At 38.8% G+C, this 250,512-nt stretch overlaps 3 protein-coding genes and 2 long non-coding RNA genes across 11 annotated transcripts; 3 read left to right on the plus strand and 2 right to left on the minus strand.

The window, feature by feature from the left end:
* Positions 1-14,610: 14,610 nt before the first annotated feature.
* On the plus strand, positions 14,611-37,652 carry PCF11 (PCF11 cleavage and polyadenylation factor subunit). 4 transcript variants are annotated; one of them, XM_019449960.2, is made up of 16 exons: positions 14,611-15,132; positions 18,853-18,978; positions 20,897-21,085; positions 21,436-21,630; positions 22,569-23,686; positions 24,080-24,260; positions 24,367-24,850; positions 25,395-26,959; positions 28,517-28,616; positions 31,648-31,767; positions 32,277-32,379; positions 34,279-34,462; positions 34,976-35,131; positions 35,382-35,474; positions 35,987-36,022; positions 37,125-37,652. In XM_019449960.2, exons 1-16 carry the CDS (start codon positions 14,941-14,943, stop codon positions 37,338-37,340), a joined length of 5,058 nt encoding a protein of 1,685 aa, XP_019305505.1. In that variant the 5' UTR covers positions 14,611-14,940; the 3' UTR covers positions 37,341-37,652. The 4 variants fall into 4 exon arrangements, with proteins under 4 accessions (XP_019305505.1, XP_019305504.1, XP_019305506.1 ...); XM_019449959.2 differs by having other exon boundaries at positions 14,612-15,132; positions 32,274-32,379; XM_019449961.2 differs by having other exon boundaries at positions 14,612-15,132; positions 24,367-24,457; positions 32,274-32,379.
* A 1,649-nt stretch (positions 37,653-39,301) lies between these two features.
* LOC128776187 (uncharacterized) lies at positions 39,302-45,679 on the minus strand. Its single transcript, XR_008421234.1, has 2 exons — positions 45,503-45,679; positions 39,302-45,380 (listed from the first exon to the last, which is right to left on the minus strand). It is a non-coding gene; the product is annotated as an uncharacterized LOC128776187 (long non-coding RNA).
* Positions 45,680-45,711: 32 nt separating this feature from the next.
* On the plus strand, positions 45,712-119,686 carry ANKRD42 (ankyrin repeat domain 42; the record flags this gene model as incomplete). The annotated part of the gene is made up of 12 exons (XM_019449550.2): positions 45,712-46,744; positions 50,075-50,238; positions 62,863-62,970; positions 66,109-66,228; positions 67,560-67,695; positions 77,291-77,491; positions 81,541-81,666; positions 85,728-85,833; positions 89,286-89,461; positions 111,589-111,715; positions 114,767-114,908; positions 118,485-119,686. Coding segments are annotated over 12 exons (2,538 nt in total), but the record flags the coding sequence as incomplete, so codon positions are not given.
* Positions 119,687-122,845: 3,159 nt separating this feature from the next.
* Positions 122,846-168,829, minus strand: CCDC90B (coiled-coil domain containing 90B). 4 transcript variants are annotated; one of them, XM_019449964.2, is made up of 9 exons: positions 168,348-168,825; positions 165,579-165,698; positions 163,314-163,417; positions 144,829-144,930; positions 144,147-144,188; positions 143,983-144,054; positions 143,832-143,878; positions 142,475-142,589; positions 122,846-123,354 (listed from the first exon to the last, which is right to left on the minus strand). In XM_019449964.2, exons 1-8 carry the CDS (start codon positions 168,445-168,447, stop codon positions 142,523-142,525), a joined length of 654 nt encoding a protein of 217 aa, XP_019305509.1. In that variant the 5' UTR covers positions 168,448-168,825; the 3' UTR covers positions 122,846-123,354; positions 142,475-142,522. The 4 variants fall into 4 exon arrangements, with proteins under 4 accessions (XP_019305509.1, XP_019305508.1, XP_019305510.1 ...); XM_019449963.2 differs by having other exon boundaries at positions 143,832-143,885; positions 168,348-168,824; XM_053900131.1 differs by lacking the exon at positions 122,846-123,354 and adding an exon at positions 128,446-128,609 and having other exon boundaries at positions 143,832-143,885; positions 168,348-168,829.
* Positions 139,692-142,270, plus strand: LOC109267286 (uncharacterized). The gene is made up of 2 exons (XR_002080013.2): positions 139,692-140,272; positions 140,357-142,270. It is a non-coding gene; the product is annotated as an uncharacterized LOC109267286 (long non-coding RNA).
* Positions 168,830-250,512: the final 81,683 nt, after the last annotated feature.

Raw genomic sequence — 250,512 nt, forward strand, 5'->3', positions numbered from 1 at the left:
AGTCACCTGGGCGCCCCTACTTTAGACATAAAGAAAATGATGCTTAGAGATGTGAATAACTTGTCAAGGTCACATAGTTAACAAGGGAGATTAACAAGTAATCTAATAAGTAGATCTGGGACTCCAACCTGGGCTTTCTTGACTCCAAAGCCCTTGTTCTCTTAATAAGCTAGCAAAAGATCCTAGTAAATAATTCAGCAAACAGTTGCTCCCTGCTAGAAATGTGTCTCAAATTCTATATGAAATAAAATAGGATATATGTTTTAAAAAATTAAAATTTTAAATGGTCCTTGTTACATAGGAATTCCTTACACCAACTTTTTTGGAGAGCCATTGAGCATTATACATCAAAATTTAAAATGCTCACCCCTTGAGCCAGGAGCCTACCCCTTAAGCCAATTAGTTTAGTAGTTATCAAGTGAATATAAGCAAGCAAATATATAACAATATTTTGGGTTGGGTTCTTCCTGAAATAGTCCCTGAGACAAAGATTTCAGTGTAGTGGCTTCTCTGGACAGTGAACCCAGAATCACTGGTGTGGGCATAGGGAAGTGAGAGGAAAGGGATGGTCACCACACAGGGTGCAAGATTAATTAACAGATGACTACTGCAGCCAACTGGGGCTCAATCGTACTCAGGAGGACTATACAGAATTTGCCTCAGAAGTGTCTTACCCAAGAAGTTGAGGTCATTTTCCACAAATACTCATCACTGGATGGTGGCCTGCTGGGTTGTTAATGCCCTGCCCATGCATGGACCAAACTCTCTCCTCCCACTGAGAAAGCCTAAGGTGGAGGACTCACAGGCACTTGAAATAGAAAGAGAACCCCAAGAGGGTAGCCTGGGTGGCTCAGTCGGTTAAGTGGCCGACTTCGGCTCAGGTCATGATCTCGCGGTCTGTGAGTTCGAGCCCCGCATCGGGCTCTGTGCTGACAGCTCAGAGCCTGGAGCCTGTTTCAGATTCTGTGTCTCCCTCTCTCTGACCCTCCCCCGTTCATGCTCTGTCTCTCTCTGTCTCAAAAATAAATAAACGTTAAAAAAAAAAAATTAAAAAAAAAAGAAAAAAAGAAAGAGAACCCCAAGTATAAGGAAACAGGGAGGGCCAAGGGAACATCTTCAGGGCACTTGATAGCATCTGTTGGAGTATACTAATAATACACAAAGGTGTTAATTGAGTCATTGCATATAATAGTTAAACACAATAAATGACCTGAATGTACTTTAGAGGGGATTGGCTAAGTTTCCCTGAACAACCTTATGACAAAGAGGTGGTTTCTACTGAGCTTTTTCAAAGGCTTACACCCAGGAGTGCTTAACCTAGTCTGGAGGTCAGAGAAGGCCTCTTTGGGAAAGTCACAGTAGCCAGGCACATCCTCAGGCTAGGGAACACTGAGGGGAGTTATCCAAGCAGATGATGGCATTGTTAAAGCCCTGAGAAAAGAAGAGGCTTGGAGACTTGTTTTAGTGGCTGGAATACAGAGAACCAGGACAGACTGGCTTCCAGTAAACAAGGGCCAGGAGATTAGGGACTTGAACCTGAGGCCAATGGGAAGCTTGGAAGGGTGTAAGTTTTTGCAGCAGATGTTTAGAATGATGGCTCTGGCTGCAGAATAGAGAAAATAGGAACCTACACCATACTGCTTGGCCTCTAAATTCTTTGGCAAAGTGAAGAAGGTCAGGCTGTCAAGAATGTACTGCAAGATTTCTAACAGGCTGATTATTGTGCTATTTAAACAAAAAAATGATATATTCATTTCAAATAATCAGAGATAGTTTTAATTTTTATTACCTAACCTAGTTCAACACGGGGCTTTATTAAAGAGAATTTTTAACTGTCCAAGAGTCGCTCTATATATAGAAGAGAATTTTCATCAGTATTGAAGTTTTTAAAAATTAATATTCAATATATTAAGATGGCAGTTAAAGAAACGTAGTATTCTTTATGTCTTTAGGTTAAAATAATAAATTTAATTATTTTATTTATACACCTAGAAAATGTTACAAATTGCCTGATTAATGTTCAGTCAACTCCACTTGAGTAAATACATTTTCATCAGACAACTAAATCTATTTCCAACATGGTTGGTTGCATTTATTTAAACTTTTAAACTGCATTTGTAAACTCAATACATTCTATTTTCTTTCAAGCACTTTAAATGCTTGATTTCATAGGTAACCTTTCCAAGTTCTTGAGTTCTTTTAAATATTGGAGTAATTTATGAATAGTAAAATTGTTTCATAAGTCTAAAATCACTGAGTTACATATTTTGTTTGAAAATTATATGTCTGATTCTTTAAAATACTAAATTCTGTAAAATTATAAATAGTATTTTTTAAAAGTGACTTACTGAATTGATATAATATTCAATTTATTTGGGGTGCCTGGGTGGCTCAGTTGGTTAAACGTCCCACTTCAGCTCAGGTCATGATCTCATGGTTCATGGTTTCAAGCCCTGCGTAGGGCTCTGTGATGACAGCTCAGAGCCTGGAGCCTGCTACGGATTCTGTGTCTCCCGTCTCTCTTCCCCTCCCCTGCTTGTGCTTGCTCTCTCTCTCACACACTCTCTCTCTCAAAGGTAAATAAACATTAAAAAATTTTTTTTTAATATTCAGTTTATTTAAATAATACTATTCATCTCAAAACAATGAGAGTTCTATTGTCATATAGAGTATATTATCTGAGGCATAGTATTACAATTCTGGTTTAGAAGCAGATGTTCTTTTTTTTTTTTAAAAGATTTTATTCTTGAGTAATCTCTACACTCATGTGGGTGGAACTCAACCCTAAGATCAAGAGTCACACACTCCACTGACTGAGCCAGCCAGATGCCCCTGGATGCAGATGTTCTTAGAAAAGGCTTTGGTTGTTGAGGCCTTTGATTTGTTGCAGGGAGAGTAAAAATATTTTAAGGATGGTAACAATAAAACCATGTAAAATGTCTTACAATCAGAATTTTTCTTTGATTTAAAATGAATTGAGGGGCACCTGTGTGGCTCAGACAGATGAGCGTCCGATTTCAGCTCAGGTCATGATCTCACTGTTCATGAGTTTGAGCCCATCAGGCTCTCTGCTGTCAGCCTGTCAGCGCAGGGCCAGCATCAGATCCTCTGTCCCCTTCTCTCTGCCTCTCCCCTCCTGGTGCTCTCTCTCTCAAAAATGAAATAAAACATTAAAAAGAAATGAATTGAGTAAACAGACGCATGTGAAAATCCTGGCTCCTCTGAGATCGTAGGGCAGCTGAGTTTTCTGGATTAATCTATAAACCTAAAAATAATTTTAAAAATAAATACATGTTATTTGTTTGTTTGTAATAGAACTCTCTCTGAAACGTTCTTGGCAGTAAATGTGTGTACGAGGTCATGAGTCCAAAATAGGGTGCATTCACAGAGTTCGGCAAAAAGTAAAATATTCATTAACATAAAGAGAATGAAACAAATCCTCTGAAGAAATGATTTACTTTAGAGCTGACATGTTGCTATTGAGATCAAGGTGTTTCTCAAGGCTAGATCAGCTGTCCCAAACTATTTCACAGATTGAATCATGGTGACTAGGAAACAATGGCCAGAAATTTACTGAGTAGCATTTGTAACTTCATTTTTTTTTCTTTTTTGCTGTAATTTCCTTTTCTTAGAGATTCATTTCTCTGTTAAGACCTTTTATCTTTTATTTCATTCTGTTCATTTCTTACCTCTAAATTTTTTTTTACATATTTATAATAGCTATACAGGCATACCTCGGAGATATTGTGGGGTCGGGTCCAGACCACTATAATAAAGTGAATATTGCAATAAAGCCAGTAAAATGAATTTTTTGGTTTCCCAGAGTGTATAAAAGTTATGTTTACATCATACTGTAGTCCAGTAAGTGTGTGATAGCATGATGTGTAAAAAGAAGTACATACCTTAATTAAAAAAATAATTATATTGCTAAAAAATGCTAACCATCATCTGACCTTCCAGTGAGTCATAATTACTGGACACAGATCACCATAACAAGTATAATAATAACGGAAAAGTTTGAAATACTGTAGGAATTACCAAAATGTAACACAGAGACACAAAGTGAGCAAATGCTGTTAGAAAAACAAAGTTGCTCAACACAGCATTGCCACAAACTTTCAATTTGCGCAAAAGATATCTGTTAAGCACAATAAAGTGCAATAAAACAAGGTATACCTGTATTAAAATCCTTTTATTGGGGCACCTGGGTGGCTCAGTTGGTTAAGCATCCAACTTGGGCTTAGGTCATGATCTCGTGGTTCATGAGTTCAAGCCCAGGGTCGGGCTGGGCACTGACAGCTCAGAGCCTGGAGCCTGCTTCAGATTCTATGTTTCCCTCTCTCTCTGCCCCTCTCCTGCTCATGCTCTGTCTCTGTCTCTCTCTCAAAATTAAGTATACATTTTAAAAAATGAAGTGTGAACATAACTTTGGGATACAATAAAAATTACAAAAAAATCCTTTTATTTTAATTCGATGTCTGGGTCATCTGTTTCCATTGGCTTTTTTTTCCCTCTTGATTTTGGGTCACATATTTCTGCTTCTTTTCAAGTCTTTTAGCTTTTAATTGATGTCAGGTAGGCATTGTTTAAAAAAAAAAAAAAACATAGAGATTGGAGTACAAATAACCTCCCCACCCTTTCTTTTGTTAGGCCTTTAGGATGAGTTGCTGATCACTTTGGTCCAGTCAATGGTTGAGGTGGTCAGGAATGGGTTACATCTTTAATTAGTTTTGTCTTGAGGGAAAAATAGATTCTGTGTATATTAGAGGACTCTCTTCTAGTAGCATGTTGAGAACTTAGTACCACAACACCCTGTCTTTGTCATTTAGCCCAGCCTTCAATTTCATGCTCTGCCACACACACAGCAAATATCCTGCTGCTGGACCTTCTTGTCTTTCATGACAACCCAGGTTGTGATGGCAGAGGCACCTTGAGCTGCTGTTCTCAGCAAGGTTGAAAGCTGAGGAACCAGCCTGGGGCCAGAGCAAGGTGGCAGCTCATACTGGCCACAAACTCCTACTACTGTCACTATCTTGGTTCCTTCTTCCCTAAATAAATACCAAACAGGTATAGATTATTCCAAAAGCGTTTGATTTACTTCATTGTCTCTATGTTTACCACCCCAAGGAAACCTAGGTTACCAGTTCAGCAGGGTAAGACTGTTTATGGACCAGAGATGTTGTACCTTGGGCTGCATATACCTAGTCATTATTCTTGAACCATTAAGGAACATATGGAACTCTTTTAAAATGATATGATAGATTGAATCATTATTCCAAATACTTCATGACCTTCCTCTATTGGAACTCTACATTCATGTTTTTATCACATGACTTTTCAGTGTCTCCCACTTGAGATTGCAGAAGACATCTCCCCTCACCCCAACGGATGACATGTTTGGCCTTATAACTTGCTTTGGTCAGTGAGATGTGGACCAAAGAGACAAGCGTGCCAGTTCCAGGCCCAAAACCTCAAGAGGCATCTTATGTTTCTGCCTACTCTCTTGGACTCCAGTAATCCCCCCTGAGAAGAACACGTCCCAGGTAGCCACTGGTCCAAGGAGAATGAGGAAATATGTGGAGTAGGCTTGTACCCAACCAGCAGCCTGGAGTCAAGCCTAACTGATTCCAGTCAAGCCTAGCAAAGCTGCATCCAGCCTACAGACCTGTGAGAGAGGAAATCAACATGTGTTGCTAAAAGCCGCTGAGAGTTTATTTTTAATTTTTTAAAATGTTTTTTTATTTGAAAGAGAGAGAACAAGAGGAGGAAGGGAAGAAAGAGAAGGGGACAGAGGATCCAAAGCATGCTCCCTCCTGACAGCAGAGAGCCGGATGTGGGGCTGGAACTCACGAACCCACAAGATCATGACCTGAGCCAAAGTCTAACGCTTAACGGACTGAGCCACCCAGGTGCCCCCAAAATTATTTATTTTTAATTTTTTACTTTTTTAAAGTTTATTTATTTATTTATTTACTTACTTACTTATGCATTAGTAATCTCTGTACCTAATGTGTGGCTCAAACCCATGACTAAAAGCCCCAGAGTGTTTAAAATTGATTGATATTCAGGAAAAACTGTTTCAAACCAATGGTTAGTATTAGACATTTACAAAAATTATTTTTAATGTTTATTTATTTATTTTGAGAGAGAGAGAGAGAGAGAGAGAGAGAGAGAGAGAGAGAGAGAGAGTATGAGCAGGGGAGGGGCAGAGAAAGAGAGAGACAGAATCCCAAGCAGGCTTTGTGCTATCTATCAGCACAAAACCTGACCAGGAGCTCAAACTCAAGAACCTAAGCTGAAATCAAGAGTCAGGTACTTAATCAATTGAGCCACCCAGGTGCCCCAGATATTTTTAAAAAGTTTAATGCTGATTTGTCTCTATGAAGTTTTCTAATTTGTCTAAGGTTTCTCTCTCGTAGGTCATCTATTTGCTGCATGATTGAATTGGATATTACCTTTACATACTTGTTTGCTTATCTCAATGGTCATTATGATCATTTTATAACAGATTTTAAATAACCACAATTATCAGGCTGTTTAGATTTTGTGTATTTATTTATTTAAATGTTTGTTTTTGAAACAGAGAGAGAGAGAGAGAGAGAGAGAGAGAGAGGGAGAAAGTGAAAGCGAGCTTAGCAGGGGAGGGGCAGAGAGAGGGGGATAGAATCTGAAGCAGGTTCTAGGCTCTGAGCTGTCAGCACAGGGCCCAACATGGAGTTCAAACTTGTGAACCCTGAGATAATGCCCTGAGCTGAAGTTGGACGCTTAACAGACTGAGCCATCTGGGCGCCCCTAGATTTTGTGTATATAATCTAAGTCAGTTTAATAAGAGTATGTATATTCAGAATAAAATATTTTCAGTTGTTTTATATTTTTCCTATTGTTGAAAAGCTTTTAAAATAATTGTCTTACCTCAGGGGTGCCTGGGTGGCTCAGTTGGTTAAGCGGCCGACCTCGGCTCAGGTCATGATCTCGTGGTTTGTCAGTTCAAGCCCCACGTGCTGACAGCTTGGAGCCTGCTTCGGATTCTGTCTCCCTCTCTCTGTGCCCCTCCCCTGCTCATGCTCTGTCTCTCTCTGTCTCAAAAATAAATAAAATATTTAAAAAAAATAATTATTTTACCTCAGAATAAAAAGGCACTATGTATAATTTATTAAGCATCTGCCAGGCACCGTGGAAAGTATATATATCATACCCGCTTTTAAAAACAAATTTAGGGGCGCCTGGGTGTCTCAGTGGGTTTAGCGTCCGACTTCAGCTCAGGTCATGATCTCGCAGTCTGTGAGTGTGAGTTCGAGCCCCGCGTCGGGCTCTGTGCTGACAGCTCAGAGCCTGGAGCCTGTTTCAGATTCTGTGTCTCCCTCTCTCTCTGCCCCTCCCCTGCTCATGCTCTGTCTCTCTGTCAAAGATAAATAAACATTAAAAAAAAAATTAAAATAAAATAAAATAAAAACAAATTTAATTTTTTGATTAGTTAATACTTTCATAAAGTAGATAGTTCAAAAGACAAATAGGGGAACGAAGTGAAAAGATTCCTTCTCACCCCATTTCCCAGGTTGCAATCTAGAGACAATTAATTTATCAGATTTTTGTATATTCTTTCTGTGATATTACCTGTACATACAAACTTAATACATATTTATATGTATATAGTTTCCCTGACTTTTTAAAATAAATTCACTGTTAATATATGATTACAGGGTTCTGTACCTTTTTTTTTTTTTTGAGAGAGAGAGTGAGGAAGCACAATTGTGCATGTATGCACACATGAGGTTGGGGAGGGCCAGAGGGAGAGAGAGAGAATGTATTTAAACAAAAAAAATTTTTTTAATGTTTATTCATTCTTCAGAGAGAAAGAGCATGAGCAGGGGAGAGGCAGAGAGAGAGGGAGACACAGAATCTGAAGCAGGTTCAGACTCTGAGCTGTCAACACAGTGCCTGATGTGGGGCTCGAACTCACAAACCGTGAGATCATGACCTGAGCCGTAGTCGATGCTTAACCGACTGAGCCACCCAGGTGTTTTTTTTTTTTTTTTTTAATGTTTATTTATTTTGAGAGAAACAGAGAGAGAGAGAGAGAGAGAGGCGGCAAGCAGGGGATGGTCAGAGAGAGAGGGAGAAAGAGAATCCCAAGCAAGCTCCACACTCAGCACTGAGCGGAAATCAAGTCAGATGATTAACCAACTGAGCCACCCAGGTGCCCGAGAGAGAGAGAGAGAGAGAGAGAGAGAGAGAGAGAGAGAGAATCTTAGGCAAGCTTCATGCTCAGTGTGGAGCCCGATATGGGATTTGATGCAGGGCTTAATCTTGACTATGAGATCATGACCTGAGCTGAAATCAAGAGTTGGATGCTTAACTGATTGAGCCACCCAGGCACCCCTGTAACTTGCTTTTATTTATGTATATTTTCACTTAACAACATATCTTAGAGCTTGTTCTACAGCAACACATAAAGAGGTTCCTCATTCTTTTAAAAAGCCATGTAATATTCCAGTGCCATGGTTCTCAAAATGATAGGAGTGTGTTGAGGTTGACTTTATTTTTATAAGAACACTAAGATATTATTTTTCGTTTTTATTCTCTTTCACCAGAGTAGTTTTCCAGGGCCTATATGTCCTGTGTCATTGCAACAGAATGAATGCAGAAGCAGACCTAAAAATCCAGCTGTCTTCTATTAACCCAGGCATTAAAGAGATTTGCAAAAATATAAACCATACCAGTTTTTAAATTGATTTTTCTGTGTTTTGGAAAATAGTTATATTTTAAAAATATGTTGTTTAAATTCCATGTAAAGGATTTATTATCGTTATTTTTAAATGAATAAATATTTTTATTACTTCTAAGTTCTAATTTCTAAAATGGTAAACAATGATAGATGTAATCCATATTAACTAAAACTATTTGGGGTTCTCAATCATTTTTAAGAGTGTAACACGGTCCTGAGGCTAAAAGTTTTGAGAACTGCTGTTCTGTTGCACAGATGTACCTTAATTTAACCTGTTCCCTCTGAATGGACATTTCATTTATTTTCAATTAATCGCAACTTCAAGCCATGCTGAAATGAATAAACTTTTACACGTTTTATTTTTCACATATGTGACTAAATTTGTCTTGTGTTTTTAAAAGTGGAATTGCTGCATCAAATATACCTTGGTAGACTCTCACAAAAGTGTATATGGTCTCATTTCATCCTTGTAATAACCTTATGAGGTGAGAGTGGTCATTAATTCTTTTTTACATATGAGAAAATGGGGCCTTAAAGAAGTGAGGTAACTGTCTTAGAGTCATCAGGCTAAGAAGCTGTTGCAGAGACAGGAGTGAAACCATTTTAGCAGACTGCACGCTTTGAGCCACTATTCTGAGCTATGGTTTCTCCAAGCAATACATGTACATATTCAGTTATCTGATAACAGGCTCTATTCTCCTTGGCCCAAGTTATTTCCTGGCATAGAACAGTTTTGGAATTAGATGCACTGGGCCTCTCAAAGCGAAAGTCTGTACCAGAAAACTTCTTAAGTGATAAGAAGAATAGAACTTTTTATTTTGACTCACAAGAATTTCAACCACCACACAATCTCAGAAATAAATTTTAGAAGGCAATGCAGTTAATTAAAACTAATTCACATAATTCTGAGTAAACTTTATAAACAAACCTACATGTCAAAACAAAATATTATGATGTATATCCACTTTAACCCCCATGAAACTTACACTGTATTGTTACCTGTAATTAAGCTACATCATCTTCCATTTAAACACACAAAGAAGAGAAACCTAAGTGTTTTTAAAGAAATGTAATTTAATTTTTACCAAATCTAGCACTGCCAGAAATCTTTTTGATACAAAAATCTGGCCACTCCCCATAAAAATCCTTCAGTGGACTCCCATTCCTTGTATTATAAAGCTGATAAGAGGTTACTCATGATTGGTTCTTATCTCATAAACTCTCCTACACACATTTTGATCTCTTTTGAAATACAGATCTCAAAGATCTATTTCTTTTGAACAAGCCTCTTCAAACAGGTGGATATACAATGAAACTTCCCTCACATGAGCCATAAAATTTTATATTTATAATGTTGTATTCTTTTTCCCCAAGAATATCTTCCAAATTGTATATGCTTCGAGCCCCCACAAAACCTAGATCTACTTCTGTTTTTTTTTTTTTTTTTGGTCTGGAATACCCTTTTTTCCCTTAATCTAGGTAATCCAATTCATTCCTTTGAAACCTGCCAACTGTCAACAATTCAGGGAAGGTTTAGTTGACCACTCCAGTGTGATTTAGAGGCTTCCTTCATGCTCCCAGTCTATGCTGCTATCTTGTCACATTGTGTGTGGTCTGACTCTTGTCATCCTGTAGGGTAATTGTTGGTTTACTTGTTTATCTCACCCAGCAGACTTGAGCTCCCTGACAGCAGGGGTCATGTTGAATGAACTAATGAAAAAATGAACACTTTTTTTGTGAGAAAATCTATCTGTACTTTGTTATGAAATAATATTTGGGAGGTTTTCTGTTAGTATTAATTCACTGCATGTCTTTCTGCTTTTTCATCCACAACTACAAGGAAATGAAACATGGTTAAGATAAATATATGGGAGCAAAACTTAAATTGAGAAATTATTTTCGCTCAGTCATATTTTTCTGAAAATATGTGAAAAGATTGCTAAGACTAGCACTGCTGGCAAAATAAAAATTTTAAGGCCCCAAACTATGAATTGGTTTTTGGAACATGGTGATTGCATCATTTGAATTGTCAGTCAGCCTCCCTCCCTGATAATCTCTATCTCTAAACTCTGTAATGTCAAGTCCAATCTTTAGTCTAGGTTCTCGGCTAATCCTGTATTTGTCTATTTGAACTAGAGGAATACAACAGGGACAGGCAAGGTGAAATTGAAATCAGAAGGTCTGGATCAGTCAACAAATATTCATTGAATGTCTACTACAGGACAGTTTTAGAGTCTCCTTTTGAGCTAACACCAGAATGGCCCTATTCTTGTGATAGCTATCTTCCTAAGCCACACACTTGAAAAAAAAAAAAAAGATTGAATTACATAGTTTTAGGACTGTTCATGAAAGAATGTCCATGATACCTTGAATTTAAAAAGCAAGTAATGGGGCGCCTGGATGGCGCAGTCGGTTAAGCGTCCGACTTCAGCCAGGTCACGATCTCGCGGTCCGTGAGTTCGAGCCCCACGTCAGGCTCTGGGCTGATGGCTCGGAGCCTGGAGCCTGTTTCCGATTCTGTGTCTCCCTCTCTCTCTGCCCCTCCCCCGTTCATGCTCTGTCTCTCTCTGTCCCAAAAATAAATAAAAAAACGTTGGAAAAAAAAAAAAACTTTAAAAAAAAAATAAAAAGCAAGTAATAAACTATTATATAATGATCCTGTTTCAGTAAAAATCAAAAATAAAAAGCTATACACACCCTGTTTGTGTGTGTGTGTTCACTGAAAAAGGCACGGAAGGATGCATATTAGACTATGAACTGTAGATACCCTGTTCCCAAGGGCAGAGAGGGAGAACGTTCATTTTTTACTTATGTGCTTGTACTTGAATTTTTTAGAATAAGCACGAATTATTTTGTAATTATAAAATGTGTATGTGTAAACAATAAAGAATGTTTAAATAGGTAAAATGCTTGTTCATGTTTTAGTAAAAATATATATTATATATAATGTGTAAATATTTTATACATATATACATATACATACATATATACATATATACATATATACAGTTGGCCCTTGAACAACATGGGTTTGAACTGCCTGGGTCTACTTATTGATGGATTTTTTTTATAGTACGATGAATGTATTTTCTCTTATCCATTTCTTAACATTTTTTTCTTCTAGCTTAGTTTATTGTAAGAATACAGTATAGAATACATATAACGTACAAAAGTGTGTGTTGATCTACTTTATGTTTTGGGTAAGGCTTCTAGTCAATGTAGATTATTAAGTATATGGAGAGTTAAAAGTTATATGTAGATTTTCCACCATGCTACTGGTCGGTGCCCCAACCCACCATGTTGTTCATGGGTCAGCTGTGTGTGTTTGCTTGTGTGTGTGTGTACACAGTATATATGTGTGTGCATAGTATAAAAATATAGTATAAATATATATCAATACATGTAAATATTATTCCTGCATATTATTTACACACATTGGATTCACATATTGAAAGGGAAATACCACCTGCTGGCAGTGCTAATTAATTATTTACATCAGAAGGGTACTTGATTGTCTAGAACAGAGGTTGTTTTGGGAGGAATTAACTCCTCTTGTTAACACTTTGTGAACCAAAGGAGGAGTATAGTTATTTTCCTCAAAAAAATGGAAGACTTCACATTCTGTGGAAACACAAGAATCAGTGGGTTTGATTTTTGAAGACAGCTCTGGAAAACCCACTGTCAGATGCAGTACTTTTTCATACTACTCCATGAGATTACAATTAGACTGTACATTTCATGAAGGTCAGTCCATGGGCCTGCCATGCTCACCACTGCACCTAGCATAGAGAGGGCGTATAACTGGGGCTTAAGGTTGGTACAAAGAGTGCATTAGCTGCATATTCTGATGAAAGAATTGGCGCTGAAAATCATGGGAGAAGTTTCATTCATTTATATATTTAAAAATAGTGATGATCTAATTTGTGGTCGGTCCTAAGGATATAAAAAAAGAAAAATTCTTGGGGTATCTGACTGGTTCAGTTGGTAGAGCATGGACTCTTGGTTGTGTGTTCAAGCCCCAGGTCGGGCACAGAGCTCACTTAAAAATAAAATAAATAAGTAAAAAAAATAATAAAGGTTCTTGTTGTAGTTTAGCACATGATTTGAAAGAGATTGCTACAGCACTTGAGTTTTTCATGTGTTTTGAGGGTACACAGATTTGTTGATTTAAATCCCAAGCATATATTGTTTGCTCTGCAATGTGTTAGGGATACAATAGAAGCAAAATTAGAGCTTTGAAAACTCTTTTTAAAGTGCACTTGGTTGTTAACAGAATATAAAAATAACAAAAGGTGGACAGCTTTTATAACTCAAAGTTTAGTAACTGAATTCACTTTTAAAATTACAAGGAAACCTATTGGAGACTGCTTTACCCCGGACATTACCCTTCAGAAAGCAGGAACTTTCAAAGTTCCTTAATTTTAACTGTGTTCACTGTATCTAAATATCACCACTAACAGTGGTGTGAAATTACTGAAATCAATAAAACCTATGCAACAATATTTCCTAGCTTCAAATGAGAAAAGACAGGCTTTACTTTACCCAGACTTTACTTCTCATTCATATGTGGTAGCACGTCAAAATAGTCTCACGTCAAAATAGTCTCACGTCAAAACAATCTTGTACATTTTACGTATGGGCAGTTTACTATATGCCTCAATAAAGCTGCTTTAAAAAACTCAAAAAACCGAACAAAAATAAGACATGAAAATGTTACTTTATATGGGACAAATAAAGGAATTCACTTAATTCTTAAGAGCGGTTTCCACTGGAGAACAAAGTATTTCTGCAGGCCCTAGTAGCCTGAGGGCAATCGTGAATCAAATTTTACGTAATTAATACCTGTTTTTTTTTTTTTAACTACATTTAGGTTACCATCTCTTCAATGAAAAAAAAAACAAAAACAAAACACAGTCAACCCTTTTAGTTTATTGTGTTATGATGCAGCTCCAGGGCAGAACTATTTGAATGCTTTGTGTCTCGAGAGCATCACTTCCAGCCTCCAAATAGGATTTTAGAAGTCTGGGAAAAGACTCTCGCACGAAGAGACTCTCTCCTACGTGCCCCAAATAGCGTATTCTAAGGCTGTTTCGAAGTGAAGATTGAGAGAGAGGAGATATCAGGCTAGAGGCTGGGTGTGGCTTTTGAGAAACCCTTCCTAGAGATCTGAGTTGGCTCCCCAAAGATCTCCAAATCCCTACGGAAAAGCCTTTCGCACACAACTCTAAATAAAAGCCTTTTCCCGGGGATTCGACTCAAGAAAGCTGGCCTAGGTGTTTTTGTTTGTGGATGTGGGAAGCAGCGTGGAGACCACTTCCCTAGGTTCCGGGTAAATTCGGCGTCTCACTCCCTGTGTCAGTTCCAGGAGGGACAATCTGCCCCGCAGCTGGACCCGCCCAGGCTCTCGGGAGCACCTGAGTCGCCAGCGGCGAGGTGGGGTGTGGCGGGCCGAAAGCCTTCGCTCCCCTCAGCCCCCACCCCCTGGCCGCGGCCGCCAGGGCAGGCGGGAGGGAGGATGATTGACGGAACCGCTCAGTGGCTAGGGGATTGCGGAGGGAGGGACGAGGGGAGGGAACGGCTGAGCTTTCTCCTTAAACTGGTTGGGTTGGGCCTCGGGAACAGGCTCCCCCAAGCCTATTGGCCTCCCTGAATGGGTTGTTATGGTAACAAATGACCGAACAGTCCCTTATGAATCAGCCAATGAGAGGGGCCGTCTTTTTCACCGCACCTCTGAACGGTAGGTGTTGCGAAAGCCCGGGTAGGGCCGGGAGAAGAAGGCGGTGCCAGGACGCCCTGCGGAAGGGCCGAAGGCGGGGCTTGTGACGTTACTGGATGAACCAATCACCCCTGGTTTTCTCAACGGCCCCGCCCTTTTACCGCACATTTCCCCTCCCCTTGCTCATTTCGCACGACGCAGCGGTTGGGAACACAGACATTTTCGGAGCTGGAGCCGCCACTGCCGCCGCCATTTTGTGTCTGTGGAGAAAGAAGCTTCTGTGGCGGCTGGAAGTGGACGGAGATCACCCTTGAGACGGCGGCGTTTCATACCCGAGGTTCCCCCTGTGTCGTCCCCTAACCCCCCTCCGCGGTCAGCATGTGGTGAAGCCGGAGCCGCGAGAGACCCGGGGAGAGGAAGAGGAGTCGGAAGGGAGGCGGGGTATCGAGAGCGGCTTCAGCTTCAGCTGCGGCGGACCTCGGAGGGGGGCCGCGGCGCAATGTCAGAGCAGACGCCGGCCGAGGCCGGTACTGCGGGGGCCCGGGAGGACGCCTGTCGGGATTATCAATCATCACTCGAAGACCTGACCTTCAATAGCAAACCGCACATCAATATGCTGACCATTCTAGCCGAGGAGAACCTGCCCTTCGCCAAGGAGATCGTCTCTCTCATCGAGGCCCAAACCGCCAAGGTTTTTATACACCCCGCAGCCTCCTATTCTTCTAATACTCCCTGATTTTAGTGTCAGCCTCATCCCAGGTCTCGCTTCCATCCAAAGGGGGACAGTGTTCCTCCTCTCCAACCCTCCACCTCCAACTCAGGCTCGGTCTCTGGCCCAGGCTTCGAGCGTGGGCCTCTCTCGGGGGGGAGGGAGTGGGGAGGATAAAGGGTGGAGTCCCACTTCCGCTTACCAACTCCCTATTTAGGCCACCGCATTGTATATCCCGACACACACGTTTTGAATAGAGCCCTTTGGGGAGGGGGGTACTTAAAAGGCAGTTTGTGGTGTGGGGAAGTAAGAGTTAAAACCATTTTAACCCCCGGGAAGGTGGGGAGTGGTGGTTCTCCCATTCCCCGCCCCCACCCCCACCCCCTTACCCTTTTGGGTAATTGTGCTCTGTGGGTTGGAAGGAGGTGAAGGGGGACCTGGGAGCGAGCTGTTGGTGGGTGGGAGTAGGGAATTGGCCCCGAGTGGAGCAGCCGCCTGTTAGGAGCCCAACATGGCGCCTGAAAAGCACATGATGCGAAAGGGAAGAGAGGAGAATCCATTCCCTGCCAGCCAGGCAGCTGCTCACACCCGTCAGCCCCGTTTTGGGGTGGGGGCGGCCAGATCGAACTTTTATTCTCCTATCGGAGGGTCTAATTTGCCCCAAAATACGGGAAATTGGGGGTTCGGGCGGGGTTCGGGTGGGGGGAGGAGATCTTATCCAACCTGTAGGTGGAGAACTGGCCCAGTGGGTAACAAGTACTTGCAGTTTTTTTTTGAAAAGTTCAGTCCCTCCTCCTCTTCCTTTTCTCTTTTTTTCCTCCCTTCCCTGATAGTGAAGACGTGCTTTTCTTCACCCCTTGAAAGAAGTGGTCCTCTGCCACCCTATATTTCCCTGTAGTCCTCCTCTTCTGTGGATTCATGTGGGAGCGATGTCATTGAAGTTACTGTTAAACTTAGTTATCATAATGAGTTTTAATAGCTTCCCAGTATTACGTTTTAAGTTATTTTTCAAGCTTGTACTATGGTTCAGTTTTTTCTAGTTGTTAGTGATTGAAATTAACAGGATGAGCCTCCTTTTAGCAGAGTGAACCCCTTTTAAAAGGCCACTTTAACAACAACCACCAATATATTGTTTAGAGGCGGTTTCTGTCTAGTGTACAACTGAGTGGTCTGACTCTTAATAAATGGTTTTGAAATGTGTGACTGGTATTATAAAATTTGTGAATAAAACATATAAAATATGTATTTGTCTTTTTTATTTACCTTTGTAAGGTGTAGAATCTGTTTCCAAGACTTATTTTTATCTACGTGGTTGTGTGTTTTAAACAAAAGTCTTTAAGTGACTTGGGTTCATTCTTTAGGTTCCATCCACTCTTTTGGGTAAATCTGTTCACAAGATACACGGTTTCAGGTGGTCCTTTCATACCTTAATTTAAAGAGGACAAAAAAGTAAAGATGTTTTGTTTTGTTTTTAAGGGCCCAACAAGTTTGTCATGCTCAGTCTGACAGCTAAAATACAAGTCTTCATTCACCTTTTCCTGTGAATGTCTGTGAAACAGCTATTGTTCTTTTTTTAAAGTATGAGACTTAAAAAGGAAGCATTCCTCATACTCAACATCCTTTTTATCGATATCACAAACATGTTGGACGTGAAAACTTAGTTTTTGCCTTGTTGAAGGCTTACCTTGACATTGAATGCCTTTTTTAAAAAACAAAACACTTGTGTTTCTTTCTTTCTTTCTTTTTTTTTTTTTTTTAAATAACATTGATTTTTAAAATCTAATTACCTAGTAGTTTGGGGATTACTAATATTCCACAGAGTCTAATATTTAGCAGTTCAGGTTGTCACTCAACAGTTTCCTTGCTGGTTTTTAATGGATCCAGAAGATCTTCGAGAAGTGAAAACTAAATGCTGACGATAGTGACCACATTAAAATTTGTATTTGTGTATGGCGACACAGAGTGGTGAAAATAGATGGACTATTTGCTGATAAAAGCTGAAATTTTTTTGGCACACGTTTCCTGGTTATTTTTGGAAAGCCAGGTTGAGGAAAAGATGTAAAAGTCACTGGGGAAATAATCAGGGTTGGGGTTGAGGGTGAGGGGAGGGATTTTCTGTCATTTGGTAGCAAACTGGCTTGGTTTTGTGTTTCTGGAGGTGAATGTTTGTGTCCTTATTCTCTAGCGTCTCGGCATTACTAAAGGATTCACACCTAATTTGACTCTTCCCATGAGGCAGTAGTAGTGAAAAAATATTACATACAGGATTCACTTGTACAATAAAAAAATTAGCCTACTGAACAGATTTTGGTTTTAAAGAGAGCCTGTCTTCATAAGTACAACAATGACTAAAATGGTATAAAACATGACATGGTAAGATAAAGACACAGCAATAAAGCATTGGACATGTTGGTACTTACTAGTATACCCACATGCAGTGGCCTTGTGAACCCTTTTATTAGGACCCTAAGAGAAATTTTTCATACAAAGTTATTCAAAGGTTTCCTTGGCCAACTTTGGTTGTAAAGGTGTTATCAGAAGCAAGAGCACTTCCACACACTTGTATGGGCAATTGGTTTTGTGAAATATGATGGCGTTGTGTACTGCAGAACTGTGAGCCTACCCTAGCTACAGATAGCTATGGGTAAGTGTTGTTCAGGGTTAAGATTCCGATACACATGGGATGGGTAAATGGGGATAATTTTTTTTTATTTTGTCTTTAAATCATGGGTGCTCCTGTGGAGTCGGAGTTAACACTTTTTATGGTGTGTCTTAATGCTCCTCAAGTCTGTGAACCTGCTGATGCTTTCTGGAAACTTGCTGTACATTCTAAAAGCCAGTGGTGGGTTAGGCATTGCAGTTGAACTGGGGGCAACATTTCTTTGCTTTGGAAAGGGCCACCTGTATCAGCATCACCACACTGGCTTTGCACAAATTTAGAAACACTGGTTTGTGCATGTCAGAGGAAAAATATTTCGACGGAGAGTCCATGCTGTGAAGAAAATCTTCAGGACAAATCCTGGTTTCCAGAGTCAAGTTCAACCTGATTTACATGACTCAGCAGCTGCTCCATCCAGTTTTTCTTGTATCAGTAACAACTTGCACCTTCCTGCATGTCCTTGTGCAAGTTTCAGAGTGTTTTTTGCCATTAACTTCATATGTGAAGTGTACTTAATTTCTTTGTTCATTGGATTATAGAAAAGTAATCCTAATGATTTTACAGGTAACAAAAGCGTCATAGAGTCTAACATATAAAATATGCCTATGAAAATTAGGGTTTCTGCCAGAAGTCTGGAAACTTTACTTCGTTGAGTCTAGGCACACTATTCTAAGTTAATGGGAGTCACAAAGCTTACACTTGGGTTACAGAAAATACCCTTTCCCCTTTTTGCTCACTTAAAACACAGGTCTTTTTACCGTATGAACCTGAAATTACATCGAGTGTTAAATGAATGTGCTAAAGATTACGGTTTGTCTTTCTGGTATTTCTGAGCTAATTTTATATGCTCAACTAAAGATCATTGTAAGAGATGACACCTTGATTGAACATTTAATTTTCATAAAGGTTAATATTAATTCGAAAGTATTTAGCGTCAACAAGAATAGAAATCTGTATTGTATGTTTGAAAACTCACTTTTAAAAGTAATTCTTTGGTGACAATTCATTATACTAAACTTCTCAGTTTCTTTTTATCACTTCAGGCTCCTTCCTCAGAGAAGCTTCCTGTTATGTACCTTATGGATTCTATCGTGAAAAACGTTGGAAGAGAGTATCTCACTGCCTTTACTAAAAATCTAGTTGCAACATTTATTTGTGTGTTTGAAAAGGTATATATGCATTTAGAAACATTTGAATTTTTTAAAAAATGTGTTCCTGATTAAATAAATACTTGTGTTTGTGTTGGGTTTTCTTGGGTGGTGAAATGTTTTATTCTCTTGGATATTTATCAAGTACCATGCTAAAGTTAGTGTTTTATGTTAGATCTTTAAAGCAGATTCTAGGGCTTTTCCATTATCCATTCAAGAATAGATGGGGTTTGCTTTTAGAATTTGTTTTGTTTTTAATTGAGTTCATTTGATTGAAGGTCTGTTCCATCACTAGAATATGGGCAAAAATATCTGAAGCTATCAATAATACTTCAAATTTCATTGTTGCAGTTTTTGGTGTTAGGATGTTGACTATTCCTATCTGAAAAAGCATAATCTTCCTGTGTGTCCCAGCCTGTGATTGGTGCCTGAAACTTTTGTGATCCCCCTCCCCCGCCCCCCGGAAATGTTTCCTGTTACTTTGTTCAAGTGTGTTTTCTGTGAATGTAATAGGTATGTGTGAATGGTGGACCAGTTAATTGCTTTAAATTATTTTGGAAATAACTTTTAATCCCCTCTTAATGTTTAGAAGAAAGGCTTGTTAGTTTCTATACCCAGAGATTGCAACTTCTTCCTTCCATAACGTTGTATCTGGTAGTTTGTTTAATACAGTATTAGGCTGAGGAAGACAAGGGATTTGCTGGAGTAATCCATTCTCTTCCTGTCAGACTTGATCTTTCACACTTAGCAAAAGGACATTTATAAGTAATTTAGTTTTAAATCTTGTTACCTAACATAAAAAAAATGGTAGTTCTTATCTTTTATTAGCTGAACCTGTTGTGTTTGGAGAACTCTTACAGTTGTCAGACTTGGAGAATTGGAATTATTTTGAAAGAAATACCAGATTTTACTTGTTTGTTAGAACAGATTTTACTTGTTTGTTACTTGTTTGTTTTACTCAAGTAGTTGCTACTTGAGTAATTTTTTTCTTCTCAGTTCTTAGAAAAAAATACTGCTTGTAAGTATATGCAGAAGAAATTTGGAAAGCTGGGTTTCAAATTGTATTAAGGGGCTTGCTGATGAATAGTGTATTGTAGACCTTGGCTAAATACAGCTTACCTGAAGCTGTAGTCTAAGAAGCCAACTTTGCATTACAGGAGTTGGGAAGCTAAACCAGCTTCTTGGTTTCAGTTTCATTATGTTCAAATTTAGTTGGGTGTTTGGTAGAATATTACTGAATCTAACAGGGCATTGACCCTGCAGTTGATGAAAATGACTATAATAAATATAATTCTCTAAAGACTTGAATATAGGCCAGGCTTTATTATCCTAAAGCTAAAATTCTAATTCAGTTTTCCCAAGTACTAGATGTCTCTGCTAACTAGTTTCTGAATATCATTGTTATTGTTATTCCTGTCATAGTTAGGTAACACTGAAGCTCAACAGTGGGTAAGATACCTGTGAATTTCAATTTTTATGGTGCCTTCCATACCACAAATAACTTGTTCATAGGTGCCAACCATATTGTATTGCAGAAGATTGGTTAGGGAGACAGATTTGTCTTACAGGTTCAACTAATTTCTAGTTGTTTTACACTTTTGTCCAGAGTAAGAGTAACATAAGGAATACTATATCAAGCCCTAAAATTTGGAAACATTTTGTACTGTTAAAAATAGAATTGCTTAGTTGTTTGCTTTCATAAAGGCCAAGGGACAATGACTTTAATTTTTCTGAATTTTTTTGAAGGAGAAGTTTCTTAATTAACTTTACATTTTCAAACCAAATATACCTTTAATAAGTTATTACTGTTGTACATATTTATGAATGAGTAGTATGTTTGCTGTATTGAGTAGAACAGATATTTATATAGCTTTAATTCTTAATAATTAAAACATTCTATAGTAACTTAACAAGCCATAGAATTGTTCTGTTGTTCTAGGTGGATGAAAATACTAGAAAAAGTTTATTTAAATTACGTTCCACATGGGATGAAATATTCCCTTTGAAGAAACTTTATGCCCTGGATGTCAGAGTCAATTCGTTAGATCCTGCTTGGCCTATTAAACCTCTGCCCCCCAATGTGAATACATCTAGCATCCATGTGAATCCTAAATTTTTAAATAAATCGGTAAGTTTTAATATGAATGGTATATAATACTTTATCAGATTTCAATTTACCTAAAATTTCTTGTTTGAAATCTCAAGAATACCCCGTGCTAAATTAGTTTTGTTACAAAAAAACTTTTTTTTCACTCAGGTTCACAGTGCATTTAAAATACATTCTTCTTGTTGAGGTGTTACATAATATCCTTATTTCGGTTTTTAAATTTTTGGAAGATTTTTTGTGTGCTTTAAACATGACAAGCCATTTATGATTATGGATAATATTTATTAAGAGGTCAGCTGATAATTTTTAGTTCCTCAGCTTCCTTTTTAGCCGTGAAATATATATTTTTAACACATTATTTTCTCTTCTAGCCCGAAGAGCCTTCAACACCTGGCACAGTGGTCAGTTCCCCTAGCATCTCCACTCCTCCAATTGTTCCTGATATACAGAAGAATCTTACTCAAGAACAACTAATAAGGCAGCAGTTACTGGCAAAACAAAAACAGTTGTTAGAACTTCAGCAGAAAAAGCTGGAGCTTGAGCTAGAGCAAGCTAAGGCACAACTGGTAAGTAGAGGAGATTTGGCATTTTAAATATTTTAAACCTGTCTTCAGATAGAGAAGTAATTATTTTGTATTTGAATTGTATTAGCATGTTATTTTTATTAGTGAGTGTATTCTTTTTCCACATTTATTTTGTAAATTATGGTACCTTTATTACACCAAATTTTTATTTCCTTATTGTAAAACTCACTTGAGTATAAACTATACACTAGTTTCTTTCAAGTACTTTTTTCTGTTAAATTGCTATCTTTTAAGATAACACCTTAGTTTAATTAACATTATATCATGTGGACTTAAGACCTGTCCCAAGATGGTTAGGTGTGTTGTGAATGTTTTTGCGTAGTCTTTAATGTTTTATGAGCTTAGGTTTCAGGAGTAGAAATCCAGTTCCTAAAGCCTATGAAAGAAAAGCCATCACAAAATTAAGGAGGCCAGGAAGATTACATATTTCCATGCATGAGTGACCTTTTGCTAAGTTATTTTACTTAGCACTTGAATTTGAGAGTGAGGAAGTACAGGAAGGCAAGATTTTATCAAGTTCATTATCAGTGACATTAGGAGGAACTAAATTTTATGACCTAAAATTTAGCTGGAATGACTCTGATTCTTGTGCACCTAGGGTGCAGTGATTTATTTGGTAATTTCTTAGTAGCAGTCTGGCTCAGAATCCTGCATAATTAGGAAGAGGGAGGATGTTTTTTTCATTCTCTTAAAGATTATATTACAAAAACCCCAAAGTAAAGGACTAGTAAGAAATAACAAGCCCCATAAGTACATGAACTTTCTCTCTTTATTTTAATCTCCACTTAAACACTAGAAGTATACAATGTAGCTGTAGTATTGAATGGATTTATTGAAAAAACATTACATTCTTTATTGTTTTCCTGACAGATAATCTGCATGTTTTATGTATTAACATGAACGTTTATTTTGTATTTCAGGCAGTTTCTCTTAGCGTTCAGCAGGAGACATCCAACTTAGGTCCTGGATCTGCACCATCCAAATTACATGTTCCACCAATTCCCCCTTTGGCTGTTAAACCTCCCCATCAAGTTCCTGTGCAACCAGAGAAAAGCCGTCCAGGTCCATCCTTACAAATTCAGGATTTGAAAGGAACTAATCGGGATCCCCGTCTTAATAGGATGAGTCAACATTCTTCGCATGGAAAAGATCAGAGTCACAGGAAAGAATTCCTAATGAACACATTGAACCAGTCTGATATTAAGACAAGTAAAACTGTACCCTCTGAAAAACTAAATTCGTCCAAGCAAGAGAAAAGCAAATCAGGTGAAAAAATAACCAAGAAAGAACTTGACCAATTAGATTCTAAATCTAAATCTAAATCTAAATCACCATCACCTTTGAAAAACAAATTATCCCACACAAAAGACTTAAAAAATCAAGAATCCGAAAGTGCAAGGGTGTCGGATATGAGCAAGAGAGATCCTAGGTTAAAAAAACATCTTCAGGATAAGACTGATAGCAAAGATGATGATGTAAAAGACAAGAGAAAAACTGCAGAAAAAAAGGACAAAGATGAGCACATGAAATCATCTGAACACAGACTCGTTGGAAGTCGAAATAAAATCATCAATGGCATCGTACAAAAGCAGGATACAATAACGGAAGAATCAGAAAAACAAGGGACAAAACCAGGGAGATCAAGTACTAGAAAGCGGTCAAGATCACGATCACCCAAGTCTCGATCACCAATTATACATTCTCCAAAGAGAAGAGATAGGCGGTCACCCAAACGAAGGCAGAGGAGTATGTCTCCAACTTCCACACCCAAAGCTGGAAAGATTCGCCAATCAGGAGTTAAGCAATCACATATGGAAGAGTTTACACTACCTTCCAGGGAAGAGCGAAATGCTAAAAGGAGTAATAAACAAGATATTCGAGATCCGAGGCGAATAAAAAAGACTGAAGAGGAACGACCACAAGAAGCTGCGAATCAGCATTCTACAAAATCCGGCACTGAACCAAAGGAGAATATAGAAAATTGGCAAAGTTCGAAGTCTACCAAAAGATGGAAATCTGGTTGGGAAGAAAATAAAAGGTAGGATGTTAACGTTTTTAATTAAGTAAAATAATAACGTATGTTTTAAAGACAGTGTTAATTTTAAAATTGGGTAATATTTATTGGATGCTGTAATTAGTGCTTTATTTTTCCTTTTATTTTTCAGTAACTGAGTGAAATACCATTAGTATTCCTATTTTACAGATAAGGAAACAAGTTTAGAAAGGTTAACTAGTCTACCTAAAGCTTCACGTCTAGGACATGCAAGAAGTAGAATTCATGTCTGATTTTCCTGACTTCAGACCTTGTGCTCTTAATCATTTAGTTAACTTTTGTAGTTACATGTATTCATTTTAACCAGATCCTTTGGAATATGGTCCTGAGTAATTGAAAAAATTTTCATGAAGTAACATCATGCTTTTGTGGTTTCAGCTTACAACAGGGTGATGAACATAGTAAATCTCCTCATCTAAGGCATAGGGAGAGCTGGTCAAGCACTAAAGGAATCTTGTCACCTCGAACCCCAAAGCAGCAGCATCGATTAAGTGTAGATGCCAATCTTCAGATTCCTAAAGAGTTAACTCTTGCAAGCAAAAGAGAATTACTTCAAAAGGTAGTTACTATGACCACATATAGTCATTATTCTCTTTTGTCTAAGTTTTTTTGTAAGTGCTTTTTATACTTAAAATATTTGATTTCCTTTTATCACCCCTACACAGACGAGTGAACGTTTAGCATCTGGTGAAATTACACAGGATGAGTTCCTTGTTGTTGTGCATCAAATTCGACAGCTATTTCAGTATCAAGAAGGTAAACATAGATGCAATGTACGGGATAGTCCTACAGAAGAAAATAAAGGTGGATTAAAAAAGAAACCTCTCTTATCTGATGCTGAATTAACCTACTATGAACATAAAGCAAAACTGAAAAGGACACAGGTTCAGCATTCATTTCCAAGACTTGATCTCTTAGATCCTGATATTTTTGACTACCCTTTGACCGATGCCTTGTTGTCTGGAATAGAATGTGAGCCATCCAAAAGTAAACATGCAAGTAGGAATAGTGGAGCACAGTTTGACAGAAAAGAACAATTTAGTGAAAGAGCAAGACGTCTTTCTCCTATATCTGGGAGTCGTACTTATGCTGAGAATCTTTCACCCCATGAGGGCCGGAGAAGACATGACGAGCAAGTCTCTGCTAAAGGTAGAAAAAGTTAAATCAGATTATGCCTATTGAATCAGCAGTGAAGGGAAAATGAACAAGCTAAGTGGGGATGGATTTCTGTGACTGTTCAGACTACCTTTTGTTTATTTTGTTTCATTTTTTCCCCTCAAAGGGAAGGGAAGGGAGCTAATACTTAAGGCCACCCTATGTGTTAGGTACTTGACTTAGGTTCTTTATATATGTAATCTGATTTAATCCTCACAATAACCCAATTAAATATATTTTATCTCATTTTACAGATAGGAAGCAAGACCAGAGAGGTTAAATAACTTGCTCTCAAAGTCAAATAATTAGTTGACAAAATGGGGATTTTTTTTTTTTTTTTTTTTTAAACCCAGGTGTGTCTGACTGTAGAGGGCATCCTCTTTCTTGCTGCTTGATATGCTGTCTTTTCCTTCCCCTCTAATAAAGTGAGATAGTTTTGGATATTTTTGGCTAAACATTTACATGAAAATAAAAAGAATTAAGATAATTTAATAAAAATTCAGATTCAGGGAAAATAACATCTTTTTCTTTTTAAAAGGTGTACGAGAAGAGCAGAGGTCACCATTCAATGATCGTTTTCCACTTAAGCGACCTAGATACGAAGATTCAGATAAACCATTTGTAGATAGCCCAGCATCAAGATTTGCCGGCCTCGATACAAATCAGCGACTTACAGCTTTAGCTGAAGACAGACCATTATTTGATGGACCTAGTAGGCCATCAGTAACAAGAGATGGCCCAACCAAGATGATTTTTGAAGGACCTAATAAATTAAGCCCTAGAATTGATGGACCTCCTACACCAGGTTCTCTTCGGTTTGATGGGTCACCAGGACAAATGGGGGGAGGTGGCCCTTTGAGATTTGAAGGACCACAAGGTCAGCTAGGAGGTGGGTGTCCTTTGAGATTTGAAGGTCCTCCAGGACCAGTTGGGACGCCTCTGCGGTTTGAGGGGCCGATTGGTCAGGCAGGAGGAGGTGGTTTTCGGTTTGAAGGTTCCCCTGGTCTGAGGTTTGAGGGATCTGCAGGTGGTTTGCGATTTGAGGGACCAGGGGGCCAGCCTGTGGGTGGTCTCAGGTTTGAGGGACATCGGGGTCAACCTGTGGGTGGTCTACGGTTTGAGGGACCTCATGGTCAGCCTGTGGGTGGACTTAGATTTGATAATCCCCGAGGTCAGCCTGTAGGTGGACTTAGATTTGAAGGGGGTCATGGTCCATCAGGGGCTGCAATTAGGTTTGATGGACCGCATGGTCAGCCAGCAGGTGGGATCAGATTTGAGGGCCCTTTGCTACAGCAGGGAGTTGGAATGAGGTTTGAGGGTCCCCATGGTCAGTCAGTAGCTGGTTTGAGGTTTGAAGGACAACATAATCAACTTGGTGGGAACCTTAGGTTTGAGGGTCCACATGGTCAGCCAGGGGTTGGGATCAGGTTTGAAGGACCGTTAGTCCAACAAGGAGGTGGAATGAGGTTTGAGGGTCCTTCTGTGCCAGGAGGTGGCTTGAGAATTGAAGGGCCTCTAGGTCAAGGTGGTCCAAGATTTGAAGGTTGTCATGCTTTAAGGTTTGATGGGCAGCCAGGTCAGCCATCACTCTTGCCAAGATTTGATGGATTACATGGGCAGCCAGGTCCTAGATTTGAAAGAACTGGTCAGCCAGGCCCACAGAGATTTGATGGACCACCTGGACAGCAGGTTCAACCAAGATTTGATGGTGTACCTCAAAGATTTGATGGCCCACAACACCAGCAAGCATCAAGGTTTGATATTCCTCTTGGTCTTCAAAGCACACGATTTGACAATCATCCTTCACAAAGGCTTGAATCAGTATCTTTCAATCAGTCTGGTCCATATAATGATCCACCTGGCAATGCTTTTAATGCCCCATCCCAAGGACTACAGTTCCAAAGACATGAACAAATGTTTGATTCACCTCAAGGACCAAATTTTAATGGACCACATGGCCCTGGAAACCAGAGTTTCTCGAATCCCCTTAACAGAGCTTCTGGACACTATTTTGATGAAAAGAATCTCCAGAGTTCCCAATTTGGAAACTTTGGCAATTTACCTGCTCCAATAACAGTAGGAAATATTCAGGCGTCTCAACAGGTAAGTCTGTTGTTACTCTAAAATGATGTTCTTTACAGATGTGGACCATTTTAATGTTTCTAGGGTTTGAAGATTTTTAGGAGATAATTTATTCTGTAGATTGACAGTTTGTAAGGTACTCCAGAAGTCCACATGCTAGGCAAGTGGGATGAGAGTCTTGAGCCTTAAATTTACAATTTAAATCCAAAATTGATTTTAGCTCTCCCAGGATCTGTAGAAATCTCTCTCTGTCTCTGTCTCTCTCTCTGTCTCTCTCTCTGTCTCTCTGTCTCTCTCTCTCTCTCTCTGTCTCACACACACACACACACACACATGCACACACAGTGTTTGTTTTTTAATGGACTTTATTGTTTTAGAATAGTTTTAGGTTTACAGCAAAGTTGAGCTGTGAAATACAGAGATTTCCCATATTACCCCTTACACATGCATAGCCTCCCCATTATGTTTTTTCCTTTTTGGTTTCAAAGCTAGTAAAGTATTACACAATTGTGAGTTTGTTTCATAGACTTGTGCTACATTGTAGAACTGTGGAGCCCTTAAAGTTATAGGGAGCTGGATTTTTAGACTTTTAAGAACTTCCTTAACCTGAGTTAAATAAAATCAAACTGCCCATGCTTTTACAGCCTTTCTTTTTCTTTTCTTCCTACTTTTCACCACCTTTCCAGTGATTCCAGTTGAATACAGTTGTGTGATATTAATGTAAACACAGGAAACTTGTGACATGTCTCCCAAATACATTCAGTGCATCACCTCAACTTGTACAATCATCTGTTGGTATTCTTTTGCTTTTGTTCTGCATATATTTTAAAATGCATATTGAAATAATTATAAAGCAGTGTGCTTACATTGTGTGATTAATGACTACTTTGCTTGCCTGCTGAAATTCTCCTGGGCTAAATTCACTTTTTTTCTAGGCACTGACATTTTCTTACTAGGACAGATTCATTTTATAGTAGTAATGTCTCATGGAAGAAAATGTAAAACAAAAAGATTTTAAAATGTGTTATAAGCATTATTGATAGCAAGCAGTCTGTACAGTAGTTGTTTGTCTTTTACAGTCTACTTTGCAACCCAAAGTATGATGTTCAAGCAGGATGATCAAAAAAGAGTTAAGAGATTGCTGATTAAAGCAGGCTTTTCATATCTGTGGGAAGGAGTCTGGTCAGCAGTTCTGGCCTCAGCTTTGCTGACAGCTAGCCATTATGATTGTGTACAGGTCATATCTCTAGATATCAGTTCTATTTGTAAAATAAGGGAAAGCATCAGCAAGGTAAAATGATTTGTTTAAGGTCACACAGACTGTTGGCTATCTTATGTTTGCATGGTATCTTAAACTTCTCGTATATCTTATAACCCATGAAACAGGTAAGGGAGTATTGTTTCATTTTTGTAGAAAGTCTAGAAATGAAGTGATCCAGTTAAGTTACACTTGTACATTTTTATTGTAGAAACCAGACCTTATGATATCTGTCGGTATTTTTATATGATCAGAATGTTAAAGTTTTAGTTAAAATACAGAAAGGATGTTCTTTTTTAAAACCAAGGTTTCTCTTAAAGGTTCTTACTGGTGTTGCTCAGCCAGTAGCATTTGGCCAAGGACAACAATTTTTACCAGTTCATCCACAAAATCCTGGAGCATTTGTTCAGAATCCTTCAGGTATGTGCTTTCTGAACTTAGCGTTTTTTCAAAAAACAAATATTGTTTTGTTGAGTAGCTAGTTTTGTCAGTTTTAGGAAATGACAATTTTGAGAGGGGATATGCAGTTTAGAGAAATTTAATCTGGCTGGAAATTTGTGTTCCCTTTTTGAGTTTGTTTTCACTGTTTATGTGTATTCACTTGGATCCTGTTTGTAGCTAGACATGGTCAGCCAGGGTTTTGTAGACCATAAAAAAGAAAGAAACCTGTGGAGGGTGGAGTAAAGGGTGATGTTTGTGTTGAGGTAAAATGAAATAAATGACAAACCTCAGAAATCTCAGTTATTTGATATTTTGAGTTTTTGTTTTGTGTATATGTGATGATCCAGCAAACACGAAGTGAATACTAGGGACTTTGCTTTATGAAGTTGATTCATTCATATGTCTTTATGGGCACTCAAATAATAATTGTACACAACATGTTAAAAAAGTAGAAATAGGGTGCCTGGCTGGTTTAGTTGGTAGAGCATGTGACCCTTGATCTTGGGGTTGTGAGTTCAAGCCCTGGGTTGGGTGTAGAGCCTTCTTAAAAAAAACAAAAAAGTAGAAAAACCTGAGTCCCTAGCCAGGTCCCCTGAGAAGCTCTTGTTACTGTGAGATGAGGCATAACAGTATTGTTATGGATACAGTAACTATTGGATATGAGAGCTTTAAAAGCGATTTTTAGTTTTGGGGTGTCTGGGTGTCTTAGTTAAGCATCTGACTCTTGGTTTTGGCTCAGGTCATGAGTTTGAGCACTCCATCAGGCTCCATGCTGCAGAGCCTGCTTGGGATTCTCTACCTCTCCATCTCCCTCTGCCCCTCTCCTGCTTGTTCTCTCGCTTTGCTTTCTCTCTCTCTCTCCTCTCAAAATAAACGGAAAAAAAAAGTGAATTTTAAATTTAATTTTAAAACAATGGGAAGTTTATAAATTATGGTATTTTATAAAATAACTGCAAAGCTTTAGTGTATTGAGAAGTAGCCCAACCAAATTGTAGTGGTACTTGCTTTATTTTTTTAATCATTAAAATAGGCACTTTCAGAAACATGCTCTAGCGTGGCACTATTTAGTTTACAAATTTAGGGAGTTTTCCAAAACTTTGGAAGTAACTAGGGAAAGCCTAGTCAGTCAAGTTCTAGTTTATGCTTTAGTTCTTAAATTGTGTCATCACAAGTATTTCATGTAATTAATTTGAAAAACACTTTGTGTTTTTAGTTCCTAGATTGACAATTAGGATAAATTAATATTTTTAAAATGTTTTTTTGTTGTCACCGTATTGAAAAGGGAAGAAAGAACTGGGATCTAAAGTCAGAAGACCAGTGTTAGAAGCTATACTTTACTACTTTATAGGTAGGCAGGGTATAAGCAAATATCCTCTCCGGGATTCAGTTGCTTCCTCTTGACAGACAATAAAGTCAGTATTTGCTTGGGAAGTTTGTTTTTTAAGAGTCAAATAAGGTAGTATATGCAAAAGTGCTTTGTAACATGTGCTGTATTAACGTATTCTTTTTAGAACTCAGTTTTTTTTTTTGTTGAGTAGAGGATTGGTTATGTTGGGGTGAGTAGCATGAGATAGTGTGCAAAAACTGCAAATTTTCTTTTTGTTTTTACAACCTTGGGGTGCATGTGTATACACACAGGGGATAGCAATGTCACAGAGGAAGTCACATCTTTTTCCTCTAGGTTGGAGGAATTGAGTGAGATGTTAAGTATGCCTTACTTCAGGTTCTGCTCACTCCTACTAAAGAGGTGTGAAAAGCATCCAGTGTTCTATATTCAGCTTCTCTTAAGGTTTCTTCTTGAAAATGAAAGTAAAAACACCTCCTAGTAGTAAATATTTAAACATATTGATCATTTGCTGTATGCTAGGTATTGTTCTAGGATGACTCTTCTTTACCTATAAAACTGAGGCACAGATATGCAACTTGGTTATGTCACACAACTAGAAAATGGAATTTCCAGTTAGAATCCCAGGAGTCTGTTTCCATAGTTCATGCCCTTGATCACTCAACTCAGCTGCTCACAGACTTGTGAATAGCTGGTTACAACTCTGAAACATAAATAGCTAATCCCAGTGAAATGTAAATGTTAAACTAGGGTGTGAAATGGTGTTGTAATTGACTGTTGAGGTTAATTTATTCATTCATGTATTCAGACATTTCAACAAATATTAATTAGCCCGCAATGTACAACGGACTGTGCTAAGGGTACAGTATACAGTGGTTAAGAGCAGGGATTATGTATATTGTGGATGCAAACTGAATTTCTGTCATGAAGAGAAATTTTTAGTAGTTCAGAACTTTTTTCTAGAGGTGTAGTGAGATGCATAATAGATAATAGTGATATACAAATACATTAAAATACTGTGTTTACAGTTGATTTAAAGAATAGTAATTGGGGCGCGTGGGTGGCTTAGTCGGTTAAGTGTCCGACTTTTGATTCTGGCTCAGGTCATGATATCCTGTCGTGGGTTTAGCCCTGCTCAATAAAGTATTTATAAAGTACTTATAAAGTTTCATAAAGTATCAGTGTTTTCAGTGTTAACTTTTAATATTTGTCCTAGAATATATTTTTAAGAGATGAGGACTTGCTGACCTAAATGAAAAGTTCACTTTAGGAGCTTCTGTGATAATTACACTCATCCTGAAGAAGATTTTTTTCAAATTTATTTTTATTTTTTTATTTTCTTTAATGTTTATTTTTGAGAGAGAGAGAAAGAGAGCGTGCACACGCGCCGCGTGAGCGAGCATGAGTGGGGGAGGGGCAGGGAGAGAGGGAGACACAGAACCTGAAGCAGGCTCCAGGCTCTGAGCTGTCAGCACAGAGCCTTACAAGGGACTCAAACTCACTGACCGGACCTGAGCTGAAGTCAGACGCTTAACCGACTGAGCCACCCATGCATTCCCCAAATTTATTATTGATAGGGCATCTTGAAGAAAACTTTGAAAAATGCATAGTATGATTTACATCTTTGAGTTCTACTTTCATTTTAAGAGTGCTATTTTTTTAAAGGAGCCCTTCCAAAGGCATATCCTGATAATCATCTCAGTCAGGTGGATGTAAATGAATTATTTTCAAAACTGCTAAAAACAGGAATTCTCAAATTGTCCCAGCCTGATTCAGCTACAACACGTGAGTATGGTTCTTCTATACTGCATGTACACAAAACTTTATTAAGTTTTAAAGGTGTATGTATGATTTGCTATAATGTTATAAGTTATGATAAAAGTCATTAAAATTTTGAATTTTTAATTTTTTTCTGGAAATCAAATATAATTGGCTTATAATGAAATACTTTAAAAATTTTCTAAGATGGTACTAGTAACTTTATAGTGGACATTGTTTCATTTAACGTTCCTGCAAATGCCATGTGCAGACTTTTTACTAGTTATTTTATATTGATTTAGTTTTTAAAAATAATTTGCATATTGATGAAATAAAATTTCATGAAAATTGACTTTGAAGAAATCAGACTTAATTTCAGTTATCAAAACAAAGAATTGTATTTGTTTCCTTGGTCAGTAAATACAGTGAATAGACAAGATGGGGTTCTCTGTATGTTTATGACACTTTAGTATTCCTCTATAATGAATGCTTAGAGAACGGTATTGAGAAGTTTGTTTTTTTTTCAATTGAAGAAGTAAATGAAGTTGCTGCTCAGCCTGCCCCTGAAGAGGAGGAAGATCAAAATGAAGATCAAGATGTTCCAGATCTTACCAATTTTACAATTGAAGAACTGAAACAGTATGTAATCTAATTTTCTTTCTAATTTTCCAAGATAAATGGGACAATGACTTTAATTAAACAGTGGATGTTATTATTAGTGCTATTCATTTTACCCCTCTTTCAAGTGTTTATAAAATTTAGGAAGCATGTTTTCTTTTTCTTTAATGTAGTGAAATATACATAACATAAACTTCAAGAAGCCTTTATGTTTTTAAATTTCGTTTTAAAATATGTCTGCTGCACAAGTATTTAGGCCAAGAGACCATCCCCAAATTTCAATTTTTTAATATCTGTATTTGGTATAGGAAATATAATCATCAGGTATTAATCATCATATATTCCTTTTATCTCCATTTCTCTTAATCATTATTTTTTCTGTATTTGATATTCTTGTGCTTTTGAAGATAGGAAAATGAGATTTTTATAGTCTAGTATTTAAGAACTTAAAAAAAAAATCTATTTTCATTTCATAAGTAATGCATATTCAGTGTAGGAAGTTAGAAAATTCCTACATGCTCTGTAGAGCATGTGACTCTTGATCTCAGGGTTGTGAGTTTAAGCCCCATGTTGGGCATGGAGCCTACTTAAAAAAAAAAAATTAAGGAAAAAAAAAGAAAATTAGAAAATTCAGTTAAATCAAGAAAATAAATTTAACCTACAATTCCAACTTTACTGATAACCACTCTTTTAACATTTGGTGCATATTTTTTCCTAATATTCTATTTGTGTGTATTACTCCTATAAAAAAAGTTAAAGGTGCTTTATGGACTTATTATATCCTTATGAATACTTCATAAAAATATAGACACCTAATGGATTACACCTTTTAAAACTCAATTTTTTTTAACTGTAATTCATGGAATTAAAGCTTTATAATGAAAGTCTTCTAATAAAGGCTTATAATAAAAGATAGTATCCCTTTTTCCTGGCATTACTCTTTACCCAGAAGCATTAAAAATAATTGTTTTTAAGTTTATTTATTTATTTTGAAAGAGAGAGAGGGAGTGTGAGTGGGGAGTGGCAGAGAGAGAATCCCAAGCAGGCTCTACCCTGTCAGCACAGAGCTGGATGCGGGTCTGGCTCTCAACGAACCCTGAGATCATGACCTGAGCCAATATCAAGAGTCAGATGCTTAACTGAACCATCCAATACCCCCACCCAGACACTTTTTTTAAAACCATTTTTAACTGTTAGTTATGGTTCCTTGCATTTCTCTATTTCTTAAAAGATACATATTTTCTTGATTTCTTGATTTATCACATTTAGACAATCTTTTGATTTCCTGAAAATGAAGATTTAGCCAGCTCTTTTACTGTCCTACCAACTCTTCCCCATATAGTTATAAAACCATTTTTATTAAATCATTATTTAGTATTAACAGTTCATAACTGCCCTATTTATTCAGTTAGTTGGTCTGTATACCTATTTCTTTCCAAATAGGAAGCTCAGAATTGTAAGAACTGATGGTGACCTCAGTTTACCATGAGTCTAATTTTTCTTTTTAGTTATGTATACTATTATTATTTCTTTTGTACTACTTTCACCATTCTTTAGATGAGGGTGGGGTAGTTGAGTCATTCAGAACTCCAAAGATCTGAAGAGGTGAAATCCATTTGTTCTGCCATACCCATCTGCCATGTCCACCTTGATGTTGACACTGATCTAAGAGCAGGCCAGCTATTGGCTTATTAGTTAGCAGATGATCATTCCATTTTTAGCTAGAAAGGAAATAACTGGGCCAGGCCTATCAATAAGAGGATAGACTCCATGTTCTAAAATTCACCAAAGTTAATTTAAAGAGGGTCAGTGACATGATATTAGAGAACAATATTGATCTTAGGGTATTGTTTCAGCCAGCTTTTGGCCATTTTTCCATATTATCAGAACTAAAGATGATTTCTTTGTTTTTCAAAATAGACGTTATGATAGCGTTATAAATCGACTGTACACTGGTATTCAGTGTTACTCTTGTGGAATGAGGTTTACAACATCACAGACAGATGTATATGCAGACCACTTGGACTGGCATTATCGGCAAAACAGAACTGAAAAAGATGTTAGCAGAAAAGTCACTCATAGACGTTGGTACTACAGTTTAACAGTAAGTAATCAGTATACCTCTAAACCATCTTTTAACCCTTAAATCTTATCATTCTAAAGAGTGTTATAGTTTAAATAATTGCTGGGAGCTATCTCATCAATTTTCTGAATAGAATTTGATCCCTAGAATATAAAACGTTTTTAAAATAAATTTGAAGAGTATGTATTTGCTTTTTGTTGAGATAAGAGTAGGACATAAGTTTCTACTAGCTGTAAAATTCCAATTTCCTATGACATTTTTTTTGTCAAAAATTTTATGTGAAATTTATCTTGTTTAAATTAGTAGTTGTAACTCTAGAGGTAATGGAAAATGAACATTAAGAACTTAACTGTTCAGTAGTTGCTTTGTATTGTCTCTAAGTTGTGGGGTTCATAGAGAAAGTATAATTTTAAATAATATTAAAGCATATTATAGGTAAATGTACCCTTATCTTTCAATGCTATTATATTGAAGATAAGCAGTAAAAGTTTAGAAACAAATGAAAATATTCCTTTTAAATCAACTTGTTTTAAGGACTGGATAGAATTTGAGGAAATAGCTGATTTGGAAGAACGTGCAAAGAGCCAGTTTTTTGAAAAGGTGCATGAAGAAGTTGTGCTCAAAACTCAGGAGGCTGCAAAAGAAAAGGAGTTCCAAAGTGTACCTGCTGGACCAGCTGGAGCCGTTGAGGTAAGAAAAGAATATTAAATTTTCTACCTCTGGTCATCCCTGACTTCCTTATCAGTGACCAACAACAGCAAAATAAATGTTAACTATTTTTGCATGGAAGAATGCAAAATCCTTAGAACTTATTTTGTATTTATATATTGAACTTCCAGATAGCACGTAAGTTTTCTTCCACTTAATAAAATGTTTATATGTTTTTACCTAAGGTGATTGAATATGTTCTGTAAATTTCATTTTTATCATTCTATTTTAGAGTTGTGAAATCTGTCAAGAACAATTTGAACAATACTGGGATGAAGAAGAGGAGGAATGGCATTTAAAAAATGCTATTAGAGTAGATGGAAAGGTAATTTTCAATTCTTTATAAGTGTTAAGATTAGATTTTTTTTGTAGGGGCTAGCTCACCAGTTGGAAAGAAAAATTTTTGTTTTTTGATTCTTATAAAAAAGGTATAGAGTGTTTGAGTTGGAAGTTATTTTAGCAGTCAATTGGTTCTATACTCATTTTATATAAGAAGTTGCAGAATTAGTTAACGATAAACCCAGAGTAGATCTGAATCTAGTCAGTCTTCTTTTTACCTAAACCACATCATTTTAATTCTGAATTTATAATTCATCATAAAAAAACTGTTACTATCTTAAAAGTATACCATGTTATCTACTTAAATGTATAAAGCAAGATTACAGAGAAACTGGATGAAATTTTTGTTTTATCCACATATGTGACTGAGTGATTTTTGCCACCTTTCTAAGATAGCTATTTTTTGGTGTAAATTGAAAAAGAAAATCCTATCAGAATAGTCTATTGGAAATGAACACACATGTGAATACCTACTTACTGTTTTTCTTTTTGCTTCAGATTTATCATCCATCATGTTACGAAGATTATCAAAATGTAAGTTCTTTTTGATTACTGTTTTTTCTCATGTACATTAATAAAGTCTATTTTCAGTTATTTTTTTTGCATCAGAGCAATATTTAACTTTATTGAGCTGTTTTGTGTTTTGATGTAGCATTTAGGTTGTTCACTAAATATTGGTGCTAGATTGATAGGATCTGATTTAGATTTTGAAATTTCTGTATTCCTTGCATTCTATTCATTTGAGTCTTGATGTTTTTTACTAAAATAGTAGGCCCAGAGAAATGTGAGGGAAACTGAAGAGGAGGATCATAATGTGAACAGATTTCTAGAGTTATGGGTAGTGTTTACGGCCCTTTTTTTTTTTTTAAACTTAGCATATTATAGCATAGGAATAATTTTAAAGTGATCACATGTGAAATCTGAAAGACCTGTCTTGACTTCAGAAGTTCAAATTTTCATATTTGAGAGTAACCATTTCTTAAAACCAAACAATAAACACTAACTGGTTCAAGAGGGAGTTTGAGGGGCACGTGTGTGGCTCAGTCAGTTAAGCGTCAGACTCTTGATTTTGGCTCAGGTAATCTTGCAGTTCATAGGTTTGAGCCCCACTTCAGGCTCTGTGCTGCCAGTGCGGAGTCTGCTTGGGAAATTCTCTCTTCTTCTCTCAGCCCCTCCCCTGCTTATTCTCTCTCAAAACAAATAAACTTAAAAAAAAACTAAAAAAATAAATAAAAATTAAAAAGGCAGTTTGGAAGATACATTTAGGTCATCAAAACAGAGTAGACATTCTAGGACATTTGATGGTTTGTGAGGTCAGAGTATTTGAAATTACGATAGTCAGAATTCCATAGTATATGTAGGGGTTACTATCTCTGTGGGGTTAAATATAGAAGTATATCTAATCAACTTCTTTTGGCCTGACAGTGGTTACTGCTTTTCTTAGCTCAGATCACTGCTGAGGATGTATTAAATGCTCAGTATATTTATTTGCCTGCTTTTATAATGTTGTATGGGGAAGCAGGTATTATTTATTTGTTATGTGTATGTTTCTTTTTCCACACAAAGGTCTTATAAATAAAACTAATGTGGTACTTTTGAACTTGAATTAGAACTCACAGGGCTTTTCATTTTGTAGACATCTTCATTTGATTGTACACCATCTCCCAGCAAGACACCAGTTGAAAACCCTTTGAACATTATGTTGAACATTGTCAAAAATGAATTGCAGGAACCCTGTGAAAGTCCCAAAGTTAAGGAAGAACGAATTGATACCCCACCAGCTTGTACAGAGGAAAGCATAGCAACACCCACTGAAATTAAAACAGAAAGTGATACAGTCGAGTCAGTTTAAATAAAATGAGAAAGGTATGTTTTTCTTTTTAAAAAAAAGCTGCTGTTGGATCTAGAAGGTGAAGAATTTTTTATGTATATATAGACATATATCTATATAAATTGTCTAGCTGAGGCAGGGCCTTCAGCTATCATTTGGTTAATAAATACATTTTAGTATTTGCATTTCCTACTGCCTGCACAGTTTCAGGTGCTTGTTGTGTGAAAGTTCTGTAGATGTGTGCAAATTTAACAAAATGAAATTGTATGTGTAAAAATGTACGATTTTCACTTGTGAAACTGTAAATTATAAATAAAAAATATTTTTGCTATCCATGGAGTGTAATATTTATGCACACCATCAAATAAAGACAGTGTTTCTGTACTTTTTATTGGGTGAAAATGGAATTAAACAGCAACCTCAACATAAAAGATTTTTTTTTTCTAGTAGCTTCACATGATTAAAGAAGCAAATTCTGGTTAGTTTTATCCTTCAAATGAGGGTTGTGAGAGAGCACTGCAGGACTTTTCTTAAATAGAAAAGCCAGACTTGAAAAATTTTTTAAACCGAAATAGGACTTTGCATATATATCTCTCCAGCTATAGAGAACCATCCAGATGTCCATTTTTGAAAAGTATCTAATGAAGCAACTTTTATTGAACTTGGACACTGATACCATCAAGCGATTAACAAATATATTTAAGTACTAAAGGTGATTTTTTTTTTAAGTGACATTTTTCAAATTTGTCAAACAATTTAATGCAGATGAACATATTTCTATTTTAAGTTACAGGGGAATCTGTAAGAATGTTCATTTGAAACATGGTTAACCTTTTTCCTTTGTTGGTTTTGACTGAATTAGATGGATACCATGAGATGTTAATATTCATACATGTAATAAATAGAATGATGAAGAAACTTCAAGTTTGTATCTTTTTATTTCTTCAATGGCTTTAGAATGGCTTCTTTTTCTTACGTCTTGTTCATCACTCTGTTCTTTAAAACCTGAGCATGGCACCTGCTATATATAAGGCAGGATCTCTGAGATGCAAGATTAATCTTTCCTGTCATCTATTGGAGATGGGCATACAAAACAGTGAAAGTCAGTTTGTTGAGCACTTGCTATGTGGTAGGCATTGGCAAACTTTTTACATATATTTTCTGTGGTATTTACAGATACTACTACATAGCAGAGTGTGTCCCCCTACAGATTGAGTCACTAAAAACAGTTGAACAAGAATGTAGATCTGGCTTTACTTCATTTTACTGCGATTACTACTTCATTTCTGCAATTAAAAAAATAAGTAGGTACACTAAACTACCTGGAAGTTGGTTAAGGAAGACTTAAAGGTGGTGGTATTTGAGTCTTGGAGGATAACTAGGAGTCCACATATCTATGGAGAATGAACAGCAAACTTAAAATCTTGAAAACATGTGTTTTCAAATGTTTATGTGGTTAAAACCCAACAACTTTGAAAATTATGAAGTCTTCTTTGTCATGCTTAGTTGTATTACACTGGGGAGCATGGGAGCCACTAGAAATTGTAAACAGACCCTATCTGCATGTTTTTCTTTTTTTTTTTAAGATGAAAGTGAATACAAGAGATTGTCAAATGCTATTATAGAGAGGTTCAGTCAGAAAACTTAGGTGTCCAGTGGATTTGAGAGGTAACATATTTGTGATAGCTGAACTTAGGAATATACATGAACACTGTCATGGAAGAAAGGCTGGGGTCTGCATCCAAAAACATAGGCAAAATTTTCTGTTGTACCTTCCTTTGGGGAGACCATAACTTTATCAAAGGCTTAAAGGTATGACAATCAAAAGAAAGGTGACATTCAAACCTACCAGTGTACCAAAAGTATCCATACCAAGGAAGAAGGTCAAGGACAGGTCCCTGGGGAGCAAACATTTAGACTCCTAGGTGGGAAGGTGAGAAAGAAGCCCTATTGAAAATATAAAACCAGTAATGGTAAAATGGTAAAACAAAACAAAAGTTTAAAGACTGGGTAGTAAACAAGCCAAGAAAATATGGAATGACTGAGAAACAATTGACTGAAGAACAGCTAGGTATGGGTGCCAACACCAGTAGCAATGGGTTGTGTGAGAGGTAACACAATAGTAAGAGCTACTCTTATGAAATTTAACTAGAGATTTAATTGTAGTTAGAATGAGGCAAAAAAGAGATGTTAACATGTATATTAAAAGGAGTTCATTGGAGAGACATGTTGAAGACAGATGATTGACCAATCTCAGAGTTGGAAAGAGATTATCAACAGCACAAAAGGAATTAGCTTTGGAGTGGCAGATGGACAATACTTTATGAGATGATTACAGGTATTTACAGTTGGAATTGAAAATTTAGTTCCTAGTTTTTGACACAGGAGGCTGGATGTTGGATAGTGATTTAGGTGTGTGGCCCTGAAATTTCACTGCATTAGAATCAGTGAATATTAAGAACAGATTGTTTATCTCTGGAGGGTCTCATTTAGTAGATTCTCATTCATTCAGGTGCCTCTACCATTTAAGAAGCTCCATAGTTATACCTGAAAATAATGTCAATTAAATCTTAATTAAAAGAAACACCATAGTTGATTTTTAATGAACAGCTAGATCTGATAACTTACCTAGAAAGAAGCAACACTGAATTATAGGCCCCCAAAATGGAAAAGTAAGTCAACACATACCCCTGGGAACTAGAACTAGTAAGTAATCTACAATATGAAGTGTAGCAAGGAAAGCCAAAGGAAGCCTCAGGGAAGATGGAATATTGTCTTTTAAAGTAATAGTTGAAGTTTGTGAGAATAAAAGGGTTATTTCCTAAAACTTACAAATTTTCTTTCTTTACAATGTTCTGATTTTAACATAATTTGCTTACTTAAAACTTTGAATTTCAATGTTCTGGAAAATACTAAAATACAACCTTATTCAGCTAAAAATAAAATAAGATTTGGCAAAAAAAAAAAAAAAAAAAGACCTAATTATATAATAAAAATTCTAAGATTTCCATGTAACAGCTTAGCCTAAAATAGAACATTCTAGATTCCAGTTTTGTTTTCCTGGCTGACTTTGTTTTTACAAACCATTTAGCAACTATTAAATGCTGTAAGAGGTTTATACAGAATATTCAGAAAAAATGTAAGAAGGCATCTATCTAATCATTCCTGCAAGTGGAAAGATTTAGCAGACTAAAGAGGAATCTGGACGTAGAAATGGAACGTCAGGTTACTGTCAAGGCCTGAACTTCTGTAGAAGTAGGGTTTTCTAATCCTATACGGGGTCACTTTGCTGTGCAGGTGGGAAAGAGCAAGAAACCAAGGCACCCATGGAGTGTCTAGTCAGTTTGCAGGTGTGCACCAAAGGGAGAGCAAGGATGCTGGAGAAGCAAGAGCGTGCCTACACAGAAGGGAGAGGATTGCCTGGTGTTGGCTTTACTCCCTCTTCTGGAACTAGATGCAGTTTATCTATGGGGGATTAGGCAGACCCCTCTTTGGAAAACCTGAGAGGTGGAACCATAAGCTTCCACTTCTCTGGAATGCTGAGATGCCCACTTCAGTGTTCTGGAATTTCACTTGAGAAATTTCCTTCAGTCAGTCCCTCACTTACCTTGAAATCCTGTGCATTCTGAGTTTTTACATCTTGACTCCTAAATTTTCCCAATGACTCCTTGCCAAAACAAGTGTTTTTCTTAGTCTCTTAATCTCTCCTGGCCCACATACTCCTTTAAAAGTACTTTCTTCTGCTTTATACAGCAATGCATGTTTTCCTATTCTTTTGTACTTTGGAAGAACTTTTTTTTAATTAAAAAAATCAAATAACATAAAGTCTCCTTTCACATCTTTCTTGTTCTATAAAGTAACTACTGAATTTATCTTCTGTAGATCTTTTTTTGAAAAAAAACTAAAATGAGATTGCATGTGCAGTTTGCCTTTTTTTAAATTCAGTGTATCTTTTTCCATGTTGATGTAGATCCTCATTTCTACAACTGTGTAATATTTCATATGAATGCAGCCTAATTTACCCATTGTTTCACTGATATTCAAGTGTCTATTCACAACTATAATGTGTTGCAGCGACTATCCTACTGTAAGTGATTTCTGAGATTTTACAACTGGATAAAGTTACCAAGTATGCAGTGTACATTTAGAATTTTGACAATGCCAAATTGTCCTCCTTGGGTCACACCAATTTAATCTCTCACCAGCAGGGTGTTTTGTTTAGTAAACCTCTTCCAATACTCATTATCCATTTTTTTAGTTTTTACTAGTGATGTGCAAAGAGCATTCTTTCTTGTGCATTTGAGTATCTTTTAACTTGCTTTTTTTTCAAATTGATGTCAACTAATACAACATACAGTAGTTTCAGGTGTACTTGCTCTTATTTTTAATTATGTTTTTTGTGCATTACTTCTAGAGTTATTCTTTTTCAGACTTGATAATAAAGCTGGTCTACCTTTGATCTCAACTGCATGTTAACATACCTTGTAGCCTTTTATGTTTATACATTTTTTCTCTGTGGTCTTCAGGGTTCATATTGCTTAGGAAGGCCTTTGCAATATGCATAAAACAACCTTTAATTCTTAAATTTTTGTATATGGAAATGAAGAGCCTACATTCCTGTATTTGAAATGCTACCTCTATAATGAACATACACATGGATTATTTCTGAATTCTAGTTTGTTCCATTAATCGAATTGTCCAGTCCTATTCCAATACCTCCCTGTTCTAAATACTCTAGCTTTGTACTTGTGATGTGTATTTGGGTTATTGTATTTTTTTTAAAAAAACATTTTGGTTAATCTTGCACATACATTCTTCCAGAGAAACTTTAAAACCATTTTGTTGGGTGCCTGGGTAGCTCAGTCAGTTGAGCATCCTTCAGCTCAGGTCATGATCCATGGTATGTCAGTCATGATCCATGGTATGTCAGGTTCTGCACTGACAGCGCAGAGCCTGCTGGGATTCCTTCTATCCTCTCTCTCTGCCCCTCCCCCGTTTGTGCTTTCACTCAAAATAAATGAACCTTAAAAAACCCCAAAACTTCAGATAATAAAAATCATCTTGTTGATTTCCACTAAAAATTGTTAAGTATTTTTCCTTGGAATGCAAAAAATTTATAATCTGAGGTGAATCTTATCTTTCCATTGCTGAGCCTACTCATGTAGGGGCACAGCATTCTTTCCATTTATTTTGATTTTCTGTAACATACATAAATGAAATTTTATGTTTTGATGTAGGTTTTCCTTTTTTCTTGATAGATTTCTAGACTATTTCACCATTGTTGCTGCTAATGTGAATAGTTCTTTAGAAGTTGATTATCTGGTTTATAAAAAATCTCAATGTTGCTCTGAGAGCTTACCATCTTCCTTCCAATGTTTCATAGTTTTTTAGTTGTTTTAGATTTCCAGGTAAACATTATCATATACCTTAATTTCTTCCTTTCCGATTTCATACCTTACCTTACTACAGTGGATCCCTAATTCTCAGAACAATGTTTAATTGTAGGAATGACAGCAGATAACCTAAACAATGCCATTAAGTGTGCTGTTTATCTTTGGTTGATACCCTTCATACAGTTAAGCAAGCTTCCTTTTATTACTTAATATGAACTGTATTTTTCTTTAAGAAATCAGTAATTTTCAGTATCAATTAAGATTATATAGTTTTTCTTCTTCAACGTAGGAAATTTTCATTCTATGTCTAATGTTGATCATCCTTGACCATAACGCAACTTGGTTATTATGTTATTTTCTAAATGTACTGGTGGCTTCTTAGTTTCCTTAATTTCTTTGCAGGTATATTCCTAAGCGGCACTGAGCTGGGTTTTTTTTTTCAGTATCCTTGTCTAGATTCTGTTACAGTTCTGCTACCTTCATATCTGGGATATACTACATTCTTCTCTATGCTTTGTTCCTGGTGACTTTTGTCAGGGGTATGTAGAGCATTCTTTTATGCTTCCTTTATTAAGGTTTTCTAACTCTTCAGTCAATTTTTTGAAATCTGTATTTTCCTAGAAAATTATCCAAGTCAATTTTCAAGATTATTAGTATATAAGGCTATGCTAGGGGTGCCTGGGTGGCTTAGTCGGTCAAGCATCTGACTTCAGTTCAGGTCATGATCTCATGGTTAGTGGGTTCGAGCCCCACGTCGGGCTCTGTGCTGACAGCTCATAGCCTGCAGCCTGCTTCAGACTGTATCTCCCTCTCTCTTTCAAAAATGAATAAACATTATAAAAAAAAAAAGGCTAGGCTAAATTCACTTCTAATTTTGGAGGTCCCTAATATCCATATGTTCCCTTTGTTTCCAAAATTGTTTTCTCCTTTTCTTCTTTAGATTTGCTAAGTGTCTACTCTTTTCAAACAACAGCTATTATTACTAATTTTATTTTCTATTTCATTAATATCTTTTATTTTTAATTCCTTTTATTTTGGGAGATCTTATTTTTTCTGCTTCTTTGCTGTTTCTGTTTTCTTTTCTGATCCTTCCTGCCATGTGCGTATCTTTTAAGGATGTGCTGACCCTCAGTGAGTTTATCCACACAACATAGCAACATATGAAGCCTTTACCATTAGCCTATGTAGCCTATGCAGGCTACAAAGTCTGTATTAATCTGGAGTCAGAGTGGGTTCCAATTCCCCACTTCCTACTTATGAGATCTCGGCCAAATGTGAGCAGTTTCTTCATCTGTAAAACAGAAATAATAATACAGATTAAGTTTGAAACTATTTGCAAATCATTTAGCATAGAAACTTGCTCCTATTAGTAACTCAATAGGTGTTTGGTAAGACAAAACACCTCAGTTGTCCTATTTCTAAAAATAAGGGGATTGGGATGACTAATCCCCAATTCCCTCCCAAGTGCAAAAAAGTTTATTTTCAGTCTATCAGTTCATCCACCAGACAATCAACTGATCAAGCCACCCACGAACCCCCACCACAATTACTAAGCCTTCCACTTGAACTAAGTATTCCAAATGTCAGGAACACCAAGATGAATAATGAAAAAGTCTTTACCTTCCAGAAGCTCAGAGTCCTTGGGGAGTAGGGGTGAAGATCAACTATTAAACAGTAATTATAATGTAATATGGTAAGTGGTTTAATAAAGTCTGTGGAAATTCAGACTTTGAAAAGTATGTGCAGCAAAATCAAAGACCTAGATTGAAAACCTAATTGAGATACTTAATACTAGCTGTGAACCTTCAGGCAAGTAATGTTGATGCTTTATTTCTCTTTCTGTCTCTATACCGTCCTGGTAGGTTAAGGATTGAATAAGAAAACAAATACAAAGTATAAAGTGCCAGAGTCACATGAACTCAGCAAATAGCAGTTGTTAACATTACTAATATTACAAGAGGCTATGGAAGTTAAAGAAAGCCAATTTACTGTACTTCAAGAGAGGAATGATAGGGTCTGGGGAATATCCCAAATGTGTTTACGGAACAAACCCTGAGGATTGGAAAAAAAAAAAAAAAAAAGAATGAAAGGGCAATTAAGGTGGGTGATGCTCTTAAAGGGCAGAGAATTCTAATTTTTGTGTTCTCTGCTGCTAGCATTAAATCCAACCCACATATTCCTTCTCTGTCTCCGTTTTTTAGTAGGCTCCACGCCCAACGTGGGGCTCGAACTCAAGACCTGGAGATCAAGAGTCCCGTGCTCTACAGACTGAGGTAGCTAGGTGCCCCGTGAACCATGTATTTTCAATAAAGAGTGAATGGAAGAATACCCGTTAAATAATAAGGTTGGAGAAATAAAAGATTTGAGCGAAACTGTTGCAAGTATCATTTTACATTAAAGGGAACCTAGGAGTTAGAGTCAGGAATCATGGAGCAGTCTTTTGACTACTGACCTGTGTTTATACTGGCTCCACAACTTACCTGCTGTTTGGCTTTAGCAAATTACTGAGACGTTGAATCGCCTCACCTACAAAACAGGGCTAACACCTACCTTACACAATTATGCTCAGAATTTAGTACCAAGCAATTATCCAAGAGCCTGGCACTAATAAAACATTCAATAATGAAAGCGGCTGCAGCTAACTTCTCCTTTGGGTCTTTCTCAGTACCTGTGAAATGACAGGATAAGAACAAATTTCCTCCAATGTTCCAAAAAGCACTGAAAAATTATACTAGGTTTGCCAAGGACGAAGAAAGGCCCCGCCCGGCCCGCGCCACACAGGTCACCTACGCAAACTGCAGTCCTGGAGCCCGTATCTGCGTCGCTGAGCCATGGAAGGCGTGATCGATGCCAGGCCGTTAGAGAGACGGGGCCTAGACAGGCTGCATGTGAGACCCCGCGGAATCTCAGGAACACCAGCCCACACCACCATCCGATTTCTCTAGAGGCGAAGCCTCGAAAAAGGTTGAGGGGAGGCCGGAAGTGACGCAAGGTCGTGAGGAACCGGAAATGACCGCAGCACGCCGGAAGTTTACCCGTTTCCAAGGCAACGGCTCCACCGCAACTACGACCGGTTAGCTGTAGTCGGGACGCTGGAAAGCACCTCGGAGGAGAGGGTAGCAGCTGACGGCGGCCGCCGCCAGAGCGACTCGCGGAGAGTAGCAATCGAAGACGGCGGCCGCCTCACTAGTCATCGCGTTTGGAGGACAAACGGCCGACGTGGTCAAAGCGGCGGCCAGTTAAGGGAAAGAGTTAGCGAAGACAGGGGAAGTATCCGTGAAGACGGCGGCCACCTCTATAGGGGCTCTAGAAGAGTACGTGAAGACATCGGCTTCTCCCGCAGTGACTCGAGAAGAGTCAATGAAGACCTTGGCAGTGTCCCTCTGGAGAGAGTTAGGGGAGATGGTGGCCGCTGTTACAGCACCTCCTGGGAGACATTAAGGGGAGACCGCGGCTTCAGCAGCAGCGACGTGAATTTAAGTGAAGTCGGTAGCCACCAAACTAGTGACTGTGAGGGACCGGTCCGAGAAGACCGCGGCCTCCGCTTCAGTGATTCTTGGGAGGGGGTCAGAGAAGTCCCCCAAACCAGCGACTCCGGGGAGAGAAGCAGTGACTACCACAGCCGCCGCCTCAGTGACTCTTGGGAGGAAGGGAGTGCCGATGGCGGCCACAGCCTCAGTAATTCCTGGGACGAAGTAAGTGAAGATCGCGGCTACGCGGCCAGCGACTCCTCTGCGGTGAGCGTCAGCATAGACGCCAGCCGCCGCCTCAGTGGATTCTGGGAGGGAGAAAGTATAGACGAGGGTTCCCGCTGCTGGAGCTCCTGGGAGAGAACCAGGGAGGACGGCGGCCCCGGTGCTAGCGACGACGAAGGCGGTAGCCGCTGCAGTGGCTCGTGGGTGACAGCGAGTGAAGATCACCGTAGCAGTAGGGGCCTGGACTCGATTCCTCCCCGAAGTCCGCGGGATCGCACCATGCCGGTGGTGTCAGATTCAGGCCCCTCCACTTCCTCTAGGGAGACTGCAACCCCAAGTGAGTCAGACTACTTCTCTTGCCCGTCTCTGCCTCTCTTCTCACTTCACCCACATCACCGTTGGCCCTTTCTGGTAGTTTCGTTTCTCAGCTGTTACTCCTAATTTCCCTCTGACATATTTTAAGTGGGTCCCAAGGCTGTTCACCTGTTTCTCATCCTCCCTCCAGGTTTCCTCACTTTCTTCCCACCTGCTATATTCCCGAGACTTCCTACCCAGATTGACATCAACGCTTGTTAAATCTTATGGACCCTTGGCTTCTCTGCAGCATTTGACCCTGTGGAGATGACTTTAGATTTACCTAGTTTTCTTCCACTCTACTGACGCTCCCTTTCCCTTTGATGACTTTTCTACCATCCTCTCCTTAAATGCTGTACCCCCCCCCCCCCCCCCCCCCCGTGGATAGTGCCATCACTGATGCTTTTTTTTTTTTCCTGGTCGTGTACTATGACTTCAACCCCTTTGAAATCTTTATTATTCAACCATCCAGTAAATATTTACTGAGGGCTTACTATTTGCTGTATCTTAAGGATATATCAGTGAAGACGACAGACACATTCCTTACATTTTAGGAGGAAAAATAAATGAGCAAATAATGACTAGTGTGATGAATATTATAAAGAAGAGTACAGTGTCCTTGGCTTCAGAATGGGGTGAGGGTAGGTATCAGAAAAAAACTATGTATGAATACTGAGAGACACCTACCACTGAGATCTGCTGCAGACAAATATATACAGCTCCCTCTGGAACTCTTTGGCACCTCAAGATCAACATGAGAAAAATAGGATTTTGTGTCCATATGCCCTCTCCGTCCTTCTTGGAGTTATCCCATTATGCCTTCCTTATTTCACCCACTGTATGCATCCTATTTCCATATTTGTTGAATCTGTCTCCTTTTCTGTTCCTGCTGTTACTCTCAGTTGAGAGTTTCAGCGTCTCTGGTGTGGACCACTGTAGCTTCTTACAAGGTCTTCCTGAGTCTCTAGTCTTACCTTTTTGCTCCCCTTCAGGAATAGGATGGGTGTGTGTGTGTGTGTGTGTGTGTGTGTGTGTGTGTGTGGTTTCTTGACCACATCCTACAATTCATGCTGTCTAGGATGCCTTTCCCTGTCCCCATTTTATCTGGCAAACTCCTGTTAATCCTTGAAGATTCATCTTAGAACTCACCTTCCCCAGAAATCCTTTTCTTTCTCATTTCCTTCTATCCTGGCTGATTTAGAAGTCTTCTGTGCTTCCATAAGTTCTTATGAATATTTGTCATTGTTCTTATTGCATTATTTTATAATTTTTTTGTTTGTATCTCTCTGTGAGTTCTTTGAGGATAGAGACCATGTTGCCTTCATCTTTTTATCTTTATGGTAGAGACCAAATTAATGTTGAGTGGATACATGGGTGGATGAATGAATGAATTGGGATGGAATGTGGTGGGGGAGAAAAGGCTGTAAAGTTAGATGTAGCCAAGTTAGTGGAGGGCGTACATTGTCATACTGAGGGTTTGGGCTTTGTTCTCTAGATTAGCAGTGGATAACCAGATGCAGTTAGTGGAATAGAGGCATGGAGTGATCAGGATAGTGTCCTTGTACATGATGGCTTAGAATGTCCTGTATAAAATGGATTAGAGTAGAACATCATTTGTAGATCTTGTATTGCTAGTTTAAAGGAGAATAATGAAAGTCTGACCTAGGGGATTACGTCATTAAACAATTATTAAGTGGCTTGGTTATTTTTGGTGCCCTCCTTACTCCCTTCCCCATATGCATATTTCTTAATTGTTCTTCAAGATCTTGCTCACATGTTTACTAAGTCCCAACGTCTTAATTTCACCTATACTCACTTAGGGCAATACTGTCATTTTTTTTTATTTTATTGAATTTATCCAAATACATTTTATTTTTTTATTTTTTATTTTTTTTAATGTTTTTATTTATTTTTGAGACAGAGAGAGACAGAGCATGAATGGGGGAGGGGCAGAGAGAGAGGGAGACACAGAATCGGAAGCAGGCTCCAGGCTCTGAGCCATCAGCCCAGAGCCCAACGCGGGGCTCGAACTCACAGACTGCGAGACTGTGACCTGGCTGAAGTCGGACGCTTAACCGACTGAGCCACCCAGGCACCCCCAAATACATTTTAAAGTGTTGGTGGAAATAAAATGCATTAAATCCCTGTTCATTTGCCATCATATTATCTTAGTGCCTGGAACATGCTAGATGCTCAGAAAGGATTTTGAATAAAATGTATAGCATTTTGCTAAGGGGTGGCATGAGATGCAATTCCATCCCTCAAAGAAATTAACATTTGAGTTATTGAGAAAGGACATACACATGGATAAGTAGTAGTACAAGATAGCCTAGATTTTCTACCAGAAATGTCGGTGAGTTCTTTTGAAAACAGTTTGAGGTCAGGAATCATGCCTTTTTGTTTAGGAAATGCTTTGATTAAACTCTGTACTCTTCCTCCCTCAACAGCTGTTCATGCTGAGATATCTGTATTGCTTCTGGCTTACAGTACACATTAAATATTTCACAGTCACAATGCGGTCTTGTGATGTTTGGAACATTAAATTATAAAACATAAGACCCCTAGAGTGTATGAAGTAAAAATTGTGACCTGCCATTCCTTTCTTAGTGTAGTAGTATGAGAAGGATAAGAAAAGTATATTGATAGAATGTATCAGCCTATGTGAGGTGAGGCTTTTGTAAAGTCTTTATCACTGGAGAGTAGGCCTTTGTTACAGAGAATGCACTGGGTATATTTCAGAATGATTACTTTCCCCCTTCCCCTGCCGAAGACATGAAAAGAGTCTTCTTGACTTTTCACAGTGATAACCTGGTGGGATTTACCCTAGTGGGGTAAAATCTATGAAAATGTGGGGGCCTTCTAAGACTGTGGCCTCAAGAGTTTCTCACTCATAGGCTAATACTTTCCCGACATCTAGCAATTTGTCACAGTTACCATTTCAGTGCTTCTAGGAGTTTATGGCTCCAGTGGCTTCTGCTCCAGGTAAGCTGAACTTGTTTGTGCTTCTGTATTTGTGTGTCTCTCCAGACTTGAGGAGGCAGTTGACCTTGAGACCTCAGTTCTCTGATAAATCCAAGAAAAATAATTGATTTTCTGTTTGACAGCTTTTTTCCTGTATCTATGCGAGTGACAACTTCAATGCTCTTTACGTGTTAGAGCTGAAATGGAAGTCTGATTAAGATGTTAACCACAAATATCTTTGTAATAAATTATTTGGAAAATCAAAGTGATTTTGTGCTTTCTATTGAATCATTGCTTTAGGCTTTTTTTTTTTTTTTTTTTTTGTAATATATTTTAAGCAATTTTTCAATAGGTGCCCAGAAGAAAGTGCATTTTGGTAACATACATGATGCAGTACGGGCTGGAGATGTAAAGCAGCTTTCAGAAATAATAGAACGTGGAGCCAGCATTAACGAAGTTGACATTCTCCATAAGTTTTCCCCTTTACATTGGGCAGCACATTCTGGAAGTTTGGAGGTAAGAAGCTGTATAAATTATTAAACTGAAGTTTACAGCTGTTAGCAATTTTGAAAATTTAGCAAATAGGATTGAGACTTTATGCTAGGTATTTGAAATATTTTTCTTTTTCCTCTTTTTTTAAAGTTTGTTTGTTTGTTTGTTTATTTATTTATTTATTTATTGAGAGAGATAGAGTGTGAGCCGGAAGGGGCAGAGAGGGAAGGAGAGAGAGAATTCCAAGCAGGCTCCGCACTGTCAGAGCAGAGCCCCAAGGGGGCTCAAACCCACGAACTGTGAGATCACGACCTGGGCTGAGATCAGGAGCTGGATGCTCAACTGACTTAGCTACCCATGCGCCCCAGAAGTATTTTTCTTTTTCAATTCATCGTGATATTTGTTGTTCTGGTTACTGTACCTTTGTAACAAATTATCCCAAAAGTTAGTGGCATAAAATAACCATTGATACTCAGAAGCGAATCAGGAATTTGAATCTCATGGATAGCTCGTCTCTTTTTCATGATGTCTGGGGCTTCAGCTAGAAGATTGAAATACTGAGGCTGAAATCTTCTGAAGGCTTGTTCACGCAGATGTCTGGTGGAAGATGCAAGCTACAGGCTGGCTGCCTTAATTCCTCTCCATGTGAACTTTTATGTGAGGCCTCTCCACCTGGGCTAATTTGTGATTCCTCACAATGTGGTGGCTGAGTTCCAAAGGCAAGCCTGGAGGGTAACTTACAGAGGGTAACATATGAATACCTAATTCTATCAAATCTTAATATTTTTGCTATGGTTGCTTTAGATTTTTAGAAAATAAATGGAACCTCACAGATGTATTTGAAGTCCCTTAGCACCCCTCACGGGTGCCATTCCTCCCCTAACAACTCCAGAAGTAACTATTACCCTGCATTTGGTGTTTGATATTCCCATGTAGGGGCACCTGTGTGGCTCAGTCAGTTGAGCATCCGACTTTTAATTTGGGCTCAGGTCATAATCCTAGGGTCATGGGATTGAGCCCCATTCACCGTGGAGCCTGCTTGGGCCTGCCCCTCCCTCCCTCCCTCCCTCTCTCTCTCTCTCTCTCTCTCTCTCTCTCTTTCTCTCTTTCTTTCTCTCTCTCTCTCTCTCTCTCTCTCTCCCTTCCCCTTGCCCCCTCCCTTGCCCTTGGGCATGCTCTCCCTTTCTCTCTCTCTCAAAATAAATTAAAAAAATACTATCTATGTTTTATGTTGTTATTAAATGATTGTATCATTGTTCTTAATAACATTTTATATAAATGACATTATACTATGTTTATCATCCTGCAGCTTTTTGTGTTCAACAATGTATTTTTGAGGCTTAACTATGATGGCATTTATGTACTCCATTTCTTTCAGGCATGTTATAATTATTCTTAGACTAATATCATCCATTTTTCAATGGCTATTTAGTTGGTTTTCTTTTTTAGCTAGTACAGGCAGTGCTTACTGAATATTTTTATGCAAAAGTTATTCTCAGGTTGTGTACAAGGCCAACTGCACTTTTTCCTCATGATCAGAGATTATGTGTGGAGAACTTATTTTAATTACCGCATTTCCCTAGCCGGTAGGCTGCAGGAGGTCTGCTATGAAGTGTTTGTTTTTTCTCCCTACCACACAGAGACTGCTTTCTATGAAAATGGCTTCTCTGTGTGATTTCTTGTTTGTTTGGGTTTCTCTGCTTCTCAAAACTGAATCTGGCCTGGAGAATCTCTCCGCCAGTTGTGTGCCCCACTTGAACTGTTGTAAACAAGGATTTTTTGATTTGGCCTATTAGTGGCTTCCTCTCATCTAGGAAGTATGTGCCTTGATGGTTCTTTCTCAGTTTGTAGCCCTGGGTGGGTATGTTCTCTGTTTCCTTCCATATCCCTATTGGATCTACACTTCGGCAGCTTTTTCCCATTTGTTTTGTAGCTTCGGATGTTTCTTAGTTTCATCAAGGATAGAGTTTTATTCCTGTTTTTCTTGCCTTTTTTTTTTTTAATGATTTCAAAGAGAGTGGGGTTTCCTCTCTTTCGTGGTATCCTTTCAGCCTTTCTGATTACTCCCAGTCTTCTTTGGTTAACCTCCTCTGACTACTCTATAAATATAAGTATTTTTTATATTTCTGCTAATAGCCTTTTCTCTCCTACTTTATGTACTCTCTCTAGACAGTCTTTTAGCATTCCTTGGTTTTATCACTACTACATAATTACTGATTTGCTTTCTCTCTTGAACTCTGCTTATGTATCAGGTGCTTGATCAATAACAGCACATATGCATCTGACTGGATCTCTAATTGGTCCGAAACTAAACTAGTACTCTTTTCCCTCCCTTTCTTAGTTTTCCAGGCTATTGACTTGGCATCATTCTTGCATTGTCTCCATTTTTTCCAGAAGTGAAACACAATATCAACATTTGTCTGAAGGTGCACTTGATAATGCAGTGAGAACTGATCATTAGGTCATTGATTTTGTTCCATCTTTGTCTCCTGAGTTTGTCCTCTCCACCCTTTTAGCCACTGCTTTAGATCTAATTGATTTTCTTCTTTTGAAACCTTTAAGTCTGTGTAGTGACTCTTTATCCCCTATAGGATAAATTTCAAGCGACTTAATATAAGAGACTTCTCTCTGCAACCTCATCTCCCATCATACTTGTTTTATTCTGTAATACTGGTGACTACTGTCATTTCCTAAACTAGCCTGCTGTTCTTTGTTATCCTAGACTTTACACATACGGTTTTATCTGCCTGTTTTCACTCACCTCTTCCTACTGGTTACTTGGTTGAATTCCAGGTCAGGCAGCACCCACTTGGAAAAGCTTTGTGTGTCTCCCCCCCCCCCGCCCCCCCAACATCCCTTAGTAACCTACCTAGGAGCTACACCTAAATCTTACACATATTTTTAAAACTATATTTATTTGTATTTATCACATTGAATTGATCACTTTGAATCTCTTTTAGATTTTGAGCTCTTTGAAGGTACCATTTGGGTTTTGTTCCTCTTTTTTTCCACATTTGGCATATTGGATTCTCAATAAATGTTTGCTGTATAGCTGAATTTGCTGAACTAAATATATATACATTAAAAAAAAAACCCCACATATATGTGTGTGTGTGTGTGTGTGTGTGGTTTTTTTTTTTTTCTTATGATTTATTTTTGGGACACGCCTGAGTGGCTCAGTCAGTTGCGTGTCTGACTTTGGTTCAGGTTATGATCTCATGGTTTGTGGGTTCGAGCCCGTGTTGGGCTGTGTGCTGACAGATTCTGTGTCTCCCTCTCTCTCTGTCCTTCCCTCCACTCATGCTTCGTCTCTCTCTCTCAAAAATAAATAAATGTTAAAAAAAAAAATTAAAAGATTTATGTTTAGAGAGAGAGAGAGAACAAACAAGTGGGGAGAGAGGGAGGGAGAGGGGGAGAGAGAGAGAAAGAGAGAGAGAGAGAGGGAGAGAGAGAGAGAGAGAGAGAGAGAGAGAATGAATATGAATCTCAAGCAGGCTCCATGCCCAGCACAGAGATGACATGGAGCTTGATCCCACACCCCTGAGATCATGACCTGAGCCAAAATCAAGAGTCAGATGCTCAACTGACTGAGCCACCCAGGCGCCCCTTAAATTTATATTTTAAGTGTTAGCATAGTGCATAACAGATATTCCAGAAATGTTTGTTGAATTTAACAAAAATAAGTTAAACCAAAACGTTTTGATGCCTGTGTACCTCTCCATTTAAAGATCATCTCCTCATTCTCTACTTGACTACTACGTTAATGATCTCACATTTTGTTACCCTTTCTGAAATTTCTTAAGACTGTGGTACTTATGTTGGTAATATAATCACTAGATAAACAACTAGCGAAAACTATGCTTCATTAGACTTCATTTTTTTTTTCTTTGTGAGATGAAATCAGCTCTTGAGCCCCTATGGTAAACTTTTTATTTCAGATATATTTTTTACTTCCAGAATTTCTTTTTCTTCTTTCTTTTTTTAAAAATAACTTGTCTCGGGGCGCCTGGGTGGCTCAGTCGGTTAAGCGTCCGACTTCAGCTCAGGTCACTATCTTGCAGTCTGTGAGTTCCAGCCCTGCGTCACGCTCTGGGCTGATGGTTCAGAGCCTGGAGCCTGTTTCCGATTCTGTCTTGGTCTCTCTCTGCCCCTCCCCCGTTCATGCTCTGTCTTTCTCTGTCTCAAAAATAAATAAAACGTTAAAAAAATGTTTTAAAAATAAAAATAACTTGTCTCTTTGTGTATATTTTCTTTTTTTTTCATTTTCTGCAATTGTATTACTACTTTCACATTTTAAAGTTAACTTGGAAATATAATAGTATTTCATATATTTGGATAGGAATCAATATTTTAATATTCATGGACACAAAATAATTACAATTATTTGAAATTAAAATGAATCTTAATAATCTATAATTGAACAATAGTCTCAAAAACATAGATACTTATAGTTTTATTATAATTCATATAATTCATTTTTATCCACAACTTTGAAATTGAATTGTTTGCCAAACATAGCATGAATTAAGCAAAACTTTAATTCAATTAATACATTTTTATGAGTGTGTATTTATTTCTATTAAAGATTTTATTTAAAAAATTTTTAATGTTTATTTATTTTTGAGAGAGAGAGACAGAGTGTGAGCTGGGAAGGGACAGAGAGAGGGAGACAGAATTTGAAGCACGCTCCAGACTCCAAACTGTCAGGACAGAGCCTGATGTGGGGCTTGAACTCATGAACCACGAGATTATGATCTGAGCCTAACTAAGATGGACACTTAAGCAACTGAGTACACAGGTACCTCCCTCCTTTTTTTTTTTTAATAAGTGCACTCTTTTTTTTTTTTTTTTTTTTTTTTTATATGTTTATTTTTGAGATAGAGGCAGAGAATGAGCGGTGGAGAAGCAGAGACAGAGGGAGACACAGAATCCAAAGCAGCCTCCAGGCTCTGAGCTGTCAGCACAGAGTCTGAGGTGGGGCTCTAACCCATGAACTGCAAAATTATGACCTGAGCCGAAATTGGACACTTAATGAACTGAGCCATACAGGGACCCCTTTTATGTTTTTAAGTAATCTCTATACCCAACATGGGACTTGAACTCACAACCCTCACAGGGTCAAGAGTTGTATGCTCTGCTGACTGAGCCAGCCAGGCTCCTATATGTGTGTGTGTTAAAAAAATTTTTTATAAGTATACTCCTTAATCGCTGTTTCAGCCACTCCTCACTCACCTCCTCTCTGATAACTATCAGTTTGTTCTCTATAGTTATGAGTCTGTTTCTTGGTTTGTCTTCTCTTTTTTTTTTTTTAACCTTTGCTCGTTTGTTTTGTTTCTTAAATTCCACATAAGAGAGAGATCATATGTATTTGTCTTTCTCTGACTGACTTATTTCTCTTTGATGAGTCATTGTCATCATACTTTCCTTTAATTTTTTAAAATGTTTATTTATTTTGGGATAAAGAGACAGCACTAGTGGGGAAGGAGCAGAGAGAGAGAGAGAGAGAGAGAGAGAGAGAGAGAGAGAATCCCAAGCAGGCTCCACATTGTCAGTTCAGAGCATGACGTGGGGCTTGAGCTTATGAATTGTGATATCATGAGCTGAAATCAAGAGTCAGATGCTTAACCAGCTGAGCTACTCAGGTGCCCCTCCTTTAATTCTTTAAATATAAATTCTTTCATTCTTATTTATTTATTTTTTAAAGTTTATTTATTTTGAGAGAAACAGAGACTGTGTGAGTGGGGGAGGGGCAGAGAGAGGGAGACAGAGAATCTCAAGCAGGCTCTGCCAGTACAGAGCCTGACATGGGGTTTGAAGTCACAAAACCTCGAGATCATGGCCTGAGATGAAACCAAGAGTCAGATGCTTAACTGACTGGGCCACTAGGCGCCCCTAAATATAAATTCTTTAAAAAAAATTCCTTTTAGTTATCCCAAACTGTTTATAATAACTGCTATATTAAGTCATATTAAGTCCAACCCTGGGCCCTCTCAGATATTGTTTCTGTTGATCATTGTATACATCTCATAATTTTTTTTGTTTGCCTAGACATTTTGAAAACAGCGCTTTTTTTTTTTTTTTTTTTTAATTGAGAGAGGTAGAGAGAGTTTGAGTGGGGCAGAGGGTGAGAGAGACTATCTCGAGCAGGTTCCACGCTAGGCCTGGAGCCTAATGTGGGTTGTGATCCCACAACCTTGGGATCAGCACCTGAGCTGAAATCAGGAGTTGGATGCCCAACTGACTGAGCCACCTAGGCACCCCAGAAAACTGCACGTTTTAGATTATATATTGTAGCAGCTTTGAATTCTGATCTTATTCAGGTGTGCTTGTTGCTATGTGTTTGCTTGTTGACTTACCTGGACTAAGTGTATGGAATCTGTTCCCCACAGTGTGTGGTCACTGCTTAGTTTTTTTGTTTTTGTTTTTAAAAATTCTTATTTTTTTAAAATTAAAAAAAATTTGTTTAAATGTAGCTTATTGTCAAGTTAGCTAACATACAGTGTGTACAGTGTGCTCTTGGCTTTGGGGGTAGATTCCATGATTCATTGCTTACATACAATACTCAGTGCTCATCCCAACAAGTGCCCTCCTCAATGCCCATCACCCATTTTCCCCTTTCCCCAGTCTCCCCATCAGCCCTCAGTTTGTTTTCTGTATTTAACAGTCTCTTAAGGTTTACCTCCCTCTTGTTTGAAACTATTTATTCCCCTTTCCTTCCCCCATGGTCTTCTGTTAAGTTTCTCAAATTCCACATTTGAGTGAAAACATATGATATCTGTCTTTCTCTATTACACTTAGCATAATACCTTCCAGTTCCATCCATGTTGCTGCAAATGGCAAGATTTCATTCTTTCTCATTGCCAAGTAGTATTCCATTGTGTATATAAACCACATCTTCTTTATCCATTCATCAGTTGATGGACATTTGGGCTCTTTCCATAATTTGGCTATTGTTGAAATCGCTGCTATAAACATTGGGTACATGTGCCCATATGAATCAGCACTCCTGTATCCTTTGGATAAATTCCTAGTAGTCCTATTGCTGGATTGTAGGGTAATTCTATTTTTAATTTTTTGAGGAATCTCCACACTGTTTCCCAGAGTGGCTGCACCAGTTTGCATTCCCACCAACAGTGCAAGATGGTGCCTGTTTCTCCACATCCTTGCCAACATCTGTTGTTTCCTGAGTTGTTAATTTTAGTCACTCTTACTGGTGTGAGGTGGTATCTCAATGTGGTTTTGATTTGTATTTCCCTGATGATGAGTGATATTGAGCATCTTTTCATAAAATATCTAGGAATAAACCTAACCAAAGATATAAAAGATCTGTATGCTGAAAACTATAGAAAACTTATGAAGGAAATTGAAGAAGACGCAAAGAAATGGAAAACCATTCCATGCTTATGGATTGGAAGAACAAATACTGTTAAAATGTCAATACAACTGAAAGCAATCTACGTATTCAATGCAATCCCAATCAAAATTGCACCAGCATTATTCTTAGAGCTAGAACACACAATCCTAATGTTTGTATGGAACCACAAAAGGCCCTGAATAACCAAAGTAATGTTGAAAAAGAAAACCAAAGCGGGAGTCATTACAATCCTGGACTTTAGCCTCTACTACAAAGCTGTAATCATCAAGATAGTATGGTTTTGACACAAAGCAGACACATAGACCATTGGAAGAGACTAGAGGATGCAACCTGGGTGGCTCAGTCAGTTAAGTGTCGGATTTCAGCTCAGGTCATGATCTCATAGATCATGAGTTTGAGTCCTGCATTGTGCTGTGTGCTGATAGCTGAGCCTGGAGCCTGCTTCTGATTCTGTGTCTCCCTCTCTCTCTGCCCCTCTCATGCTCTGTTTGTCTCTCTCAAAAATAAATAAACATGAAAAAAAATTAAAAAAATAAAGAATGTAGAATTGGACCCACAAATGTATGGCCCACTAATCTTTGGCAAAGCAGGAAAGAATAATATGTAATGGAAAAAAGACAGTCTCTTTACCAAATGGTGCTGGGAGGACTGGACAGCAACATGCAGAAGAATGAAACTGGACCACTTTCTTATTACCATACACAAGATAAACTCAAAATGGGTGAAAGACCTAAATGTGAGACAGGAAACTATCAAAACCCAAGAGAGGAGGGGCGTCTGGGTGGCTCAGTCGGTTTAGCACCGACTTCAGCTCAGGTCATGATCTTATGGTTTGTGGGTTCGATTCCTGCATTGGGCTCTGTGCTGACAGCTCAGAGCCTGGAGCTTGCTTTGAATTCTGTATCTCTCTCTGTCCCTCCCCTGCTCGCATTCTGTCTCTGAAACATAAATATAAAAAAAAATTAAAAAAAAAAAACCCGAGGGGGGAAAATGCAACAACCTTTTTGACTTCAGCTGCAGCAACTTCTTTTTTTTATTTATTTTTAAAATTTTTTTTCCAATATATGAATTTTGTTGTCAAATTGGTTTCCATACAACACCCAGTGCTCATCCCAAAAGGTGCCCTCCTCAATACCCATCCCCCACCCTCCCCTCCCTCTCACCCCCCATCAACCCTCAGTTTGTTCTCAGTTTTTAACAGTCTCTTATGCTTTGGCTCTCTCCCACTCTAACCTCTTTTTTTTTTTTTTTCCTTCCCCTCCCCCATGGGTTTCTGTTAAGTTTCTCAGGATCCACATAAGAGTGAAAACATATGGTATCTGTCTTTCTCTGTATGGCTTATTTCACTTAGCATCACACTCTCCAGTTCCATCCACATTGCTACAAAAGGCCATATTTCATTCTTTCTCATTGCCACGTAGTATTCCATTGTGTATATAAACCACAATTTCTTTATCCATTCATCAGTTGATGGACATTTAGGCTCTATTCATAATTTGGCTATTGTTGAGAGTGCAGCTGCAGCAACTTCTTACTTGACACATCTCCGAAGGCAAGGGAAATAAAAGCAAAAATGAACTATTGGGACCTCATCAAGATAAAAAGCTTCTGCACTGCAAGGGAAACAATCAACAAAACTAAAAGGCAACCAATGGAATGGGAGAAGATATTTGCAAATGACATATCAGATAACGAGTTAGTATCCAAAGCAAACTCAACACCCAAGAAATAACCCAGTGAAGAAATGGGCAGATGACATGAATAGACACTTTTCCAAAGAAGACATCCAGATGGCCAACAGACACATGAAAATATTCTTACTATTTTTTAAAAAAATTTTTACTTTTTTAAATAAATTAAAAAAATGTTTTATTTTTGAGAAACAGAGACACAACGTGAGTGGGGCAGGGGCAGAAAGAGAGGGAGATGCAGAATTGGAAGCAGGCTCCAGGTTCTGAGCTGTCAACACAGCGCCTGATGTGGGGCTCGAACCTACAAACTGTGGGATCATGACCTGAGCCGGAGTCAGATGCTTAACTGACTGAGCCACCCAGGCCCCCAAACTTTTTTTTTTTTTTTTAATTTTTTTTTTTTAAAGAAAATTCTTATCTTTAAGCCTGGCTTCCTAGGGGTTACTATTGCATCAGTGACTGATCAGAGGTTGTGCTTAGGTACCTTGAGCCCGTAAGGTTTCTGTCTTTTGCTGATGAGTCTGTGTGTGGCTTGGGGAATGTTTTCCAAGTCCAAGCAGTTTATTATAAGTCAGCTTGACTTTGTTTTTTTTTTTTTTAATTTCAATTTTTTAAAATAATGTGTTTAGCCAGGGATATATAGCCAACTTGGGCCCTCTTCAATCTTTCCTGAGAATAAGCAGCTTTGTATATGTAGATGGCCTTTTAGATTACAAGGGATAAGTGGAATCTTAGCAAGGCCCACTGGCTCTCTAATTTCTTGGGTGTTTCTATTAGTTTTATGGGAGGTCTTTTGTTTTTTGTCTTACCCAGTATTGTGACTTCAGGTGAGCTCTGATATTGGCTTTCCCAGATTGTTGGCCACTTGGGTTTGGAATTGTTTTTGACTATGTGCTTGGGCATGAAATTTTCAGTCCCTCCAGCAAGACAGTGAGCTGTTCAGCTGGGGAGAAATTCTGTACCCTATAGCTGTGGGGTAGGGATAGTTGTAGTCTCAGGCTAATCTGCCACAGATTCCACTTGTTACTGAGATTCAGAAGATTTTCTTGAGTAAATGCTTCTTATTTTGCTATATGCCTCTGATGAATTCCCAGAGTCTTTAAATTGTTGTTTTTGAAAACTTTATCTGGTTTTATCATTGCTTCTTGGGGAGGATTTGCCAAGCTCCTCATTTAGCCATTTCTGAAATCTTATTGATTGGTCAGTTGATTTTTGGCAAAGATACAAATGCAATCCAATGGAGAACAGATGGTATTTTCATTAAATGCTGCTGGCACAATGGAACAGTCGTATGTGAGAAAATGAATCTCAACTTATATTTGGCACCTCATGTAAAAATATACTCAGAATAGATCATAAACAAAGGTAAAACTTAATCTTGTAAGACTTCTGGGAGAAAACATAAGTGAAAATATTTGCAAATCATATATCTAAGAACTTGTAGCCAGAATATATGAGACTCTTATAATTTGGTAGTAAGAAAACAAAAAACCCAAATAAAAAAGGAGTGCATGACTTCAATAGACACTTCAAAAGTACCAATTGAATGGCAATTGGATGGCAATTGAGCACATGACATGTTCCACATCATTAGCCATTAAGGAAATGCAAATTAAACCCACAGTCAGATGCCACTACATACCTATTAGAATGGCAAAACAAAAACAAAAATGATACTACCAAGTATTGACAAGAATAGGGAGCAACTGGAACTCTTGTACATTGCTAGTAGAAATGTAAAATGGTATAGCCACTTTGGAAAACAGCTTGGTAGTTTCTTATAAAGTTCAACATATGCTTTACTTATGTTCCAGCAATCCTGCTTAAACATATTATCTAGGAGAAATAAAAAACTTATACATGAATGTTTGCAATGATTTTATTCTCCTGTAACTGAATGGTGTTAGCATACAGTAGTCTGTCCCTAAATATTTGTTGATAAATTGATAACTTACTGTGATTAGTAGTGAAGTTGAGCCTTTTTTTTGTCATCATATTTTATTGGCCTTTTATCTCTCTGACAGGCAAATGATACCTAAATGTTAAAAGCCTTTTAACAAGTGATGCAGCTATAACTGATGTGACGGTGTATCCCAATGATACAATCAATTCATTCATTCATTCTTTCTTTTCTTTCTTTCTCTCTTTCTTTTTTAAATTTTAAGTAGGTTCCAACCCAGTGTGGTGCTTGAACTAATGACTCTAAGATGGAGAATCTCATGCTTTACCGACTGAGCCAGTCAGGTGCCCCCATACAATAAATTCTTTTTTTTTTAATAAAATTTTTTTTTTAACATTTATTATTGAGAGACATAAACAGAGCATGAGCATGGGAGGGGCAGAGAGAAGGGGAGACACAGAATCTGAAGCAGGCTCCAGGCTCCAGGCTCTGAGCTGTCAGCACAGAGCCCGATGTGGGGCTTGAAGTCACGAACTGTGAAATCATGACTTGAGCTGAAGCCGGTTGTTTAAGCGACTGAGCCACCCAAGTGCCCTGACAATAAATTCTTTAAAAAGAAACTTCTTGCAGATAGAATCTCCAAACTTGAACATATGAAGACAGTAATACTGTATGTGGCTCAGACCTCTAGTATTGTAATCTATTGAGACCTATGTTAATTAAAATATTAAATGAGGATGCATTTGACCCTTGCCCCATTTTTTTCTTTTCTTTTCTTTTCCTTCCTTCCTTCCTTCCTTCCTTCCTTCCTTCCTTCCTTCCCTCCTTCCCTCCTTCCCTCCTTCCCTCCTTCCTTCCTTCCTTTCGGGTTTCAGAACGAGAGCCGGAGCGAATCAGTTGGGGGAAGGGCAGAGAGATGGAGAGAGAGATTTCCAAGCAGGTTCCACACTGTCAGCACAGAGCCTGATGCAGGGCTGGAACTTAGGAACCGTGAGATCATGACCTGAGCTGAAATCAAGAGTTGGATGGTTAACCTACTGAGCTATCTAGGTGCCCTAACCCTTGCCTCAACCATTTTTTAAAGCCACTTAAAAAAATTTCTTTTGGGGGTGCCTGGGTGGCTCAGTCGGTTAAGTGGCCGACTTCGGCTCAGGTCATGATCTCATGGTCTGTGAGTTCGAGCCCCACGTTGGGCTCTGTGTTGACAGCTCAGAGCCTGGAGCCTGTTTCAGATTCTGTGTCTCCCTCTCTCTGACCCTCCCCCGTTCATGCTCTATCTCTGTCTCAAAAGTAAATAAACGTTAAAAAAAAAAATTTTTTTTAGTGTCATCAGAATAACAATGTTTGCTCTGACAGAAGCTTTTGGCCCCCTTTAAAGATCTATGACAGAGGTTGCAAATTGGCAGCCATTGAGTGAAGTTGACTCACAGATGTGTTTTGTTCGGCTTACACAGTATTGGTGAAATAAAAGATTTGGATCAGCATTTCACTTACAGCAACAACTGGCTGGGATTAAGTAGCATCTACATTTTATGGGCAAGGAATGTGATCTTCACTTTGCCATAGCTCCCACCATTCCCTAATGTTTACCCCAAAAAAACCCCACAAAAAACAAAGATCTAAAGACATAAAAAACCAGTTTTGCCTTATCACTTGTTAACATGATTATCTTCTTAATTTAGTGTCTTCACTGGCTCCTCTGGCATGGAGCTGATATCACCCAAGTAACCATGAGAGGTTGGACAGCAGCTCACATAGCTGCAATCAGAGGCCAAGATGCTTGTATGCAGGTAATAATAACTTTGGTTACTTTTTTAAAAACTGGTAAGTTTAATTACTTTAGCATAGTTTGGTTGGGTTGTTGCTTTTATTCTAATAATTTGATCCATAGATTTAGTTCTTTGTCCTAAACAAGAACTTACTGAATTCTGTGACTCAGATATTTTGGTACCAACAACTTAAAGTATGTGAGACTGGGGATCCTTTTATCTCTGAAGTTATTGGCTATCTGATAGATTGTTTTAAGGGCTGTCATAGACATGCCCAGATTATCTCCTTCATAGCTTGCCACGTCTAAAATTTCTTATTTAGTGTAATTTTTTTTACCAGAGTTACACATTAATATATGCAGGATCTAGCTTATTAGAGTAACTAGATATAATCAGTGTACTGAAATAAACTGGAATTTGGAGGAATACAAAATTGTATAAGCAAACAGTTCCTGGGTATAAGAAGCCTGAGATTCTATTTGGGAATGGTAAGCATTTACTCAGTGAGTTATAAAACAATACAGAGCACAGTCTATGATTAAGATTCTAATGATTGGAAGGTGATAGAGGAATCATAAATGGAGGAAATAAAACTTCATCTAAGTCTAAAAGAACAGGTTGATTTCAGAAAGTTAAATAGTGAGGAAGCATTGTAAGTAGAGTTTATATCAGGAGCAAATAAAAATAATGATTATCACTTTTTATGTGTCAATTACAGTTTTCCATGCATCGCATCATTTAATGTAACAATCTTATGTGTTCCCCTTTTTATAGATAAAGAAACAGATTCAGAGAGTTAAGTACCTTGCCTAAGTAAGTGACAAAGCCAGGACTGGAACCTAGATTTTATTCTATTAACCTCTATCTGTAATTCTATGTGAAATACTGGAATTGGAAAAATAAGGGTGTTCAGGGGATAAACTATTATATGAGTTTGAATTGTAGATGTTTTGTTGTTATATACTATTATGAATTAAGTGTGCATAGCCAGGTATGTAAAATATCTTAGAAGTAGAATAAAGATTAATTTGTATAAGAGACAGAGTTTTTATATGCATACTAATATATACTCTTACACATACATATAATACATGCATACTTATACATACGTACACATGCACATGAGCGTTAATAGAGGAATGAAGTAATGAAAGCAGTTTTTCAGGAGATTATTCTAACAAGATTTATCAAGGATTACTTAGGATGAGGAGATGATTTGGAGGCAAGAAGACCAGTTAGAGACTTTTGGTGTCATCACTACCCATAGAGGGAGAAATTTTATGGTGGCACTGGGAAAGAAAGAAAATGATTGAAGACATCTTGCAAAGCAGGCATTGATAGAATAGAGTGAAAATTTAAATTCGTTTAAAATTTATTTTAAAAATTAAAATTAAATTTAAATTCATTTAATTTTAAAGACAGAATGACAGATAAGTATGACACTACAGATACATAAATCTGAAAGGCAGGGGAGATATGGGAGCAAAAATGTTGAGTTCAGTTTGGCACATGTTGTTTAGGGGCCCTGTAGGTAATTCATGTGCAGAAGGTCCAAGCAGCTGAAAAGGGTGCTGGAGACAAAGATTTCAGGAGTAATAAAGTATAGAGAAGAGAAGGGAGTATTGAGGATTGAATTTTGAAGAATGTTACTAGCAGTGATGGTAGGAAGTGGAGAAATGAGTAAAGAATTCAGAGGAAGAAGTGGGAGATAGGAGAGCCAGGGTTCATTAGGGCTGTGCAAATGAAGGAGGAAGTATAAGAAGTTAGGTAGAGTATCACAGTTACAGGACGAAGCTAAGGAAATGCTATTGGACTTGAGAGCTCACTATCAGGCGAGATTGCTGTATTTCCATGTAGTGTTAGGGGTGGCACATGGTTTGCAGGGGAATTTGAAGTTGAGGCATTGAGGTATTAGTTTGAGAAGTAGGCAATGGAAGAGCAAATACCGTAGTAACTTCAGGGAACATCAGGGTCGAATGAAGCTTTACTTGTTGCTTTCCTTCCTCTAATCATTAGATGAAACCATTCCCTTTGTTCTTTTCATTCTCAGAGATTTTGTAGTACTTTTTTGGTACTATACTGTGTAGTTGTTGCTTATCAAGGACTTCTTTGTATAGTTGATGATCTTTGTCTCTATGTATGTCCTAATTCCCTAGGTTGACATGTCTTCATATTCTTTGTAGTGATTTTTAAAACACAGCAAACACTCAGAATATGGTTTGTGATGATTATTGACTAGTTTGTTAATTATGGAGACTATTCTTAAAACTTGATAAGAATTATGACTGAGTCTTTTGCTAAGATACTGGTAAATACAGACTGGTTAAAAAAGAAACAAAGTCTGAGGGAGTATAACTAGGGGCACCTGGGTGGCTCAGTTGGTTAAGCATCTGACTTCAGCCCAGGTCGTGATCTTAAGGTTCGTGGGTTTGAGCCCCTTGTTGGGCTGTCTGCTGTCAGCACAGAGCCTGCTTCAGATCCTCTGTCTCCCTCTCTCTCTGTCTCTGTTTCTCTCTCTCTGCCCCTCCCCCACTCATGTTCTCTCTAAAAAATAAACAAACATTAAAGAAATACAATATTAAAAAATATTAACTAATAATTCTTTTAAACCAATTACTTGGTATACTATATAGAGAGATGGGCTATGTATATGATATAACCCATATACAGAAACTAGGCCAATTGTAAATTCTGATGGGATTTCCTCAGATGCAGTTAGAAATTTTATTTGGAGCTAGAGCTAGTTACTTTAATAAATAATCCTTTTACAGTATTTTGAAACTCAGGTAATAAAAGATACTGCTTTTGAAATAGTGGAAGTTTACTTTTTTAGTTTATTAGCTTAGCATTAAAGTATTTAATTTAGTGATTATTAATCTCTGTTCCTGAAAGCGTGCCTTATAAATTATATGTACATGCTCAAATCAGAGTGTGAAATAAGGTATTATAAATATCTCTTAGGCAAGGTTAAAAAGGATCTCAAGTGTTTTCTTAGTATTAGCTAAGAATTTCTCATACTTTGCCTGTGGCATATGTGTAAGAATTTATATAGTAATCTAGCTATAGGTTGGTAAATTGCTTGCCTAATAATCTGAATCTGCATTTATGATTTAGCATATATATATATATTTATGTAAACTCTTATATATCTATTTTGAGGCTCTCATAATCAATGGGGCAAATCTGGCAGCTCAAGATGATCGTGGATGCACTCCTTTACACCTTGCTGCAACACACGGACATTCTTTCACTTTACAGATAATGCTTCGAAGTGGAGTGGTAAGAGATTCTTGTTAATATGTGAGAATGTATAGTCAGATATGTAGAATAGCATTTGGTAGCCTGCTTATCTCTTCCTGACTTTTAAAATCTCTTATATGACGTTGGAGAAGTAATTTGATATATCTCTTTAACTTTTCTGTCTTTAAACATGGGAGCAATAATTTAGATAAAGCTTCAAAAAAACCCAGTTTAGGGGCGCCTGGGTGGCTCAGTCAGTTGAGCTTCTGACTCTTGATTTCGGTTCAGCTCATGATCCCAGGGTCATGGGATCAAGCCCTGCATTGGACTCTATGCTGACAACATGGAGCCTCCTTGGGATTCTCTCTCTCTGTCACTCTCACTCTTCCCCTCTCTCCCTCACGCCCTCTCTCCCTCCTTCCCTCTCTCCTTCTCCGACTGTGCATGTGCACTTTCTCTCTCTCAAAATAAAGAAACTTTAAAAAATAGAAACCAACTCCAATTTAGCAGTGCAAAGTATTTCAGAGGCTGTGGGTTCTTCATGTCAGTTCAGAGTTTAACTGGGAGGATTCTGAAGTTTTCAAATACATCTTAACCAGTGATTGTAAATCCTTCTGAATTTCTGTGTGCTTGCCTGTTTGTTTTGTAACTTATTTCATACACTAATTTAGAAAGTGATTTTTAATGTTTGTTTATTTTTGAGAGAGAGAGACAGAATGCAAGCGGGGGAGGGGCAGAGAGAGAGGGCGACACAGAATCTGAAGCAGGCTGCAGGCTATGAGCTGTCAGCACAGAGCCCAACGCAAACCACCAAACCAGGAGTTCATGATCTGAGGCGAAGTTGGCCGCTTAACCGACAGAGCCACCCAGGTGCCCGAGAAATTTTCTTTATTGTAATATTTACTTTAATATTTCCCAGTGGTTGTTAAAAAAAAAAAAACAAAAAAAAAACTTAAAAGAACTAACCATATTGAAGACATTGTGGTAAGAGTTGAGAAAAAGTTAAAGGACTATTAAGTATTTTTATTCTGTCATTAACTCTTTGTTTATGCTCTCAAAGATATGATTGGATCATTTGAGTACATCCCTTTCATTTTATTGGTCAAGAACACAGGTTCTTTTTAAGTCCCTTTTTAAAAACTATTTTTATGAAACTAGCTATTGTTTTTTTAAAAGACTATTTTATAAAATTTCATTAGTATTTTATTAGCTCATATGTTTAAATCAGTAGTAAATTTTTCTATTAAATTTGTTGTTTGCCTTATATTTTTAAGAACAGTCCCCAATTTTCATTTGCAGAATTAAGCTGCTTGACTTATTGTTTCTTCTGCAAATGGAAAAAACTGAGTTCTTGTGAATGTTACCTCTAGGATCCCAGTGTGACTGATAAGAGAGAATGGAAACCTGTGCACTATGCAGCTTTTCATGGGAGGCTCGGCTGTTTGCAGCTTCTAGTTAAATGGGGATGCGGCATAGAAGATGTGGACTACAATGGAAACCTTCCAGGTATTCTTTACAAAAGCAACTTTTAAATGATTGTGTTTAAGAAATTTAAACTTGTCATCATTCTAACAGTCCCTCAAAAACCAAAGTAGTAAATACATTGACATGAACGTTTTTTACTCTTACACCTATGTTATATACCTGTCATATGATAGATTTTTTTTTTTCTGGAACCATATCAGCAAAAGAGAAATTGGCAAAATTAAACTTGGATTTACTCTTCCCACCAGCTGTTTTGTTTATCTACTGTCTAGGGTTATTATTATTATTTTTAATGTCTATTTATTTGTGGGGGGAGAGAGCAGGGAAGGGGCAGAGAGAGAGGAAGAGAGAGAGAATCCCAAGCAGACTCCACACTGTCAGCTCAGAGCCTGACTCTAGGGTTATTATTTTTTAACTTCATACAGCTTCACTTCCCAGACTACTGTTTATAAAAAAATCATATAAATAGTGGATACTCATGTATTTGAGTTAATTTTCTAACTGCAGTTGGCTAGCCTGCGATTAGCTGGCTATTTGAGACCTGTACCTTAAACACTCTGTCTTCTAAGAGGTGCTGTAGAAATTCAGAAGAGGAATAGGACACAGAGTGGAGTGCAGGTTACTAAAAATTATACTCGAATTATGTCTTAAAAGAATCTCAAGTAGCAAAACAAGTGAAGGGGGAAGCCCAGGCAAACTTGTTCATACCTGAATAGCTTCACTCAAATCACTTTTTGGCTTAAAAACTTCTTAGATTGCTATGGAGCTCTGATTTCTTAGCTTGGTGTGCTGTATGCTCATAATTTGGCTTGTACCTTGGCCTCCTCTTCCACCCCTTTACCCTACTGTCTGGGATTGTTTTGCTTCTTTCCAAAGTAAATCCTTTATTGTTCATATAGAAAAGATCTGTTGGTATGGACTCTCAATTTTTATATATCTGGAAATTATTGTTTTGCTCTTATTCTTTTTTTTAAATAAATTTTTAAACTGAACTATAAACAAAAGTACCCAATTTCAATGCACAGCTCATTGAATTTTCACAAATGAGTAGTTTTCTGTAACCATTAGCCAGATCAAGAAATAGTCTCTTTCATGTCCTCTTTTTGGTTACCAAGAAAGAGTCTCCAAAGTTACTCATCTCGGGGCGCCTGGGTGGCGCAGTCGGTTAAGCGTCCGACTTCAGCCAGGTCACGATCTCGCGGTCTGTGAGTTCGAGCCCCGCGTCAGGCTCTGGGCTGATGGCTCGGAGCCTGGAGCCTGTTTCCGATTCTGTGTCTCCCTCTCTCTCTGCCCCTCCCCCGTTCATGCTCTGTCTCTCTCTGTCCCAAAAATAAAAAACAAAAACAAAAACAAGGTTACTCATCTCACTTCCAACATAAAAATTAGTACTTTTTTCTTTCTGAACTCTATGGGATAAAATAATACACTGGTATTCCTTTTTGTCTGACTTGACTTTCCAAGGTGATTGTTATCAGTTCGTACACTGTTGAGTGGTATTTAAGACTGAGTTACTCTACTCTCTCATTAATACTTGTCATTATTACTTTTTTTTAGTTTTAATCATTCTTTTGGGTGTAATACTTTATTGTGGTTTTAATTTACATTTTTTTGATTAAAAATGTAGAACAGCATTTTTTTTTTTCCTGGAAGTTTATACCTCTCTTTAAAATTTTTTTCCTCATTTTTTTAATTGAAGTATGTTTGACATACATGCTGTATTACTCAGTTGTACGACATAATGATTTGACAGTTCTATATATTACTCAGTGTTGACCGTGATGAGTGTAGTCACCGTCACCATACAACATTATTAGAATATTATTGACTATATTCCTTATGCTGTACTTTTTATTTCCATCATTTATTTTGTAACTGGTAGTTTCTATCTCTTAATCTCCTTTACCTGTTTCTCCCATCCCTTCAAGCCTTCCTCATTCTGGCAGCCTTCAGTTTATTCTTTGTATTTATGAATGTCTCTCTCTCTCTCTACCTCTCTCCTTTTTTTTTTTTTTTTTTTGTTGGTTTGTTTGATTTTTAGATTCCACATATAAGGGACATCATATGGTATTTGTCTTTCTGTATCTGACTTCAGTCACTTAGCATAATACTCTTTAGTTCCATCCTTGTGGAAAATTACAATATCTCATTCTTTTTATGGCTGAGTAATACTCCATTGTATATGTATACCACTTCCTCTTTATCCATTCATCTATCTATGGACACTTAGCTTGCTTCCATATCTGGGCTCTTATAGATAAGGCTGCCATAAACATAGGGTTGCATATATCCCTTTGAATTACTTTTTTTCCATTTCCTTTGGGTAAATACCAAGTACTAGAATTACTGGACCTATGGTATTTCTATTTTTAATTTTTTGAGGAAACTCCATACTATTTTTCACAGTAGCTGCACCAGTTTACCTTTACACCAATAGTACATGAGAGTTCCCTTTTCTTCACATCCTCTCCAAAACTTGTGGTTTTGATTTGATGATCATCCCTGATGATGAGTGATGTTGAGCATCTTTTCATGCGTCTATTGGGCATCTGTATGTCTTCTTTGGGAAAATGTCTATTGAGATCCTCTGCCATTTTGAATTGGATTATTTCTGTTTTTATTGTTGAGTTCTTTATATATTTTGGATATTAACCTTTTGTTGGATATAATTTGCAAATATCTTCACCCATTCAGTAGGTTACTTTTTGTTTTGTTGATGGTTTCCTTTGCTGTGCAAAAGCTTTTTATTTTAGTATGATCCCAGTGGTTTATTTTTGCTTTTTTTTTTTTTTTTGGCATGAGAAGATATATCCATAAATATGTTGTTAAGGCCCATGTCCAAGAGATTACTGCCTGTGTTTTCTTTTAGAAATTTTATGATTTCAGGTCTCACATTTAATTCTTTAATCCATTTTGAGTCTATTTTTGTGTATGGGGTAAGAAAGTGGTCTAATTACATAATTATGCATATAGCTGTCCAGTTTACTCAGTGCCATTTATTGAAGAGAATGTCTTTTTTTCTATTGTGTATTCTTCTTTGTTGTAAATTAGTTGACCAAGTAATTGTGGATTTATTTCAGGACTCTATTCTATTTCACTGATATATGTGTCTGTTTTTGTGCTAGTACCATACTGTTTTTATTGCTGTAACTTTGTAGTTATTCTTGAAATCTGAGATTGTGATATCTGTAGCTTTGTTCTTGTTTTTCCCAGATTACTTCAGCTCTTTAGAGTCTTTTATGGTTCCATTCAAATTTTAGGATTATTTGTTACAGTTTTGTGAAAAATACTCTTGGTATTTTGATAGGGATTGTGTTAAGTCTGTGGATATTTTGGGTAGTATGGACGTTTTATTAATATTAATTCTTCCAGTCTGTGAGCCTGGTGTATGTTTTCATACGTGTCATCTTCAATTTCTTTAATGTATGGTTTTCAGAGTACAGGTCTTTCACCTCCTTGGTTAACTTTATTCTTAGGTATTCTTTTTGGTACAATTTTAGATGGAAATTAAAAAAAAATTTTTTTAATGTTTATTTTTGAGAAAATGAGAGACAGAGCGGGGGAGGTGAGAGAGGGAGACACCGAATCTGAAGCAGGCTCCAGTCTCTGAGTTGTCAGCACAGAACTCGATGTGGGGCTTGAACTCACGAACTATGAGATCATGACCTGAGCTGAAGTTGGCCATTTAACCGAATGAGCCATCCAGGCACCCCTGGAATTGATTTCTTAATTTCTCTTTGTGCTGCTTCATTATTGGTATATAGAAACACAACTGATATCTGTATATTAATTTTGTGACCCGCTACTTTACTGACTTCATTTATTACTTATAGTAGTTTTTTGGTGGAATCTTTAGGGTTTTTTTATGCATAGTGTCATGTCATTTGCAAATAGTGATAATTTAACTTTTTCCTTACTGATTTAGATGCCTTTTATTTTTCTTGTCTAATTGCTGTGGCTAGGACTTCCAGTACTATGTTGAATTCAAGTGGTGAGCGTGGACATCCTTGTTTTATTCCTGATCTAGAGGAAAAGCTGTCAGGTTTTCAACATTGAGTATGATGTCAGCTGTAGGTTTGTCTATATGGCTTTTACTATGTTGAGGTATGTTCCCTCTACCCACTTTGTTTAGAATTTTTATCATGAATGGATGTTGTATTTTGTCAAATGCTTTTTTTGGATCTAGTGAGATTACCATATGGTTTTTATCTTTCCTCCTGTTAATGTGTTGTATCATACTGATGGATTTTTGAATATTGAACCATCTTTGCTCCCTGGAGTAAGTCCCATTTTATTGTGGTGAATGATCTTTTCAGTGAATTATTGAATTCAGTTTCTAATATTTTATTGAGAATTTTTGTATCTATGTTTATCAGAGATATGGGCCTGTAGGCATTATCATCATTATTGTCGTCATCTTTTTTTTTTTGTAGTATCTTTGTCTGGTTTTAGTATCAGGATAATGCTGGCCTTGAAGAACAAATTTGGAAGTTTTTCTTCCTCTCTGAATTTTTGGAATATTTTGAAAAGAATAGGTGTTAACTTTTCCTTAAATGTTTGGTAGAATTTATTTGTAAATCCATCAGATCCTTGATGTGTTTGTTGAGAGGCTTTTTTTTTTTTAAATGTTTATTCATTTTTGAGAGACAAAGAGCATAAGTGGGGGAGGGGCAGAGAGAGAGAGGGAGACACAAAATCTAAAACAGGCTCTAGGCTATGAGTTGTCAGCACAGAGCCCAGTGCAGGTCTCGAACTCATGAACTGTGAGATCATGACCTGAGCTGAAGTCAGATGCTTAACCAACTGAGCCACCCAGGCTCCCCTGTTGAGAGTTTTTTTTATTACCAATTCTTTTTTCTTTTTTTAACTAGTAAACAGTGTGTTTAGTTTTTAAATTTCTTCCTGTTTAAGTTTTGGAAGATTTTATGTTTCTAGGAATTTATCCTTCATTTTTAGGTTGTCCAGTTTGTTGGTATATGATCTTTCATAGTCTCTTATATTTCTTGGTATTTCTGTGGTGTCAGTTGTTATTTCTCCTGTTTTATTTCTGATTTTAATTTATTGGAGTTCTATTTTTTTCTTGATAACTCTGGCTAAAGATTTATCAATTTTGTTTTGTTTATTCAAAGAACCAGCCCTTGTTTTCATTAATCTTTTCTTTTACTATTATTGTTGTTTTTGTTATTGTTTAGTCTCTGTTTCATTCATTTCCTCTTTGATCTGTATTATTTCCTTCCTTCTGCAATCTTTGGTATTCTTTTTTCTTTTTCTAGTTCCTTTAGGTGTAAGGTTAGATTGTTTATTTGAGATTTTTCTTGTTTTTTGAGGTAGGTCTGTATCACTATGAACTTACTCTTAGAACTGCTTTTGCTGCATCCCAAAGATTTTTGATCAATATGCTTCTATTCTCTTTTGCCTTCATGTATACTTTGATTCCCTCTTTGATTTCTTCATTGACCTGTTGGTTGGTGAGTAGTGGGTTGTTTAGCCTCCACATGTTGTGTTTTTTTCTGTTTTTTTTTCTCTTGTGCTTGATTTCTAGTTTTATATTATTGTAATTGGAAAAAATGCTTGATATGATTTCAGTGTTCTTAAATTTATTAAGATTTGGCCTAACATGATCTGTCCCGGAGAATATTCCATATGCACTTGAAATGAATGAGAATTTTTCTGTTCTGGGGTGGAATATTCTGTATGTATCTGTTAAGTCCATATGGTCTAATCTGTTATTCAAAGCCACTATTTCCTTAGTGATTTTCATCCTGGATGATCTATCCATTGATGTAAGTGGAGTTTTAAAGGCCCTTACTATTATTGTATTACTATCATTTTCTCCCTTTATGTCTGTTCATATTTGCTTTATGTATTTAGGTGCTCCAGTGTTGGATGCATAGTTATTTACAGTTGTTAAATTCTCGTTGCACAGATCTTTTATCATTATGTAATGTCCTTATTTGTTTGTTGTTACAGTCTTTGTTTTAAAATCATTTTGTCTGATATAAGGATTTTTACTTCAGCTTTTCTTTCTTCTGCTTCCATTTGTGAAATATCTTTTTTCATCCCTTCCTTTCAGTCTGCATGTGTCTTTAGCTCTGAAATGAGTTTCTTGTAGGCATCATATAGATGGATTGTTCTTTCTTTTCTTTTTTTTTTTTTTTTAAGTTTATTTATTTTGAGAGAGAGTGAGAGTGGGGGGAGGGACAGAGAAAGCGGAGAGAGACACAATTCCAAGCAGGCTCTGTGCTGACAGCTCGGATGTGGGGCTCAATCTCAGGGAACCATGAGATCATGACCTGAGCTGAAATCAAGAGTCAGGACATTTAACTGAGCCACCCAGGTGCCTGGATGGGTCTTGTTTTTTTTAATTCATACAGTCACACTGTATATTTTGATTGGAGTATTTAATAGTTTATTTACATTTAAAATAATTATTGATTGGTATTACAGAACATCATTTCATATGTTCAATGGCCATTTTTTAATGTTTGCTGTCCTTTTTTAATTTTAAAAATATATTTATTTTAAGTATATTTTAAGTGTATAAGTATATTTTAAGTGTATATTTTAAGTATATAAGTATATTTTAAGTATATTTTAAAAATATATTTATTTTAAGTAATCTGTACACCCAACCTTGGGCTTGAACTCACAACCTTGAAATCAAGAGCTGCATGCTTTTCTGACTAAGTCAGCCAGGCATCCCTCATTATTTTCTTTTGTGCAGTAGCAGTTCAAATGTTTTGACTATTTTTTTTTGTTGAGTTTTCTCTGTGTTTAAAAATTAATTGTATGGGTTCTTTATATAATAGATACAAGCTCTCTGTTATGTGTTGCAAATATCTTTTATTTAAATATCTTTTCCATTCTGTCTTGCCTTTTCATTCTTTTAAGATATCTTTTGATGAATAGAAGTTTTCACTCTAATGTAGTCAAGTTTAATAAGCTCTTCCTTTATGGTTATTCCTTTCTGAATCTTGTTAAAAAATTCTCTACGCTTTGGTCATGAAAACATTCTTTTATATTCTAGAAATTTTATTATTTCACTTTCACATGTAGATCACCAGCCCACCTGGAACTGACTTTTCTGTAATACAAGGTAGGGGGTAATTTCATTTTTAGTTGGTTCTTTATTAAATGTGCCTGATCATTTGTTAAAGTCTTTTTGCCTGCTCATTAAAAAATTCCAACTTTTATTTCTTGAAGCATATAAAAACATTTATGACTATATATAGTATATTTTTTAATAGTATAATATAGAGGTTAGGAATGTGGCTTTAGTATACACTGCTTGTGTTCAAATCTCTATCCTAGATTGTTATTTGTTTTTGTTTTAAGTTTTTAAAATGTTTATTTATTTTGGGGGAGGAGGGGCAGAGACAGAGGGAGACACAGAATATGAAGCAGGCTCTGGGATCTGAGCTGTCAGCACAGAGCCCAGTGCAGGGCTCCAACTCATGGACCGCAAGATCATGACCTGAGCCAAAGTCAGATGCTTAACTGACTGAGCCACCCAGGCTCCTCTCTGTCTTAAATTATTAATCCAGCATTTATTTCCTGAGCATCTACTATGTGTCAGTCCATCTTGTGTGTTGGGGATATCACAGCAAACAAAACAGGCAAAAGTCTGCCTTCATGTGATGCTGGTCAGAGGGAGACAGGCAATAATCACAAGAATATAAATTATATTAAGTAGGGATATGTGTATGGATAATCAGAGAAGAGAGTAAAGAGGATGAAGTTTAAAAAAGCGTGGTCAGGGAAGCCTTCACTGAGGGGGTGATAATTGGATAAACACCTGACAGAGTTAAGGTAGCAGGTCTTGTGACTACCGTGGGGAAAGAATATTACAGGAAGAGGTGATAGCAAATATAAAGCTCCTGAGGCAGGAGTGTTCCTAGTGTATTTGAGTAACAGCAAGTAGTAACAGTGAGTCAATGTGGTTGGAACAGAAATCAGAGCGTGAGTAATAGATGATGAGGTCAGAGAGGTAACAGGAGCCATTGAAAAATTTTGAGCACTGCAGTGACATGATCTGAATACATTTAAGAGCATCATTTTGGCTATTTTGTTTATAATTGCATTGTGGGTGTGGGGATGGCAAGGGGAGAAATAGACCACTTTTGAGACTGATAGAATAAGTTAATGCTGCTCTTTGGTTGGAGCAGTGTAGAGGCAGCAAAGATTGTGAGAAGTAACTGGGGTCTGTGTATTTTGTAAAGATAGAACCAATAAGATTTGCTGATTGATTAGACATAGAGAGTGACAGAAAGAGGAGTCAAGGATGGCTCCGGGATCTTGGGCATGAACTACATGGAAAAAAGACAGTTCCTATTAAGTGAGATGGGGAAAACTAAGGAAAATGTGTGCAAGAGGGATGAGGAGTTGAGTTTTTGATGTGTTAAGTTAGAAATGCCTGTAAGACATGTATGTGTATATATGATGAGTAAGCTGTTAGAGGATTCTCAAATTTTAGGGGGAGTTTTTTGGTGTTTTTCCTGGAAGGTTCAGCTGAGAAGGTGTAGATGGCATGTGCCGGCAACTTCTCTTTTGGGTGTTGTTACATCTTGTTTCTCCTGCATTACACTGGTCATTTCGGTGCTGCCTTACTTCTCCAGTGGTAAGATTTGTGTATTGATTGGGCTGCTGCCCAAATACTCCCTTCTCCAGACATGTAAAGGTGCTCTTGTTCTTCGTAGTCACTGCCCTAAGCTTGTAATCCCCCAGAACCATTCTTATTTTTTGTGGATTTTGGGTTGTGGCTCCCCTTTAGCCTGCTTCAGTATATTTCCTTTCAGGGATTCCTTAACATTTTTTTGTCTGTTCTTGGAGTTCTTGTTTGTTTTTCTAGACCTTTTTGGCTTCAGAAAATCTCTTTTCTATTGTTTTCAAGGATTTAGAGTAGAAATGGTGAGGCAGTATGTGTGCTTTGTCTGCAGTTTTGATCCAGTCCTCCTGTTTTTAATAAAAAGAATAAACGTCTATGGAAAAGTGACAAAATACATAGTGATAAAAATAACATTCATATTTGCATATGACTATTTTTTTTAATGTTTGTTTATTTTTGAGTGTGCAAGCAGGGGAGGGGCAAGAAAAGGGGGACAGAGGATCCAAAGTGGGCTGTGCACTGATAGCAGCAATCACAAACCGTGAGATCATGACCTGAGTCAAAGTCACACGCTCAACAGACTGAGCCACCAGGTGCCCCCATAGTGACTATTTTGGTTTATTTCTTCCATTTTTTCCAAAACATTAAAATAAATATATCTATCATCTGTCTTACCTAGCAAGTATTTTCTCATGTAATTATAAGCTGCATAATTGGGATTTCTCTTTTCAAGAAAATGTTCTGGGGCTTGCTCTTTGGTATCTCTCATCTGGCCTCTGCACTCTCACAGTAAGTGTAACTCCACTTAGTCTGTTGCTTTAGCACGACTAGAAGGCTGACTAAGGACTTGTGGGCTTGCAGAGAAGGTGTTACCATTGCTTACAGTATATCCCAGTTACATGGGGAAGGGACAGTCATCTTCTGGTGAGGATTAGAGCCAATATTGTTCTTTGTTTCTTCAAATTATCTTATTGTCAATTTAAAAATTAAATTCTTTTTCTCTCTCACCTACAGTTCACTTAGCAGCCATGGAAGGCCACCTTCACTGTTTTAAATTCCTACTCAGTAGAATGAACAGCACCACACAGGCTCTAAAAGCCTTCAATGATAATGGAGAAAATGTACTGGATTTGGCCCAGAGGTTCTTTAAACAGAACATTTTGCAGTTTATCCAAGGGGCTGAGTATGAACAAAGTGATTCAAAAGATCAGGAAAGTAAGTAATAAACCTGGAGTGTGGTAGCATTTAATAAGTAGAGTAAGTGGAAAAAGAAAATAAGTTATAAGGAAAATGTTGTATTTAAATATGTTACTTATAATTGTCCACCCATTCATTCAGTTTGTCTTCTGTATTATAAAATATTTTAGGCAGAAATATATAGAGATTAATGTGATGAACATTCTTTATGCCACTAATTTAAGGATAAAATGTTATACATACAGTTAAAGTTTCTTGGTTCTGTCTCCTTCATATCATTCTTTTTCTTCCTTTTCACAGGTAGATATTGTTTTCAATTTATAATTCCATTCTACAGGTTTTAATTTTAATTTTTTTAATTAAGTTTATTTTGAGAGAGAGCACAAATTGGGGAGGAGCAGAGAGAGAGGGAGAGAGAGAGACAGACAGACAGAATCCCAAGCAGACTCCATGCTGCCAGTGCAGAGTCTGACACAGGACTTGAACTCATAAAACCACAATATCATGACCTGAGTTGAAACCAAGAGTCGTATGCTTAACTGACTAAGCCACCCAGTGTCCCTACATGTTTTATATTTAATGTATATGTACTTACAAAAATATGCACTACTGTGTGTTTTTGGAGTAAGAGACTAACCTGTTCTAACAAAGAAATCATAAAATTCAGTAGCTTAAGGATTTATATGACAGCCCAGATTGGAGAGTGAATCTATACTGTGCAGTCATTCAAAACTGGCTTTCTTTCCAACTAGCTCTCTCTGGTTGTAGCTAATTCAGTAGGAGGTGGGGAGGAGCAAGACTGTAAGGTTAGGACCAGAGATTTTCAAGGTCTAATTTGTATCCATCACTTTTGCTAACAATTCCATTGGCAAAAGTTTAGCCACGTGGGCATACTAGCTGTGAGGAAGCCTGGAGAATTCAGTATTTAGCTGAGAAGACTTACTCAGCTACAACTCCCTTAATATTGAAGGAAGGGGATTTTAGTGGATGACTAGTAGTCTTTGAGACTTCTCTTAAAATCTTAAGGAAATGGCATAAAACAGTATTCATTCTTCTATTCCTTGCTTTTTTCCAGAAAATACTATGTTTTGGGGTTTTTATTAAGCTGATAGATATACCTATTCTTTTTAAGTGTTTGTGTAGTATTGTATTTTATGAAAACCATTATTTATCCATTTTCCAATTTGACATTTAGATTGTTTTTCACTATTATAGTAATGTGGTTGGGAATATTCTTGTATGTGTCTCCTTATATACACATACAAGAGATTCTGTGGAGAAGTGCTTTACTACCTTTTTAACACAGAGCCCACATAGAAAATATTTTTATGGCACATTGGGATTGCTGGATGAGGCTGCTGGTGGAACTGCCTGTCTTCTCTGAAGACTGAGAGTTAAGAGCCCTGTTTGGGTAAATAGGTGTGATATTCTACTTTAGGGTTTGCTTGGTGGGATATGCCCTTCGTCAGTATAAACAGGCATTGCTACATTCTTCATCAGGTGCTCGTAGAAGTTTGCACTCTAATCAGCAACGTTTGATGGGAATTTAGAGAAATGATATTCGTTATTGTCAGACTTTAAAATGTTTGCCAGCTGATTGGATATGAAAAGGTTTAATTTGTATTTTGATTTGCATTTTCTTGATTACGAATGAGGTTGAACATCCTTCTGTAAGTTATTGGTTCTTCTAGTTTTTTTCTTCTATGAATTGCCTGCCTATACTTTTCTCCCTTTTTAAAAACTGTATTCTTTGCCCTTTTCTAAATAATTTGAGTTCTTTTTTTTTTTTTAACGTTTTATTTATTTTTGAGACAGAGAGAGACAGAGCATGAACGGGGGAGGGGCAGAGAGAGAGGGAGACACAGAATCGGAAGCAGGCTCCAGGCTCTGAGCCGTCAGCCCAGAGCCCGACGCGGGGCTCGAACTCACGGACCGCGAGATCGTGACCTGAGCTGAAGTCGGACGCTTAACCGACTGAGCCACCCAGGCGCCCCATTGAGTTCTTTATATAGTCTAGATTCTAATCCTTTATTGATTTTATCAGATATAGATATTTTCTCTCACACTGTGGATTGTTTTTTCACTTTGATGAGGATATCCTTTATTTATTTATTTACTTATTTAATTTATTATTTATTATTTATTTATTTTTAAGGGGATATCCTTTTTTTTATTAAACTTTTTTTTAAATATTTATTTATTTTTGAGAGAGAGACAGAGTGTGAGCAGGGCAGGAGCAGAGAGAGAGGGAAACACACAATCTGAGGCAGGCTCCAGGCCCCGAGCTGTCAGCACAGAGCCCGACGTGGGGCTTGAACTCACGAACTGTGAGATCATGACCTGAGCCGAAGTTGGACTCTCAACCGACTGAGCCACCCAGGCGCCCCCTCCTTTTTTTAAAAATGAACTTTATTTCAGTATGATTTACATGTAATAAACTGTACTCATTTAGTGTGCTGTTAGGTGAGTTTGGATGTATACACTCATGAAACCATCACAATCAAGATGGAAAACATTTCCACCACCTCTGAAGGTTTTTTTTTATAATACCCCCTTATATTTCACCCTTCCTTTCACCCTGGCCCACTTACTTGCTTTCTGTCAGTATAAATTAGTTTGAATTTTCTGTTTTTTTTTTTTTTTTTAATGTTTTATTTTTGAGAGAGAGAGAGAATGCAAGCTAGGGGAGGGAGAGAGAGAGAGAAGGAGACAGAGGATCCAAAGCAGGCTCTGTGCTGAGAGCAGACGGCCTGACGCCAGACTCGAACTCATGAACTGTGAGATCATGACCTGAGCCAAAGTCAGATGTTTAACCTACTGAGCGACCCACATGTCCCAAGTTTGAATTTTCTAGTAGAATCATTTTAAGATTCATCCCTGTTATGTATATTAATAGTTCATTCCTTTTTATTGTTCAACAGTATTCAACTGTATGGATGTAGGCCCCATACAACCTCCTATTTGCTTTATGTCATTATAGATTAGTTTGAATTTTCTAATGGAACCATTTTGAGAATCATTCCTCTAATGTATATTAATAGTTCATTCTTTTTTATTGCTCAATGGTATTCTATTGTATAGATGTACTATATTTGATATATCTGTTTGGCAATACTACAGCTTGATTACTCTAGCTTTATATAGTAAGATTTAGAATCAGGTAGTGTAAGTCTCTAACTTTTTCTTTTAAAAATATTCTTTGGTTGGGGTGCCTGGGTGGCTCAGTCAGTTAAGCATATGACTTCAGCTCAGGTCATGATCTGTTTGTGAGTTCAAACCCCGTGTTGGGCTGTGTGCTGACAGCTCAGATTCTGGAGCCTGCTTTGGATTCTGTGTCTCCCTCTCTCTCTGCCCCTCTATGGCTCATATTCTATCTCTGTGTCTCTCTCCAAAGTAAATAAACATTAAATTTTTTTTTTTTAAATATTCTTTAGCTATTCTGTTTCCTTTTCAGATTTAAAAATGAGAATAGGGACACCTGGGTGACATAGTTGGTTAAGCATCCAACTCTTGATTTTGGCTCAGGTCCTGATCTTGGAGTTGTTATCAGTAAAAACATCTTATCAGGTATTTAATGTGTAGTTAGGAGCTAGGTCAGCCCCTTTTACACAGGCATGTGTATATGTGTATGTGTTTGTATACATACTTATGTATACTTTATCTGCTTCCACTTTATTTTGCTTTCTTCACTTCCTTGCAAACAGAGAGTGAGTGTTCTGTGCAAATGTAGGACTTTAGACCAAAAATGTCTTTATGTGAAGGGTTGAAAATGACCGTCGTGTGTTTTGTGGTGGCCTGAGGGAAGAATGGAATATAGTTAAGCATAGTTCTGGTACAATATTACTTGGCATGTTTGAGGTCCTGAGGGGTGGAAGGGCTACACAATTAATAATAATCTTACTTTATGATTGTCCTTTTTATTACTTGTTATTGCATCAATCAAACTAATTCCAATATAACATTATCATAATTGAGTTAATATTGAAATCTGAAATGTGTGACTGCTTGAGTCAAGAAAAATAGAATGAACTCATGTGTTTACTGAAATACTGAATTTCTATTCATAGCCTTAGCATTTCCAGGTCATATGGCTGCCTTTAAGGGTGATTTAGAAACACTTAAGAAATTGATAGAAGATGGAGTAATAAATATTAATGAACGTGATAATAATGGATCAACTCCTATGCATAAAGGTGAGTTATTCCTGGTTTTGTTTTCAGTTCTGACATAATTACCTTTGAATTATTTACCATTTAAAATAATTATACTTCAGAAACATGTGAAAATGTAAAACTTTTCCTGATACCCTAGGACATTTAAGTCTTCCTTATATGGTACACAGAGGCTTAATTTTCAATTGAAGTGTGATATTCCTTTTATGATGTCAGAAATTGTCACATTTAGGGTAATTCCAATAGAAATTCTCTTGTGATACTGACATGTTTAGATATGAAATTGACTGCTAGAGAAATTTCTTAGGACTGACATTTTCTTTGGGTTAAAAATGGTCTATTAATTCATGCTAAGGCATGAAAAAGGTATACCAGAACTTGAGAAAAAGGTGTAGCAAATTTTTATTCTTTCTTAGACTCTGAAAAAATGTTTTTACTTCCATAGAAATATCAATGAATGTTTGATTTGAACATATCTTCAAGATGTCTACCACTTTTATCTGCATTCTCTCCTTCTTTGTATGTGAAATTCTAACATGTTAACTAGCTTTTTGGTTTTTTAATCAGACTGTCAAATTGTCAGTCCTTATTGGGAGTAGGTACTCTAGGATTTATTCTTGCCAATCTTCATTGTATTTATAAAATCGAAAACCAAATCTTTACCCCATCTGAAATTTCCATTTCGCCTCATTTGTAATTTATAAGTTCCTGCAGAATCTAATGGCAGGTAATTCTTGTAAAAGTGTTAAAGGGCCTGCCAAGTAGCTCAGTCAGTGGAGCATGCAACTCTTGATCTTGGGGTTGTGAGTTGTAGCCCCATTTTGGGTATAGAGATTTCTTAAAATGCCCTTAAAAAATGTTAGAGTAAAAGACAGTAAGTAGTCTAGTTAATGCAGTCATGTGTTTTTTAATTTTTTAAAAAGTTATTTATTTTTGAGAGAGACAGCATGAGTGGGGGTGGGTGTGGGGCAGGGCAGAGAGAGAGGGAGACACAGAGTTCCAAGCAGGCTCCACACTGTCAGCACAGAGCCCGATGCGGGGCCCAAACTCACGAACTGTGAGATCATGAGGTGAGTTGAAACCAAGAGTCGGGTGCTTAACCAACGGAGCCACCCTGACACCCCTGCAGTCATGTGTTTGGATTAGGTTTTTATTTTTATAAATAACTTCTGCTGGTCCTAATCACAGACTATGTTCCTGTCGGTTAGGTTCTTAGTTTAATTATTAAAGTTGTTTTAATTCATAAGGAATCTCCAGTATAGAATCTAAGTACCATGTGTACCAGTAGTTTTGGAAGAGAGAGCTTAGGTGGCATAAGAAGAAGGGGAATGCAAAGAGATTTCCCCTACACACAAAGGGGTTTCCACTTTGACAAACACTCTACCCTAGACTTGGAAAATCTCACTCCTTTGTCTCTACTGGCTGTCTAGGGGTTTAACTCTTCACCATGGGATTTGCGAATGGGGAGGAGACTTAAAATGTGCTCTATATATGGATAGTTTAAAATGTGGTGCCCTGGAGCAAAGCCCTCATTTCATATCCTAGATATAAGCACTTCTTATTACTAATATTATGATATGTGGAGTATCATTTAGACACTGTAGCAAAAGATAGGCTTGCTCATGATGCTTAATATGCATCTTTCCAGGAACAATTAAGTTTCATTGAAGGCTAGTTGTCAGCCTTTCTCAGTCACTTCTTCACCACTGGAACTAAGATGGAAATGAGAGATCTGGAAGAAGGTTCTAAAGGGACTGATGTATAACGATAGGGTGGGATGCAACCATTGTGAGATGGGAGGGTGAAAATTGAGGAGGAACCAGTAGTGTTTGCTCTTCATCCCTTCTCTTGTCAGTCTATCCACTGAGGACACCTAGGGCCAGGAGTGGATCAGGTGGTGTGGTAGAGGGGTGAGAAGTGGCTATAATGGGGAGAAGGAGCATTTTGTGTACATTTGCCTTTCCTGGCAAACATCTGTATGTTTAGTTTATAGCCAAATTAATCAAATAAAAGTTGATGTCTCCTTATGATTTAATTCACCTTTCCCACATTTTATCAATCTTTCTGCTTCTTTTCCTTTATTTTATATATTGATTCAGTAAATAAGCTGCTGTGTTTATTATTGAGGCTTTCTTCTTAATCATTTAATGATTTTTAAATTCACCATGACTACTCCTTCCTTTCATTTGCTAAGCCATAAGTATTGCAAATAATTTCTCAAAAATTTCTAGCCACTGCATATTTTATCTGTTCTCTTATAAAACATGGATTAAATTCTTAAACATATCCTAACCAGTATACAATAAGGATCTTGGGTAAAAATCCTCTTATTGTAATTCATTTTAGAGAAATACTTTTGCCTCCCTTTCCCTTTTTTGTAAACAGTATTTGTGTAATAACATGGAAATGTTTGGTTAAGCTCATTCTGTCTTCTAAAACTGTTATCCATGATACATAAATACTATTTTGTAAATCTTAAAGACAGAATATGTTGCCATCTTTGTCTAAAGTGGGGTTATTTCTAAAGGTCTGGGAAATCTTGTAGTATTCTTTGTTAACTGGTTTTGAGTTTGCTGTAGGAGACAGGGAGAAGGCCCAGGCTTTTCAGGGGCCAACTCTGAGTTTGATAGATGGCTCTGAGTGAAGAAGAGAATGGTGGAAGAATTTGTACAGTAGTGATGGGTTACTCTGTCACTGTTTCTGACTTTCTGTCCTCTTTTCTCTGTTGCCAATATTGGAGGTGGATTCACTTTTTGGGACACCAAAGATATACCAGAAGTTCCTAGTCTTTGATTTATTTTACACAGGCATTTATATTTAGCACCAACCATATGCTTGCACTGTGTAGACTCTATGAGATCCAGACCTTCCTGTTAAGGAGCCACATACTTACAATATGAACAACTAGAGATTTGTAGAAGTTAGGATGTAATAAATGGCAGAAAGGATTTGGTTGTTAAAATACAGGCAATAGGAATTCAAGAGTAGGAACTGAGGAAAGAAGAATTTGGTAAGGGTGAAATTATTAAAGGAGAGTTCATGGGAATTCAGAAATAATATATTTATATGATATTTAACGGGATGCAAAACTGTCATCACATTTAATCCTTGTAATTTTATGAAGCAGCAGTGTACCCTCCTTATAAATATGAAATCATCTTTGTAAAAGATAAGGAAATTGGGGTCCAGAGGAATCAGTTTTCTTGATTGAGGTTGTACAGCTAGCTGGTAAGAGCAAAGCTGACATTTTATTAATATTGTCATTCATTTATTCACTCATCAACTTTACAGACTTTATTGAGAGTCTTTATGTGCCAGCCACTTGCTAAGTTCTGTCCTGTCCTCCAGTCTCATTGTTTAGTAGACCTAAAATCAGGTCTTTTAAGTTTATTAAGTTTTTTCCCCCAGTTTCCCAGAGTCTTGAGATGAATCTAGAAGGATGGATAGAGGTTAGATGAGCACTGGTTGAGTGCTGGGTACTAGGTGAGAAGACATGTAAACAGAGCTATGGAGGTGGAAATTAGTATTGAGTGCATGTGTTAACAAGATTTTGAAAAAGGTGGTAAATGGTTCTGATAATCAGTGAGGGGACTGCAAATTTTGAGTTTTGAGAGTCAGTAGAATAACCTCTTTACATAAGATGATGCAAGATATCTGAAGTCCTTGTGGGTCCCTGTGGCTGGATTGTGCTCACGTTCTGGTGAGATACAGGATTAGTCAGGACCTATAAATAGCAGCAGGCAAACACTGGATAAGGATTGGGAACAACTAGATTATAGTTTCAAATCCATTCCTTGCTAGCTGTGTGATGTTAAATAAATAACCTCGTTGAACTTCAGCTTTTATATATGTAGGGAAAGTCCTCTGTATAGAGACTAGCACAGTAGATATTTGATAGAATATTTGTCTAATGAGTATGTAAATTAACAGAGAAAGTAACATCTGCCCAACTTACTTTTGTTGGTTATTATAAGGATCAGTATTTGTGAAAATACTCTGTAATGGGATTGTCCAAGATTTTCAGATAATTGTTACTACTAACTTTTTTTGTCTGTATTTTCCGTTTTGTATTTTTGAAACAGCTGCTGGGCAAGGCCACATAGAGTGTTTGCAGTGGATAATTAAAATGGGAGCAGACAGTAATATTACAAACAAAGCAGGGGAGAAACCCAGCGATGTGGCTAAGAGGTATCCCTATTTGCTTTACTACTTTCTTCTGTTTTTAAACTTTTGTATATACTCTCTTATATTCAGAAAACTCTGAGGATTTAATGGAATTTTAGGACTCTGTCAAATACTGTTGGAATGACAATTTTCAAGCTGAATTGACATTGGATGAGACCTCAACTCTTCTCTCTAAAGTGATGATTTTCAATTGGGAGATAATATTGTCCCCTTTCCTGGGGGAGGGAGGGGATTTGGAAATGTGTGGAGGAGTGAGTGTCACAATGATTGGAGACCAACACTGATATATAGTGAGGTCAGGTCCAGGAATGCTAAACATTCTACAGTGCTTAAAACAGTGGTACACAATGGAGAATTGTGTCCCACAAATGTTCGTACTGTGTGAAATACTGTGTGATAAAAAGGAATAATCAATTTGGAGCCACATAGGTTTTGAAACAAATTTTGATGTTTATGTTTGAATTAAATATAACACCTAGTATTGAACACCCCCTCACTCAGGTCAGGTCCTCAAGGAAAATTCAGTCAATCCATTTGTTCATTTGGTTGTTTTTCATTCAATTTCCTGTATATATAGTGTGTCCCTAGTGCTATGGTTAGTGTTAGGATTACAAAGATGAAAAAACACAGTCCTTCCCCTCAAGTTTGCAATCTTGTGAAGAGACAATGTACATAATAATAATTATTAATTATAATCATTATAACATATGTGTAAGATACAGTAAGAACTTAGGAGAAAAAGTACCCAGATCTTCCTATTTGAAAGTTGTGGGAGAGAAATGTTAACACAGATGATGGTAAGAGTTATGAAGGAACCTGAAGGGAGATGGAATTTATATAGAGGTCAGGGAAAAAGCTTTTTTTGGAGGAAGCAATGTTTATGCTGGTGCTTTAAGAAGGCAGAATTGTAAGATAGTACCTTGTGTGTTTGAGGAGCTGTATGTGGTTCAGAACTGCTTGAATCTAAGGTAGAAATGTGGGCTAAAAGTTGCAAATGAGGTTTGACAGGATGCCAGAACGTAATCATTCACTGAATTGCTCTGCAATTTTTGTGAGTTCATGTTCCTTAAAATTTTGAGGGATTTCTTTGAAGTCCCGGAGCATGGTTTTGCGGTTCCACATACCTAGGATCATAGCCAACTCAGGCCCACTTTATTTTTATTTTGGAAGATGGCTTTTCCAAGATATAATTGGCATATGACAAAGTATGCATATTTGTATTGTACCAACTGATGAATTCTGATAAATGTATGTACCCGTGAAACCATTAGCACCGTCAAGAGAGTGAATATATCCATCATCCTCAAAAGTCTCTTTGTGCCCCCTTTGTATCTCTCTCCTTCCACTGCTTTCTGCTTCCCCTTCCCCCAGCAGATGCGGATCTGCTTTCTGTCACTGTAGTTTAGTTTGCATTTCCTAGAGTACAGTACAAACTCTTATAAATCTGGCGTCTTTCTCTCTGCATCATTATTTTGAGATTCTTCTATGTGTATTGGTAGTTCATTTCTTTCTTATTGCTGAGTAATACTTCATTAGATATAGAATTCCATGGTATTCTAATAGTTCTATAATCCAGTAGCCAATCGATGGATATCTTGATTATATCCATTTGTTGGTTATTATGCATAAAGCTGCTTTAAACATTCACATACAGGGTTTTGTGTGAACATAAGTTTTTAGCTCACTTGGGTAAATACTTGGGAGTAGGATTGCTGGGTCATGTGCGAAGTTTGTGAGTATGTTTAATTTTATAAGAAGCTGCGAAAGTGCCTTCAAAAGTGATCATACCAATTTGCATTCTCACTAGCAGTGAGTTTCTTTTGTTTTCTTTTTCTTGCAAGCATTTGATACTGTTTATTCACCAGAGGAAAATGTACAAATGGCAAATATGCATTTAAAAAATGCTCAAAATCATTTACATTAGGAGAATGCAAATTAAAACCACAATGAGATTCCACTGTATACCTATTAGAATTTTGTAATTCATGCACCAAAATTTTAGGTGTATGTGTACTATTATAGAAATAACCTTGAATAAATTGTAAAAAAAAAAAAAAAAAGTGGGGTGGGGGTGGTTCCTGGGTGGCTCGGTGGGTTAAGCATCTGACTCTTGATTTCAGCACAGGTCATGATCTCACAGTTTGTGAGTTTGAGCTCCACACTGACAGTGCAGAGCCTGCTTGGGATATTCTCTCTCTCTCTCTCTCTCTCTCTCTCTCTCTCTCTCTCTCTCTCTCTCTCTCTTTCCCTCTCTCTGTCTCCCTCAACCCCTCCTCTTTCCCAACTTACATGCATGCATGCACGCTCTCTCTCAAAATAAACTTAAAAAAAAAACAAAAAAACAAATACACTTGAATCTGGCATAAAGCAAGTACTCAGTAAATGATAGCTGTTAAATTGCAACCTAGTGGTAGAGATAATGAATTCTGTTAACCTTACAACTTCCTAGAATATTTGTTAATATTTGCAGTACCTGGTGAAAGGGGAGGACATATGTGTGCATATGGTTATGTAAGTATGTGGAAAAAAATAGGATTTGAGATTTTGTATTTAATGAGTAGTTCTCCATGTGATAAGAAGAAACATTAAGCACTTCAATTAGCATGACTGAGAAAAATATGCAGATTACATGGCAATCATGTCAACTCCAAAACCTAGGGTATATTACTGGAAGCTTCATGGAGATGTGGGCAAGCTCAAAGAAAATAGAAAACATGGATAGAAAAAGTCACTGTTTTTCCATTAAATTTCAAAACCATGCCAAGTATTTTGGGTTGAGGAAGGATGAAAATTAAGGGGGTAGATATATAGTTACCCTAAAACTGGAAACAGAACTAGTTCTGCAATCTAAATTAGGCCATCAAAAAAGGTAGTAAATATAGGTAAGAAATAAGGTGGTTCTGGGCTTTCTATACAGTTGACCAGCTGTGTCTAGGGCACACCACATATTGTCTTGATATTGGGTCTCCTCTCCCATTTGGATTTTTGCCAATACAAATTATGAAATAGCCTGTAGTAGGACTGTTTGTCCTTAGTGTCCAGTAACTCTTTGAGCTGGATGTATGTCAAATTGTCACTGACCTTCAGGTACAGTTGTGTTTTTTTGTATTTTTTTTAATGTTTGTTTATTTTTGAGAGAGAGACAGAGACAGAGCACGAGTGGGGGAGGGGCAGAAAGAGAGGGAGACACAGAATCTAAAGCAGGCTCCAGGCTCTGAGTTGTCAGCAGAGAGCCTGATGCAGGGCTTGAACTCATGAATCATGAGATCATGACCTGAACTGAAGTTGGATGCTTAACTGACAGAGCCACCCAGGCACCCCCAGGTACAGTTTTGCTCCTTTACGGGTAGATGGGTTGGTGGCATAATGTACAGAGTGTAATCTGCTAAATTAAGTTCAAACTGTCATTTCAGTTTGAAGAAGATTGTGTATTAATTTCTGATTCTTTCCCACAGGTTTGCCCATTTAGCGGCTGTAAAGCTATTAGAGGGGCTACAAAAATATGACTTGGGTGATGAGAATGAAATTGATGAAAATGATACAAAGTTTTTCTTACGACATGGTGTTGAGGGAAGCACTGATGCCAAGGATGATCTATGTCTCAGTGAGTTGGATAAGACAAATGCCAGAAGTAAGTGTGCCAACTCTATGTTGCTTTATTGTTTAAGAAATACCATAGCCAGTTTTTACCACAAATCTGGAAATTATTCTAATTAACCATCTGCAAACAAAAATACTTTGATATTTTTGGGGGGAAGCCAGACTAGTACAAATGTTTGTGCTACGGGTTTGTGAACACATAGAGTGTAAGAGGGGTGCCTAGGTGGCTAAGTTGGTTAAGCATCCGAATCTTGGTTTTGATTTAGGTCATGATCTCACAGTTTGTGGCTCTGTCTGCACTAACAGCATGGAGCCTGCTTGGGATTCTCTCTCTCCCTCTCTCTCTGCTGCCCCCCCCCCCCCCCACATTCTCTCTCTCTCTCTCTCACTCTCAAAGTAAATAAATGTTTGAAAAAAAGTAAGACATAATCTCTGTCCCTCAGGGAGGAAAAAGTTATAAGGAGGAAAAAATACTTAAGTGGGTCATAGGAAACAGGGAAGTAAACATCTCAAGGATTTCCGTGGTTAGTTGTCAAATGATTTTTACAGATTAATAATAGGAAATATTTATTGAGTGTCTACTGTGTGCCAGACACTGTTGCACAGATCGATGAAACAGTGAACAGCACAAAATCCCTGCCCTGCCAGCAAATTTCATTCTACTGGTGGTGGTGGTTGAGGCAAGGTGATGACTAGCTGATAAGAAAATAAGTACACAAAGAAAATAAGGTATAGTAGTGCCAAAGATAAGATAACCAGTAGAGGAGGCCTCTCTGAGGGGGTGACATTTGAGGAGAGACCTCTGAGTGATGAGGATGAGCCATATGAAGATCTTGGAAGATCATTCTAAGCAGAAGGAGCTGTGTGTGTAAAGGCTATGGGGTGAACTTGAGCTCAATAAGTGTGGCTGGAGTACAATCAGCAAGGAAGTGGTAACAGATAAAGTTGGGGATGTAAGCAGGGGCCCAGTCAGATTGTATAGGGCCTAATTAGGATTTTATGGGTTTTTAAATTTTTAAAATTTTTCTTATTTTAAATAGAAGCCACTGGTTGGGTTTGAGATGGGAATGATCTGATCTATGTTTACAAGTAGTATCACTCTAGCTGCTGGGTAGAGAGTAGACTGGGAGGTAGGGGAGAGCATAGCATTTCAGGTGGGTTATGAATGGGCAGGAAGAGAACATACTCACCTGCCATTCTAAGGTTAGATGAAGTTTTTAATATAATTTAAATTTGCTGAGGACACCAAATTAAAATTGTACAAGAGCAGATGCAGAATGTCTGCACAGATTTCCTGGGCTCCAGGAGTCTCTGATGTGGACCTGGAACTACCAGTGATGCTACAAAGAAAGCTCCATTCTGGTTTTGCAGCCTTTTTTTTTTTTTTTTAAATTTTATTTTTTATTTTTTACATCCAAGTTAGTTAGCATATAGTGCAACAATGATTTCAGGAGTAGATTCCTTAGTGCCTCTTACCCATTTAGCCCATCCCCCTTCCCACAACCCCCCCCCCCCAGTAACCTTCTGTTTGTTCTCCATATTTAAGAGTCTCTTCTGTTTTGTCCCCCTCCCTGTTTTTATATTATTTTTGTTTCCCTTCCCTTATGTTCATCTGTTTTGTCTCTTAAAGTCTTCATATGAGGGAAGTCATATGATTTTTGTCTTTCTCTGACTGACCAATTTCACTTAGCATAATACCCTCCAGTTCCATCCACGTAGTTGCAAATGGCAAATTTTCATTCTTTTTGATTGCTGAATAATACTCAATTGTGTATATATATATACACACACACCACATCATCTTTATCCATTCATCCATCGATGGACATTTGGGCTCTTTCCATACTTTGGCTATTGTTGATAGTGCTATTATAAACATGAGGGTGCATGTGTCCCTTCGAAACAGCACACCTGTATCCCATGGATAAATGCCTAGTAGTGCAATTGCTGGGTGGTAGGGTAGTTCTATTTTTAGTGTTTTGAGGAACCTCCATACTGTTTTCCAGAGTGGCTGCACCAGCTTGCATTCCCATGCAGCCTTTTTTTTTTTTAAAGAATTTTTTTCTTAAGTTTGTTTATTTTTGATAGAGCATGACCGAGGGAGGGGCAGAGACGGAGGGAGACACAGAATCTAAAGCAGGCTCCAGGCTCCTTGCTGTCAGCACAGAGCCCGCTGTGGGACCCAAATCCATGAACCATGAGATCATGACCCGAGCTGAAGTCTGATGCTTAACCTACTGAGCCACCTAGGTGCTCCTTAAAGGAATTTCTTTTTTAAGTTTATTTATTTTGAGAGCATGAGAGTGGGGGAGGGGCAGAGAGAAAGGGAAAGAGAATCCTAAGTAGGCTCTGTACCATCAGCATGGGGCCCAACACGGGGCTTGAACCCATGAATCATGGAGCCTGCTTGGCATATTCTCTCTCTCTCTTTCTCTGTCCCTCCTCCTCTCTCTCTCTCTCTCAAAAATAAATAAATTAAAAAAAAAGTGAGTAGAGCTTGGGCACTGAATTCAGACATCAGAATTTCACCACTCTTAGCTGTGTTAATCCTTGCACCTCAGTTTCCTCACCTATAAAAATGAGAATGTTATAATGTCATCCCCACAGAGTTAAAAAGATTAATATACTAGAGAATGGAATGTGCCTAGCCCTTAATAGAAGCTCAGTAAATGTCTGTTCCCTTCCTCTTGATCTGTGGAAAGTATTTTTGGTTTGTTGGGCAGGAAGAACTAGTTAGACCAAAACTACATTCTCTAAGGAAAATTTCTAACTCCTGTCTAGATTTTTAAAAATTAAAAATTAAAAAATTCTAATTGAAGTACAGTGGATGTATAATATTAAATTAGTTTCAGGTGTACAACATAGTAAGTCAACAATTGTGTATGTTATGAAATGCTCACCATGGTGTGCATTACACTATTATTGACTATATTCCCTCTGCTTTACTTTTCATCCTGGTGACTTATTTACTTTAGAACTGGAACTTTGTGCTTCTTAATCCTAAACACCCATCTTCCCACCCCCCTCCCCTTTGGCCACCACTAGTTCTCTGTATTTATGAGTCTGTTTCTCTCTTTGTTGTTGTTTGTTTGCAGTTTGTGACAATGTGAATATACTTGGAGGGTATTATACTAAGTGAAAATAATCTGGACAGAGAAAGACAAATACCATATGATTTCACTTGTAAGTGGAATCTAAAAAACAAAAGAAATGAACAAAGAAATTAAAAAAATGTTGTTAAGAATTTCCAGGGCATTGTCAGGCAGATCATTACTCTCCAGGGTATGGTGAAAGCCTCTTCCCTGGCAAATGCAAGCAAGTGAAGACCTGAAGATGCTGATATCAGGGGCTCCCAACAAACAGTCCACCTAGGTCACCCTGTAGTAAAGCTCAGAGTTAATGATCCCTTCAGAATTTCAGTAGCTTTATTGAGACATAATTCACACACCATTCAATTTACCAACATCTAAGGTACCCAGCTTAATGTTATTTAGTATATTCATAGATTTGTGCAACCATCACTATAGTAAATTTTTAAACATTCCCGTCACACCCAAAAGAAACCCCGCATTTGTTAGTAATCGTTCCCCTTTACTCCTGCTTTCTTCTCCCTTCCCCCCAGACCCCATCACTAGGTAACTAGTAATCCATTTTCTGTCTGTATAAATTTGCCTATTCAGGGTATTTCATATGAGTGGAATGATACATATGTGGTCTTTTGAGACTGGCTTCTTACTCTTAGAACAATGTTTTCAAGGTTTATATATCCTGTAACATGGATCAGTACTTCATTACTTTTCATTGCCAAATAGTGTTCTTGTATGGATACACTACATTTTATTATCCGTTCACCAGTTGATGGATGTTAGAGTTGTTTTCATATTTGGGCTATTAAGAATACTGTTGCTGTGAACATTCATGTACATGTTTTTGTGTGTACATATTTTTTCATTTCTCTTGGGTATAAACCTAGGAGTTAGTTGGGACTGCTGAGCCATTTGGTAACGCCATGTTTAACATTCTGAGGAACTTCCAAACTGTTCTCCAAAATGGCTGCATCATTTAACATTCCCATCAACAATGTTTGAGGGTTCCGTTTTCTCTACATCCTAGCCAATACTTGTTATTGTTTGATTGGTTAAGGCTAGTCTATGAGTGTGAAGTGGGATCTCATTATAGTTTCTTTTTTTACATTCTGTAATTGAAGTATAATTAACATACAATGTTTTGTTACTTTCAGGGATACAATATATATACTCGACAATTTTATATATTACTCAGTGCTTACCATGATAAATGTAGTCACCATCTGTAACTGTCAAACATTCTTACAATATCATTGATGATATTCCCTATTATACTTTTCACCTCTGTGACTTACTTATTTTATAATTTGAAGTTTGTACCTCTTGGTCCCCTTTATTTATTTCACCTACACACCCACTCACATACCATCTGGCAAACACCAGTTTGTTCACTGTATTTAAGTATCTGTTTTTGATAGAATCGGGGGGAAGATGGCAGTGTAGGAGGACGCTGGGCTCACCGTGTCCTGCTGATCACTTAGATTCCACCCACACCTGCCTAAATAACCCAGAAAACTGCCAGAAGACTAGCAGAACGGATTCTCTGGAGCCAAGCGCAGATGAGAGGCCCACGGAAGAGGGTAGGAAGGGCAGAGAGGTGGTGCGCGCTACACAGACTGGCGGGAGGGGGCAGAGGGGCAACCCGCCGGCAAAGCAGAGCCCCCGAGTCTAGTTTGCAAAAGCGGAGGGGCCGGAAGGAGTGTGTTCAGACAGCAAGTGGGACTTATCATCTGGAAGGTTGTAAGTTAACAGCTCTGCTAGGAGAGCAGGAAGGCTGGAGGACAACGGGAGGGAGAGTTGTTGAGCCCCGGATGACAGAACTCAGCTTGGTGGGGAACAAAGGCACGCGCCAGTGCCATCTCCCTCGCTCATCCCCCGGCCAAAATCCCAAAGGGAACAAGTTCCTGCCAGGGAATTCGCTTGCACCGTGCAAACACCCAACACTGTGCTTCTGCAGATCCATCCCTCCGGCGGCGGATCTGATTCCTTCCCGGTGCTGCAGGGCCCCTCCCGAAGCGGATCTCTGAAGGATAAGCGAGCTGAGCCTGCCCCTCCCGCCCCTGTGCACCTTGCTGATCCACCCCAGCTAATACGCCAGATCCCCAGCACCACAAGCCTGGCAGTGTGCAAGTAGCCCAGATGGGCCACGCCACCCCACAGTGAATCCCGCCCCTGGGAGAGGGGAAGAGAAGGCACACACCAGACTGACTGTGGCCCCAGTGGTGGGCTGGGGTCAGACATCAGGTCTGACTGCGGCCCCGCCCACCAACGCAAGTTATTCAAGACAGCACAGGGGAAGTGTCCTGCAGTTCTGCACCACTCCAGGGACTATCCAAAATGACGAAACGGAAGAATTCCCCTCAAAAGAATTTCCAGGAAATAACAGCTAACCAACTGATCAAAAAGGATGTAAACAATATAACAGAAAGTGAATTTAGAATAATAGTCATAAAATTAATCGCTGGGCTTGAAAACAGTATACAGGACAGCAGAGAATCTCTTGCCACAGAGATCAAGGGACTAAGGAACAGTCACGAGGAGCTGAAAAACGCTTTAAATGAAATGCAAAACAAAATGGAAACCACGACGGCTCGTCTTGAAGAGGCAGAGGAGAGAATAGGTGAACTAGAAGATAAAGTTATGGAGAAAGAGGAAGCTGAAAGAAAGAGAGATAAAAAAATTCAGGAGTATGAGGGGAAAATTAGAGAACTAAGTGATACACTAAAAAGAAATAATATACGCATAATTGGTATCCCAGAGGAGGAAGAGAGAGGGAAAGGTGCTGAAGGGGTACTTGAAGAAATAATAGCTGAGAACTTCCCTGATCTGGGGAAGGAAAAAGGCATTGAAATCCAAGAGGCACAGAGAACTCCCTTCAGACGTAACTTGAATCCATCTGCACGACATATCATAGTGAAACTGGCAAAATACAAGGATAAAGAGAAAATTCTTAAAGCAGCTAGAGATAAACTCCCTAACATATAAAGGGAGACCGATAAGACTAGTGACGGATCTCTCTACTGAAACTTGGCAGGCCAGAAAGGAATGGCAGGAAATCTTCAATGTGATGAACAGAAAAAAAAATATGCAGCCAAGAATCCTTTATCCAGCAAGTCTGTCATTTAGAATAGAAGGAGAGATAAAGGTCTTCCCAAACAAACAAAAGCTGAAGGAATTTGTCACCACTAAACCAGCCCTACAAGAGATCCTAAGGGGGATCCTGTGAGACAAAGTACCAGAGACATCGCTACAAGCGTGAAACCTACAGACATCACAATGACTCTAAACCCGTATCTTTCTATAATAACACTGAACGTAAATGGACTAAATGCGCCAACCAAAAGACATAGGGTATCAGAATGGATAAAAAAACAAGACCCATCTATTTGCTGTCTACAAGAGACTCATTTTAGACCTGAGGACACTTTCAGATTGAAAATGAGAATGGAGAACTATCTATCATGCTACTGGAAGTCAAAAGAAAGCTGGAGTAGCCATACTTATATCAAACAAACTAGACTTTAAATTAAAGGTTGTAACAAGAGATGAAGAAGGGCATTATATAATAATTACAGGGTCTATCCATCAGGAAGAGCTAACAATTATAAATGTCTATGTGCCGAATACGGGAGCCCCCAAATATATAAAACAATTACTCACAAACATAAGCAACCTTATTGATAAGAATGTGGTAATTGCAGGGGACTTAAACACTCCACTTACAGAAATGGATAGATCATCTAGACACACGGTCAATAAAGAAACAAGGGCCCTGAATGATACATTGGATCAGATGGACTTGACAGATATATTTAGAACTCTGCATCCCAAAGCAACAGAATACACTTTCTTCTCGAGTGCACATGTAACATTCTCCAAGATAGATTGCATACTGGGTCACAAAACAGCCCTTCATAAGTATACAAGAATTGAGATCATACCATGCATACGTTCAGACCACAATGCTATGAAGCTTGAAATCAACCACAGGAAAAAGTCTGGAAAACCTCCAAAAGCATGGAGGTTAAAGAACACCCTACTAAAGAATGAATGGGTCAACCAGGCAATTAGAGAAGAAATTAAAAAATATATGGGAACAAACGAAAATGAAAATACAACAATCCAAACGCTTTGGGATGCAGCGAAGGCAGTCCTGAGAGGAAAATACATTGCAATCCAGGCCTATCTCAAGAAACGAGAAAAATACCAAATGCAAAATCTAACAGCACACCTAAAGGAAATAGAAGCAGAACAGCAAAGCCAGCCTAAAGCCAGCAGAAGAAGAGAAATAATAAAGAGCAGAGCAGAAATAAACAATATAGAATGTAAAAAAACTGTAGAGCAGATCAACAAAACCAAGAGTTGGCTTTTTGAAAAGAAAAAATAAACAAAATTGACAAACCTCTAGCCAGGCTTCTCAAAAAGAAAAGGGAGACGACCCAAATAGATAAAATCATGAATGAAAATGGAATTATTACAACCAATCCCTCAGAAATACAAGCAATTATCAGGGAATATTATGAAAAATTATATGCCAACAAACTGGACAACCTGGAAGAAATGGACAAATTCCTAAACACCCACACTCTTCCAGCACTCAATCAGGAGGAAATAGAAAGCTGGAACAGACCCATACCCAGCGAAGAAATTGAATTGGTTATCAAAAATCTCCCAACAAATAAGAGTCCAGGACCAGATGGCTTCCCAGGGGAGTTCTACCAGACGTTTATAGCAGAGATAATACCTATCCTTCTCAAGCTATTCCAAAAAATAGAAAGGGAAGGAAAACTTCCAGACTCATTCTATGAAGCCAGTATTACTTTGATTGCTAAACCAGACAGAGACCCAGGAAAAAAAGAGAACTACAGGCCAATATCCCTGATGAATATGGATGCAAAAATTCTCAGTAAGATACTAGCAAATCGAATTCAACAGCATGTAAAAAGAATTATTCACCATGATCAAGTGGGGTTCATTCCTGGGATGCAGGGCTGGTTCAACATTTGCAAATCAATCAATGTGATACAATACATTAATAAAAGAAAAGAGAAGAACCATATGATCCTGTCAATCGATGCAGAAAAGGCATTTGACAAAATTCAGCATCGTTTCTTAATAAAAACCCTTGAGACAGTTGGGATAGAAGGAACATACTTAAAGATCATAAAAGCCATTTATGAAAAGCCCACAGCTAACATCATCCTCAATGGGGAAAAACAGAGCTTTTTCCCTGAGATCAGGAACACGACAGGGATGTCCACTCTCATCGCTGTTGTTTAACATAGTGTTGGAAGTTCTAGCATCAGCAATCAGACAACAAAAGGAAATCAAAGGCATCAAAATTGGCAAAGATGAAGTCAAGCTTTCACTTTTTGCAGATGACATGATATTATACATGGAAAATCCGATAGACTCCACCAAAAGTCTGCTAGAACTGATACATGAATTCAGCAAAGTGGCAGAATACAAAATCAATGTACAGAAATCAGTTGCATTCTTATACACTAATAATGAAGCAACAGAAAGACAAATAAAGAAACTGATCCCATTCCCAATTGCACTAAGAAGCATAAAATACCTAGGAATAAATCTAACCAAAGATGTACAAGATCTGTATGCTGAAAACTATAGAAAGCTTATGCAGGTAATTGAAGAAGATATAAAGAAATGGAAAAACATTCCGTGCTCATGGATTGGAAGAATAAATATTGTCAAAATGTCAATACTACCCAAAGCTATCTACACATTCAATGCAGTCCCAATCAAAATTGCACCAGCATTCTTCTCGAAACTAGAACAAGCAATCCTAAAATTCATATGGAACCACACAAGGCCCCGAATAGCCAAAGTAATTTTGAAGAAGACCACCAAAGCAGGAGGCATCACAATCCCAGACTTTAGCCTCTACTACAAAGCTGTAATCATCCAGACAGCATGGTATTGGCACAAAAACAGACACATAGACCAATGGAATAGAATAAAAACCGTAGAACTAGACCCACAAACGTATGGCCAACTAATCTTTGACAAAGCAGGAAAGAATATCCAATGGAAAAAAGACAGCCTCTTTAACAAATGGTGCTGGGAGAACTGGACAGCAACATGCAGAAGGTTGAAACTAGACCACTTTCTCACACCATTCACAAAAATAAACTCAAAATGGATAAAGGACCTGAATGTGAGACAGGAAACCATCAAAACCCTAGAGGAGAAAGCAGGAAAAGACCTCTCTGACCTCAGCAGTAGCAATTTCTTACTTGACACATCCCAAAGGCAAGGGAATTAAAAGCAAAAATGAACTACTGGGACCTTATGAAGACAAAAAGCTTCTGCACAGCAAAGGAAACAATCAACAAAACTAAAAGGCAACCAAAGGAATGGGAAAAGATATTTGCAAATGGCATATCGGACAAAGGGCTAGTATCCAAAATCTATGAAGAGCTCACCAAACTCCACACCCGAAAAACAAATAACCCAGTGAAGAAATGGGCAGAAAACATGAATAGACACTTCTCTAAAGAAGACATCCAGATGGCCAACAGCCATATGAAAAGACGCTCAACGTCGCTCCTCATCAGGGAAATACAAATCAAAACCACACTCAGATATCACCTCACACCAGTCAGAGTGGCCAAAATGAACAAATCAGGAGACTATAGATGCTGGCGAGGATGTGGAGAAAGGGGAACCCTCTTGCACTGTTGGTGGCAATGCAAACTGGTGCAGCCGCTCTGGAAAACAGTGTGGAGGTTCCTCAAAAAATTAAAAATAGACCTACCCTATGACCCAGCAATAGCACTGCTAGGAATTTACCCAAGGGATACAGGAGTACTGATGCATAGGGGCACTTGTACCCCAATGTTTATAGCAGCACTCTCAACAATAGCCAAATTAATGGAAAGAGCCTAAATGTCCATCAACTGATGACTGGATAAAGAAATTGTGGTTTATATACACAATGGAGTACTATGTGGCAATGAGAAAGAATGAAATATGGCCCTTTGTAGCAGCGTGGATGGAACTGGAGAGTGTGATGCTAAGTGAAATAAGCCATACAGAGAAAGACAGATACCATATGTTTTCACTCTTATATGGATCCTGAGAAACTTAACAGAAACCCATGGGGGAGGGGAAGGAAAAAAAAAAAAAAGAGGTTAGAGTGTGAGAGAGCCAAAGCATAAGAGACTCTTAAAAACTGAGAAAAACTGAGGGTTGATGGGGGTTGGGTGATGGGTATTGAGGAGGGCACCTTTTGGGATGAGCACTGGGTGTTGTATGGAAACCAATTTGACAATAAATTTCATATATTGAAAAAAAATTATGAATGCAAAAAAATGTAAAAAAAAAATCTGTTTTTTTCCCTCTATATTTAAGAATCTGTTTTTGTTCATTTGGTTTTTAGATTTCAAAACTAAGTAAAATCATATGGCATTTGTCTTTCTCTGACTTATTTCACTTAGCATAATACTCTCTAGGTCCATTCATGTCACAAATGGTAAGATCTTACTCCTTTTTATGGCTGAGTAATATCTCATTGTATACGTAAATTATACCTTTATCCATTCATCAGTGGACACTTAGGCTTCCATATCTTGGCTATTTTAAATAAGGCTGCAACATACACAGTGGTGCATATATCTTTTAATTAGTGTTTTTGTTTTCTTTGGGTAAATATCCAGTAGTGGAATTACTAGATTCTATGGTATTTCTATTTTTAATGTTTTGAGGAACCTCCATACTGTTTTCCACAGTGGGTGCACCAATTCACAGTCCCACCAACAGTGCACAAAGGTTCCCTTTTCTCCACATTCTGTCAACACTTGTTATTATTTGTCTTTTAGGTACTAGTCATTTTGACAGGTATGAGCTGATATCTCATTGTGGTTTTGATTTGCATTTCTCTGATGATTATTGATTTTGAGCTTTGCCAACCATTTGTCTTCTCTTGAAAAATGCCTATTCAGATCTTCTGTGTGTTTTTAAATCAGATTTTTAATCAGAGCTTTGTAAGTTCTTTATATAGTTTAGATATTAACCCTTTATTAGATATATCATTTGCAAATATCCTTTTCACTAGGTTGTCTTTTTATTTTGTTTATGGTTTACTTCACTGTGCAGAGGTTTTTATTTTGATGTAGTCATAATAGTTTATCTTTGCTTTTGTTTCCCTTGCCTTAGGAGACCTATCCATAAATATGTTGCTAAGACTGATGTCAAAGAAATTACTATGCTGCATTTTTTTTTTTTAGGAGTTTTATGGTTTTATTTAGGTCTTTAATACACTTTGAGTTTTTGTATATGGTATACTAAAGTGGTCCAGTTTCATTCTGTTGCATGTAGCTATCCAGTTTTCCCAACAACATTTATTGAAAAGAATGCCTTTTCCCTTATTGTGTATTCTTTATTTCTTTGTCTTAGATTAATTGACCATAAAAACATGGATTTATTTCTGGGCTTTCTATTCTGTTCTATTGATCTCTGTGTCTATCTTTGTGCCAGTTCTGATTTCTACAGTTTAGTAGTTTATCTTGAAATCTAGGATTCTGATACCTCCAGCTTTGTTCTTGTTTCTCAAGATTGCTTTGGCTACTCAGGATCTTATGTACTTACATACAAATTTTAGGGTTATTTGTTCTAGTTCTGTGAAGAATACTATTTGTGTTTTGATAGGGATTGCTTTGAGTCTGTGGATTGCTATGGGTAGTATGGGTGTGATAGCCAGATTAATTCTTCCGCTCCATGAGCATGGTATGTCTTAACATTTGTTTGTGTCATCTCAGTTTCTTTCATCACATAGTTTTCAGTCTTTTACCTCCTCGGTTAGGTTTATTCCTAGATATTTTATTCTTTTTTGGTGCAATTGTAAATGGAATTGTTTTATTAATTTCTCTTGCTGCCACTTTATTGTTAATGTATAGAAATGGAACTGATTTCTGGGCATTAATTTTGTATTCTGCAACTTTATTGCTTTCTTTTTTTTTGAGAGAGACCAGGAGTGTGCACACATGTGGGTGCCTATACATGTATGCAAGCAGGGAAGGGGTAGAAAGAGGAGAGAGACTCTTAAGCAGGCTCTGTATCCACTGTGGAGCTCAACCCAGGCTGGATCACAGGACTGTGAGATCATGACCTGAGCTCAAATCAAGAGTTGGATGCTTAACCAGCTGAGCCATACAGGCACCCCTGCAACTTTTCTGAATTCATTTATCAATTACAATATTTTTTGATACTCTTTAGGATTTTCTATGTATGGTATCATGTCATCTGTAAGTAGTGACAGTTTAACTTCTCCCTTAATCAATTTGGATGCCTTTAATTATTTTGTTGTCTGATTTCTCTGGCTAGTACTTTGTTGAATTAAGACAGTGAGAATGGACATCCTCATCTTATTCTTGATCCTAGAGGGAAGGCCCTGAGTTTTTCACCATTGGCTGGTGAGCTAGGAGTTAGTCATATATGGCTTTTATTGTATTTAGGCTTGTTCCCTCTATACCTATTTTATTGAGAGTTTTTAAAATCATGAACAGATGTTGAATTTTGTCAAATGCTTTTTCTGCATTTATTGAAATGACCATATGGTTTTTATCCCTTGTTTTGTTGATGTGGTGTGTCATGTTGCTTGATTTGCAAATATTGAACCACCCTTCCATCCCAGAATAAATCCCACTTATCATGGTGAATGATACTTTTAATGTATTGTTCAATGTGGCTTGCTAATATTTTGTTAAGAATTTTTGCATCTATGTTTATCAGAGATGTGGGCCTGTAGTTTTTGTTGTTGTTGTTGGTGATGGTGGTGGTTGTTTTTTGCAGTGTTTCTTTTTTGTTTTGGTGTCAGGGTAATGCTGGCTTTGTTGAATGTGCTTGGAAGTTTTTCTTCCCTCTATTTTTGGGAACAGTTGGAGGAGAATAGGCATTAACTCGTATTTAAATGTTTAGTAGATTTTAACTGTGACTCCATCTGGTACTGGCCTTTTGCTTATTGGGAGTTTTTTGATTACCATTTCAGTTTTATTGCTAGTATTTGGTCTGTTCAGATTTTCTGTTTCTTCCTGATTTAGTTTTTTTTTTAATATTTATTTTTATTTTGAGAGAGAGATAGAGATATAGAGATGAGAGAAAAAGAGAGAGAGAGAATGAGCCTAGAAGGGGCTGAGAGAAGGGGAGAGAGAATCCCAAGTAGGCTCCATGCTGTCAGCACAGAGTCCCATGTGGGGCTCGATCTCACCAACCATGAGGTCATGACCTGAGCTGAAATTAAGAGCCGGATCCTTAGCTGACAGAGCCACCCAGGCTGTTTTCTTACTGATTCAGTTTTGAAAGTTCATATGTTTCTATAAATTTATCCATTTTTTCTAGGTACTTTGCTGGCATGTAATTTTTTGTAGTATTCTATTATATTCCTTTATATTCCTGTGGTGTTGGTTACTGTTGCTTCTCCCCTTTCATTTCAAATATTACTTGTGTCCTCTTTTTTTTTTTTTTTTTTTTTTTGATGAGTCTGGCTAAAGGTTTATCAATTTTACCTTTTCAGAGAACCAGCTCTTGGTTTCATTAATTTTTTCAATTTTTTTTTTTTACTTTCTGTTTCATTTATTTCTTTTTTTTTTTTTTTTAATTTTTTAAATGTTTATTTATTTTTGACGGAGAGAGAGAGAGTGTGTGTGTGTGCGCATGAGTGGGGAAGGGGCAGAGAGAGAGAGAGAGGGAGACACAGAATCCAAAGCAGGCTCCAGGCTCTGAGCTGTCAGCACAGAGCCCGACGCGGGGCTCGAACTCCCAGACTGCGAGATCATGACCTGAGCCGAAGGCGGACATTCAACCGACTGAGCCACCCAGGCGCCCCTGTTTCATTTATTTCTGCACCAGTATTTATTATTTCCGTCTGTGTACTAACTTTGGGCTTTGTTCTTTTTCTAGTTCTTTTAGGTACATAGATTTTTTATTTGTTTTTCCTGTTTCTTGAAGTAGACTTGTTTCACCATGAATCTCCTTTTTAGAATTGCTTTTGCTGCATCCCAAAGATTTTTGACTGTTGTGTTTTCATTTTCATTTGTCTCCTTTTTTTTCTTTTTAAATTTCCTCTTTTATTTGTTGACCTGTTCGTAGTTTTGTAACATACTGTTTAGCCTCCATGTGTTTGTGTTTTTTTCCAGTTTTTTTCTTGGGATTTATTTTTAGTTTCATAATGTTATGGTTGAAAAAGATGATGTGATTTCAGTCTTCTTAAATGTATTGAGACTTGTTTTGTGACCTAATATGATCTATCCTGCAAAACATTCCATGTGCACTTGAAAAGAATGTGTATTCTGTTGTTTTTGGAAAGAATGTTTTGTATAAACCTGCTAAGTTCATTTAGCCTCATGTGTCATTGAAAGACAGGTTTCCTTACTGATTTTCATCCTGAATGATCTATCTATCGATGTAAGTGGGGTTTTAAAGTCCTCTACTCTTAGGAGTACCTGGCTGGCTCAGTTGGTAGAGTATCCAACTCTTGATCTCAGGGTCATGAGTTCAAGTCCTATGTTGGGCATGGAGTCTACTTAAAAAAATCCTCTGCTCTTACTGTATTACATCTTTCCCTTATATCTGTTAATATTTACTTTATGTATTTAGCTGCTGAAATGTTGGGTGTCCAGATACTTACATTTATTATATCCTCTTGACCTGTATTGACCTGTGAATTATCACATAATGCCCTTGTTTTTCTCTTGTTATGGTCTTTATTTTTTGAGAGAGAGCAAGAGAGCATGTGCATCAATGGGGGTGGGGCAGAGAGAGAGGGAGAGAGAATCCCAAGCAGGCTCTGCACTGTCAGCACAGAGCCCAACATGGATTTCATCATGTGAACTGTGAGATCATGACCTGGGCCGAAATCAAGAGTTGGACGCTTAACTGACTGAGCCACCAAGAAGGCCCAAGAGTCCGTTTCTTGGTTTGTCACTCTCTCTTTTTACCCCCTTTGCTTGTTTGTTTTTTAAATTACACATATGAGTGAAACCATATGGTATTTGTCTTTCTCTGATTTACTTCACTTAGCAGTATACTCTAGCTCCATTTATGTTGCAGATGGCAAGATTTCATTGATTTCAATGATTAAATAATATTCCATTTGTGTGTGTGTGTGTGTATACATACATATACATACTACATCATCTTTATCCATTTATCAGTTGATGGACACTTGGGCTGTTTCCATAATTTTGCTATTGTATGTAATGCTGCTATAAACATAGGATGGCATGTATCCCTTTGAATTAGTATTTTTCTATTCTTTAGGTAAATATCCAGTAGTCTGATTGCTGGATTGTAGGGTAGTTCTGTTTTTAACTTTTTGAGGAATCGCAATACAGTTTTCCACAGTGGCTGTATCAGTGAGCATTCCCACTAACAGTGCACGAGGCCTCACCTTTCTCTATATCCTTGCCATCCTTGTTTCTTGTGTTGTTGAGTTTAGCCATTCTGACAGGTGTGAGGTGATATCTCATTGTAGTTTTGATTTGTACTACCCTGATCAGTTTCATGTGTCTGTTGGCCATCTGTATGTCTTCTTTGGAATGATGTCTATGCATGTCTTCTGCCATTTAAAAAACAAGGTTTATTTATTTATTTTTGAGAGAGAAAGAGAGCAGAAGCCAGGGAGAGGTGGAGAGAGAAGGAGACACAGAATCTGAAGCAGGTTCCAGGCTCTGAGCTGTCAGAACAGAGCCCAGTGAGGGGCTTGAACCTACGAACTATGAGATCATGACCTAAGCCGAAGTCAGACTCTTAACCAACTGAGCAGGCGCCCCTCTTCTGCCCATTTTTTAAATTGGATTATTCATTTTTTGAGTGTTGAGTTTTATAAGTTCTTTATATATTTTAATACTAACCCTTTATCAGATAGATATGTCATCTACAGATATCTTCTCCCATTCTGTAGGTTGCTTTTAGTTTTGTTGATTGTTTCCTTTGCTGTGCAGAAGGTTTTTATCTTGATACGGTCCCCAAAGTTTATTTTTGCTCTGTTAACCTTGCCTCAGGAGACATATTTAGAGGGAGGTTACTATGGCCGACATCAAAGAGTTTACTGCCTGTGTTCTAGGATTTTTATGGTTTCAGGTCTCACATTTAGGTCTTTAATCCATTTTGAATTTATTTTTGTGCATGGTGTTAGAAAGTGGCACAGTTTCATTCTTTTGCCTGTTGCTGTCCAGTTTTCCCAGCACCATTTGTTGAAGAGACATTCTTTTTCTCAGTGGATAGTCTTATTTTGTCAAAGATGAATTGACCGTATAGTGGGTTCATTTCTCAGTTTTCAATTCTGTTCCATTGATCTGTGTGTCTATTATTGTGCCAGTACCATACTGTTTTGATCTCTGTAGCTTTGTAATATAACTTGATGTCCAGAATTATGATACCTCCAGCTTTACTTTTCTTTTTCAAGATTACTTTGGGTATTCAGGGTCTTTTGTGGTTCCATACAAATTTTAGGATTGTTTGTTGTAGTTCTATGAAAAATACTCTTGGCATTTTGATAAAGATCACATTAAATGTGTAGATTGCTTCCGGTAGTACAGACATTTTAACATATTTTAACAATATTCCATGAACATGGAATGTCTTTTATGTCATCTTCAATTTCTTTCATTAATGTTTTGTAGTTTGCAGAGTACAGGTCTTTCATCTCTTTGGTCAGGTTTATTCCTAGGTATCTTATACTTTTTGTGTGCAATTGTAAATGGGATCCTTTCCTTAATTTCTCTTTCTGATGTTTCATTATTGGTGTAAGAGAAATGCCACAGACTTCTGTACGTTGATTTAGTAACCTGTGACTTTACTAACTTGGTGTATCATTTCTAGTAATTTTTTAGTGGAGTTTTTTGGGTTTTCTATATATATAGTATCATGCCATTTGCAAATAGTGAAAGGTTTACTTATTTATTACCAAGTTAGATGCCATTTCTTTTTTTATTATTTTATTTTTAGGGTGTACTTATGAATTTATTCAGAATTCAGCACTTATAGACAAAGATAAATGAAAACTAATAATAGAATAACTAGTACTCTATAGCAATACTATCCAGGGTAGTAGTCACTAGACACGTGTGACCATATTGAATAACGCACATAAGGAACATTTTTACATCATCATGAAAAGGTTTTTTTGGACAACACTGCTATACAAATAATAGATGATAAAATGAGACTTTCAAATATCCATAAACCAGAATGGAAAGATTGGTGGAGAAGCAATATTTGAGCAAGTGATTCTGAGCCTTTTGTTATCCTCAGTCTTTTTTTTTTTTTTTAAGTTTATTTATTTTGAGAGAGTACAAGCAGGGGAGAGGCAGAGAGAGAAGGAAAAAAGAGAGAATCCCTAGTAGGCTCTACACTGTCAGCACAGAGCTTGATGTGGGGCTCAAACTCAGTAACTGCAAGATCATGACCTGAACTGAAATCAAGAGTTAGATGCTTAACCAACTGAGCCACCCAGGTGCCCCTAAATGCTTTTTAGGTTTTGTTGTTGTTGTCTGATTGCTGTGCCTAGGCTTCCAGTACTATATTGAATAAAGGTGGTGAGAGTGGACATTCCTGCCTTGTTTTTGACTTTAGAGGAAAAGCTCTCAGTTTTTCCCCATTTAGGATGATATTAGCTGTGGGTTTTTCATATATGGCCTTTATTATGTAGAGATATGTTCTCACTAAACGTACTTTGTTGAAAGTTTTTATCATGAATCGATGTTGTATTTTGTCAATGGTTTTTTCTGCATCAAAATGATCTTATGGTTCTTATCCTTTCTTTTATTAATCTATCACACTAATTGATTGTGAATATTGAACCACCTGTGTAACCCAGGAATAAATCCCATGGATTCAGTTTGCTAGTATTTTGTTGAGGTTTTCTATATCTGTGTTCATCAGAGGTATTGGCCTGTAGTTATCTTTTTTTTGTGGTGTCTTTATCTGGTTTTGGTATCAGGCTAATGCTGGCCTCATAGAATGAACTGAGAAGTTTTCTTTCCTCTTCTGTTTTTTTGAATAGTTCGAGAAGAATAGGCATTAACTCTTCTTTAAATGTTTGGTAGAATTTGCCTCCGAAGCCATCTGGGTCCTGGACTTCGTTTTTTGGGAGTTTTTTGATTACTGATTCAACTTCTTTGCTATCAATCTGTCCAAATTATCTATTTCTTCCTGTTTCAGTTTTGATAATGTATTTATTTCTTGGAATTTATTCATTTCTTATAGGTTGTCCAGTTTGTTGGCATATAGTTTTTCATAGTATTCTCCTATAATTGTTTGTATTTCTGTGGTGTTGGTTGTTATTTTTTTCCTCTCTCATTTGTGATTTTGTTACTTTCTTTCTCTTTTTGCTAAGTCTGGCTAGAGGTTTATCAATTAATTTTTTAAAGAAACAGCTGGTTTTATTGATCTTTTCTATTGTTTTTTTTTTTCTTTTAGTTTCTATATCATTTATTTCTGTTTTGATTCTTATTTCTTCCTTCTGGTGGCTTAAGGCATCATTTGTTGTTCTTTTTCTAGCTCCTTTAGGTATAAGTTTAGGTTGTTCATTTGAGATTTTTCTTGCTTCTTGAGGTAGACTTGTATTGCTATACTCCTCCCTCTTAGAACTGCTTTTGCTACATCCCAAAGATTTTGGATCATTGTGTTTTATTTTCATTTGTATCCATGCATTTTTTTATTTATTATTTGATGTCCTCATTGACTCATTCATTGTTTAGTAGCATGCTGTTTAGACTTTGGCTGGCTGACTGGAACTTTGGCTGAATGGAGGTCCTGGAGCACTCTGTGCTGGGGCTCTTCTGGTGTCATGGGCAGAGCAGAGGTTGGTGTAGGTGGGGGCATTCTTAGGGCTGTGCATGCAGAGAGCACCCTGGCTGGACAGCTGAAGCTGAAGTGAATATGGCTCAGGGCTCTGTGCATTGAAGGCACCTTGGCAGGATAGCTAGAGCTGAAATGGGTACAAATCAGAGTGTCCCAAAGTGCTTAATTCAGAGGGTTCCCTGCTGATTGGCTAGAGCTGGGGTAGTTGCAGGCCGGGGGTTCCTTCTGCTATGCTGGGGATGCTCTGGCAAGTTATCTGGAGCCAATATGGTATGGACCTCAATGTTGCATGGCACTTTGAGCCTGTGTCACCTTGGCAAGATGGCTGGAACTATTGTGAGTGCAGACCAGAGGGTCCTAGTGTGCACCTCACTGAGGCCTGCCTTGGTGGGACTGATGGGGCTATTGTGGGCTAGGGGCCCCAGGATTACTGAGGGGATAGGCTGGCTATGGACATCAGACCCTGCATCTATCTGTGCTATCAGGGTAGAGTGGGAACATGAACTGTGCACCTCGCCAGCCTTTCTGATTCAGAGAGAGTTCCAACAGTTCCCCTGTTGTTTGGCAGGGTTCTAATGGTGGTTCCTTTATATTCTAGTTGCCCCTTTAAACTCTGGCTTTTTTTTCTGGGCCTCTGGGCAGATGAATCTGCTCATGGTCCCTTCCTACTGTAGTTTACAACATCGGGAGTGGGAATTCCCTTCATTGCCATGTCTCTGTTTCTCTTGCTGTTTGTTTTCTATGTGGCCTCTCCATCTTTTGTTGTGCAGAAGCTGTTCAGTAGCCCTCACTTCTTATTCAGGAGCAACTGCTCTATAAATAGGTATAGATTTGATATGTCTGTTGGACTGAAATCTTGCAGAAGCTTTTAATTTTGATAAAGTTCAATTTATCTACTTTTTATTTTCTTGTTTGTACTGAAATTTTTGTGATTCTTTTGGGAAGTAGCATGAACTTAGAGCCTCAGAGAATGAGTAGTTGATTTGTAGACTTTCAATTTACTTCTAAAATTATTTGAGTAAGAGATATTTGTAAGGGGATCATTGTCAGTGAATCACAACATTTTGAAAAGATGTTTTAGGACAGACCAAGAATGTGACTAGAACCATTTCCTACTGTGGTGTGTTTGATACAAATGCAGTCTTAAACTCTTGCCGTACAGTGAAGCTCACTGGTACCTAGCTGGGGTGCTTGTAGCTAGTGAAGTTATGAAACCATGGGCTTTTTTCTCATCCTTATTTAATTTTATTCCAGAACAAAACCTGAAGGACAAGACGACCTCTTCTTGGGACACTGCATTTTGCCAGAGCACCTGTAGGGGACTGATTGGATTTCTTGACATAGACAATTCCTGGGACTGAGCCTCAATTTAGAGCATTCTTTAGGAAATTATATTTAGGACTATGGCATCATAGAACCCTATACCCATTTGAAGTTTGGCTTTTGACTCAACATTGCTGTCACATGTCATCCAGCATCCACTGAGTCACCTTCAGTGACAAGACACTCATTGTTTTCCAGGGATCCCATTTTCATCTGACAGCATTCTTGTGAGGATTAAAATGTGTAAGGAACTTAATGTAATGTCTTGCACATCACAGGCACTCCAGAAATACATAATAGCTCTTACTGTTTTTGTTGACAAGTTTCTCCTTTGTTGAGTTAAAAATCTCTCTTCCTGGAGCTAATCTCATTTAATCCTAGCTCTTAACTCTAATGACCCCATAGAACAGCTCTTTTAAAATATAGCCTTTGGATATTAAAGAATTATTATATGAGCTAAATAGCCACAGTTCTTTTGATCTTCTTTAACCTCTCTTTTCTTAAATTCTACTTGTTGCTGCTGGTTATCGTGGTTCCCAAACCTGTCTGCCAATCAACATTGTCTGAGGGGCTTAGTACCAGTACCTGAAGTTGTAAGTCTGGTATGAGACACAAACACATACCTTTTTAAAGTGACCCTGATTCTGATGTATGTAGCTTGGAACCTGCAGCTCTATAACCTATTGAGAGAGAAATCCGTGTGTTAAGTGTTAGGGAGAAGAGGCTGTGACTTGCTAACCTGGTCCCATAAAGCAGGGTTTTTCAACTTCTGCACTATTGATCTTTTGGGCCAGATGCTTATTTGTTGAGGGAGATTTTCCTGTGCATTTTAAGATTTTAGTTTCATCCCACACCTCTAGCTGCCAACAGTCTGTTACTTTCCAAGTATGACGAGCAAAAATGGCCTTTGGAGGAGACAATCACCCAAGGTTAAGAACCACTGCCACAAGGATAGAAAACTCAGTTTGGGGGGCATGTGAGTGGCTCAGTTGGTTATGTGTCCAACTTCGGCTCAGGTCATGGTCTCGCGGTTTGTGAGTTGGAGTCCCGCTTCCAGCTCTGTGCTGACAGCAGAGAGCCTGGAGCCTGCTTCAGATTCTGTGTCTCCCTCTCTCTCTGCCCCTCCCCTGCTCACACTGTCTTTCTCTCTCTCTCTCTTAAAAATAAACATTAGAAAAAAAAATTAAAAAAAAAGTTTTGGTAGTTGGATAATAGCTAAAAGCAGCTTTCAAAACTTCCTTCCCTCAGTATTCTCTTGCTTAAATAGATATTACAAGTGACTAATGATAAAATTAGGGGGCTGGGGCTCCTGGGTGGCTCTGTCTGTTAAATGCCTGACTCTTGATTTCAGCTCAGGTCATGATCTCACGGTTCATGGGATTGAAACCCACATGAGGCTCCTTGCTGACAGTGTGGACCCTGCTTAGGATTCTCTCTCTCCCTCTCTCTCTCTCTGTCCCTCCCCTGCGCTTGTGTGCTCTCTCTCTCTCTCAAAATAAAGAAATAAACTTAAAAAAAAATTGGGGGGCTGGGTTAGATCTGGTTTATTTTAAATCAAGCATATTTCAGTTTTTCTAATTTTCTTACATATAGTAGATTGTGCATGGTCTTGAAATACACCACTAATCCTAAGAAACCACGGTGTTTTTTAAGCCTTCCTGTTTGTAGTATTAATAACCATAGCAATTTGATACATCCTCCCATAGCAAGAAAAGGATCCTCCATTCAGGTATTTCAATGCTTGTTCACCCTAATCTTCTGTTACTGATATTTATCCTCTATGTATATGCCATCTTCCCCTCACCCCTTTCCGCAGAGAGTTGAGGGACTGGCTCTCAAAGAAGCATGTTTCAGGACCAGCATCCTGTGAACACATGAGCTGTTATCTGTCTAAACAAGGTTCCTATTCAACTTTGTCTTGCAGTGAGAGCTTATAAGAAAATTGTTGAATTGAGACACATGCTGGAAATTGCTGAGAGCAACTATAAACACTTGGGAGGGATAACAGAAGAAGATCTAAAGCAGAAGAAAGAACAGCTTGAGTCAGAAAAGTAATGTCCTCCAAACTATTATGGTTTGCTTTTAGTTACCTTTCTAAATGCTGTGTAAGGGTTTGTTGACAACCTGTTTTTCCATCCTCACCAAAGGGTGTAAGGTTCCAGCCAGTTTTTCTCTTAAACCCCCAGATGGAGAAGATGTTAAGATGATTTTTGGTTGTGGTAAAATACACATAACATGGAATGTATCATCTTAACCATTTCTAAGGGTACAATTCAGGGGTGTTAAGTACTTTCACAGTTTTGCACAACCGATCTCCTGAACTCTTTTCATCTTATAAAACTGAAACTCTATTTTTTTGAGACCACACCTACTTTGAGCTTATCAACCAACAGTCTCTACCTGTTCCTGTCAAATTGGACTGATTACTTGAAAATCTGAGACCCGGTCCTGGGCTCCCCAACTGTCCTGCCCAATCAGAGAATGTGGTCGTGTCCAGGGGCAGTGAGGGGTTCCATAGCTGCCCTCACCTGTCACTGCCTGCACCCTGAATCGCCTTGCTGCACATTTGGTGTTGCTGGAAGAGAGGGTGCCTCGTGCTCACTTCCTCCACCAGGCGGGGAACAAGGGGAGACAGGACAAGGGATTCTGGCCTAATCAAAACATGGGTCTGTAAAGAGCAGCCCACATGGACTCTGCTTTCCCTTTTCTTTGCTTGAGTCCCTCACACTCTTAGGACCTGTTTCCTTTTCCTCCACCCTCTTCTCAATGTAGCCTCAGGTACTTGGGAATTTAAACGAGTCAAAGCCATAAGCCAAAATACCCTCTTAGTGGGATTTTAGACACTAGGAAGCTGTGGCAGACCAAAACAAAACAAAACAAAAAGAAGAATTGCTTTTTAATTAGAGGTCTTTTTGGTATCTCAGGTGTTCACTGCCTCTACATTGATTAAAGTGTTTTGAGGTGTAGAATATTTTTAGTATTGGCCTTTGCTTAAGAGCCTGGCTGAAAACCCTTGTGGTCTGGAAAAGTTCTTCACACTGGAGCATTTTTCCCTAGATAATGAGCTTTAAACTTTGGTTTTCTTTGCTTTCCTTCTAAGGTAGATTAGTACTTCTATGGCTGCTTGTATGACTTCTGAGCACTACTGTGTGCTGAGCACTAGATAAGCTTCTTAGATACGTTATCTCATGCAGCCTTCATGGGGCCAGGAGCTATTGTCTTACTACGTGTATGGGAAACCAAGACTTAATATAGAGGTTAAGTGAGTCTCATGAAGTCACAAAGGCAGGAGAAAGGATGGGAAGTGGAGCCAGGATTTGAGCCTGAGTCTATTTGACTCCAAACCTGTTATCTGAGATGATTATGATTTTTAACAGTCCTTCATGGGACTTTTAATGCTAATATTCACATTTCACTGTGAAATGGTTATCCTGTTGATATGATTTTGAACAGATTCTCCCCCAAAGATTGCTTTAGTCTTTGTGCCAAGTGTAGCTTCATGTCAGCTGAGACTTCAGTGTCTTCTGAGTGAGCTTTAATTCTTCTGTAGCATTTGTTCACCACTTTGTGTTGAGTACATCTTAAGACATTTATTCTTTAGGTACAAACCCGTGCTTTTAGAAGAATTGGAAAGAAACACTGGACAAGTATTGGTTTGAGGGACGTCCTTTTGATTTTGTTGTTATCGCTTAGTTAGATCAGAGTCACAATACAGCAAAGCACCAGTGGTGTTACTCTGTCCTGGGAATGAATTTCCCTTCTTGTTTGCTGAATCTTGTTTGCTGAATCAGTTGACATTCTTCTTCCCTATTCCCAGTCTCAACCCCGCTCACTTCCATGAGAGAGCTACTACTGATGCTCTTAGATCGCCCTCACAGGAACCTGACATCCCACCCAGCCTGCTTCGGAAATTCTGTCCCCCCCCACTATCCAGCAACAAGGCAGAAAAATATCCTGGTTCAAGTGTCATCATCTCTTGTCTGGATTTATTTTAACATCTCCCTGATGCATTTCCAGCTTCCTGTCCCTGCCCCCTAATTCTATGTCCCCAAACCCTGAAGTCTTTTTCAACACAGCATCCAGAGTAATCATGTTAAAATCTGGGTCCAGTAAATCTCACATACTGTTGACTGAAGGAAGTCAAGCACACAAAAGTATGTAATATGCAATTTCATTTATAAGCATAGGCAAAACTAATCTAACATGATAGACATTCAGAATGTGGTTGCATATGAGAAATGAAGATCACTTGGGAAGGACACGAGGGAACTTTCTGAGCCAATGAAAATAGTCTGTATCTTGGCAGTTGTGGTGATTACAAGGTTTACACATTAATCAAAACTCCTTGAATTGTTCAGTTAATATTTGTATTTTACTCAAATTGTAGATCATCAAAAAAATACGAAAGCAAAACAAAAGTCTAAGCTCATGCTGTTTCTCTGCCCAGACCCTCCAATGGCTTTCCCACTTCATTCAGGGTGAAAGCCTAGATTCTTGCTGTGACCTAGAAGGCCCTGCTTATTCTGGCTCTCTTTTGCCTCTGTGACCTACTAGTCTTCCTTTTATACTTTACTCCAGCCACATTGGCTTCTGGTTTTCTTCCAGTTCGCCAGGCATACTTCTGCCTTAGGGCCTTTGCACATGCTATTCCCTGTGGAATGCTCTTCCTCCAGATGTCTATGTCGTTACCTCTCTCATTTCCTTTAGGATTTTTTTAGAAGCCCCCTTCTCAGGAAGGCCTTCCCTGGCCACTGTGTCTGAAGTATTAATCCCCTCCTCGGCGACATTTTATATTACTCTTTCTTGCTTAAATTTTTTCTCCCTTGGCATTTATCACCTTTCCCCATACCATATTATTTACTTGTTTCTTTACTGTCTTCTTCCATAGCTAAGATAAGGCTGAGGAAGGCAGATTTGGCCTGTTTCATTCCCCAGTGTCTAGATCAGTGCTGGCTCATACTAGACTCTCCGTACCTATTTGTTGAATAAATTATTTCTTTGTTTTATTTGCCTTAAATACAATGCATGTATGCTTTTCGCTATTGCCAAAAATAATTGGTAGCTCATATTGGAGACTGACTGAAAACAACTTTTTTTGATAGGACAATCAAGGAGCTGCAGGGCCAGCTGGAGTATGAACGGCTACGCAGAGAAAAATTAGAAGGTCAGCTGGATGAGTATCGTGCAGAGGTGGATCAACTCAGGAAGACACTGGAAAAGATTCAGGTCTCCAGCTTTGCTGTGGTTGGTGTCCTTCTTAACACATTTATCTCTCTCAAGAAGTGGTATATAAGAGTAGCTAAGAGTCTAAGCTAGGGTTTGAATCTTGGTCATAACCCTTTTTAGTTTGGACAAGTCATTTAACCTCTCTGTGCCTTATTTTTAAGCCATAGTTAATAATTTGTACTTGGTAAAGTGTTGTAAAGATTAAAGGAGTTATGTGTATAACAGTATAAAACTTTATATGTACACACACATACTTACATATACATATATACTGGCTAGTATAGCATCCTCAGAAGTGTGCAGTGTCATTGTTTGTGACACATGAGGAAAAAATGTATTTTTTAATATTTATTTAGAGGGCTTCAGCAGGGGAGGGGCAGAGAGAGAGGGAGTCACAGAACCCGAAGCAGGCTCCAGGTTCTGAGCTGTCAGCACAGAGCCCAATGCAGAGCTCAAACTCATGAACTGTGAGATCATGACCTGAGCTGAAGCCGGAGGCTTAACCGACTGAGCCACCCAGGTGCCCTGAGGAAAAGTATTTTTTTATAAGCAGAGTAATAATAATTCTCAGACAGCTGGAATCTGTATACTTTAACATTCTAAATAGCCAGAATAATGATTCCATGTAAGAAAGCTTCAGCTCCTCAAAAGAAATTGTTAGTATATGTGCTGCCGATGCGAGCAGTTGGATGCAAGAGCAGCTGGAAGAGTAGAAAGGAGCCACCGTGGGAGTGGTCATAGCATCCCTTTGTTCAGATTGCAGAGTAGTAAAAACTAACATCTGTAACGCTTCACCTTCACAAAGTTCTTTCATGTGTTAGCATATGTCATTTGATCTGCCCTCATTTAATGTGAGGAAACCGAGGCTCAGAGACTTTAAGTGACTTGTCTAAATTCACACAGCTAGTCATGGTGAGATCAGTAGTCAGTCTCTACTTTTTGATCCCATAGTTTTAGCTCTGCTTATAATTCTCGGCTAGAATTATGAATTTGGAATTCAAAATATAGCTCTAAAATCTAGAAAAATGCTTTAGAGTGACAAATAAAAAGGACAAATGTGTAGGAGGAAGCTGAAAAGAAATGGATATAAGAGTCAAATACAAAGAACAAATACAGAAAAGCAGGTATAGAAAATAGAGTGAAAGTGACAGCAGGTGACCCACAGTGGTGCTCATATCACGGCCCTCTGGTCTCAGAGCAGAGCAGGCAGAATGCAAACTGGGGAGACTCTGTGACCCTCACTCTCTCTTGTGAACGAAGACAGCTTGATGTAGCCCTTGTGGAAGCTCATGTGACACAGGGTAGTGATTCAGGTGCATTTCGTGTTTTCTTTCCCATAGGGAAATGTTTTCTTTGGTCATCGTGGGTGAGTTAATTCTCAACTCTGATTTGTAAGAACTTCCTGGCTCCTTTTTATTTTGTACAAACTTATCATTAGTCTCTTTAATAACCACTTTTAAAATATTAACACATGTGCTTGTTATAAAATGTTAAAAGCAGGGCAGTCGTTCCTTCCCATACCAAGTCCAACTCTCCAGAGGAAGCTACTGGTAATGGTTTGGTGTATCTCGTGTCAACAGCATTCTATTCATCTACAAACATGTGTGTGTATTTCTCTGCATGCATGCATTCACACACTTTCTCTCAGTTTTGGTATCTTACCAGCCCTTACTTTTCCAAGAGACAGAATTAATTATAACCCATTCTCTTCATTTTTGCAGTGCTTACCTTGCACCACTCCTAGCCACTGTGGGAAGCTTTTGTGTAGAGAGGCCAGCCTGTGCGGTCACTGGGTATTGGCCGGGGACCTGAGGACACACACCTTTCATAAACTACCCCCTACAGTCTGAATCCTGATGTGCTGTCTCAACCTGAGGCAGGAGATCCGCCGCCTCCGTCTCCTGGCAGCACCAGATCCTACATCTTTTGGAGATTACCCAAGCCTCACCATCTTTGAGTCATTCCAAATCGATTTGTCTACCTGGAAAATTTTTATTTTTTAGTAGCTATTTAAAATATTACTTTCTTACCCCAGAACATCTGTTCTCAGGGTTGGGCTCGATTCCACATGCTACCGCACATCCCCCCTAAAGCTCTGCTCTCTACCAACCATGTGGTTTTCAGGAGAGCCGACTCAAGGTCACTGTACTCCGGGCCCACCGTCTTTTGCAGTCCTACTTTAGGTTAATCGATTTTTCATAAATGAGCAAATGTCACCAACCTTTTTTGGCAGCTGCAGTCCTGCCACTGCTTCTTTTCTGCAAAAGCTTCTGAGTCTTCAGTTCATCTTTGAAATGGTGATAACACCGGTCTCACAAAGTTGTATTGATGTTAAATGAAAGACTAAGTGGCAATACTGAGGTATTTTCTATCTCGTAGTATTCATAGGACTACATTCACGCTTTTTCATATCCTTTTCTTTTTCCTTCCTTTCTTTTCATTTTCCATGTTCAAGCTGCATAAACATTGTCGGTATATAAATAAATGTGTGGAGCCCTATACTTGAGAGTAGGAAGAATTAGTTTATTTGGGAGTCTAAATACATAACGTATAAATAAAATGAACTTTCTGTTCAGTGCTCGTTTATACAGATTTAAGAAATTTTGACCAAATCTCCTGCCACCTTCTGGTCAGGACCTATGATTGCATTCAGCTGTGCCTTGAAGACTTTTCTCTGCAACAGTCTGTAATAGTATAATTTTTATCCAGGAAAAATTTCTCAGGGTAGTTTCTTAGGATCGTCTGACATCTGTAATGTACTTAAATAGTTTTTGATAATAGTAACAACAGCAGCAATTGGTTTTGATAATAGTGACCATATTTATAGTGCAAAGGTGTGGGCAGGAACACCTGGTGGAATCCTAACCCCAGCCACGAGCTCTTCCCATGGACATGTATGTGCCTTGTGTGGTTCTTGGAGCCCTGCATTCAGCTCTGTCCTGGACAGCTGGGTGCAGAGCATTTTTGACTGGGAGAATTACTCATGGATGAGTAGCATCTGCTGAGTGAGTGTCACCTTATTTCTAGCTCTCTCTTGCTCCTTGTGGCATTAAGTGGATCTTCTGTGCTAGGTCCTGAGAATACCATGATGGATGAGAAATATTTGGAAACAGTGGTGGCAGGCAGAGTGAAGAGTGAGACAAGGGCAGTAGAAGGATGTTGTATGAACACAGAGGAAGGAATGGAGTGGATGTGGAATGAAGGAATGGAAGGAACTAGATGTGGTTCCTAGTACTACCGGGCTTGCAAAGAATCCAGGCGATGACATTCTAACACTGTGTGTGTGTCATTTAGCAGTATATTGAGAAGTGACAGGCTAAGAAAAAAAGCAGAAATAGGGCTGTTCTCTTTTGGGGATGTATCAGGCAGAGCCAGCACTGGTTGGTTTCTCTAGGTGTCTCCTACCTAGTCCATGAATCAGCACAGTATGATGGACTGATACTTCAGATTTGAGAATTTATTTATACAAAAGCCTAAATTTTAACCCAGAGTTGAAAATAACAGTATGGCTAAATTTCTTCTTTTGGAACAGATCATGTAGAAAGATGAAATTGTAGCTACTGCAGATCTCTCATTTGGCCTTTTTCTTTGTAGGAAGAGGACTCTACTGACTCAAGCAAAGATAAAAGGCGAGTGAAGAAAAAGGTGTCTTCTGGGGGAGTTTTTGTGAGAAGGTACTCATCAATGAAATAACTTTAAATAAACTTGTTTTTCATTTTTAAATTGATATAAAACCTGTAAGTTCTCTTCAGAGTTACTCTTATATATGCTATCCCAGTTCTGAAGGCAGAAATATAGACTATCAAAGGGATTGCTAAAGTTGCATGCACTTAGCTATACTCCCTCTCCCAATATACTTTTATATATTTATGTAGGCAAGACTCCACATTTATGAGTAATTAATTCTGCAAGTAATCACACAAACTTTAAAATATAAGATGGTATAGTCAGTAATCAAAATAAATGTAGACATTAAAAATTATGAAGCCAAAGAGAATTTTAACTTTCTAGAGACTATCATTTTTTAACTTTTCAAATGACTTTTAGAAAGCATGTGGATTTAGGAGAAAATGCAGCATCAGACAAGTAAATTTTAGAAAAGGACGTCTTTACAGTAACAACCAAGTATCTCAGGAAAGTTTTATGTAAAGTGAAAATCTGTTCTTGTAAAAGAAAAAAAAGTCATAGTATGTGTTTGCTAAGGATACCTATTTAAATAATCTGTTTCAGAATTCAACCATTGCCTTGTCTCGCAAGCTTTATAAGAAAGCAACACAGAAATGAGGCAGACTGGACAGGATAAAAGACACATGGTTTTATTATTCTTTCTTCCTCCTTTCCCCCCTGACATTGCTGACCAAAAAAGAACCCAGCATTTCATTTCAGTTCGGACTTCGTTCCCTCCCTTCCTACCTCTACCTGCTCCCTCCTTGATGTAGCCGATTTGGTCATGGGGCAGTTGTCTAGATCTTGCCTCCTCCTGAAGAGCTGATTGTTGGCTTTGGGCTTCCCAGGGAGCAGCTTTCTCACCATTCACCAGATGCTCACCCTCTGGGTCCTGGCATGTGCTTTATTTACATGGATGCTTAAGGCCATTCTGACACAGTGTCATCAGGACCAGTTTGGCCTGACATGGGTGCATCGGAGTGCTAAGATCGGGCTGATCAAGGGTTTGTAAACAGGTCTTAAAAAATGCCTGAACTATCCTTTTGATAACCTTTATAGTCATTAGTGTTAGTTTCTCTGTGGTTTCCAATAGGCCTTCAATCTATAATAAAACATTTATTTGGTACTTACTATGTGTAAGTCCTTTCCACATATTATCTCTTAATTCTCACCACAGCAGTGGGAGACAGGTATATTTTATAGCTGGAAGATTGATTTGCTCAGAATCACACAGCAATGTGGAAGACCCTAACCTTAGCGGGGAAGGGTCAGGGTCTGCATTCTTGACCACCACAGGAATTCCCAAATCCATTATTTCTCACCTTCTGGGACTACATACAGCTTTACTTCTTCCTTCCCACCCGGTGACCCTAAAGTTAATGCTTTATACTCTAGTTTGTTATTCTTGCTCCGGTTTTCTCCAGGCCACATCTCGCGTCTCTCTTTGTAGCAGAGAGGTAGGGAAGAACTAGATGAGTGTGGTCATAGAAACGTGCACCCTTGAGGCAGAGGTTCCCTGGTTGCCCCCAGTACCTGTTCTCCCTTTTTCCCCCACAGTGTTAGGACTTACCTGGCTTGTGGCTGCTCAGGATAAGGGCTAACTTCCCAATCTCCTTTGCAGCTAAGACACCAAGTTGTGGCCAATAGAGTATGAACCAAAATGGCGTATAAAACGTCAGGGTCTTGCCCTTAAAGGGAAAGGGCTTGCCTACATCTTGCCCTTTTCTACTTCTGGAATGTGGATATGGTGGTGAGTCACTGGACCTTGTGAATGAGGGCAACACCAGGAAGGGTAGAGTAATAAGATGAAAAGGATCTTGTGCCCAGATACCACGGAGCTGGCATATTAGCCCTGGAATGCTTACACTTGGACTGCAGGTAAGTAAGAACTAAACCTCTTTGTTCTTTAAACAACCATTATTTTGGGTCTTAGTAGAGCAGCTAGATCAAGATTGTAATACCCTCAAATTACATGTATTTAATCATAAGTCGCATACATGTATTGTCATGTGTGCTGTTTCCAGCACAACCAGTTCTTGGATTTTCTGACACTATCCGGATGTTCAACGGTCCAGTTCTGACATTACCCAGAGTTGGCATCAGACTCCACAGGTTAAGAGCTCAGTCCCACAAGAATGCCCCCACTTCAGACATCCTTTTGCAAGTCCCAGGTTGTCACTGGTACTTCTGACTAATCAGCGGTACTTTTGGAGGTTTCAGGAACCCTCTCCTCAGGTTCAACAATTTGCTGGAAGGGACTTGGAGAAACACTTTACTATTAGTTTATTAGAAAGGCTACGTCTCAGGAACCACCAAATGAAGGAGAGGCAGGGGGCAAGGTATGGAGTGAGCAGTGCATGAGGCTTCCATGCCTTCTCCCGTTGTGTCACCAGTGGCCTGATGTGTTCCTTGGGTTGGCCAGTAGTGACTGAACTCAGTCAACCTCCAGCTCCTCTCATGTCCTTCTCCCTTCCCCAAAGGTTGAGTTGAGTTGGGAGGTTAGGGAGGCTGAAAGTTTCACCCTCTAATCATGCCTTGGTCTATTTGGCAACCGGTCCCCATTCTGAAGTTATATAAGGGTTCCCAGCCACCAGTCATCTCAGCATACAAAACCCACTCTTATCATTCCAAAGATTTAAAAGATTTCAGGAGCTGTGTGCCAAGAAAATGGAAAGAAGCCTGTAATTACCTCTATCAAGAAACGGTAAGGGTTTTAGGAGATCTGTGCCAGGAACTGGGGACAAAGGCCAAATATATATTTATTATGCCAAATTATGTTAATGAAAAACAAAAATAGAAGTGAAAAAGATGTTAGAGATAGAAGTAGAAATATTGTTGTGTTTTTTAAAGTTTATTTACTTTTTGAGCAAGTGAGCATCTCAAGCAGGCTCTGCACTGTCAGCACAGAGCCCAGCACAGGGCTCAAACCCACACGTGAGATATGATGTGAGCTGAAATCAAGAGTTTCAACCTTTTATTTATTAGTCCATAAAATGACAATTAGTTTAATGTTCGTGACCATAGCTTTTTCCGTTGCCTTTTTTTCTTTATATTAAAAAAAAAAATACTGCAAACTTTTATATATCTAAATTCTTAAAGACTGACTAAAGGGGAATTATAAACTTCAATTTGCTTTTTAAATACACTGAAGGGTTTTTACTGACTCTCAACTGGTCCTTATAAAACTCTGCCTGATCTACTTTGTCACCAAATGGAAGTTTACTGAATTTAAGGGAATCATAAAAAAAACAAACAAAACCCTTCATTTTATGTAACAAGTTTAAGATGAATTCCTAAAAAGCAGGGATAAATTGGCTTTTGTGAATCAAAAAAAGTATATGTAATACTCAGAGTTCAAGACATTGGCAACTCTTTAGATTTCATACTGTCATATAATTGCACTAGGGTACACATGATTTTAAAGGTTATTGTTTTAATCCACTACCAAAAAACCCCAAATCTCCAGTTAGATGGTAAGTTGCCTTTAAAATCCAAACAATTTTGTAATGACATTTTATTTATTAATTTTTAAATTAAAAATTTTTTTTCTTTTTTAATGTTTATTTATTTTTGAGACAGAGAAAGAGCATGAATGGGGGAGGGTCAGAGAGAGAGGGAGACACAGAATCTGAAACAGGCTCTGGACTCTGAGCTGTCAGCACAGAGCCCGACGTGGGGCTCGAACTCATGGACCGTGAGATCATGACCTGAGCCAAAGTTGGACGTTTAACCAACTGAGCCACCCAGGTGCCCCATAAATTTTTTTTTTTAAATATGAAATTTATTGTCAAATCGGTTTCCATACAACACCCAGTGCTCATCCCAACAGGTGGCCTCCTCAATACCCATCACCCACCCCCCCCACCCCCCATCAACCCTCAGTTCTCATTTATTTTTTATTAAAATTTTTTTTAATGTTTTATTTTATTTTTGAGACAGAGAGCATGAGCAGGGGAGGGTTAGAGAGAGAGGGAGACACAGAATCCAAAGCAGGCTCCAGGCTCTGAGCTGTCAGCACAGAGCCCGACGCGGGGCTCGAACTCACACACGGTGAGATCGTGACCTGAGTCGAAGTCAGAAGCTCAACCGACTGAGCCACCCAGGTGCCCGTTCTCAGTTTTTAAGAGTCTCTTATGTTTTGGCTCCCTCCCTCTCTCTCTTATTTTTTTTTTTTCCTTCCCCTCCCCCATGGTCTTCTGTTAAGTTTCTCAGGATCCACATAAGAGTGAAAACATATGGTATCGGTCTTTCTCTGTATGACTTATTTCACTTAGCATAACACTCTCCAGTTCCATCCATGACAACATTTTATTTTACATGAAAAGGTAATGGTGCAGTAGTTACCAGGAAAGTTGAGTAAAGTAACAAGTATGTAGGTTTAGGAATAGTTTTTAAATTTGCAACAGACATCAAAGAAATCCTATATGATATACAGTTGTTCAAGCAAACACAAGAAAGCTCAGGCTCAGCTTCTATGAACTATTAAAAGGATAAAGACAAAAGGCGTTTTATCTCAATCGGATTTTGAACAGCTTTTCAACATGATAAAGACACATATAAAATACAAACACAAAATACATCTTCCCATTCTAAAACATTTCTTTTTAGTCCATATATGCTTTGAATAATCTTGTTTTACTAAGTACCTGCTGCAAATTTCACTCCAAGTAATCTCTTCTGGTGTAGTGTTCTAAGAAGTCAATAGCAGTGGCCAGCAGTAGAAGAATATAGTAGTTTCTCTGCTATTTCCAGATTCTGTAAAATCCCAATGCTATTGCCAGGCATGTAAACACTGAGGCTGTGAAAAGAAACCAGGTTATGGGTCATGCATTTGTGATTATTTTACAGAGACAAACACAAAAATGTCATCTTCAATTTAAATGAAGAGCAAAAGACAAAGGAAATCCAATCTTTTTTCTACCTTACGTTTTTTATTCCCAGAAAATTAAGCTAAGGATAAAGGCTATACTTTAGGGCACGATTAATACCAATTTTTAAAAGCTTCCTGTATTTAAAACCTGAGTAAGGATGATAGTTTACAAATTATGTCAGATTCTGTGAACAGTGTTTAAAGTCATTATAATTAGCATTAACAATGCTACTTTAATACTTTATTAAATAAAGTATTTTATTTAATGACTTTAAATAATTATGAAATTGAATTTTAGATCTTGTCAATGGAAAAACTTTCTTACTTATATATGAAAAAATGATGTAAAGCTAATAAAATAGACATCTGTATTATCCATGAAAAGAAAATTTTAATTGCTTTTTCAGTACATTTAAAAACAATTTCATGATTAACAAATTTATAAATGAAATTTTAATGAAAAGCCTATAAAAAAATCTCAGTGAGGTAGATGAAAAGGCAGAAAAGGCATCAGGCTTTTCAAGTAGTTAACATACTACGTATTCTTTGTTACATCAATCTAGATAGAAAACCTTGTTTTCCTTTAAGAAGTTAAATCTGGGTGAGGCTTTTAGTGACTCCTTAGTTTTTCTAGTGTGTTTTAACAGCCTTAACTTTTAAAATAGAGATTCGAGATGAGTGGCAAACTTTTTGACTAAAGATGCAAGAAACAGCCTTTCATGATAAAGTTACTGTAATTTTAATATATAATATATATCCATGTGATCCTAAGATTAATTGAAACTTGGTTAACGATAACACACAGGGAGGCTGGATATTTGAAGAGGAAGAATAACACTTAAGTTTCTTGTCTTATTGCCACTGGTCAATTCAATTATACATTCACCTACTGGATCCTGAAACTATTTGCCATGTTCCAGGCAGTGTGCTGAACAATTATAAACATTATCTTATGTAGCCACGATTAAAACCATACAAGATTGGTGGTGTCCCACTGTATAGATAAGGCAATAAGCTCAAAGTTATATTGCTGGCAAGTGGTGGACAAGGAGTCAACATTATGTGTACCTATGTCCAAAGCTGTTTAATGTTTATATTTTGAGAGAGTGAGCATGAGAGAGATAGCAAGAGTGGAGGAAGGGGAGAGAGGAGACAGAATCCTAAGCAGGCTCTGCACTGTCAGCGCAGAGCCTGATGTGTACAATATACAACATAATGGTTACTGTATTTAAGTTTCTCATTTCTCTTGTCAGCTGTTACTTCTCATTACTGTTACCCTGCCACCCAAATAGCTTTCATATTTGTTATTTTCTATGGCCTGTAAAGGACACATCCCTATACAGGATGCTCAGGTGACCTTGTACCCGGTACCTCTTAAATACTCTGTAAATGTTAGCTCCTGTTATTACTTGTCTGCCTAGAACAGAATCTACCACATTAACTATATAGATCAAATGGAAACTGCCACTGCCTTACAGTTCTTATCTCCTTGGCAACAGTGATCTGGGTCAAAGGTTGGTGTTTGATCCAAGATGGGCCATAGAGGAGACTCCTGGGGATTTTCTGAATTGGACATAAGGAAAGGGGTAAATTTTCTTGGTTGGTGAAACTGGTACGATAGGAGTCTGGAAGCTATTAGTAGCCATGTTTCCAACCCAGGAAGAAAGATGGATAAGAGAATGAGGCAGATATTCAGGGACAAGATAATGAGTAAACTGTGATTCTAATTATCCTGGACTTCAAGCTATACCTCTGCCCTTCCAGAATTCAATATGTAAACTAATGAATTTCTTTCAATGCCTAAGCTAGTTCAAGTTGGATATATGATCATTGAAACTAAGAGTCTTGATTGATACATGATGGGAAACCAAATTATCCAAACTGATTACAATTTATAAGGGTTTCTTCTCTAAGATCTTTAATGCTGGGGCTTTATTAGTATTTTTTTCCTTTTTTTTTTCCTTCTGCTCAAGACTGAATTCAGTATGTGAATCTCAGGTAAGTGGAGTATTACTGTTTTATGTGCAACATCTCAGGTATTCTATGCCCAACTGATCTACTCATGACATTACCTCCCCACCTGCTGAGTATGAGATTCTAATTTCCTAAAAGGCTTAACAATAACCTCAGCAATAACATATATTTGAAGGAAAAGGAGGAAAGAAAATGCCTTCAAAGTGGATGATTCCAAATCCTCAGTGAAAAGAAGGAAACGAAGGTAACTTACATGATGTATTTTGTAAACAATGACTAATTTCTTTTTTCTTTTTAATTTTTAAATATTTATCTTTGAGAGAGAGCGAGCGCGCGCGAGCAGGAAAGGGGGGCAGAGAGAGGGAGACACAGAATCCGAAACAGGCTCCAGGCTCTGAGCTGTCAGCACAGAGTCCGACGAGGGCCCAGAACTCACAAACCATGAGATCAAGACCTGAGCTGAAGTTGGATTACCAACAGACTGAGCCACCCAGGTGCCCCAATGACTGGCTAATTTCTAAACAATAACTTGTTAATTTCTTTTGTCACTGCCACTAAATCTATACAAGTCTGTCTTATATACAGCCATTACTGAAAGGAAGCTTTCTGGAGATGACCACCATCTTCAAACTGAAGGTAAAAGGGACTTTATTTTTAACTAAGATACTGATCTTTGGATAAATATTCTAGAGGAAGCAGAGTGGAATCTGAAGCTCCTCCTAACCTGGGTTGCTCGGAGATCTGTTTTGAAGGTGGGATTGAATGCTGCAAACTGGGCTATTTTGTAATTTCCCCTGAACATCACCAATGAACTAAAGATGTCTGGTTCCAGAGACTTTGCTAGAAAAGTGGTTTTCAAAACCTGTTTTAGTCTTAGAAGTCTTTTTCAAATGAATCTTCAACAGAAGCTCAGTATTTTTTTTTTTTTTTTATTTATTTTTGGGACAGAGAGAGACAGAGCATGAATGGGGGAGGGGCAGAGAGAGAGGGAGACACAGAATCGGAAACAGGCTCCAGGCTCTGAGCCATCAGCCCAGAGCCTGACGCAGGGCTCGAACTCACGGACTGCGAGATCATGACCTGGCTGAAGTCGGACGCTTAACCGACTGAGCCACCCAGGCGCCCGAAGCTCAGTATTTTAAAAAGACAAAATACTGTAAAAGATTCAAGTTGAAGAGAGGAAGGGGGTATGTATCAACTGAGGGCGGGGGAGGGGGGCAGGCTCCACTTCTACTCCTGCCAGGTCAACATAATTAGTGGCTGCCCAGAAAACCACTGATGGTATAAATCAGCAATTTTATTTTGGAAAATAATATAAATGATTTTAAATGTGCATTATCTCTTTGACCCCCAATTTTAGATGTTCATAAACAATTTATTATATAGAAATACTAGCATAAAGACACAAAGATGTGTGTCTGTGAATGTAATGTTTACACATACATGGCTGTTGGATGCACTATTTCTCATAATGAAAACCTGGCAGAATGTTAATAGAGGTTTGGAAAAATAAATTATGGCTTTTTCATATAATGGAATACTCTGCTTTTGAGTAAAAAGATACATATGTTTTGCCACGCAAAGATACTTAAAACATTTGGTTAAATTTGAAAAAGTTGTAGTCTGTACAATACAAATTATTGTTTTTAATAATCTGTAATGTTTATATATGTAAGAAAAAGCCTAGAAAGAGATCTACTAATGGTAAATACATGTGGGGAGGGAGTGGAAGGCTTTCACTTCAACTATATTGCTTTTGGTTATAGGACACAATTTATGAAAACACATTACTTTTTATAAAAAGAAAGTACTACGAATGTAGGGCATTTTTCTCATTCCTTCGGGCCCTGTAACTGGGTCAGGTCACATGGTACCTGAGCTCAGTATGTGACAGTCTAATTTTTGGGTAGTATCTGTGCTCAGCTGGATTTAAGGTAAAAAGGTAATTTCCCCCCTATACTTGTTATCATTTTTGCCTGTATCTATTTTAGTGATTGTCCTCTGGAGGTCCACTCAAATCCTTATGGAAGAATGTAGGAATAAACATAAAATTTTCATTTCTTTCCACTGTGGAGCAACCAATTTATCTTTTTTGCATCATTCTGTACTTGTTTTTATACATTTCTTAGACATCTATATGCTTTTTCCTATTAGTAGGTTGCAGAGTTGCCCGTTAAACTTATATACTAACTGCTTGTTAAACTTCCACTGCAAGTGATAAAGGAAACCTGTTATACCTCCTCCTTTTTTTCTTTTGTGCTCCATAGTTACCCTGGGAGATAGTAGCTAACAGATCTCAAAATCAAATGTCAGCAATTACTTTCCCTGACAAACACAGTATTAAAAAGGAAAAACCACACACCCCAAACGTCACTTAGGCTGGGTCCCCAAACTGAAGCTTATTACCTAATCTAATTGCAGTTTAAACTTGCCCCAGAAGTGTGGTCTTAACCAGTCAGTGGGAGTTTTGCGGTCATCCGCAAGGGTCCCCTCCATCCCCTAAAAGAAGATGAAGTAATTTGCATGATAAAACTACCTGCACTCCCACTTAGGGAAAGGGACTTTGCCCGGAACAGTCCCTTTCTTTTGCTAATAACCTTCTTGCCCAACCCTCCTTCTACAAAAACCTATTTTTTCCCCAAGTTTTATTTATTTAATCTCTATACCCAGTGTGGGGCTCAAACTCAGGGCAAGAGTCAGCATGCTTTCCCAACTGAGCTAGCCAGGTGCCCCCAAACCTTCCATTTTGTACAACTTCTGAGAGTTCGCCTCTACTTGCTAGATGAGATGCTGCCCAATTCATGAACTGTTTAATAAAGCCAATTAGATCTTCAAGTTTACTTAGTTTTGTTTTTTAACACATCTGGTGGCAGCGAACATCCGTTGGCATTTGGGGACAATGAGAAATACAGGTGTGGCACCCAGAAAACCTTAGAGTGTGCTGTCCTTGCCATTTCTGAGGACCACTGGTAAGTCCCTCTCAGTTTCAGCTCCACTTTTTGTGTTCAAGCTGCGGATCTAATTGATTCTCCAGTCCTGGGTTCAGGAGTCAGTTTAGACCTACAGCAGAGGCTCTAATGGAGTGCCCTGGTTCAATCTACAATTCCACATTGGAATCCTTCCCCCAGTTCCAGTCCACAGTCTCCTTGAATCTGCTGGAGTCCACTTTAGGAGTTGCTGGTGGTGTGCATGGCCTTCTTTTGGACAGTCTGCAGGGACATTATTTTGGTTACTCCTGGGGTGCTGAGGTGCATGTATGTCTGTCTTGTGTACATAAAGGCTACTGCTAGGATCTCGGAGGCCAAAAAGCTGCAAAAATTGGTGGGCACAGATTGACATTTAAGAACTATTAGGTACTTGCCCACCTGACCCAAAGACTCTTGTGTTTGAATAAGATGGTCATGGAAGAGGTAGACTGATACTAGGTCAACTGCCAACGTCAAGAAAACTGTGTAACGAGGCACACTGTAAAATATGTATAACCCCCAAAACAGCAGCAAGTCCCTCTTAGGTATTAGTTTGGTTCTGAGAAACCCAAAGGCCTAGCTAAAGAAATGAGATTCTTTATGTTCAGAGAGTTGAGTGTGCCACCTTCTGGCACAGCTGCTTATTCTGTGTCTAAGAACTTAGTCCTAAAAGATGCAGATAACTAGTAAAATGAAAAAATTTTACTGAGAACAATGTGGAATTACAATGGCCATTATGGGGGAACACTCCAATTAGACAACCTCATTCATTTAAGAAGAATACTTGAAAGCAAGGGCTCTCAAATTAAACAGAACAAATGGTCCAATTAGCAAGCAGAATCCTCTAAAAGGTTTTAAAATTCTATAATAGTTTCATTAAAAAAGCAATGAAAAAGAGAAAAGGTATCTAAAACAAGACTAATAAGATGTGCTGTAACTCCTACTTCTCCCCTCTATCCTTTGAGTACTCATCCCAGTGATCCTGTCTACATTGCCTTTCCACTCTAAAGAGACTATGGCAACAATTACCTTTTAAAATAAGACCACCTGAGGTTATAGAGGATCTTTCACCCTTTGGTCAAAGGCCAAATTAAGGGCTGTAGTTAGAGAATTTCTTAAACTCAGGGAGGATCCTTAAGAGTTTCTCTGAACACCTTACCTCCTGAGCTCACTTGAGAGAGGGTAATAAAATTTCACACTGTCACTTCCTTTCCAAATCTAGATCCACTGATTATTGATCTTTTGTGGGAAGAGCTGTTTCCTTCTTGCTTGTTATTTTTACATCCTAAATATGGCTTGGTTTTTTGCCTGCCTAGGACTTGAAGGTTGTTGGTTCTTCTTTTTGCTCTCTTTGGGAGTGACTCTAGACCTTGTGAAGGTAGTACCTTTTACACCCTCTTTGAGGATGCCTCTTGGGTCCCTGAAGTTCTTTAATACTGCCAGAAATATTTACTATTTGTCCCAGATGAAACCTGACAGACTGACTCAATAACCAGGAGTTTAAACTGAAAGCTGACATTGATAGCTTGACAGAGTACTTTTAGGCCTTCTCCCCTCAGTTATATGTACCAGAGGGAAAGAAGACATTCTCATAGGTGGATGGGTTTGTCAGTCCTTTGGCATCACTGAGGTGGCAACCCAATTCTTTGAGGAATTAAAAATAGCTGTCCTATTTTATATATCTAGTCTTTACAGGATCAGGACCGTGATTCCAAAAACAACTCAAAGACCTCCAATCTTTTTTTTACCACCCCCAAAACCTCCCCTATTTATCTCAAAAGTTTTTAAATGTAAAAATTCTGGCCTTAAGGAAACAAAAATTTCTTCTATGAGAAGCTTGTACTTTATTTCCCTGTGCCTTTAAAATGTTCTACCAGGTCTTCTCCAGGAACTCTTACCTAGTCCATCTCATTAAAATGCAAATTTCAGGGAGATAATTCTTACCAAGTAAAAACAAAAGGGAAGAATCATGTGGAACTTGACTTGCTAAGAACAAATATAAACCTTAAGTGTCTTCTCCACTCATACTAGAAACAGCTCTAGCCATCTAGACATCTGCCAGATGTCTATTATTCCATCTACCAGAAAAACAAATTCAGACCCAACTTTTATAACTAGCAAATTTAGTACCTATTTCATGGCAGTAATTTTAAAACAAGCTATAAGATCTCTATAAGCATTGGTATGTTTACATAAGTCTATATATGTGCATTGTAATTATGTGGTTACTTCCTACCTCTGGACAGTATTGCTAAAATTAATTTGTAATAGAGCTCTATTTAGTTGGTTTGAAGGCAAGCACTTACAAAACTAGGACTCTGAAACTCTCAGATAAAAACGAATCCAAGTATTTTCCAAGTTCATATAATCTGGAAAAATATTTGATAGGAAAGCAAGTTTAAGGTTGATGGTTTAATTAAGACAAACATGTTTTGGGATGCCTGGGTGGCTTACTGGGTTAAGAGTCTGACTTTGGCTCAGATCACGATCTCACAGTTCATGGGTTTAATTAAGCCCAGCGTCGGGCTCTGTGCTGACAGCTCAGGGCTTGGAGCCTGCTTCAGATTCTGTGTCTCCCTCTCTCTCTCTCTGCCCCTCCATAATCTGTGCACGTGCGTGCGCGCTCTCAGAAAATAAGCATTAAAAAAAAAAAAGAGACAAACATGTCTTTAGAGTTATCAACATTATATATAAAACTTTTGAATTTACTAGCCAAGTAAGTACATGTTCTTTTATAAGATCTGTGAATAAAAAATAATAGCTTAAGATAATGGCTGACTTTGCCTAATGTTTCAATGAGGTTTTAGTAAGTAATTTAAATATGATTTTATTTTTTAAGCATTTTTAAATTAAAAAAAAATTTGTGTGTGTGAGAGAGAGACAGACAGACAGACAACATGAGCAGAGGAGGGCAGAGAGGGAGGGGGAGACACAGAACCCAAAGCAGGCTCCAGGCTCTGACCTGTCAGCCCAGAGCCCGAAACAGGCCTCAAACTCACAAACTGCAAGATTATGACTTGAGCCAAATTCAGACGCTTAACTGAGTCACTCAGGCAGACACCCCAGTAATTTAAATACAATTTTAAAGAACAAGTAGAGTAAATAGAAAGTTTTAAGGAAACTTTTAAAAAAGTTTCTCCAAATCTTTTTGGTAACTTGAAACCTTAAAGTTTTGCTAAGTTAAATGACTTAAATCCATTAAATATCTAGATTACTTCCATATAAAACAAAATACTAAAACATTAATTTACTAAACATAGGTTTATCTACTTTTGGTTTTCTACTATAGGGAAGCTAAAAGACATCTGGATGTATTAAAGCTACATTAGAAAATTTTAAATCATTTAAAATGATTCTAGAAAATTTGAAATGTATTCATGAATTTGCAAATTAAAAGCATGCTGGTAAACAGATGTTCACAAATGCTTAGTTTTCACTAGAAATTAAGGTTTCTAAGGGTTAAGAATAATTTTTAAATTTTTTTATTAACAATTTTTTTTAAAGAGTATTTTTTTATTTAGAGAGAGAGCATGGTAGAGGGAGAATCTTAAGCAGGCTCCATGCCCAGTGGGGAGCCCAAACCCTGAGATCCTGACCTGAGCCAAAATCAACAGTTGGATGCTTAAATGACTGAGCCACCCAGGCGGCCAAAAGTTAAGAATTCTAATTAATATACGTAGTTGAAGCTACTAAAAATAATAAGGGAGGGGTGCCTGGGTGGCTCAGTCAGTTGAGTGTCTGACTTCGGCTCAGGTCATGATCTCACAGTTTGTGAGTTCGAGCCCTGTGTCAGGCTCTGTGCTGACAGCTCAGAGCCTGGAGCCTGCTTCAGATTCTGTGTCTCCCTCTCTCTCTGCTCCTCCCCTGCTCACATGCTGTCTCTCTCTCAAAAATAAATAAAGATTAAAAAAAAATAAAAAAAAATAAGGGAAACATCTCCATATGCCAGGAAAACAGGATGTGTTTTCAGCAAAAAAAAAAAAAAAAAAAAAAAGTATGAAAAACAGAGACGTATTTTGTATTTTTTGTTGAGGGAAAAGAGAGTAATTTTGTCCTAAAGTGAGCCTTGTTGTTTAAAGAGGAAAAACAGGACAAAATCAGAATGCAGGAAAAAAGAAAATGTTGTATAGAAGGTTTTTGAAAAAGCAATCTTTAAAAAGGAGTTTTATGTGTGGTCAAGGTGGTTAAGATAAAAATTAATTTAAAATGGTTTAATATCAAAAATAAGCTGGTGCAAAATTAGAAAGTAGTATTCCCTCTGTAAAAAAGGATGAAGTTTTCTTATACTTTTGGTCTGCTTTTGATAAGACTGTAAAAGTTTCTTTACCTTTTATATTTAAATTTCATAATGATCTGTGATCCTTCAGGCAAGTGCTTTAAAAACTTTTTTTGACAGCGCATACACAAAATGATTTGCTAAACCAATTAGGCTTACTTGATATGCACATTACATGGAAAGCACTGGCAAACAAGTAATACAAAGTCTTATATTTGTAAGATGTGGCACATGTGGATGAAGTCCATTTGGTTGCTGCAAAAATGGCCCCTTATTGCCAGACTTTTGCCATCCTAATGTCCTTGTAACATGGCAACAATGTACTCAAATCTGAGAAAGTAAGAGGGGGTAAGCAATGGCTATAAATTACAGTTGGGGCAAAAGAAACTGAAGACAGCGGCTTGGTTCTTTCTGGCTCCCTGACAAACCCCATTTCCCATTTTTTGCACACCTTCACCTACTGTACATTTAAGAGGACTCAAATTATGAAAAGGCATTGGTGTGAGGCTTGTGTAAAATTACAAAAACGGTCTACCAAGACCTGACCTGTTTGGTCCATAATCATGGAAAAATTGTTTGTATTTGGAGGCTTCAGATCTCCTTCTGGACCTTCTTAATACCTGCAGGTGGACTTTATTCAACTATCACTTCGTATGGGTTATCAGTGTTCTTGTTATTGTATGTGTGTTTTCCAGATGTGCTGAAGCCTTTTCCTGCTGTAAGGCACATTGAAAAAGGCAAACTGCTAGAAAATGTGAAATACTCTCTTGGGGTATACCTTCCATGGTCTCTAATAATCAAAGCACTACGTAAATCACACTTCACTGGGCAAATCATATTAGCCTTAATGAAAACCTCACAAACTTCTTGGAATTCTATTAGAATTGAATCCAATTCTATTGTAATTCTACACAACCTTCCGCTGAGTCTCTGTTGTCTCACACTGGCATGACCAGCTACAGTAAGTCTCTAATGTCTTATGCTCAAGCCTGTCATCAACAGGTTAGAGAAGCCTTCCTGGATCCTAATTCAAAGGAAACCTTCAGTCACAATCTGTAGCCTGGTGACTGGGTATTTTAAAAATATCACCAGAGGAAGACAACCCTTGAGCCCTATTGGAAGAGAACTTCCTTCCCAAGTGCTCCTGACACTGTTGCAAATCTAGAAGATGCTAACGACCTCAAAATCAAATTGACAAGAAAGAGAAGTAGCTGACATCATAGAATGCTTCTGCCCAAGATGACAGATCAAGACTTCATACCCTAAGTCAACATAAAACCTTCTTCCTCTTTTCCTTTCCTTTATTCTACCTTGGCCTGTAAAGATAACACCCTCATCTGTAGCTTCCAGGCCACTGCTAAAGTGGGGTAACCTCTGGAATTTAAACAACCTTTTATTTCAGGGTAGGAGAAAATCTAACAACTGTGCCTTCAACTTTTCACAAGCAAAGTAAGACATTTCATTGTTTTAGCTCCCCTAAATTTAAATTGTTGAGTTAAAAAGGACCTACACTGGATGCTTTTGTGATTTGGGATTCACTCCTTTTGGCAGATCCCTGTTATTTCCCTGGTTAGGGATAAAGGTAGATGAGATGGTGATCAAGAACTTCTCCTTAATTCTTAAATTATAAAATTTGCTGCTAAAGAAATAGCAGCCCAGCAAAGATCTTAGATTCTGCAGCCAAAGTTGTCCTTGATAATGGAATACCTCTTACGTTTTAGTTGAACAAAGAGGTGTCTGTGCTGTGGGGGCTATCTGCTATGCCTAGAGTAATACTTACGGGGAAGCGGAAACTCAGTTATATAAGATCGAAGAACAGGTTGCTTAGCTTAAAAAGTGGATTCCTTCCAGAGTCTTTGAGTTATTTGCTTTTGACTGGTGCTAATGGTCTTCCTCTCCTTTGTATCCCCACACCCCTACCCCTCTCCTTAGCGTAGGATGTCACGTAACCTCACATTGCCTATCTTCGTGATTTCATATCTGTAGGGACTCCCTGTGTATATATGAAACTAAATCCGATTTCCTCCTGTTAAACTGTCTCATGTCAATTTGATTCTTAGTCCAGCTAAAAGAACCTTGAAGGGCAGAGGACATTCCTTCTTCCAGACAGCTGGCATAGTTGGTGGGATAACCTGCTGATGGCATTATCCCTGGGTGCTGCTGCAGCAGAGAGCTCCCCAGGAAATCTGACATGCAGCCCGCAGGAGGTAAGATTTCCTATCTTGTCTCCTGGAATCTCTATCTTTGGAGTCTGAGAGAGTAACACTTGTGAGAACCCTTTTTCTAAATTTATACGAGCAGGAGAAAATATCTGTGGAATTAGTTCCTTGGCCTTAGTGACTCTTGATAAATTTGTCAGAGAACTTTCTGGTTACTGATCCATTTCATCCTGGGAGTGGTCTTTGTATTCTTGTGTCTTTTATGTCGTTTGTCATACATTAGGTAAAGGCTGTTGCTAAGGGACATCTTGGAAGCCAAAGTTGCAAAATTTGTGGGCACAGGTTGGACACTTAAAAGCTGTTAGAGTGTTTGCCACCCAGCTCAAAGACTCCCAGGTTAGGATAAGCTGGTCATGGAACAGGGGAGGCTGGCACTGGGTCACCTGTCAACTTCAAGAAAACTTCTGTGCAACAAGGTACACTGTAAAACACACACAGTCCTCAATCCTCACAATCCACAGCATAAGCCTCCTATGTATTAGTGTGGCTCCAAGAGACACCGGCTTAGCGAAAAGAAAAACCAGATGGCTTTTTTTCCTTTGTCTTACTCTATGTCCTAAGAGCATAGCTTTGTGACCAATGAGTATGTCCTTTTTGGTCTCCAGCATCCAGGGTGCACCCTAATGCACCATTAGGTTCTGAGTCTCTCTGCCCAGCCATGCCAGCTCAGCACAGGTGTCTTATGAGAGGTCCCAGGCCATAGGGACCTTTGTCATCTCAACCTCTGTTGCTTATTAGTAATTAGAAAGTTCCATTCTAGGAGGGCCTGCCTGGTGTTAAGAGATTAGTGAGTTTGTGATGGGAAGAATCTCATTTTTGTGGGAGACCAGAGACACTGTTTTCATTGCATTATCCTCACTACCTGTGCAACAAAGGGCTTTGCTTCCTTTGATTAATTTTGGGAGTGAACCTTTGGATCACAGGGGCTACATTATACATGTTCTCTGGGTGCCTCTTGTGGCTTTGGCTAAGCTATTAAAAGGCTTATTGGTTTGAGTTGCTATTAATAGATCTTATTTGTCAATGGCCAATTTAAATTGGCTGTATTTTAAAAATGTATATTTTATAGTGAGCTTTTCAATTATCTTATTAGTATAATGACTAGCCTTAGGGACTTCCCTTACAAGATGAACAGAAATCAAACTGAAGACAAAAATCAATGTCCACATCCAACATAATGCCCCTTCTTAAAATCTAGCCTTATCTGCCTGTTTAAACTTCCATTTCCCTATAAGATTTACAGAGAAGTCTGGCATAATCTCTAGGTTAAAAGTATACAGGTTGCTCACGTGAATGCTGAAAGCCAGAAAACGAATGTTAACAAAAGTGCCCAAGACTGTCAGTAAGGCTCTCTTTGCTCCTACCTTCCAGGGCTCTGTAATCGGGCTCCACTAGCTTCAGGCCTTTCTATGCAATGTCCTTTACAAGTATATTCCAGACCACTCACCACAAAAGAAATCACATGAAAGAAATCTGGCCAGCGGAAAAGTCTTTTAAGTTATATAGCCCTTCTACCTCTACTTTCAGAGGATCCTACCAAATTTAGAGAATTGAAAAGGTTAATGACTATTCACAAACCCTCTTCAGAGAGAAACAATGACCAAAATTTCTTCTAGACCCTCCTACAAATGGGCTGTGAAGAGCCAATATTCAGGGGCTGATAGGGGATAAAGCCAAGGTTGAATTGTATACCCAGAAAAAAGGCTTTTGTTATAAAGTGCTTTAGAAAGATTTTACCAAGGCATAAAGCTTTTGATTTCAATTTTTGTTAAAAATCTGATATAAAGAAGCAAATTTAGTTAAAAAAAACAGGCCAAGCCCTTGATATTCAGGCTATAATTCCATTCTTTGGGAATTGGTAACAACTGTCTTTGTCTTAAAAATCTCTAAATGGCTCAGTGGGTCATGATCTCAAGGTCTGTGAATTCGAGCTCCACGTCGGGCTCACTGTTGTCAATGCAGAGCCTGCTTTAGATCCTTTGTTTCCCTCTCTCTGCCCCTCCCCTGCTTGCTCTCTCTCTCTTAAAAATAAACATTAAAAAAAACTCTATAAAGCCAGAAATGCAACTACAGAAACAAATCCTATCCATTCCTCTCACAACGTCTGTAGGTGTTAGAAAAGATCAGGATATTGGAATGAAATTGTCCTGCTTAAAGAAAGAAAAAAAGCTAAATCTTAAATAGGAGTTACCCTGAAACTAAAAGAAAAAAAATTGTTTTGTATTCTTTCACTCTCTCGAAATTATAAATCTTACCATGTCTTTAAAATGGAAATATAGTCCATAATTGCCTAAGACTGAAAATTAAAAATGTAAACTTCTAAATGGGCTCTTGTGTCCAGACTCTAGGACTGTTGATAATGGAGTAGATATGTCCCATCTCCACCTTGGAGAAAACTTGGATAATATCTCCATACCTTTGGGATATAAAATTTCTACCCCCATCATCTCTAGGATGTCAGAGCCATTCTTTGAAATACAAACATTAGGGGGGCACCTGGGTGGCTCAGTCGGTTAAGCAGCCGACTTCGGCTCAGGTCATGATCTCGCGGTCCGTGAATTCGAGCCCCACGTCGGGCTCTGTGCTGACAGCTCAGAGCCTGGAGCCTGTTTCAGATTCTGTGTCTCCCTCTCTCTGACCCTCCCCCGTTCATGCTCTGTCTCTCTCTGTCTCAAAAATAAATAAACGTTAAAAAAAAAATTAAAAAAAAAAAAAAAAGAAATACAAACAATAGGGAGAAGTTTTTATCAGGAGAAAAAAGGGGGAAGTATTTGGAAATTGGGACTGTAATGTCCTCTCCACAAATATGAGTAAAAACAGAAGTTAAGAGTTTCTTTCCATCTTGTCTGGATATATGGGTCTATGTATGTTGTAAATGTGAGATATTTTCTCTACCTAGGAATGGTAATATTAAAATCTGTAATAGCTCTATTTCAGTTGGTGTGAAGGCAAGTGCTTATAATTGACTGTTCTAAAACTCAGAAAGCTAGAAACTAACCCTAATTTCAAGTTCATATGATCCGGGAAAAAATTCAGTATTAAAGCCAATTTAAAGTTATTAAAGACACATCTTTAATTAAGAGTTATCAGTATTAAAAAAAGTCCATGTTATCTCTATTGGAAAATTTATCAGAAAAAAAAAAAAACTTAGAGGACAGTGGGTAACTTTATTGCCTCATGAACTTTTGTGGGTAAACATAATTGTTAAGAACAAGTAATTTAGATGTAAATAAGATTAAAAAAAGGTTTGTAGGTAAACTTCTGATTTTTTAAAAAATTTGTTTCTTCTGAGAGAGAGGTAGCACGAGCTGGGAAGGGGCAGAGAAAGGAACTCAAGCAGTTCCATGCTGTCTGCACAGAGCCTCACGTGGGGCTCGAACTCAGACACCTAGCTGACTGAGCTACCCAGACGCCCCTGTATATAAACTTTTAAATTGCTTCCAGAATCTTTGGTAACCTGAAACTTTAATGTTTTTGCTAAGCTAAACATAAATTTATCTACTTTTGTTTTATTACAGAGAAACCAGAGATAAGTTTAGATGTTAGAAAACATGTTTTGGAATTCATTGTGAAAAAGCACGTTTCTAGAAATTATGAAATGTACTCACAAAACAGTTCACAATTGTTTACTATTTAGTTTTCACTAGAAATTAAGGTTTCTAAGAGTTAAGGATTCTAATAAATGGTAATAATTAAGACCCCTAGAAATAAAGGATACAACGGTGTACGCCGGGAAAGTAAGATAGGTGTTTTGGGTGAGACAAAGTACGAGGAATGAAAATTGTGCACTAAAATTGCAGTATGCAACTGATGTCACCCTTCTCTGACTTGAGGTCTCAGGTGACCTTAAGGAGGAATCACACAGGTAGAACTGGCAAATTGGAAGCAAAATTGCAAGCAATATTTTCAAACAATCAGATACGATAGAAACAATGTATTAAGATGACCTAAGGGTCTTTCTTGTGTCTATCAGTAAACCTGAATTTTAAGGACTGTAACAGATACCTTGTGACACCCAAGTATTTGGAGAATGCTTACAAGCACATAAACTCCTTCCTTTTTATGTATATAATCTGTAGCTCACAAGTTTTTGAGCAGTTCTTCAGAGCAGTCTGAAAGACCGTCTCCCAGACTACAGTCCTCAGTAAGAAAAAAAAAAGCATTTATTAGCATACTTTGAAGTTGGTTTTCTTTCACTTGACAAAATACAGTTTTGCTAAGGGAAAAGAAAATAATTTTGTCCTAAAGTGAGTAAGGTTATTTAAAGAGGGAAAGTTGTAGAAGGTTTATGGAACAAGAAATTTGAGAAAAGAATTCTATGTGTGGTCAGTACTGGCTAAGATTAGGATGAAGTAAATAATTTTGTCACTTTGTTAAAAGAACAAAATTTTCCTGAACTACTGGTCTGTTCTTAGCAAGTAATTGCAAACAAAGTTTTTCTTTACATTTAAAGTTACCTGCCTAGAAAACAAGGATTCTGTGTTTGGTCTTCAATGACTTAAGAAAACTGAGTCTTGATATTAAAAGGGCTAAATTTTGGGGCGCCTGCAAGTGTCTGACGTTGGCTCAGGTCATGATCTCGCAGATGACATGTCAAGCTCTGTCCTTACAGCTCAGAGCCTGGAACTTGCTTCAGATTCTGTCTCCCCCTCTCTCTGCCCCTCCCCCACTCTAAAAAAATAAACAAAAAAGCGCTAAATTTTGCTCACAACTATGTAACTGTCTCTAATTGCCTTTGAAATCTTTTACTGTCACTTTGGCTAAATAATTAAATACTGTTTCAAAATAATTTGTGACCCTATTTAATCAAATATACAAACCTTTTAAATATTTTTGATAAACTTCCAAAAATAAAATTCTGAAGTTTTTGGACCATAATCTTAAATATAAAAGATTTTGTGAAAATTTGGTATATTAAATTGCATGGGAAGCACTGTCAACACTAAACCCTCTTAGATTGTTTATATAGATATGTTATTAACATGGGTGAAACTCCTAAAAATCTGTTATCTTTGAAGTGTTGTATACCACAGAAATAACTAAATTTCCTTATCAACTGTAATCAGATCTAGAACCATGGTCATATTTAAGTCTTGTCATGTTACTGTTTTAGTCTGATGCTATTGCAAATGTCTTTAGTGAGACTCATGTAAAGAACTCTGAGTACAGGTTTCCAATAATTTTAAGATAACCAGGTAAGAATTTTTGAACCAGTGAAAAAACCAGATCTAAGCACAACAAGAATTATTAAATAGGACTGAATGAATGGAGATTTACTTTTAAGACTTTATTTGAAACAATGCTTTTTGTTTTTCCAGATATATGGAAACTTTTTTCTTAAGCTAACTAATAGCAATTTGAAACATTTATCTTTTTCTCCCTACCTGATCCCTCCAGCATTCAGAAACCCAGTGAGTATTCTATTTTCATGACAGTATATTTGCATAAGTTAACTAAAAATCTCTTCTCCTTTTGACTAGAATGTTGTATTTTAGACAGATCTGCATAGATTCAGATATGAGCAGACAGCTTTAAGGAACTAAGATGGACTTTATGGGGCCTAAAAAGCCCCTTTGGAAATATCATCCTGATTGATACCTTGCTTACAGAGTACCCAGCAGCTTTACCAGGTGAGTAAAGAAGGTCACTTCCTGGTCAGTGCAGGAACCTTGAGAAGAGAATTCGCCCAAATATATAGGTATTGCAGGTGAAGTCTGACTGCAAGTATTTGGCTTGGCTTCTGGCCTTGAGATGCTGTTAAAAGTTCAATCTGGAAATCCTGATAAGTAGTTGCAGCAAAGGAGATCTTAAAGAGCCTACAGAGTCAACTGCACTTATGTAAATAATCAGGCCAAATTTTTTTGTTTGGTTTTGTTTTTAAATTAAACTTATTTTGCAATACAATTAGTGTTAATTTGGCTATGAAGGTGATTACAGAAAGAAAGACACACCTGTGTCTAATACCTGTGTATTAGATTTTAATATTATTCATCAAACTGGAGTAGAGCCTGATTACCTCTAGTTTCCTCCAATGACTGGCTACAACTGTCTAAACTAGTATTTTCAATTTTTCTCCTACCTTTCTGACTTGGAATCATGTTAAGAACTAAAACTATTCTTTTCCCTGAAACCCTACAAACTAAACTTCAGAAAAATCACACTAGCTCACACCTAGAGACAACCTTCATGTCTGTCATTCTATGGGTCACTCAAAAGATCAGAGACAGTTGAACTATAAATGAAAATCCGTCAGACTCACTGCTTGCTCTGACTCAGTCTGAAAATGCTTCCAGCCTGACAACTAGAAGTCATGACTACCCTTGACCCAATCATTAACCGTTGTTTTCTTTTGTTCTGACAGAACCAAAACACCCGATTACTTATTTAATACCTGATTACTTAAATCACAAGCCTAGCTTTGAGAATATCCCTACCTCATAGCCTTCTGAAATGAGTTTAACTGAGCTGATCTATTGTCTCATCTATTGTACTAGGTGATCTGTTGTACAGACTGGTTCAATGAGACAGAACAATCTACCAGTGCTCAACTTTCATGTGTGAAACTTCAGGGAAGTTTCCTTCAAGTGCCAAGGGCAGACTGCCCCAAGACAGGTGATTTTGGCATGAATATTACTTTGAGTTAAAAGCAGTCAAACCTAGCAGATTAGGAAAAGCTTCTTACTCCCATTCAACTGCCTAAATTTACATTTACATAAAGGACAGCCTATATACCAGGAACACAACTATTAGTGGAGATTCCTCTTTATCTAAGATATCTAATATTTGCATAACAGCAACTTTTATTTTCCAAACATCTCCTCTCACCTTCCTGCCAATGGCCATCCTTCTCTATGTATCCTCAGACCCCTAAACCCCTTTCCTTAGCTCAGGATGTCATATAAGCCTTATGTTGCTTGAATGTCTTTGGAATTTCATGTCTGTTTTCTCCTGTTAATCTGTCTGATGTCAACTGCAAAGGACATTCTTCCTCCCTGACAATACCGTAGAAAAGAACAACAAAATAGTGGTAACTGAGAGTAGCACTAATGCCTTAAGTTTTGATCATATTTTTTAGTTAAACTGAGACTTAACAAAGGGGGTGGAACTGTTAAACTGAGATGGTGTCACTCAGGCTTAGTCTGAAAACCAGGGCTTAATGGCTAATCTAATTGTAGTTTAACTGGTCTTAACTGGTCAGTCAGGAATTTTCCCATTAGTTATAGTGGGTCTGCCACACAGCCCTCTCCCTTTCCTCAAAGTGTAATCTGCGTAAGACTTCTTGTTTTTTACCCTTAAGAGAAAGTGACCTTGCGTGGAACAATCCTTTTCTTTTGCTAGTAACTTTCTTGTCCCACCTTCCCTCTACTTGCTAGATAAGAGGATGCCCAAATCATTCAAAATCCAAACAATTAGAGGGCACCTGGGTGGTTCAGTCAGTTAGAAGTCTGACTTTGGCTCAGGTCATGATCTTGCAGTTTGTGAGTTCAAGCCCTGCATCAGACACTCTGTTCCTCCCCCACCTGTGCTCTCTCTTGAAATAAACTTAAAACAATTAGATCTTCAGATGTACCCCACTGATTTTTGTTTTTTAACAAAATATGGAATTACCTTACCTGCAAGGTAACGGATAGTCTCAAGCTTGTTAGACTCCATCAGTGTTTTTAAAGAAGCAATTTCAGTGTCAATTTTATTACAGGTCTCTGAAATAATACTTCTGGTTTTGGTATCCTGCAGTAAATAAGAATGAGACAATTTTGTCCATATGACAAATATTTACATTAGAAACCTTACTTATGGGCTGTGTATTGCAAAAATTTTAATGGTGATAAAAAAAACATTACATGAACATTATAAACTGACAAAAATTCCTTCTATTTTTAATATTTGGGAGATTATTTATAGGATTATCACATTTTGAGTACATTCTATTAAAAGCCTCATAGGAAGAAATTTGAGACCTAAGAGGGAAAAATTTTAGTCCTAGAACTTAAATTCCTTAGGATATCACAGTTAAAACTTTCAATTGTGTAAAAGAAAAAAACTCAACCAGATTTATAATGCAAACTGGCAGAAATGCTTGCTGGGTAAAAACAAATGCTATGTGTAGAGGGGTTAAGGGGTAGAAGAGCTCAGAAATTAGCCCTGAGAGAATTTGTTGATTTCCTTGTTCATCTCCTCTATCCTGACAAGAAGTAAGAGAATATAACAGAATACATGGAAAGGCAAATGATACCCTCCCTTCTATTTAAGAACGAGGTCTCTTCTGTTAGAATGTAGACCCAATGGCTTTTATTAAGACGATGGCTGAGTAAAAAAGCTGCGTTTCACTCAAACCGTAGAGATTAAGCAATGATTACCATTTAGGATTAGGAGAAAGTAAATAGTAGTGGAGTATGGAGTTTAGAATCTGGGTTCACATTCCAGCTCCACCATTTATTAGCTGTGTGACCTTAACTTCCGTGTGTCTCATTTTCCAAACTGGTAAAATGAGAAAAAAGAGGGCCTACTTCAGAGGCTGATAAGGAGAATTAATAGAAGTAAAGCAGGTAGAACTATCTGATGTATAGTAAGCACTCAATAAATATTCACTATTAGTTTTAAAATTTTAAAGATAATTTCATTGAACCTGTGCCCTCATTTAAATGTGAATCCAGGTCTTCCAAAAAATAGTTATTTTCTATATAAAAATAAGCTGGGGGGGGGGGGGGAGCGGGGTGTGCACCTGGGTGGCTTTGTCAGTTAAGCACCTGATTCTTGATTTGGGCTCAGCTCATGATCTCATGGTTTGTGGGTCTGAGCCCTATGCTGGGCTTAGTGCTTGGAATTTTTTTCTTCCTCTCTCTGCCCCTCCCCTGCAGGTGCCTTCTCTGTCTCCCTCAAAATAAATAAATTAAAAAAAAAAAAAAAGCTCAGATACAACACATAAAATACATAAGTGGTATGAAACAGAATTTTTACATACTAGCTTACATTTTTGGTAAATTCTGTGGTTGCTTCCATAAGTTTCTTTTCTTGATCTGTAAACTAAAGGATATGACAAATCAGGAGGTTAAAAAAAAAAAAAAAAAAGACTAGAAGGAATTAATAAGTTACCAAGAAAGTACATTTAGAAGCACATTACCATATCAGTTACTCTGCTTCTTTCTAGGTTGATGTCCAGTTTATTGTCTGCTCTGATCTGACTGGTTTCATTCTTTACAGAAAATCAAAATATTAAGAAAGCAATCTCATAATGTTTGTTCTGAAATTAATAAAATATTTTAAAGTGAGAAAAGTAAAACTTACTATCAGTTGCTGCTTAACTTGTTCCAATTCAGTTTTCATTTTCTAGGTATAGAAAAAATCACATGCAATTGCCATTAAGCCAAAAGCCCATAGCATGATTTATTCAACAAATCTGAAACCTTGCATTAGCAAAAACTGGATGATCTACAGATTTCTAATGAAGCACTAAAAATAGACAAAAAAGGAAAGTAGTATTTCATCATATTCAGAAAATTCTTATGAACAAAACAGTAAAAAATGTATTCTAGTTAGTTTTAAACCATGACTGATATTTGAAATTTAAAAATATTTAAAATTAAAAAAAATTAAAACTCCAAATGAATTACAGAAGCAGTTTTCTCTTAACTCACAAAAATTACTGCAGATTCATATAAAATGGCACATTGATTTAAATTTTGAGAACATTATATTGAGCTATATTAGAAATTTTATATATAACGTGAAACATTTTATATATAAAGATTTCCCCTTACATTTGACTTTTACATGTGTAAGATACAACTCTTATTCTTTGGTCTAGACTATGATTGATACATAGATTAGTTATAGGTTAAACATCTAGCATACTTTGACCAAAAAACTTGTTGAAAGTTACTGAATGACCACATAAAATCATTACTTGGTCCTATTAGAACACATGTGAAATCAGTTATTTTATTAGTAATAAACAAACTAGTATCACCTGGTTCTCTGCTCTCAGATTTGCAAATTCACTTTTCTCTAGGATGACCATGTCTTTCCTGATGGAGTCCAAATGAGCCATTAGTTGTTGTACTGTTATTTCCTGGAAAGCAAAATTGAAATGACCTAGTGATATATGGAATGCTTTCACCTTACACAGAATTGTTTTCATGGAATGTAAAAGAATCTGTTGTTATGCTATAAGGTGTAATGTTGCTTGGCTAACTAAACAAAACCATATGAAGCCTATATATAAAAATGAAAAGGAGGTTCCAGTCCAAGGTTGTGACACAGGAGGACCCTGAACTCACCTCCTCCATGGATACACCAAATCTATACCTATTTATAAAGCATTTCCTCCTGAAGGACACCTCAGGGCTAACCGGCCAGCTTCTGCACAACAAAAAATATACCACAAAGAGAAAGGCAAGAGAGACAGAAGCACAGTAATGAAGGGAATCCCTAATCCTGACACTGAGAACTGCAGTAAGAGGGACAGTACTGAATGACCATGAGCAGATTCATCTGCCCTGGGATAAAGAAAAAATGCTGAGGTTTAAAAGGGCAACTAGAATATAAAAGATCCAGCCCTCGAACTCTTCCAGAGAGTGCTGCTGGGACTCTCTAGTTCTGAGGGGCTGGTGAGCATCACTGTTTACATCCCCCTTCCATTTTTAGAGCACAGACAGGAGCAGGATCTGGGCTCCACAGCCAGCCTACCACTTCAGCAAACACTAGGCCCCCAGCCCAAACCAGCACAGTGTCGTGGCCCCAGCGTGGAGACACCAGAATACCCCTGGTCAGTGTTCACAACAGCTCACCTTCCGAGGTGAGGCAGGTACAAAGCACCCCAGAACACTCCAGGCTCCCAGCACTTAAACTCCAGATGACTTGGCATGACACCCCCAGCTCAGAGCATGCTGTTACCTTTCCAAATTAGCTCGTGGCTAATTTGACTCCAGACAACTCATCAGGGCACACTCTGTAGAGTGTGTCCAGGGATCCAGTGGTCCATACCCTGCAGCAGCTGCAGCAACCTGACCAGGGTGTGTCTTGGGCTTGCACTTACCCCTGGCTTGCGCTCATTTCAGCACCAGGTACTCTCTTATGGTGCCATCTATGCAGAGAGCCCCTGGACCACCCTGGCTCATGCTCACTTCAGCTTAAGCTGTCCTGCCAGGGCACTAATTCCACAGAGAGTCGCAAGACCTCCCAGATCGGAACCTTTTCAATTTCAGTTATCTTACCAGGGTATGTTCCATGGCAAGAACACTGGGCTTGCCCCCCAAATGATACCCTTTATAGCACCAGTTGTCCTGCCTGGGGGCCCTCTGCACTGAGAGCCCTGGGAACCTCCAGCTTGCACCCACTTCAACTTCAGCTGTCTGGCCAGGATGCACCTCTATGTGGAGAGCCCGAAGACAGTTCTGGCCTGTACCCACTTTGGCTCTGGCCATCCCACCAAAGTGGCCCTAACATGAAGTGCCCCAACACCCATGACAGCCACATATTCAGAAAGCCAGCTAATGTCACCAGACACACATTCTCCACAGGGGATGACTTGACTATACACAAGATCATCCTACTTTGAAAACGTAGCTGTTGTGTGTAACTCACAAAGTAAAGCAAGAGGAAGAGACAAAAGAATTTGCTTCAAATGAATGAACAAAGCCCAAACCTCAGAAACAGAACTAAATAAAATGGAAATAAGTATGCCTGATAAATAGTTCAAAATTATGGACATAAAGATGCCCACTGGGCTGGACAGCAGAGTGCATAAGCTTGGTGAGAACTTGAACAAAGAGATAGCATATAAAAAAGAACCAAGTTGAAGAACACAATAAACGAAAAATAAACTGGAGGGAATCAACAGATTAGAGAATGGAAAAGAACAGATTAATGATATAGAAAAGAGGGTAATGGAAAGCACCCAAGCTGAACAGTAAAAAGAAAAAAAACACAGGGATAGGTTAAGGACTCTCTTGGACAAAATCAAGCAAGAACATCTGCATTATAGAGGTCCCAGAAGGAGAAAAGACACAGGGAGCGGGGGGAGGCAGAAAACTTATTTGAAGAAATGATAGTTGAAAACCTCCCTTATCTCTGGGAAGAAAACAGGTATCTAGATTCGATAAGTGCAGAAGTACCAAACAATATGAACCCAAGGAGGTCCACACAGTAAGTAATAATTAAAGATTAAAGATAAAGAGAAGTTTAAAACCAGAAAGAGAGAAGCAATGAGTTACATACAAGGAAACCCCATAAGACCATGGGCTGATTTCCCTGCAGAAATTATACAGGCCAGAGGAAGGAGTTAAGATGGCAGAGAAGCATAGAGACCCTGAGCTTGTCTCATCCCTGAAACACAGCTAGATCAGCACCAAACCATTTTGAACACCTAGGAAATTGATCTGAGGATTTATGCAACAATCCGTATAACCTGAGCCACAGAACTCGGCAGATACATGGTGTGCAGAAGTGAACTGGGGGAGAGAAAAGCCACAGAGGGTAGGGAGCTGTTTTTGTGGAGAGAAGACTAAGAAAAAATAAAGGGGTAGAGTATGGTACATTGTGCACAAGAAAAGCACTTGCCCTGAAAGTAGTTTGAGAGAGAAAGAGTGAAAATACTCGCAGGGGACTGAACAAGAAATCTGTTCCCCAAAACCAATGACAGGGAGAAAGGAGAGGGCTTCAATACCACCAGGATTCTATACACAGTGGAGTGCAGAGTCTGAAGATTCAGAGCCCCGTGCCTGGTGGTGCTCTGGTGAGAAAGTAGGGAGAATCCCCAGGAGCAGGCAGTGGGGTTTGAGGGGTCCATGTGCCACATAGGGAAAAGTGGTTCCCCTGCATGGAGTGCATTTGGTAGACACCATATGGCCTCCTGGTGGGCAAAGGTCCCAGAGGACCCCAGAGAAGCAGCCATGTTTGCTGGTATTGGGACAAAGATGCCAGAGTGCTGTGAAACCTGGCACCAACTGTGTGTTATGGACTGCCATAATCTCTGAACCTCTGCCACCGTGTGATCACACAAACGTTTTCTGGGGCAAGCTGGCTTCCAGCCATTGCTCAGTGAGACCCTCCCCAGAGAGTCGGTGGGGGTTTCCAAAGTGTGGGGTTTTGAAACACAACCCCATCTGAGATAAATCTCGAGAAGGAGTTTTGTCTCGCAGGCAGACAGCTTAGACAGACAGGGTAGAGGCAGGGAGTGAACGAGACCTGAGACAAAGGAGCGGTACTTGACTGTGGGTTGGTGAGATTGCGAAGTTCCTGAGCCAGAGATTAGGGCGCTGGGTGAAGTCAATTCCACCTCAACCGCACATGCACAGGTACACAAACACGCAGATCCAGCCCAGCAAGCTAAGCAGCACCATCTAGTGGAGAACTGAGCTGTTACACCAAGCCCTGCCCAACTGTGCCCTCCAAGCACATCCCCTAGAAGACCAGCACAAGTCACTCCACCTGCTTAGTATATGGACTATACAGTGCTTCATAGTTTCAGTTCTAGGGGAAAGTGGATATAAATTCTTTTGGGTTTCATTCTATTTGGTGGCTCATTTGTTTGCTCATTTTCTTTACTTCAGTTTTCTTTTTTTAATCTCTTGGATACAGAGAAAAAATTTATTTACACTTTTTTCCCCCCTTTCCTTTTCCTTTATTTTCTACATTCTATAAAGTTTCTTTCAACAAGGAGACTGAAACAAACCTAGGATCTGGCTTCCTTTGATTTTGTTTTGTTTTGTTTATAATTTTTATTTTATTAATTTTTATCCTTCCTCCAAAATGAAAAAAACAAAGGAATTCACCCCAAAAGAAAGAATGGGAAGAAATGACAGCCAGGGATTTAATCAACACAGACATAAGTAAGATGTCTGTACTAGAATTCAGAACCACGATAATAAGAATACTAACTCAGGTTGAAAAAAGCAAAGACACCATAGAATGCACTTCTACAGAGATAAAAAAATAAAATCTAGTTAGGCCAAAATTAAAAATGCTATAACCGAGATGCAATCTTCAATGGATGCCACAATGGCAACGATGGACAAAGCAGAACAGCGAATCGGCAATATAGATGGTAAAATTATGGAGAATAATGAGGTAGATAAAGAGTGAAACAAAGCAAAAGATCACAATATAGGACTTAGAGAACTCAGGGATTCATTAAAAAGGAATAACATCTAAACCATAGGAGTCCCAGAAGAGGAAGATAGAGCAAAAGGGACAGAAGGTTTATGTGAGCAAATTATAGAGGAAAACTTGCCTAATCTGGGGAAGCACACAGACATCAAAACCCAGGAAGCACAGAGAACTCCCATTAGATTCAACAAAAACCCATCACCAAGGCATATCATACTCAAATTCACAAAATACACAAGACAAGGAAAGAATTATGAAAACAGCAAGGGGGAAAAAAAACATCCTTAATCTATAAGGGAAGACAGATCAGGTTCACAGCAGACCTATCCACAGAAACTTGACAGGCCAGAAAGGAATGGCAGGATATACTCAACATGCTGAATCGGAAAAACATGCAGCCACGAATTCTTTATCCAGCAAGACTATCATTCAAAACAGCAGGAGAGAGAAATAATTTCCCAAACAAAAACTAAAGGTGTCCATGACCATTAAACAGTCCTGCAAGAAATTTTAAGGGGGACACTTTGAGTGGAAAAAAGACAAAGAAGACCAGAAGCAACAAAGACTAGAAAGGACCAGAGAACATCACCAGAAACACCAACTCTACAGGCAACACAATAGCACTAAATGATTATCTTTCAGTACTCACTCTAAATGTCAATGCACTAAATGCTCCAATCAAAAGATGTATGAGAATGAATAAGAAAACAAGACCCATCTATATGCTGCTTACAAGAGACTCATTTTAGACATAAAGACACCTTCAGATTGAAAATAAGGGGATGGAAAACTGTCTATACTGCTAATGGTCATCAAAAGAAAGCTGCAGTAGCCATACTTCTATCAGACAAACTAGATTTTATTTTAATGTGTTTTAATGTTTATTTATTTTTAAGAGAGAGCGTGAGTGGGGGAGGGGCAGAGAGCGAGAGGGAGACAGAATCTGAAGCAGGCTCCAGGCTCTGAGCCGTCAGCACACAGCCCGATGTGAGGCTCAAACTCATGAACTGCAAGATCGTGACCTGAGCTGAAATCAGATGCTTAACCGAATGAGCCACCGAGGTGCCCCCAGACAAACTAGATTTTAAACCAAAAGAGTGTAACAAGAGATGAAGAGGGCATTATATCATAATGAAGGGGATCTATCCACAAGAAGATATAACAATTGTATTTATTTATGCCCCCAACGTGGAGGCACCCAAATATATAAAGTAATCACAAACATAAACTAATTGATAATAATACTATAATCGTAGGGGACTTCAATACCCCACTGACAACAATGGACAGATCATATAGGCAGAAAATGAACAAGGAAACAATGGCTTTGAGTGACACACTGGACCAGATGAAATTAACAGATATATTCAGAACATTTCATTGTAAAACAACAGAATACACATTTTCTGGCGTGCACATGGGACATTCTCCAGAATAGATCACATCCTGGGTCATAAATCAGCCCTCAACAAGTACACAAAGATCAAGATCATACCTAGCATATTTTCAGACCACATCACTATGAAACTGGAAATCATCCACAAGAAAAAATTTGAAAAGACCATGAATACTTGGAGATTAAAGAACATCTTACTAAGGAATGAATGGGTTAACCAAGAAATTAAAGAGGAAATTAAAAAGTAAATGGAAGTGAATGAAAATGAAAACACGACTGCCCAAAACCTCTGGGATGCAGCAAAGGCAGTCATAAAAGGGAAGTATATAGCAATCCAGGCCTTCCTAAAGGGGGAAGCAAGGTCTCAAATACACAACCTTATGCCTAAAGGAACTGGAAAAGGAACAGCAAATAAAGCCAAGAACCAGCAGAAGAGAAACAATAAAGATTAGAGCAGAAGTCAAGGATATCAAAATAAAAAAAAAACAACAGGTCAACAAAACCAGGAGCTGGTTCTTTGAAACAATTAACAAAATTGTTAATCTAGCCAGATGGATCAAAAAGAAAAAGGAAAGGACCCAAATAAATAAAATCATGAATGAAAGTAGAGAAATCACAACCAATAGCAGAGAAATATAAACAATATTAAGAGAATTTTTTGAGCAATTATATGCCAACAAATTGGGCAATCTGGAAGAAATGGACAAATTCCTAAGAACATATAAATTACCAAAACTGAAACAGGAAGAAACAAAAATTTTTTAACAGATCCATACCCAGTAAAGAAATGGAATCGGCAATCAAAAATCTCCCAACAAACAAAAGTCCAGGGCCAGATGGCTTCCCAGGGGAATCTACCAAACATTTAAAGAAGAGTTAACACCTATTCTTTTGAAGCTGTTCCAAAAATACAAATGGAAGGAAAACTTCCAAACTCATTCTATGAAGCCAGTTTTACCTTGATTCCAAAACCAAAGACCCCACTAAGGAGAAATACAGACCAATTTCTCTGATGAACATGTATACAAAAATTCAACAAAATACTAGCAAACCGGATCTAACAATACATTAAAAGAATTATTTACCACCATCAAGTGGAATTCATTCCTGGGATGCAGGGCTGGTTCAATATCTGCACGTCAATCAATGTGATACATCACATTGATACAAGAAAGGTTAAGAACCACATGATCTCAACAGATGCAGAAAAAGCATCTGACAAAATACAGCATCCTTTCTTGATTAAAACCCTTAAGAAAGTAGGGATAGAAGGAACATACCTCAAGATCATGAACACCATATACAAAAGACCCATTGCTAATATCATCCTCAATTGGGAAAAACCAAGAGCTTTCCCTCTATAGTCAGGAACACGTCAAGGACATCTACTCTCACCACTGTTATCCAACATAGTGCTGGAAGTCCGGCCTCAGCAATCAGACAACACAAATAAATAAAAAGCATCCAACTCAGCAAGGAGGAAGTCAAACTTTTGCTCTTCGCAGATGACATAATACTCTATGTGGAAAACCTGAAGGACTCCACCAAAAAACCCCAAAAATAAATAATCCAGTGAAGAGATGGGCAAAAGGCATGAACACTTTTCAAAAGGAAGACATCCAGATGGCTAACAGACATATGAAAAGATACTCAGCCTCATGTAGAACTGATACATGAATTCAGCAAAGTAACAGAAATAGGTTGTATTTCTATATACCAATAATGAAACAACAGAAATAGAAATTGAGGAATTGATCCCATTTACAACTGTGGTAAGAACCATAAGACACCTAACCAAAAAAGTGAAAGATCTATACACTGAAAACTATAGAAAGCTTATGAAATGGAAAAACATTCCATGCTCATGGATTGGAAGATCAAATATTGTTAAAATGTCTATACTACCCAAAGCAATCTACATATTCAATGCAATCCCTATCAAAGTAACACCAGCCTTATTCACAGAGCTAGAAAAAATAATCCTAAAATTTGTATGGAACTAGAAAAGACCCCGAATAGCCAAAGCAATCCTGGAAAAGAAAACCAAAGCTAGAGGCATCACAATTCCGGACATCAAGCTGTATTACAAAGCTGTAATCATTAAGACAGTATAGTACTGGCACAAGAACGGACCCACAGATCAATGGAACAGAAAAGAGAATCCAGAAATGGGACCCACAAACATATGGCCAGCTAATCTTTGACAAAGCAGCAAAGAATATCCAATGAAAAAAAGTCTCTTTAGCAAATGGTGCTGGGAAAACTGGACAGTGACATGTAGAAGAATGAACCTGGACCACTCTCTTATACCATACACAAAAATAAACTCAAAATGGATGAAAAGACCTAAACATAAAACAGGAAGCCATCAAAATCCTAGAGGAGAGAACAGGCAACAACTTCTTTGACCTCAGCTGCAGCAACCTCTTACTTGACCTATCTCTAGAGGCAAAGGTAAACAAAAACAAAAATGAACTATTGGGAGCTCATCAAAATAAAAAGATTCTGCACAGTGAAGGAAACAATCAGCAAAACTAAAAGCAACCAGTGTAATGGGAGAAGACATGTGCAAGTGACACATCTGATAAAGGGCTAGTATCCAAAATCTATAAAGAACTTATCAAACTCAACACCCCAAAAATAAATAATCCAGTGAAGAGATGGGCAAAAGGCATGAACACTTTTCAAAGGAAGACATCCAGATGGCTAACAGACACATGAAAAGATGCTCAACATCACTCATCATCAGAGAAATACAAATCAAAACCACAATGAGATACCACCTCATCATACCCGTCAGAATGGCTAAAATTAACAACTCAGGGAACAACAGATGTTGGCGAGGATGTGGAGAAAGGGGAACCTTTTTGCATTGCTGGTAGGAATGCAAAGTGGTACAGTCACTCTGGAAAATAGTATAGAGGTTCCTCAAAAAATTAAAAATAAAAAAAAAAAAAAAAAAAAATTAAAAATAGAACTAGCCCTAGACCCAGCAACTGTACTACTAGGTATTTATCCAAAGGAGACAGGAGTGGTGATTTGAGGGGGCACATGCACCCCAGTGTTTATAGGAGCGCTATTGACAACAGCTAAATTATGGAAAGAGTCCAAATGTCCATTGACTGATAAATGGATAAAGATGTGGTATATATATATATGTATATATAATTATATACATAATGGGATATTACTTGGGTGATCAAGAAAAATGAAATCTTGCCATTTGCAACAATGTGGATGGAACTAGAATATATTATGCTAAGTTAAATGAGTCAGAAAAAGACAAATATTCTATAATTTCACTAATATGTGGAATTTAAGATACAAAAGAGATGAACATAGGGGAAGGGAAGCAGAAATAAGATTTTAAAAAGTAGGGGGAACAAACCATAAGAGACTCCTATATAGAGAACAAACAGGGTTGTTGGCAGGGTGTTGGGTGGGGGGAGGGAGGTTAACAAGGAGGTTAACAAAATGCTACTAAACAACAAATTTCTTCAATGAAATCAAAGAGGAAATAAAAAAAAAATATACGGAGACAAACGAAAATGAAACACAATACTCCAAAGTCTGTGGGACACAGTGAAACAGTTCTAAGGAGATGCACAGTGAAACAGGCCTACCTCAAGAAACAAGAAAATTTCAAATAATCTCATCCTACACCTAAAGGAACTAGAAAAAAAACAAAAACAAAAACAAAATAAACCCGAAGTTGGTAGAAGGAAGAAAATAATAAAGATGAGAGTAGAAATAAAGGAAATACAGATTAAAAAACAATAGAAAAAGATTAATGAAACAAAAAACTGATTCTATGAAAAGATAAACAAAACTGATAAGCTTTTATCCAGATTCATTGTGAATAAAATAAAGGACACAAAATCAGAAATGAAACAGAAGTAACAACTGACACCACAGAAATAGAAAAGCGTATAACAGAATACTGCAGAAAGTTACATGCCAGCAAAGTGGACAACCTAGAAGAAATAGATAAATTCCTAGAAACTGATACAAACTTTCAAAACTAAACCAGGAAGTAACAGAAAATCTGAACTAGTAATGACACTGAACACATAATCAAAAAAAACCTCCCAATGAACAAAAGTCCAGAACTAGACAAATTCACAGATGAATTCTACCAAACATTTAAGGAAGAGTTAACAGCTCTTCTCAAAATATTCCAAAAAATAGATGACAGAAAACTTCCAAATTCATTCTATGAGGCCGGAATTACCCTGATACCAAAACCAAACAGACTTTACAAAAAAAAAAACAAAAAAAAAAACAAAAAAAAAACAAAAAAAAAACAAAAAAAACCCCCAAAAAACCACAGGCCCATCTCTGATAAACACAGATACAAAATTCTCAACAAATATTACCAAACTTTGAACTGAACAATACATTAAAAGGATCATTTACCACCATCAAGTTGGATTTATTCTAGGGATGCAAGGATGGTTCAGTGTTCATAAACCAATTGGTGTGGTACATCACATTAACAATAGGAAGGGTAAAAACCATATAGTCATCTTAATAGATGCAAAATAAGTACTTCATAAAATACAACATCCATTCATGTAAATACTCTCAAAAAGAGTGGGTGCAGAAGGAATATAACTCAACATAATAAAAGCCACATATGAGAAACCGACAGCTAATGTCATACTCAATAGTGAAAAACAGAGAGCTCTTCTTCTAATATCAGGAACAAGATGAAGGTGCCCACTCTCACCAATTTTATTCAACATAGTACTAGAAGTTCTAGCCACAGCTATTAGGCAAGAAAAATAAATAAAAGGCATAGAAATTGGTAAGGAAGAAGTACAATGGTCACTGTCTACAGATGACATGATACTATACATAGAACCCTAAGCCCTAAACACCAAAAAAAAAAAAACAAAAAACAACAAAACCCTATAATTCAGTTTTTATGTGAATTCAGAATATAACTGAATTTTTGGATTGAGTGTACTTAACAGTATAGTCTTTCTGCAGTGATCAAGTACAAGGCCCTGAGCCTCAAACCCATCTTTCATGACATCTTTGGGGTGGGGGTGGGGTCAACAATTGGATTAGGCTCAATGACGGAATGAGATGTTAATTTCACACACTAATCATAAAAACACCAAAATTTAGCATTTTGAATGTAGGATTAAATGGTATTGCCAGCATAAAACTTCCTTAAGCCACAATTTTAATTCACTGGTTATAGGTAAACTTAAAAATCTAATTTAAGAATATTATCAAAAATGTCAATAGCTTGGACTTTTGAGGAAGATGGCAGAATAGGCAGCCTTTAAATTTTCCTTGTCTCATGAATACAACTTGGTGACACTCACATCAATGCAAATAACCCAGAAAATGACCCAAGATTAGCAGAACTCCACAAGTAGCTGTAGAGAAGAAGCCACATCAAAGAGGGTAGAAAGGCACAGAAATTGTGGGGAGCTGAACCCCATGGGTCTGGCTGCCAGAGGAAGGGAGCTGTGAGGTGCAGAGAGGGGTGAGAAACAGAATATCACATCAGAGAACCTACACAGGGAAGACGAATCTCCACAGGATTTGGCTTTGAAAATGAGAGGGGCTAGATTTAGTGATTTCTTAACCAGGAGAACTTAAAGCCTACAACTTTAAAAATCCCTGAAAGCAGCAGAACGCTGAGTCCCACACTTAAATAGATAGCCCCCAAAAAGCCCAGGAGATACAGCTTAGAAGCATCAGTTTGTTTAAAAAAAAAAAAAAAAAAACCCTAAACACACACAATAAAAAAAATGGCAGCAGTTTGAAAAATGAGAGCATTTGAGAAGGAGAGTTAGTAATCTGAGTTCCTTAAGGGACATCTCCAGGGAAAAAGGAGCTGGCATGTACCATTTCCCTCCACCAACCCCAGCACAATCACCCTTCCACTGGTGGGAACCAGCACCTGTGGGCATTCACTGCCTAATTTGCTTACACTGCACCACCCCAACCTTCTCCAGCTAAACCTGCCTCAATCCAGGTGCTAAAGGTCCTCTCCCCCAGAAGACTAGCACAAACCTTGCCAACAATGTGTTCTGACCACCGGTGGGGGATGTGTGCACCTTGTTAAAACTGCATCACCCACCCACGTGTGCTTTGTGGAATGTCCTTAAGCCAACTCCAGTACCCACAGCAGCTGCATACAAGAGGACCAGCCAGCTTGTTAAAAGTGAGCATCCCACCAACTACTCTCAAGAGCAGGAGATGTAGCTGAATTTCCTAACACACAGAAACAGACAGAGCTAGGTAAACTGAAGAGACCAAACCAAATTAAAGAAAAGGACAAAATCACAGCAAGAGACTTAAGTAAAACAGAGATAAATAATGTGCCTGATAGAATTTAAAGTAATGACCATAAAGATACTCATGGGATTTGAGAAGAGTGGAGGACATCTGTGAGACCCTTAAAAACAAAAAAGAGCCACTCAGGGATGAAGAGCACAATAAATTTAAAACAAAAATACACTTGACAGGCTAAATAGCAGGCTAGAGGAATTAGAAGAATGACTTCATGGCCTGGAAAACAGAGTAAGAGAGAGTAATCAAGCTGAGCAAATATAAGAGACAAAAAAAAAAAAAAAAAAAAATGCAAAATGAGAACAGATTTAGGGATCTCAGTGACTCCAACAAGTGTAATTTTCACAATACAGGGATCCCAGAGGAAGAACAGAGAAAAGGGGGCAGAAAATTTATTTTAAGAAATAATAGTTCAAAACTTCCCTAATCTGGGAAGGAAACAGATATCCAGATCCAGGAGGCACAGGGAACCCCCAACAAAATTAACCAAAGAAGGTGCACAAAAATACACATAGTAATTAAAACAACAAAAAGCAGTGATAAAGAATTTTAGGGATGCCTGGGTGGTTCATTCAGTTAAGTGTCTGATTCTTGATTTCAGCTCAGGTCATGATCTCAGGGCTATGGGACTGAGCCCTGCATCAGGCTCTGCATGGAGTATGAAGATTGAGATTCTATCTCCCTCTCTCTCTGTTCCTCTCCTGTGCTCATGTGTGCATGATCCCTCTCTCAAAAAAATTAAAAAAGTTAAAAAAAAAAAAAATTTAAACACAGTAAAAGACAGTTACATAAATGGGAAACCCCATAAGGCTATCAGTGCATTTTTCAGCAGAAACTTTGCAGGTCAGAAGGGAGTGGCATGATATGTTCAAAGTGCTGAAAAGAAAAAAGTCTGCATCCACGAATATTCTATCCAGCAAGGCAATCATTTAGAATAGGAGATATGGTTTCTCAAAAAAAAAAAAAAAAAGTAAAGGAGTGAACGACCACTAACCCAGCCCTATAAGAATTATTAAAGGGGACTAAATGAAGGACTGTATAAAAAGCAGGAAACACAAAAGAAGTGAAAATAAGTGTATCAGTAAAAATCAGTCAAGGAAATCACAAAATAAAAGGATGCAAAATAGGACATCAATACATAAAATGTGGGTGGGCAGGGGTGTAAAGAATGGGTTCAAACTTATGAGAACATCAACTTCACATGGAGATGTTATATACAAACCTAATGGTATACAAAGAAATCAAAACCAGTAACAGATATGTAAAGACTAAAGAGAAGGGAGTTCAACTTTACCACTAAAGAAAGCCAGCAAACTGTGAAAGAGAACAAGAAGAGGATAAGAGAAAAAGTACAAAAAACAACCACAAAAAAGTAACAAAATGTCAATAAATACATATTTATCAATAATTACTTTAAATGTAAATGAACTAAATGCTCCAATCAAAAGATATGGGGTGACAACATGGATAGAAAAGACCCATTTATATGTTGCCTACACAAGACTTGTTTCAGATCTAAAGACACCTGCAGATTGAAAGTGAGGGACAAAGAAACATTTACCATGTAAAGGATATCAAAAGAATGCTGAAGTAGCAACATTTATACTGGACCAAATAGAATTTAAAACAAAGATGGTAATAAGAAACAAAGAAGAACACAATATTGTAATAAAAGGGACTATCCAACAAGAAAATATAACAACTGTAAATATGGACCCAACATGGTGGCACCCAAATACATAAAACAGTTAACAACAAACACATAGGAACTAATCAGTAGTAATACAATAACAGTAAGGGACTTTAACACCCCACTTCACCCCACTTACATCAATGGTCAGATCATCCATACAGAAAATCAACAAGAAAACAGTGGCTTTGAATGACACAGTGGACCAGATGGATTTAACAGATATATTCAGAACATTCAACCTTAAAATAGAAGAATACACATTCTTTTCAAGTGCACATGAACATTTTCTAGAAGAGATCACATATTAGGCCACACAACAAGTCTCAACAAATTAAAAAAAAAAAGTCATTCTATGTATCTTTTCGGACTATAATGCCACGAAACTAGAAATCAACCACAAGAAAAAAATATGGAAAGAGCACAAATACACAGAGGTTAAATAACATGCTACTAAACAATGAATTGATAAACTTAGAAATCAAAGATGAAATAAAAAATTATATGGAAACAAATGCAAATGAAAACACAAAGGTCCAAAATCTTTGGGATGTAGGAAAAGTGGTGTTAAGAAGGTAGTTTATAGCAATATAGACCTACCTCATAAAGCAAGAAAAATCTCAAATAAACAACCTAACCTCATACCTAACGCAGCTAGAAAAAGAACAAAACCTAAAACCAGCAGAAGAAAGGAAATAAAGATTAGAGCAGAAATAAATGACAAAGAATCTAAAAAACAAACAAACAAAAAAAACCAAAACAAAACAAAAAACCCCAATGAACGAGATCAATGAAACAAACCAACAGTTGGTTCTTTGAAAAGATCAACAAAACTGATAAGTCTCTAGCCAGACTCATTAAAATAAAAAGACTGAAATAAACAAAATCACCAGTGAAAGAAGAAAATTAACCCACAGAAATACAAACAAATGTAAGAGAATATTGTGAAAAATTATATGCCAACAAACTGGACAACCTACAAGAAATGGATAAATTCCTAGAAACAAATCATCACCCAAAACTGAAGCAGGAATAGAAAATCTGAACAGACCAATTACCAGTAATGAAATTGAATCAGTAAGCAAAAACTCCCAACAAAAATCTAGCACCAGATGGCTTCACAGGTGAATTCTACCAAACATTTCAAGAATTAATATCTACTCTTCTTAAACTATTCCAAAAAACAGAAGAGGGAGGAAAACTTCCAGATTCATTCTAGGAGGCTAGCATTACACTGATAACTAAAACTAGATAAAGATATCATAAATAAAGAGAACTAGAGACCAGTATCTCTGATGAACATAGATACAAAAACCCTCAACAAAAATATTAGCAAACTGAATCCAACAATATATTAAAAATACCACTGACCACAATCAAGTGGGATTGATTCCCAGGATGCAAGGCTGGTTCAATATTTGCAAATCAATCAACATGAAACATCACATTAATAATAAAAAAAAGGATAAAGACCATATGATCATTTTGATAGATGCAGAAAAAGCATTCAAGATGGTACAACATCCATTCATGATAAAAACCGTCAAAAAAGTAGGTTTGTTTGTTTGTTTAGAGAGTGCAGGCAGGGGAGAGGCAGAGGGAAAGAGAATCTTAAGTGGGCTCTGTTCCTGACATGGGGCTCTGTCTCACAACCGTGGGATCATGACCTTACCTGAAATCATGAGTTGGATGCTTAACCGACTGAGCCACCCAGGTGCCCCAACAAAATAGGTTTAGAGAGAACATAATAAGGGCCTTTATGACAAACCCACAGCCAACTTCATACACAATGGAGAAAAATTGAGAGCTCTTCCCCAAAGGTCAGGAACAAGACAAGAATGTCTACTCTCACCAGTTTTATTCAACACAGTACTGGAAGCTCAAATCACAGCAATCAGACAACAAAAAGAAATAAAAGGCATCCAAATCAGTAAGGTAGAAGGAAAACTTTCCCTATTTGTACATGACATGATACTATATATAGAAAACACTAAAGATTCCACCAAAACCCACCAGAACTGATAAATGAATTCAGTAAAATTATAGGATACAAAATCAATGTATAGAAATCTGTTGCACTCTATACACTAATAATCAAACAGTAGAAAGAGAAATTAATAATCCCACTTACAATTGCACCAAATATAATAAAATACCTAGAAATAACTTTAATCAAGAAGGTAAAAGACCTGTACTATGAAAACTCCAAAACAATGATAAAAGAAACTGAAGACAACACTAAGAAATGCAAAGATATTCCATGCTCATGGACTGGAAGAACAAATACTGTTAAAATGTCTATACTACCCAAAGCAATCTACAGATTTAATGTAACCCTATCAAAATACCAACAGCATTTTTCACAGAACTAGAACAAACCACCTTAAAATTTGTATGGAATGACAAAAGACCTCGAACGGTCATAGCAGTTTTGAAAAAGAAAAACAGAACTGGAGGTATCACAATTCTGGACTTCAAGTTATATTACAAAGCTGTAGTAATCAAAGCAGTATGGTATTGTCCCCAAAATAGAACAGAATAGAAAGCCCAGAAATAAACCCACAATTATATGGTCAATTAATCTTTCACACAGGAGGAAAAGAATATGCAATGGGAAAAAGACAGCCTCTTCAACAAATGGTGCTGGGAAAACCGGAAAGCTACCTGCAAAATAAAGAAAGTAGACCACTTTCCTACACCATACCAAAAATAAACTCAAAATGAGTTAACCACATAAATATGAGACCTGAAACTGAAAAGTCCTGTAAGAGAGCACAGGCAGTAATTTCTCTGACATTAGCAGTAGCAACATTTTTCTAGATATGTCTTCCAAGGCAAGGGAAGTAAAAAAAAAAAAAAAAAAACTACTGGGAGTACATAAAAATAAAAAGCTTCTGCAGCACAAAGGAAACAATCAACAAAACTAAAAGGCAACCTATGAAATGGGAGAAGATACTTGCAAATGACACATCTGATAACAGCTTAGTATCCAAAATATATAAAGAATTTACACAACTCAACACCAAGAAAACAAATAATCCAATTAAAAAATGGGCAGAAGACATGAACAGATATTTCTCCAAAGTAGATATACAGATGGCTAACAGACACATGAAAAGATGCTCAATCAGCATCAGTCCTTGTTAGGGAAATGCAAATTAAAACTACAATGAGATTTCACCTCACATACTTGTTAGAATGGCTAAAATCAACAACAGAAGAAACAACACATGTTGGCGAGGATGTGGAGAAAAAGAACTCTCCTGAACTGTTGGTGGGAATGCAAACTGGTGTAGCCACTATAAAAAACAGTAGGGAGGGTCCTCAAAAAATGAAAAATAGCCTATAACCTAGTAATTGCACTACTGGGTATTTAACTCAAAAGATACAAAAACACTTATTCAAGGGGCACCTGGGTGGCTCAGCTGGTTAAGCATCCAACTTTGGCTCAGATCACGGTCTCATGGTTTGTGAGTTCGACCCCACATCAGGCTCTGTGCTGACAGCTCAGAGCCCAGAGCCTGCTTTGGCTACTGTGTCTTCCTCTCTCTGCCCCTTCCCGGCTCACACTTTGTCTCTCAAAAATAAACAAACATTAAAAAAATATATTTAAAAAACAAACAAAAACACTTATTCAAAGGGATGCATACACCCCTATGTTTATTGCAGTATTACAATAGTCAAATTATGGAAGCAGCTCAAGTGTTCATCGAATGATGAATGGATACAGATGTGGTATATATACACAATAGAGTATTATTCAGCCATAAAAAAGAATGAAACCATGCCATTTGCAATAACATGGAGGGAGGCAGAGACTACAATGCTAAGTAAAATAGTTAGAGAAAGACAAATACCTTATGATTTCACTCAGATGTGGAATTTAAGAAACAAATAGGCAAAGGTAAAAAAAGAGAGACACAAACCAAGAAACAGACTTATAAAAAAAACTGTATAGTGACAGATAGTGACTACATATATCATGGGGGAAGCACTGAGTAATGTATAGAATTGGTGTATCACTACTTTGTACATTAGAAACTAATGCAACGTTGTATTAACAGTGCATCACTTGGGAGAGGAATAAAAAAAGAAGGAAAATCTTAATTCCTAAGTAAAAATGAAGTATTTGTCAAGTCCAAGGGAAAAAAATATACATGTATGTGTGTGTGTATAAAATTACAGAAAGTAAACATTTTTAATCAGTGATTAATTCACGATTATGAGTTTTATCAATTATATTCCACAGTCAAGCTCATTTAGCTTATTCTATGTTTTATATAAAATTATTCTTTTTCTCCACAGCACCACAATGACAACTGTAAAAAATTAATCTGATTCTCTCCTCAGTGGCAAAGTAGAATAATTCTATCTACTTTGCAAGGTTGTTAGAGGGATTACATAAGATAATATGTGAGAAATCCACAGCCCTGTGCATCTCTCACTGTAAGTTCTTAGTAAACGGCATTATCTGACTTTAAGAATTTGTGTATCCAAATTTAAAGCATCTTAATGAAATCCTTTCCAGCCATGTTTAATTAAGTCTCTTCCGTTTGTGAAAATTAACCAGAACATACACCTGACTGCAGTTAAATGTTTTTATCTAATAGGTTAGCTTTTCTACTGTGGTAGGTATTCTGTGGAGAAGAAGTTGTTTCACTCATCACCTACCACCACCTCAAATAATTCAAATAATATATAATTATCTCACACAATGAAAGCTTTGACAAAATTTCATTCTCTGTGTGACCATAATTTTATTATGACTCTTCTAACTCCTCAATCTCTTTAGATACTAACTTTACTGAAGAGTTTTGCTTTTGTTCTTTGGTCCCTTTGTAGAGAGAAAGATGCAGGTATGTTTGGCAGGTGGGTGGGTTGACAGAGATGCCATATGAAAAAGATTATCTAATGAAATGGTCACAATTGATAATAATGAAAATATTACCTGTTGAGCTCGAGTGACCATCTCCTTATAGATACTATCCAGGCTGACATTTGATAAAGTGGTTAATGCTGATACAATTGTTTCTGCTTGTGCTTTGTCAAATCCTGTAGAGAGCAAATACATATGTGTATATATATATATATTTTTTTTTTTTTTAATTTTTTTTTAACGTTTATTTTTGAGAGAGAGACAGAGCATGAACAGGGGAGGGTCAGAGAGAGAGGGAGACACAGACTCCAAAACAGGCTCCAGGCTCGGAGCCGTCAGCACAGAGCCATCAGCACAGAGCCCGACGCCGGGCTCCAACTCACAGACTGCGAGATCACGACCTGAGCCGAAGTGGGACGTGTACCGACTGAGCCACCCAGGCGCCCAACATATGTTTATATTTTTAAAAAATGATATCCATATCAACATAGACAGCTAGAATAACTTTCCTCATCATTTAAATTTTTTACTTTTAAAAAAAATATTTGTTTATTTTTGAAAGAGGGAGAGATAGAGCATGAGTGGGGAAAGAGGGAGGGAGGGAGAGAGAGAGGGAGGGAGGGAGGGAGGGAGGGAGAGAGAGAGACAGACAGACAGAAATCTGAAGCAGGCTCCAGGCTCTGAAGTGTCAGCACAGAGCCCAACGTGGGGCTCAAACTCACAAACCGTGAGATCATGACCTGATCCAAAGTCAGATGCTTAACCGACTGAGTCACGCAGGCACCCTTAAATTTTTTACTTTTTAAAAAATGGTTACAATAAAAAATTTCAGATTATGCTAAATTACTCTCTAAAAGCATTCTGCAATTTTAATTCCCACTGATCCATTTCCCCATATTTATATCAACACTGGATACTGCTAGTTTTTTTTTTTCAGTTTATAATTGGCATTAAAAAATGAAATGGCATAGCATTGTTATTTATACTTAAAATTTGCATTTCCTTAGTTAAGCACCTTACATATATTTATTGCCTATTTATATTTTTCTGTGTGCTATTTATGGCCTTTACCCATTTTCCTATAAGATACTGAACATTTCCTTATTGGTTCATATGAATTTTGTGTATTAAAGCAATAGGGTCATTATTATGTCTATTCCTAATATTTCTAACTTTACAGATGACACCCTTTGATATACAGATTTAAATATTTCAGTAGTCACATGTCAGTCTTTAGTTCACTGCTTTTGAGTTTTGTCTTGTTTCCTCAATCTAAAAGTCTTAAAGTATTCTAGCATTTTTTTTTAACTTTTCCCTCATATTTTTACATTTGACTTTTTTTTTAATGTTTATTTATTTTTGACAGAGAGAGAGCGAGAGAGAGAGCATGAGTGGGGGAGGGACAGAGAGAGAGGGAGACACAGAATCCAAAGCAAGCTCCAGGCTCCGAGCTGTCAGCACACAGCCCGACATGGGGCTCCAACTCATGGACCGCGAGATCATGACCTGAGCCGAAGTCGGATGCTCAAGTGACTGAGCCACCCAGGTAACCCATCCATTTGACTTTTAATCAACCTGGAATTTATTTTTTCAAATGGCTAGTCATGTATCATATCAATTTATTAAATAGCCCTTCCTTTCTCTAATTTGTAATGCCTTATTGTTTGCTAAAAATATCTATGTTTACCTATCTGAATACAACTCTATTTTATTAACCAACTTTTCTTATTTTTTACACTGTATTTATTTTTGAGAGAGAGTGACAGCATGTGCATGAGCAGGGAAGGGGCAGAGAGAGAGGGGGACAGAAGATCCAAAGCAGGCTCTGTGGTGACAGCAGTGAGCCTGACATGGGGCTCGAACTCATGAACTGTGAGATCATGACCTGAGCTGAAGCTGGACACTTAACTGACTGAGTCACCTAGGTGCCCCATTTATCAACTTTTCTATTCCTGTATTATCACACAATTTAGTTTAAATTATTGTTTTGACAACTGGTTATTTTTTGTGCTTGTTCCTTTTTCTTTTTTGCTATTCCCAAGCAGTCCTTGTACTTACACATGAACTTTAGTATCAGCCTAGAAACTCTGCAGTTTTTTTCTACATAATTGAAATCATACTGCATATGTAATGTTATATGTTCTCTATCTTGAGTATTTCTCATTATCAGTAAATATTCTTCAAGCAATACCATTTTCATGACTGTAAAATATTCCACTGTATGGATAGCACTTGTATTTCAACTGATTCTTAATTGTCCATAATAATGATCCTGTCTTGACTAGGTAATTTACTATGACTGTTGTTAAATTCTTTCAAGAGTTATCCGTTTCTTACCATGAGTTTCCAAATCCTGAACCAGTGCATGGGTATCAAACGTTAATTTCCTTTGTTCTAAAGGAGTTAGGTCCACTCGCCTCATATCATATCCTTCCTTGGTTGTGGTGGTGAAAAAGTCTGAAAAGAGAAGACAGGGTTTTTTCCTTGTAGGAACTAACACAAGTGTGCCACTTTAGCTTCTCAAGCATTTCTCTCATCTATTTACAATACAGTTCTAGCTCTTCTACTTAGGAATTCTGTAATTTCAAGGAAGAAAACGGGTTCCTCTGAGCCTTGGACTCTTATCTGAAAAGTGTCTAAAAGTACTCTGTACACGGCATTCAATAAATGCTTCCTTTCCTTCTTTCAGTATGATGTTTTATTTGTTAAGAGTCAGTAAAAAGTTGTAATGTAATATACATCAAAAGCTTTGGATATCACCGTCACGTCTCTCATTACTGGAAGAGTGGAAACCATCCAACTCTCCTAGGTGCTAAGATGTCTTTCACAGAGCTATGATAATTATTTATACCTACATCCTCATATAAAGTAGCTTTTTGAACTCCCACTCTCCTACATATCCAGCTTATTTCCATCACAGTCCTCAATTCTAATCTGAACTCGTCTTGTTTGTCTCTCTGAACCAGACTACAAGCTCTAGGACACTTTGTGTTTTTCATCACTGTATCTTCGGTACCTAGAACGGTACTCAGCAAATAACTGGGTCACAATATTTTGTTGAATCAATCAATGAATCTGATTTTAAATCCTGGAGTATTTACTAGAGGCAACACAAAAGCCCTAGCAAATTTCTTATCTTTGAAATAAATGTATCATTTCAATAAATTCCCAATTTTTAACCTAGACACAGTACGGTCCTTTTCCATATATTGCTGGCGAATTTCATTAAAAAGTATTCTCTTTCAGCAAGAACTCTGTTTACATTCAACTTCATTACTATTACTATATTTAAGTAAAATAACAGCTAATTAGTATAATTATTAATTGAACACAAGGTACTGTACTAGATGTTTTATATACTACAAAGGCAAGGTGGCATTATCCATTTTAGATAAGGTAAGTGAACCTAAGGTAAAGCATTTTACCTCCAGTCACAGACTCATTAGTGAATTCAGACTCAGGTCTTCTGACTCCAAAGCTCAGGCTCTGTCACCCTATGCTGTCTCTCTTTTTTATCCCAAACCACTTAATATACGTAGGTACTTAAAAAGACACAGCTGCAATCTCAAGTATTGCTTTTCTGGTAGGTACTGTAGGGAAAATGCAATTCTTTCCTATATCCTTCCAGCCAACAGACACTTGAGCACCAGGTACAGAGGATGATGAGAAAACCAGACATAACTGATGTCTTTGCTGACTTTGTGGACTAGTAAGTGGGCAGGAAAGATAGGTTTAAAAACAGTATCTAAATATAAACTCTAAATTCAAATGATGAAAAAGTGATGCCCAGTCCTTTAGATCAATTTATTTAAATACTCAGATAAATTGTTTAGAGATAATGGGAATCAGATGTAAAAGTGGATCAATTTTGAACACATACACACACATATTAGCACAGCAGTCAGCAATCTTTTTGGCTTTGAGTGCCATCTAGAAGAGTTCAGCAATGTGCCTGTGTGTCAATATTAGACCCGAGGAGGAAAAGAAAAAATTGGAGGAAAAAGAGGGGCAGATTTCAGCAATATTTCCAGTAACAATTGTATTAGGATTGATTAGTACCTGAAGTTATCTCTCCTTGATCAGAAGTTTAGTATTTTATTCAAGGTTTACTTGGTGGCGGAGGCGAGAGGGTAATATTTATATGACATGATACTGCTTTCACACCTAATACTTATCCTTAAAATTCTCATGTTATGGATGAGGAAAACAGGCTCAGAAGTGCTAAGTAACTGCCTGAGATGTTATGGTCTCAGAGCTAGGCAGGTTAGTGCACAACTCCTCTGATTTCAGTCAACAAACATTTGAATGCCTTTCACAAAAGGCAGCTTCCTACTGAATATGGGAGAGACACCAAATACCTAACACAGCCACAATCTGCAGGGTGCAGCTGCAGTCTCCTGTCTCCCCTCTTTGGCTCTCTGCTCTTAAGGATTCTTTTAACTCTTTAATTCTCTGAATAACTTAAGAAAGCTCTCCTTTGCTTTGCCTGCTCATGTTTATCCTTCTGAGTTCAGTTTGAATGTCTCCTCCTCCAGAAAGCCTGCCGAGACTGTCTTACGTCAGGTGTTGCTTGTTCACAGGATCCTAGAACAGTTTTGCCACACCTCATGAATTACACATTTATATGACTGTTAACTGCTTACAGTTGGCCTGACCTGAAATGCATGCTGTGTCTACCAAAAACCTGGGTCCGAGACAGCACCCAAATAACAGCTTAAGTCTGAACAAGCCACGAAAGAAACCAGAACTCTCAGAACACAGATTACTCCAGACAGACCTCGAAGAGGGAGGGGATTGCCAGCCTCATTTGATAATAAAAAGGAACCAAGCGCTGAGAAAGAAAAGCCCGAGGGACTCTAGTGGTGGAGCCAGGTGGGAGCCCCAGGCTTTCACGGGCTCGCTCTCAAAAGAGGAGAAGCGGTTCTCTACTCAGTCCTGGCCCCTCCCGCCCCAATCTAAGCGGGCGAGATGCAGCGGCGGGGTCGCCAGCACCAGGGACTGGGAGGGGCGTGGCACTCTTGTCTACCGCTAGCGGGAGCAGGCACGAACCACCCGCAATATCCCCAAATAGCACGCAGGCATCGACACCAAGCCGTCTCGTCTCACCTCTCCGCAGGGCCGGCGAGAAACGCCCGCCGAGGATGGAAACCCGGCGGCCGGCACGGCCGTCAGAACACAGGAGCCGCCAAACACTGCGACTCCACATTTCCTGTTTTCAGGCTGGCGGGTGGAGGTGAGAGGCTGGCTGAATCACGCTCAGGCTTTCGGGCAACGTAGTTCTGGCACCACGAGGATTCTGGGAAGTGTAGTTTTCGGCCTGCAGCAAAAGTCCTTCCCAGCAGATTCTAACCTCGGTACCGTTAAGACGGGCCTCTTTACAGACGGACCCACAGTTCGCGAGCATGGTTCACAGAGGCTCCGCTCCTTCCACCGCCCTTTCCCAACCGGCGCACGACGTTACCACTCTAAGAAAGCGGGACCTTGTCTGAGAACTTTCTGGCGCCCGTTTCCTAGCAATGAGGTACAGCTCAACAGCGGAAGTCCCCCGGGAAAACCCAGAGGCCATTACGCCCCTGGGTGTGAGATTGCGTCACACCCTTCCGCCCAGCAACCTGGGACCTGAAATCCTCATCCGCTGAGTATTCCGGGGAATCGCGCAGAAACCTGGGAAACGTAGTCCAGCGAGATGCTCATTCTTGCTGCTTCATGGCCTACTCCTTTGCCCTCTTGTGCACAGGAGGACGAACTGCAGTTAGTTTAGTTACGATCTTGAGGGAAACAATTTCTCCGTTTCCAGAGCGGTGCTGCTTTTCGTCACTTACCCTCTGAGACTTGTTACCTCAGACTTTGTTCCACACGGAAAAAATGTGAAAAGTAACAACACACAGTAATTCTGGGGTTCAAATATGTTGATATGTTATTCGTAAATTCTAAAGTGGTACACAATGGTTGGGTTTTAGTGGCTTAATTATTCTCACAAGGATGTAAACAGTTACTCTAAGATTTTTCTAGCTATTTGTTTTCAAAGCTTTGTCAGCATCAGTTGCATAACAAGCACCATTGTAAGCACTGAGGCACATTAAAGAACAGCACTTGATTCCTGCCAGCAAGGGCTTTAACAGGCAATTTATGGAGAGGGAATATAAGTGGTTATTTAAAAATTGAAAAACAAAACAAAACTCAGTTTAATCTCACCAGTTAAATGAAAAAACAAACCTAAAGATATACCAGTTTTACTGATTAAAATTAAAAAAAAAATTATCGATGCCAGCAAATATGCAATTACATCGGGTCACTTACACTGCTGGCAAGAATGTAAGTTAGTACCTTTAGAAAGCAATTTAATAATATATATGAAATTCTAATAAAAATGAATAGCCAGAGGTTCACTTCTAACAATCTGTTCTGAGAAAAAATAACCTTAACTGTAGCTAAGATTTTTAAGAATTAAAACCCTGGAATGTTACTTATAATAGTAAAACTTTAGAAATAATTTAAATATTCAAGGTGATTCAGCAACTTGCACAAATGTTCCAAATTGGAATAGTATACAGTCATATAATTGGAATTATTATACAAATGGGAATATTATAGAATCATGGAATATTCTATGAGCGTCACTATAGATGAGGGAGCATGGGGCGGGCTAAGGACAAAGTGCAAGCTAGCATCCCCCCTCCCACTCCCAAGGTGGGATGTGTGTGATATTCCTCAGGCACTTCTGGCTGACCAAGGACAAAGGAAAGGAAAGAAAACAAATGGCCAATTGATAGAGATCACAGTCATACAGACCATGGGTTTCCATCAGTTTACAAATATTTTAGTAAGTTACAAGAAAAAGTCAATCTTATCTATTCTCCTAATCTCCAGAAGCCTGTAGACTGTTTCCTGGAGCCCCAACATCACCCCTCCATAGTGATAATGGGAAACAAAGGCAAGAAGGAAATGGCAGGTAAAATTAAATTCTCAAATACAGAGTATAATATTTCTCCAGGAACCCCCTACTGTCTTAATGTTAATGCCTACTAGAGGGACAACAATCTTAGCTTGACAATAGCAAGTTTTTGGGTATCTTAGGAGTCGTCTTTAGCATATCAAAGTCCCTCTGGAGGCCTCCCTTTTGACTTTACCTTCCCAACTCCATAGTATAAAACCAGCCATTCTTCACAGCACCGACATAGCTCTTTCTGCCCACGGGTCGTGTTCTGTGCGTTAATAAAATCACTTTTTTGCACCAAAGATGTCTTCAAGAATTCTTTCTTGGTCACCAGCTCCCGAGCCCCCACCATCACCCCAAAACCTCATCGGTATGATATCATTATTTAAAAAAATTCTTTATATATACACACATACATCAAAGTTATGACATATACACATGCGTATATTTATACATATACATATATGTATATATATGTATACATATATGCACATCATATATATATATATATATATATATATCTCCAATATGATTGTAATTCTGCCTAATGTTATGATGATTACTGTTCTGGAGAAGCTTACAGACTACTGGAGGATAAAGACCAGTAAGTGGGACCACAATATTTTTAATTACCTAAAGTAATGATTATGAAAAAAGCTACACCTCTTTATACATTAATATTTATTGGTTATTATTTACATTACTGTAAAACTCCACAACAGAAATGAAGTTTTGATTAGTCACGTGACCAAAGCTGCGCCAATCATTCTCTTTCATGGACCGAGCAAGCCGAGTCAGGAATTCTTAATCATCTTCTGAAGCTGGTTGGCACTACAGCAAGTGAATTTGGGAGCTGAGACAGCCATACTCTGACAATGGGCAGGAGAAGTGCACAGAAGTAGAAGCAGGAATAGCAGATAGAGCGAGAGTCCAGACAGTATTCAGCTAACAGATCTAACCACTCCCTGAGACCTCCCTGATGTACCTGTGTGTGTTTCCAAACTCTCCATTGTTGCTTTCCATTTGTAGGTGAAAGCCTTAATTTATAAAAATATTTTCACATATATTTGTTAATATTTCCTCATAAGTTTGTTGGCAGGAATAAAAGACGTAATGCATGTAAAATAATTAGCACAGTGCCTGGTGCATATAAACACCCAATAAGCAAGAGCTACTTTTATTAATAATGCCTGTTGACTTTACTCAATATTGGGAAGTAATTCTCCGTGAGTCTCTCACATTTCTGCATGTCTTGCACACAGAGGCCCTCCCTGCCTTTTGCTATGGACTCTCTTTTTAAAGAATTTTGTATAATGAGGAGACTTGGGAAATTCAGTGTCCTTCTGGAGCAAAACGTCCCATGCTTATTGCCTATTATAAAAGATTTGGGTTTTTCTGCTCAGAGTTCCTCTCTGTGATGTAGTGCACACTCAGGCACACGCCTGGGCCTGTGTATGTCACCACCATGGGAGTGAGGGCTGGGGGAGCTGCGTGCGTAATATGCCGAGGCTCAGGCCGCTGGCCATGCCTTAAGTAATTACATCCTGTCTCTGACCAAGGAGTCTCGTGTCTTCCGTCAGCATTCATGAAATTGTGGCTGGCTAACTTGTTATTTGCAAATAGGGGAAGATCTCAGACCCTTCACAGTTCTTAACAATCACTGCCTTTCTAGACTTGAAGACAATTTTCATTTTTTCAGTTTCACTCACAGAAATCTCTGAGTGCCAGCTAGCTTTAAGGCTAGATGTTGTGAGGAGTGCAAAGAAACACAGCTCAGGGGCTCCTGGGTGGCTCAGTCGGCTAAGTGACCAACTCCTGATTCCGGCTCAGGTCACAATTTCCTGGATCCTGAGTTCGAGCCCCGCATCAGCCTCTGTGCTGACATTGCGGAGCCTGCTTAGGATTCTCTCTCTTTCACTTTCTCACTCCCTCTGCCTCTCCCTCTCTCTCTTGCTCCTCTCTTGTCATGTGCATACACACGCTCTCTGTCTCTCTCTCGAAATAAAGAATAAATTAAAAAAAAACTTAAAAGAAACATAGCTTGATCAATTGTTTGTGTTCCTACTATTTGCAAAGATTTCTGCTCTCTGAGAACTTGTAACCTAGTTGGGAGAATAGAACAAGTATACCAATAACTTCCACACAATGCAGTGATGGACTAGTGCCATCTAAGTGTTATAGAGAAGAAATCCTTCAGTTCAATTGTGGATGATAGTTCCCAGTCATGGTTATCGAGGAGAGAGAAGATTTAAGCCCTGTGTTAATGGCTTTTCTTAGGCACAGATTGTAGGGATAAGATCTAGGAGAAAGGATTGGCGTAAACAAGGATAATTTAGTAATCTCCACAGTCCTCACTTCCGGGCTTTTACAAATGGTATTCCCTCAACTTGGAGCACTTTCTCCTCCTCTTTACCTGGTGAATTCTTTCCTATCCTTCAGACCCTAGTTTAAATGCCAGCTCTTTTGTGCCCCCAGTCACATGTAGACTTCGTGTTTTTGTTACGAACTCCTGTAGGAACCCGTGTCCCTGCCCGCGCCCCTGCACTTCCTATTTGTATCCTCCATGATGGCAGAGACACATCTGTCACTGTTTTCTCCAACACCTGGCATCATGCCTGGCTCATAACGAGCCTTCGGTAAACGTGTGTTGAATGAACCAATACATGTTCGAAATATAGTCATAGTTTGGTGAGGAGATCTGACAGACTGGGGCACAGGATTCATTTGTAAGATTGGGTGGGATGGGTGGAGATAAAACTGAAAACAAGAATAAAAAGACTAAGGAAGTGAGTTTGTACAGTAGACTCTCAGGAGACTTGGAAAGTTTAAAAAAAATCATTTATTTTAAAAACATGCTTATTTATTTATTTTGAGAGAGAAAGAGCACATGGAAGAGCAGGAGAAGGGGAGAGGGAAAGGGGGAGGGAGAGAGAAAATCTCAGGTTCCGTGCTGTCAGCACAGAGCCCCACGCAGGGCTCGATCTCACCAACTGTGAGATCATGAGCTGAGTCGAAATCAAAAGTTGTACACTTAGCTGACTGCACCGCCCAGGTACCTCTAGACCTCAGAGATTTCCAAACAAAAACAGGAAATGAAAGTCTTGAGGACAAAATGTTGATATTGAAACAGGACTCTGGAAGCGTCTCAGAGAAGTTATTACATGAAATGAGATACTCATTTTTATCACTCACAGATATTCTGCAGACCTGAGCTGAAATCAAGAGTCGGGTGCCTAACCTACTGAGCTACCCAGGTGCCCTTATTTTGAGTTTTTAAACCCAAACTGATAAAAGCCGGTTTGAGTACCTTTCCAGGAAACACTTTTTGCCATTCAGTAGTACAGGCTTATGAATCATTGCTCTTCTCAGTGTCTGAAGACATGGCCTGGCCATGAGAAGTGCTCTCTCTCAGAGAGCAGCCTAGTTTATCCACACCTCAGAGGCCAAAAGTGTAGCAGGGGAGTGGGTCTTACCTTTTTCATTGTGAAGGACCACTGTTAATTATGTTTTTATTCCTATGAATCCCAAATTTAAAGCTATCTTACACTCTTTACCAACTGCATACATGAAGCCATTACTTAATTTCCTATTTTTTTAGCATTTTAAGACATAGATAACTACCACTTAGTGAGTGGGACATATGTAGTGCTGATCCAACACTTTGCTGATGATGTCCAACTAAAGGCGAAAATACTTGCCAATTTCTTTGGTAATTTTCAGTTTCATCTCCAGTGATGGTACAATTTCCTCAGGCATTGTGAAATTCCAAGTCCCTCCTGAGGACCCCAATACTTTTCTTCTGAGGCCCAGAGGTCTGGGAAGCCAGGCTGGACATAATTGCAAGAGACGGCCAGTAGCCTTCCAGCTCTGTGACTGTAGCTCTGGTGACCTCAGGGAGAGAAGATGCAGCTTGGACCACTCCTTGCATTATCCTTTTCTCTCAGAATAGGTGATCTGAAGGAATCCAAATGCATTTTTTAAAGCAGGTGAATGAGGATTTGAGACACAGATGGGACCCAATGGGCTCCTTTTCCTTCCCTAGTTTACTCTGAGTTTTTGACACTAGAGGGAGTATGTGGACAGAACAGAAGACCATCCTTTGTCTTTATTTCTGCAACTAATTTTACAGTTTTTGTGAATCCTTGAGTCAGAAGAGCCCATTGTCACAAAAGTTGTGTGCTATTTTATATTTCATTTCACACTTTCACGGCTTGAAAGTGACCATCCTCTATCCCCTACAAATCTGGGACCTTTTTTTCCTGATTGTACTAGGGAGCTGGCACTGACACAATGCACCCAATACAAGTTTGCTGATTACAGCAAAGAGAAAGATGAAAAGAAAAGGAAAGAAAAAGAAAACAAAAGAATTGGTAAAACATTATTATATTTTGCAATGTTACATCATACCTGACAGTGTCTCTCATTGATTATTCATTTATTCCTTCAACTAATCCATACTGAGCACTATTTATGGTATCAGACACTGTGCTAAGCCATGAGGATCCAGACATAAGACACAGTCCTACCCTCAGATTGCTATCAGCCTAACTGTAGTCAATACTATGATGAAGGAGAAGGGTGCCAAGGGGATGTGTAAGAGAGGCTTATACTACCCAAAGCAGGAAGCAAGCCCTGGGAAGTCTTTCATTTGCAAGGATGAGTAAAAAAATTATTTAGTTAAGTGGAGTTGGTGGATAGTGGTATGAAGTGTGCAAAAAGCAACAGCGCTTGCAAAAGCCCAGAAGTACACGTGGGAGAGTCTGATTCTTTTGAGAGAATGGCTGGTGGAGAGAATGGGCTGAGGATAGAGGGATTCAGAGGCTGGGGTTGGAACAGGTGGGGCTGGCCCTCAAGCTCTCTTTGACTCCTTTTGTGGCTATGGAGGATTCACTGAAGGGTGTTAGGCTGGGGAGTGTCATTAAAAAGAAAGGGTGTTTGCCTGTTCTTTACTCAGTCCTTTAGTCTAGACTTCTGGGAATCAGGGCCATGCATTTCACCGAGGTCTCTTGTCCTAGATACCAACCTGGAGGATCTTCGAGAGCCAGGATCTTTCCTGGCCAGAGATAAACCCTTGCCTGGCAGAGTTCGTAGCTCCAGCCTCAAGGTGCCTGATCAGAGAAACCTTCCTCATGGGGTGGCTTGGCTGCCTTGAATCTCAAAGGAACCTGCCTGGGAAAAAGGACTTCAGGGTCTCCTCATCTTCAGGGCCAGTTTCTGCACTGGTGTTGGCAAATCTCGCCAAAGCCTCACATGGCTCATGTCCTCCCTTCCCTAACCATGGAGTGGGACATTCATCTCCAAAGAACTTCTGATACGTTGCTTTATCTCTTCATGGGAGCCCATTCATATACATGAACGCATTTGAGCTCCTTAGCAACTCCATGAGTTGGGGATTATTGCTCCTATTTCACAGATGGGAAAACTGAGGTTCAGAAGACTGAAGTGACCTGTGTCTCAGGTCACAGAGCAAGTAAGGAGTGGAGATCAGAACTGAACGCACTGCACATGGTACAGAGAAGTCGCACCATCACTTTCCCTTCCACCATTTATTTTCATCGGGCACAGGGCACAAACTGTGAAATCATGGCTACTGTTAGGGACACATGACCTCTCATCCTCCAAGAGGCTATTTCACATCTTTTTTCATTCATTCAGTATGTAAACTCTCTAAGACAGGGGTGGCAAATAGGTTTCATCTTCATGACAACTCTTTTCGATAGACCGCTCAGAAGAAAGCATTGGATTGTACAAGGCCAAATCCCGGTGCAGTAGGAAAGAACACTACTGTTGATTGGCAATGTCTGCTATGGATTTAGGAGAGGGAAGGGGCAGGACATATGCCATTTCTAGTAGATAAAGATGATGCTTCCCTTGGGTTTCCACAATCTTACGCTAGGTCGTGATATGTCCACTGACACCCACCTTCACCCCCAATATTCATTTTGCTCACTTTCCCTTATTCCTTCCCTTCCCTGCAGGACCTGTCCCTGCCCATTTAATACTAGCTTCAATGGACTGAGCAGGTAGGGTGTGAAGCTGTGCACATATTATTGCCAGGCCTCACAACAAGCCTGCAAGGTAGGTAGAGATAAGAACAAGGTTTAGAGAGGTTACATAACTTGTTCAAGGGCACACTACGAGGAAGTTAGAGTTTGAACCCTGAACCAAAAATAAGCATTGTGTATTTGTGGTGGGCCACGAGTCCCTTCTTATTTACTGTTTGTTCTGACCCTCACAACAGCCCTGGGAGGTAGTTCTCTGGGTTTGCAGCTGAGGGATCCTGAGGCTCTGAGAGAAGTCAAGCTGGCTTGTAAGCTGCGGAGCCCTGACTTCAGACTCTGGGTTCAGGGCTTCACCTGCCTGCTCCGCCAGGCTCTCCAGAGGAGCCCTGGACTCCACACAGCCCTTGCGGAAGCTGATCTCACCACTGTGGTGAGAATTTGGGGGCCCTTGATTAATTTTGCCAAGTCATCCTGACCCTGTTTTCAGCTCTCATCATCAAGAAAGTCATTCTTTAACTAGTAGCTTCTTTTTCTGTAACGTAGCCTCTTTCCTTTAAAAACAATTATCTTTTTGAGGTGAGATTCACATAACATAAAATTAAGCATTTTATTTTTTAATATTTAAAAAAAAATTTTAAGTTATTTGTTTATTTATTTATTTTGAGAGAGAGAGAGAGTACATAAGTGGGAGGAAGAGCAGAGAGAGAGGGAGAGAGAGAATTGCAAGCAGGTCCCACACTGTCAGCATGGAGCCGATGCAGGGCTTAAACACACAAACCACGAAATCACACCCTGAGCTGAAATCAAGAGTCAGACACAACTGACCTAGCCACCCAGGCACCCCCAAATTAAGCATTTTAAAGTGAGCAATTCAGTATCATTTAATACATTCACAATGTTTTACAACCACTGCCTCTATCTAGTTCCAAAATGTTTCCATCACTGCAATGTAAAACCCTTTACCTAGTAAGCAGGGTTTCTCTGCCCCCTGCTCTTCAGCCCTTAGCTACCATCACTCTGCATTCTGTCTCTGTGGATTTGTCTATTTTGGGTGTTTCATATGAAATCGATTGGATTATACAACATGCAACATTTTGTGTTTGGCTTCCTTCACTTAGCATAATGTTTCATTCACGTTGTAGCATGTATCAGTACTCTATTCCTTTTTATGGCTGAATAATTTTCTTTGGATATACATACCACAATTTGTTTATCCATTTATGCACTTTCCACCTTTTGACTATAATGGATAGTGCTGCTGTGAACATGTGTGGGCATGTACTTGCTTGAGTATCTGTTTTCAATTCCTTGGTATAAATACCTAGGAGTATTGCAGGGTCATATGGTAATTCTGTTTAATATTTGGACCCAACAAGACCCATTTCTTGTTGAAGTAGATGGGAAAGTCCTTATGAAAGGGAACGTTTGCTTTTGGAAGATCCAGAGATGAAAAAGAGTATCCTCTACAGATGAATAGAACAGGTGTGTCTGGATATGAGAGAACTGGAAGTGGAGAAACTATAGTACCCCAAAGTGCTATGGGCAGGAAGGGATGTTTGCGAGGTGTGAAAAGTAGCCTGGGGTAGAAAGCCTGTGGGTGGTGGGCATCTCTTGAAGATGGCCCTTCACCTGGAGGTGGTACTCTTCCCAAGGCACACTTGTGACACTGCTCAGCTCTAAGCAGCTGCAGAAAGCACAGCAGGATTGTGAACCTCTTTAAGTTTGAGCATTTTGTGGATGTTTGTATTGGCATATTAGGAATGATGGCCATAAATGCGAACCGTAAAAATAATGATATAGTGATTCTATCAGCACTTAAGGCATGAGCTTGGAACTACAGTAAAACTTCAGTTTGCAAGCATGATTTGTTTCAGAAACATGCTTGTAATCCAAAGCACTTCTACATCAAAGCGAATTTCAAGAACCATTGGCTCTGTTGTGATCATGTGACATTCGGCCTCACAAACTACTCATATTGCAAGACATTGTTCGTTTACCAAGTTAAAGTTTGTTAGAAATGTTTGCTCGTCTTGAGGAACACTCACAGAACAAGTTACTTGCAATCTAAGGTTTTACTTGAACTACAGAAAGGGTGACTGATAATTCTCAAAACCTCAACACTAAGAGGTGGACATGAAAGGCAAGTACATGCAGAACATGGGCTGTGTGGGCCTAGAAAAGGATCGTAAGGCAGAATCAGGATGACAAGTGAAGACTTTCTGGACAGGAGGAGGGAAGAAATATTTCTTTAGATATACCTGGCTCAGGATCAAATGGTTTTGGCATTCCTGAAGATAACTTCCCATCCCATTGTGGTGGTTATAATTGATTTCATATATACTTATGCTTTAAAAATTTGCATAGTAATTTCTATGTATTTTATTTGATGGGTTAGGTTTGTTTATTCCCAACTTTTTGTGGCTATGATCAAGGTTTCAAACCTTGAATCATGCAGATAAGATTCTGATGTCCAGAATGGGCAGATCATTTATGCAACTTACAGGTACAAAATGTGATCTGAATACAGTTTTTTTTCTGTATTTAAGACCTTGATAAAAACACTATTTATGGGGCGCCTGGGTGGCTCAGTCAGGTAAGCATCCAACTTCGGCTCAGGTCATGATCTCACGGTCCATGAGTTTGAGCTCTGCATTGGGCTCTGTGCTGACAGCTCAGAACCTGGAGCCTGCTTCACATTCTGGGTCTCCCTCTCTCTCTGCCCACCCCCCCAATTGCAGTCTGTTTCTCTCTCTCAAAAATAAATAAAACATTAAAAAACGCCACTATTTATGTTGCCACCTTGGTCAAATGGATGTTAAGATGTCAGTATGGTGTCTGACAAGACAGCCAACTCTTAAGTTGATGGGCACACGCAAAGGGTCTAGCCTTTCTGGTTTAAATTATCCAGACAATTGCTTTGGCTCACTCCTAAAATAGCAGCACAGCGCCAAAGATAAACATCAGAATTTATGTCCTTTTGGACAGGCAGGCACATTCACATCTGGATCTGAAATATGAAGCCTGTGGCCCTGAAACATAAACAGTTTCTTCACAGAAAGTTCCAACAAGGAGGAGAAAATCTTGGAACTAATCTTGCCTTTGCCTACAAAATGATCAAACTGTAATTATCACATTTAAGGGGTAATTGTTCCAATTGTACCAGAATGGGATGCTCCAGCCCTCTTTCTTCTGCTGACACAAATAGAATTGCTATGAAGATGGAATGGTACTTCCGGAACAGCTTGCTTTGAGCTTGTTCTTTTTATAGTGACTCTAGGGTCAGGGAAAGGTGCTGTGTGGGCAGGCCCTATCGAGTCTGCTGGGGTGTCAGCTTCTGAAGCTCTTCCCTCTGCACAGCTAGGCTGTTTGGTGCCCACCTGCAGCCACAGACCCAGACCCAGAGTAGCACCCACACTGACCTAAAACAATGGGATTTGAACCATTCTTACCACACACTAGGACTTGGACAGGAGGCCTGATAGTTCTCAGATATGCCACAGGGCAGATGAAGTGGGGAGTCTGGTCTGAGTTGCTTTCACAGGGGCAGGATGAGGACAATAGCCCTTCAATAATTAGGGATCTCAGGACATGATGAGAGGAAAAATGAAGGATAATATCACATACTGAGCAACTACTATGTTCTAGGCACTGTGCAGGGCACTTTCTCATATGTCATTTTAATTAGGTAGCAAAATCTCAGGCACAGTAGACAGAAATGTTGACGGGGGGTGCCTGGGTGGCTCAGTCGGTTGAGCATCCGACTTCAGCTCAGGTCATGATCTCACAGTTCATGAGTTCAATCCCCGTGTTGGGTTCTGTGCTGACAGCTCAGAGCCTGGAGCCTGCTTCAGATTCTGTGTCTCCCTCTCTCTCTCTGCCCCTCCTTCACTCACACTTTGTCTCTCTCTTGCTCCCTCAAAAATAAACATTAAAAGAAAGAAAATGTTGAGAGTACAGTGTTTGAGAGTCAGCCAAGGGAGCAGTCCTTTTTTGGGAGTGCAAAGGTCTTGAGCTTCTGTCTTTGGCATTCTGTCCCTGGATAAAGGAATAGTAATAGGACAGAGAGCAGACACAAATCCTGCAAACTACTTGTGAGCAACTGAGGTGAGCTTAGATAAAATGGTGGTGGGGTTGGGAGAGGACCCAAGAGCATAGAAACTCATTTTTCTCTTTGTAGTTGTAGATCACCACAGGAAAGGGGCAAGGGCAGGGGACTGGTGAGAGGTGAAGCAGGAGCAAGACCCTGAAGGACCTTGTATGTTACGTAGAGAACTTTTGACTTTCTTCTGGGGCACTGGAAGGCTGTTTGTAGGTTTTAAAATTATGATTTTATTTGAACTTGGAATCTCACATTGATTGTCCAGTTGAGTGGGAAGAGTAAGATTTAGAGTAAGAAGGTGGTGGACACCATGCTACATGTTGGGGAGACACTACCTTTTTGTCAGGAATTTTTTGGTTGCTAGAGGCACCAACTCAACTTGACAGCCAATCTCATGTTGGTTGCACATGCTTCCTTCTCTACCCACACAGGGCAGAATGGTTCCAGATGCAGTCTGGAACATCGGGAACAGGGGCTTGAACATGACCAGGCCTCTTGCCATCTCTTATTTTCACTCTCTTATTTTTGCCAGTTCTGCAAGGTAGAGTCGTGGTTATGATGATGGGCTCTGGAGCCAGCTGACCTCAGGCTCTGTTACTTACTAGCTGTGTGATATGAAGCAAGTTACTTAGCCTTCCTTTACCTCAGTTTCCTCATTCATAAACAAGGATAATCATATTATTTACCTCCTGGGTTTGTTGTGAATTAATGCACATAAAGAGCCTGGCATGGTGCCTGGTACATAGAAGGTGTTTAAAAAGCGCTAGCAATTATTACTATTCTTCAACTGCAGTCTGGCTTTTCCTATATGATAGGAAAACAGCATCTGACAGCTCAGAAGTTTTACATCTGACTTGGGCCACCAGAGAGAGACTGACTGAGTTTTCTCTGGTCCCAAGTCCAAATATCCAAAGGGAAAAGATTCGCAGGACAGCTTTAATTTGATTTTGCTCCAGGACCAATCAACATGGCCAAGTGGACAACTGCCATGATTGCCCCACTTTGATCTGTGGTCTCATAGAGATCACAAAAGACCATCAAGATAAAGTCCCTGGCCAGTCTATTGAAGAAGGCTGGATCCCAACCTCCCCCAAGTAATAGGCACAGTGATGGAAGCATTCACCAAGTCCCACGGACCTTCACATTTCAGAGGGTACCAATGTCTTTGGGGTCTCTGCATTTGAGGAATCCTCGATAGCTTCATATTACCACATGGAATTCAGAAAAAATATAACAGAAATATTGTGATCCTATCAGGCTCTATTTGTAGATATGATGAAGGACTATGGAAATACAATTGATGCTAGATTCCTGGGGACTTGGTCAGCTCTCTGGTCCTAAGGCCTTGAGCTTCTCCCTGACATCTGGTGCTTGAGCCCTGATTTACAATCAGCAGTGCCTCAGTTCTGCTCCCTTGGTCCTTGGCTATCCCCCCTACACAGCCTTCCCCTTTTCTCTTCTTAGAGAGCCTGGCTTGTATCACCTGATGCCTCCAGATCCATTTGTTGGGGCTCACGGACTAGATTCTAATCTCTTACCAATCCTCTTACAATTTTTTCTCTAACAGAGTGGGATAAAGGTGATGGTGGAAATAGGAAGCACCACCATTCTCTGCCCTCTTTGTCCTCCAGGGCCTTGTTTATACCAATCTTCTCAACATCCTTTTAGCTCAGTGACACCTTCCTGTACACTAGCCTTACAGCAGCTGTGATTCAAAATCTTCTTAACAAAATTTCAGAGAAGCCCATGTCTTAGACCTTTAGGGTGGTTTGAAAATGTTCAAAATAGAAAATGTTAAAATCTGTAAATGTCAAGGGTCTACAATACAGATGTGGAAAAGTTCTTCCTGTCTATAGGGATCGATTGAAGTCTTTTTGATGCAGGTGGCACTCAGATGAGCCATGGAGGATGGGTAGAACTTTAAGAGTTAAAGGGGAAAAGGCACAGGGGACAGGGCAGGCCATGTTTTGGGGATGGTGAAAGTTGGATGTTCCCAAGCCTCAGGGTGAATGGAGAGGTGGCAGGAAATAAGGTTGAGATGGCACAATGTGGCCATTGGAAGCTCCAAGACAAGCAGCATACTTTTTTCCAGCAGCCACAGGTGGGTAAGATCTTGAGTGTCCCTTGCACTGTTGTAAAAAATGGGCGGGAGCCTATATTATGAAGAAACAGGGTAGAGTTGGTGGGGCACGTGTGTGTGTTGTCCTTATGGAAGTCAGCCTCACTACAGTGAGCAAGTGTTGTTTTCACATGTTAGATTTAAAAATTCTTCATCCTGTAAAACATTTCCTCATCTTTGTTTCACTTTCCAGAAGATGCTCACAGTGGTGTGCAGTGAACACTTGTGCATTGGAGATGTGCCGCCTTCCAACTGAACTTTCCGGAACATACGTATCTCCCATGTAAAACCTTCTTGGAGTCCCTATCTCTAATGATACATATGTGAATACATAATTAGCTGCCTCACTAGACTATAAACACCAGGAGGGCAGTGACTAGGTCCTTTTCATGCCCATAACTCCAGTGACTAGCCCAGGACCCTTAGCAAAGTTCTCAATATGGCTTAGGGAGACTGAGTCATGATGAAGCATGTACAAGTCTGAATCTGGGGAATAATCATGGAAGGTGAAAGGCCAGGATCAGTCTGAGAGGGTGTATGGGTAGGTCATAGAAATAACAGACTCTGTTCCCCTGGTTAGCAGAAAAGGGTTTGTGAAAAAGCACGTATGGCCCACGGAATTACTGGGAGGGTCAAAGAAACAGAATATAAAACGAGCTTCCAGAAATGACTCCCCCAATCACACTGCAGGGTTCCTCCTTTTGCCAAAATCAGGAAGCTGCTGTCCCAGCTGTGGTCTCTGAACCTAAGGAGGTTCGACAATGTTCTACTCTGAGAACTGATGCCTCATGCTTTGTCTCTCTCCCCAGAATTTAATTCAAAATTAATTTCTGAATTTAAGTCTCAGGACAGGGCATCTGATTAGGGAAACTAAATCACATTCAGAACCTCAGTGAAAGGAAGTTTGGGCAATTATGTTTTCAGTTTTGAAGCACTTTGTTCAAAGACCCTTGGAGGGGCCTGCACAAACCAGTGCACCACTGTGTCTGCCCTGTGGCTGCTGGGAAGGCTGCCAGATGTGGATGAGGCATCGGGAACTACACAGCCTTATTCATTCAGCAAATATTCTCTGAGAACGCACTGTGTTTAGGGCATGCACTGGAAGAGGTACAGAGGCCTGTTTTCTGCCCCTTGGGCAGGATATTACCCTGTGCGGAGATGTTCAGGATGAAACTCTCAGACCTGCCTTTGGACAGGACCAGCTCTAGAGGCCGGGTGAGGACGGTGATGCAGGCAGGAGTCAAGGAGCACCCCTAGCGTCCATCCACTGGAGGGCCGGGGATACAGATCCTGGCAGTAAATGAGGCCGGGTCTGCTAGCATGAGATTAGCCTTCCAGGCAAAAGCCACTCTTCCAAAGATTCTCAGAGCTGGAAGGGCCTTGGCGGTTAGCTGGTCCAACCGTGGTGGTTACACAGGCTTCCTCCTCTCCAGCATCCCTGAAGAGTAGTTAAAATCATTTTCAGCTTTCTCCAGACTCTTGGTTTTATCCTTTGGTTTTTAGGTTCTCATTTTATGGGTCAATATGTGGCAAGCTGCCATCCAGATGAAATATGTGAACAGGTGTAAGAATGGAAAATTAGATAACAGCAAGTTTAAAAATGTTAACGAAATCAGGACACAAAGGAATAGTAAGAGCTTGGTTCCCACAGCAGCTTAGTTACTGCGGCAGATCATTGTGAATACATATGTGAGGCTGTGCTCTAGCATCCTCTCTGAAGGGTAGAGGATGGGAAAATCATGGTCACAGAAAGAGCTGGAGAGGATACCGCTTAGGTCAGAAGAGAATGTATATACATGAGCTTCCTTTTAGTAACAGGACCTAAATTGCTCCTATTTCATTTATTTTGTCTCCTTGATAACAGTATGAGGTCTCCTGGCCCAAATCTGAGTCCACATCCTCTCTTCCTTCTGATGGGCTAAGCGCTAAGCTAATGGGGGCTGCAGCAAAGTGCTTTTCTGGCTCTAGGGGCTACCAGCAGTGTGTGGAGGCCTGTCCTCCAGGCTCTTGGGCATTGAAGGTGGTGTGAGGACAAGAAAATGGGACATTTATTGAAGAGATATGTAGCAGTGAGGAAAACAGATGTGTGAGCCCAGCACTGGAAAGTTGAAAGACAGGCCTCACCTTGTGGGAGACAAGGTATCCTTAGCACAGTCAGGCATAAGGGAGTCCAAGAGGCACAGGAGGATGCATTATCAACAGGAGGTGCATTAAGAACCCAGGGCCTCAGGAGCAGGACTGTGTAGCTCCTCACTCTATTGCTGGACCATTAGGGTGCTATTTCTTCGTTTCTCTTTGTAAGGCTTTGGATCCGTCCAGGTCCCAGAAGGAGATGGCTGGCATTCCTCAGCTGGAATTTTTGAAACAAGTGTGAAATGAAGGGATTGTTTGTAAACGTGTAAAGAGATAAGGATCCCACAAGGAGTCCCTGGAAACTAGCAAGGGAAGGAAGCCATTATCACTCCTGGGCTGATAGAAGCAAGGAGAAGAGATGGTGGTCTTGGAGGCTGGATGAGAGTTGCTGCCATTTAAAGACTGTCTCATGCGGAACTGTGGCTGCAGGGGAAGGCAGATGTCACCAGACCTGGGGTGTGCAAAGATTAAATACTGTGACTTTTCTCTCCTCCAATCTCCAATCTCCTGCCAGTTGCCCCATTGGCTGATCTTCAGGGCCGTTGTTAGGAGGATGGGATGCTGTGTCCAACTATCTGCTTTTCTAGGTCTTTGAAAATGCACACCTTTTCTCATTTATTACTTATGATACAATGCCTCTGTAACTAAGTATTTTTATTCCCACTCTACAGATGAGAGAACTAAGGTTTAGAGAAGTGAAGTAACTTGTGCAAGGTCTTATTATCTGTCAGCATTGGGGTCAGAGTCCCAAGTGGGATCAGAGGGTCTCTCAGATCCTTTCCACCATAGGCAGCAAATGAAATGGGTAGAGCCAAATGTTCTCAAGGAGCTGTTTGGGAAGTTATTCCTAACAAGATATTACCCTGGCTGTCCTTTTAATATTTTTATCTACTTCTGGTAAAAACAGCACAGATTTATAATTTCAACTGCAAGATCTGTTCCCAAATGAAAATAGCCATGACATTTTTTTTATACAAATATATATGCATCCCTCACGAACTGATATTTTTTTTTTTTTTTTTTTTTACCAGCCTCCAGATACTGGAGTAAAGTGGTTTTAGGAAAATTGTTTTTGGAAGCACTTGCTTTTGAAATAAATGCATTATTGTGATTTTAAAAATGCTTTTGATAAAATTTCTTAGTCAAAGCAAAGATTCACTGAACTGAATTTTCCTGAAGAGGTGTTAGATATTTTTGCTGGCTCTCAGAGTATACCAGAGTACAGTCTCCGTGTATCTCCCGGCTAGAGTGTAAATAAAAAAGTAAAAATAATTCCACTATCTCAATAAAACAATTATCTACATTTTGGTGTATTTATTTAGTCTTTTTTCTTATGAGTTCTTTTCTTTAAAGCATAGTTGCAATAAATAACAGTGCATATATAACTTTATAGCTTACTTTTTAAAAAACTTAATATTAACTTTATTAACTGTTTAATATAAGTTGTATATTATTGCCATTTTCTCGTGTGGGCACAGAGACTTTTAAACCATTCTATTAGACAATGTAGGTTGGATTTTTTTAAGTTTATTTTATTTATTTTGAGAGAGAGCTTGCATGTGCATGTGCCTGAATGGTGGAAGGGCATAGAGAGAGACAGAATCCCAAGCAGCCTCCATGCTCTATCAGCACAGAGCCCAAGGAGGGGCTCGATCCCATGACCTGAGCCTAAACCAACAGTTGGATACTTAACCGACTGAGCCATTCAGGTGTCCTTGTAGATTGAATTTTTAAAACCAATCTCTTGGTTTTAAACTCTTGGACATTTGAGTCTTCTTTTATAAACCATATAAAATATTTTCAATTAAAAAACCATTTTTAATGTTTATTTATTTTTGAGAGAGAGAGACAGGGTGTTAATGGGGGAAGGGCAGAGAGAGAGGGAGACACAGAATCCGAAGCAGGCTCCAGGCTCTGAGCTGTCAGCACAGAGCCAGATGTGGGGCTTGAACTCATGAACTATGAGATAGTGACCTGAGCTGAAGTCGGATGCTCAATCGACTGAGCCACCCAGGCGCCCCAGAATATTTTCAATTTTTAAGACTGACTTCCAGAATTGACTTTATGGGATAAGAGCATATATATTATTGCTTGTTTTATATATTGTCAAATTGTTTTATAAGCAATTGCATACATTTATCCTGGTATTTGTACTTTTGAATTCATCTGTTTCCCTGTACCCTTAATACCACTGAGTGTTATTGTGACAAAAAGTTCTTTTTCTTTATTAATTTCACATATAGGATGGCACCTCATAATCATTTTTAGTCTTTATATTTTTAATTAATGAGGTTGATTATTTCTCTAGATGTTTGTTTACTAGTTGTAAATCCCCTTGTATGAGTTTTGGCCTCATATCTTTTGTCCAGGTATCAATTAGGTTCTTAAATTTTTTAAAATTATATATTGTATATATATGGTATAGAATTTTTTTGGCATTTAAATACTAGAGAAATAGTTATCCTTCCTCTAACATATGCTATGAATATTTTTTCATAATCTGTCATTTTTTTCTATGTTGACACTTTAGTAATATGTGTATTTTAAAAGAAATAAAGCAGGAAACAGATTCTTAACTATAGAGAACAAACTGATGGTTACCAGAGGGGAGGGAGTGGGGGATGGTTAAACAGGTGAGGGGATTAAGGAGGGCACTTGCTGTGATGACCACCAGATGCTGTATGGAAGTGTTGAATCACTATATTGTACACCTGAAGCTAATATTACACTGTATTTTAACTAACTGGAATGGAAATAAAAACTTAAAAAACTAAAAGAGGAACATTTTACAAATGGCATTTTCAACAGGATAACTGGGTTCATGAGGTTCCAAAAAGTCATGTCACAAAAAATAGGATTGAAGGGACTGTGCAGTTTAATTTGGGAAAGACTTGGGTGAAGTGCATTCTTCACTTAGTGCAAATCAAACGTAGTCTGCATGGTTCAAGAAGTCATAACCAAGGAAGTGGATGAGATGGAAGTTGCAGGTAGTTAATAATAAATGATATTTCCTGGTTATGTTATTTTTAATATTTATTTATTTATTTTGAGAGGAGAATGAGAGAGAGAGAGAGAGAGAGAGAGAGAGAGAGAGAGAATTCCAAGCAGACTCAATGCTAATCACAGAGCTGGACTTGGGGCTTGATCATGAGAACATGACCTGAGCTGAAATCAAGAGTTGGTCACTTAATCGACTGAGCCACCCAGATGTCCCTAAATGCTTTTTAAATTTTTTTTTAACTAAGGAAAGCTGCTTCTCTTTTCAAGTGTTCCTGTTCAGCCTTACCCCAAACTGAGATGTTTGCTTTAAAAGGGAAAGCCCTATTTAGCACCTGAAATAGTCTGAGGGAGGGGTCCAGTCTTTAGGTTCTATGAAACATTAGAATTGCCTTTCAACACAGAGAACCCAGTGCCTAAAACAGTACTGGCCTTTGTGGAGTTAAGTATATTGAATGTTTCTACTTGGAAAAGTGTGGTGCAGTTTTTGTGCACATACTTAATTAAAAATGAATGAACAAGCAAAAAACCAGCTCTAAGTGTGGGATGGGGATGGATGGGGAAACACAATCCACACAGGATGTTTCCAAGCCAGAGCACGGAAGAAATTAATAGAGGGGAAGGGGCTTAAATCTAAATAAACTTCAGTTTTCTTATCTATACCATGGGGATAATAGCATCCTTCATTGATTTGAAAAGCATTTCCTTTTTTGATTTTATTGGCTCTGACATTGGGATGTATAGATGAAATGGTGGGGATTTTTCTTTCTTAGTGATAAATAAAGAAATGGTACTTTCTATAACTGAAGGGGTCTTACAGAGGGATGCATGAATTACATGAGATAATGTAAATCTTATACATTCACACAGAGGGTAAGGTATATAATAAATATTAAATAGGCTATGTTTATTTTATAAATATAATGAATTTTGTTTCTTCTTTTGCAAAGTAGTAGTCCAACGAAGAAACCTAATTGCTTATGGAAATAAAGAGAATATAAGGAAGTGGTGATTTTTAACTAGAAAACATGGGTTTTATAAAGAAAATTACAAGTAAAGGTGATATTTGGATTGAAACGATTAAAGGCTTAAAAAGGGTTTTTAGTGTATTCCCCATTCTTGCCAAATTCTATTAAAAATCCAACTGAAATTATCCTTGGAAAAAGAATTATATTTATAGATCAATTTAGGGAGAATCAATATTTCATAATATCAAGTCTTCCAATTCAGAATATGGTGTGTCAAGACCGATGGTGTCATTCAGTAAGTTTTATTGTTTTTTTTCATATTATTAAGCTTATTTCTAGGTATTTTATAGCTCTTTGTTGCTGTTGCCTTTGATTTATTCCTAAAGGTTTGGTAGAACTCTCTAGCAAAACTGTCTGAACTAAGAGTCTTTTGAAAGGGGATATTTTGAAACCCTTCTCAGTATCTTCCTTGGTTATTGGTAGCTTATTCAGAAATTCATCTTTTTTTCTTGAATCATTTTTGGCAATTTATATTTTCTAACAGAGTAGTATTTTTCATCTAGACTTTCAAATTTATCAGAAAAGAATTATTCTCATGATTTTAATAATCTTTGCATCTATAATATCTCCCTACATTTAGCTTAATACTCATTTTTGGGGTCTTTTCTTTGACTAAACTTGTTAGAGATGCACCGTTTAAAGCAGAGACAAGGGACACATCCAAAGAGAAAGTTTAGATTAGGCAATTTACCAAATCATGTAATTCACTCAGTGGTATTATCCTTTTTCTTTTCAAGGAGCTGTGTCCCTGTCTTCTGCAGGCAGTGCTGGGTGGGCCAGCCTCTGTGTCTACAGGATTCTCTGCCATGGATGACCCTGCCCTGGATGTGAGGGATGAGGGGTGGGGGGGTGGGAGATGAAATACCTCTGAAAGTGAAGGTGGAGGATTATTTTTGCAGTTAGTTGATGTACCTGAAGTTCATTTCCTTTCTTATTCTGGTGTAGACAAGGCAGCCTTGAGGGGATAGAGAGGCAGAAGCAGCTTTTGATGTCACAGTTCTCCACCAACCTACCTCCTGTTCAGTTCCAACCACTCTCCTTCCCTTTGCCCATCCCCCCATGTTTAAGCATAAAAAGAGGGGACTTGATTGGCAACTGGGAGGGAGCATCAGTCCCAGCTGTACCTCCTTCTTGGAGCACCTGCAGAAAAGCTTTTCTGACTTGTGAATAGCCCCAGGCTTATCTTCCAGTCCATCCAGTCTGAAAGCTGGAGAGGAAGTGGGGAGGCTTCTGCTTAAAAAAACAAAAAAGGTATGGAAATCTATAGAGTTCAGAATGAAATTGTCCTAAAGATGGAAATGTCCTAAAGATAATCACTGTTCACAGTTTGGGGTATTTTTCTGTCCACGGTGCTGCAACTTGATTTCCTGTCATATCTCAGATGTCTTTCTGAATCAGTACATACAGGTCTATTTCATTCTTTTTAATAATTGCATAGTGTTACATGGTAAAGGTTAGGCATTATCCTTTTAGCTGCTCTTCCTATTAATGGAACTTAAGTTGTATCTTTTTTTTTTTCTGATATCAACAAAACTCCACTGAATATTCCTGTAGGTATTTCTTAGTGCATGTATGTGAGAATGTCTATAGGAAGAATTTCTAGAAGTAGAATGGCCAAGTCAGGGTTTGCACATTGAAAATGTTGAAATATATTGTTATATTGTACCCTAAAAGTCTTCACTAATTTGCATACTCTTATGAGGGCATTCCTTAACTTTCAGTAGCTCTTACCAGCATGCAACATGTGAATTGCCTGAATCAATCGTTCCCAAGTTCTCCAGAGATGTGGGCAATCCTCAATAACTCTTTCAGTGTAGGTCAACACACTTTTGTGTGCCTTTTATGAGTACTAAGGTAGGCATGGGGACTTCAAGGATGCCTAGAGGTTGAATAACACTCCATCTTGCAGAAGTTTACAAGCAGAGGAAGAGACAAGTAAATGAAAAGAAAAGATAATATGCCAGGTATCAGGATATACATAAGATACTGAGAGAACATGGAGGAGAGAGAAACTGCCTCTTTCTGGGGACCTTGGGGAAGGCTTCCCAGAACCTGGGTCTTGAAAGATGAGTAGGAATTCTAGTAAAGAAGTAAAGAAGGGCATTGTAGGCAGAGGGACTAGCATGAGCAAAGGCCCAGAGGTGAGGACTACATATCATGTGCTACATCTGGGGCATGGTTCCATTGATCTGTAGGATGATCAAGCAAGGAAAGAGCAGTGAGAAAATCAAGCAGGAGAGGTGAGCCTCATTGTGAAGGACCTTGAATGCCACACGAGGGAGAAATGTTGAGTCAGGTGCAGAAAGGGCAGAAGACAGAGTGCTTGGAGCCCTAGAGAGTGATTTAGAGACTGTGCATAAGTTCAGGCGGAGTGATAAAAGATGGAATCAGGATGACTGTGCTGGGAACAGAGAGGAGAGGGCTGGAGGTGTAGACAGTATTTACACATGTTCCTTTGGGATCTCAGACTCAGCCTGGATTGAGTCTAGAGGCTGTCATCTGGGTCAAATTTATTACACTAGATGGCTAATAAAACTGTATTGATTTCATTTTGTTTTGCAGCAAGAAATCCCTCTGCTGGGGGAAATGTCAAATCTGATGTGTCTGAGAGGAATGAACAAGAACTGCTGGCTGGTTCAGCTGAAAGCTGCTGTCTCAGGACCAGGGATGCTTGCACTATTTAATAGGCTAAAAGAGCCCGGACACCACCCTGGGCTAGAGAGACTAGGGAGGAAGTGGGGAGAAAACCAAAGGTGATGGCAATGACCTTAAAATAGAAAATCCAGGAGTTATCATGGACACATTTTAATCAATCAATCAATCCATTCATCAAACCTGTATAAGAATGTACTCTGTGCTTAGCAGAGTGCTGGCCAGTGGAGACATAAAGTCCCTGTTCTCCAGGAACCTGATCTAGGACCAGAGCCCAAAACGTTTGCAAATGGGTTGGTCTGGCATGGTCAGATCTTGTCTTCAATAAAATGATGGAGTTTGAGATATTGGCTCTAGTAACTCCTCTCTACACCCCCTTTCTACATCCAGCCCCACTCCAGGCTTCCTTGTGATAGTAGGTTTGTGTACTATTCTTGTTCTCAGCTAACTGCCAGTTCATCTCCATTAAAGCAGCAAGTGATGATCAGAACATTTCTAACAGTAGCTTAAAGCAGGACCCATCCTGAGCTTTTTTTTTTTTTCAATATGTGTGAGAGATAGCCTGGTTCCAGCTAGTTTCAGCCTGATTGCTCACTAGCTTTGTGATTTTGGAAAAATCATTTGGCCTTTCCGAGCCTCATTTTACTCACCTGAAAGTGTGAGGCACCATAATTCTGTTCTGCCCTCCTCATGGGATGGTTGGAAGATTCAAAGGATGTGAATGTGCTTTGAAAATTGTCGGGCGTAATACAAAAGCAAGAGTCTACAATTACTCCCTGTGCTCTCAGTTGCTCAGAGTCAGAAACCCAGATTGTGACTGCAGGGTGTTCACAATTTACAGGCTTCTCCTTTCTTTACCCTAACCCTCAAGGGAATGAACATATCACACTTTGGTCCACCTGCTCCCATTCAAAGATGGCTGGCTCTGAGATTAGTGGGATTGAACTACTTTTTCCCAAGAAGATATCTGTGAGAAGGGCAAGGTGAGTGAGACTTAAAAAGGAATTCCTGAAGATTTGTATGTAGGTGGCAGGATAAGATAAATTAGGCTTAGACTACAGAAGAAGAGATTAGGTCAAACACTGGGAAGAATAACCCAGCTTTATGGTTTGGGAGACCCTGGACTGTGTGACTTTGAACTTTTTAAGACCTGAGTGTTGTCCTTTCTAACAACATTGCAACTTTGCAGCTTTGGGCAAGTTACCAACATGACTCAGTTACCATTTACTAAGTTATCAAAGGTCTCTGGGACTCAGTTACTTCCTAGGGGTTGTACTGAGGTAATAGAGTATGTATGCCAAAATGTGAGCTGATTGAATCTCCTTTTCTGGAACTTGTTCTGATATGAAAAATGGAGGTGGCTCTTTCTATATAATTGGTGGGGCAGGAAAATAAATTAAGTAACTAGAATCCTAGTATTCTGCAAAGCCCCTGTGGAGAATCACATTGCAGATAGTATGAAAACTTGGTGAAAATATAGTAATTCTGAACTGAATGTAGCTGTGCAACACCTGAAATGCTATCATTTGTGCTCTATTGAAGGAGATAAAAATGAAGTTAGCAGGCTGCATGTAAACATCTTGAGCTTTTCTGTACACAACATTTAGAAAAAAAACGTCCTTAGCCAGGACAAAGAGAACTAGTAAGGAGTTAGAGAAGTTTAAATATGAGAAACCTGAGTTTACTTGCCCTTGATGAGTGTATGTTTATGGAAGGAAAATGAAGATTTCAATTCATTATTCACGTCAAAGAGAGACAGGCTCCTGTCCTGAGTGTTTGTGTTGGGACCTCCCCAAGTCACAGTCCTTGGGGGACGTATTAGAAGACACGACTGAAAGATGGTGACAAAGATGATGATGATGGTGATGGCAGCTGGTTTTCTCTGGGAACATGCCTTGTGCTAGGCTATGTGCCAAGTGCTTCTCATGGATTATCTCACTGAATCCTCATCACTACATAACACATTGTTATCCTTGCTTCACAGATGCAGATACTGAAGTGAATGAAGGTAAATTCCTTGCTCCAGGTTGTCTCTCTAGGGAATGAGCCAAGACAGCAGACTCCCCACCCCCCCCCCAAACCCAACAACTAAATATATTGTTTCTTAATCTGAATTATTTTCTAGCTCCTACTGTAATCATTACTATAAGCTATAAGAAATTTGAATTAAATTAAAGCAGTGTATCAAGATTTCCTTTATTGTAATGTTGCCAGGTGGCTGAACTTTAAATCTCCTTGAAAAAAATCTAAACTTTTCAATCAAGGCATCTGATGGTTTGCAAGTTACCTTACTTATAATTTTTGGAACAATCTCACAAGGTAGGTACTATTATCCCATTTAACAGATGAAGAAATAAATAGAGGTTCAGATAATTTAAGTCCATACTTTTCTAACTTTAATGTGTATGTACATTGCCTGGAGATTTTGTTAAAATAAGATTCTGTTTCATTAGGTCTGGTGTGGGGCTTGAGATTCTGCATTTCCAACAACCTCCCAGATATCGCTAAGGCTGCTGGTATGGGGGGTCACACTCTGAGGAGTGAGGCTAATAACCTGCTCACGATTTAGGGGTGTCTGAGTGGCTCAGTTGGGCAGCTGACTTCGGCTCAGGTCACGATCTCCCACTTCATGGGTTTGAGCCCCACATCAGGCTCTGTGTTGACAGCTCTGAGCCTGGAGCCTGCTTCAGATTCTGTATCTCCCTCTCTCTCTGCCCCTCCTCTGCTCATGGCCTGTCTCTCTCTGTCTCTCAAAAATAATAAAAACGTTAAGAAAATTTATATAAAAAAATAACCTGCTCAGGATCTCATAGCATGAAAGAAGGAAATCCTTAAAGCTTAGTGTCTTACCATTATCTGTGCTTCTAAGGGGTGGTATTGGTGGCATTGAAAATACATGGTTGCCCTTTTTCTGGTGGGACAGGTGGTTAGATAGGAATCTAGACTTGAATCTAGCTCTAACAGCTCTACTTCTGGTCATGCCCCACTGTCTCTCTGAGCATCAGTTTCTCTCTATACAAAGTTGGAGATGAATTACATGGCTTCCAAGATCTCTGAATACCAGGATAAATCATGAAGTGGTTCCTATATTAAGGTCCCTCTGTTGGAATGCTTAGAGTGGCCAGACCAAACCCAGACAGATACACAGACTGATATAAAAATGGATCTGTAGACACGATCCGGTTTTCTTATTGGTTAGCTGAGAAGAGTAGATCCTTTTGTCTAAAAATTCTTATCATCCTCCTTGTTACGCATCCTCCTGATATATAACACATGATTCAGTAAATTTTAGAATGCACAGTTTTTCAGAAAGGCCAGATGGTACCTGATCTGAGAACAAATGGTAGTAAGCAGGGATTTTGACTCTTTTCCCTTACTGTTCATCTTTGGAATCTGGCCCCTAGAAACTGAGGAAATGAACTTCTTCTATATAGTTCCATAGTCTGTTTCATGTGATGAAAACCCAATTCAAATTAGAGTAAGCAAAAAAGAGACACTAGTCCATGTACTGGAAGACAATAGTCCAGGTACTGGAAAATCTAAGATCAGAGTTAGCTTTACGTACTGCTAGATTCTGAAGTTCAGACATATTAAGATACAGTTCCTGTAAGTATTGGTTAGATTTCATCTATTGGCTTAATTCTCAGCCAGGGTCTTTCTATGTGGGAGTAAAGATGGCTATCGAGTTTGTTTTTAGAGTCTTATGTCATTCTTAGAGCTTATGATTCCAAAGAAAAGTGAGACTTAATCTCCCATCTTCCATTTCCAAACCTCATAAACATTGAGCTCATTTGTTATACCTGGGCCTTATGCCCATTTATCAATTACTGTGATCAGAAGGAAAGGGTGGGACAATTGACTGGGTCTGGTTATATGCTCGTCTACCCCTACATTTGAGGACAAAGAGAGGTGAATGATGCTAATAGCTACTCTTGTTTATCTCATTTAATAAACAAAATTACCCTGCTATGGTCTGAATGTTGTGTTCCTCCAAAATTCATATGTTGAAACCTAATGGCCAATGTGATATTTGGAGGCAGGACTTTAAGGATGGAGTCCTCAGGAATTGTATTAATGTCCTTATAAAAGAGACTTTAGAAAGCTCCCTAGCCCTTCCATCACGCGAGGACACAGCAAGAAGTCTCCATCTATAAACCATGAAGTAGGTTTTCACCACTGAATCTGCCAGTACCTTGATCTTAGACTCCCCAGCCTTCAGAACTACAAGAAATGTTTGCTGTTTATTAGACACTCGGTTTATGGTATTTTGTTGTAGGGGCCTGAATGGACTAAGATTATCTATGGAGTAGATATTATTAAATCTGCCTTAACCCAAAGCCCCATTCTGATATACTGTTTATCCTATAAAACCATGTTCAAGAGGGTGACATTGGAGAAGTCATATTTGTTTTTAGGCCTTGCAGGTCTGACCTTGGACCTAAAATAGAAGACACAGTCAAAAGGAATAGAGCAGAAGTGAGGAGTCAAAGTGGGAATGAGATGTGGGAGTCCAAAGTTTTAGCTGTACACGTGGCTGGGATGCCCAGAACCCTGATCAAAGACTCTTGATGTAAAGGGCTTATTACCTCCCGGGTGATGCTTGCCCAAGAGGTACCAGTGAGTTGCTTGGCTCAGGGTGAGCTGTTGCTTTTTGGTTCTAGATAAAGCCACAACTTCATAAAGCTCTGGCTTCAGTTTAGTCCCAAGGTACCTTCTGAAACTCTCTTCTTCTGCAGATGCTTTCCTCCTTCTGACTCTCCCTGCCCTCATCATCCATTTGAGCATCAGGATGAAATATAATCCTCTTGGAGAGTACGGGTGTGTGCCTTTCTGAGACGTGTACAGGTTAATCACAAGAGATATGCACTCCATCTCTCTTGAATAGAGTGGACTTTGTTGGGTAGACTCACTCAGCCTGATTTTCAACAGTTCACTATAACAGGTTCAGGGATAGGTTTTGGTATAGGGAAGCTCTGATTCAGAGAGAAGAATACACAAGAAAGGTGTAAAACTTATTCATCATTTGATCAGAAAGCATCAATTAAATCCATAGCATGTATCCAACATTCTTCTAGACCTAGGATGGGTAGGGGGAAAGAGGATAAAGAACAACAAAAAAGTAGAAGACTAGTTCATACTAACAAGAGCCTTTCTACCTAGCTGAAGACTTCAGTAAAAGACAAATTGAAAGAATATTTGAGATTGAGATGATGAAATTTAATAGCAACGGTGCTCATTCATTGGACAAATCTTTATTAGCTGTGTCCTATGCACCAGGCACTATGCCAAAAACATCATGTAAACCAAACAGACACCATTATTTTTCTCATTTTCTAAGGAGCTTAAGTCTAAAAGGAGATGTTTACAAACAAGTAAAAATCCATTGCAAACATTTGTTGGGTGTTTGCTTCGTGTTGGGCATTATACTGGGCATTATCTTTGTCTTTTGAACTGTGGGTACAAAGATAAAGACTAAAATCTAATCTGTTAACAAAATCACTGATGACAAGCATGTAAATAGATGTATTATGTGTGTATGAAATGAGATTGATAGAAATATGAACGAAGTACCATGGGAACTCAGGGAAAGGAGAATGTAACTATGCATGGTATGAGGTGTGGGTGGCAAAGGTGGGCATGATCAAGGAAGAAGGAAAATTTGGGACGTGATCATGGAGGAGTAGGCATTTGCCAGATGAACATGACATTACTAGCAGAGGGAGCAGCATGTGAACTGTCACCACAATATGGAAAATTCATGGAGTGTTTGGCATCTTCAAATAGTTTTCCAGCTTTGGGGTAAGATTAAGAGGTAGGAGATGAAGCAGGAGAAGTAAACAGGGGCCAGATCATGAGGGACCTGTAGGTCATAATTTAGGGAGCTTGGATTTTCTTTAGAAAACAATGAAGAATCACTGAAGCATTTTAAGAAGGGAAAGGAGTCTAATGATTTCAAAATGTAAGAAGAGGAGGACATTTGAGGCAAGAAGTCCTATTAGGTGGCCATTTTAATAACTCAGGTAAGATACATGTGTTCAGTGGTAGGCATGGGGATGAGGAGGAAGAAACTAAGTCTAAAAATATTTGGGAGTTAGTCTTTTTAGAACTTGCATATGTGGGGTGAGGGAAGACAAAGGATCTAGAAGATTTCGTGTTTCTTACTTGGGCAGTCAGGTGCATGGTGCTGCCATTTATTGAGATTTGGGATATGGGAGATGTGCTGGCTAATTTTAGGTGTTGACTTGGCCAGGCTGTGGCACTCAGTTATTTGGTCAAATGCCAGTCCGGATGTTGCTGTGAAGGTATTTTTTAGTTATGATTAACATTTAAATCAGTAGCCTTTGAGTACCGAAGATTACCCTCCATAACGTGGAAGGGCTTCATCAGTTGAAAGCCTTCAGAGAAAAGACAGGTCCAATGAGGAAGGAGGAATTTTGCCTCCAGATGGCCTTCAGACTCAAGACTGCAATATTAACTCTTCCCTCAGTCTCCAGCCTACCAGCTTGTCCTGCAGATTTGGGAGTGCCAGCTCCCACAATTGTGTAAGCCAATTCCTTAAAATAAATGTCTCTTTCTCTCGATATACATCCTATTTGTTCTGTTTCTCTGGACAACCTTGACCGTTACAGGAGGGTGTCTTTTTATTGAAGCTTGTGATTCAGAAATGTTTTGCTGAAGTAAATCTTCAGAATTTTTAAAAGAGAAAGTAAAGGCTTATTTTTGTTGTTTATGCCAGGGTATATTGTGGTTCGATATCAATACTGTTTATTTATTCCCTTGAGCTGTTGGACGATGTTCTCTCTGGGATTCTGTTGTTGTACATTGGAGAAAGTGGGATATATTTGTGTAACTCTCACCAGTAATAAAATCCACTGCACACTGTAACTTCTTGATTATTTTATTGAAGCCAGCGTTACCATCTGGTGGTTTCCTTGGAACTTACACAGATTATTTTGTACCTGTAAGGAAGTGATGGAAATGCTTCTCAAAAATGTGCATCACTTAAGATTGTAAAAGAATACAAGTTTAAAACTATTACTTTATTCTGATTACATTTACACAAGGAGAAGTGGGTCCTTCTGTAGGTCATGGGAGGTGATAGAGTGGGTTAGATTCTCCTACACAATTACAGTTAGAGAGATCCAGAACAGCGAGAGCTTTATATGACTTCTTAAAGCTTTTTACTATTTCTTTCTTAATTCATTTCATTTTCCTCAGGAGCAAAGCCTTGAGATCAAACAAAACTAGTCCTTCCCGTACTATCTCTGTGACTTTGGGCAGGTAAATTTATTGCTTTGAGCCTCAGTTGCAACGTCTGTAAAGCATACCACTTGCAGTTTTTGCAAGGGCTCACTGAGATGTTATTTACAAAGTGCCCCATCTAGGGCCTGGGGGCAGAGTGTGCACTAAAGTAATAGAAACTATTTTTATTATTCTTTACATTTATTTGTTCCCACATAGGCTTTCAATTCCAGATTCCCCAGGATAGTTATGTATACTTGGTCTGTTGGACCTTCAGGAATTTTTCCTTGTCCAAATGGAATTTGCAGATTTATAACCTAAAAATCTTGAACTTAAAATTTCTCAAAAATGAAGGGAACTGACAGGAAGTAGACTTGATATCTTCATGGTCAAATAATTCAAGCTAAAGAACAAACCTTACTTCATGAGGAACAAAACTGTTCCTTCATGCTTCTCTCCCGTTTTCCTTCTTTCACATGGCTGGTTGCTACTCATTCTTCAAAACTCAATATCACCTTCTAATGGAGCCTTTCTGTCCTTGCTTAGCACTTCCTTATATTTCAACAGCACCTTTGGTCCTCTTAATGCACGTCTCCAGAGAGCACAGTTAATTTTATTCCGTAAGTAAATAGCAGTCTATTTATTCTATAGAACTGTCCAGTGGTTGGCTCTTGTGTTTATTCTGTAATAGCACTTATTATATTGCTTGTAATCATCTGTTCTCTTGTTTGTATTCATTTTTTAATGTTTAGTTATTTATTTTGAGAGAGAGAGAGAGAGAAAGAGAGAGAGATGGGGGGCCAGAGAGAGAGGGATTCCATGCTGTGAGCCTGATGCAGTCTCAGACTCATGAACTGTGAGATCATGACTTGAGCCGTAATCAAAAGTCAGACACTTAGCCAACTGAGCCACCCAAGTGCCCCTGTATTCATTTCTAATGGGGATCATTTTTAAGAGCATGGGCCATATTCAACTTTCCAACCTGCAGTGTCTGGCACAGTGCCTGGGACATTGTCTAAGGAGAGAATGAATGGATAAATGGATGAATGAAAATCTGCAGTAAGTTACAATGAAGGATATGTGATAAATATTATTCTCTCACATCCACTGTTCCCAATCAGGTTTACATCTTCCCCAAGAACTACTGAGGGCACTGCCATCTGACTCTAAAGTTTATGACATTTAAGAATTCTACAATTTCATCTCAGGCTCCACTCATCAGTCAGATCCAACGAGGCAGCCTCTGTGTGCAAAAGTATAATGAGGTAAGGGGGACTGTGAGTAGAGATTGTGATTGGTTTTTAATGAGGCTAACTGTTCTAAATATCAAATTGGTTTGCATTCTCATTAGCAATTTTCATAAATTGTTTGAAATGCTCATAACATCAGGAATGCAAACTTAGAGATGAATCAATTATACCTTGGCTTCCTGTGGAGTGGAGATTATTAATTGCATCCTTTCTCATCAGAGCTCCCCACACAACTGCAGCCTTTATTTTTAGCGTATCCCCTATTGCCAGCTTCTATCTGAACCAACTCCACTTTAGTCTAATCAGGGCATGTGAAGTTAAGACTAGGGCAAAGAGAAAGAAGAGCCTAGAAAAGTGAGTCACTTGTCTGGTTAGGTATGGGTTCAACACAGTAACTTTGCAAAGAAGTCATTGTAGGAAGACTATAACAGCCTCCCATTAGCAGAGCACATAACTCCATCTCACACCCCACTGGGTCTCTTCCTATGCTCTCTGACCCCAAGTGGGGACCCTGCCTGAATGCCTTCATCAAGCATTTGTGCCAGAATGCTGCCAGTGCACCAACTGCTCTATCACTTTTAAACTGAGGGCCCCTCACAGAGGAACCACCATTCACAATCTGTGTTTATGAGTCCTGTGCTTTTAGTTACAATTTTAAGTACTGGCAAAGTATGCATACTCCTAAGCAATATAGTGTTAAGTTTGTTAGGATTTGAACTTTAGCAAACACGTATCATACTGAATGTTTTGTTCTGTGACTTGCTTTCTTTCATTCATCATGTTTTTGGAACTCAATGATGTTATATGTGACTCATTCATTGTCATTGCTGATAGAATTCCACTCTATCAGTACACAGGTCCTTGGGCTTTAGTAAAAATCCCTGGGGCCAAATATGTTTTCACATATAGCCATTCATTCATTCATTCATTCATTCATTCATTTATGTAAGCTATACACCCAACATGGGGCTTGAACTCACAACCCCAAGATCAAGACTCACATGCTCTACCAACTAAGCCAGCCAGGAGTCCACCAAATATAGGCTTTTTTGCTTGTTTTTATAAAGATAATAGGATATATATTCCATCAATTACATAATGTCCCCAGTAGTGTCTTGAGAGGCATTTGGTAATCAAACACATGAATATTTCTGGTTAAAAGGTAGAGAATATTCACTTTAAGAGGAATAATACAGATACTAAATAGCTTTGTGTCAGTTCATATCAGGCTCTGCTGCCAAGTAAGTTATGAAGTCACTTCCAGTTTCCAAAGTTTAGGGATTATGGGTCTGTTCCATAATTGCTATTTTTTCTTGGAGACATTTGGTTGGTGTCCAGTATTTTGTTAACACAGATAATGCTACCATACCATCTGTATATGGCTGCCTCCACCCACTGGGCTATTTGAAGCCAGGAGCTATTTCATACTCATCTTCATGGCTTAACACAGGGCATCAATAAGTGGGTTTTGAATGAATGAATAAGTGCTCAATTTGCTCCTCTCGAAAACTGTACAGCTACATCAAAACTGAAAAAATGAGTCTCAAAGAAGGAGCTCAATTCACTAGTGCCATTAAACAAGGGACTGGAATAAATGAATAAAATCCTCAAGCAACTTTGGGAGTATTTCTTCTCTTGCTGGTTAGGTAGAATGCTCACATGTGATCTCTGTATTATGATATCATAATGGGTCTTTCAAAGACATTCTATTAAGTATAGTCTTAGTATAATTCACAGTGGTACATCCAATTCACCTCCCTTCTCCCCCTGAGTTCAGGGGACATATATAAGGTTTGAAGAGTCAAACACAGACCAAAGAATGAGGAAGTGGGAAAGTGGCCTCTCCGAATTTGTTGGACAAAACCCGGCACTCTATCAATTACTATCTCTACTGGTGGTTCATGTGGCTTAAGAGTAACAGCAATGGTAGAGAAGGTGTAGGCTGTGCCTAGGGATTAGTTTGAAAGTTCTTGCTGTATGTATTTCCATTTCTACTCAGGGCCCTTGAAGGAGAAGGACCATGAGAGTATACGGTCTTAGTTTTAAGGACAGCCATGACATACCCTTTCTTATCCCTGAACAGAGGCTTATTTTTCTCTTAATAGGATTTGTTACTAACATTTTTGCCTACAGGTCCAGATTTTCCATCAATTTCTAAATAGAATACTGCTACTTTATAGAGGATATTTTAAAAAATTCTGTTGATAAGTCAAAAAGAAATGTGTGGGTCACATTAAACTGGATGTTTCAAGTCTCTGAGAGTTGTTTCTTTAATTATTGGACATCATTCATTCAACAAAAATCCTGTTTATTAAGACTTTGCTGGGTGCTGAGGATGTCAAAGACAAATGAGACAAAGTCCATGCGATATGTTAATTTTATGTGTCAACTTGTCTGGGCCATGGAGCCCAGATATTTGGTTAAACATTATTCTGTGAGAGTGTTTTTGGATGAGACTTACATTTAAACCAATGTGCATAGGGTAAAGCAGATTGCCATCCCTAATATGGGTGGGCCTCATCCAATCAGTTGAAGAACTTAATAGAACAAAAGGCTGACCTCCTCCCCTGAGTAAGGGGAATTCTCCAGCAGACTGTTAACATACTTCATCTGCAACATCGCCTCTTTCTGGTTCTATAGCAGACTGCCTTTGGACTTGAACTGCAAATCTTTCCTGAGTCTCCAGCCTGTCACCTACCCTCCTCCCCCATCAGATTTTGAACTAGCCAAGCTTGTACAGTAACATGAACCAATGTCATCGAATAAATTAATTTCTCTTTCTATACACACACACATTCTGTTGGTTCGATTTCTCTGGAGACCCTAATATAGTCCCTATTCTCTAGCACCCAGCATCTCTTGAAACAGAGATGCAAACAAGCAATTGTATTCCAGTGTGAAGATTGCCCTAAAAGTTGCTTTCATGTATAAAATATGATGAGAGCACAAAGAAGCATCTGTACTCTTGTGGGCATACTTAGGGAAGGCTTTCCAGGAGTTGTTTTCTAGGAGGGTAGGGTCTTAGGGAGATCAATGTGAAAATGTCCAAAGGTGTGGGAAAAGTGTGTCCTGAGGACCATGTGTGCAGGACAAAGTGGTGACAAATAGAAATTCAAAATGTAGCAATTGAACAAAATACTCAAAAGTTAAGAAAAGCAATAATATGCCTGTGTACACCTCTGGACAGACAGACTCTCCTTGGGGAAAAGAGTTCATTGTACACTAGAGTCCAGTGATGGAAACCAGGCAAACAAATGCTGAGATAGCACTCATGTCATGCCCAGAGAAACCGGCCTGCCTTATCCAGAGCTGGAGGGAGCTCTGAGTTCAGAGTGGTCTCCCCATAAGCACCTATGACTAGGACAGTCTTCTGTGTGTGGCACCCCTGGTTTGACCCTCATGGTGAATATGTGCTAAAAAGCACTGACATTTAATATACTTTGCTCCTTGTCTCAAATCCATTGGTGTAGGATTTAGAGAACAAATGGCTTGTGCTTATAGGTATGATTATATAATGTAAGTAAATAGGCTTAAAAACAAGAAAAAAAGCAAGAGAAACAGGAGTCCATTAAGATACAGAGTCAGCTGAGAATTCTGCCCCATTTTCTGAGAGAAGTTGAAGAGAAAAAGCTAAAAATAGAGAGGGAATGAGCAGGAAAGGACAGGAATGTGAATCAAACAATCCACACCTCTATGCTAAAAATTGATTAGGATTGAAAGTAGGTACACTTAACCTAATTGGGACGAAGTAACTGTAATTAGGTTAAGGGAAATTTGGAGTTGAACATTTCAAGGATACCTAGACCTCTATCAATTTTCCAAGTGGAGGTGTTGAGTGGAGAGGGAGTAGGGCTTTGAGAGTCTTATTCATCATAAAGATAGTTGGGAGGTGGGAATGGAGACTGGGAGGGGTGTTCTGACTTACTCTGGTCCATTCTGAGCACCTTACCCACCCCTCCAGTGCCTGTTAGCCTCCCCACACCCTTATATTCATCCCCTGTCGAAAGGCTCTCCCTGCGCCCAGCTCTCCACCTTGCCCCGTTTCCATCTGTGGCCTAAAACAGTGATAGCCCATCAGCTGCAGCAACAACCAACAGGCCTTTCTCATTTCCAAGGTCTGTACTCTGACAGGAGCAATTTTTAATGACATTTCAAAGTAAATTGAATGGAGCTTGTAACAGCAACATTATGTGATTGTGCCTTGTGTGGTCATGTTTTCAGAGCCTGTGGCATATGGAAAAGGGATTTGCTTGGTAAACGACATCCTATGGAAAAGTCGAGGAGAAAATTCAATTTGCCTTCAACTGTCAGTACCAACAGTATCTGTCCTGCCTACATCACACAGATGAAAGTTCAAGCTGCACAAAAAATCCATGCTGACCTCAGACTAACTCTGTGTGTGCGCATGTGTATGTATTTGTGCACGTGTGTGAATATGTGTGTTGGTGAGGCTGAAAACGACCCCAGGTATATGGATATCAGCTTCTCCTCGGCAAGGCATCACAGGGGAAGATGGAAGCACTGGCTGTTAAACATAACTTTATTTGGTCTGTGTGAAGATTGAGACTTACTGACAAAAAGTTTTGCAACTAACTGGCTGTTTGGTCTTAAGCCACCTAATTTCTTGGAGCCTCTGTCCTCCTCTGTAAAATGGGGATACAGGAATTGCCCACCTAATGGGGTTTCTGAGAGGATGAAAAAGGCAGCATTTGTGACAGCATCTAGTCTGGCAGTCAAAGTCCCTCATGAGCTGGCCGTTAGTGCCCAATCTCAATTTGCATTGCATTGTTCTTCTAAACAAACCCTTTGCACTTCCTTCAAACAGGAAACCTTACACACACCATGCCATTGCTCACCTGGTTTTCCCTTCCTGCAATGCTAGGTTTTTCCATTTGTCCAAGGAATATAAAATTTTAAAAATTCAGCCTGAATCCCATTGGTTTCAGGAAGCCTTCCTGGATTATTTTTACCTTTGATGATTGTTCCCTCCTCGAACTCCTTTGAACTTTATAGCACCTTATCAAGTGTTTAACACAACCCTCCTTGGCAGCTTAATGGTGTGTGTCTATGAAACAGAGAAAATATTTTCAAATAACTCCTGTTGTATTTTCCTCTCTTCTTAATTCTGTTTATTTTCCCAAAATATTTTCTCTAATAGGACTAGACCAAAAGGCCGGAATGAGGAAAGGAGTCTATGATATAAGGAATGTCCCTTCCTGGAGGGAAGATGAAATCAGAAGCCCTTCTGGTGCTGGGTGAAAGAGGGGAGTCAGGAGAGGAGGCAAAGTGCAGATACAAATGATGTCCCCCCCCCCCCCCCCGCCCCCGGGATCAGATATTGGTGGATAAGAAGATAGAAATATAAAGATAGAAAACATATAATCTCTGGCCTGCTGTCCTCACACATGATCCAAAGACAGTGTAATCCCCAAAGAGAAATACGAAATTTAGCATAACATTCCTAACTATGAAGTGCTTAGGTGATAGAGTAGGAATTGCTGAAAGAAGTGCCCAAGAGTTTGACCTTAGTTTTCTATGGTCTGTTCCCTAGGGGATCCAGAAGTTCTGTGTGGTCTTGGGGCATTGGGATACTTGGGAGATGTTGGGTGACGAACTGAGAAGGTGAAGGGGGGTTGTCCATAGTAGTTAAAAGTGAAGAGATACCACAGCAAAGAGCAGGGCCAGCTACCTGCACTGGTGACCTCAAAGCAGTTGCAGATGTCTTAGAGGACCAGTGGTTCCAGTGAGAACCAGGGTAGGGCCACGCTAGTGAGCAAGACATCAGTCTTTAACTTCAGTGAGAGAAAGGCCCACAGGATGCTAGTCAGGGACCAAGGAATAGCAGAGGCAGCAGGAACTGGAAGGAAACAAGGCAAAGAAGCACATCTTCTCTTAGGTTTTATGTTTTCCAACTGTCTCCCTCCCATGTTCTCCCCCATCACATCGGTGGGATGAGTGCTTGAGAGCAAGGTGAAATAAGTGATAGGAAATGAGAGCTACAGACTCCTTCTCTCTCCCTCCCTCTCCCTCTCCTTCTCTCTCTCCCTCTCCCTCTCCTTCTCCCTCTCTCTCTCTCTCTCCTCCCTTCCTCCTCTTTTTCCTTTGCACATCTGATAAGTAGTGAGTAGATTCTGGCCTACTTCTGTGTATTTTATCTCCTCAAATAGATTAGAAGTTGCTGATGGGGGCCATCTGGGTGGCTCAGTCAGTTGAGCCTCCGACTTCGGCTCAGGTCATGATCTCATGGTCTGTGAGTTCGAGCCCTGTGTCGGGCTCTGTGCTGACAGCTCAGAGCCTGGAGCCTGCTTCAGATTCTCTGTCTCCCTCTCTCTCTGACCCTTCCTTGTCCGTGCTCTCTCTCTGTCTCAAAAATAAATAAACATTAAAAAAATTAAAAAAAAAAAAAGAAGCTGCTGACGGGAGTGACAGAGTTCTAGAACTGTTCCTGACATTGTGTTCTGAACACAGTGGGCACTTAGTCAATGTTGTCAGTTTTGTGGAGTTACAACATATACATCTTCATTTGCAGAAGTGGTGGTGGTGACGATAATAAATGCTCCTGTTTGCTATAAGGGAGACATAGGGTAGCAGATGAAAAGAAGGTTCTGGATCCAGACTGTCTTGGTTTGAATCCTGGGTATGCAGCTGAACTAGCTATGGGACCCTGGGGGGAAATCATTCAACTTCTCTGTAACTTAGTTTCTTTAGCTGTAAAATGATCATAGTTCCTAGGACTGTTCCGAGGATTAAAAAAATTTGTACATATATACCTAGAGTGCTTGGGTCATATAAAACACTTGAAAACATTTTTGTCTTATGTGCCAGGCAATTTAAGTGCTTCTTGGTCTCCATTTTATTTATTTACTTTTTAAAATTAATTAGTTGTTTTAGCTTATTTTTTGAGAGAGAGAGTGAGCAATCAGGGGAGGGGCAGAGAGAGAGGGAGAGAGAGAATCCCGAGCAAGCTCCTCATTGTCAGTGCCGAGCCTGATGTGGGGCTCGAACTCATGAGCCATGAAATCACGATCGGAGCTGAAATCAAGTCAGATGCTTAACTGACTGAGTCACCCAGGTGCCTCTACCTATCATCTATCTATCTATCTATCTATCTATCTATCTATCTATCTATCTAGTAGGCTCTACACCCAACGTGAGGCTTGAACTCACAACCCTGGGATTGAGAGTTGCATGCTCTACCAACCGAGCCACCCAGGCACCCCTTGGTCTCCATTTTAGAGATGAGGTGCAGAAACGTTAAGTGACTTGCACAGGAGCACAGAGCTAGCAAGTGATAGAACCCAAATTCCAAGGCAGTCAGCCTGAGCTCACAGGCTGCACACATTCATTACCCTTCTCTGGTAGAGAAGAAGTAGGATGGAAACCATTCACTTTCCTATTAGTCCTCAAGTCCCTCACTCTGTGAGCACTTTCTCCCCTACTAGGGCCATTCTTTTAGTGATTTCTTCTCTTCCACACCCACTTAGATAGTGACAACCCACAGCTCTTAAGAACATCTTACTTGGTGTAATATGGTTAAGAAAAAGAGAAATATAAGGTTTATTTTACTGTACTTATTCTCTCCTATATTTAAAGTTTCTTAAAATTAAAAATTTAAGTTCCTATTATTCTCCCAGGCTATTAATAATTTTATTAGAGTGAAAAATTTGGGGCCATTTGGAAAATTTAGATTTAATAGATTAAGCTGAAAATATCACATTAGATGCCATTTATTAAGTGTATACTGGTGACAAACACTGTATTGTGTCTAGTCTTCACAATAATCTTGAGGGTTTAGTATTGCTATTTAATTTTAAAGGTGAGAAAGCCAAAAGTTTTTAAAATAGGAATCCTCAGGGAAAAAAAAAAAAAATATATATATATATATATTTACATATAAGTTTATACACATAATACTAGAAATCCTTTGAAAAAATTATAAGCAGATTTAAAAATACTTAATAAGATGGAGCTTATAAATTATGAAAGAATAATGTCCATGACTGTGAATATATGATGACACATTACTCATTTAATTTTCTGGAGGCCACATCAATATGCTGCCTAATTTAGCTTTGAAAAATGCATGGAGTTAACCTGGTTATTTCCTGGAAGGATTCTTTGCAGAACCTTTCTGTAAGGCAAGACAATAAAATTAGGAAGAAAAATCAAATTATACACCTTGAGTTTAGAAGATCAGGGTTCATGAACACATGGAGTAAAAGGGTAGATACCCCAGGGTAAGGGTTTGCTAGAGAAGTTCTATTTGAATTTCCTTTCCTAAAGCTTCAGATGTAGTTTCAGTATCATATTTTAAGCAGCATTCATACTATTCTGTTAGAAGTAAATGCAGCTGACTTGAGAGCTGCTGGGACTTCCTCAGCTGGGTTAGAAAAGGGGCACAGTCTTGGGAAGATAATGATTTAAGACTGTGTTTCTCAAACTCTGCCTTGTATCAGAATCACCTGGAGGGCTTCTAAAAACAGGTTGCCAGACCTACACCCAGAGTTTGATATAATAGGTCTGCTGTGGGGCCTAAGAATTTGCATTTCTAATAAGTTCCCAGATAATGAAGATGCTAATAAATCTAGGGACGCATCTTTAAGAACCAATGATTTGGGAGAAGCTTGATTGCCTTTATCCATTTTTGGTAAGTTTCCTTCCTTCTTCTTCTTACTCTCTGCCTCTTAATCTTTTCAGGGTCTCCTCCATGTTAGGAATGGAGAAACATCACACTGCCCTCTCTGAAATCACTTGGACTCTGGTTTTGGAGACATCATCAAGGTATACTGGAGAGATTACAAAAGATGGAGAAGGAGAGTCCTGGGTATGAGTGTAAGACTTGTCATTCACTACCTGCGTGACACAGGACAAATCATTGAACTTCTTTTAACTTGAATTTCCTTATTCATGGAATGGGAAAAATGATAAGAGCTCCCTACCTATGTAATGAGATTGCTGTGAGAGTGAATTAAAGGACAGGTATGAAAGCACTTTGTAAATCATAAAGCTGCTTGATATGGTATGGCCTCGAACAGACCCGTGTTCGAATATTGGCTTAGTCCAATGTGATGTCTTGGACAAATTTACCCTCTCTGTGCATAAATAGAGGGATAAAATATGTATCTCATAAGTTTATTGTGAGAATTAAATTAGATAATGTTAATAAAGTACCTAGTATATAGTCTTAATAGGGCTTAATAAAGGCTAATGGCTGCTCCTAACTGTATGAAATTGTACCACTTTCTACCCAACTGCTCAAGCTCCAAATGTAAGAATCAGTCTTGATTAACTTCTTTCCTTCATTCTCCACTTCTGTTTTATCTACTGGCATACCTCTAGCAAATGGTAGACACTAATACTAATAGACAAAGGAATACAATTCTGTTAGTTTTGACTTCCAAAATATATCCTGAATGGGTTTATTTTCCCAACAATGCCCTTGAGGCCAGTCTTGTCCAAACATCTCTTACCTGGACTACATCAGCCTCTTAGCCATTCCTAGTTTACACTTCTGCCAACCAATTCTCATTTTCTTGTAGACTTGAATACTTTTACTTGATCTCTAATCTTCACAAATTTTACTGGACTGTATCTAGTAGTATGTTTTTGAAAAAATCTTGTTTGTCACTTGAACTTTTGAAATGAGAGCACATAGATTTATTAGATTTGGGAAAAATTTCAACCATAATCTTTTTGAAGATTTCCTGTCTCCATTTATTTTAATTTCTGTTTGAATATTCTATTAGATCCATGTGAGACTTTGGTGTGTATTCTCCATGTGTTCTTATTATTTCTTTTATATTACTCATCCTTTTGCCTCTCAGTGCCACATTCTGGGAATTAAAAAATTTGGTCTTCTAGGGACACCTGGCTGGCTCACTTGGAAAAGTTTGTGACTCTTGATCTCAGTGTTTTGAGTTTGAGACCCATGTTGGGTATAGAGATTACTTAAAAAAAAAAATCTAAAAAAAAAATATTCTGTCTTCTAATTTACAAAGTCTCCTTTCATCTGTGTCTAAACTACTTGGTTTTGCTTTTTATTTTTGGTTAAAAAAATTTTTTTAATTTTAAAAATTTCCATTGGATTTTTTTCAGAGTCAGAAGTTATCACTATGTACAATTTAAGTAAAGTTCTCGTTTTCTCCAGAGCAGTGTGGTGGAGGAAAAGATCCTCATCACTGGAGCTAAACCAATCTGGGTTTTGAATGTTGGCTCTACCCCTTCCTAATTGTATAGCCTTGGGAAATATTATGAACATTCTCTAAGTTCCTCATATGAAAAAAGGGAAAAATAATAGTACTTGCTTCTTTTTGCAATCAAGTGGGAGAATACATTGAATGTATTTAGGTATGCAATAAAAGGCAATTTTTTTTTCTTGGTGGAGTGATAATAGTGGTCAACATAAAATAATCTCCAATGGTTAGAATTTGACCTATCACAAATCTTGGGTCTTGAATGTATGTGGTTTTACATAGTGTTTCTTAAACCATCTCCTTGTTAGGCTCACCTGAGTGTGGAGTATTGGACAATATGATAGGAACCCAGGAGCCTATGTTTACACTAGGGACTATTTTTGCGCACTCCTGAGAGTTTCTATTCATATGACTGCATTTACCTGATAAAATGCATAAATAAGGGAAAGATAAATACTAGCACCTCAAAATTCAAGTAGCGGTGGGGTAGGGTGTAAGAAAAGAAAGAAATTGACATTCTTTGGATGGGCTCTTCTAGCATAACAATGCTATAAAATTATGTTGCTTATTTATTTTGTAGATGCTCCACTCTGAAAATAAGGAAGCTCCAGGGCACCTGGGTGGCTTAGTCTGTTAAGCATCTGGCTTCAGCTCAGGTCATGATCTCACAGTCCGCGAGTTCAAGCCCCACATCGGGCTCTGTGCTGACAGCTCAGAGCCTGGAGCCTGCTTCAGATTCTGTGTCTCCCTCTCTGTCTGCCCCTCCCCTTCCCCCACTCATGCTCACATGCGTGCTCTCTCTCTCTCTCAAAAATAAATATTTAAAAAATTTTAAATATTAAAAAAAAGAAAGAAAATAAGGAAGCTCCAGGATGAAGGACACTTAGTTAGGGATTTCACATGGTGGCTGTAGCAGTGGTGAAGTGATATAGAATTTGTCCTCATAAACACAGCAGGCAGAGCAGGATGGAGCTGAAAATTTAAGGAAGGAGAGAAATAAAGGAAGGGAGGCAAAAGAGAGACTCTTTCTGACACTTTCAGGAGGGAAGATTCTGATCTTTTTTTCTCATGTGATTTGTCTTTTTCTTCTCTTCCCACCTTTAGCTCAGTCAACTCTCATTTAATTTCCCCCATACCCCTTTTATGTTCTTAAGTTTTGTGTTTCTGAACCATGGAGTCTTCCATAGTCTTAAATACTTGTTTGAGAATATTACTTCAGCTTGGAGTTCTGTGTTACAGATTTCTTAAATTTTTAAATTTAAGAAAATTTAAATTTTAATTAATTAAATTAAAATTAAAATTTTAATTAATTTAATTTAGTAAATTAATTTTAATTGAATTGAATTAAAATTTTAAAAATTAAAAATTTTTTTTTAAAAATTTTATTTTAAAGAGAGAATCTGTGAGTGGGGGAGAGGGACAGAGGAAGGGAGGGAGAGGGAGAGAGGAGAGAGTAGAGAGAGGGTAAGAGGGAGAGAGAAAGAGAATTCCAAGCAGGTTACACTCTCTGTACAGATTTCTTAAGTTTTGTGATTGGTTTTAGAGTGAATTTTCATCAGTAGAAAGGCTTTGATTTGCATTTTCTTATTTTCATTTTTATGTTAATTTTGTATGGATGTGTCTGCTTCTATCCCAATTAACTTCATGGACCAAGTTTATAGTGTAGGAGCACCCTCTTCTATGAATTTTATCCTCTTCTATGCAGTTTCTTTTATGGAAAATAGTGTCATCTAATGGTGCTCTGATGGGGAGGATGGGCATGTCTTATATTTTGTTTCTGTAGGATCCTTAACTTTCCTCCATTATTTCTTTCCTATTACTGATGGCCTTGTCTCCAATTAGTCCACCCCTTTTCTTTGTATCTTGTACTTCTCCCCAAAGCAATGTTTCCTGGGGTTACCATTTCTGGTCTCATATAGTTTCAAGCTCCTTCCCTGCAGATTTCTTGCCTCAGGAGGTAGGGGATGCAGTGGAGAGCATATGAGGAAGTTTCAAAATTAGGTAGCCACCATTGTTCTCTAAACCTTGATGATCCTGGGAGACAGATTGTTCTGACAGAAAGTTAACCCAAGGATATCCATCCATCCATCTATCTATCCATCCATCCATCCATCCAAAATATTTGCCCTATCCTCTGAGCTCTGTGTGTACGTCTGATTGGTTCTCAGTTTATTCTGATGATGGACTGAATCCAGCTGTATCAGAATGAAAGTTAGTCTTATGTCTTCAAGTGTTATGTGTTCAATCTTCCTGTATTGCCTTTCTACCAAGCAAATAGTTCCCCACTTTGCATTTACTCTTTTTTTAGGTCCTTGTTGAGCTCTCTTCAGATCCTTCCTGCTTCCCTCCTGATGTAATACAATTATCAAAAGCAGGCTATGCTTTTAGAGCTTTGTTGTTACCTGACAACAACTCTAAGTTTTGTCAATCTCACACCCTTACTGAGGACTGTTTCATGGATGAAGTTTCTTAGTGGATTGTCAGACTAGTCCAGGGACTTAAACTTATGGTCCTGCTCTGCATTTTATTAATACAGATGTGTTTGTATGTCTGACCTAGGAATGAGTTTTGGCCATTTTTGACACTTTCCCAAGGCCAAGACAAAAATAATAATTTAGAATGATCAGCTTCAAAACACTGTAGACACAAATGGTGGCTTATGACATTATTTACATTTCAATACAACTAATAATGTAGGATGTTCAGCACAATTAAGCCTCTGGGGACGCAATCAGCCAGTGCATCCTTTGATTCAAGTAAATTGAATCAATATACAGTGAGTTCCTGTATTAACATGCAGCTTAGGAGGCATTTATGCTCAGCTAAAAAAAAATCTAATTAGTGGTTTCCTGTTTGGGGTACAGTGACTGTTTATTTCATTTCCAGTTCACCTGGGTCTATAATAAGTCCTCATGCTTGATTTCCATTCAGACCTTGACACTTTGCCTTTCACATTCCCAGCCTTTTCACAAAAGACCCAGGAACCCAATGTACCAGAAACAAATGGCAGAGAGGATTAAAAATAAGGACTTTTGATTGAGTTGGTTAGGTCCTCACATCATTAATAGAAAGGAGTTAATAAAATTCATTGTATCAATCAGAAGAGGACAACTGCAACAGACTTTTCTAGCTTTTCTCTTGAGATGCCTGATTTCATTTCTCACCAAGGGCTCAGCCACTTTCTGTGGCTCTGAGTGTCTCCTAAGACTATGAATAATAAACTGCTATTGTTAAATTATGCTTGGGTTCACAGAAAATTAGATGCCACAATTCTTTTGCCGCCTCAACTAAGTCCTGCTAATGTTTGTGGGTTTTAAAATTTCTTTCTTAATCTATTTATCTCTATGAGGTCATTTAAAGCTGACCTTATCTGCCTAGGGGCAGGGTTAATGGGTATAGGAAGTTGTCCTACAAATGGCTGTGGATACCATGTGGTTACCCAATGGGGGACCCAATAGGTATGTGTTGTTACCTGTAAAGCACCTAAAGGGAGCAAATTGAGATTTCTGGTGTGCTCAAATAACTGGACCTCCAGAATATAGAATATATATTTTTGAATTGTATAGCTATATGCTACAGGAAAATGATTCAATGTCAATGACCACCTCTTAGGAAAATATTGATAACTCAGTACAAAATAAGCCTAATGGTCTCTCCACATGTTTAAATGCTTAAAATCATATTCTGCCATTCAAAAACTGAAACTTTGTGGCACTCAAGTTTGTGTTAAAAGTTGCAATGGTGACAATAGGATTGTATATTTCTATTTAAAAGCATGTTTGGTCCTGCATACTTCTGTATGACATTAGCAGTCATTGATGATCATTGACAACTTTCATATCAACTCACGTTACAAAATGGTGATTTCTCATTGTATTATTTATTCTCCATCTATTTATTGGAATTCTTCTATAAAGGAACACTTCTTATCAACTCTTCAGTTACCTTTACAGAAGTCACCAAAAGGTGACTAATAAAACTTTTTAATGTGTCATAACTCATGACTTTAAACATATACGAAGTATCCCAATCAATTACAGCTATTCTTTTTTTTTAATTTTATTTTTTATTTTTTAAAATTTACATCCAAATTAAATTTTGGAAAAGTTAGCATATAGTGCAACAATGATTTCAGGAGTAGATTCCTTAGTGCCCCTTACCCATTTAGCCCATCCCTCCCCCACAACCCCTCCAGTAACCCTCAGTTTGTTCTCCATATTTATGAGTCTCTTCCGTTTTGTCCCCCTCCCTGTTTTTGTTTCCCTTCCCTTATGTTCATCTGTTTTGTCTCATAAAGTCCTCATATGAGTGAAGTCATATGATTTTTGTCTTTCCCTGACTGACTAATTTCACTTAGCATAATACCCTCCAGTTCCATCCACGTGGTTGCAAATGGCAAGATTTCATTCTTTTTTGGATTTTGATTGCCAAGTAATACTCCACTGTATATATATATATACCACATCTTCTTTATCCATTCATCCATCGATGGACATTTGGGCTCTTTCCATACTTTGGCTATTGTTGATAGTGCTGCTATAAACGTGGGGGTGCATGTGTCCCTTCGAAACAGCACACCTGTATCCTGTGGATAAATGCCTAGTAGTGCAATTGCTGGGTCGTAGGGTAGTTCTAGTTTTAGTTTTTTGAGGAACCTCCATACTGTGTTCCAGAGTGGCTGCACCAGCTTGCATTCCCAACAATTACAGCTATTATTCTTATTAAGCTTGAGTTGTCCCATTTTTGTCCAGTGGGAGTTGCTTCAAGTTGGGTCCTGATTCCTTTTGCCACAATTTAGAGGACTAGTCTCTCATCCCAAGCTGTACAGGATTCTAAGACCAAAGCCTGGCTGGAGGCGAGCTTAAGATAGCAAACTTTCAAATCCGTAAGGAAGCAATGAGCAAAAATGAACAAAAACGAGAGAGCGCCAAGAATTTCATAATCAAATGAGAGACTATAAGTATTGTTTAGAGATAGTTAAAGAAGCACAAAAAAGAAATTGAAATTCTAAGAAAAAGGCACTGTGCAAAAAGAGCAGGTAGATTTGAAAAGTACTAGGTAGGGTTTATAAAACTAAAACAAAAATAAACAAATCATGATTTATACCTCTAAAAAGGAAAGCTACTCCTAAAAACTGAGAACAAACTGAGGGTTTATGGGGAGTGGGAGGGAGAGGTGGGTGGGTGGTGGGTATTGAGGAGGGCACCTGTTGGGATGAGCACTGGGTACTGTATGGAAACCAATTTGACAATAAATTTCATATTAAAAAAAGATGCAAAAAATAAAAATAAAAATAAAAAGGAAAGCTATGATAATTTAAAAAAGTCAATAGATAGGTAAAGCTGATTCTTTAAATTACTTTTAAAAATATCCACTAAATCTAATTTATAGGCACAGAGAAAATGAGCACTGAGAGATAAATATATGGCAAATTTAGTGAAATATTAATAAGTGGGGGAGGATAGGAGAAGTTTAATAGGTTTCATAGGAGCTCAAAAAAATAGTTAACATTCAAAAATAATGACTGAGAATTTTCTAGAACTTATGTAAGACATCTTCAGATTTAAGAATCCCAATAAGTCCCAAACAGTATTAAAGATAATAATAACAATTTAAAAATAAATACTGTAGGTAGGCATTTTATAGTGAAAATGCGAAACCCCAAAGATCAAATCTTTTTAACCAAAAATCTTAAATACAGCTAGAAGGAAAAGCAGAGAATCTGCAGACTTTTCTCTGTCAACAATAAAGGCCAGTAGATGATGGAATAAGCATCTTCTAAGTGCTGAGAGATAAAGTAATCCCCAACTACAAATTCTACACATAGTTAACTTTTCATTAGAGAGTGAAGGAAAAATGAAGACAATTTCAGATAAAGGCTGAGAAAATGTATCACTCATAGACTCTTTCTGAAAGAACCTCTACAGGTTCTGAAACCTTTAGAGTACTGAAATTGAACTCAGGGGAAGGAGTGGGGTGCAAGAAGCAATAGCTAAAAAAGAAACTGGTATGGAAACTAAAAAAAACCCCACATTATTAAATAATTTATGGGTTAAATGAGAAACAATAGAAATGAACATTTATAATAGAATGACTATAATTTTTTTAAGGTTCAGATAAGTCAGTAATTAGAAATTTATAGAAATAACTATTATAATAAGGGAGAATTTAATGAATAAGTGCCTGATTTTAGACTCAAAAAAGTACAACAGAAAAGAAATAATTGATGTGAAAGCACTTTGGAAAATGCAGTGGAATGTATGAGGGAGCAGTTATTAGTAGATGTCAGAACTTAAAATACTGTCAAGAAATGATGTTCTATCTCTGTGAGTATGAGACAATGGAAGTTCAGTGATATGGAATAAATGATGTTTCAAGACCCCTACAATCCTCATAGAGAAGCTGAGTCTTGTTTTCTTGACCACTGTCCTTGTCAATATATATGTTTGAGAGCAGAGACGTGGTCAATCTGGAGATTTCTCCCAACTTGTCAGGACTTGAGGTGAGCAGAGCATTGATAGAAAAGTTGACCAACTGCAGCTACTTTTGATGCACAAGGTCATGGCTGGTCATTCTTGAAACAAAGCTTCCACTCAAAAGCCAATCTGTGAATAGGAAAAAGATTCCCAGAAAGTTGAGGAGCTAAGAAGTGACAGAGTGGTTCCTATCAAGTCATCTTCATCTAAGAGGCATGAGTGTCGCAAATCGGTGGCCTAGTTGTTGGCAGATGCGACGTGAAAATGAGGCACTCTAGATACCAGGCGTCACCTAGAAGTCCGGCTTTCAGAATTCTGCTCATGGGTCATTGCTAGAGCAAAACAACTGGTGGTGATAGCTGGCAGCTGTTTAAACCCATCTTTGCCATTCCTGTCTCCTGACCCAACCTACAGAATCTTTCAGCTGGTTGAGGACAGAGGATGGGAAGACAAGGAGAAGTGGCTTGGCAGTGGAGTGAGGAGGGAAGGGAAAGAAGGGATGTAAGGATATACATTTTGTTTGTCCATTCATCAGCTGACTGGCTGTCTCCACTTGTGGCTATTTATGAGTAATGCTGTTGTGAACATTCATGTACAATTTTTTATGTGAACTTATGTTTTCATTTCTCTTGAGGACATATCTAGGAATGAAGGTAAATGCTGGGTCATGTGGTAACTCTACATTTAAACTTTTGAGGAAATGCCAGACTGTTTTCCAAAGCACTCACACCATTTTACATTCCCGCCAGCCAGTGTATGAAAATTGCAATTTCTCAACACTCTCTGTAACACTTGTCATTTATTTATTTTTTTTTACTATAGCCATGCTAGTGTATGTGAGGTGGTATCTCCTGATTTTGGTTCACATTTCCCTGATGACTAATGATGTTGAGCATCTTGTGCTTATTGGCCATTTGTATATCTTTTTCTGGAGAACCACTTATTCGAGTCCTTTGCCCATTTTTTTTTTTGTTAAAGTTTTTATTCTTTGCAAACACTTTATAGCAACAAACATATGGAAGAAAGTCACCCACAGCCTAACCCAATGTAGCAAATGTTTTTGTGTTTCCAAGTTTCTTCTCTATACACACACTTTTCTTAACCATACTGTATTTTTAAAATTACGATTAAAATATACATAATGTAAAACATACTATTTTAACCATTTTTAAGTGTATAGGTCAGTGTCTTTCAGTACATTCACAATACTGTAGAACCGTCACCACTATTCATCTGCAGAACTTCTCCTTCCCAAACTGAAACTTTACATTCACTAAAGATTAATTCCAAATTCTTTGTTTACATCAATTAGGTCAGAACGTTGGGAAGTTATGGCCTTAGGGCCAAATCTAGCCTGTAGCCTGTTTTTGTAAAGTTTAATTGGAACACAGCCATGCTCTTTCATTTAGCTATTGTTGATGGCTACTTTTACTCTACAAAGGCAAAGTTGAATAGTTGCAGTGGAACCATATGTGACCCACAAAGCTTAAAATATTTACTATTGTCTGGTCCCCTACAGAAAAAGTGTGCCACTCCTACATTACATAAAGTTTTTTAATCACCCAGTTACCTCTTCCAGAAAGTTCAAAATGGTTACACATTTTGGGTCTTCTTACACTGGAGATGGGGTACAGAGAGGTGAGGAGGGGGCAAATAGGAACAAATGATCACAGACCATTGCAAGCTGAGAATCAGAGAAGTTTTAAAGGTTTAATAGCAAATTGTTTTTGTAGAGGATTTTATGACTGCAAGCACAAGTGTGGAAACATTATCTTGTCTTTGAACTTGAGAATTGGAAGGATCCCTAGATATTGCTGATCAGACTCTTTGATTGAAGCTGGACTCTCAGTTCCTATTTCAACCTGCTTTTTTCTCTGGAATGCAGTGTGGGAAATAATGCAATCTGAGGCTTAGGAGACAGCAGGAGATAGTTGGAAAGAATACACAGGCTTCCTTCAAAGCTGAGCAGATCCAAGTTTGTATTCTGGCTCTACTGCTGAGCAGCTGTAGGACCTTGGGCAAGTTAATTTTAAGTTAATTTAATTCCTCCACACCTTAGTTTCCACATCTACAACATGGAGTAATGATAACACTGTTATGACAGGGCTATTATAAGACTTAGGAGAATACAGAACACCTGGCCCATAATAGGAACCGTCATCATGATTACAATGTCCTGCAAACAGTCATCTGGCTCTGTTGTACCTTCGGAGATGAGAAACCACTTATAGATCCCAGTATCAGGAAGTTATATATGTTCTGCTAAAAGATGCCCAGGGTAATTATTTAGATGAGTTGCCACCTGGGCAATTGTTTAGATAAATTGTCCCATTTGGAGGTGGGGTATTTTTCCAGGCTCTTGTCCCTCATTGGTTGAAGACGGTCCTTAGCTGGTACTTCTGGGCTGCCCTATGGGCTGAACAAATTTTAGGTGCTCCTCCACAGGTGAGGGACTAGAGAAATGCAGAGTCAAAGCTGCAGTGTCCTGGAGATTGTATACTGTAGCTGCCGAAGGACCGGATGAAGGGTGTGTGGGCTGGGTCCCAATGGTGGCTATTATAGAGCAGGACCCATATCAGAGCTGCTGTGCTGGGCTGTCTTCCTCTCACCGCTCTGAAACTTTGCAAGCTACTCCTGGCCAAAGCACTGATCATGGGTATTGTTTTCCTGGTATTGGGACAAATATCTGCTAACATGATTTATGTGAGAGGTTGGAGGATAAACTTAATTCTATCTTGTTTTTTTAAGTGAAGAGAAAAGCTGCTAAGACTCCAGAGGAGACAGTTAAACAAAGGAACCTGGTTCCTTTGGATTTACTGTATCTCTCAGCAGCAGGACCAAAACGGTGTCTGGCACAGCTGGGCAGGTGACTGCTTGGCATCCCTGCTCTTGGCACAGTTGACAGCAACACAGGCCCCATGCTGTCTGTTCTCCTGGCCTTTTATCATCGATTCCTTGCCTGTCACTCTGTCAGCACCAGCATCCAGATCAACTGGACCAGTACCCAGATAGGCAGAGAGAGGCTCTGGATGCTGAACAGGACCGTAGGTGGGGCTGAGAAGCGAGGGTCTGGGTTCAAGCCTCCATCCTGCCACTAACTAGTTCTGTCTTGATCTCCCTGCCCACAAAGCCAGAAAGTCAGACCAGAGATCTTTGTCTCCTCTCCCTCATCAGGAGGTGATATTTTCTCATTTTATTTTTCCCTAGGAAGGAAATCTGAGATTAAAGTTCTACTCTGAGTAAAGGCTTTGTCACTTACTCCAGTTACTCCTTGGGCCTTGCTGAGGTTGCTTTCTCATCTATAAAATGGGGTCAATGAAACCTGCTTTTCCTAATTCACCATGTTTTAGGGAGAAGATCAAATGAGATATTGACTATAAAAATGCTCTATAGGAGCACCTGGGTGGCTCACTCAGTTAAGCATCTGACTTCAGCTCAGGTCATGATCTCATGGTCCGTGGGTTCGAGCCCTGTGTCGGGCTCTGTGCTGACAGCTCAGAGCCTGATGCCTGCTTCAGATTCTGTGTCTTCTTCTCTTTGCCCTTTCCCTGCTCACTCTCTGTCTCTTTCAAAAATAAATAAACATTAATTTTTTTTAATGTTCTATAAACTGTCATTAATTTTTTCATTCTTTCCTTCATTCACCAAACGATTATAAGCATTTATGTCTGTGTTAGTTCCTGAGAATCTAAGGATGAAGTATATAGTCCCTGCTCCTGTGTGGTTTTCAGTTTGATGTGGAGATCAACAAGTAAGCACATAATTAAGTTACTGTGACTCATCCTAATATAGCAGTTATAGGTTACCATGCTATGAGAACACAGAAGACTTGGTGGCCCCCAACGGCAGGCTCACACACACACACACACACACACACACACACACACACATCTAACAAGAGAGGGATATATTTATCTAGTCACCACACATTTATAGAATTCCTGCTCACTCCATGTGTATCTCTCTCCTGGTTGCAGCATGAATCTCCCTGACTTTTATGTCACCATTTGTTTTCTCTGTCCCCTGTCACTTGACATGTCCACTTTTGGCATGCTTTTCTTACAGGGCCGCAGGGACAGACCAGGTCTGCTGTCCTTTCTTGGGCAAGCATCCCATAGAGGGAATGGGGCCAACTTCCCAGGAAATACAGGCTGTTCTTGCATGCACACAGCTTCAGGGACAAGAGGTCTGCCAAGCCTAACATGCTTCTTCATGTATATATTATTTCTGAAGGCATGGCATGCCATGAAAAATGAGCACAGAGACCCCAATGCTCCCCCTTACTCCATAAAATGCAAAACTCCCTTCTATCTGCCAGGTATATGCAGAGCTGTGCTCTGGCCCAGCTCCATGGCTACCACCACCTCCTACCAGATGGCAGGAAGCAAGCCTGCAGGAGATCAGAAGAACTGTCTCTTTAAGAACCATTGCACTTTGGGAAAGGCCAGATTGGTGGTGACAGGCAGTGGGACTGCCCACTAGTCAAAGGAGTATGTAGAAGAGAAGACCTCCCCTAGAAGCATTCCGTATGTAGCCCTGGTCACTTCTGGCAGTGCTGTAGTATCCAGTGTACCTTTCTTCCCAAAGAAATGCATCCCTGTGTCCTTGGTTTTTATAGAAGTTCTTTTAACTAACCTTCACGTTGTTACCTTCCCAAGTTAACTGGGGCTCTCTGTTTCCTCTGTAAACGTTCTCACTGATGCCTGTGGAAGGCCGAGTTCTTGCAGCTCAGAGGTTACTCTTTTGTTTGTGTGCAGACTTTCAGTCCCACTAACTGAGTTACTAGTTAACAGTGATTGCTTAATGAGAGTCAGCTGTATATGATCTTATTACCACTGTAGTTATTGTTACTATATAATTCACTAAAACATGGTGTAAATTGATGAGATATGAAATAGACTTATTTCCATAAAGTTGAGTTGCATTTTTTTGGAAATCCTCAACAGAAGTGAGGAATTTATAAAAAGTGTTGTCAAAGGTGTAGGAGAGATGATTGGACATCGTGTGATGGAAAGTGCAAAGGCCACCTCTGCTCACATGCCCCTGCCTTCGTCCACCTTTTGCCTTCTGCCTAGAATGCTTTCCCCATCTTGTCCTCACACAGAGGCTCTGGCAGATAAGCCTTGCTCTGGGCATGCTTCCCCAACTCTCCCCACAGGACTAACCTACCTCCCTTGCTTTTGGGGTTCCCTAGCATTTATAGACTCCTCTAGAACACCACCTATGACTACGATGGTTACAAAACCATATTTCAAAATGCTTGCCACTCCTGTGGCCACCTTACTGGGACAGGAGTTGCTGGGCTTTGGACTGTGACTTTGCAACTGTGGTCATGACTGTGAACTGACTGGGCATGAGACAGGCCAGCAGCTTCTAATGTGACCTGGCTGCAATCTGTGCCTTAGGGAAAGGGAGCCATGAGGGAGAAACTATACCAATCAAGCCCTTTCTGTTGAGGAATTTGAATGCAGGGTACCGTTGTTGAAGAGGCTTAAGGACAGCCGCAAAGTCAGTGACAGAAGCCAGGTGGCTGACAGAGGACAGAGTGGGGAGCAAGGAACAGGGACAGATTCAGAGGTTGGGGGTGCTGTTGGATCTCAGGACAGTTGTGTTGTGAATGACTGTGCCTTTGATGGTTCGCTCTGTGTCTTTACTTCCCACGTGGCAGTTTAGATCATATAGGACCTCTCTGCAATTTATTTAACAGACACTGTTCTAAGCATCTCATAATCCTTATAATATAGGCACTGCCATTATTTCCACTCTCCAGGGGTGGAGCAGAGAAGATAAAATGACTTTGTCAAGTGCACACTAGTAATTGTCAGAGCCCACATTCAATACTAGGCTGCCTGGATCAGAGTCCAGGGACTTAGTTCTTCTACTACAACACTTCTTACAGGCAGCAAGCAGTTTTTGAGCACGTACCACATCCCAACCCCCAACTAGGTACCTTAGTATTAATTTCAGTTAATCCTGTGTGCATTATCTCATATAATGTTTGCAAAAAACTCTACAAAGTACATATTGATATACCTATTATACAGAAGAGAAAATAGAGGCTCAAAAAAGTTAAATGTGTTGTCCAAGACCAAACAGCTGGCTGGTGGCAGAGCCAACCATGCCTACCTGGAATGGTAAAGAAACAACTCTTGGCAGTTCCGCTATGAATGATGGAGGCAGCTGAGCCCCCAGCCTTCGGATCTGCCCCTCACAGCGACAACCTGTACAATATCTGTCATTTCAGGAACTGTGAAACATGAGACAGAGCTTCAACACGTTAAGAATTCACAGGCATTTCTAGAGGCTGCCGCTAAAGTGGGGTGTGGGGGAAGGGAAGAGGCAGCACAAAGAATATAGCTTGTTTTAGTTTGAAATGAGATATTTTTTTCTCTCTCATCTTTTGTGCTTTCTACTTAATTGCCTTATGGAGCTAAATAAAGCTGGGGAAAATTACATTTGGCAGCCCTCAATAGGGCTTGAATTCACGGTTCTTTTCTTTCGCTAACGGTAGATTTAACTGAGATTTCCTTCTTCTATACTTGCATTCTTTTTTTTTTTTATTTTTGAAGACAATGATATGCAAGTTATGCCATAGCCCTGGGCAAATAAAAATGCATAAAAACATATGCACAAAAATATGCAAATAGAAAATAGACCTCTGGGCTAACTAGCCTTCTTGTCTGAAACCATTTACTTAACCTGTCTGGGCTTTCGTTGCATCATTCATAAATCGAGAGATAAGAAATCCAGCCAAAAGCAACATGGTTGCTGGAAAGATCCAGTCAGATGATAATACTAATTTGATTTTCTTTAGACTGTTGTGTTTTCAGATTTTCCTCTTAAAGTCCTCTCACTGGGTCAGGGAGGTGGACTGTTTTATCCCCATTTTACACATAAAAAAACAAAGTTTGTAATGTTAGGTGGCTAGACTCTCCCCACCAGCTAGAATATGGCAACATCAGGACTCCAAGTAAGTCCCTGCCCAGGGACAAGGAGTTGTTAAAATTCTTACAAAACAATACTATACCCAGACAAGGTCACATTACTTATCTTTTTATCTCAATTGGTTTTTTTAGTACAAAATTTTTATCAATTCATTGTTTTAAATTCAAACATGATAGAAATACAAATCTAAGAATGTACCTTTTAATCTCACCTTTTATATATAAACACTGCTAGCAGTTCGCTGTTATCTTTTTCTAGATTTTTTTCCATAACACCACCATTAGCAGTAATATAGTAAGTCACATTCTGATGGCATGTTATAGTTGCAAAAAAGCTTTTACATAAATGATCTCAAGGCATGAATCTCTACCATAATTTCCTTTTCTAATGATTAGCAGGGATGTTGAGCCTATGCCTTTGAGGACAATAAAGACCAAGTGAATGAGATTTGTATCTGCCTGAGGTCATAAGAGTAAGCATTCTAACTGAACTGACTGTTCCCTTCAGACTGGGGAATTGGCTGCCCTCCCTTCAATCAGCACTGATGAGCTGTTTGACAGAGCTCAATGGTTATTTTGACATTTCATAGACATAGCCTCAGCTGCTCCAGACAGAAAGAAATCAGCCATCTACCAAACTCTCAACAGCTGGGATCCACAGGTTTCTAATAAATTAATTTGCAAATATTTGGCTTGAACTGAGCCAAAAAGCTGAATATTCTTTATAAAGTTTATTTATTATGATAGATAGAGCAGGGGAGGGGAAGGAGAGGAGGGGGGGCAGAGAGAGAGAGAGAGAGAGAGAGAGAGAGAGAGAGAGAGAGAGAGAGAATTCAAAGCAGGCTTCTCTGTAAGCATGGAACCTGATGTGGGGCTCGAACTCACCAACGCAAGATCATGACCTGAACTGAAATCAAGAATCTGATGCTTAACTGACTGAGCCACCCAAGTGGCCCTGATTCTTCTAAGAAAGTATGCAAGGTGCATTCAGATTGTTGGCACTAGTGGACCTCAGAAATTACCTGGTCTAGTCTATACCTTTTATTTTATAGTGAAGAAAACAGAGGTCTAAAGCTGAGAAGAGCTTTAACTTCTATATATAATTCCATCTGGTTAGGAAAGTGTTTTCTGAGTACCAATTATGTGCTAGATTCATTCAAGGTGCTTGGGTTAGATCTGATTCCAGCCTTCAAAGAACTTCAAAGAATCTTGCAAGTCCATGATTCACTGTCTAAAATATCACACAAGCAAGAGGGGAAATATTCTAAACATTTTCATGAAAGAGGTGAACCCAACCTCTTTCCATAGCTTTGAAGTATATACCAGAATGAAAGAACCAATTGAATAACTGACATCCCGATATTACCCTCTGTGACCGCCATCCCTCACAAGCCCTCTCCCTGGTGATCTCCCCAAGCCTTCCACCCGGACTTTGTAACATATGAACTCGCTACCTCACATCATAGTCCCTTCCTTCACCAGACTGTGGCTAATTTCAGAGTAAAGGTTGTGTCATGCTGGTATTTTTATTCCTAGTGCCTAGCATGCCTATTGAATAAATGCTTGCCAATTAATGAATGAATTTCTGCCTCTTTAAGACACATTGCACTTTTCATGGTGTTATACCTGTCTTCCTACATATAATTATAGGAAGAATATATGTATCTGGAGTGTTAGGTCAGATAAGTATTATAGACTTGGGAATATAAATTCAATATACAGGCACACTGACCTCCACATCACATTCTCCCTTCAGGATGTAGCCCATATGTTCATGCTCTGATTTTTGGCCATGTCCTTAGTGTTACCTACCAAGATAACAACTGGCACTCTTCTTTGTGGAGTGCCTATAGAAGCAATATTTGGTCTATGGTCTGTTGACCACTGCTAAAATGTGTAGATTAAGTCCCTGTAGTGTATATTTATGACATTCATGCTGCCTCACATCTAAACGCCTAGAGACAAGTCCATGTGAAATCACAGGGAAAATAACCATCCACAAGCTGAGGAGAGAGGCCTCAGAAGAAACTAAGTCATCCAACACCTTGATCTTGGACTTCAATTCTTACACAACTATGAAATGATAAATTTCTGTTGCTTAAGCCACCTAGTCTGTGGTACTTGTTATGGCAGCCCTAGCCAAGGAATACAGGGATAATACATTTTATCTCATGGAGATCTTGTCAATATTCAAAGAGATAATGTATGTAAAGCATTTGTCAAATAATAGGTGCTCCAAAAAAATGTTAGCTTTCCTTTTCCTTGATTTTTCACATTTTTTCTTGTTAACAACTTCCATTTCATCCAATCCCATTATATATCTATATTTTAAATGGGTGAGATTTCAAGTTAAGCAAATCTAAGAAGTGTTTTTGCTTTCAGAGATCTGGGTCTTTTCCCTAAGGAAAAGATAAGGAATGTAAGATGAAAACCTGACCTGTTTAAAAACATTGAAAAAAATATGAAATCTTAGAGGAATATCACTAGTGTTCTGAACTTTTTGCTTTATATCTAATGTCTTACTAATGACTTCTCTCCATGTTTCTGAATGTGGAATGTTTTCTCCTGATATTGAATTTCACCCACTGAAAATGACTATTTAAGATATCTCACACTTAGTCTAAGAAGGAGCTTACCCACAGTAAATGGGTTAAAATCCTGCCCTTGAAATTTTTTTGTTGTTGATAATATTATCTCTGTGCCATGGAATATGTGTTGACTTAGAGGTGCAAATCACAGGAGTACCAGAAACATCTAAAGATAAAATGTCTTGAGATACGTGTTGACTAAAAGTGCTCGGGAAAAACTACTGAAAATAAAAGCGTCTGGGCCTGGGTGGCTCACTTGGTTGAGTATCCAACTCTTGATTTCGGTTCAGGTCATGATCTCATATGATCCTGCATGTTTGAGCCCCGCACAGAGCTCTGCACTGACAGTGTGGAACCTGCTTGGGATTCTCTCTCCTCCCCCCACCCCTCTATGCCCCTGTTGTACTCGTGCTAACTAAATAAATGAAACTTTTTAAAAAAATAAATAAATAAAAGCATCTGGTCCAAAGCCAACCAAAGCTCTTTGAGTAATTCCTAGAAAAATTCTTTGTGATTTTTACTTATGAGATAGGCAAAAGTTTAAGTTTATTAACACTTAGTGTTGGTGAGGTAGGTAACAACAAGAACAAAAAACCAACAGACGCTTTTATATACTGACAATGGAATTGTAAATTGTTTCAATAATTTGAAGAGGAATTTATTAATATATATTTTTTTATTTTTATTTCTGAGACACAGAGAGACAGAGCATGAGTGGGAGAGGGGCAGAGAGAGAGGGAGACACAGAATCAGAAGCAGGCTTCAGGCTCTGAGCTGTCAGCACAGAGCCTGACACGGAGCTCAAACTCACAAACTGTGAGATCATGACCTGAGCTGAAGTCAGTCACTCAACCGACCCAGCCATCCTGGCGCCCTGAATTTATTAATATTCATAAAACTTCAAATGTACATGCTTTTAACTACAATTTCACTGCTAAGAATCTTTCTATAGACTTACTGACATATGCAAGTCATTATAGCACTAGTTTTAAGAGTTTTAAAAAAGAAGGAAAGCAATCTAAAGGTCCAAAAGCAAGGAACTAGAAAAATTATGGTATAACCACAAAACAGACTACAAAATAACCATGAACATAGGTATGCATGGACTGGCAAAGGAAGATCTCCAGGGTGAAAGGGGTCAAAAAATTAACTAACAGTATGAATAGTTTATTTCCATATGTGTACATGGAAAAGCATGTATGTGGTATATGTGTGAGAGATTTACTTCCTAGAAAGATTAAAAATGTGTTAATAGGCATTATTTCCGGAAAGTAATACTAGGACTAGCAGGAAAAATGGCTTTTGCTTTTAATTCTGCATGTTCTCTGTATTTTTAAACCGTTTACTTGTGTTACTTTTATATAAAAATATATATGCCCTATTTATTTAAAAATTTTTTTTAACATTTACTCATTTTCAAGAGACAGAGAGAGACAGAGCGTGAGTGGGAGAGGGGCAGAGAGAGAGGGAGACACAGAATCCAAAGCAGGCTCCAGGCTCTGAGCTGTCAGCACAGAGGCCCACGCGGGGCTCAAATCCACGGACTGCAAGATCATGACCCGAGCTGAAGTTGGACACTTAACTGACTGAGACACCCAGGCACCCCATATGCCTTATTTATGATAAAATCTTCTTAAACTCAAGATCTCTTTCATATGAGAATCCACCAACATCTCTTTGAGTCACCCTGATCACTAATGGGAGGATGAAAACAGGTAGATGTTAAAATCAACATTTGAGATACCTGTTCTAATTCAAAATTAAGTTGGCTTTTTTTATATCCAAAATGGGAATAAAATATTAAGGAAGAGAAATTTATTGGTTATCTATGGCTGCATAACAAATCACCCCAAACTTAGTATCTAAAAACAACACTTATTACTTCACAACTTCTGTGGGTCCCTGGCTCCACTGGATGGAGAATTCCTAACAACTTCCAGTTTGGTGCTGCCCAATTAGAATTGACTTTGCCTCAAATAACCTATTAAAATTTTCAATATGTGATGGGGTTCAAGGCAGGCAGTCCCCAAATAGGCAATTTTGGCATACTGATTATTTTGAATTAAGGTTACTTAAGAAATAACCAGTGCAAGAAGAATGCTCTGGGGGCACCTGGGTGGCTCAGTCGGTTGAGTGTCCAGCTCTTGGTTTCAGCTCAGGTCATGATCTTGCAGTTCATGGGATTGGGCCCCGCATTAGGCATTGCACTGACAATGCAGAGCCTGCTTGGGATTCTCTCTCTCCCTCTCTTTCTGCCCTTCCCCTAATCATGCTTTCTGTCTCAAAAAATAAATAACCTTCAAAAGAAAAATTTTTAAAAAAGAATACTCTGTTCTCCTGAGACCAGGAAAAAAATTCCCCATGTGAAGGGTACCCTCCCTGCACCTGGAGGGGTAGAGGCATCCTTATTGCCAGAGAGAGAGAACTCAGGGATGAGAAGGCTGTATAAACAAACCTTCCTACTTCTTGATTAATTTGCTGCCTCAAGCCCAAACATCTTTATCTTGTCAACTCTTCACAAATTTATTGTTTCTTTGTCTAAAATGTGTAAAAGTGGCCTGCTTTGATCGTTTGAAACTCATTTTTTTTTAAATTTATTTTTGGGAGAGAGAGTGCAAGCAGGGGAGGGACAGAGAGAGAGGGAGACACATAATCTGAAGCAGGCTCCAGTCTCTGAGCCGTCAGCACAGAGCCTGACACAGGGCTCAAACCCACAAAGCATGGGATCATGACCTGGGCCAAAGTCGGATGCTTGAACAACTGAGCCACCCAGGCGCCCCTGAGTCTCATTTTTATGAGTTCACTTACATATGAAATTAAATTTTTCTTCTGTTCATCTGTCTCAGGTCAATTTAATTATTAGGTTGGCCAAAGAACCTAGAAGGGAAGGAGGAAAAAATCTTCCTCCCCTACGTATGCCTCAGTTTATCTTTTAACAATGCTAACGGGAGATAGGAAGGATATTAATGCTTACTGAGGGCCTTCTTTGTGCAAGAGGTACTACCTTCGTCATCAAGTCTCCCAATAACCCTGTGCAGCCTTATGGATGAAGACAGAGAGACTCACATGAGGTAATTAGAATAACTCCTCACAACTCAAAGCTACAAAGTGATGGAGCCTCGGTGTCCACTGACATCAATTCCACAACCTTCTTATGGAGGTTTATATTAAATGATTTTGGCTTCCCAGCACCCACATAATCCTTTTTCCTGCTTTATTTTTCTTAACAGCCTTTACCTCATACACTTGTTTTCTGTGTATGAGAAACTTGTTTCTTAACAGCCTTTATCTCATACACTTGTTTTCTGTTCATCTCCTTCTTTAGCATGTAAGCTCTCCGAGAATGAGGGTTTTGCCTATTTTGTTCATTGTTGTATTCTTAATACATAACAACAGTGCCAGGTGCTTACAGGGCACTCAGGAAGCATGTGTTAAATGAATACATTTTTTTTAAAGCCTTTAAAACATTTTCTAGTTATTAAGTGAACAGAGACACATTTCCAAACTGTGTCTATATATTATTGTAACTCAGTAAGTCTACTTTCCTCCAGAGAAAAATGTAGCTGCATTGGCTGCAAAATGTATTTAAATAAATCTAGGATAATTTGCCTTTTCATTAAATTTTCTCAGGCTCAGGTTTTCAGGCCACTGTGTTTTAGCAATCCTGAACCTTGAGTCTGAGAGACCTGGGTTGAAGCACCAATTCTGTGTCTTGCTAACTCTGTATCTTCTGAGTAGGTCACAAACCTTCCCTGACCAACAGTTCCTCACTTGCAAAATGCTGATTAGAATACATCTCAGAGTTCTTGCAAGGAATTAAAAACTATAGTGCCTTAAAAACTGCAAAGTGACTTGTAAACTGTAAGGTGGCTTTGAACTTGGAGGTATACAAAGCCCTCTGGGGGTTTTGCAAAGAGCCCAGACTGTTAATTCTGCATCTGAATAATTTGCCTTTTTGTCCTCTTTATATTCCCCACCAGGAATAGAAATCACCTAATAAAGGATGCCTGAATGAATGACATTGAGAAATCACAGAAGTTGATAAAGGAACAATTGAGTATTCTCTGCGAAGATGGCGTCTCATTTGAAATTCTAAGTGAGGCTGAGCTGGGAACACATAATCCTTCAAGGGTTTATGAAGTTTAATTGGTTTGTCTGAGGTGACTAGAGCTATAAAGAGAAAAATCAAAAGAAAATTGAGAAAGGTTAGGTGTCGCCATATGATTCAAATGAAACGTCTAATTTAATGTTTTAACAGTTTCCTGCATATCTTCCCTCTTCTCCAACTCCCACCCAACATTTTAAGAATCTGACCTTCAGGGACAGATAGAGAGCTACAAAGAAGACGGTGGCACAATTCCTTTTAAAGAACAAATGTGTTTCTGGAACACCCTGGGTAAATTGAATTTTTATATGTTGAACACCCTAAATTAAGTCATATTTAAATGCACTTGGGGTGCTGACTCTGGCAAATTAAAATGAAAACAGTAGAATAACATAGATATCATTTATCAAGGTAACTTTTGTTTTTGAGAGAGAGAGAGAGAGAGAGAGAGTGAGCCCAAGAGTGAGCATGCATGAGTCAGTGGGGGAAGGGCAGGGAGGATCTTAAGCAGACTCCATGCCCAGCCGAGAGCCTGATTTGGGGGTCAATCTCATGACTGTGAGATCACGACCCAAGCCAAAAGTAAGAATAGGTTGCTCAACTGACTGAGCCATACAGGCACCCTTCAAGGTAACTTTTGAACATGCAATCTTTTATATACATTATCCTAATCACACAATAACTCCACAAGTTAGGAAAATTGTCATTATACAGATGATGGAATTGAGGTAGGGAGTTTCAGAAATCTGTCCACTTCCACACATATAGAAAGTGAGAAAGCCAATATTTAAACTAGATTCAAGTCTAGCCTACTAAAACACAGGTGCCTGGAAAGAGGAAGCTTTTGGAAAAGTGATTAATTTCCCTCTAAATTTTAAAGAAAAATAACCAAAGTTTTGTTCCTTTCAGGTGACTAGAAATGTCCACAAGTTTGCGTATGATTCGTTTTTATCTTCTCTCTCTCCCACTGAGGTCCATCTCTGAGTGTCAGTAGGATCTATCAGAGAGCAAGTGGATGGATTACTTCCTCACTTACCTGCACTGGCTTCTCACTGCCTATAGGGTTAAGTCTTTTCCAATTTCATCCAAAGCCTTTAGGATCTCCTCCTGACCACCTATCTCTGGTCTTATCTCTTCTACTTCCCTATAAATCCCTAACTAACTGTGGTTTCCAAAATGCTCTAGGCTCTGTCTCACCTCTGCCTGGAATGATTTCTTCCTCTTGTCAGTCTGATAAACTGAAGACTTACCTTCAAGATTCAGCTCTAATATCACCTTCTCTGGGAAGCCTTTGTGATCTTCCCACACAGAAGCACCTTCCCTTCCATGACATCTCTGAGTACTCATATCTTTCCCGGGATCATTGTTGTGTCTTCTCTAGACCACAAACAACTTGAAGGGGACAAGTATGAATGTCTCCAGTACCCAGTGTAGTGCTGGATTAACCAGTGATTTAGGAACCCTTTCAGAGCTCACCACCAGCCCTGTGGACTTCATTACCTCAATAAGGTATAGAGAAAAGAAACCTGTGCCTTAGGCCTCATTCTCTCTTTTTTTTTTTTTAAATTTTTTTTTTTAACGTTTATTTATTTTTGAGACAGAGAGAGACAGAGCATGAACGGGGGAGGGTCACAGAGAGAGGGAGACACAGAATCTGAAACAGGCTCCAGGCTCTGAGCTGTCAGCACAGAGCCCGACGCGGGGCTCGAACCCACGGACTGTGAGATCATGACCTGAGCCGAAGTCGGACGCTTAACCGACCGAGCCACCCAGGCGCCCCAACCTTAGGCCTCATTCTAACCCCCAAGTGTTTTCATTTTTTTTTTCTTCCCCTCCAGAGGTCTGGCAGGTCTTTTTGTAAATAGTATATCCTCAATGTTCCTTGGATGCAAGGATGAATGACTTGGTTGACCAGATGTTCCAGAATTCTTGAGCTCCCCAGTGTAGATGGACACTTTCCTCAGTCCCTCTTCACTTATGCATTCCTTATCTTTCAAAGAAATATATGAGAAAACCAAAGTATACTTTTTGTAGGTATCTCAAATTTGGTCGGTCCCTCACCGCCCTCTTGTTTGATGTTGCCCTGAGCAGCTCTTAACCTTAGAAGAGTCTCCTAACTCTCTGGCCTTTTAGTGACCTCCCAAGATAAAGGTAAAAACCAGCTATTAGGCTGTTAGGTGTTTTACACACAAAAACCTCATTTTATTGTTACCATCTTCCCAGTTTTGCAGATATGGAAACTGGAAGGTTTGGAAAGTTTTTCTTGACTTATAAAGGGTTGAGCTAGAATTTGTCCTCAGGCTCCTTGATTCTCAAATTCATGCTTTCCCCCACTGCGTCCATAATATTGTTCTAGTCTCAGGGGCTAATGGTGAAAACTGAGAAAGATAATGACAGTGGAATTGCTCTGGAGAGTGTAAAATGCTATAGAGATGTTAGATTAAAAACAATTCATAAAAACATCAACAATATGTAATATCTTATATAGAGTGTGAATCTTGAGTAAGATCACTCCCTCAGAGATGAAAAAATATGAAGGAAAAACGGTATCTTAGAAAAAACAAATTCAGCAGACAAAACAAATTAATAACTGACCTGGGACATTTCATGTGCCTTACTTAATCCTCTGTAAATGCCCAGAATTAATCCCAGGTTTATAAAATATGGTTTTGGCTAGAAGAGACCTAAATGGTCAGAGAGCCCAAATTTCTCATTTTATTGAGCTACAATTGAAATGCAAAGAGGGAAAGTGGCTTGTCACATAGCAGTGTCTGGAGCTAGAGATCCAGAGTTTTGATATGGAATCTGTGCCTATTCACATGAACTACTGCACTTAGAGGACTGTAAAGGGAATCTAGTCTGCACCCCAGCCCATCAGAGCTCAGCAGGAGCGCCCTCCCGCTTTGGTTTTCAGTTACAACGGACTGAGCTTACCTCTTAAGTTTTAGAAATTTGAGTGTGGGTGTGCTGAATCTTCCCTTCCCAAGGGCAATTATGTCTCAAAATTGAGTTATTGCTTATGAAAATATCTTGATTCATAGTGAGAAAGACACTCATGGTTTTGTACCTGGAGCAGATGAAGTATGCAGCTTGGAATGCAAAATTTCATCTCCAAGGGAGAGCAGCTTGATGTTTTACGTAGATGCATCTGCTTTTCCTCATTATTCCTCTGCTAGTCAAAAAGGCTGCCTTGAGCTAATTTCTTTCTAAATAAAATCTTTCTAATCTGATTTTCCACCCTATATGGATTTCAGATGGAAATGATCCTTATCCTGAAAATTAAAAATACTTTTCGCTGTATTTCAATGTGCAGTGGAGCTAATAACCTAGAAGGCCTTTGAACAGAAAGTCTGAGAGCTGATTTATTTGAATTTGTTACAGCAGACAATACCAGAAAGCCTATTGTGTATTAGACATGCCAGGGGTGAAAAGAGGCAGGAGACAGGGGTCGTGAACTAAGAGCTCAGGATTTGAAATCAGATTTGAGTTTATGTTTCAGAAGTACCCCCACTAGCATTGTTACTAGGCAAGATCTTTAACTTTCTGAGCCTCATTTTCCTCTTTTATAAGTAAGGATGATCAATCTCATAGGGCCATTGTGAGGAATGAAAGAGAAGAAAAGTGGCTAATATTTAATGAGCACTTACTATGCTCCTGGCATAGTGTTAAGTCCTTTACATGCATTATCTTATGAAACCATCACAATTTTATGAGGTAGGTGTAATTATGTCCTTCATTTTATAGATTACAAAATCAAGGCTTATGTTAATTAATGTACAAATTTGCACTAAAATTACAGGTAAAAATAGGACTTGAACTTGGATCTAATTGACTCCACAGTCCATGCTTTTTCTAAACCACTCCACTACCCATTGAAAGTTTGTATTTATATCTTTATTTACAGCTACATCTAGATTATTCATATCCATACCTATATCCATTTTCATGACCCAGATATGTCTATCCTGCTATCATCCTTCTACCTTTCCTATCTAGCATGATAGCTGGCACATAAATAATACAGAAGCTAATACAGTGCATGCTAAAAGCCATATTGGTAAGTGTGATAAGGGTTCAGAGAAGGGTGAAATCACATTACGCTTCAGTGGTCAGAAGAGCTTCAAGGAAGAGATGAAATTAGTGTTGAGTTTTGTAGGATGGTCTGACTAGCACTGTTAGTTTCCACATTTCCCTTCCTCCTTAGTAACAGAATGCCCTGTTGAATGATATGGTTGCCAGTCTCCCTAGCAGATAAGTGTGGAAGCTAGGTATGACTAAGTTTGGCCAGGGATAAGTGAATGCATATGTTATATAGTAATTCCAGAGAGCTTGTTAATGGAAGGGAGTACACTATTGTCCATCCCTTCCTTCATCTTATTGTTTGGAATTTGAGCACGGTGGCTGGAATTTGGACAACCCCTTGGACTCTGAGGGTGAGGAATACATCCTAAGAATGGCAGAGGAGAGAACTGGTTGGGGCATGGGTTCCTGATCATTTTGAAGTTGCCATGCCATCCCTGGGCTGCCTATCTCTGGGACTTTCTTATGTGAAAGAAAACTAATGTCCAATCATTAAGCTATTATTATTTTGGATCACATGCAGCGAAGACACTGATACAGACAGAGCTTGCTAAACTGAGGAATCTATCAGTGTGAGCAAGGTGGAGAGAAAGTAAATTTTTGCCAGTTCCTTACAAGTCTGGGTTCCATCTGGAGATGACTGAGTTGAAAATCACCTGCTACCAGTTACATTCTATGTGATCTTAGGTAAGTTCTTTCATAGAAAGTTCTGAGCACCCATTTGTGTGTGTGTGTGCTCACATGCGTTTCTCACACCAAGTAATTTCTTCAACACCTGCTGGGTGTTCCATAATTCCACTCAATTCTGATACTAATTTGCTGGAGATAACATCAGATTCCACAGGTTAAGGGCTCAGTCCCACAAACCACCCTCTACTTCAGATGTCAGTCACAAACCCAGGTTGTTACCTGTACTTCTGACCAACTGGCTATAAATCACAAGTTTCCATATTCCCCTCTTTGTGTTGGATTAATTTGCTAGAGTGGCTCATGGAACTCAGGAAATGTGTTTACTCACTATTGATTTATTACAAGAGGTATTAAAGGATACAAATCAAAAGCCAAATGGAAAAGATGCATAGGGCAATGTATGGGGGAAGGGTGCAGAACAACGATGCCCTCTTCAGGGGCACCATTCTCCCACAAATCTCCACACGTTTACCAACGTGGAAGCTCTCTGAACCCTGTATTTTGTTTTCTCAGAAGGCATAAACGTGATTGATTAAATCAGTGGTCATTGGTGACTGAACTCAATCTCAAGCCTCTTTTCCTTCCCCAGAGGTCAAATGGTGGGACTGAAAGTTCCAACTTCCTAATCCCTCCTGACAACCAGCCTCCATCCTTAGACATGGTCCCAAAACTCATCTCATCAATGTAATGGAAGACATCTTTATTGTTTTCATCGCTTAGGAGATTCCAAGGGCTTTAGGAGGTTTGTGCCAGAAATAAAGACTAAATAAATATTTCTTATTACAAATTACAATATTATACTTCACCTATCCTCAGTTTCCCAGTCTGTAAAGTGGGACAGTCATATCTACCCCCTGGGATTGTTGTGAGAATGGGAGAGAATATTTAACATTAGATGAGTCCCTTAACTTTCTAGCCTTTGGGACACATAGTTCTCAATAAATGGTGGCCGTTATCATTATCCTCTAGGCTGATGATGCCTTCTGTGACTAGGGATGTATAGGAGCATTGCCAGCACTGGCTGCATCTTTGGCCCTCTATCTTGTCCAGGTCTGTGTAAAGACCTCCGTCAGGGCTACATGTTCCAAGCCCCTTGGAGGTTAGTATGCCCTGATGGGAATGCAGGAAGGCTTGTTCTGGTCTTCCCTTTGGCACACAGATGGCACCACTTCACGTGACTACTGTTTAACCTCACTACAATATGCCTCACTCTATAAAAGCTGTAGATTAAGGTCTGGGCTTTGTGGAGAATAGCTTCATAGCACCTGGATGTCACCTGCTCCATCCCCTAATGTCAGTAAGTAACCCTGAATAAAATGACTCCTGCTATGGAGTTATTTGCTTCATTTTTCAGTCTTAAAGTGACTTCTCAGTTTGGAGGATACTTTACTGACTCTTCTCTACCTTCTAACAGAATGATTAAAATTCTAGTGCTTTGGACACTGGGATTCTAATCAGAAGATCTAGGATACGCTTTCTTTCTTCCTTTCTTTCTTGCACATGCATGGTGCATATGCATGGTGAGGGGCAGAGAGAGAAGGAGAGAGAAAATCTTAAGCAGGCTGCATGCCAGGTATGGAACCTGATGTAGGGCTTGTTCTTGATCTCACAACCTTGAGATCATGACAGGAACTGAAATCAAGAGTCAGATGCTTAACCAAATGAGCCACCCAGGCGCCCCTAGAATAAACTCTTTCGGTGATTTCCTTGCTATTTAGCTTTGGACAAGTCACTTTTTGAGCTTTACTGTCTCTATCTGTAAAATGGGCACAATAACCTGCCACTCATAGATTTTTTTTGAGAGAATTAAATGAAGTAAAGGTGACACCTAGGGCGTTGGGAAGCTGTGGTTGTCCTCACAATCCTGTAACCTTGCATTCTTCCAGGGTCTGGTATATTCAAGGTTCTGCCTTATCTAGTCAATTGGACATTGAACGAGCTCCAGACAGCCTTAAAGTCTCTTTTATAGTTGGGAGCTTGGACTGCTGGTGAGGCCCTGATATCTTGTCAGTTCCAGGAATCCCATTTTTGCAAGCATATAGTGCTAAGGTCTCACTGGTACCTGCTTGACTGTGAGGCAGTAACTGCCAGTGGTTAAGAACACAGGCTTTCAGGGGCACCTGGTGGCTCAGTTGGTTAAGTATCAGGTTCTTGATTTAGACACAGGTCTTATGGTTTGTGGGTTCAAGCCCCATATTGGGCTCTGTGCTAACAGTGCAAAAAACAAAAAGAACACCAATAACAACACAAAAGAACACAGGCTTTCAAATCAGACTTGTCTTTAAATCACTCTTTCCTCAGTCTAACTTTGTGACCTTAGGAAATCCTTTTAATTCTCTGAGCTAAGCTTCGATTTCCTCATCTGTGAAATAGGGATAACAGCAATCGCTTTCCCTGGTTGACATGAGACTCAGCTGAGCTGGTGTAAGTGGAAAGCTCTCTACGAATGCCATATGTTATACTTAATGTGATTTCCTGGTTCCCCCCTTTGAGTCAGCTTTTATTAGGACTCTGTCTCGCATTCAGCAGGAACTAACCTGAATATTCAGCAGTGGTGGGCACAGAGAGGGGAAAAGCTTCCTGCAGGCATGCTGTTTCTATAGCACCTATCTGCTAAATCTCTGGGGGCCTCAGAAACAGACCCCGGATGGAAGGGTCAGCTAAGAGGTGAAGACAGATCATATAATCTGCCTCTGGGTGGCTTCTGGAAGAAGGGAGGACCTCTGAAATCTCCTAGTGTCTAAGGCATTCAGGTAGAAATTCTGCAGATCTGGGCTAATGGAACCTGCGGTTGCCATAGGAACTGTTTGGCATTTGGTAGCTGTAGAGGCTTCTCCCTTCTACACTATGCAATGATGATGTCTGAGGTCTGGAAGGAACATTAAAGATCACTGAGCACAAATGGGGAAACTAAGGCCAAAAGAGGGAAAGTTTTGCCAACAACATAAGGTTGCTCGAGTTCTATAATGTCTAGTCTAGTGCTTCTTCATGAATTTATTCTTAAAACAAATATTCACTGAACACTTACTATGTAGAAAGACATGTCTAGGTACGGAAGATGCAGAGATCAATGACGCACAGTCCTTATTATCTAAGTCAGGTCTAGGGGACAAAGACATAGGCCAGGTGAAGGAAAAGACTCCTCTGCTCCTTCTACTCACCAATTAATGGAAAACTCCTGTTTTTCCTCTGCTTCTTTCAACACCTTTGATACCGGATGTATGGATTTGCCACACCAAGCTATTTTCCCATTGTCAGTAGGCCCTGATTTGGTATCCTACAATTTAATTCAATTCTGATGCCACCTTAGCTGCAGTTAGGCTCATATCCCATAGGTTAAGGACTCAGCTTCACAAGACTTCCCCCCTTTCCCCTCAAATACCAGTTACAAATCCCGTTTGTCACCTGTACTTCTGATTGACTGATTATATATTGAGGGTTCCCACAACCCCTCCTTAGGTTTATAATTTGCTAGAATAGCTCATAGAACTTGGCAAACAGTTTACTTAATAGAGTACCAGGTTTTTGTTTTGTTTTTTGTTTTTCGTTTTAATTAATAAAAGCATACAACTCAGGAATAGCCAGATGAAAAAGATGCATAGGGCAAGGTATGTGGGAAGGGGTGAGTGAGGAGCTTCCATTATGCCCTCTCCAGGCACGCCACCTGTTTAACATCTCCACCTGTTTACAATTCCAGAAGCATTCTGAACACTTTCAGTTAGTTTTTTTTTTTTTTTAAACAGAGGCTTCATTATGTAAACACGATTAATTAAATCACTGGCCATTAGTGACTGATTCAACCTCTAGCTCCTTTCCCCACCCCAGAAGTCAGGGATGGAGCTGAAAACTCCAACCCTCTAAACCTGGGATTCATTCACCTAGCAACAAGCTTTATTCTGGAGCCCCCAGACCCCAGCCTCATTAGCATACAGACTGGTACTTATCAATTTGGAGATTCCAAGGGTTTTAAGAACTGCATGCCAGGAAAGGGTGGCAGAAACCACATTTTTTTTTTTTTTTTAATTATGGCACATCACGTTTTAAGAACTCTGATAGGAGGACCAGGGGAACAATGGTGGAAGCTTCTAAGCACTGGACTTGTCAGGAATACCTGGCAGAAGGGGACGATACTTACATTCAAATGCAAAGTACAAATAATCTAGATGAAGGCAGGTGGAGGTAAAATGTACCAAGTAAAGTGAACAGCATGTACAAAGATCCAGAGGAAGGAGAAAACTGGATGTGGGTTCTAGAATTTAAAGCAGTTCAGCCTGGCTAGAGAAGAGTATACAATGAAAGGGCAGGAACAGATAAATCCAAAAAGGAAAGTTAATAAGATCCAGATCACAAAAGGCCTTGAAAACCTGTATCAGGGATCTGGATTTCATTTCGTAGGCACTAGAATGATCTTTTAAAGAAAAATTTTTAATGTTTTTTAATTTATTTTGAGAGAGAGAGAGAGAGAGAGAAACAGAGAGAGGGTGGGCGAGGGGCAGAGAGAGAGGGAGAAAGAAAATCCCAAGCAGGCTCCCGGCAGTCAACACAGAGCCAGATGCTGGCTGAAACTCACCAATCCTGAGATCATTACTTGAGCCGAAATTAAGAGTCAGATGCTTAACCCACTGAGCCACCCAGGTGCCCCAATAGAATGATCTTTTAATAGCTTTGCTTTAGATGTTCTATGAAGACTTTCTTTTTATGAAACATGATAGCTATTTTAAAAAACATCTAGAATTTTATAGATATAAGCCAAATATGGCTAGACATTAACGACTGTCAACATTTTGTTACTTAGCTTGTATGTGTAAAGATGTTCATTATACTACTGTTTGGGTAACTTTTCTTCATGTATGAAACTTTTTTATAATAACGAAGTTTAGGGGAAAATGACTATGGTTGTTCCACTATGACCTTGAATGGCTTGGGCCAGGTAGCTAGTCAATGCACTGGTAATTTATGCCTAATTTCCATAAACAAGTGGCCAGTTCAGTTATTTTTAAGTTACTGCTGATCTTCTTGGAACCCATGATTTTTAAATCCAATAATGCCTCTATTCCAGCCAATAGTTATTTATTGAGCACCTTCTCTGTTCTAGGCATAGAAACTCAAGTGAAAAAGAAGATATGGCTCCCGCTCTCCTGGCTATTTCAGTCTAGGAGGAGAGGTAATTAAGTAAACATATCATTAGAATTCAGTGGAGTAGAACATAGAAAAATGTTCAGACTGGTGTCAGAACACATGTGAAAACCTGACATGACTAGAGCCATTTTAAAATGGAGTCTGAGTGGCCATAGTAGAGAAACCAGCCTACTTACCTTTGTTTGAACTGGGTTGAAATTTTTGCACTGTGCAAAACAGTGACTGTTGTAAAAAAATTTTTTTTAATGTTTATTTATTTTTGAGAGAGACAGAGCACAAGTGGGGGAGGGGCAGAGAGAGAGAGAGGTAGAGACAGAATCTGAAGCCTGCTCCAGGCTCTGAGCTATCAGCACAGAGCCTGATGTAGAGCTCAAACCCACAAACCATGAGATAATGACCTGAGCCAAAGTCAGATTCTTAACTGACTGAGTCACCCAGGCGCCCCAAAATAGTGACTGTTCTAAACAGAAATTTGAGAAGTCAGGAGGCAAATACATTTTAATCACAACACTGATAGTTATGGACTTTCTGAAGATAAAATCAGCTGTTAGCTACCTAGGGTTGCTTAGCTTGTTAACACCCAGAGAAAATTTATTAACACCCATAGAAAAACTATTAATTTCTCTCAACTCATGTAATTGCCCCCTTTATTTTCCTCATAAAAACCTTGTTTTCACCCTATAAGCAGGAACTTTATTTTTTTAAAATTTATTTATTTTGAGAGAGAGAAAGAGAAAGAGAACAAGTATGTGAGCAGGGGAGGGGCAGAGGGAGAAAGAGTATTATTTGGATATTTACCCCAATCTGTGCTCCCTGAATTGCAATTCTTTGATTCCAAACAAACTCTCTTTTGTCTCTCATTGTGGCTCTTTTGTTTTGCAGGGTGTCCTATCCAAGGCTGTGCTGATTAAAACAAGAAAACTTGGAGTTCCTGGGTGGCTCAATCAGTTGAGGGTCTGACTCTTGATTTTGGCTCAGGTCATGATCTCAGGTTCGTGGAATAGATCCCCATGCTGACCGTGGAGCCCATCTAACAGTCTCTCTCTCCCACTACCCCTCTTCCCCACTCGCTCTCTTTCTAAAATGAAATAAAATAAAATAAAATAAAATAAAATAAAATAAAATAAAATAAAATAAAATAAAAATAAAACAAGAAAACCTTACCCCTTCTATGATCTGGATGATTGGAAGAGGCACACACATCAAGGGTCATGTTAGTGACTGAAGTTGGGAGTGGTTAAATAGCTCTGAAATTTCTGAGCCTAAATGAGTTAGCATGTATGTCATGAAATGAGATAGTATATTTTAATGATATCCCCACTCCTCCCACCCAGAAAAAAAAATCCCAAAAAACAAATAGTAAGCTAACCTCTCCTGCTGTCATTCATCTAATGATTTTTCTGTTTATTATGGGATATAAGTTGTTATGGTGATGCAAGCTGGGACTGAATTGAGAAGGGATTGTAGAAAAATAATGCTGACTGGGGTTCAATTATAAAATATATGTGGTGTTTTAATTCTCTGTATCTGGCCTGAAGTGACACCCCAGATACTCCAATGTGGCTGTTTAGCTTTTTTAGGACAAAATTAAGTTTCCTAACTTGCCACCAGTTAAGAGAAATGGGAACAGAGGCAAAGAAGTGGGTAGGAGAAACAAGGACACATTAAAACATTTCTTTACCTCTACTTGTGATTGACTCTGGTGGCAATGTTAAGTTTCTTGGGAAGTTTTCATTATTATTTAAAAGGGAAGGATAAAAAATGTATTTTATAGTTTAAGAAATCTATTTCCTTAATTCATAAGAAATAAAGGAAATCCCTCAAAGGCCATGTAGATGTAGTCATTTCTGTAGAAATCCTTTGTTGAAAAAGGCCAAGGAGAAGTCAAGAGGACGGAGGGATGTAGCTCCATGAATGTGCAGCTAGAGGGTGGGGAACGTGAAGTGAGCGGAGATAATACAGACCAAATTAACATGATAGCCTTTTGCAAGAGAGGCATCTAAATCAACAGCTGCTGTTTCTGTAAGTGTTAAAGTTTAGAAAAGAAGGCAGGAAAGCTGGGAATATGGGTTTCACCAAGTGAGAAAGGGTATCCAATGGAGAGCATCACACGTCTGGCTTTGCCTTAGCTTCTTCATGCTGTTGATGCTTCTAGTTGGGTCAGAGACTTTTGCTTTCAAAGCACAGTTGTGTTGATAGGACAGATCCATTATTCAGAAGAGAAAACTGCCTTCATAGCCATCCCAGTGGATCCTTCTCGATCTGTCATTCTTTATCAACTAGCCCAAGGTCAACAAATAAACGGCTCATTGGGGTTAATTGTGCAGTGAGTGTACCAGGCAATGTGATGGCTGTTTCTCCACTCTACCCTCCAGGAGGCTGCCCCAAACTCAGCCAGATGCTCACTCAGAAGTTTCAGCTGTTCATAACAAGATTCTAAGAATTTGGAATGGTTCTAGATGGGCCCCAAGTGTCCATAGAAGGTTGTCTATATGGAATGGGGGTATTAGACCTCAGACTAGCTGTCAGTTTCCGGCTGGATGGTTGTAAGAATTGTCATATTTTAACACCTCCTTTCTGTTTGTTCTGCCCATCCCATCCCTGTCTGGTTACAGACAAGAATGGCAGGTTCTGTCATGCTCGAGGCCTGAACAATCCTGGGTCAGGCTGAAATGTAATAGAAACATCACCAAATGGAAGCAGGAATGGTCTAGAATTGATCCTTTGGTTCAAGCTTGTATCCATTCGGGTGGCTGGGGGCCAGCCATGGGACCTGTGTACCAGCCAAGTAGTTCTATCTGAGCAGTGAGCAGGGCCACGCCCAGGGATCGGATCAGTTACTACAGTTTTTAAGCAAAATACCTTCTTGCTCAAAATCCATGCTTATCAAATATTCTGGCTATGATTCAATTCACATCCAGGGGCCTGGAGGGTGAGCTACTGTGATGATCTTGTCCTCTAAGCAGCCAGGATTTTTATCACCACTATCCAATTCCACAACATTTCTACTGACCCACAAAGCAAGCCTGCACCTGCTACCAGTCACTCCCTATTTCTCCCTCCTCCCCACTCCTGACAACCATGAATCTACCTTCTGTCTCTGTGAATCTGCCTGTTCTGGACATTTCACATAAATGGAATCCTACAATATGTGACCTTTTGTGTCTGGCTTCCTTCACTTAGCATAATTTTTTCAAGGTCCATCCATATTGTAGCATTTATCAGCACTTCATTCCTTTTTATCATCCAGTAATATTCCACTATATGGACAGATCACCTTTATTTACCCATTCATCAGCTGATTTGTTTTTCCTTTTGGATTATTATGAATAATGCTGCTATAAACATTCATGTACATATTTTAGTGTGGGTATATACCCAGAAGTGGAATTGCTAGGTCATATGGCCATAACTCTATATTTAATGTTATTTTAATTTTCAATTAATGAGTTGGCTTTCTCATTACCTATCAGTCTCTTATGAGCTTATTTGTTTGAGTTCATATAGGAGAGACGGGACTATCTGGTGAGCTGACAAAATCAGGCCCTAAACCTCCAAGACTTGAGTCCCCACGTTCTTCTGGCCAGCAGCCATGTTTTCTGGAAACGTTTATAGGCATATTGAAGATGATCATGTTGCCCACAAATTGTGCTTCATTAAAAAGAAGCTTTAAGATAAAGACTGCATTTGTTTCCATGGAGATACAGCAGCCAGATTTAGCTTTGTGTAGAGATGCCCTTGATTGTGTGTCAGAGGAGGCTTCTCCAGATGCTGTGCTCTACCTCCTTACAGAGGCAGATGTGACCATGAGCATCTTGCTGTCATTTGTTACATAAAATGAGCCCAGTCACTTGCTTCTTCTCCCTACCTGCCTTGCCCTCTGCATAGCTGCTGCCTACTATAAATACCCCCAAAGTCTACATCTTCCCTGGAGTGCAAGGTGTTGGTAGAGTTAGGACCATGGGAACCAGTGCTGGTCAGAAAGGAGGAAGGGCTGATGGGGTGAGCTAGTGAGGACCCCATGGAGCAGTTCCAGGAGACTGGGGAGCATTTGAGGGCATAGGTGAGTCTGAATGGTGAGGTCCTTGAGCACCTGTGGGCCACTGGAGACATACTCACTGTCTGGATTGTGTTTTACTTCTTTTTCTAATTTAAAAAAATGTTTATTTATTTATTTATATATTTATTTATTTATATATTTATTTTTTAATTTTATTTTTTATTTTTTAAAATTTACATCCAAATTAGTAGCATATAGTGCAACAATGATTTCAGGAGTAGATTCCTTAGTGCCCCTTACCCATTTAGCCCATCCCCCCTCCCACAACCCCTCCAGTGACCCTCAGTTTGTTCTCCATATTTATGCATCTCTTCTGTTTTGTCCCCCTCCCTGTTTTTATATTATTTTTGTTTCCATTCCCTTATGTTCATCTGTTTTGTCTCTTAAATTCCTCATATGAGGGAAGTCATGATTTTTGTCTTTCTCTGGCTAATTTCACTTAGCATAATACCCTCCAGTTCCATCCACGTAGTTGTAAATGGCAAGATTTCATTCTTTTTGATTACCGAGTAATACTCCATTGTATATATATGCCACATCTTCTTTATCCATTCATCCATCGATGGACATTTGGGCTCTTTCCATACTTTGGCTATTGTTGATAGTGCTGCTATAAATACGGGGGTGCATGTGTCCCTTCAAAACAGCACACCTGTATCCCATGGATAAATGCCTAGAAGTGCAATTGCTGGGTCGTAGGGTAGTTCTATTTTTAGTTTTTTGAGGAACCCTCATACTGTTTTCCAGAGTGGCTGCACCAGCTTGCATTCCCAAAAAAATGTTTATTTTTGAGAGAGAGCGTGAGTGGGGGGAGGGTAGAAAGAGAGGAAGACACAGAGTCCGAAGCAGGCTCCAGGCTCTGAGCTGTCAACACAGAGCCCCAGGCAGGCTCCAAGTCATGAACCATGAGATCATGACCTGAGCCGAAGTCAGACACTTAACCGACTGAGCCACACAGGCCCCCTACTTATTTTTCTTAATTTCTAAAACTTTTACTTAAAATGATAACAGGATATGCAAAGAAGAACAAATAAAAGGAAAAAATCATCTAGCTCCAGAGATAAATGTAGCTAATTTTTTTTCCAGGTACATGCTCTTTCTCTCAAAACAATCAGGATTATGCTTGTAACAAGCTACACAATTTGTATCCTACTTATTTTGTTTTGAGCATTTCCCAAGGTTGTTCAATGCTGTTCAAAAACACCATTTTAAGTGGCTGTATATGCAGTTTTGTATCTACCATTTGGAGGGTCACCGGTTCAAAAGATTTATTCTCCCTTCCCTGACTGGACCTGTTAGTCCTCCCCCATTATGGTATCAGAAATAAAATTCCAACCTCTTTGTCGGAAGGTGGCGGGGAGGGAGACTTGCAGGTTTAACAAAGCAGACACACATAATAGGTGTAAATTGCCACCAAAGTAGTAATCCTGTTTGGCTCTCCTGGCAACCTGACCAGACTTTAGCCTTCTTGCTCCCCCTCCACCCACAGCCCTCTGTCCACCCTCCTGGATTGCAGCCAGAGAAGCAAAGTGGAGACTGAGTCTCCTCTGATATTCAACATGAATCCCTAGTCTTTCAATAGGCAACTCCAAGAGAAACATAAGCATTCCTGTTCAACAGCATCTGCTAAGAGCTGCTATTCAAAACACCTGCTGGTTTCATCTATTGGCCAAACTAGGTAAGAGTTCTGGTGACTCCACTGTGATGAGATGCATCTATCAAAGTATGAAAGCTCCCAACTGGTATCCTTCCCGTTGAGCAGGTTCTACTTGCCTTACCAGTTGTTGGCCTTTTTTAATGGAGAATCTGGAGGAAAAGGGAAGAGAGGTTCATAGGAAGTATGTGGCAAGGAGGCCGGCTGGAATTCAAAGGAAGTGTTGCAAGATATAGAAGGGACCAGTTGCCAGATGGGAGGCAGAGGCTAGGAGAGATGAAAGGGGATTTAAGAAAGGTTCTGACTTTGTGGTCCTTTCATGGTGTTTGAGATATACAAGTAATAGACTTGAGTTTTTTTGAAATCACATTTAGTAGCATGGACTGTGCTTCTTCACAACATTTTGCTAGAAGTGAACCATGAAATTTTATAAATACAACCGAAGTAAATAAGGAGTGAAAGGAAGTCCACTACCAGTCAGACAAGTAGAGTCCAAAAGCAAGTGAGGTTTGGGGCTGGCTATGTTGATACTTTTGGGGGCCCCGGGAGAAAGGTAATAAAATTGTCAGTATAAGGTACATACACAAGTTTGGCAGATTCACGTACTTAAAAAGTTAGGGCTAAATTCCCATCTCATTTTGTCATCTTGCTAATTGTTTTGTTCCATCGTTCAAATATCCATGAGAGAAAATTTTCTCTTGGTAACTATCACATCATGCATCAGCATACATTAATAAGTGTTTATAATCTCCTTCTTCTTCTGTCTTGTAGGTTTTGCAGTGAAAGGGTAATGGCTTAAGAATCAGAAGAACCAGTTTACATTTGGCTCATTTCTGGTATAGTCTTAAAAAGATTTAATTTCTCTGAGTTTTAGTGCTTAGTGGCTAGTGCATAGTGGGTGTGGAGTCAGATAACCAGGGTTCAAATCTTGGTTCTGCTGTTTATTAGCTGTATGAATTTGAGAATACTTAACTGTTCTGGATCTCGGTTTCCTCATTTGCATATCAGAGATCTGTATTTCATGGGAGGTGTTGTAAGGAGATTATACATATGAAATGTTTAGTACTATGCCAGTTATATAATAAGCGCCAATATATATAAACTTTTTGCTATTTAACATGAGAAAGTAAGGTTACATAAGCTAAAATAATCATCACTTCCAGCTGTAACATTCCAGGATCACAGGCAGAATTAATGTAGAAACAAGGAACAGTGACACTAAGGTCAGAATTGTTTTGAATTCTGGTCTGACCACTTATGGGTTGTCTGATTTGGGCTCTTATCTTGTATGAATTTTCATTTGCTCATTTATAAAATGGGGATACTTATACCTCTTATAATCCTTAAATCAAGCAAATGTGGCATATAATCAGATACAACTTAATTTTGTTTTCCATAGTTCCTTTAAAATTTATTCAATAGATGATATTTTTAGCTTTCCACTGGATGAAATTGGTCAGGTTTCATAAATGTTATGCTTACGTTTAGGTGATAGAAAGTCTGAAGGTCATATTAAGCCAAAAAATACAATCTCCATTTGGTAATTAAGAATGTTCAGTCCTACATAATAATCCATTCTATGAACTTAAGTTAAATCTTCTCCCCTACTTGCAACTCAGACTGGGGGTGAGGTAGCTGCCTGGCCTGCTTTCTGTTTGTATTCACCATTTCCGGTTTCCTCTGGCATCTCTTTCAGTCCCTTCCTGGATCAGATGCAGCAGGAGAGGGGATCAAGGGGAAAGGGAACATGGTGGGTGCTACCGCTGTTTCTTTGGCATCTCTGAGTTACAGGTGTGCAATTACTGATTCTTTCTCCTGTGGGCCATTTGCGTGAGTATCTTTGGAGGCCCTCCTGCTGACTTCTCTCATCTGCAACCCTGTTTCAGACCCTGCACTCCTAGTTTCCTGTTCTTTAGTGGTGCTCCAACAGACTACCTGCTGGGTCCCCTCATACCCACTAGGAGGTTCTCTTTGACAGAATTTAGAATGCCTCCACAATGGCATCTTCTGTATGTTTGACGTCTGGTACTTAGGAATGCCCACTCATCAAAAATCTCAGGGAATTCAACCTGATCTCAGAAGCTGCAACTTTGCCAGGCGTGTTACCAAAGGAATTGGTCAGCCATTTCTCTTGGCTGCTAGATTCCCTGGATTGGACTCTGATGCCAAATTCTTATGCCTCCAAACTCCAGGAGACAAAGCTTAGGATCTGGATGTAGTCATACTGAAGTGCTCTGCATTAAGCTTGAGTTGAGAGAGCAAGAACACTCCCTCTCTGTCCTCACAGAGGGGGCTCCCAGCACTCCATTGAATACAAAATCATCTTCACAAAATCAGTACTCGAAATCTTGTCTCTCTTTCAACAACCTGGTATTTGATATGTGCAGGTTGTCTAACTATTACTTGGCCATCAATTTGAAAACTTCCTCCTCATGGTGGGGCTAACACTATTTTGTATCTGATATTTATCATCTTGGCTCTTCACTATCAACTTCAATTTTAACATGCTGTTTTACACTTTTTTATTTTGGTGATGAAATAATATAATATATGGAAAGTACTTGGTACATAGAGGCACTCAGAAATTATTAGCTGCCTTCCTACCTGCTACCTTTAGAAGATTCCATAATAAACAGTACTGGGCACTGAGGAGAAGTGAGAGTACCTCTATTCAACAGATATTTATTGATTGTTGATCATAGTTTCTGCTCTGTTGGGGTTTGTCATCTAATGGGAGAGAAAGACTATCTTCATTAATAATAGTACATTGCACACTGATGTATAATTTATTTATATAGCTCTTCACTGGGCTGTGGACTTCTTGAGGGAAGGATGCTCAGCATAACACTTAATACATTTTTGTTGAGTTGAACTAACAATAATAGAGAATGTTCGCTGAGCCTCTGTTATGTACCAGATACAGCACTGTTTTACCAGGTAGGATATTCCCCATTTGTCCTTCCATTTGACCGAGTCACTCCTGTACCCCACTCTCTGTTCCAGGATACTGGCCTGTTTGGGCCCCTTTGCCATCTGAGATCTGGTTAGCCCTCATTGGAAGGAGGTAGGAGATTGAAGCAGTAAAGGGAGGAGGAGAGGGAGGTCAGGGATTTATGCCTCTGGCTCTCTTCTTCCCATGTCACTTCTGGTTGGTGGTGTTCCTTGACCAAAAAGGTTATAGTGTTGTAGTACACCTCTCTTCACAACTTACTCTTTCCTAGAATCTGGGTAACTGCTTCTTCTTATTGTCTTTTTGAATTTAGAGGTGATAAAAGCCAACAGGTAGTGTAAGATCTCTTGTGATTTCCCTATACATGCTCCTGATGATAAATATTTTAATAGCCAGGTTTCTGGGGGTAGGGGAGGTGGGAGGAGAAAGCCCTGATTTATATAGCATTTGCCACTTTCTCTGATGTGAATATTCCCACCATGGGTGATTTCAGAGTGCCAATGGCATGTTATTGGGCATGAATTTGGGAAAAGATCCACTGTAGCATACATTATATAATATTCCTACCACACAGATACAATAGATGTTAAATATCCACAAGGACATTTATGATAGTAAAATGTAATAATTAGGGAGTAATGGATTTTAAGTATTTATTACCTTTGTTCTAAATGTAATTTATTTGAATTTATACAATTTTAAAAATAATGGCCATATTTAACAACTGGCTTGCAAAAAATTCCTGAAAATCTAACTATCTCATCTTAGGAGCTGCCACCAACATACTGCTCCCCACTCTGCCCTCATCTCCCAGAATTATCTTACCATGCTTTTGTGGTCTGGTTACTGCTGGGACCCTGACTAATTCACTTCTGATCACTTTCTTATTTAATCCATACAACAGTCTCTGCGAATCAGGTGCTATTACCTATATTTCAGAAATGAGGAACCTAAAGTCTAGAGAGATTAAGTAACTTGCCCTAGGTTACATGTGTAATAGATTCTAGAACTGAAATACAAACCAAAGCTAATTCCAGAGTTGGTGGTCTTCACCAGGATAAAAATACAAGGGAGAATATTTTAAAGTGATTTAAGAGTGGGGCGCCTGGGTGGCTTAGCTGGTTAGGCATCCGACTCTTGATTTCAGCTTGGGTCATGATCTCACAATTGGTGAGATAGAGCCTTGTGTAGGGCTCTGAGCTGACAGCACAGAGCCTGCTTGGGATTCTCTCTCTCTCTCTGCCCCTTGTCCAGTCATGTACATGGTCTCTCAAAAATAAATAAATAAACATAAAAAGAATAACGTGCTTTAAGAGTGTTCAGAGTCAACATGGAAGAAAAAAGGATACAGATATGTGGGACTTGTACAAATGAAGATTGAGGAGGGTTAGAAAAGAAATCAAATACTGGAGGGTGCAGTATGGGCAAAAGCAGGGAGGTGGGAGTTTTCATAGAGATTTAAGCACAGTGGATTGAAGCTATTGATGGATAGCTTTAGAGTGATAGTAATGGAAAGTTAATAACCGAGACTGTGGAGGCCAACAGGTTATTTTGAAATTGCAGAAAACAGACTATCAAGTTTAGTCAGAAAAACATCTCTCAAACAAGAAATGCAAAAGACCTTGAAAACAAATGCCAAATCACAAATATCAGAGAGTACTTCACTCTGGCATTTGAGTCCCAAAGAGGGGGGGGGGGAATCTTGTTACTTCCTGAAAAAATGTAGGTATTGGGATATTGATGGGGCAACTTTCATTTAAAAAGATTATTTTAAGAGGCTGTGGTTGTTAATGGATTTTTTAACCTGCCCTCTTACTGGACACTTAGCAACCAGGCTGTTACTCACCCCTTATCCTTGAGATACTGTCCTCCAAATCCCCTTTACTTGGATAGTACTTACTTATCCTTAAAGATCAACTCTGGTACAAAGAGC

This window comes from Panthera pardus, unplaced genomic scaffold (assembly GCF_024362965.1).
Source record: "Panthera pardus isolate Hobbes unplaced genomic scaffold, ASM2436296v1 HiC_scaffold_12, whole genome shotgun sequence".
NCBI lineage: Eukaryota > Metazoa > Chordata > Mammalia > Carnivora > Felidae > Panthera > Panthera pardus.

What these genes read in the sequence shown, in the direction of transcription:
- PCF11 (XM_019449959.2), top strand. Translation starts at nt 14,941, where the DNA reads ATGTCAGAGCAGACGCCGGCCGAGGCCGGTACTGCGGGGGCCCGGGAG. An exon ending in AGCAAGCTAAGGCACAACTG is followed by an intron (nt 21,631 to 22,568) that starts GTAAGTAGAGGA and finishes TTTGTATTTCAG; the next exon opens with GCAGTTTCTCTTAGCGTTCA. An exon ending in CGAGCAAGTCTCTGCTAAAG is followed by an intron (nt 24,851 to 25,394) that starts GTAGAAAAAGTT and finishes TCTTTTTAAAAG; the next exon opens with GTGTACGAGAAGAGCAGAGG.
- CCDC90B (XM_053900131.1), bottom strand. Translation starts at nt 168,447, where the DNA reads ATGTGGAGTCGCAGTGTTTGGCGGCTCCTGTGTTCTGACGGCCGTGCC. An exon ending in CTCGCCGGCCCTGCGGAGAG is followed by an intron (nt 165,699 to 168,347) that starts GTGAGACGAGAC and finishes TTCTCTTTTCAG; the next exon opens with ACTTTTTCACCACCACAACC. An exon ending in TGGTCACTCGAGCTCAACAG is followed by an intron (nt 144,931 to 163,313) that starts GTAATATTTTCA and finishes TTTGCTTTCCAG; the next exon opens with GAAATAACAGTACAACAACT.